Consider the following 288,358-nt stretch of genomic DNA (forward strand, 5'->3'; position numbering starts at 1 on the left):
ATTAAACTACTTCTGATGCATTCTGGGGACTAGCACCCAGTGTCAGCAGCATTTCAATTACACATACAGCCAGAAGACAACAACATTCAGTTCATCAGGCTGATGCAAGAATGATCCATTTTCTATGCTCAAGCACTCCTGTAAATCAGGCTTGGAAGAACCATCGACATACATAAAGTACAATACAGATACTTTTCACATCAACAGCACCCTCTTGTGTAAGTCTGTGGCGTTTCACGTTACTCAGTGTTAACTAACAAAAAGACTGTCTTGCCTCATGTTCCTTTGGGAAAAAAAAGGGTTGGAAAGAATCCATTGCATTGTGGGAGATGAGGTAGGTCAATCAGGGGTAATGTCACACAAACAAAAAAAAATGGGAATTTGGAATACTCCCCAAAAGAATTTAAAATTAAAATTTTGGCATTTTCGTAGATTTTTGGCAAACATGAACACTTAAGATTAGAGAACCATGATGAGAAAATAATGGCTAATCTATGTTTAAATTTCTGTTACAACATAGGCTCAACAGGCTGAATGTCCACTTCCTGCTACTCTGCACCAATCACCTTGTATCCTCCAAGATATTCAATGATAAATAAGAGAAAGTCTGTTGTGATGACAGGTTAGCAGAAACTAGGATTAGGAATGATCCAAACATTTTATAACTTATTGTTGCCTTCATCTTATTTACCAGATCTTTTTTGACAAAAATATGTCTGCCAGTAATACTTTATCCACATTGATGTAGACTGACCTTTGACCAACCAACATTAAAACTGATAAGGAATAACTCAAGAATGCACAAAAGTTTAGAGTATTTAAAATCCTTGAGCTGATTCCTTAAGTAACATCATGGCTGATTTCCCAATTCAACTCTATCTCTATATGCCTTAATATTCAAAAGCCTGCACTTAATTTATATACACCATGACTAATCAACAGCTCTGTAAACCCTCAAAATAAAGGTATTTTCTCAACTCCATTTGAAATTGTTGATAGAATATCCTGATATAATACCCTAGCTTTGAATCTGTGGGAAAGTTCACTAGATTAGTTCCTGGGCTGAGGAAACTGTCCAAACTTTTGGATGTAAATCAAAACTGGATACTTTTAAAATCAATTTGTTCAAATATGTTGTTATGATGCACCTCTCTAACAGGTGGGACTTAATCTAGGCCTTTTGGCTCAGACATAGTGACACTACCACTGCACCACAAGATCCCTAAAAGATGCTAAATAAAATGAGTCTATATTTGGGAGTTTAAGAACAAAAAAACTGACCTAATTGAAACATAGGTCTCTGAAGGATCTCAACAACCTCCTGCCTCCATCCCTACTCCACCGGCTGGGAAATCCAGAACACAGCCACAATCTCAGGATGAAAGATTTATGATTTAGGACCATGAAGTGAAGTGTCTTCAAACATGCGCCCCCACCTCAACCCCCAGTAGCTGCTGGATGCTCTACTGTTAAACATATTTAATGACCAAAATAGATTTGCAATTCCAGGCACTCAAGGGATATCAAGGAGTGGGGAAAGGTGAGGTGAATCTGAAGATCAATTGTGGTTTTATTGAATAGTGCAACATGCGAAAGGCTGATTTGGTCTAGCTGTGCTCCTATTTCTTAAGTTCTTCTCTTGTGAAACAAGCCCCTGAAGATGTTTTATATTACAATTAGATGACCTCTCATTCCTCTGAGCTCTAGAACATATCAGGATACTAAGGAGATAGCTAAAGTGTTACAACTGGAATGCACTCAGTGTATTGGAAAGAGGTTCAACTAGGACTTTCAAAAAGCAATTGGGTAATTACTTGTAAAGGTAAAATGTTTGCAAGGTCAATACAGCACCATCAGATAAATTGTGCCTTCAGACAGCCAACAGACACCAGCTGAATGGTCACCTCCTGTGTTGATTATTCTATGGTTCTCTGACTCTAGCTAATATGCCACAAACCAGATAAGTTAGCTTATTCTGTGGGTAACCTGATTTTTATTTCCACATTCAAACACAAGTTAAATCTGAACTGAAGGTAATCCAGAATAATGAATCGTAACAAAACAAGGAAGCATTTTACTGTCAGTCTTTGAAGGGACCTTTTATTGCAACTCAAAACAATGTAAATTTAGTGACAAGGCATACCCAAATAACAAATCTCCAAATCAATATATATACCTGCCTTGTCAATTATTTCTAAACACATGTCATAAATGCCCATGATTAATGGGGCACATTCTAAAAATAGGACAATTTTGCACTGAACACATGGACACATACACAAGTTCAGCAACTTTAAAATCTCAACAAATCAATACTGAGAGGAAGGCAGTGATGCCATTATACTCAACCATGGAGTAGAAAATAGTGAATTTAATCCATTAAAGAAGATGGAATGTTCCATTTTGCACTTCTTGATAAATACCACTTTGTCACTGCTGCACAAAGGAAACTGCCAAATAGAGTTTTCTGATGTTTATTTCTCATTTTCAATTAATGATCAGCAAATCAAGAAACTAAATAGAGTAGAAAACTTGCTTCAAAATCATTTACTGGTCAAATCATGGTCCCCATAATAGAGCAGGCCTGTGGCAGATGACCATGTACCCATTATCTAGCTGCTGCTAATGTACAATCTGCTTTTGCTTGCTGAACCATTACCTTTGATCACTTAGGGACTCAAAAGGTGCCTTTGGTAGGTCCATATGTTCTTTGATTTAGCTACCACTTACCTCTCAATGCAAAAGTCCCTTTGAGAAATGCTGACAAGGACATTGAACACAATTAACAAAAGCAAAAAGGAAGCTATTGAAAATGTCACCTTCCACAATGATGTGGAAATGCTGGTGTTGGGTAACTACCTCACAAAGGAGCAGCACTCTGAAAGCTTGTACTTCCAAACAAACCTGTTGGACTATAACCTGGTGTTGAGATTTTTAACCTTTCACAATGGAATTGAACTTAGAATCAAAGATTGTCTACAGTTCAGAACAAAGCCATTCAACCCACCGAGTCTGCACCGACACACTAAACAGCATTCCACCCAGACCCCAAACATATCCCCATAACTCATTTATCATGGTTAATCCCTGGTCACTGTGGACAATTTAACATGACCAATCCACCTAACCTGCACAAGGAAGCCAGAGCATCCAGAGGAAACCCACGCAGACACTGGGAGAAGGTGCAAACTCCAAACAGGAACAGAAGGCCATTCAACCCTCGAGCTTCTTCAGACATTCAACTAGATCATTGCTGATCTTTACTTATATCCACCCAACTGCACTGGCTGCATAAATCTTAATAAAATTCTTGATTAATGGAAAACTACTAATTTACTTGCAAATGTTCAACTGACACTGCAGACATCAACTTTTTAGGGGTGTCTTCCAGATTTCCATTACAATTTGTGTGAAGACTTGTTTTCACATAACTCATGATGAAATAGGAATGGCAGAGGAGACTCAATAGGCCAAATGGTCCAGCTCAAAAGTTCAAGGCCATGTCCTTCCTGTTCTGGACCACTTTTTTAAAAATAATGTTCAGGAGGGAAAGATAAAATGAAAATTAACCAGTGTTTTTAAGTTATGCTGTACAGATTTTAGCAAATATCTGCAGATATATAAATGAGAAGTAAATTTATTAACCTGTATTGTTATTAATGTGACTGCATAAACTTAAGGGAAAACTCCACAGGTGCAATACCATTGTGAAAACAGTTAGCATCCCAGTCTGGAACGTAGATCAATAACAAGAACCAAACTGAAACTTTAATATTAAAATACTTTGGCTGTAGCTTATTTATAGACTCCTTGCATTATGGTCAATTATACAGACTAAAGGAAGGAATAGGTTATGTGTATGCACATGTGGCACAATGGTGGATTGAGGGGTCAGGGATCAAGTCTCACCTGCTCCAGAGGTGTATAATAACATCTCTGAACAGGCTGATTAGAAAAAGGTGTATACACAAGTTATTACATCACAGCATGAGAAAGTACAATCTATTAAATTTCAACTTAAAAGCATATTGCATTAAAAACATTGAAGATTGATGTTGCAATTAAGGCAGCATTTTAAAGAAAACAGCAGCTTCAACTGTGATATTTCAGTTTTATTCCCTTAAAAATAAGTGACAAAATAGTGTAAAAATAATCCAAACAAGCCCAGCAGTAGCTTCACTTAGCAGTGAGATGATCTAGTTAGAGAGAGAGTGAATTTCCATAGATTAGAATTGGACAGATTATGCTGTTTTTCATTGTACCTTGTTCCAAATTAACGTGACCATTCATTTTCTAAGCCTTTGTTTACCTTTTCAAAAAAGGGTTAACAAGTTGCACGTTGTAAATCATGTATCCATCATTTTGCATTACGAGCCTTTAAGCCATAATTATTAAGGTAGAGGTAGGGGATAGTAAATTAAAAACTTGGCACTCAAATAGCCTCCACATTAATCATGACTTGGAATTTTTTTTATGATGATTAGTTAAAGATGTTGACAATAATCGGTCATAAATATTACCAACTCTTAGTGTTTAGCTTCCTTGAGTTCCCTATTTCAACACCAAAAGTATCGCAAAATTATTTCAATATAAGGTTGTAATATGCAAAATGCTGCATATTTCAAATATCCAATGACACTGGATCTTCAGTTTCTGGAATGCCCCATCTAACCAGTCCCTGTTCTGGCATACGAGGCAGCTACGAGACACACGTTTTGGTTCAACAACTGAGTTTTGATGAATTTTTTGAGTATAAAAATACAAAAAAGTCAAACCATTCAAGTGTAGTGAAGCATTTTTTAAAAAAAAAAAGTCCCCACTGAACAGAAGGCCATGGTTTTACTTGTTAAATGCTCTTTGACGGTAATTGCTGTTTGTACATTCCTGCTAATGATTTGGCTGCACTGTAGATCATCTGCCTTCGAGACATGCCTGTAAACGTGATGTGCCAATCAGTCCGGTTGACTTGAGGTAAATTCCTTTCCAACACTTCACCGACAGTCACCATCAGGCCGGACCATCTCAAATTGTAATCAACTGGCGTGAGGTTCTGTGCCTGATTAAAAAGAAAACATACCCAATCCTGTTTTAAGCAAACTTATCAGAAGATCCAAGACATACATTGCCTCTCATGTAAATGGAATGGCAAGGAACATAAAAAGGCACACACAATTAGAAAAATCTTTACTCATTAAAACCAAAATTGCCTTATAGTTGCTCCAATGTAATTGCAGCAAGCTTCAAACACAATGGGCTTGCTCATCAGATCCCCTTAATCCCAAGAACAGGTTTTCTTGTGTGGATTAAAAGTAGAAAAGAAAGCAGAAAGAATATTCACCAAATTGTATTTCTCAAAACATGGAAATAATCTTGGGATTTTGAACAAAACCTAAGAACACACCCCAGCAGAGGTGGGTCAGGGAAGATTTAAGAGACTTTCAAAACTAAGGAGTTTAAAAGTAAAATGAGGAGGAGCTGTTTCCACTGAGAGGAGGGTTGGTAACCAGAGGCCACAAATTTAAGATACCCGTCAAGCAAAGTGAAATAGAGGGTTTTTTGGGTTCTGGTCTGGAATATACAAACAAAAGTTCAACACGACTGAGAAATGGAAGGGGAGTGGGACTAATTGGACAGCTCTTTCAAAGAACCGATGCAAGAACAATGGACTGGACGTTGATTTGTATAATTCTATTATTCCAATCTTTACAATTTAAATCACAGCAGGTTCCAACACCTGATTATTTTTGTTTACTAACATTGCTCATGTCAATCCAAATAAGCATATGGATCACAAACTAAGAATGCCTGAGAACTGGGCCCAAGGACAAACTTACAGGGTCAAAAAGTGACATTTCATTACAGTGAATTGGCAAAAATAATGTACTCATTTTATAAAAACTAAACTAAGTTTAACAGAAATAATTAATATAAGATCGATGTTAAACCATCATTCAAGATTAAAGGTGATGAACTTCAATGACTTTGCATTAGTGTGAAAGTTTTAGTTCTCCAAAGATAACCTAGATCATAAAGTTACTGAAAAGGCATCTGTTTATTTTTCTCCTCTTCACCACTCCCTAAGACCCTTCTTTACACTTTTGATCAAGACACGAGAGAGAGATTTGAAGGAAGTAAATAAGTATTTAAGTTAAGAGAAAGGTGGCATTTCCTTCATCGCTCATATCTGCTGAACCATATTGGCTCCCAGTTAAACAACTCAATTTAAAAACTCAATTGTTTTCAAATCCCTTTAAGACCTTGCCATTCCCTCTCTCCATCTCACCTCCAAGCTCTAAGTTACAAGTTACACCTTCAGATGCCGACACATCAAGCTCTGACATTTCTTAGCCTCTCTCCTCCCTTAAGATGCTCCTTAGAAACACTTGGACCAAGATTTTGGTTATCTGTTCTAACATAATCTAATACTAATATGCAGCTGAGTGTCAAAATTTTGCTTTTTAATGTTTATCACATTAAAGGTTGCCATATCAATTCAAATTGCTGTTGAAGTCAAATAAATGACAAACTATCTAAATCCCATTTCAAAGTAAATTTGAAGTTGCACTGCAGGAAAATAAGTGTTCAAGGCATCTATTGATTCTTTGGCTGCTATTTTGAAAGAAGCATAGGTGGCACGATGGCACAGTGGTTAGCACTGCTGCCTCACAGCACCAGAGACCTGGGTTCAATTCCCACCTCAGGCAACTGCTGTGTGGAATTTGCACATTCCCCCAATGTCTGCGTGGGTTTCGTCTGGGTGCTCCGGTTTCCTCCCACAGTCCAAAAATGTGCAGGTTAGGTGAATTGGCCATGCTAAATTGCCCGTAGTGTCAAGTGAAGGCGTAAATGTAGGGGAATAGGTCTGGGTGGGTTACTCTTCAGAGTGTCGGTGTGGACTTGTTGGGCCGAAGGGCCTGTTTCCACACTAAGTAATCTAATCTAAAAAAAAAGACAAAGTAGGAAATATTTTATGCCTGCACAAACAGAGCAGAGAGATGAATTTGAATATGTACAGGAAAGGACCACCTGGCCCATGGTCCCCCTCCTACATTTGAAAAAAAACATAAGTTTGTAACTGCATACGAAAGTCATCCATAAAGATCATAAGATTCCTAAGCAGAATTAGGCCATTTGGCCTAATCAAGTCTGCTCTACTAATGTTGCTTAAAACCATTCTTCTATCTTCTCCCCACCCCAAAACAGTTTATGCACATTTATAGAATTTATGACACCATTTCAGGTCATTTGGATCAACTGATTTATATTAGGTTCTGTGAGTTGCTCCCACCTTACTACTGTCTTAGCATAACTTTATAGATCTTTTTCCCTCTTGTACATGTCTGGTCATCTGCTTTATTTTAAGCACATGCACACTACTTATTTCAACCACTCCCTGCAGTATGGTAAGCTCTGCATTTTTACCATTTTTTGGATAAAGAATTTTCACTAATTTCTAACTGGATCTTGCATTACACATAAAATAGTTTCTGAAGAGAATATTTTCACACAGCATGAAATTACCTGGAGAATAACAAAAAAAAACGATTTTTGAATTCACATTATTGAAACGATTAAAAGACTAACATTAAAGAACAAATTAAACTCAAATTTCCTACCAAAGTCATTATGGCTATATAATGTTGCATGCCCAGAGCCAACATACAGGAATTACATTTGCAATAAAGCTAGACAGTAAATCTATGTACTGGTTTGATGCAAAGTTGAGTGACCACTTTCATAATTGAAGCTATTCCATTATTCACTGCTAAGGTCAACATGACATATTAAACTGAACTACAGTCAGATTTATAAAGCAAATGATTTTTAGGCAAACATCAGCGTTCAGTATTAGCAACATACTGACCTGTTGCACATATTCTAAAGGCACTGGTGTTGCTTGTGTGAAATTTTCCAAATGAATACCATGAGCTGGATCGTCAAGAATCAAACAACCAATGTCAAACCACCTGGAAAGTTATAAGTGAAGTCAGATCCTTACATCCGGTAATGCCAGGACGCAAGTTAATACAAAAAAAACACTTTTTAATGTAAACATGGACAACAAATTATGGACAGCACATATCTGATATAAATGGGGAATCTGTGCAAAGGAAATTGCACTGCGGTGGTTTAAAATCTATGCATTACACCACCTATTTTCAAACGTTCTTCAGCTATTTCAACAAAGATTTTTCCTTACACCACTGATGTGTCTTTGCCTCACTTGCACAGGAGCTGTAAGCACTAGCCAAGATTTACTGCTCCAATCCCTGGTGTTAATAGCAAGCATGATGGGTTGATCACAATTTTCCCACTATGATAGCTAGCGTAAGGAGCAATGTTAAATCATTTAAAATTCATTACTATTAGTCATCATGGAATGGCTGTTAGGCAGAACTTGCAGATGCAAGATATGTTCTTATTTCCACATGGCAAAACAAGAACTGTCAGTATTTTGTCCCTCAAATGAAACTTATGAACAATCCAGAACTTAATTTGTTCTTCACTTTGTTAAAACATTATATTTGATTATCTTTTAAAATTTGTTGTTAAAAATATTCTGGCTTTGTATTTAGTTACATTATTTGTACTTTTTAAAAATATAACAGCTCTTCCACTTTGAAGGATTTCTACTTCTCCTTGCAAACCTTATCTTTTTGCTCAATAGTGGTTCAAACATTCTGGATTCTGCTTGCCAGATTGGATGTATGACCAGAAAAACACATCAGAATGCTCTGGAACTCTTAACATGAGAACCAACATTGGTACTGCACTGGAATTTAAAGATCGAATAGGTAATTTCCCTCCACCCTGGAATCATTTGCAAATATACCCCCAACTCTGAGACAGAGCTGGACAGTTCCTTGTGACTTAGCTGAAAAATTAGCCAGGGAATGTCAGACCTGGATACTACCAAAAATGACAGCAAGTCACCATCATTAACCATCTCCAATCTTGAAAACCCTCAGGTCAGCCTAGCACCCACCTGCACATTCAAGCACTCAGGCATTCCATAATATGCACGCATGCATTAACATTCAGAATTGACTTTCACACTTGCCAGATGGCAGTCAGTGGCATGCAAAGGGGACATGCCCTGCCTACTTCACAAAAGAGAAAATGTTGTTCACCTGTCTGGGAGCAATTCTGCAATGAAGCTCTCAATGGAAACAGTCACTTGTTTCTCATGAATCACTCCTGACCTCCTCAGACTATCTATCCTCTCTTGAGCTCCCTGGAAAACAAAATGACAATAAAACAATTGGGCATTAAACACAAACTCTTCATCTACATTTCAGTTTTCAAAGCACTGTAGATTATTTTGCTGCGTAGCAAATGATGCGCATTGATATGACCTCAGAAAAAGACTAGAAAAGAATTTTCAGAAATGGTCAGTTATCTGGGGTATGAGCCTAAGTTGATCCATAACTGCATGGTTAAAAACCTGATTACAAGCCTCAAGGATCATTAAATTCAACTGCTGAGGCAACAAATACATTATGGTAAATTAGCTGCCATTTCCCTTTCAACTCACTTCATAGCTGCTTATTTTATTTTGGTCACCTGTGCCCTCCTGTGGCAAGATTGTAAAACAGACCCTAACCCATAAAAAGTTACCAACTTACATATACAGAGCACCTTTAACCAAGTCAGAGAGCTGCAAGCACAGAAACAGAGCCTTCAGTCCAACTCGTCCATGCCAAACGGATATCCTAAATTAATCTAGCTCCATTTACCAGCACTTGGCTCATATCCCTCTAAACCCTTCCTATTCATGTACCAATCCATAATAGAACATGGTAAAATTTCCCAAGACTCTTTACATTCCATTTGTATTTATCTTTGAACTACCATGGAAAGTTTTAAACCCATCAATCCCTCAAATAATCTCTAGCTTCCATCATCACATGGTTCATTGCATTTTAAGGATTCTGGGCTTTTCCTCTTCATTAGTCTCATTACCAATTCCATGACATGGTCACCCTGTGACTTGTCCCACACTGGCCTCAAATAGGTTCTAATTTGAGAATGATCCCAGTTCCTTTGATCTACCCTTGTATAATTTCTTGCGTTAACCTTTTTCCAGCTTTTGCTGAACTTCAGGCCTTCTGCTAGAGAACGACCATGTGATCTCTCTGAGCTCCTCGCAGTGCTTGAATGCCTCATATTCAGTGCCATAGAGTTATACAAGACTTTACAGCATAGGAACAAGCCAACTGACCCAAGTAGTCTGTGCTGGCATTTAAGTTCTGCACAAGCCTCCTCTCACCACTCCTCATTTCACTCCCTCGTCCTTTCTGCACCAATGCTATTAACTTCCACCTATGCTTTGTTCTTTTTTGCTGAACCAAAGCTTGACATCCCCCATGAGTTAATCAAATCTTCTGCACATCTATTTTACTGACACCATTTTCATAGTGTTTAAAGACATCTGTTGGGTCACCTAGAGAAAGAAAGTCTCAGCCTGTTTGGTCTTTCCTGGTATTACAAAAAGCTTAAAGTGGCAAAGGTTGGGATAAATTTCGGAAACAAGTGAGGAATCACTTGAATAGTGGAAGAAGTGCTAAGCAAGTGAATGCATTGAGACAATTTTTGAATTTGTCCCAGCAGCCTACAATCAGAAACAGTATGCAATAAATAAAATTCTCAAAGATTACACACAAAAAGGAATGCAGTGGAAAGAACAGGATCAATTTGTGTGAGGTGGTAACTATGACAATTGAGGAAAGTGATGCATTTGACGCCACTGACGGATTTTGTTTCGTTCTACAAAGGTTTCGATAGGGTTGTTAAGGCCCCTCATGACAAACTACTCAAAAATGTAAGAGCCCATGTTGAACACAAATTGGCAGAGAAGGAGGTTTCAGCAATTGGAACTCTGCTTTATGTGGGGTTCTACAGGACTCGGTGCTAGGACCCTTTCGGTGTACATTATGATTTGGACTTTAATGGAGGGGATAAAAGTTTGTGGATGACATGAAAATTGTTAGGGTGGTAAAGATTGAGGAGAAAAGCCATGAAATTGCAGGTGGATATCAACAGATTGATTGCCACAACCTCCAGGAATAAGGGCCAGAAGTGGGAGAACGGGATTACGTTAGTTTTATCTTTGGTTTACTGACACAGACAAGTTGGATCAAATGGCATTGTTTTGTGTTGTAAACATCAATATGAATCTGTATAAAATGAACTGAACATAAGAAAAGACATGTAAAATGTTGCACATGAGGTGTCAAAACCAATACTGCAGACAGGATGACAACATAGCTAAAAGTAGCATCAAGGGACCAAGGACGAAATATCAGCACTTCCAATCACTCAAAAGTAGCAGCAAAATGGAACAGGTAAATAACTGAAAAACATTTACCAAGTCAGAGGAAGTTTCTAATCAAATTGCATAATGTGCTCATCAGACAACATTTGCAGAAGTTCTGTGCACAGTTCTAGTTTCTATCTTACAGTAAAAAAGTATACTTCCAATGAGGCTTGTGTGCACAAGAAATTGCCAGCATATCTATGTAAATGTGTGGGGATGACACTACTCCATTCGGGGTCTGATCAGTAATTCAGAAAGGTTCTGTACGTCTTCCTTGCTTTTGTATTGTAGTCTTGTTTCTGGTTTATAACTCAATGTGGTCTCTGAACTTTGAAGTGATTGAACTGAATACTTATGACAAACTAAAAGTGTTTGCTGAGTGGACAGATCCTGAGACAATTCAACAAATGTGTCTAACTGTAGATTAATAAGTATTATAAATCCAAGACTGCAAGTGGAACACAGTCTGTTCACTTAGAGAAGATTTCTTGGCTGACGGGATCTAATCTCACATTCTAATGAAGAACACTCCAATTCTGAAAAGTAAACAAAAGGCACAACTGGAAGCTGATTTCAGCATTTCATATTAATATATTTACTTCCCAATAATGCATACATTGATATTAATTCCAGGGTTATTTTTAATTTGTAAATAACCATACTCTACAAACACAGTTCTGTGCAGTGGATAAATTTGAAGTGAATGCTGAAATTTAATGCTCATATCACTGGTCAATCATATATGACACTGGGCATAAAGTCAAGGCTGCCAGTAAGTTTCTGGGTGAAGAGGGCTCTAGGGCAATATCACAATCTACTTGGGAAAGCACATTGATATTTGAGCATCAATACTCATTGATAAAATCTTTAACTTTGTAATGATTCAAAGTACTTTAAGTTCCTATTTTTCCTGTTTGATGAATTGAGGTTGACAAAAATAGTTACAAACTTGTTCAGTATTTATGAGAAACTTTTCTTAAAAAAAACTAAACAAATCAGTTCAAACACAGGCAAAGAGGATATGAATGATCAACTTCTGTTCTAAGTTAGAGTCTACTCCTTAAATTCCTGTACATGCTAATGACAGAAAAAAGAAATCAATGTTAGAGAAAAAAAGATTAGAGGAACACAGTTCAGTAGCAGTAGCCCACTGATTCGAGAAGGTATCCTTTTGTTTCTTCAGTCCTTCCAAATTCTGATCATCTTTCTAAGTCACTTCAGTTCTTTCCTGAGGACACATCGCAGTTAGCACACTAATTGGTCAATTGCTTGGTTGTTCATTAGAGGCATCAGCTTACGGCACAAAGGGGGGGGAGCGCGATTCCAATTCTTTGTTACTTCCCTACAAGTACAGAGAATGCTGTTTTGCTGTTGTATTGCACTGACACAGGTGTCAGAAAGCCAAAGAGTTGCTGACATACTGATTCGCCCCACTGGTATTGATTGAAAAGACAAATTAACAGACAGGCTCTGGACAAAATGATCTTGAACACAGACCCACTATGCTGATGAGTCCAGCAATCCTCCTTACTTCTTGAAGGCAGCAACAACATAAAAACAGCTCTCGAATTCCAGCGACTAGTTTTAAAATTGCAACATCTCCTTCAACAGTCTCCTTAGTTTACAGCAGTTTACTTTTCTCATCCTTCTGCCCACAATCCAGAAATAAAGAAAATTAAAAAGCAGTCTTTACAGACAGGAAATGTTTCTGGGACCACATTGTGCACAAACTGGTTGTGGGATTTTCTACATTACAATATTGATTACAATTCAATGTGATGTTTAAATGGCTGTAAAACAAACTGCGCAGACTTTCCTAACAGCAAACATTTTATTAACTGGCACCTTTGGAACCAGGCCTGCGCCAGCTGATCAAGGGGTCCACATAATCAATGCAAAAACACACACTAAGTAATAGAAACATAATGCATAGCATACACATATCACTGTCATAACTTTATTTACAGCACAAATCACGTAATAATGTAACTTACCAGCAGAGGGGCTTCTCACTCACTCTAAACTGACTACTTGGACATCGTGGTAAATCGTAGTATTTGAGTAGTAAGTGACTCAAAATTGAATCAACTGTTGGTATTTCATATGGCCATTCAACTGAACAATTGTATTTACATGGAGGTAAGTAAATTTGAAAATTATAATGATTGGACATAATAATACAGTAAACTTCATGGTATTTGAGGTACATAATTCTTTTTCTCATCTATCAAGAGTGCCAGTTAGAGTTATAGAGTCACAGATATATATATATATAGCATGGAAACAGACTCCTTGATCCAACTCATCCAGGCTGACCAGATATCAGAAATTAATCTAGTCCTATTTGCCATGCACTTGTCCCACATCCCTCTAAGCCCTTCCTATTCATAGGACCATAGAGACGCCTTTTAAATGTTGTAATTGTAACAGCCTCCACCACTTCCTCTGGCAGCTCATTCCATTTACCCTCAGCATGAAACATCACCCCTCAGGTTACTTTTATATCTTTCCCCTCTCACTCTAAACCTATGCGTCTAGTTCTGGACTCCCCCACCCCAGAGAAAAGACCTTGTCTATTTACCCTATCTATGTTCCTCATGATTTTATATGCCTCTTAAGGGCACCCCTCAGTCTCCGATGCTCCAGGGAGACAGGTCCAGCATATTCAGCCTCTCCTTGTAGCTCAAATCTTCAAACCCTGTCAATATCCTTGAAAAATCCTTTCTGAACCCTTTCAAGTTTCACAACATTCTTCTGAAAGCAGGGAGACTAGAATTGCACACAATATTCCAAAAGTGGCCTAACCAACGTCCTGTACAGCCACAAATGACCTCCCAACTCCTATACTCTCAATGCTCTGTCCAATAAAGGAAAACATACCAAATACCTTCTGCACTATCATATCTACCTGCACCCCAAGGTATCTTTGTTCAGCAACACTCCCCATGACCTTAAGTATATAGGGAGAACCACCTCAACCAATTCATATCATTCCCTATAGCTCAAATCCTCCAACCTTGGCAACATCCTTGTAAATCTTTTCTGAACCCTTTCAGGTTTCACAGCATCCTTCTGATAGGAAGGAGACCAGAATTGTATGCAATATTCCAACAGTGGCCTAACCAATGTCCAGTACTGCTGCAACATGACCTCCCAATTTCTATATTCAATGCTCTGACAAATAAAAGGGAAGCACACCAAAATGCTTTCTTCACTATCCTATCTACCTGCAACCCCACTTTCAAGGAACTATGAACCTGCACTCCAGGGTCTCTTTGTTCAGCAACACTCCCTAGGACCTTACCAGTAAGTGTATTAGTGCTGCTCTGATTTGCCTTCCCAAAATGCAGCACCTCACATTATCTAAAATTAAACTCCATCTGCCACTCCTCAGCCCACTGGCCCATCTGATCAAGATCCCGTTGTACTGGTACATTACTATCCACTGCATTTCCAATTTTGGTGTCATCTGCAAACCTATAACTATACCTCCTATGTTCACATCCAAATCATTTATATAAATGACGAAAAGCAGTGAATTCAACACGGATCATTGTGGCACTCCACTGGTCATAGGCCTCCAGGCAACCATCCACCACCACCCTCTGTCTCTACTTTCGAGCCAGTTCTGTATCCAAATGGCTAGTTCTCCCTGTATTCCATGTGATCAAACCTTGCTAACCAGTACATCATTAGGAACCTTGTCAAATGTCTTACTAAAGTCCATGTAGATCATGTCCACTGCTCTTCCCTAATCAATCCTCTTCATTACTTCTTCAAAAAACTCAATCAAGTTGGTGAGACATGATTTCCCATGCATAAAGCCATGCTGACTATCCCTAGTCAGTCCTTGCCTTTCCAAATACATGTAAATCCTGTCCCTCAGGATTCCCTCCAACAACTGGCCCATCACCAATGTCAGGTTCACTGGTCTATAGTTCCCTGGATTGTCCTTACCACCTTTCTTAAATAGTGGCACCACTTTAGCCAACCTCCAGTTTTCCAGCACCTCACCTGCAACTATCGATGATATAAATATTTCAGTAAGGGGCCCAGCAATCATTTTCCGGAGTTCTAGGGTAGACCTAATGAGGTCATGGGGATTTATCCATCTTAATGCATTTTAAGACATCCAACACCACCACCTCAGGACATTTTTCAAGGTGATACCACCTAGTTTCCCACGTCCTCTATCTTCCACGTCCTTCTCCACAGTAAACAGCGATGCAAAACACTCATTTAGTATCTTCTCTATCTCCTGCTACTCCACACATTGGCAGCCTTGCAGATCTTTGCAAGGCCTGATTCTCTCCCTGGTTACCCTTGGTCCTTAAAATGTATTTATAAAATCCCTTTGAATTCTCCTTAATCGTATTTGCCAAAGCCATCTCATGCCCCACTTTTGCCCTCCTGATTTCCCTCTTAAGAATATTCCTACTGCCTTTATACTATTAAGGTTTCATTCAATTTCTTCTGTCCATACCAGACATATGCTTCCTTCTTTTTCTTAACCAAAACCTCAATTACTCTGGTCATTAAACATTCCTTACAACTACCAGCCTTGATTTTCACTAACAGGAACACGTTGTCTCTGGGGACACACTCTCATTTTTAAATGCCATTGCTTTACCGGTGAACATTTGCCCCCAGTTAACGTTTGAAAGTTCTTGCCCAATACTGTCAGGCCTTCCTCCAATTTAGAACTTCAACTTTTATGTCCAGTCTATCCTTTTCCATCACTACTTTACAACTAATAGAATTATGGTTGCTGGCCCCAATGTACTCCCACCTGTCCTGCCTTATTTCCCAAGAGTAGGTCAAGTTTTGCACCTTCGCTAGTAGGCACATCCACATACTGATTCAGAAAATTGTCTTGTACACACTTAAATTCCTCTCCATTTAAACCCTTAACACTATGGTAGTCCTAGTCTACACATTTGGAAAGTTAAAATCCCCTACCATAGCCACCTTACGATTCTTACAGGTAATGGAGTTCTCATTATAAATTTGTGTCTTAATTTCCCGCTGACCAATGGGGGGGGGGGGGGGGGGGGTCGAAAGTACAATACCAATAAAGTGACCTTTCCTTTCTCATTTCCACCCAGTTTCCCTGGATATATTCCCAGGAATATTCTCCCTAAGTACAGCAGTAATGTTTTCCCTGATCAAAAACACCACTCCCCCTCTTCTCTTGCTCCCCTTTCCATCCTTCCTATAGCATTTGTATCTTGGAACATTAAGCTACCAGTCCTGTACACCCTGCTTCAAGTTACTCTCATTTTATGATATCCCAGTCCCATGTTCTTGCACTGAAATAAATGCAGTTTAATTTAATCAGTCCTACCTCATTCTCTGCATTGTTCCTGTCTGCCCTGACTTTGACTTGCTCCTTTTCCCAACTGTACCAGTCTCAGACTGATCTCTTTACTCACTACCTCCCTGGGTCCCAACCCCCTCCTTACTAATTTAAATCCTCCTGAGCAGCTTTAGCATATCTCCCTAGCCAAATTATTAGTCCCCTTCCAATTCCAGTGCAATCTGTCCCTCTTACACAGGTCACTTCTACCACAGAAGAGATTTCAATAATCCAAAAATGTGAATCCTTCTCCCCCGTACCAGCTCCTCAGCCATGCATTCACCGGTTCTACTGTCCTATTCAGACCCTCACTAGTCATAGCACCGGGAGTAATCCAGATATTACTACCCTAGAGGACCTCCTTTTTAAATTCCTGCCTAACTTCCTATTTTCGCCATTCAGAATCTCACCCTTTTCCCTTCCTTTATTGTTAGTTCCAATGTATACAATGACCTCCTGCTGGTTCCTCCCCTCTTTGAGAACATTCTGCACTCCCAAGATATCCTGGATCCTGGCACCAGGGAGACAACATACCATGCTGATTTCTAACTGGTCGGCCACAGAAAGATCTGTCTGTGTCTCTGCCTAGAGTGAGTCCCCTATCACAATCGATCGCTTGGAATCAGACATATCCCTCATCACATTACAGCCATTCTCAGTACCAGAAATTTGGCTGTTCGTGCTACATTCTCCTGACAGTCCATCACCCCCTACATTTTCCAAAACATCATACTTGTTTGTGATGGAGATAGTTCAGGAGTCTCTTGTGACTGTCTGCCTCCCTCTCCTACCTTTCCCAGAGGTAACCCATTTACCTGACTCTCTTCTTGTAACTGCCATCACATCCCCTCGCTCCTGTAAATTCCTTATTGCCTCTAATTGCCACACCAACCCACCCATGCGATCTGTTTGGATTCACAACCAAACACTTGCTGCAGACATAACATCAGTAACATGGAAACTCTCCCTAATCTCCCATATCCGACATGAAGAGCATATCACTCTACTAAAGGCCATCTTTGCACCTTAATCTACGGACACAGAAAATAGCAGTATCACCGCTCTAAAAAACAATGCTCCAGACTAACTTAGTACCTAATGTTTTATAGGTTTAAAATTTAAATCAAGAGACAACTCAATAAAACATAATCAAAAAAAGAACCCACTCTACTCACTATTGTAGATTTTTAAAAAACACAGCAAGGTTACACTTAAAAACTATGCACTTAACTGTTCTCAGGCTGTGAACTCTCCCACACATATCAGTCCAAAGTCAGCTGTGAATTTCCCTGTTTACTATTTTTTCTTAGACACACTCCAGAGATACTTGAACTCAAACAGCAAAGGCAGGAGCTGCGCATATTCACTGCGTCAGACAGCAATATAGGTTTCTTTCCCATTTGATTCACTGACCATATGGTTGCTACCTTTGTCTCTTTTCCTCCCTTTTAAAGTGCCATTGTTTTGATCTTTATCCACCCTCAAACTTCCAAAACAATGCAACTGCTTAGAAAACAGTAATTACTACTCCAGGAATTCGAATGGATAGGAAATTGGTTGAACAGAGATACTCAGTGGTGGACAAGGAGTACTAAAAAGGTTGGCCCATGAATGGGTGTTGAGCTCTCAATGTTTGAAGTTGCTTTAGTGACCACACGTTGTAAGCCAAACATGGTCTTTAAGACACAGTAATTTAGGGAGAGAAGGTCTCTCTGCAGCACTGAGATTGGGAGCTGGAAGATGCCAAACTAAGGCATGGGACAAGATTCATGGGACAAGTTTGTATGTGAAATAACAAGTGCCAGTAATAGTTTCTCATAGCATTCTCACTACATCAAAAGGCCACACGTTCAAGTATCTCTGGAGTGTGTCTAGTCCAAAAACTACAACACATTATCTTGCTGACATTTGGAATGCAGCACTTTCATTGTTTCAAACGTTACGATAACTTATACAGATAGACAAGACACCAGTGTAATCAGATGGGGAAAACTCCACAACAATTAAGAGGATTAGGATGCTCAGATGTTAGGCCAACACTTAACAATTAACCAACACTTAAATCTTATCCAACACTACTAAGAACAGACTCTGATCATCCATGCTATTGCAGTTTTGAGAATTTAATTGGCTTACCAGTTTCATTTGCCTACAAAAACAATTATACCTGCATTGCTGGAAAAAGACTTTATTGAAGTTTCCTTATGAAGGGCTTTTGCCCGAAACATTGATTTTCCTGCTCCTTGGATGCTGCCTAATCTGTTCTGCTGTTCCAGCACCACTCTAATCTAGACACTGATGACTGCTAGTTAACTGTTAAGTTTTGTTTAACTTTAAAGCAAGTAGGTTCACTTTGATCAAGACATTGCCAAGGCAAGTCTGATCATTACCTGTTCTTGTTGAGTTGAAAGGGGTATAATGTGTGGACATACTCTGTCTTCAAAGAATAAAATGTGTATTAATAGATGCAGCTTCCAGTACAAGCAAGTGCACCAGATTGAGTCTGACCAATAATCCTAAACTGACTAAAAAGGTAAAAAAAAAGTCTTTTAGCAATACCCAAATTCTGTACTACCAGATGATTTTTTACATTTTCAGGAGACATGTGGAGATAAAGGGTTAACTGTATTTTGAATAAGAGAATCTGGGCACTGCATTTTGTCCTTTAACACTGCTTTCTGAAATGCAGGATGGGACTTAAGTAAAAGATCAGCAGCTCCATGATTATCATATCCAGTCTGAATGGGACATATGGTACATTGATACTCACTGGGAGGTCTTAGTGATTTCAAAGGTGGTACACAATACAAATAAGAGGGGGAAGGGAAAGAAATTTCAACAGTATAGCTGGTCTTGCTACAAACAAATAAAACCAACAGGAAAAAAAAACTTACCTTTAATGCTGCTGCATAACCAACAGGTTGTGGGGCAATGTTTGATTGGCCAGCCTCCCCAGTAACAGTGGCCAATCCAAACGTTTCCTGGAATGCATCCCGAATAGCTGCCACTTTAACTTCCTTGATGGAAGTTACCAAAATATCCAGATCACCACCTGATTCTGGAGGGAGAAGCAAAAGTAAAATGACAAGTAACTCAGAGAAGGCTCTGCCCTCCAGGAAATATCCAATCATTATAAATGTACATGCTCAGTCATGCCACAAACAAAACTTATTTGGACTAACTCTAAAACATTACCATAGAAACATATGAGTTAGCAGTGAGAGTAGGCAATTCAGCCCTTTGAGCCCACTCCGCCGTTAACATGACCATGTCTGATCTTATCCTGGTCTCAACTACTGTCTTGAAAAGCGGAATAAAGGGCTACGGGGACCAGTTGTGAGAAACATATCTATTTCGTTCTTGAATCTGTTGATGGATTCTGCTTCCACTGCACTTGGGGCAATGAGTTCCAAAAATTCACAACCCTCTAAGTAGTAGTTTCGCCTCATCCCAGTTATGAACCTACACCCCCTCACTCTCTGAATGCTTCTTTGAGACTGCCCCACAAGGGAGAATACCTATTCGACATCCAGCTGATTAATTCCGTTTAGCATTTTACAGTCCGTTCTACTATAATTCGGTAGTTCTGTTCTTGTGCAATCCTGTGTTAAGAGAATCGTGTAATAGCTGCACCATTTAAACTAATGGGGCAGAATCGCGTTATAACCAATACACACTTTAAAACTTGGCGCTTTAGAAACAGTGGCCTCAACTCATCAATTGCATTATAGCAAATTCATGTTAACAAAACACACATTATAGCAGAACAACCTGTTTGTACCTCAACCAGATCTGGTTCACCAACCTGGTGAACCTTCTCTGAACAGCCTCCAGAGCCACCAAGTTCTTCAAGGAGACCAAAACTGGACACAATACTTCAGGTGTGGTCTGACCAATGCCTTATATAGTTGTAACAACACTTCTCTACTTTTATAATTCAACCCTTTTGCAATAAATGCCAAGATTCCATTTCCTTTCTTATTATATGCTGCACCTGCACCTCCACTTCCTGTGATCTGTGTACAAAGACACCCAGATCCCTTTGCACTGACACACTTTGAATCTGCTACCCCATTTAAATGGACAACCTCGCACTTATACACATTAAACTCCATCTGCCAGATTCTGGTCCATTTTCCTGCCCTATCAATATCCACCTGTAAATTCTCTCTCATCACAGCTTGCTTTCCCATCTATTTTAGCATCATCCATGCATTTTGTTATGTTACACTGTCCCTGCTTGCAGATCATTTAAATAGACTGTAAATAGCGAAGGTCAGAACTGAAACCTGCAGTACCCACTAGATACAGTTTATCATCCAGAAAAGGATGCACTTGATCTTCTGCTTTCTGTCAGCCAGCGAATCCTCTATCAAAGCTAATACATTTCTGAGATCTAGCCTTCTGGATCAGTGTTTTATGTGGCACCTTGTCAAATATTTTCCTGAGGTCTAGATATGCCATCACAATCCCATTATCCACCTCAAAGAACTCCAGCAAATTTGTCAAGCATGATTTGCCCTTCATGAAATCATGCTGATACTGGTGAACTGAGCTTTGTTTTTCCAGTGCTCAGTTATCTCTTCCTTTAATGACTGACTCAATCCACTTCCTCAATAGAGGTCAAACAAACGGATCTGTAGTTTTCCACTTTTTGAATAAGGGTGACACATTAGCATGCTTCCAATCCACTGGTACCATTCCAGAATCCAAGGAATTTTGGAATACCATAACTAATGCATCCGATATATCTGCTGCCACCTGCTTTAATACCCCAGGGTGCACGTCATCAGGTCCCAGGGACTTATCTACCTTTAATCTCATCAGTAAACTGATGAGATTAGTTTCTCTCTAGTAATAGTAATTTCACCAAGTTCCTCTGTAGTAATTGCAGTTTCTGGGAGAAACTACCTTCCACTGTGAAACAGAGACAGAATATTGGTTTAGTGCCTGTGCCATTATTTCCCATTATTTCACCCTCCAAATCCTGCACAGCAACGTAGATTGTAAACTGTTACTATTACCAAATTATCATCAATGTTGAGAATTCCAATTGAGATGTGCAAATTTAACAGCAGGACTCTGAAAGAGACAGGCAAATGAATAGTTGACAGATTCCATCATGAACGAACATCTGCCTTCCAGATGCTGACTAACAAATATTTTAGTTGGTGCACCACAGGCCTTTGTCACCACAAATCCTGAAACACGAACTCCAGTTTTCCTCAATAGGTGCTGCTTGAACTGGTGAGTATTTGTAGCATTCTGTTGCATTGCTGGTTTTCATCACCTGTAATACATAACTATTTTGGCTTTAAGCCTTCTCTTCACATTCTTTGCAAATTCAGATACCACCCACCTTGACCTCAATAGACACAGTCACAGAACCCCGCAGGACAGTGCTTCTGACGTCTAGCCATTGAGAAACAATCAACTCATATTTGTATTTCTGTTAACCAATATGTAATGTGATACCTCTCACAAATCTCATATTCCTTCATTTCTACGCTCGCCCCATGGGGCAACTTACTGAAGCCTATATGGAAGCCCAGGTACACCACACTCACTGCATTGATGTCACCTCAAAGTTATGTTTCCCAAACATGATATCCCTTTCTGAAATGCATGTTGGCCATGACAATTTTTTCCAATCTACATATTTAACAATCTTGACTATCAAGATTAGTCATCCCTCCCTTTTGAAAATGGTTACTACATTGGCATTTTCATGATTTCCCATCCATAGTCGAGATTTCTATAAGAGTATCAGTCCACTTCCATTTCTCCTGTCAATTTCTGCAAAAAGCATAGATGCAGGCCATCAGCATCCAGTATTTTGTTCTAGCAAAATGCAAGCAGATGGTGGTCACTCAGCCACTCAAATCTGTTTCAATTTACATTTTCTTCTCAACTCAATAGACACTGCTTAATGTTCCGTATCTTCAGTGTTTTTGTCTATGTTTCAGTCATAACTTGGTATCGAACATCTCCTGTTACTTTGTTTATTGTCATACATCCTTGGTTAAAAACCAACATTAATAGCAACGTGACGGTGTAGTTACCTGGATGACTGTCTGTAAAACAGGAACAGGAGTAGGTCATTCAGCCAGTTGAGCCTACCCGCAGTTAATATGATTATGGAAGCATTTCAATGCCTTGTAGCCACCTCATCCCCATATCTGTATGTCTCTACCTTGAGCTTACCCCAGGACTTCCACAGCTCTGTGTGACATAGTATTCCAAAGAGTCACAACTTCTTGAGAAAAAATATGTAATGTCAGAAATAAATGGCATCCTCCAACTTTCCAGCAGGGGAAACATCTTGCCTGTATCTACTCTGTCCATCCCTTGAAAATATTTTCTGTTTGAATTAGCTCACTCATTCTTCAAAATGTCAGAGAATACAGGAGCTGTTTGCTCAATCTGTCTTCATAAGACAGTCCAGCTAGGCCAGGACAAAGCTGGTGAACTTTGTTTCATTAGCTTGATTGTAATAGTATCGTGCCTCATGGAACAGGACCAAAACTGCACACAGTACTCAACTGCAGTCTAACCAAACTCTTCTTATATAATTACAGCAAACTTCACTACTTCTATATTCAAAACCTCCTACAATAAAGACCAACATTCCATTAGCCTTAATAATAGCTTGCTGCACCTGCCTGGAGTGACAAAGACACCTAGGTTCCTTTCACACAACCACACTTTCCAACCTCATACCATTTAATAAGCATTCTGCACAAAGTAGATAACCTCACTTTTCCAAATTATATTCCACTAGTCATGTTCTTGTCCATTCACTAAACCTCTCAAAATAGTTATCAAGCCATAATTACACCTTCCTCATAACATACACTCCCAGTTAGCTTTGTAACATTTGCAATTTTGGAAATACTAAAAGTGATCCACAATTTCAAATCGTTACTATATATTGTGATTCCAATTGAACGGATTCAATTCCCACATTAGTTGAAATTACCATTACCTTCGCAATCTTGTCGCTCGCCTGGCACATGGTGACCTGCAGTTAAACTCACTATCCTTTGTGTTTCTCTGTCTCTCTATTGAGACAGCAATATCGTTACCTTCACTTCATGCACCTTAACCAATTACACACAGTCTATAAGTATGAGAACAATGGGAAAGAATCATCTAACATTTCTGACAGAGTATTAGTTTCAGAAACTGATTTTAAATAGGTATTTACGTAGTTCTCTCAAGTGCACAACACTGGAGGAAACAAAATTTGGCACAAAGTCACTTAAGGAGATTTTAGGGGTGGTGACCATAACACACGGCAAGAATTGGAGTACACTAACCTCAGATAGATAAAGGAATAATTTTGAAATAGACCAAGGTCACAAATGGGCCTGTGGCCACAATTTGTGAAGAAATTAAAATCAACCTCTCTTTATATTCTAACAGTGACTACACTTCAGAAGTATTAAATTGGTTGGAACCTTTCAGATGTCCTGAAGTCATAAAAGGCAAACAAAGCCAACATTTCATCGCCCCTCAGTGATAACAGGCAATATAAACTTCCAAACTGATCAACTACAAAGAAAATAAAGAGTATTGCAATAATGCACATTGCTAACACACTGCTTTTTCAGTGGCTTCACATACATTTTGCAAACATTAATGAGCCAGAGAAAACCAGACTAATAAAGAACCTAAAGTGCAGGTAAAAACAAATCAGAAAATTGACCCACTTCAACAGAAACTCAAGAGCTTTAGCAGATCACAACCCAAAACCTATACAGCTACCAAGAATGTGAATTACTGCCATCTATAAAGCTCTTCAGCTAATATACTTTACAAATCAAAAACTTGTTTTATTCTTTGCTTTCTGCCTTTGCTCAAATACAACACAGGGCCCCAAAATTTAAGCAAGGAAACAGATTTTTTTGTTAATATCCAGAAGTTGTTAACAGTGCATTTGCTACTGAGAATGGCTGTTGAGGGTCTAATACTGAAGGTTAGAGAAAAATAATGGGATGAAAGAAGTGTATTTAAAAATGAAAATAAATTTGCTGTGATCTGGGAAATCACTGTAAATGTGATGGGCAACGAGCAGGCAACAGAAATTCAAATGAGCTGAGGTTTACAGAGAGTGGAAAGCTATCAAGGAGGCCAGACAGCTCTGGAGGTGAGAAAGGCACAAAAGATTACAACTACAGATGGGCTAAGTTAAGATGGAATTGGATTATAGTAAGGAAATGGAATATCAAAAACTCCAAAGTATTTTTTCTGATTTACTTAATATTTTGAATCATTAAAGCAAAATAAATTAGAATTTTTAAGGCGTTATACTTACTGATATAGGGAGCCATGCCTGGATCCAAGGTGGTGATCATGGACTCCACAGAATGCTTTGTTTTATCCAAAACTGATTTCACAACTGGGTTTCCTGCCACACCCTGCGTAACAAGTGAAATCTTAAACTTAAAACGTCAATGTTTGATTTTACCATAAACACAATCAGCAACAAGTGTTCACAGTGGTCAAAGGTTACCAAAGCAGTAAAGTGATAGGTCCCTTGACTTAACTGGTCAAAGATGTTCACGAATCCACTCCATATTATCTTACTATCAGCTTTCTATTCCACTTTTTCCCAAGTTCACGATTTCATTTCCCCTTAAAAACATCTATTCTACTCAGTCTAAACAGTGCACACGCCATTCTCCAGGTGAAGTGGTGCTTCTTGAATTCCTTTTGGATTTATGGGATGGGTGGAAGGGGACAATAGCAAGGATCATAAATGAAACCAGCATCTCTGCACTTATTTCAAACTTCCAATACTTTCAAGACATCTATTAAGTGACCCCTTAGTCTTGCCTTTCTAGAGAAAGAAAACAAATGCCATAGCCTCTTCAGATTTCTTTCAATAGATGTAACCTCATAACTATGATACTATTCCAATATCAAAGTGATGAAAACAAGCAGCCATTATTTTCATTACCATAAAGATAACCAATTCTTGAGGGTACCAGAAAGTTACATTCTGAGCTCTTTCATGGACATGAGCCCACCTCACTAACAACACAGACAAGTATTACACAGATTTGGTACAGAAACATTACCCCATCTCTATCAAAGCAACAAGTAAACTGACCTAGGAGTGCTTATGATGCCACTGGGCGTCAAGAAGAACAGGAAATATTCAACTCCCTCAAACAGACTTCCTTCTGACTAAAGGATGAACAGAAAAATAGTGACAGCAGAAAAGTCAGCAATCATTCAATGAGATCAAGGCTGATCTGTATCTTAACTTCATACACTTGCCTGAACCCCAAATCCATTAATGCAACTGCCCAATGAAAAGCCACCAATCCTTGATTAAAACAGTTACTTGAGTTAACATTGTGAATTTTAGTAAGAGGGTAATTATTTTCATAATTGTCCCAAACTTTACATGAGGAGGGATTGCATACTTTCTCAGATTTTAAGGTTAGGTCCTTGTATCTTAGGCTCCAGTCACCAATTTCTCTTACTACCCAATTAATTCCTCAAATCCTAAAAGCTTCAACATTAAATCACACCTTAATCTATATTCTGAATATAAATCCAGTACACATGGTCTCTTCTCATCATCTAACCATGTTAACACTGGCAACCGGTAAATTTACATTGTATTTTGTTCAAATGGCTAATAAATCATCTCTCACATGGTGTACAGAACTGTATATGGTACTTCAGATGTGATTAGCTAGAATTTTTCTATTACTTATAGAGAATTCTCAGTCTAGAGCTAGAAATGAAGTATTTTAGATGAGTTTGTAACTGACCACTATATATTTTAGTAATATTATGTGGACCCTTAAATAGTACGAGTTAAACTCCATTTATAACAGAGGAATGAAAGGAAGACAAGTGCAAGAACCTGGTATCGATATTAACAGTATAGATACTAACAGCCACCAACATACATCATTTTAATGGAGTAAAATAAACAGCAACCTTTGGAGTACAACATTTCAATTCAAATTCTGGAAATTAGTCACGAGATATCCTGCTCCTTCATAAATTTGCACTTTGCAATCTTTACCAGTGTTGGCCTTGATAACATTCTAACAGCAGTGCTAAAGACTTATGCTACAGAACTTGCTCGCTGCCAAAATGTTCCTGTACAGCTAAAAACACCAGCACAGACAAATGTGGAAAATTGCCTATGAGTGTGCGGTGCACAAAAGCAGGACAAATGTAACTCAGCCAATGAGCAGTCTAATCTCAATCATCAGTAAAGTGATGAAAAAGTCATCAATACTGCTATCAGGCAGCAACAAAAGTAGTCGTCATACTCCTAATGGACCATCGGGCTGCTTTCTCATGAGAGAGAGACACACAAAAGTCATGATGATTCAACCTGAGATCACCATACCTTGGGCAAGGGGTGACATCGAGAAAGAGAATCCTTCATGGTGACCTCAGCCGTGCAGGAATGGAGCCCAAGTAACTCCCCATTGTAAAACAGCCATCCAGCCAACTAAGCTAACACCACCAATTGCTGAGTAACAAACGCTCATGGACACTTACTTTGGATTCCACCAGGGCCACTCAGTTCTTGACCTCAGCACAGCCTTTGTTCAAAAATGGACATAGGAGCTGAACCTCGGAGATGATTTTAGAGTGACTGTCCTAGCAAGGCTTAATTGAGAGTAGCATTAAAAGGAGTCTTAACAAAACTGGAATCAACGAATCAGGGAAAATTCTGCTGGTTGGAATTAAAACCAGCACAAAACATGGTGGAGTTATTAGAGGTCAATATCTTAACTTCAAGATCTCTGCAGGAGTTGCCTAAAGTGCTACCCCAGGCCCAATCTCATCAGCTGCTTCAATGACATTCTCTAGTCAGAAATAGAGATTTTATTGCTGATGATTGCACAATGTTCTCATCTCAGTTAAAGAAACAGCCCACACAAAAATGCAGGAAGACTTGTACAGTATTCAGGCTTAGACTGATAAGTGACAACTGACATGCACACTATACAAGTGAAAGGTAATAACCATATCCAACAAGAGATCATCTAAAGCATGCTTCGGTGCTGGACAACATTACGATTGCTGAATTCCACACAATTAACATTCTGGTCAAAAGGTAATACCCAGGATCTGAAGTGAACCCGCCATATAAACAGTGGCTACAAAAGCAAGTCAGAAGTTTGTCGCAAATAACTCACCTAACTAGTTCCCAGAGCCTGCTAACCACCTACAATGCACAAGTCAAAAGTGTGGTGGAATACTCCCCTTTGCCTGAATGAGTGCAGGACCAACAACAATCAGCTTGACACCATCCAGGGCAAAGCAGCATGCTCAATTATTTGTGGATATGATGTCTGAATTTAATGGAACAGCACAAAGTAAAAGTCTTGCTCATTAGTATTCAAAGAGATCAAATTTTGCATTCTAGAGTAAATGAATTATTCTTGAGTTTGTCCTTCAAGGCAAAGATGACAGTGTTCATCATCTTTGATATCTGGAAGAACTCTGGTGGGTAAATGAGTGATAGCTAAAGCAGATCTGTAGCCAGAAGGTTCTGCTGAAAACAATAAGATTCCTCAGATGATTAACATTTGTATAAATTGCTGGTTCAGGATTTAAATTTCCTTGAATTCCTCTTTGCTTCAGACTTGCTTTTGAGGGAATCCATGTATTTTTCTTTTGCATGTGCCAGGTGCAGTGATCTTGGGTAAACTTCTTTCAAGACTGCAGGTCAATATCAAAAATTCCTAAATTCAAGCCTTCAGAGTCTCCCCTGCAGTGCTTCCTTTGGCTGCCATGAAAGAACACACCAATCTCAAGTCCTGCATAGAAGATTTGCAACATCATATCTCCACTCCCATTCAGTTGAGATTGTCTCAAGATAGTACCTATGCTTGGCAAATACCTAATGTCAGACAGTTTATCTTGGTATTGTGTGTTGCCACTTGATCTTCAGTTTCCCCAAGGAAACTCTCAAAGTGAATTAGCTTCTTGGAATTATGCTGGTAGACCAAGCCTCTCATGCATAGATCTCGACACACTTCCAATCTAATAGAAAGATGTACTTCTCTTCGCTTCCAGACTGATGCGTAAAGTCTGTTAAAAGGCTATAACTGCTTTGGCAGTTCTTGCAAGTGTTCTGTTGTCATTATAGATAGCTTGACATAGTGTGCTGCAAAACGAGCTTTTTTGGATCCTGTCAATACATTGCTGCACTCCTGTTTTGGTAATCATGAGGGTGGGGTTATTGACAGCAAATGAAAACAAATCCATGCTACGCTGCATGTCCAGGTCCAACTGTGCAGCTGCCAATTCGCAAACAGGAAATTGTAAAATACTTCTTTGGGGACCCTAGCCTTTGCTAGCAGTCAACATATCAGATTTCAATGTTAGGAATCATTAGTTCTGAGCTGTACGACTCTATGACTCTAAGATACAGACCAGGTATCATGAAAAAAGCAATGAGGCAGAACACCAGGGCAAGAAGAATGAAGAAAAACATGACTAATTTTTACTTCTCAGGAACTAGCAATAGAAAATTATGTCTCAGCATCTGGTTATTTTGTCTTGCCATTTGATCTTCAGAAGCTTCAAATGGCAGTTCACGAATGAACGAGCTTCTTAGAATGATGCTAGATCATAGTCCAAGCCTCAAATGCATACAGATCAACAGACTTCTGTTCGGCAAATTCACTCCCCTTTGCTTCCAGAATGATGTGCAAAGTCTGTCAAAGGAAAAAAGTGCTTTGTTAACTCTTGCAAGTGTCTTCTTGTCATTATATTTGGATGAAATCAATCGTGGATATGGTTAAAGTGCTCTGTCCATCTTTCTTGAATTTGGACTTTGTGAGTAGCAAGGCTTGGTGACTAACCAGCAGACAAATTTGTGGACAAATTTCACAGCATTGTGGAATCTCGTGTAAGCATCAAAAGAATAAAAACATTGAGGTGATCCAGAAACTAGTGGAGGATAAACATTCATCTATAAGATTTACTCAATGACAAATTACCATTCAAGCATAGTTGATTCTAAAAACTCGCAGGTTGTCCAGTGGAAGCTCAGAGAGATGTAAAGCACTTGGACTGCAGTAAATTAACAGTTTGATAAATAATTACCGTTAACAATATTCACAGCCTCGAGGGGAAAAAAATTGTGTTTTCTGCCTGTTAATATCATTCCCTCATTGGCAAACGGAGGTCAAGAATTTAATTTAAAAAGTTTAAGTTTCCTGTATTTGCATCTAATTCTCAACCTTTCTTTTCTAATCATGATTTAATTATGATTTATAACTCATGATTTCTACTTTCCATGTCCCAAGTTGAATTCTTCAATGTCACTGATAAAGAGCCTTGCTGTTACTTTTCCTGTTCACTAACATCATAGATGTTACACAAAGTGCCATACAATCAAATACTGCATTAAAGTCATCACTTAAAAACCTGTTTAAATTTGGCTGCTAGGTATCAGCAACATGAATAGCAAATGCCACTGCGACACAGATCACAAAATACATTTCAAGAATTACATTCAAGATTTACCTTAAAGAAGCCCCACAGTCCTCCACCAGAGGTGCTTTGATCATAATGTGCAGACATTCTGGGATCTTCAGTCTCTTCTGGGAAAGTAATGGAAGAGCCACCTCTAGTGGGAGCAGAGGCCTGAGGCATTGTATTTGGCACAACTCCTGTCAATATGTTAATAACTTTAGGAACCAGGTTTAATATGCTCATGTTTAGCAGGACTTATTTTGGAATGAGAATGTTAATTAAAAGATATTCTAACATTAAACAATTGGTGCTTTGAAAAGAAAATGTCAGCCAGAATTCTTGTTCCTCACTGCTAAACAATGACCCCATCTATAAGTCAAGCAAGTCAACTTCAGTTTAATGCTGAAAATACAATTAACAGAAGATCCTTTCATTAAATTGCTTTCTTAATGTTAGGTAAACCAGCTTACCACCCCTCAAGCATGCTGGTACCAAGAGTGTATCATAGTGAGGAGCACTAGAGTCATAGAGATGTACAGCATGGAAACAGACCCTTCAGTCCAACCCGCCCAGATATCCCAACCCAATCTACTATTGGAAAAACTAGCTCTCCTTGAAGTAGCCTGTTACAGTGGAATCACAGTATCCCATGATCAGACAGTATCCCATGATACAGACCAAGTAGCATAAACAAAGGAATGAGGCAAAACAGGAGGGTGAATAAACAGAAACATGATTAGTCTTTCCTTTTCAAGAACTAAAAACATAAAATTATGTCCCGTCCCTATTAATTAAACGATTACAATGTTGATAGTCCCTGTGATAATAGTTATTAAAAGATATAGTGATATCGGGAGGACTGAAGAAAAAATTTTAACTGTGTCAGCTAGTGTTAAAAAGATTCACATTACATAATACTGACAATATTAAACACCCTTGTACAATTCCTAAGTTAAGCAAGTACAAACTATTCTATGAACAAAGATGGAACATTAAAATCAAACTACCACCTGCAACAGATGAAGAAAATGTTGGCACCAGTGGGGTTTGAGGGGTTCGACCAGCGTGACCTCGGGTGATGTCGTAATTGGCAGTCATGGAGAAACCAGTGATTGGTGGACCTATGGGAGGTGCAGAAAAGACAGGACCAGCAGGAGAACCCACAGGAGGGGCTGAAGGAGGAAAGTTTATGGGACTGCTATAAGCTGCAGTCCCAGAATGAGCAACAGCTGGATGCATGGTGGAAGCGACAGCAGAAGGTCCCATAGTTAGGGGTGTGGAAGACCTAGCAGGAGGCATATGGGTTTGAGGTGGTGGCGGTGTGGAAAAGGTTGAGGGAGGTAATGGAGAGAAAGAGCTGGTGATAGGATTAGATAAAGGACTGGGTAGAACTGCAGACAGATAAGCCAAAAGAGAAACAAAACAAACATGAGAAGGTTTAGAAGCATATAATCAACATAAACATTGTTCTTGTTTAAAAAAGGACATTGACCTACCCACCCCAAATTGGCTAATTTTTCACCTTAACTTTCCCACCAATCTCAGATACCTTTCTTTGAGCCCAAACACCCATTAATCTGCCTTGAATACACCCAATGACGAAACATTCATAACTGAGAATGCCTAAGACTCTGAACTGAATGAAGAACGTTCTCATTGCAGTATGGAATGGCCAGCCCCTTCTCCTGAGACTACCTCTAGTTCTAGATATTCATAGCACAGAATTTCATAGAATCCCGACAGTGTGGAAACAGGCCATTTAGTCCAACAAGTCTACACCGACTCTCTGAAGAGTATCCCACCGAGAACCATTCCTCTACCCCATTACTTTACATTTCCCCTGACTAATGCATATAGCCTACACATACTTGAATACTATGGGCAATTTAGTACGGCCAATTCACCTAACCTGCACATCTTTGAACTGTGGGAGAAAACCAGAGCACCCAGAAGAAACCCACCCAGACATGGGGAGAATGTGCAAACTCACACAGACAGTCGCCAGAGGCTGGAATTGAATCCGGGTCCCTGGCACTGAGAGGCAGCAGGGCTAACCACTGAGGCACCATGCAGCAAGTGAAAACAGCCTTTCCACATCCATCTTATCAAGCCTTTCAAGAACCTCATTGAGGCCAATTTTTTGATACATCTAAACACCAGGAATAAATGACCATTCAAATAATCTCTTCCCAAATATCAACATTCTCATCTCAGGAACCAATTTATTAACCTTCATTGTAACCTCAGCCAAAAATATCCTACCTTCAATGTGGAAAGCAAGACACAAGTACACCATCTCACCAAATCCCTATACAACTGCAGCAATATCTACTCTTACCTTTGTTTAAGAAAGATCAAAATGTCATTTACCTTTTGGTTACTTGATGTATGTGCATGATAAATGTGTTTTTTGCACTAAGAGACCCAAATCCCTCTGGTTACATACTAAATGGTATTCAATTAATTTTCAGTGTTTCTAAGCTTTCTTTGAGCGATAAATCACATTTCTTTCCATATTATACCTCTTATCCATTCACTGAACATATTTATATCCCTTTGCAACCATTGTGGACTCCACACAGCTTCCCCAACTTGCTGCCTGTCACCAGATCTGGATACATTATACTTCACTGGTACCTCCATTGATTTAATATAAATCTTAAGAAATTCCTTACTACTTCTAATTTCCTGTCTATTAATCAACCCTCTTTGTGAATATCTTACCCCTATTCTTCAAGCCCTTAACCTGCTCAACCACCTTTGGAAACAACTTTTCAAAGCAAAATATACCACTTCCTTTACTAAACCCCGCCTTTACATATTTTTGATTTTCTAAGTGCAGTGTTATCACCATAATCATAATGGCTCTCAGCATTTACATGCCAACTGATGTCAATTTCTCATTTCTAAGCTCCATAATAACAGTACAATATGTACACCTACAAGGCAGGCAAACTCAAAGGAATCAATATGGAAAAAAAAACACTTAAATAGTAACCTAGCTGTGCTCAAAGCATTTAAGTTAGACAACTCTACTGCACAAAAATACATCCCCATTCATTACAATGTAACATCTCAACCACAGAATCATTTATGACATATCCCATTTCAAAAAAAACCAGAATCTGCTGAATACAACTTTCTCACTTCAATCTTGGTTTGGGTTTTTCTGTGGGGATGATGATATGTGGATGCGCTCAGATATTAGCTAATGAAAAATTTAGCCTCATATTGGATTTTATACTTAAAATGTTGCAAGATTGAACCCATGGTAAAAAAGTGTGGTTGAATACTATAAAGCTTGCTCATAAAAACTGAAAAATGAAACTTTCACATTTCAAGAGATTAAGTTTTTGATCGAAAATAGTTGATAAATGCTTCAAATTGCATCCTAGTATCCAAATAAAATGCCAACTTCAACTGTAATATCTAGAGGCAAGAAAATGATTACACAGAGTTGGTTCATTGGTACAGCTTTATTAATACTTCAAACCAATGCCACGTTCTGTTCTCCATTAACATCCCCTGTGCATTTACATTCACTATTTTCAAATACAGAAATTCCATTCTAGTGATATTGTAGTTTGTCTCTACAGGCACCTGTCATAAAGCACTTCATAATCAAAAAAGAAAATCTTAAAACTTCATTATAGTTTTACAGATAATGGAATTCTAACTATCAAGGGATTTTACAATACAGAGAAAAGGCCATTCAGTCCCTCTTGCCCATGCTATGTTAATTCGCTAAATGACCTTAATCCCATTCAATCTTCATCTCACTCTATCACCATAAAACGTGTCCAAGTGTTTCACCCCACTCACTTCCTGTGATAGAGAGTCTGACATTCTCATGACTCTCTAGAAGCTGATCTGGAAATCATAATTAGTTTGCTTAATGGGAAACTATTTATGGTTTTGACTTCTTTTCCATGCTAATGTTCTTGTTACTGATCTAAAAATATAATCTTTCACCATTTACCCTCTTTACTTCTTTCATAACTTTTAAATCTTTTGGAGATATTTTCATGCAATGAGACACAATCTGCAAAAACGTTTTCTGAAATCCTTTACATTCAGAGAAGATACTTAAAATGTATATGTTGTTAAAAGTTAAGTCAGTTGTACAGAAGATCCCATAAACCAAATAAGCATCATAGCACAGAATTGTTTTGATCCAAACATCAGAAAAAAATTAAAATGCATACTTACTTGCATGTTTGTCAAGTTATTCTTTGTTATTTAATTAATTAGTACTAATTTACTCACTGACATGTTCTTGTCTATGAATAGAAATTGCCTGAAATTTAAAACAGCACTACCTGTAGGGGCAGGGGTACTGCTTGCAATCACTGTGTTGTTAGGTGGTGGGGTACCGGGGGGAGTCGTCTCAATCCCACTTTCCTCCATCATTTTTTTCTTCAATCACAATTTGCTGCAAGTATACGAAAACAAAGACATACAACAATTACGTTTCTTAATTCAAAATTCAGGATCACTTAGAAAGAAAAATCCACATTTGCTCTGATTGGAAAAGTGGCTAGCTACATTTATTCATTCATTCAAATTTTGAAAGTAGAGAGTCACCATGCTATTAAATTCAAACGTCAATCCAGGGACATCAGTACAAAAAACCTCAATCAGTAGGCTGAGGCAATAGGGCTGGAAAATTTTCATATAGAACAAGTAAAAGCTATTTCCAATGGTGAGATGGTTGGATAGTAACAGGTCACAATTTTATATTAGTCTCCTGATAAGATGTGGGGGAAACAGACATGTGAATTGTTCTTTGGTTGGGCCAACAATTTCACAATTGCTCCAACAGCCTTCTCTGCTATGAAAATTCTATCTCTAGTTAGCCCAGCAATTGTTGCCCACTGCAAATGCCCTTCAAGATGGCAGTGAGCCACTGTCTTGAAATGCAGGAGTCTGTATGGTGTAGGTACATTCACTGCAGTATTAGCAAATGGGCTCCATGAGATTCATGTTAATTGGCAAAAAAAAAGTGGGAATTAAGAAGAAATAATTAGGCAGAGAGTTAGGATTTGGATTTCACTGCCTTATAAAGGATAGTGGAAGCAAATCCACTGGCATCTATGTGTGCATTCAGCAAGCCTTTGACAATTATTGGAGTTCCGACTATCTACTTTGTTCACAAAGGGGAGGTTTTTATAATGAATTAATTTCTAAGATATTAGCATTTTTCATAAAGCTAATATATATTGTCCATCTTTAGTGATCCTTGTAAACGTGGAGGATGCTTTTAGCTGCTGCAGTCCACATGAAGAATCGTCCAGAGTGCTGTGCTGTTTGCGAAGCAGTGTCAGGATTTTCATCCAGTAACCATGGAGGAACACAATAAATTTTCACTAAGGTGCAACATGGAGGGGGTGTTGTAGCTGGTGGTATGTACCTGCTACCCTTGTTCTCCTGTGATACAGGTTGAGCTTGAACCATGCTCAATATCTGAAGAGTTAAAGCAGAGCATTGTGCAGATTGTAAACATTGCTGCCATTCTCCACAAGTGGAGAAATAATATGGTGCTTAGAAAGGCCTTCAATGGTAAATTAACTGAGGCCATTCGAAGGGCTGAGTGAGACCATTTCCATCAGCAATAATGAAGAAAAAACACCTGGCATGGACTTCGAGAAATCAAGAAAATTCAAAGCTTTTGTTTGATTGCATTTGTGAACAAGGTAGATAGTCGGAACTCCAATAATTGTCAAAGGCTTGCTGAATGCACACACAGATGCAACATCACAAAAGATGGTTGACACGGAACATATTTTCCTAAAATTTAAAAAAAAAGGTGCGATGAGTAATGTAGATTTAGGAAGACATGAAACAGAACCTCAGAAGGATTCTTATAACCACCAAAACATCAGAATCTTCATCAGGCTTAAAACAACTGCAAAGCAAAAGGATGGAGTGTAAAACATTTGGATCAGTATTGTAATTGGACTGCCACTGTATACTTGGCAAATTCCAGTAACTTTACAGTTTGAAAGCTTTAGAAATTTGTGCAATAGTAGTTTCTAAAAAGACTCATTACATGGAATCTACTAAAAGCTGAGCTTTAAAAAGTTATGTCCCAGCAAGTTATCAAGTCAATTCAGTTCAAGTTTTTGCTACTTCCACTCATAACCCACAATGAAATGCAGTTTTACTTTTTGCTTTGAATTGCAAATCGGACGATTTATTGCATGGCATACTGCTTCCACTCTGATGGTGGCAGTGTAGAAGAATTTATTTCCACAAATACATAGACGTCAATGGTCAAATGACCAGACTGCATAGACAAAGAAACTGCATATTGGGAAATACTAAAGAGAAATAAGATGTGAATTCACCTGAAAATACCAGAGAAACATTCTCATTTGCATGTTTTTATACATCTCTAAACAGGAAAATCACCCTCCATCAACAGGAAACATATTGCAAACCAGTGATCAGATATGGAACCTCCTTGCCCCTTGATTCGCATCACACTATGCAATGTACACAAACAAGAAAACAAATACAAAGGCTGATCAGTTGGAAGTGTGCTGTAATCCTTCTATCACTAGTTAGGCAAGCATTTGTAGCCCAATGCAAATGCTGTTACTTTATACAAAACCCTCTCACCACTCTTACACTGTAGCTTTAGGATACAGGAGATACAAGATCCACTACAGCAATTTCTAGTCAAAAACATTTTGCAACCCTATAAATTTTACATCCAAGATCCAGAATGATAAGGTTCCCGGGATATCAGTATTTGAGCCACACACTCGGCCATACAGGTCAGCTCATTTATTGACAATCGTAGAATCCTTACAATGCAAAAAGAGGCCACTTGACATATTGAATCTGCACCAGCACTCCGAACGGCATCCCTCATAGACCCCTAGCCTACCCCATAATCCACCTTTACTATGGCCAATCCACCTCGCTATGGCACATCCCTAGTCACGACTGTGGGATCATGTTCAAATAACAACTGAAATCAGTGAGTGGTGAAAATAGCTTCTTCATTTAGCGACTGCAGTAGCTCAAGTTTGAGGCGGCAATAGAATCCCGAAATACAGTTCTTACAGTAGCCTTTTTATACGCAGTTCTTATACATATTAATACTCCATTACTATGGTGTTACATTGTTTTATCAATAGTACATAAAGTATTAATGGGCTTCTGTCCTGGGGAGACAGGAGATGAGTTAAACATCTGTTAAATGGTGGCTGTTACTAAGACTGTCCGGTCTACTTGCACAATTAAGAGGGGTTAGTCCTTTTGTCTTAAGTTTGTAAATGTTACTAAAAATAATAAGCCTTTGTTTAAAGTTTGTGAGAAGATTTGTAGCTCGGGTGCTCGTTGTTGTGGTTCTGTTCGTCAAGCTGGGAATTTGTGTTGCAGACGTTTCGCCCCCTGTCTAGGTGACATCCTCAGTGCTTGGGAGCCTCTTGTGAAGCACTTCTGTGATCTTTCCTCCGGCATTTGTAGTGGTTTGAATCTGCCGCTTCCGGTTGTCAGTTCCAGCTGTCTGCTGCAGTGGTCGGTATATTGGGTCCAGGTCGATGTGCTTATTCAATCAATAAGCACATCGACCTGGACCCAATATACCGACCACTGCAGCGGACAGCTGGAACTGACAACCGGAAGCGGCAGATTCAAACCACTACAAATGCCGGAGGAAAGATCACAGAAGTGCTTCACAAGAGGCTCCCAAGCACTGAGGATGTCACCTAGACAGGGGGCGAAACGTCTGCAACACAAATTCCCAGCTCGGCGAACAGAACCACAACAATTAGCCTTTGCGCTCTAAATAAGCTAGAATCTATAGCTGTACTTAATAAAAGAACAAAGGATATTAAATGGATTTCTGCCACTGGATTGAGAGATTTGCTTAATATTTGCCAGTGAGAGCTTCATTCATTTATGCAATTTCACATAAATGCAGTTTTGACAGTTTCTTAAAGCGACAGCAGCCCAGTTAAAAGATACATATTAATTGGGAAAACGGTGTGGTGCTCTATAATCTATGCAGGTCCAAGTGACGGTTGATAAGGGCTGATTAATATTATAATGTTATATTTTGGGGAGACTTGATAGGGACGGTATGGTTTACGATACTATTCAGAGGAAGCTTTTGACGTAGAAAGCCTGATAAGGGCCAAAGATGCAAAGAGGCAGTAATGGGTTTGGAAATAATGTTTTCATTTTAAACTATCTTGTAACAGTAAAATATACCACAAAATGATGGTGTTATGAATGAAACTGTATTATAGTAAAGAGTTATGAATGAATGAAACAAACAAAGTGTTGACTTGTGAGTGGATTAGTAAAAGGGTTATGAATGAGTACATGTAAAGTGCTTGAGAGTGAATGAGTAAAGTGACCTATAATACAAAATGTCACAGTACAAACAATTTAACATGGCTAATCCAACAATCTGCACATCTTTGGACTGTGGGAAGAAACAGATGCAGACATGGAGAGAAGGTGCAAAATATATGCAGGCAGTCACCCGAGGGGGGAATTGACCCAGAGTCCCTGGTGCTGTGAAACAGCAGTGCTAACTAGAGCTACTATGGTGCCCTCAGTAAAACATCTCACTGAGCACCATTCACAGTTTACAGTAATAGGGTAAAATATTGCCCACAAAGTTGCAGGGAACCACCTATTTCTCTAAAAGCTCAGCTTTAAACCAATACTTTGTGACTATATATGTTGATGCTCACAGATATTTTAAAGGGAAAAAAGTAAAGACATAACTTGGACAGAAAGTATATAGACCAGCAGACAATAGTTGGACAGGTATAGACTTGCATTTATACAGCAAACATCACACACGCAGGATATCCCAAAGCACTTCACAACCAAATCCTGTTTGGCACGTACAACATTCAGTGCTGTAATGTAAGAAACAACAGCCAATTTGTGCAGATCAAGCTCCAAGAACAGCATCTTAATCATTCCTAAGAACTTGTTTTAAAAATTTCAGTTGAGGAACAAACATTGAATAGAACACCAGAATTAACTCCTCTTTGAAATATCAAGATTTTTAAAAATCCACCTCAAGTGTTGTAGGAGCCTGGTGTTTATCTCATTTGCAAAACCAGCACTCCAAAAAACTCTGCCATGCCCTCCATAACCGTCTCCACCGCTCTCTAACGCATTGCTTAACACCCTAATCAAGCTGCTGGTTGTCATTTCGAACATTGTCTAATGGAGCTTCTGATCAAAATTTATCTGATAACCCATGTGCCATAGCTTGGGGATGCTTTACATCATAGAGAGCGAGTGTATGTGTTTGGGAAGGGGGTTAAGCAGCAGTACTTTGGAAGCTGGAAATGAGAGTCTTCAAGGTGGTGGGGGTTGAAGGGAAAGCCAAGAGCCTGCAGGTACCACACGCTCTGATTGACCAGGAGTCTCTGGCAGCCTTACCGTCTGCCATTGGCATGCGTGACAAGTTGATAACTCAACTTTGTTTTGGGTACAACATGACGGACACCCCTCCCAAGGCCATCAGACCCTGAAGCGGGGCTTGACCCCCCCCCGCCCCCGCAAGGGGAGCTGCTGCTCACCCCCTTTGGCACGGTTTAGCTGATTGACGTTCATTTGCTCAGCAGCAGCAGCGACCTTTCGGAAACCCCTTTGAGGAGCTGCCCTGGGGACTGCCGTGAAAACGCCGGGCGAGCTTCACAAACCAACAGGCCCGCCTGAAAAACTCGGGCACTCGGCCCCGAGGACAGGAGCAACAGGCACGGGAAGATCCCAGGAGGGTCAGCATCCCCTAAATCACACGGCCCACTCCCCTCCCCGGGTTCCTTTAACCGCCGAGGGTCCCTCCTCCCGAGGCGTATACATGTCTCTCCCTCTCTTTCTTCACCATCCCCGCGGGGAGGAATGACACCTTTGTGCAGTTACCTCTCTCTCTGCCGCCGGCCCGCCGCCTCTGCTCAAGATGGCTCCGTCGCCACGGTAACGTCAGCGGCCACGTCAGCGGAGCGTGCATCATCAGCTGCCACGTCCCAGGGAATCCTCTTAAACGGGCAACACGCTCACCCACGACAGGTGGACCCCACAATGACACTGATCCACCTTGATCTCTCTCTTTTTCTCCCCACACGTACTCACTGACACTGATTGACCCTCTCATACTCACTGACGCCCCCCTCCATTCTCACTGACATGCACACCCACGACCTCACTGACAGATTGCCCCCCCCCCATCCCCACACTCATTCACACCTGTTGATATCCCCCACCCTTACTGACATCCCCCCACTCTCACTGACACCATAGGACATGGACAGGTCATACCTGGTTAATTTTCCACATTGTTTAGTACATGCCAGCATTACAACTGCCCTGGAACAGTTTGCCTACAATCATGGTGTAACACTGGCAATCTCTGAAAGGAATGAGATTATACAGTTGACACAGCTGGTTGCATTTGTGTGTAAATGCTTCAGCCTTGTTAATGTCCTGGACTCCATATTCACTCAGGGTGGGAATGTTTATGGAGGCAACTCCTTTCATTAATAGCTTAATTGTCCACAACCTTTCCAACAGGATGTGACAGGACTGCTATTCCTTGATCTGATCCATCGATTCTAAGATATTGTAGCTATGTATTATTGCATGTTGCTTGTATTGGCAGGTGTACAGTCCTGTGTTGTGGTTTCACTAGGTTGGAACATCATTTTTAAGTTTGTGCTGCACCTAACATACTATCTCAAATTCCTCATTGAACAGTAGTTGTTCCTGTAGTTTAATAATCATGACTTGGAGGTGCTGGTGTTGGACTGGAGTGGACAACATTAAAAATCACACAACACCAGGTTACAGTCCACCAGGTTTATTTGGAAGCACCAGCTTTTGGAGTGCCGCTCCTTCAACCACCCGATAAAGGAACAGTGCTCCGAAAGGTAGTGTTTCCAAACAAACCTGTGGACTATAACCTGGTGTTGTATGATTTTTAACTTTGTACACCCCAGTACAACGCCAGCGTCTCCAAATCATGACATTCTTCTGATGGCCCACAACATCTCATGTATGCCTAGTTTGAGCTTCTAGATCTGTGCTGAACCTGATCTATCAAGTTTAGTAATAATATTGTTTACGGGTGGCACGGTGGCACAGTGGTTAGCACTGTTGCCTCACAGCGCCAGAGACCCGGGTTCAATTCCCGCCTCTAGGCGACTGACTGTGAGGAGTTTGCGTGTTCTCCCCGTGTCTGTGTGGGTTTCCTCCGGGTGCTCCGGTTTCCTCTCACAGTCCAAAGATGTGCAGGTCAGGTGAATTGGCCATGCTAAATTACCCGTAGTGTTAGGTATACGGGTAAATGTAGGGGTATGGATGGGTTGCGCTTTGGCAGGTCGTTGTGGACTTGTTGGGCCGAAGGGCCTGTTTCCACACTGTAATGTAATCTAAAAAAAAACTACACAACACAATGGAGAGTAACTTCCATATGAAGACAGATCTTCATTTCCACAATGACTGTACAGTTAACACTCCTACCAATGCTGTCATGTAAAGATGCATCTGTAGATTGGTGAAGAGGAGGTCAAAGAACAAAGAAGAGTAAGGAACAATACAACACAGAAACAGGCCCTTCAGCCCTCCAAGCCTGGGCCAACACATTTTGCCCTTCCATATTATCTTTGCTTATTTTGGGGAAGAAAACTTTCAAGAAAGAAAAATGGGCAGCATGGTTGCTCAGTGTTAATACTGCTGCCTCACAGGGACCCGGGTACAATTTCAGCCTGGGGCGACTGTCTGTGTGGAGTTTGCACATTCTCCCCATGTCTGTGGGTTTCATCTGGGTGCCCTGGTTTCTGCCCACAATTCAAAGATGTGCAGGTAGGATGGTTTGGCCATCTAGGGGATGTATAGGATAGGTGGTTTAGCCATGGGAGGTACAGGGTTGTTGGGATAGAGTGGGGGCGCTAGGTCTGGTCTGCTCTTCGGATGGTCAGTGTCGGCTCATTGGGCTGAATGGCTTGTTTCCACACTGTAGGAATTATATGATTCTATGATCCATATCCCACTATTCCTTCTCATTCGTCCAGGTGCTTCTTGAATGCTGCTCTTGTGTCTGCTTCCATCACCTCCTCTGGCAACCCAGGCACTCACCACCCTTTGTGTGAAAAACATGCTTCGCACATTCTTTTAAACGTTCCCCATGTACCTTGAACCTGTGTCCCCTTGTAATTTACTCTCCCACCCTGAGAAAAAGCCTCATACTTTCCATTCAATCCATGCTAATCACAATCTTATAAACTTCTATCAGGTCGCCCCCTCAACCTCCAGCGTCCCAATTAAAGCAAACCCAGTCTATAGCTAAAATCTCCCATGGACCTTCATTCCTGAAGAAGGGCTCATGCCCGAAACGTCGATTCTCCTGCTCCTTGGATGCTGCCTGACCTGCTGTGCTTTTCCAGCAACACATTTTCAGCTCTGATCTCCAGCATCTGCAGTCTCACTTTCTCCTAAAACCTCCCATACCAAACAACATCCCAGGAAACCTTTTCTGTGCCCTTCTGAAGCGTCCACATCCTTCTGGTAGTGTAGTGACCAGAACTGTACACAATATTCCAAGCGTGGCCTAACTAAAGCTCTATAAAACTGCAGCATAACTTGTCTATCCTTATACTCAATTTCCCTTCCAAAGAAGGCAAGCATTTTGCCTTTTCCCTCTATTTTCTAAACCACTGCTGTCTCATTCTGGAAAATATTATTTTCAGGACTTGATCATTAATGGAGCTACCGAGCCACTCTTGGTAAGGGGCATTGATGCCCCCCATCCAATAGATATTCTGTACCCTTGCTGTACTCAGTGCTGCTACCAAGTGTTGTTCAATGTGGACGAATACAGAGGTAAGGCAGTAGGTAGTAGTCAACTGGAGGTATCCTTATTCATATTAGACCTCATGCTTTATATCAGGATTGCAGACTTGAAGTTATTAGTTGGCAGTGATGATTCTGTTTCTATAGAACTTCTTTGCTTCATGTGAAACATAGAACATAGAACAGAATAGCACAGTACAGGACCTTTGGACCTTGATGTTATGTTGACCTTTTATCCTACTCTAAGTTCAAACTAATCTACATACCCTTCAATTTACTATCATCCATGTGCCTGTTCAAGAGTTGCTTAAATGTCCCTCATGTATCTGACTCTACTACCACCACTGGCAATCATTCCACACACCCACCACCCTCTGCGTAAAGAACCGACCTTTGACATCTCCTCTGAATCTTCCCCCAATCACCTTAAAATTATGTCCTCGTGTGATAGCCATTTCTGCCCTTGCAAAAAAGGATCTGACTATTCACTCTATCTATGCCTCTCCTCAGCTTGTACACCTCTATCAAGTCACCTCTCACCCCCTTTCGCTCCAATGAGAAAAGCCCTAGTTCCCTCAACCTTTCTTCATAAGACATGCCTTCCAGTCCAGGTAGCATCCTGGTAAATCTTCTCTCCACTCTCTCTAAAGCTTCCAAATGCTTCCTTTAATGACGCGACCAGAACTGAATACAATATTTCAAGTGTGGTCCAACCAGAACTCTATAGAGCTGCAGTATAACCTCACGGATCTTAAACTCAATCCCCCTGCTAATGAAAGTCGACACACCATACATCTTCTTAACAACCCTATCAACTTAGGTGGCAACTTTGAGGGATCTATGAAACATCATCTCATAAAAACAGAATTCAACACTTATATCTATTAGGATGAGTGAACAGGCTGAAAAATATAAGGTTAAGGGATGCTCTAAAGGAAGATCTTTAAAATAATGAAAGATTTTCATGAGAATGGATACAGAGAGAATGTTTTACTTGTGGGGAAGAGCAAAACTAGGGACCCACAATTTAAGACAATCGCCAAGGAATCCAATAGAGAATTCAGGCATTTTGAGAGACTGGCGACCAATACCACATGGAGAGATGAGATGCATAATCTGGATGCGGGGGGAACCTTGATAAACAGATCTTGGAGAAAAGAATACAAGATTTATGCTATAGTACAGAAAGTACTGGAGAAACTCAGCAGGTCTAGCAACATCTGTTGAGACAGAAACAAGGAAATACTTTGAGTCAGATATGACTCTTCATGTTTATCTTGAAACGTTAATTCCATTTCTCTCTCCACAGATGCTGCCAGACTTGCTGAGTTTCTCCAGCACTTTCTGTTTCCAGTAGTTGCTGTGCTTGGCTTTTATTTGAAGATTTATGCTGATGATGAAGAATGAGAGAAGGCTCGAGTACACGATGAAGATCAGTAATGACAGATTGGACTGAATGTCCTATTCCTGGGAGGTATATTCTGAGTTAGACATGCAATTTATTGAAAAGTGATAGATATTCTAAGATTAGAATCTACCAACCATCACACTGATTATGCTACTGTGTAGCAACAACACCTGAATCATAGAGTCATACAGCACAGAAACAGACCCTTTGGTCTAAGCAAATCATGCCAAACATAATTCCAAACTAGACTAGACCCTCCTGCCTGCTCCTGGCCCAAATACCTCCAATCGTTTCCTATTTGTGTACTTCGTAGAATCTCTACAATGTGGAAACAGGTCCTTCGACTCAACAACTCCACACTGACCCTCTGGAGAACAATCCACCCAGACTCATTCCCCCACTACTCCACATCCACCCCAAACCAATGCACCCAACGTACGCATCCCTGAACATTATGGGCAATTCAGCACAGCCAGTTCACCTAACCTGTACATCCTAGGACTGTGGGAAGAAACCAGTGCAGCCAGAGAAAACCCATCCTGACACAGGGAGAACATGCAAATTCCACACACATAGTTGCTCAAGACAGGAATTGAACCCAGGTCCCTGGCACTGTGAGGTAGCAGTGCTAACCACTGACCCACCGTGCTGCCCAAGGTTAGGTTAATTGGCCAGGCTTAATTGCCCATAGTGTTCAGGGATGTGTAGGTTAGGTGCATTAGTTCGGGTAAATGTAGAGTAATAGGGTAGAGGAATGGGGCTGGGTGGGTTACTGTTTGGAGGGTCAGTGTGGACTTGTTGGGCCAAAGGACCTGTTTCCACACTTTAGGGATTCTATGATTCTATGATACTTATCTCAATGTCTAAATGTAACTTTGTCCACACCCATCACTTCCTCAGGAAGTTTATTCCACACATAAACCACATCTGTGTAAAAACTTTGCCCCTCATCTTTTTTAAATCTCCCTCTCTCACCTTAAAAATGTGTCCCCTGAACTTGAAATCCCCCATCCTATGGAAAAGACACCAACCATTAACCCTAACTATACTCTACATATCACCTCTCAACTTCTTACACTCCAGGGAAAAATCCAGCCTTTTTTATAAGTCAAACCATCGCAGCAACATCTTGGTAAAATTCTTCTGAATCCCCTCTAGCTAAATAATATCCTTCCTATAACTGGGCAACCAGAATTGGACACCATACTCCAAAACAGGCCTCACCAACTTCCTGAACAACCTCAACATGACAACCTAATTCCTATATGAGTAAAGCAGCATGATAAAACACTAAACACTTTCCATCGCATTTCAATTTTGAATGGGAAGACAGAGGGCTGAATCTTATGTCTTTCTTCTGGCTAAATCTGAGCTGTGTTGAGTATTTTTTGAGGGATTTTTTTGCTGCAAGGCCTATTGAATTTTTTTGTCTTTCCAAACCAGTTGCTTTTAACTAACTGCCTAGTGCCATTAGCATCCATCATGTCCGTTTCTGGCCCCATCTTACAACTTGCCAATCAGTAGATATCTGCTGAAAAACTGTCTTCCCTTGGGCCCACATCACCTTTGAATGGCTGCCCTGCTCAGTCACAGACAGATTCTGAACATGCCAGAGAAATTGAGGATGGCACCACAAATATCTGAAAGGATGCGGAGGGATTCCTGGTTGAGGGGATTTCTGAGGAGGGCCGTCTTCTTGCCAGGTCCTCTTCTGCAAGGCCCAAGGTTGCAAACAGGCCATCTTGAAATTGTGGAGGGACAGCCCGCAGTGTTGTAAAAGGGTCAAGATCCTCCTCCGTGGCACCACAGTTACGTGCCTCACTCTTCTCTCTGTTTTCATTCGATCTTTGCTACTGCACCCACAAGGTTCATGCCCTACCACTCTCACTTGCAACAACTTCTCTCACATGCTCCCACCTGCAATTACTGCCCCCAAATTCCCAAACCCTATATGACCTCTATGCTGCCTCCTCAGTACCTCGGGATATCAATCCATCTTTTGCTCAGCTGCATCAGGTCTAACAGCTTTGCTACCAACTTTTATCTCACTCAATCCCTCATTACATGAGAAGACAGCCCCTCACAGGGCAGAGAGAGGCCGTAGAAGGGTGCCCAACATTAAGGGTTTCACCCCCAGGGAGAAAAGAATCCTGGTCCTTACAGGAAAATACTGGGACAACTCCTGCAGGGATGCTGAGACATCCATGTCCTGCCAACCAAGTCAGCTCATTGCATTGCTACTCTCACATTAATCCCTGTCAGTGTAATTCATTGCATATACCCCTTCTAACCAATGGCCATGAAGACTTTACTCTTTTCTGTATTGCAGTTACTGTCAACAGCCCTAATGAGATGGCTGACTCCTCCAGAAGCTAGCTCTGAGGACAGAAGGATGGAGACCACAGAGTAAACGCCAGTAAGTCTGCCTCCTGCACTGCCAACCAGTTCAGAAACTGCTACCTCAATGGGAATGTTATGCTTAGAGAATATGGGAGTACAATCTGCTGAGTACCTCACTGTGGCAGCTCTACGGCTGGCAAGGAAGAAATGGCTCAGGCCACTAGCACCTGGAGGACTTCTGGACTTGGCACTTGCACAGCCCCAGGCAGGAGAGGACCCTATGGTGTCAGCAATCAAGAACTTCATCCATATGAGCAGGGGTGGATTAGGAGTCATATTCAGTCATATGTGACACAATGGCCATCATTATCTCCAGCAGCACAGTAAGTATTGTCGCTGTCTGGCTCCTTCCATGAATAGGATAGCAGCTTCCATGGAGAGCTAGACCCAATCCCCTCAATGGCTGCCAGAGAGGCACGCACACATACCTACACACCATTAGGCCGTAGGACCAATAAGGCATAGTGGCAGGGAATGGTGACTCAGATGTGAGTAGCAGTTGGTCCCTCCCCACCAGGAGACAGGGCAGTGCCAGGAAATACCAGGAAGAAGAACCACATGCAATAACCTCAGAATGTTCCTCTCAGGTACCTGAGTCCTCCACTTGCTCCCTGCCTGTGCCCCTCTGACCCTTGGAGGTTCATGCTGAAGAGGATCAACTTTACTCTTCCCTCAGCATATGTGGGGCTCTATTACCAAGCAGGCTTACTCCACTTTAGCTGAAGAATGAGGGAGTACACAAAGACGTAAAGAGAGAGGAGGTAGATCTATATACAGCATTTTGATAGTGCATTGTCACCATATATATCATTTTGCTCTTTTTAAATAAGTGTCACTGATCTCATTTTACATCTAGTTGTTTGTCTCTAGTTGTTTAATCATTATTACATTATGAGATATCACTTCATGGCCACAGATGAACTTCCATGAATTGAGGTCTGTGCTGAAAATCTGTTGCACATTCTGGACCCCAGAGGAGCAAGGCCCCCACAGAGCTGCTTACATCCTTCTCTTCCATGTACAACCACCCAACTCTGTGTCGAAAAGTGTTCGCCAGTGATGTATGCAGCAGGGAGGTACAACAAACAGGGGGCATGTATGAAGTTGGCTAGGGAACAAGGACTGCGAAAGTCCATGTTCTGTTCTATATGTGGTTCTGTTTCCATTGTCATTTCCCTTTAAAAAACCCACACATCAGTGTTCCCTGCGCCTCCCCACACAAGTCAAAACATTTACAAAGTGTGTGAGAAGATTTGTAGCTCGGGTGCTCATTGTTGTGGTTCTGTTTTCCGAGCTGGGAATTTGTGTTGCAGACATTTTGTCCCCTGTCTAGGTGACATCCTCAGTGCTTGGGAGCCTCCTGTGAAGCACTTCAGTTCTGTGATTTTCCTCCAGCATTTATAGTGGTTTGTCTCTGCCGCTTCCGGTTGTCAGTTCCAGCTGTCACAACCCAAAGGACTAGCCACACTACCATACATCAAGAGCATTTACGAACTGACAGCCAGACTACTGCGACCACTAGGACTCATAACAGCACACAAACCAACAGCCACTCTCAGACAACAACTCACTAGAACGAAGGACCCGATACCCAACATGAGCAAAACCAATGTAGTATACAAAATCCCATGCAAGGACTGCACAAAACACTACATAGGACAAACAGGAAGACAGCTAACGATCCGCATCCATGAACACCAACTACCCACGAAACGACACGACCAGCTATCCTTCGTAGCCACACACACAGATGACAAGCAACATGAGTTCGACTGGGACAACACTACCATTATAGGGCAAGCCAAACAGAGAACAGCCAGGGAATTCCTAGAGGCATGGCACTCATCCACAGATTCAATCAATAAGCACATCGACCTGGACCCAATATACTGACCACTGCAACGGACAGCTGGAACTGACAACCGGAAGCGGCAGAGACAAACCACTATAAATGCCGGAGGAATTATCACAGAAGCGCTTCACAGGAGGCTCCCAAGCACTGAGGATGTCACCTAGACAGGGGACGAAACGTCTGCAACACAAATTCCCAGCTCGGCGAACAGAATCAAAACCCTGCCCGTTCCAAGTGGGGACACAGCCACTTTTTTCTCCATTTTGCTCTTTCAATGTCTTGCGTAATGCAAGGCTATAGTGAAGGCTCCTCAGCCCGTGACTTGCAATGTTCGCCTGAACATGCCACTTGGTACTAAACATCCATGCCCCCTTCCATGAATATGTATCCAGTCCCCATCCAATCCATCTACATGACCCTGCACCTGCCAACCTTACCCCTCCAGCCCCTGGTATTTGAAGTGACCATGTCAGCTGTGGTAATAAATAGTTTCACTGTGCCCCCACCCCCAATCTCAAAACCAAGGTGCTTCTCACCATGCACAAACCACCCTCCTCCATGACCCCCTTCCCATCCACACCTTATCGCTTCCCCCACCTTCTGCAGACATGATAGTCCCCTTCACAAAACCTTTGAAATACTGTGGTAGGACCTCCTGAACTGACTAGTGCTTCCCTGGATTTTCGCAAAGATTAGTCAATAGGCTTTGATTTGGAGCTGTACACAACCACCTGATGAAGGAGCGGTGTTCCGAAAGCTAGTGCTTCCAATTAAACCTGTTGGACTATAACCTGGTGTCGTATGATTTTTAATTCAATAAGCTTTGAAATGAATAAACATCTGACTTTGAGATGAAAGTGAAGCTCACTGTGAAGTAGCTGACAATGCACTGTCTTGGAGCTTAGGTGTTATTAAGTCCAAAATCAGACCATGTGGAGCCTTAAGCCTGTTCCACCGTCTTATTAAATCACAAATATTTTATAAAAATAAGTGAAATGGATAAGATTATTGTACTTACAGAAACAGACTGAGTACTCTTTCAAGAGTAAGTTTTATTGGAAAGCTGATGGCAGACACACTATACATAAAAAGTAGCAGATGTAACACTTAAAGAGCAGAGGATGGATGAAAAAGATTTAGTGCTAGTTTTTGTTTGGGATAAGTGAATAAGAGTATAATACTTCAATTTTATTTATGATATAAACTGGTTGAGAAAAAAAACATAAATAACGTAACAAAAATGTTATCAGTCAGGTAAAGGCAATCGTCTTTTGTGGGATAGTACATTTAATGTGACAATGCAATATATGGCTACAGTGCAACAGCACTTAAAAGTTAATGTCTACTAATGGAGCAGAATATTCCACTGTACAGTTTAAGTCCATTAAACAAGTTACCACTTGTCAGTTGGTTTAACCTGGTTTTACATCTATGTACAACTTATTATACATTAACCAGACTAATAATACTGGCTCAGGAAGCTGAGGCAAGTTCATAACAACAAACAAAATGTAATACTCTCAATTAACAATGAAATCAATATACAGAAATATTAATCTGAACACAGAATTAAATGTAAAAATAAGAGCAAAGATCATGAGAAACATGTATTGAAAACACAGGCAGCTACTGAAAGAGCAAACTCACAGCTATCTTTACAAACTTATTTCTGATGCACAAAAGACCAGCTTAAGCACAGCATTGGCTTATTTTACAAATAGTGCGCAGATAGGAACAGTGAATGGCTGCGGCTACACAGATTCAAAGACATATGGGTCTGGCTACAATGCAATGGAAATCTCCCTTTCATTAATACATGAAAAATGCGTGTTTTAATTTCTGAATTCAAGGATTCAGCAATTAATTGCGCCTTGCTTAAGATCATGCAGTGTCATTTGATTGTTTTCTTCAAGTTTTCCTCAGTTGAGCCAAGTTCCAGGAAAAATATAAAGAGCTAAAATATTCCTAAGTGATCTATTTGAAGAAATTATCTGTAATATGTTACATTAAATGTTAGTAATGCATACATGGAATGATTTGTTTCAAAAGAAATACTTGTAGCAATTAAGGAATGAGATGGATCTTCTTTCTAAAAAATGTTCGACAAATAAATTTTTCACTGACATTTTATTTTCACTATGTGAGTACCAGGGTATAACTCTTAGCCTCAAATGCCCAAATAATTCTACATGTCTGTAAAGCAGACACCAATTTAATCTCAGTCCTCAAAAAATCTCAGACACCTCAAAATTATGAAAAGTAAGAAAGACATTTTAAAAAGCGGGGGAGTCCTTTTTTGTGGTCTAGCAGTCTCCAATGTTTCCCTGCTCACCATCTGCACTTCAGCTGAGCTCTTGAGTTAAATCATCATCTAAACACGAGCCAGAAGAGGTGGCAAGACATTGGTCAGTATTCTTCTGATAACCCCCGACAGAGGTGTGTAACCTCGACTATTTGCCAACAGTAAATTGATGCCATTTCACTCATTCATTGTCATCTGTGTTCTGTGATGGCGAAGGACTATTTCGGACTGGAAGCAAGTCATAATGACACGGAATGTGGCTGTTCTTGGGCAGATCGTAGGGATCCTGACCTAAAGGTGCGTTGTTGCAGTATGTTCCTTGGACGACACTTACTGTTGGTTCTACAATACAAGAATATCATAGTTAGTCACCATGTATATTCAACCTTATCCTCAGCATACATGCTACATTGTAGAAATTCACACCATCCTCCTCAGAACAGACGTCAGGAAGCGATTTAATAACAGTATTTGAAATCATGTTGTGTTTTGATAAAGAGAAGTTGTTTCCAATGTTCAACGGGTTGATAATTAAAAGCACAGATTTAAAGTAATTGACAAAAGATGTGACTTGAGGAAAATCATTTTTCATACACAGTGGTTAAGATTTGGAATGCACTGCTTGGAAAAGTGATGATTACAAACTAGATGGCGGATTTCAAAAGGGAATTACATAAGTACTTGGCAAGACAACAAAATACAAGGAGATAGGGAAGTGAGACTAACTGATTTATCTTTGAAAGATCTGTCACAGAATCATTACTCTTCTGCATTTGTGAGTCTCCAAATTTACAAGAATCTGAATGTAGAATCAGAGAATCAAACATCACGGAAAACCACCATCTTAAGAATAAATCTGAATGTGGTTGCTCCTTATAGGTGTCCATAGGCCCTAAGCTCTGGAATTCCCTGCCCACATCTGTCCCCCGTCTCTCTTTTTATGATGCTTTTGGAATCTTACCTTTCCTGATTAAACATTTGGTCATCTGTCCTAATATCTACTTATGGATTTGGGGTCACAGTTTGTTTGATAATGCTTCTTTGAACTACCTTTGGGTATTTTAATGTGTTATACAATGTTGAAGAATCTTTATGTTGTTTTTGCCATTGCAAAGCACCTAATCATTTCCTTTTACGCTTTTACATTTTCCCAGAGCGATACAGCTCTGAGTACCTGTCTGTCTCCTTTCAGCAGATGTGATGTGGTTTTGCAGTTCCGGGTTTTGGCATCCCACCCAACAATAAGAACATGCACATATTTTTACATTACCAGTTGGAAGGCAGAACAGCTAAGGAAGGTAGAATTGGTTTCAGTGGTATGTTTACAAATCTTATGCTTTAACAGTGATGACCACTATTATTATCATTGGTGGAGGATGAACCTGCAGACATAGGGAAATGATCGTGACCAGAAAGCACCTCTAATGCTTGTGCATGTTCGCCAATCAGCTTGCTGACTGATGGCCTTAAAATGTCCAACAGAGGTAAACTCAGCAATCACCAGAAGCTTGCTTTAAATAGTTTGGAATAAAAAGTTTCACTCATATAGGAACATTCATATATTCAAGGAGAGATTATGTGAATAGGCGTTGTTCACAATAGCCAGGCAGTTCTATACTCATGATTGTTGACAAATAGGACAGTGTGTCGCGCTCTCTACAGTCTTAAGGTTAATGCTTATTTTAAAACAGCAATAAATATATTAATTGTTAGACATATTAATGAAGTTGTTACTAAAATAATGATGATTACCCCAAACCTACCAACTTCATAGACGTTTTTATTGGCTGAAGTGGAATTGCCAATCTCAGCATATGGTGAGTCCCTGCGAGCTGGGGACTTCATCTCAACATAACCACACTCTGAGTTTTTAGATGTAAAAACTGGAGGGTCTTTGATGGTGGCATATGGGTTTTCAGTGCTGTTGAGTGAGCAGGTGCTGGCACTACAGCCCGAATTCTTCACCAGATCTGAAAAATGTTCAAAAATTAATCATTCATCAGAATCAAAAAGCTGACTGACGTTAAGAATACATCACATCAGATGAAACAACATGCGTGGAAAGAAACTGAGTTAGTATTCCGGGTCATTGACAAGATGACAAGAGTCATCTCCACCCAAAATGTTAACTTTTATTCCCACAGATGCTTTTTGACTTGCTGAGCATTTCCAGCATATTGTTTATATTTCAGATTTTCAACATGTGCAGTCATTTGCTTTTGTGCTAAGATTATATCGAATGGCCATAATTAAATTTGAATGTTCACAAATGGAATGCAAACTCCTTCTCTTAAAGTCCTACATCCTGTACAGCCTACCCTCCCTTATATTCCACCATCTCTTAAATTCCTCCCTTTGATCTCTCCACCTCTCAAATCCATCTCCTCCACATGCTTCTATCCCTTCTTTACTTTTCCTTCCTTTATCCCCCTCCTCCTCTTTCAGCTGTAACTTGCCTATACCTTGTCTCACACAAAGAATATTAACTTTGATAGATTCACATAACAGCTTAGTATTGAAAGCTTGTGCCCGAGCCAGGCTGTTTGGTGCAGCTACAACACAGGTATCTACCCAGCAATATGCAAAATTTCCCAGGTATGTCCTGGCTGCAAAAAGCAGAAGAAATCCAACTAGACCAATAACTGCCACTTCGGTCTGTATTCAATTGGCAGCAAATTGATGGAAGGTGTGTCAACAGTGCTATCAAGCAGCATGTGCTCAGCAATAACCTGCACAGTGAAGTTCAGTTTGAGCTCTGCCAGGACTGCATAAATCCTGACCTCAATATAGCCTTGATTCAAATACGTTCAAAAGAGCTGAAACAGCAAGCTGAGGTGAGAGTGACTGCCCTTGACATTAAGGTAGCACTTTAAAGATCCACAGAAAAAAAACATTGAGCTACTGGAAATAGAGGGAAACTCTCCACGAATTGAAGTCATAGCTAGCACAAAGGAAGCTGGTTGTGATTGTTCGAAGTCACCACAGATGCTTCTCAGGATGCTTCTCAGCTCCATCCACCTTCATCATTGACCTTCCATCCATCATAAGGTCAGAACTGGGGATATTTGCTAATGAGTGACAGTAAATGGCAAGTAGCTTTCAGGCCAGGAAAGGGCCATCTTCAACAACAACAGAAAATCTAGCCATCTCCTGTTGATTTTCTCCAGTATAATCATCACTGAATCCCCACTATCGACATCCTGGAGGTTATCATTAAACATAAACTGAACCAAACCAGGCATATAAATACTGTAGCTACAAGAGCAGGTCAGAGGTCATGGATTATGCAGCAAGTCACTCAGCTCTTGCCTCCCCAATGCCTAGTCACCACCTCTGGTGGTGTTCTCTCTCCCATGCTCAGGAGAATTTCCCAAAACTGTATTGAAAGGAGGTGAAAAGTTTGAGAAGAGAAAAATGATTTTGAGAAGAGAGGAGCTGTTCAAAATGATACCTTTAAGTGATTTTCCAACATAACCTCGGTCAATACCAAAAGCACCACCTATAAGTAAATAAAAGCACAGTAAGCTTCTGACTAATTATAGTTTAGCAACTGAGAAAGACAAATATGGATCATCTGGAGTAACTGCATTTAGTTCTGGGCATTGCATCAAAGAAGGGTTTAGTGCGATATGGGCCAAATGCATGCAGATGGGACTAGGTCAGATTGGGATGTCTGGCTGATGTGAATGAGTTGGACTGAAATGTGTGGTTCATGCTGTATGACTATATATGAAAGGAAAAACTTAAAAAGACAGGTTACTCAGGCTAGGCTTGTACGCCATTGAGTATAGACAATTTGAGTATAGACAATTAAAAGGTGATCCAGCTGAGGTGTTTAACATGATTAAAGAAGTTGTTAGTGTAGATAAAGAGAAATTACATTCTCTAGTGCTCAGAGTTCAGAACAAAGGGGCAGCATGTTAAGCTTACATCCAGGCCATTAAGGGATGTACTCAGGAAACAGGAGCTGCAGGCAGCTTTGGGGAAAAGGTAAGTTCCTTACAGCATTGCCTGTGGGCTAAGAGGAGCAGCCGTGCTACTCTCTGGATTCCCAAGCTTTAAGATTCCCACACAACTCCTGTGGTCAGGGATTGGATCCAACCTCCCACCTTAATCTTCTGGGGTCAGGGGTTGGAGTCACCTGGTCTTGACAACACCCAGCTCTGTGTCTTCCCACCCAATGAAGTCAAACCTGTTGGAGTGACATTTGGGTAGAGCAACTGTTTAAGCCAAAGGCTACCCACAGCACCACTTGCGTAACTTGATACCATTAATAAACTATAAACACACACACACACACAGTTAGAGAATGGAATACCTAAATCATTCGGGTAGCCACCTTGCTTCCAATCTGCAGGCAGTGTTGCTGTGTAGTCCAAAATGGAACCGTGCTTTCCTTGACTCTTGAGATTTTTGATGTTTACGAAAAGTTGATTGTTTTTTGCCTGTTAATTTGGAAATAAGTAATTATAGTAGGTCTCCAGAAGAACTTATTTTTATAGTGTTCACTGCTAAGTTACAGTTTCAAAAGCCACACAGACCACATATCTATTTGCCACTTTTGTTGAGCTTGTGGTTTTATATGAATAGGTCATTTGATGTTGGATTCAAATGGGAAGATCCCTTATACCCAGGCAATTAGTTGCAACTAGCATCCCACCATGATATTGGGGGCTTGTTAGCATTTATTAAAAGAAAGAAGTGAAAAACGTAAATTGATATTGTGCTTTTCAGTATATCCCAGCATGCTTGACAATCAATAAGGTACTTTTGAAGCTTGATTACTCTTATGGGAAATGCAGCAGGCAAGTTGTGCACAGAAAGCTCCAACAACAGCAATATAATGATGACCAGATTATGTGTTTTAAGTGACGTTAATAAAGGATAAATATGACCCAGATCTGCAGAAAAACCCTCTGCTTTGCTTCAAAGTACGCTGTGGTATCTTTTAAGATCATACTGTTTTCAGAATTTTGCACAGACCTCTCATATATTAGAGTTGATTTTTCTCTTTAATTGTAACTCCACACTCTGCATTCTGTTCTCTTACCTTTTGTAGCTATGTAAGGTATGATTTGCCTGGACAGCATGCAAAACATGTGACAATAATAAATCAAATCAAAATCAAAGAAGACTCAGTTTTGACAAGGTACCCAAATGATGGTTCCTCCAACAGTACAGCACTCCTGTGCACTGCACTGGGACTGTCAGCCTGGAGTTCTGTGCTCTGGTCTCTGAAGTGATTCCTGAACCCACAACCAGGGGAGAGACTATAACTCACTGAGACACAGCTGACACCAAGGTCAAGGTGCTAGCATTTTGAAACCATCTCACTGCACTGAGAGTTACTTTAAATGCAGTAAGTGAGGTGTGTTTTCTGTTGGCATCAATTGAGATTTATGAACCTAAAGACACTTCCAAAACAAAGTAATTACAGTTAAAAATTATTTTGGAACATTTATTTCCTGCTGATCTTTACTGGTCTAGATATTTTCCCTGTTCACCAAGGTAATCACGCGTTGATTCCCAGATTAGACACTTTCAGTAGAAGCAGCATCGTTGGTCAGAAAATGTTGGGTCCACAGATCTTGATATTCCACCAAGTGATTATGAACTGTACTGTACAGATAACAAACAACTGGTCTATTCAGCTTCTTCTACACAATTGAGATATGCCATGGTTCCCAATAATATACTCTCCATCACACCTAAAAACTATATTACCTCTTGAATGAGGTAGAACAGAAATAGAAAATTTTTTAAATGTAGACAAATTTCAAGGAAAACAAAAACTTGATGGAATTATTCACACAATTACAAAAACTATTTGTTTCCAAGTCAGTGTATCAACAATCTGTTCTCCCAATGACAATTCAACAATGGAACAACCTACCAAAAATGGTCACAGCCCAATTATTTGGGGTCTTCAAGACCTAATTTTAGATTCTCCCCATTTGCAATTTTTTAATGATAAGGATTACAGATTTGTAAGTCATATCTGGTTCTGCCGGGGATAGTTACATAAATGTTCACAGAATATGGAAAATAGATCAATATAACCAAAGCAAATATAACTTGCCTAATGAATGGAAAAAAACTCAAAGACTTGGGGCTCGTGGTTTTCCAATCAGAGCTATCATTGACTGCCAAAGTTCCCCACTGTGCAATCAGCTTCAGGTTTATGGGAAAGCTTTGGTATAAATTTATGACATAAACTTCCTAAATTTCTGTTGGCTGCAGCCACTGTAAATGTCTTCACATTTCTGCCATTGATCAACTCTGACATTGTTCACATCAAATCAGGGATCCCACACCTACTTTATGATAACAGGAGTATCTTACATTGGTAAGATCAACAGCAGGAACCATTAATATGAATAAAGAATGTAAGAGAAATGTCTTTACCTAGACCTTGATTAGAATGTGGAAACCACTACCATTTTGAGGTGCTGAACTGAATGTCCACAAATATATTCAAGGAAAGGTGGATTAGCACATGAGAGAATAAGGACTAGGAAGTTATCCTGATAGGATGGGATGAAGGGGAGTAGGAGAAGGTTCATATGGTGTATAGTCACTAACATAGACCAGTTGGGGTGACTGGCCTGCTTGTGCTGTAATTCATGGAAAGATAAGGACAGATGGAGGCCACTTAGTCTGTCGTGCTTGTGTCGTTCTTTGGTTGAACTAACAATTAATCCATGGACTCTTCCCATATAAATCCTATGTAATTCGGTGTAGCATGTAATCTGTTGTTCTATTATTAAAGTTCCTTTGAGGCTGCAAAGCCTAAATTGATCTAATTTCTGAGGCTAATTGTTGTTGACGTGTGACAACTGCTAGTAACTGTCACACATTTTTGACAAAAACTGCAATTATTGTAAATTAGGTCATTTGTCAATATTTCTTACCTTTCCAGACCCATTCCGTTGACAGTTGTTGGTGTGAGGGGGGCTCCCACATTGTGCTAAGGTATGGTAGCTTGGGTTGGAGAAATAATGGCTGTTTGCATTCCCAGCATTACCTTGTTGCATATTTTCTGCAGAAAAAACACTCAATGAGACTTGGAAAATTCTACTCACAACCAGCTGAGTCGGCCAAAAGTATACATTGGACCTGAAATTTAACTTTGTTTCCCTCTCACTCTATAGACACTGCTCAATATTTCCAGCACTTTTTGTTTTCACTTTTATTAACCGTTTTCACTGCTTTTTGAATCCAAGATCATAACTTAATAATTACAGTCTGACCTTTCAGCAGCGAAATTAGGAAACGGTCTCACACACACAGGGTGGTAGAAGTTTAGCACTCTCTTTACAATTGATGTTAGATAAAGTGTTCATTTAAATCTGAGCTTGTTACTTTTGCTGCTTGTTACTCAAAGAAAATAGCAGGTTGTGGCAAAAGCAAGTCATAGCAGGTCACATATCAGCCATATTTTCAATGAATGGCAGAATAGATTTGAAGGGCTGAATGGCCTCCTCTGTTCCTTTGCTCAGGGGTGAAAGATCATGGTGTATGGATATTGTCACTGGACTAAGAATCCAGAGGGCCAGGCTAATGCTCTGGGGACATGCGTACAAATCCTACTGTGGCAGCTGGTGCAAGTTAAATGCAATCAGTAAAATCAATTCAGTTAAAAAGGATAGATTATATAGAAACAACCAGCATGGATTTCTAAAGATGAAATTGTGTTTCAGAAGATTTCATAGCTAGGGTTAATGAGGGTAATATCTTTGATATGTTGTACATGGAATTTCAAAAAACATTTGGTACAGTGCCACACATTATGCTACATCAGAATAATTTGGATAATTGATACATTATTGACTGAGTGATAGGAAACAGAACAATAGATATTTTTCAGGTTGGAGATAGGCATGTAGTGGAGTTCTCTAGGGTTCAGTATAAGGATCCTTGCTTTTGTTGATATATTAGTGATCTAGCTCTTGGTGTGCAGGGGACAATTTCAAAGTATGCAGTTGATATAAAACATGGAAGCACTACAAACGGTGATGAAGACAGTGCAAAATTCCAAATGAGTATGACAGGAGTGGGCAATTAATGTTCAGTGCAGAGAAGTGTGAGGTGATGATTTTGTAGCGAAATTGTGTGTAGGCAATACAAAATAAGGGGAGCCATAATTAATGGGGTTGAGGAACTCAACAACCTGGATGTACTGTATACATGTATGCATATATAAAGGATAAGAGGAGATATGACAGACGTTTTCCAAGTCATGAGGGGTCTGGATAGAACTGAACTGAGCAAGAGTCATATTGGATTTGAAATATTAACTCTGTTTCTCTCTCCATGAATGCTGTCAGATCTGCTGAGTATCTCCAACATTGTCTGTGTTTGTTTTTTAGCATCCACAGTATTTTGCTCTCATTAATATATTATCGTTGGGTATAAAGGCTTTGGACAACCAAGGCAGGGCGATTAAGACATCAGTCATAATCTTGTTAAATGGCGGGTGGATTAGGCTTGAGGAGCCAATTGCAGTTGCCCGCAGAATGACATTTTTGTTTGCCATAATGAACATAATGTTGACTGGTATTTGGAACTTGGTGCAGGAAGTTACTTACCTGAAATAGAGTAATCCGCATTCATGACTCTCAGAGCGGGAGAATAGGTGACGGCTGCCATGTTAGCCTCCTTTCCCTGTTGTTTTCGGCGATACATTATGAAGAGCACCAGGAGGAAGAGGACAATCAGGAGCAAGATGACAATCCCCACTGTTGCCCCAATTTGATGCGAATCAGCAGGAATGGCAGTGCTGGTCCGGCTGAGGCTATTTAGATTTCCCACAATTATAACCCCCGCTGGAAAACACAAAGAGGGAATCCAATTTAAAATGGCAGTGTATTTTCAACACATGAAAGACCCCATCACTCTATCTCTATAAATTTATTTGGTTGGCTGTTGGGGTTTGTGATAATTGGAGGCTGAGAGAGAGTTGATTAAAGTGGAAATCTTCTGTTAGCAGTAATTCACAAGTTGAAACCAGCAGATTTAAAATCCCCACGCTTCAGAATCAACCCAATTACAGTAGCTGGGACTGAGCACAGATTCCACAGAAGCTGCAGTATTCAATTCAAATAGTTTCATCCTCCATGTGCTGGAGTTACAGCTCCTCAACAACTGCACTCCTGCATCCAAATTTCTCATTTCTATCAGTTCCTTGCTCTCACTAGGCCCTTTGATCTTAGGAGCTTTCTTGTAGCCTCCTTCATGAAGGTAGATATAAAGTAATAATTTAGCTTCTCTGCTATTTCCCTTTTGCCCATTGTAAATTCTCCTACAATGAACCCACAATTGTCCTTGTTCTTCAGAGAGAGATCCTGTACAGCAAGGATCCAAACAGGGATCTTAATGATACTGCATTGGTCACAACCTGCCAACCTGAGAATCATCCAATTATTCCTACTCCCTTCTTTTTTGCTCATTAACCAATCCTCAATCCATTCTTGTATATTAGCTCCCAGTCCCATGTACTTTCATTTTGTTTATGCATCTCTTGCGCCAGATCTTATCAGCAAAACTGCAAACTCACTACATCCACTGGTTGCTTTTAACGACTCCATGAGTAAAATCCTCAATTAACATATTTAGGTTGGTTAATAATGATTTTCCTTTCATAAATTCATGTTGCCTTTGTCCAATCAGGCAATGATTTTCTAAACATCCAATAATTACATCCTGCGCAATATACTTTAATATTTTCTTTACCACAGGTGTCACGCAGGTATGCAGTTTCTAGTTTTCTCTCCTGCCTTTCTTAAAAATGGGGTTATATTTACAACCTTCAGAATTAATAGAATTAATAGAAAAACCAAAGAACCCATTGAATTAATCTCTTTCAACACTCTGAAGTGAAAGGCATTGGGGATTTGTCAACTTTCAGTCCCATCAAAATGCCGCTTCTTTATTAAGATTGATTTCCTTCAGGTCCACATCTCACTAGGCCTTGGATTTCAGTTATTTCAAGGCCATTTTCCTGTAATTTCTTCCATGAAAATGGACACAACATAATTATTTTGTTTCTCTGCCATTTCTCAATTTCCCATTGTAAATTCTCCTCTCTCTACTTGTAATGGACACATATTTGCCTTTGATGGACATTTCCTATTCACATAGCTATAGAAGCTCTGACAATTAATTTGTACATCACTTCCTTTCTTATGTCCATATTTATTTAACTTTACTTTAATCATTTCTTCATTCTTCTTTGCTGAATACTAACATTATCCCAATCCTCTGACTTAACCTGCTTTTGGTGACTTTACAACATTCTTCCTTTGATTTTCCATTATCTTTAACTTGCTTAAAAAAAAATAAATTCTTTTAATCAATAGCCATTCTCTATTTACTATCAGACCTTATAATGTATTTTGTCTAATTCACGCAAATGTACGTCTCCCATCTTTGTAAATCCATGATTCGATTTAAGTTTCAGATTTTCAAACTTAATGGAATATACTATATCATATGGTCACTTTTTGCCAAGTTTCTTTCAGAAGAAAATGATTAATTAGCTCTTTTTCACTGCATAATACCAGAGGGCGGGTAGTAATCTTCCAAGGATTCTAAGATTGTGGAAGAGCTCCAGGGGATTGGTAAACTGCTAATTTAACATCCTTATTCTAGTTGGGAGGTAGACAAAAACAAGTAACTGTAGGCCAGTTAGCTTAACATGTGTTATTAGCATAATGTTACAGTGTATTATTAAGAATGTGATAGCAGAGCATTTAGAAACCTTTTGTATAATCATGCAGATTCAGCATGGCTTCATGAAAGGGAAAATCAGACCTGAGAAGTTTATTAGAGTTCATTGAGGAGGTTGCAAGCAGGATTGATAAGCGGGAAGCAGTAGACATAATATATTTGGATTTTGAAAAGGAATTCAATCAGATCCTGCACAAAAAGTTACTTCATAAAATAATAGTCCATGGCATTGGTTTAGTATGGATGGAGAATTGATTAACCAGTAGAGGGTTGGGATAAAGGGGGCATTTTCAGGACAGTAACCTTTAACTTGTGGATTTCCATAGTGATCGTGTGTGTGTGTGTGTGTGTGTGTGTGTGTGTGTGTGTAAGTATATTCATGACCTGGATGACAGAATTGAATGTGCTGTGGCCAGGTTTGCCAATGACACAAAAATAGATGGAAAGGCAAGTAGTGAGGATGACACTAAGACTCCAACAAAGGGATATAGGTGCTGTAAGTGAGTGGGAAAAACTTGATAGATGGAATATAATATAATAAAATGCGAGGTTGTGCACTTTGGCAGGAAGAAGAGAAGCTTTATTTAAATGGGAAAGATTGTAGGAAGCTGCAGCATAAAAGGGTTTGCGGGTCCTAGTGCATAGCTCACAAAAAGCTAGCAGCCAAACGCAGCATGTATTTGGGAAGGCTGATGTAATGCTATCCTCTATGTGAAAAGAAATGGAGCATTAAAATAAGGAGGTCTTGTTAAAACTATACCAGGCACTCGTCAGATCACAGCTGCAATATGGCAAACAGTTCTGATCCCTTTATCTACAGATGAACATACAAACAAGGAACAAGAGTAGGCCACCTTGCCCTTTGATCCTGTGCTGTCATTCAATAAAATCATGGTTGATCTGATTTTAACCTCAATTCTGCATTCCTTCACACTCTTGACAATCTTTCATCCCCTTGATAACCAAAAATCTACCTAGCTACTTCTGTCTTAAAAACATGTAAAAATTCTGCATCCACTGTTTTTAGAGGAAGGGTATTCCAAAAATGAATAAAGACACATTGGAATTGGATACAGTCCAAAGAGAATCACTTGGTCTATCCTGGGTAAAACTGGATTTTTTTATGAGGAGAGGTGGAGTAGGTTGGGCTTGTGCTCACTGGAATTTAGGAGAATGAGAAGAGACATATTGAAACATATAAAATACAGGGGATTTTACAGAGTGGATGCAGAGAATTTGTTTCCCCTTATGGGATAATCTAGGATTATAAGCCATCATCTCAGAGGATGGAGTCGCCCATTTAAGACATAGCTGAGGAGGAATTTATTTTGTCAGAGAACGGTGAATCTAGGGAATTTGTTACCACAGAGGATTGTTGAATCTAGGTCATTAAGTGTCTTCAAGACTGAGATAGATAGATTTTTAATCAGTAAGGGATGCTAGGATTATGGGGGAAAAGATGGAAGTAGAGCTGAGGATTATAGAGTCTCCTGATGAAGGGCTCCGGCCAAAAACATCGATCTTCCTGCTCCTCAGATGCTGCCTGACCTGCTGTGCTTTTCCAGCAAGACACTCTCAACCCTTCTCTTGGATGGTACCCATATGAGGAAATACAAGTATGAAGAAGAAATATTTGAAAAATTGGTGATTTGTCTCATTAGAAAATTATAGAACAATCTGATTAAAATACTTGTCATCATCAAAGATAGAAGCAGACAATTTCCAGGAGGTGAAGTCAAGAAGAGGAGGTTGTTGATACACGATTAATTGTAAGAGGCAATAGAACAAAAAAAATGAGGGGATATTTTGAGCTAGAGTGTTGTATGAAGAATTCACTTTCAGGATTAGTGCGTGCTTGAGATAGAAACCTGTCAATATTCAGAATAAAATTGCACTGAAGGAATGTGGGAACAAGGTACACAGATGTGGAGAGGGTGCAGAGAAGATTTACCAGGATGTTGCCTGGAATGGAGAATAGGTCGTACGAGGATAGGTTGAGAGTTCTCGGCCTTTTCTCATTGGAACGGCGAAGGATGAGGGGTGACTTGATAGAGGTTTATAAGATGATCAGAGGAATAGATAGAGTAGACAGTCAGAAACTTTTTCCCCGGGTACAACAGAGTGTTACAAGGGGACATAAATTTAAGGTGAAGGGTGGAAGGTATAGGGGAGATGTCAGGGGTGGGTTCTTTACCCAGAGAGTGGTGGGGGCATGGAATGCGCTGCCCGTGGGAGTGGTAGAGTCAGAATCATTGGCGACCTTTAAGCGGCATTTGGATAGGTACATGGATGGGTGCTTAATCTAGGTTAGAAGTTCGGCACAACATCGTGGGCCGAAGGGCCTGTTCTGTGCTGTATTGTTCTATGTTCTATGTGCTTGCAACTACTTGTTCCTATGGGAGAGTAAAGGCGAACTTGATGGATTGAATGGCCTGTGACTTCCACATAGAACTTGCCTTCTAAAATGTAGCCTTCCGAGTATTTTGTATTATACTGAAACATATTTATTAATACACACGCAGGAAGTGGCAGATCAATGCTGAACTTAACATTTTCTTAAACTAAAGAGATTCACTGATTGTCAAGATTTAAGGCAGCAATCAAGATATAAAGTGCAGTTGCTGGACTGAGAGTGAATAACATACCTTGATCACACTTTGAACCCTTCCATCCTGGACTGCAATAGCAGGTGCCTTTAATATGGTCACACGTGGAGTTGTTCAAACAGTCACACACCTGGCGACAGCCATAACCATAGGTGCCTGGTAAACATCCTGCAAGACACCAATATCAGGCTGGTCAGACAAGCTCTAATAAACATTCCTGACTGGTAGTCTCCTGTTTTTATAATTGGTCACACTCACCCACTCACTATTATTCAGAAAATTAAAATATTTCTTTTTGACCTATTACATGGGGATGCATTTTATGCTCCCATTGGCTGGGAATTGTGGGGAGAGGGGGATGACTGCACATAAAATCCAGTGATTGGCATTGCTGCCACCCACACCCCAACCCTTCTGATATTTTGTGAGCAACAGGGGTAGCATGAGACAGCTCGTCTGCCTTTGGCCTACTGAGATTTTATAAGGCTAATTAACAATCACTTAATGGATCCATGCTGCTGCCACTGGCATTTTACCCACAGTGCAGGAAGCCCAGCAGTATTCACTGAGTAGGCTGCTCTCAGGCAAATGTTGGGGACGTCATTGCTGTGAGGAAGAGAAATGCAATGGCCAATTTGTACAGGGGAAGCTCCCACAAACAGCAATGTGATTATCGGTTTTTGCAATAGGGATATGATTCAGGGATGAATACTAGCCATCCCAAAATGGGGAATTCGTCTGCCCTTCTTCAATATAACGCCGTGGACTTGTTGTGTGCATTGGAAAGGGCAGAGGAACCTCCATTTAACATCTCATTCTAAAGAGAACATCTCTGACAGTGATATTACTGCAACAGTACTGCATGGCATTAATCAGCCTGGAATTTTAGTTCAAGCTTCTTTCTCAGAACTTAAACCACAATCCTCTGACCCAGAGGGGTAAGTACCAACCAGAGCCACAGCCTGACAAGTGAATAAAATGACTGCGTGGTTAGCTTCAAAATCAGAAGGAAAGTTGGCAAGTAACATTTTGCAGCAACACATTTCATTAATAATGAACTGCAGCAGCAACTTTGAGGTTAATCATGTCACAAAGTTTTGTGCATTGCTGGATCTCATTTTAAAAATGCACAGTTCGAGTAATGAGGCTAATTTTCACCTCTGTTGCATCTAGGTACACATTTTGTTGGATATAATATACATATACAGACTAGTAGCCTGTAATAGCCATGCCTGAAACTGTTGAGAGATTTGTTTGATTATCTCCACTACTTCCTTGCACCATTGGCAGCTGGGTCTTCAGCTGCCTGGAGCTTAAACTCCCTTGCTTTCCTCCTTGAAGACGCTTCTTCTCCCTGTGTGGCTTGGGAGTCAAACGTCTGATAATCATACCCATGAAGCACCTGAGATATGTTACGAGAGTAAAGGCACTTTAGTGAAAACAAGTTCCTTTTATTGAACACATCCAAACCTGCAATTGGAATTGTGAATAATGTTTGCTGTCAGCACATTAACAGTTCCACAAATATTTATACAACTGAAACAAAATATTTGCAGAGCAATGGGAAATAAAGCTGTGGAGTGGGACCAATTGGATAGGTCACAGAGAGCATGACCTGATTTCCAATTCTGTGATTCCAATTCAAATTAATAGTCTGATTTAAACTGCAGTTTACCTTATGGCCACTAGATGGGGGAGACATACCATAGCAGCAGGGAGTGAATGCTCTTCTGCCTTCAGTTTTCAAATCAGCTCTGAATGGGACAGAACTACATGGATTTCTCATATTTCTATATTTCATAGTGTAGTTACAAATATAGTGAAAAGCAGACAGAGGAGTCATTAACAGGTGGGGATTCAGTGCTGACACTGTAGAGTCCAAATTCAGATTAGACAATCGCCCTGCAATCACTACCCTGAGCCAGCAGTAATTGTAATTTTCTGCTCATCTTCCATTCTGCCTTCGGACCCCTGCACAATTCCTCTGAATCAGAAGTGAAATAACTTCAGAGAGGCCAGTAGACCATCATCTTGTCACTGTTTATTCATATGTGGCGAGTCCTTGACACTGGTTGAGCTCCTTCAGAACCAACTTTCAGAGTGAACACAATGTCTGACATTCCTGTTCTGATCTGTCAGCCAGAGCTCCCTGATTGGACCAAGTTAACAGCCCCAATTGGGGAACCCCTTCTATGAGGACCACCTGGCTAACCTTATTACAATCACTACATCCCTCCCTTTCTGAGTCCAAGCACATCGGCTGGATGTTTTTTCTAGCTCCGCTTGGGACATTTTACCACTGGTTCCAGCTCAGATTCCGAGGTAGCTTTAACACTTGATGGAGAGAGCGAACCCATGGGTTCCCGAATACTTGATAGGCCGCCATGGAGCCGGATATGTTTTTGACCCGCTCTCTTTGTGAGTTTGCAGCTTTCTTATGGTCCACGTGCTTGTTCAGGACTGTCACAACTACCTGACCTTTATATATCATCAATGACCTTCTCATCATCCATAAGGTCAGTTAGTGAGGGTGTTCACTGTTTACGTGATCCATTGATTGCACAATGTTCAGCACCATTCACAACTTCTGTTACATTCAGGGGATTCATGATCATGCTTACCTAAATATAAGCAGTCGAACATTTAGAAGGAATTTTCTCGTTTAAGTTTGTAAGAAGCATTAGTTAATTAGACAAATAAAGTAACCGTGACAATTAAAGATGGTTCATTAAGATCAGAGGACCAACAGGCTTTTGGTGCGGAATGTGTTGGTCTTATTAATGTTGTAAAGGCCAGTGATCATTGGACAACTACTTATGATGCCAAGATGACTGTTGTCCCCTTGCCCACTGCCATCTGAATTTTAGTTTCCATTTAAGTCCAAAATGTCCTACATTCCTGAATACTGCATCAATAGTAATGTAGTGCAGCATCCACTCGATCTTTTGTTTACAAAAGCAAAGCACTGCAGATGCTGGAGATCTGAAATGAAACAGAAATTGCTAGAGAAACTCAGCAGATCAAATTCTGAAAAAGGATCACTGAACCCGAAATGTTGATTCTGTTTTCTCTCCCACACACACTGCCAAACCTGCTGAGTTTCTGACTTTGTTTCAGTCCCATAAAAGGCTAGTTATTACTGTAACAGTTAAACGAACTCTTGTGCTATGCAGAAAACATTAAATATGGAATAGTAAAATAATTCAGTTTTAAAGGGGACCTCAATTTCCAACACTCCTCAACTAATGAAGCAATCCAAATTTATATACAGCAAGACCAATAATATCCAAATTTGGGTCGGTAAGTGGCCACACGAATGCAGGCAATGACCATGTCCAACAAGAGAGAATTTATTCATACCTCCTGTTCGTAGCAGTACCATTGTTCAATCCCCAACTATCAACATCCTGGGGGCTTACCATTGACAATAAACTGAACTGGACCAGCTAAATTAATACTGTAGATACAAAAGCAGGTCAGATGCCAAAGGTCTGTGCTGAGTAACTTGTCTGTTATCTCCTCAAATTCTGCCAAACACTGAACCAGAAACAGGCAGGAGAGCTAGTTTAGTTTGGGATTATGTTTGGCATGGACTGGTTGGACTGAATGGTCTGTTTCTGCACTGTATGACACTATAAAAAGATACAAGTTGAAACTGTGCTGGAGTACTCTCTAATTGTCTGGATGAGGGCAGGACCAGCTATTTCAAGAAGCTTCACACCATCCAGGACAAAGCTGCTTAGTCTTGGCCCTCCATCCACTATCTTCAAAACTCACACCCTTTACCAGGGATGCACACTGACATCTACAAAATGCATTGCAATAGGTTACCTTTGTGCATCCAACTGCGTTTTCCAAACCTTGTGATCTCTACCACCTAGAAGGACAAGAGCAACAGATGCATGGGAAAGGAATTTGTGGAATGTCTATGAGATGGCTTTTTGGAGCAGCTTGTGGTGGAGCCTACTGGGGAACAGGCCATAGTGGATTTAGTGTTGTGCAATGAGGCAGACTTGTGAAGGGAGCTTGAGGTGAAGGAACCCTTAGGAGGCTGTGATCATAATATGATTGAATATATGATTCTGCAATTTGAGAAGGAGGAGATATAATCAGAGGTAATGGTATTACAGCTGAATAAAGGCAACTAGAAGGGCATGAGGGAAGTGCTGGGGTAGAATTGATTGGGAGAGGAGCCTAGCAGGAGAGACAGTGGAACAGCAATGGGAGGAGTTTCTGGGAGTAATTCAGGATACACAGCAGAGATTCATCCCAAGGAAAACGAAGCATGGTACAGGAGGATGAGACAACCCTGGCTGACAAGGGAAGCCAGAGATAGCATAAAAGCAAAAGAGAAAGCACATAATGTGGTGAAGGGCAGTGTGAAACCAGAGGATTGGGAAACTCGCAAAGACCAACAGAGGGCACCAATAAAAGAAATAATAAAGGAGAAGATTAAATGTGAGGGTAAGTTAGCCAGTGATATAAAGGAAGACTATAAAAGTTTCTTTAGATGTATAAAGAGCAAAAGAGAGGCTAAAGTAGGCATTGGGCTGCTGGAAAATGACACTGGAGACACAGTATACAGGAACAAGGAAGTGGCTGAGGAACTGAATAATTACTTCACATCAGTCTTCATGATGGAAAACAAATAATATCCAAAAAAATCAACAGAGTGGAGGGTAGAGCTGAGTATGGTGGCCATCACCAAGGGGAAGGTGCTATAAAAACTGAACGGCCTGAAGGTGGATAAATCACCTGGACCAGATAGACTACACCCCAAACTTCTAAGAGAGATAGCTGAAGAGACAATGAAGGCATTAGTGATGATCTTTCAGGAATCGCTAGAATCAGGGAGGGTCCCAGAGGACTGGAAAATTAGTAACGTGACACCCCTGTTTAAAAATGGAGTAAGGCAAAAGACAGAAAATTACAGACCAATTAGCCTAATCTTGGTCATGGGTAAGATCCTGGAATCCATTGTGAAAGATGAGATTTCTGAATAATTGGAAATGTATGATAAAATAAGGCAAAGTCAGCATGGCTTCATCAAGAGGAGGTTATGCCTGACAAATCTTCTAGAATTCTTTGAGGAAGTATTGAGTACAGGAGTTGGGAGGTCATGTCATGACTGTACAGGACATTGGTTAGACCACTGTTGGAATATTGCCTGCAATTCTGGTCTCCTTCCTATCAGAAAGATGTTGTGAAACTTGAAAGGGTTCAGAAAAGATTTACAAGGATGTTGCCAGGGTTGGATTATTTGAGCTACAGGGAGAGGCTGAACAGGCTGGGGCTGTTTTCCCTGGAGCATTGGATGCTGAGGGGTGACCTTTTAGAGGTTTACAAAATTGTGAGGGACATGGATAGGATAAATAGACAAGTCTTTTCCCTGGGGTTGGGGAGTCCAGAACTAGAGGGCATAGGTTTAGGATGAGAGGGAAAAGATATAAAAGAGACCTAAGGGGCAACTTTTTCATGCAAAGGGTGATACGTGTATGGAATGAGCGGCCAGAGGAAGCGGTGGAAGCTGGTACAATTGCAACATATAAAAGGCATTTGGATGGGTATATGAATAAGAAGGGTTTGGAGGGATATGGGCTGGGTGCTGGCAGGTGGGACTAGATTGGGTTGGAATATCTGGTCGGCATGGACGGGTTGGACTAAAGTGTCTGTTTTCGCGCTGTACATCTCTATGACTCTAAGTAACGCGTAGGTTAGATGAAGGAGAGCCAATGGATGTCATCCACCTGGACTTCAAGAAGGCCTTTGACAAGGTGCCGTATGGGGGTCTACTGGGTAAGATAAGGGCCCATGGTGCAGAGGCAAGGTGCTTGCATGGATAGAAGCCTGGCTGTCTGGCAGAAAGCAGAGAGTGGGCATAAAGGGGTCCTGCCCAGGATGGCAGATGATGATAAGTGCTGTTTCACAAGGCTCAATGTTGGGACCACAACTTTTCACTTTATACATTAACAATCGACATGAAGGAACTGAGGGCATTCTGGCTAAGTTTGCATATGATACAGAGATAGGTTGAGGGACAGGTAACATTGTGGAGGCGGGGAGACTGCAGAAGGATTTGCAGAAGGTAAGGAGAATGGGCAAAGTGGCAGATGGAGTACAACATGGGAAAGTGTGAGGTCATGTACTTTGTTAGGAAGAATAGAGGCATAGGTTATTTTCTAAATGGAGAGAAAATTCAGAAGTCTGCAGTGAAAAGAGACTTGGGAGTTCTAGTCCAGGATTCTCTCAAGGTAATCTTGCAGGTTGAGTCAGTAGTTAGGAAGTCAAATGCAATGATAGCATTTAGTTTGAGAGGACATGAATATAAAAGCAGGGATGTACTCCTGAAGTTGTCTAAGACTCTGGTCAGACTACATTTGGAGTATTGTGTGCAGTTTTGGGCCCTATATCTCAGGAAGGATGTGCCCTGCAGCATGTTCAAAGGAGGTTCATGAGAATGGTCTCAGGCATGAAAAGCTTAACATATGAAGAATGTTTGAGGACTCTGGGTCTATACGCGATGGAGTTTAGAAGGATGAGTGGGGAAACATACAGCATACTGAATGGCCTGGACAGAGTGGATGTTGGGAAAATATTTCCATTTGTAGGGGACTAGGACCTAACGGCACAGCCCGAGAGTAAAGGGAATACCTTTTAGAATAAGTAGAAACTTCTTCAGCCAGGGAGGGGTGAATCTATGGAATTCATTACCACAGAAGGTTGTGGAGGCCAGGTCATTGAGCATAGTTAAGACTGAGATAGTTAGGTTCTTGAGTATCAAGGAGATCAAGGGTTATGGGGATAAACCGGGAGAATGGGGTTGAGAAACTTATCAGCCAAGATTGAATGGCGGAGCAAATTCGATGGATGAATTTCTGCTCCTATGTCTTAGGGTCGTATGGTCTTATGTAACACCACCTCTCTCACAGGGTGGTACGGTCTGTAAGAGTGGTAGCAGCAGAAGCCCTCATCACATTTATGAAGCATACAGGTGTGTATCTGTGATGCCAAAATGTACAAGGCTATGGGTCAAGAGCTGGAAAGTGCAATTACAAAAGCTACATGGTTGTTTTTGACTGGTGCTAATTTGATGGGCTGAAGAGATTTTTTTTCTGTGCTGTAGATCTCTATGACCACTTCCTAAAAATTCCCTTCCAAATCACTCACTATCTTAATTTGGATCTACGTCACCATTCCTTCAGTGTTGCTGGGTCAAGATCTTGTGACTCCCTTCCTAACAGCACTCTTGATGGCTAGTGGTGAATGGTCATCCCAAAAATTGTAGCTGTTAAATAAGGCAGTTCATCCTCACCAGACAATTAGACATGGGCAATAAATGCTGACTCAGCCAGCAGTGCCCACCTCACTTGAACGAATAGACACAAAACTTTTTCATGAAGGCAGCTCAAATAGACAAAGCCAACACAACAGCTAATTCTTCATCGATGACTATAACATCAGTAAGTGAACGTGGATTTATAATTGTGATTGTTACAGACCACGCTGAGATTTTCCTGTTCAGACACTAGAAAGTAAGGAGAACAAGCTGCCTGGAAAGGATCTTGATCAAATTACTTTCCCAGGCTGTGAAATCATTGGAAAGCCAAACAATAGCTTTTCCTGATGAGGGAAATAATGAGAGATTACATTTTATCTTGAATAACCTCCCAACTGCATTCACAATCTGCCAGAAATAGCTACTTTTTGTTTTACTGTCAGTGACTTCAAACAAAAGAAAATAATTTTTTGCTTAAGGACTGTCTCATATTTTGAATTCACGGGTTTGAAAACACAGAATTGGGGAAAAGTTTAGCTATGATTATCTCACACTTGGGAACTACCAGAAGTCCCTGAGGAAACAGGTTTATGCTCAATTTAGTTGGAGTTGAGTTTGGTTCACAGAAAGAAAGACTTGTTGATGTTAAGTTCAATGAGGTCTCTATATTTAGCATGTCGTGGTATGCAAGATTCAAACTTGGTTACTCAAAAATGTTTAAACTTTTGACTGCTTAAGTCATGTTAGTTCCATGTATTGGACATATTCTTCCAGAACATTTTTGTTTAAATTATCTCTTCGGATATTAGAAAAAAGATTTGCATTTTTATAGCAGCTTTTGTAACCTCAGAATGTTATAAACAGCTTCACAGCCAATGAACTAATTTTTAAATCTACTTATTGCTATAATACAGCTGCAAATATGCACATAGCAAGCTCCTACAAACAGCAATACAAACATTAATGAAGAGATCGTCTTTACCTCTAAGTCAGGCATAAATATTGACAGGACACTAGGGAGTGCCCACCTACACTTTTGCAAAATAGTATCTGTGAGATCTTTTAACAGCCAAGCAAGCAGGAACAGAGCTTAACAACCAATAGCTGGCATAGCTAGCACAGTCAGCACAGTGGTTCAATGGTTAGCACTGCTGCCTTACAGCTCCAAGGACCTGGGTTCAAATCCACCCTTGGGCAACTGTCTGTGCGGAATTTGCACATTTTCCCCATGTCTGCGTGGGTTTCCTCCCACAATCCAAAGATGTGTAGGTTAGTTGATTGACACTGCTAAATTGCCCATAATGTCCAGGGATGTGTCGGCTAGGTGTACTCGCCATGAGAAATACAGGGTTATGGGAGAGGGGCTGAGGGTTGGTATGGAGTTAATGAGCCAAATGGCCTGCTTCCACACTGTAGTGATTCTATAACTAAAAAAAACTAAGACAGGAATGATGCTTCCCCTGTCTATGGGAAATGGAAGGATCTTGAACCAGGTTACACAATCTGAGAACAAGTAATGAGAGGAGCAATAACTTCTTCATTCAGAGGGTATTGATTCTTTGCAATTCTCTATCTTAAAGGGATGTGGAAGCTCAGTTTTAAGTTGCATTCAACAGACTAATAGATTTCTAGACAGCAAGGATATCAAAGTTTACGCGGACAGTGCGGGAAAGCTGCTCAGAATAGAAGTGCAGCCATGGTCGAGTCTGACTATGGAGCAGGTTTGAGGAACCAAATGGCCTCCTTCAGCTCCTAGGTCCTTTGTTCCTATGAGCTGAGGATGACACTGAGTGGAATGCTTGCTACTCTCCAAGCACAACTTGTTTTGCCACAATAATTGCAAAGCCCCTCAACGTGCTAATGACTAATGTCAAATTTAGAATGAGAAGAACCAAAATAAATTGAGTATTTTAGAATCAAAAGGCCTGGGGCAACAAAACTTTGATTTAAATGCCAGATCCTAATGCTAACCTGTTCTCTGGATTAGTAAAAATGTGTTTGCTGTTCAGAATTGGAGAATGATATATCACAGGAGAAAGCCATTCAGCCCCACCAGCCTGTGCCCTTTCTCCACTGAAACCTTAGAATCACAGAATCCCTACAGTGGAGAAAGAGGCCGTTTGGCCCATTAAGTCTACACCAACCCATCGGAGAGCATCCTACCCAGACGGTATCCTATCCCAGTTCCTCTGGATTTCCCCATTGTTAATCCACCTAACCTGCCCATAATGGGAATTCAGCACAACCAATCCACCTAATCCACACATCTTTAGACTGCTGGAGGAAACCCACGCAGACAAAAGGAGAATGTGAAAACTCCACACAGACAGTTGCCCGAGGCTGGAATCAAACCCGGGTCCCTGCCGCTGTGAGGCAGCAGTGCTAACCACTGAGCCACCTGTTATCACAGGGATCCCACCTTTGCCATCAATCTGGTCAATATTGCACTTACTTTGCTGGCAATGTTTTCCCATGAATCCAATACGACAGGTGCACTGCCCTGAGATATGGTCACAGTCTGCTCCATTTTGACACTGGCACAGTTCGCCACAATCCCTGCCGTAATAACCTAATGGACATCCTGCAGTCACAAAAAGAAGATAGAATGGTTTAAAATTTAGTCACTGAGAAGCCCAATCTACTTTCAAAGTATTTATAATTGTCATTGCTCTTGATCTCCCAGACTCATTATGTCACAAAGCATCCAAAACCAAAATAATCAGCACTTGACTTGTTACTAATGGTGCACACCCCACTTAAAGAACATTGGAGGAGCCAGGAAAAAACTTAGGTTTAGAAGTGGGAGAGAAAGAGAGAGACAGACAGAGAAAGAGAGCGAAGAGAGGGGCAGACATAGATATAGACAGAGAGAGGCAGTCAGTAAGAGAGAGACAGACAGCGACAGAGAGAGACAGTCTGTCAGAAAACGAGAGATGGACAGGTTCAGAGAGACAGAGACAAGTAGTCAGAAAGAGAGAGAGAGAGAGAGAGAGAGATGGACAAAGGCAGACAGCGGGATGGATAGAAAGAGAGAGACAGACAGACAGAGACAGAGAAAAATAGAAAGGGGAGGAGAGAGAGAGAGAGATGGACAGAGACAGACAGGCAGGAGACAGAGATAGAGAGAGAGACATACAGAGATGGACAGATAGATAGACAGACAGAGACTTGTGGTCATACAGACAGGTCCTTACTCTGTGTGCAGTACAGTCCAGTCCAGCCTGGTGTACACTTGCATTCCCCATCATACGCACTACAGTGGGCTCCATTGTGGCAGTTGCAGGTGTGGATACAGTTTGGACCCCAGTATCCAGGTGGGCAGGCTGAAAAAACATAATTGATTAAATGAGCAGCTTCTGCCTTGACCATCAATTATATCTCAATTTCCCCTGAAACATCTTCTAAAAATACTGGAAATAGGAGCAGGAGGAAGTTAGTCATGTGTCTGTGGAACCTGCTCCATCATTCAGAAAGATCATTGCTGAAGTTCTGCCTCAACTTACACTCTGCTGCCCTATCTCCATATTTCTTAGTTCCCTCAATGACCAGAAATTGATCAGTCTCACTCTTGAATAATCTCAATGATTGAACTCTCTAGGGTACAGACTTTCAAAAGATTCACAGTTGTTTGAGTGAAGAATTGTTTCCTCATCTCAGTTTAAAAAGCCTGATCCCTTATTCTTAGACAGTGTCCCCATGTTCTAGACTCTAGAGAAAACACCTCTCAGCATCTGCTAGTCAAGCCTCGAAGACCTTTTATATATTTCAATAGGGTCAATTCTCATTCTTCTAAATTCCAGACAACATAGGTCCATTCTACTCACTCCCTTTACATATTAGAAGAGATTTACAAGACATAGGATGTTCCACACATTTTGATTCATTACAACACGAATGTGCTTGTGTACAAAACAGAATTTCTGCTTGAGTAAAAGACTCATGTGATTCACATTACCCTGGAGATGGGGTTTGAGACTGGTACAGTTTTGAAAATATCCCCCAAAACTCTCAAAGACACAGCCAGTCTGGCAGGATCTGAGAGAGAGAAAACAGATAGAAGTTGAAAGTTTTTATGGTTCACCGACCAGGAATGTGGGTGGAAGCTTGGTTAGACTAAAAGGTTCAAATAATTTGAAATAAGGCTAGAGGACTCAACTGGAATCTTGGACCAGAAGGAGAAGTACCAAGGAAATCCCCATTTTGAAAACCAGTTTTGGGGTTCCAAATTACCAAGTTGGGAAAGGGAAGAAAGTTTACCCTTGCAAGTCAAAAATCACTTTGGGTTTCTTTGGGAAAACTGAATGACTATTTTGGGGAGAGTGGAAAATATATCTGTCAAGCATGTATTTTTTAAAATAAAAAATAAATTTCAGGTCTGTTCTTTGAAGTTTAAGTCATCTACAAAGATAGGTTTTAGTCAATAATGCTTCAAGACTGCTTGTTACAATAAAAGTCTTCTACAGAAAATCCTATCATATCATCTTTTCAGTTTTCAGTGGAAAGTTCATATTTCTTTTTTCAAGTTACTGGATTCTCTGAGGATCTTAACACAGGAGGACTGACACTTCCTTTTAATCCCGTTTGAACAATAACTCTTTAAGCAATGCACAGGAAATGTTTAAGAATAAATGTGGATATTTACGTTGAGAACAGTCACTTCCAATCCATCCTGGGTAACACTGGCAGGAACCATCAATGGGATTGCATGTCCCATTGTTTGTACAAGTACAGAAACCAGCACAGCTTTTCCCAAAATGACCGCTGGGGCACACTGGAAAACAGCAATGTAACTTTTAGACTCAGAACTGTAGGTGAAAGAAAAACAAGCCAAACACAAGATTGTAGGAGGCAACATGGTTTTGATCTTACTGAACTTGCTTACTTAATGTTTGAAAACTAACACCAATATGTTCAGAAGTGTCAACACTGATGTTAAAGCAAGATTTGCAAATCAGAGAAGATACAGTCCTGTCCCAATCCTTTGTCTTTATAGATTCCTGATTAATCAACTTGCACTAACTGCCTTTCACTGAGTCTGATTACCTAAATATAGCAGGGTCAGTAAGTTAAGTACAATTATTTGACATTCAATGATGCAGGCAATGATTTTGTTCAATATTTTCAAGTTGCTCTTAGTAACAGCACAAGTCCCAGCTGGAATGAAGATGACTGAGTAATTCCACTATGCCCTCACCCCCTAACACTTTCAAGGAGTGTCTGAGATTGACTTAATGCACAGAGTTCTGTATTGTGTACTGTCGGTTCTGCTGTAACACTCATTTTGTCAATGTGAATTGGTTATAACGCAGTTGAAGAATTTAGACCATTATTTGTAGAACGCAAACTTTCTTTACCTACATTGGCAATAACATGAATCTGGTTTCATTAGGTTAACTGCTGCTGTTATTACACGATTTGCTGATAAAGTGGAATTGCACAGGAACGGAACTATGGCACTATATCAGAACATTCTGAACTTCAATTTCTTTATTTTTAATAATTTATTCCCTTGATTTGTAATAGTAGATTTTTAATTTTTTTTATTTTTCAACTTTCTTTTTCTAAGGATTGTTTTAAGAATCTGTTCCTAAGGACCTTTGTACCTAAAAGGCGACATAATATGGTGACTTTAAACTTTTCAATGTATTCATTTGAGTAAATGCGAGAAAAAGCTAATTCAATTTAATTATCCTCCACCGACTGCATTTTTCAGGAGAAATAATCCAACCCTTAACTGTACATTTTGCTGCAGTTTGCAGAGTGAGTTCAGTTTGCTTTCGCTTGGTTTAAATAGACTCTGCAGACTGCTAACAAAGTTGACTTACCTAATTCTGACTCTCAAGTTTTCTACGTTTCTCTGTGATGTCAACCATTGCCATTTCAACAACTGTAACAACTAATACTAATACAGCACTTTTAATATGGTAAAAAGCTCAACGCGTTTTGCAGGAGCACCAGCAGACAAATAAAACTTGAAGGAGGGTTTACCAAACTTTTGCTCTTAAGTTGGATGCCACCGTGTTGGGAAATTTTAAATCCAACTAGCAAACCCAAAATCAGATGGAACTTCCCCAAGTGATCTGATTTTAATTTTAGGGGCGTAGCTGCAGACAAGAGGCAGTTTACTCAGAAACGACGTGGAGGCAGGTACGGTGGCTCAGTGGTTAGCACTACTGCCTCACAGCACCAGAGACCCGGGTTCAATTCCCACCTCTGGTGACTGTTTGTGTGGAGTTTGCACATTCTCCCCGTGTCTGCGTGGGTTTCCTCCGTGTGCTCTGGTTTCCTCCCATAGTTCAAAGATGTGCAGGTGAGTGAATTGGCCATGCTAAGTTGCCCATAGTGTTAGGTGCATTAGTCAAAGGGAAATGGGTCTGGGTGGGTTACTCTTCAGAGGGTCAGTGTGGACTTGTTGGGCCAACTGGCCTGTTTGCACACTGTAAAGAATCTAATCTAATTATATGGGATGCTAAGCACCAAGGTAGGCTGCTTGAAGGGTCCACCTTGATGCTCTGCAACCTTGTCTTAGTTACAATAAAAGCAGTGAAACAAAACAGTCACATAACACTCACCTCTTAAACCCCAAAAGCCACACACACACTTGCTATGTATGCCAACTCATGCCACCACATGACTGACACATACCAACCTACTTCCCTCTCATCAACCCCAACAAATGTGCCAATCAGGTGATTTGGCCATGTTAAATTGCCCATAGTGTTAGGTGCATTATTCAGAGGGAAATGGGTCTGGGTGGGTTATTCTTCAGAGAGTTGGTGTGGACTTGTTGGGCGGAAGGGCCTGTTTCCACACTGTATGGAATCTAAGCTAATCTACAGATCTCAAGAGGGCTGTAGTTCAGGAACAGGTTATGCTGGAAGGGGTGAGGTTCAGAAATGGTTTGAAAACGAGAATAAGAATTCTTAAAACAAAGCTCTACCAGACTGAGTATCGGTGCAGGTCAGTGAGAAGAAGAGATGATGGGTGAACAGAACTTAGTATGCATTAGGACATAGACCAAAGACTTTTGGATGAGCTGAAGTTTAGTGAGGGTGGGGTTTACTGGTTTCTTTCCAGGGTGGCCTGTCACTGTTACAACGTTACTAATTGAGCTTGTTATTTTTATCTCAAGACAAACAGAAAACACAAAGCTTTCAGTATAGCTTAAAATGAGAAAGCTACCTTCATTGCAGAGAGCTCCCGTGAAACCAGGTAAGCAGTCACACTGCCCTGTGACATGTTGGCATGGCCCGTTACTATGCACACATTGAGGACACGCCTGACTGCAACGATGTCCGTAGAACCCAGGTGAACAGACTGCAATGGAAATATTCTTGATCATAATCAATCAACAAAATGGTTCACAACTGAAAAATGTTAAAGTTGAGCTTACAAAAAGGCAATACCAAAGTTACCCTTCTTTACAACAGCGCCTCCATGAAGATGCTTCTTAAAACTTATCTCTCTGACTAACCTTGTGTCCTAATATCTCCTTCTGTGGCTTAGTGTTAAATTCTGCTTGTGAACATTCCTGCAAAACTCCTTGGAATGTTTCACTGTGTGAAAGGTGCAAGTTGTCGTTGTACCAATAACCCTGCCAGCAGAAAGAGTTTCCAATAACCTACCCTATCAAAGACCTTCATGACTTTCAATGCTTCTATAAATACGTCCCTTAATCATCTTCTTACAGTTTATCCTTTGACAACATGATCATTGCTTTGGGTAAATCTGCTTTAATAATTTTGTTTTAATTCATTCATGGGAGGTGGGCATTGTGAGCTGGCTAGCTTTTATTGCCCATTGCCTTTGAGATGGTAGTGGTGAGCTGCCTTCTGAAACCACCCCTGCAGTCCACATGCTGTAAGTTGCCCTTGGGGAAGGAATTCCAGGATTTTGATCCAGCAACAGTGACAGAATGGCAATAAATTTCCATATCAGAATGGTGAGTGGTTTGGAGGGGAACTTTCAGGCGGGGGTGTTCCCATGTAGCTTCTGCCCTTGTCCTTCTAGATGGAAGTGGGTTTGGAAGGTGCTGTCTCAGGATGTTTGGTGAATTTCTGTGGTGCATCTTGTAGATAGTACACACAGCTGCTACTGAGTGTTGGTGGTGGAGGGAGTGGATGTTTGTGAATGTGGTGCCAATCAAATGGGCTGCTTTGTCAGGATGGTGTCAATCTTCTTGAGTATTATTGGAACTGCACCCATCCAAGCATGTGAGGAGTATTCCATCATATTCCTGACTTGTGCCTTGTAGATGATGGGCAGGCTTTGGAAGTTTGGAAATGAGTTACTTGCAGTATTCCCAGCCTCTGATCTGCTCTCGTAGCCACTGTGTTTATGTGGCAAGCCCAGGTGAATTTCTCATCAAAGATAGTGGAGGATTCGGTGATGGTAACACCATTGAATGTCAAGGGGCAGTGGTTAGATTGTCTCTTATCAGAGATGTTCATTGCCTGGCATTTGTGTGGCATCAATGTTACTTGCCACTTGTCAGCCTAAAGCTGGATATTGTATTTGAGCATAGATTGCTTCAGTCATGAATGGGCCAAACATTGTACAATCATTATGAACATCCCCACTTCTGACCTTATGATGGAGGAAAGATTGTTAATGAAGTAGCTGTAGATGGTTGGGCCTAGGACACTACCCTGAGGAACTCCTGCAGAGATGTTCTGGAGCTGAGGTGACTGACCTCCAACAACCGCAACCATCTGCCTGTGTGCCAAGTATGACTCCAGCTGGTCAGGAATTTTGGCCTCCCCATACACCCCCTCCCCTACTCTCCCCCCCCAACCCCATTCCCATGGATGCACATCTTGCCGGGGTTCCTTGATGCTACACTCAGGGAAAAGCAGTGAAATGTCAACGGCTCTCATCTCATCTCCAGAATCTGAATACTGAATCTATTTTGTCCACGTTTGAACCAAGGATGTAATGAGATCAGGAGCTGAGTGGCCCTGGTGGAACTCAAACTGGGCATCATTGAGCAGGTGCTGCACGATAGCACTGTTGCTGACACCTTCCATCACTGTACTGATGATCGAGAGTACAACCTTGCTGACACCTTCCAGCACTTTATTGATGATCAAGAGTAGACAGGTTTCAGGGTGAATTAGAGTCACAGTGACGTTTGGATCAGCTGGAGATGATCCCTGGCCCAACTGAGAAGATTCCTAGCCCAAGTGATAAATATTTGTTTTATAAATTGCTGCTTTTCCTGCAGCAGTTGATTGATTGGCTTTGGGAAGCCAGCCTTTAAAGGTCCAACCACATTCTGTTTTAAGACACAACACATGTCCAATAACCATTACATCGAACACTGCATGGTAGCAAATAGTGGAAAGCATACCGCAAGATAAAAGAGAGCTGGAGGTGAAGTTGGTCTGCAATGGGAGAGCTCTAGTCAAAGCACCAGGATTGGTATAATAGCCATATGGCCTCCAACTGTGCTATGATTCTATGGCCTATTATGAACATGGGTGATTGGCATTGTCAGGGGTTGGGCACAGAGTTGGAATGGACAAGACTGTATGTCACCCTTGACAGGTTCTGGGCCCAGATCTCAGCCTTACTGACTGATTTCACTGCCTGATGTTTGGGGGTGCTTGATAAGGGTATGGAGGGCTAGAGGCAATATTTCTGCACTGCAAAGGCTCTTACGTATTGCACAAAGGCATGCAAGTTTCCTAAGTTATGGGAAACACAGCTCCCGACTATAGAATCGGTAAAGCAAGTCAAATCATGGGATACCAGCCTTAACACCACACTGCACACACTGCACTTCACTCCTATACCAACCCTTCTTATCCCACCTCACTTAAAGCTAAAAGTCGGCAGGTTGAAGATAAGGTTTGAGATTTTTAGAATTTTAGAATTTTAACATCCCAATTGAGCTAATGCTCCCATGTCTGGATATTAAGATACATCCCAACAATTCTAAGTACAATACTGCAATACAGGAATGCAAACTGGTCCAAAGATCCATGTATTTCTTACTGCGTTGACAGGTCGTGCCTCTATATCCAGGCACACACTCGCAAGCTCCATCATCGGGTGAACAGGAAGCACCATTCTTGCAATTACATGGCAGTGTACAGTTTGGTCCCCAGCGCCCTTCCGCACACACACTATCACAGTGTATACCTAAACACAGAGGGAAAAGAAACCTCTGTCAATTAGAGCAGCTCCAACACACAAACTTTACAGACACTTGCTTAATCAATACAAAAGCATCGATATCACTAATGCTTCACCAAAAGAACTGGCTTTTACACAGTACCTTTAACTTGCTAAGAATGTCCGAAGACACTTCCCAGGAGCATTGCCAGGCCAAATATGACATAGAGTCAAATTAGGTAATATTAGGGTGTGCTTTTAAGTAGCATACAAAGGAGCTTGTGAAGGGAATTCCGGAGCTTTGAATACATGCAGCTGAAGGCATGGACACTAAAGGTAGAGTCATTAAAATCCCAGGGCCTCCCTTCCCAACACAATGTCGGCTCTCGTGTCCCTCTATTTGAAAAAATTAAATATTCGTTTCTGCTGGGATCTAGAACCAATTCCCTTATCTTCAAACACAGCATGATGTGGGGTGGTCCAAAGTCAGAAGTCTCATCACACCAGGTTATAGTCCAACAGGTTTATTTGAAATCAGAAGTTTTCGGAGCATTGCTCCTTCATCGGGTAAAGTGAAAGGAAGCGCACAGGCACAGGATACATGGGGGAGAAATAATGGCAAGATAATTTCAGGTAATTATAGGTGTCAACAGATAAGTACAAATAGTGAGAGTGCAGTGTCGACAGGCTGAATAACAAGTCTTTGCAGGTGATCAAAAGTATCAAATGGCGTGAGTAAAGTGTCAATAACAAGTGGAAGGATGACCTTATGAACCAATTAATTAAAGCAGAGAGATAATTACAAATAATTTTTAAAAAGATGATGCTAGAACAATCCAAATGGCTGGAATAACATGATAGGTATCTGAGTCAGGTGACGAGGGTCTAACCAAAGTAACAACTTGTTACTCCGTCCATATATTCTGTGCTTGTGCATTTCCCTCTACTTCACCTGACAAATGAGAAATGCTTCAAAAGCTTGTGAATTCAGATAAACTTGCTGGACTGTAACCTGGTGTCGTTTAATTTCTGACGCTGGACCACAACAGTTGAGGTCCACAATAGCTGCGTTGATGTTTGCACATCCAACCTCACTAGGTACCCATAGTTTGCTATACAGCTTTAATTTTGATGGAGCCTCTAATTCAAGTGTGTTTTAACACTGCTCCCTTACCTGCCCTACATCATTGATGGCACTACCTTCATTTATCTTGGCCATAAGCTCTGGAATTCCCTGTGTGCCTCTCTCTTCCTTTTTAAGATACTCCTTAAAGCCTATCTCTTTGGCCTAGCTTTTGGTCACCTGTCCTAATACCTTCTTAATTTTTTTCATGGGATATAGGTGTCGCTTGCCCGTGCCAAATTCTCCTCGAACTGAATGGTTTACGAGAGCCACCTCAGTCAAGAGCCAACCACATTGATAAGTGACTGGGGTCATATGTAGGCTAGACAAGGTAAAGATGGCAGATTTCCTCTGCTAAAAGACATTTAAGAATCAGATAGGTTTTTACAACTATCAATTAAAATTTCAGGATCAACATCACGAAGACTAGTTTTTAATTTCAGATTAATTAACAGAATTTAAATATCACCAGCTGCTATGGCAGGATTTGAATCCACCAGCCTGGGCCTCCAAATATTATTCAAATTATATTATCATTCTGCCACCATCTTCCCTTTTGTGACCTGGTGTGTATCTATTTTATTTGATAACCAATCCTATGAGACACCTTGGGATCTTATACGACACTCAGTGGTGCTATATAGATGCAAGTTGTTGTAGTAACGAGATTTTGTTCCTCACAGAAAAGTTGTAAATGTCAAGAATTAGTACAATTTGCTCTTTAGTCTTGCCTTCAGTCTGCTGGTTGAGTTATAGCAGAAGCTCCCGAGGAAATCCATACCATTCTCTCAACATTAACCTAACATTATTAACCTTGAGCTGCCAGAGGAAATGGTAGAGGTGAGTATCATTACAACATTTAAAAGACATTTGGACAGGTACATTGATGGGTAAGGTTCAGTGGGATATGTGCCAAATGCAGGCATATGGAACTAGTTCAGTTCAGGAAACCTGGTCAACATGGGCGAGTTGGGCTGAAGGGTCTGATTCTGTGCTGTATGATTCTATAAACTACTCAAGTTTCTAAATTAAGATGGGAGCTTGACTAAACTTCTTTATTCACAGTGTTCCCAGTCCACTAATGCAAGAATGCATCACAGTCAACAAGAGATTAACAGTTTCCAAATAAGGAACTTGGAAATAACAGGCAAAAGGAAAACATCTTGTCACGTTAACGATGGGAACTGAAGGAACAGGAGGTCATTCAACTCTTCAGCCTGGTCCGCCAATCAACCAGATCCTGGCCAGACTGCTCTGCTAAACAGGCTTTCTGAATTTCTGGGATGGGGGTGCTGTTGGTGTTTGGTCATAAGCTGAACATTTTCAAATAAGTTGTCCAACAGATAGGTAATGATACAAACAGCAAATGCTATGGTAAGAAAGGGAGTGAGGACAACAGGGTACCTATCTTGGGAGGTTTCTAGATTCAAATTTACAGATGCAGTGATGAAAGATAAAAATGTCATTATCTCCTGTGATAAATTATCCGAGACCACACAAGCAGATGCGCCACATAACTCTGTGGCATATTAATGAAACAGAAAATTTTATCCAACAGAAACAATCTTGCCTTTTATTTTTGCAGCACCAACCAGTGAATATCTCTTTTAAAATGGAATGCCAGTAAACATCCATCGCAGAGTTTAGTCCTTATTGTGTCTACTTGCCTTACAATTGGGCCTGTCTTGTTAGTGAATGAATCATTTGGCCACAGCTGATGAGAAAGCTGAGTGGATCCCACAGAAAGCACGCTGTATTATGTAACAGCGTAAATAAAGCTAATTAGGGAAGCATAATATTTTTAAACTGAACCTTTTTTTTAAAACAAAATCCAACGGTTCTCCTTCATTATGGAAGTAGCTTTCATTTTCTTAAATTAATATATAAAATTTTCCCTTCAGTTGAAGAAAGATGATCATTTAGTCGAATCCTTGTGTGTTGTGATGATGAGAAGTAGTACAATGATGGAATGGAATGTCAATGAAAAGGACAAAGAACTCTTTGAGAGCCATCCAAGTTGCTAGGCAATTGCACAGCGGACACGATAAACTTCAGCGAGGCAGCGCTCTTAAAAAAAAATGCACCTTCATTTTATGCCCGATGCTTTACACGTGGGGCTCTTAAATTTAATTCAGCATTCATCTAAAGCAGAATCAAAGGTCCAATTGTGCAACTGCAGAAAATTCTATTTTCAATAGTTTGAAACCAATCTGTTAATGAAAATTATACCGTTGGGTACAAACGTAGAAATACAGTTAAATCACAGGCAAAAACTCAAGTATTTTCCATATTATTTCTGAAAAACTGAATGGTGCTCTTTTCTGTGAGGAAGGAGACAGCTGAGCCAATGGAGGTCTTTAAAATTAGGAAGTTTTTTTTACACAATAGAGATTGGGAAGATAGTTTGACATTTGGGTGGAAACCAGAACTAGGGGCCATAAGTCTAAGGTAGTCACCAACAGAACCAATGGAGAACTCAGGGAAAAAAAATCTTTACAATGGTGATAATGTGGAGCTTGTTCTCACAGGGAGTGATTGGGGTGAATAGTATTTAAAGGGAAGCTGACAAACACATGAGCAAAAGAGAAATGGAAAGATATTCTGATAGAGAGAGATGAAAATATGGTAGGAGTTGGGGTGAGAATGGCCTGTGAGCATCATAAGTACCAGTATGAAGCAGCTGGGTTGAATGGCTTGTGTCTGTGCTATAAATAAGATGCAGTTATCAAGTACATAATCCATATTGTACTACGGAGAACTTTGTTTATTTTTAAACACATCATTACAGATTTGCGCTTTTACTATCCCTTTGCATTCACTGAGAATATTTAATCCAATAACTTTTACATCTGATCATTCTTTCTTAAGGCACTTTATACCATAAAATGAATTTATTTTCTTCATAAAGATTTGGATTGCAGCCCAAACCTAAGACAAACAGCCATTGAGATAGCAACATCATCTGCCCAAATGACATTTATAGGATTAAACAATAATAAAAAATAAACTTCATGTTGTTCTTTTGCTGGAAAAGTGATTTAATTAAAGGGATTAAAATTAAATTCTACTTTATTTAATTGGAAATAACTACATATCAGGTCAATTTATTCTGTTGTAGGCAAGAAGAATAAATGGATGAATTACTTACAAGTAGGACAAATGTCCATCAACGAACAGAGAGGGAGGAAGAGGTTGGGCAGGTGCAGTCTGCAGGTGCCTCACTGGCCTGACCATTATCTCCTCCCATTACATGTAGGTGGACAATCCTTGCATTCCTCTCTATGGCCATGGCCAATGATGATTTGGGAAGCTGCAGGTTCAGTGGCCCTCCTTTTTCCTTCACTCATCATTGCTTTCTGGGGCTGCCAACATGGTAGTGAAGGGTCCTGAAAGCACCCCTGAAGAGAGAGAAGGCAGAGTCCACAGACATCTGTCTGCTGGAGTCCCCAGTCATGTTTGAGGACTTCAATCTGCCTGGTCTAATCTATGGGTCAGCTTTGCCCCATTATAATGTATCTTGCCACCTCCTCTAGTGTTGAAGCACTGCTCCTTTACTGTGGTTGCTGGAATCCTCTCCCTGGTAAGGAACATTTGCTACTCAGTACACAGCTTCCAATTCCAGGCAAAGTTGCCTAAGGATGGCTTCCATCTGGCGAGGTGATGGGAAACACGTATCCCAAGTTTCCACTGGAATTCTGCCCTGAAGGAAGGCCAGAAATGGGGCTCTATTGAAACTTCCCTTGTCTTTGTAAATTGAGCCTCAGACCTGAATAGAAGCAAGGGCTAGCTGCCCAAGTCAATGTAGGAGAAGGACTCCCTGAGATTCTTGTGGAGAGAGGAGGAAAACTTCTTCAAGGAAGGCACCCTTGCAAGAGGATTCGCAATAGGGTTAAAATCAACTCGGTTAAAAACAATGACTGCAGATGCTGGAAACCAAATTCTGGATTAGTGGTGCTGGAAGAGCACAGCAGTTCAGGCAGCGTCCGAGGAGCAGTAAAATCGATGTTTCAGGCAAAAGCCCTTCATCAGGAATATAGGCAGAGAGCCTGAAGGGTGGAGAGATAAGTGAGAGGAGGGTGAGGGTGGGGAGAAAGTAGCATAGAGTACAATAGGTGAGTGGGGGAGGGGATGAAGGTGATAGGTCGGGGGGGGAGGGTGGAGTGGATAGGTGGAAAAGAAGATAGGCAGGTAGGACAAGTCATGGGGACAATGCTGAGCTGGAGCTGGAAGTTTGGAACTGTGGTGAGGTGGGGGAAGGGGAAATGAGGAAACTGTTGTCCACATTGATGCCCTGGGGTTGAAGTGTTCTGAGGCGGAAGATGAGGCGTTCTTCCTCCAGGCTTCTGGTGGTGAGGGAGCGGCGGTGAAGGAGGCCCAGAACCTCCATGTCCTCGGCAGAGTGGGAGGAGAGTTGAAATGTTGGGCCACAGGGCGGTGTGGTTGATTGGTGCAGGTGTAGTAAACCTTCTCTTTTTGGGGTGACAATTGTTCTATTCTCTGCATTCCTGACTCAAAGCCAATTTTCAGGGTTTCCAACAGATGTTGCAACTGGAATATGCTAAAAAATCACATCAATCAAGTTCAATGTGACTGGTCGTTTGCACGGTATTTGAGTTGCATGGTATTTTTCATTTATAAGTCTTTGAATTTGTTCTTTGTTCCACACTTATCCATCTGCATTGTAATAACACAGAGGCAACTTAAGGCAACTCATATTATCTTGAATTCATCTAGCATCTTCAGCCTGGTAAGATGTCCAAAAATGCTTCACAGGAGCATTATCAGTCACAATTTGACAGCATGGCACATTAGCAGATATTGAGAAGCATGTTAAAGAAGGCAAGAGATGAAGAGGGTTAGGGAGGGAATTCCAGACACTGTGGGCTAAAGTCCTTCTTAAAACTCACATAATTGATCAAGCGAAAACGTTTCCACTTCAAAAAGAGATGCAAACTACAGCCAGAGTTATATAATAACCATTAATTGTTCTGCTTGGAGTCACGTCTGCTGTCATGGTATTGTCACACACCAATAATAGGAGAAACATTCATAGAGTGATTAGAGGGTCTCAGAATTATTGAGATAGAGAGTATAGTTTCAATTAAAGGGGAAGCAGGATAAACATGTAAGGCAAAATTTAACAGACCTCCAACCACTGGTAGATTTGCAGATGGGGACAGCCTGTTAAATTACTTAGCTGTCTTCCTGTGAACCCTCCTTCCCATTACTGGTCTGTCCTTGATTTTATGGCAGGCCAAGATTGGCATAGGTTGAAAATTCCACCACCCACTCAATTCTTCCCATGAGGGTAAAAGGAGTAGAAGGAAATGCTGATACTGTGAGACGAAGGGGAGGAGGACGAGAATGTGGAGAATCAACACAAAGACCAGTTCCTGTGCTGTACATTCAGTGCAATCAAATCCTTACATTAAAATTAGAGAGAGAGAAAAAAACAACAAACCTGTCCACCCAGCAAGACAGCGGCAATAACCAGTGGTGGCATGACAACCATCAGCGTGACTGCAGTCACAACGCTCAGTGCAGTTCATTCCATAGGAACCATCCTGGCAAGCAAAACATACGTACCCTCATGATTACATTGCAAAAGTAAACAAAGATGTACCTGTCACAACCAACCTGGTTAACAATACTGAGCTTATTGATCAAAGGTTGGTGGAAGTCTGAAATTCTCTCCCCTCAAAAAAAAGCTGTTACAGTTGGGGACCAATTGAAAATTTCAAAACGAAGACTAATGGACTTTTGTTTGGTAAGGATATCAATGGCTATGGAACCAAACTGGTCAGTTGGAGTTAAGATACAACGCTGGCGTATTCAAATTGAAATGGACAGAAGACCAATCTTCCATACAAATCAACCATAACCTTGAGCACTTTGTTACAACAATTAGATAGGTTAAAAAAAGTGTCTAATTTTACCAATGCACTTCAACATTTTTTTTTCCAACTTCAGCTCTTTAAGGTGGGCCAGGCCTGACCACAGCCTGATCTCCTATTGAAATCACAAGTGATAATTGTGGCTTCATAGTATGTGTCATTGCCATTTACACTCAGTGGTAAACAGCAAGCAGAGGTTAAAAAAAAACACCACTTCTACCTCAGAAACGTAATATTTGTATGGTCCTGTTTGCTCCACTTCAGTTGCATACCCTTGGGCTAGATCAGGGGCTTTCAATTCGGGAAGCTAGCTAGCAGTATCGACATCAGTTGTGACTGAACCTCAGCAGGTCTGAGGTCCAATTAGTCCACACAATGTAGGTAGACCTACATCTTAAATTACATGGATCAAGGTACCAACTGATTTCTGTTAAAATATAACTGACATCTGCAAATACTTTGACGTTTATAGGCTTTGGTGAGCAGGCAAAAAAACCAAGTGGCCTTTGAGGAACATCTCAGAGGTTTTATTTCCTTTGCTGTGAATCTTGTGGTTTAAAAGAGATGAAAAGCAAAAGGCCCTGATTTCAGGATTTGCCAGCAGCCTACTGACTATGATGCCAAACCATTCCAGCTGATTTGACGCATGCTTCCCATCAGAAAATGTTGTAGAAACACACCCTGTCTGGAGCAACCGTGGAGAAAAACATTTCAAGTATAACCGTTTCTCTCTTCACAAACTTGGTCTGCACTGGTCCCACAATTTATTTCCAGATTCTTAGGGCACAATGAACCCTTTCATCAGCATTTTTACAGAGACAGGCATTGAACATGCAGCATCCTTGTGCTTCTAAGAAAAGCCACAGGATGGCCTCTCAAACACAAAGGCTCCTCCCAAAAGACAATAAGAAATAGGAGCAGAGTAGGCCATTTGGCTGCAATAAGTGTGGCTGATCTGATCATCCTCAATTCCACTTTCCAGACTTCCTCTATAAACCCTGATTCCCTTACCATAGAACCATAGAACCCCTACAGTGTGGGAACAGGCCCTATAGCCCAACAAGTCCACACCGACCCTCTGAAGACTAACCCACCCAGACCCATTTCCCTACCCTACCACTCTACATTTTGCCCGTGACTCATTAAAAATCTGTCTGTCTACCTCAGCCATGAATATACTTAATGACCTAGTCTTAACAGCCATTCAGAGAGGAAATCCCTTGTCTCAAATAAATGATCCCTTACCCAGAGGTTATGCCCTCTGGTAGTAGAATCACCCACAAGGGGGAATAACCTTTCCACATTTAGCCTGTCAAGTCATCCAAGAATCTTGCATGTTTCAATAAGGACGCCTCAATCTTCAAACTCCAATGAGTACAGGCCTGACCTATTTAAACTCTCCTCATAAGATACTCCATGCATCAACATACTGAACATTCTCTGGATTGCCTCTAATGTCAGCTTGTCTTGCCTGAGATACAGGGGACAAAACTGCAGGTTTCCTGTTGCGTCTGACTTGTGCCTTATAAAGCCTCTCTACTTTTATATTCCAAACCCTTTGAAATTCCACTTGCCGTTTCTTATCAACATGTGGCCGTACAAGGATAAAACACAAAAGGGACACCTGGGATATGGTGGAGCAGGCCATCAGCATGTTGAAGTGATGCTACCAGGCCTAAGCTGCTGGGACCAAGCCTTCTAATATACATTTGAGTGACCTGTCTAAGTTAATTGTGGTCTGTTGCACTCTCCATTGTGTTGTCATGAGGTGGTACAGCCATTCCCACCATGAGCTGAGGAGGAGAAAAAAGATGATGAGGAAGAGGAAGGGAAGGCAAAGGAGGATGTGTCCTGGGCTTCTTCACTCTGAATGGATTGTGCAAAAATGTCTGGTCAGAATTCCATAATTGTTTGACAACTTCCCTTTACCACCATGGCTTCCCTCATTCCCCACCACTGCATTCGTCTGAGGTACCCTATCACAGCTGGTCCTGGTCAACGTTCTGCAGTAAAATCCAACACCAAAAACATTTTCATGAGCAATTTTATCCAGCAACACATCAAATGATACAAATTGAACTGAATGGATCACTTTTATCCTTTCCTTTAGTTTCTGTCTTGCATGTGCTGTACCTATTCTGGTGCTCCTCTTGTAGTGCTGCCTTGGGATTGCAGCATTGCTGGTGGAAGGCTGCTGAATTTCATTGTGGGGAAGACTGAAAGTGTCACGCTTGAATCACTCCAGACCTAAAGGGTCTAGATTCAGCCTTTGCCATCTCAGCAAGGACAGCTGGCTGGCTGAGACACAATAGCATGGGGCAGAAAACAGGCTGAATTAACTCCTTCTCAAAACATAATAATTAAAGTACATGAAGAAGTATTAGAATGACAATTATCAGAAGTAATCTAGGAGATCCATAAATTAGAAGATGATCAATATTTTCTAAGTTTGCAGAATCGAGTTACACCAATTTCTTTCCTCATTCATTCTCCTACAACTAGCATTAGCTTTGAATTAAATAACATTAAACATTTAATTGCCTCCAAAGCTCCAAGGTAAAGTGATACTTCTGGTGAAAACAGTATCCATACTTTAAATGCTGACATTTTTGGGCCCTATGGATTAATACAATAATTTTCTGCAGAAGATGGTGTGCGTTGCTGGTTACCTGACATGGATGTTCACACTTACGCCCTCGCCATCCTGCCAGACAGGTGCAGGTTCCATCCTGTGCATTACATGCTCCTCCATTGGCACAGCGACAAGTCGAATTACAGCCAAGGCCCCACTTACCACGAGGGCAGGGAATCGAACAATCAACTCCATGCCAACCTGTGAGGGCCAAATTGATAATGATCTACACCATAACACAGCAACTCCATGTCCAGCATATCAATGAAAGTCAATCTTATACAATAAACAGATTTGCCTTGTCATGAGAGTTGTGTTAATATCCAGAAAAACATGATCTTCATCCATTCCCTGAAAATAAATGTCTCCTCTCCCTTCCTTTTCCCTCTAGAGACTACTTGCATTTTTTAATATAGCAGAATGTCCCAAAAGGCTTTCAGGGGCACTATCAAGTGACATGGAAGCTCATAAGGATAGATTAGGACTCAAAGTGAGTCATAGAGGTAGGTTTTTAGAGTGTATCTTAAGAGAGGAATGAGGAGGAGAGAGATGGACATGCTAAGGGTGGGAATTCCAAATCTTAGGGCCTGGGTAGCTGAAGGAAGTCCCAAAAAAACTAACATTTGTTGCAAAATTTAATAAATTGAATGCAACTTACAAATTTGAACAAACATGGAAGTCAATAATCGGAAGTAAATATGGAGCAATGTAGTTCAACTCAAAGTTTCTTTTGTGGTTTCTTGATGAAAAACCTGGACTTCCTTACTGTGAAGCACCTTCACCATATGGTCTGCACTCTCCAAGAGTAAGGTTCATTGCCACTTTTACAAGGGGTAACTAGGAACGGAGAATACACACCAATTGCCAACAACACCCACATCACAAGAATGATTAGTTTGAATGAGAATGCAAACTGGAGTTGGGTATGGTCAAAAAGAATTTGATGTAAGTTTAGTCCAGTGTATTTGTTAGAGACATTTTTTCCACAATGCAAGAACTTCTCCAGTTCCTGGAAAAAGGATCTCAATGAGTACTCAATGGCAGGTTTGAAGAGCAGAGAGAGAGAGAGAGAGAGACAGAGAATTCTGCTGCTGGCAGGATGGTAGTAACCAAAGGACACAGATTTAAGGAGACTAAATAGACAACAGCCATGGGAGAATTTTTTTTTGCACAATGTATTGATTTGACCAGGAATGTGCTGCTGGAGAGGGCAGTGGATGCAGATGAAACAGTAATTTTCAGTTGGGATTTGATAACTACTCAAAAAGGAAAATAATTGTAGCTTTATAATGAAAGAACAGGGAAATGGAACTTTTAGAATAGACCTTTCAAGGAGCCCAGCTTAGGTGCAAAGTGCTGAATGGCCTCCTCCTCTGCTTTTTAACTTTCTAAATCTGATAGTGTACTTGCAATATTGAGCAACAATTTCTCGCCCACGTTGTGGTATAGGCTACTTTAGCTTAGATCATTATTGTGAGATTAACCAGAGACAACGGTGAAAATGCATTACCTTCAATTCCCTCAATAACCTATTTATCACAAATCTAACCTTCTGGTTTGTTTGGGAAGGCAAATATACTCACAGAATAAACCATTTGGTTTATTGCCCTGCAAATTTTGTCTTTTAATTAATTCAATTCCTTTTTGAAACATGTTTTTGAATCAATTTCCAAAGCCCTTTCAAGCAGCGCATTCTAGATCACAACAATCACTGGATTAAAATAGATCTCATGAAGATCAAGTGAGCATAGGATACAGTTTGACAATGGAGCTGGCCCCTCCCCCCACATTTTGCTACTTGTCAGGCTAATATAATGAAGTTATAAGGACTGCTAGGGGCTATGGAACAATATCCCATCACCATACAAAAAAAGAGGGTGCCAAAAATAGATGAGCAAAATGTACTTCTTCCAGATACTCTAACAATATTTAGAAAACAATTGAATTCCTTTCCCTTAACCTATTTTCCGACAGCTCCACTTACATGGAGATTTGGAGTTTGTATTGTAAAGCCCTCATATCAATATCAGGGCAGAACAATAGCAGCGTCTCTAGCACCAGTTTTCAATACTATTTTCCCAAAGTTAGCTCAGTGAAAATAAGTTCTTGTATCAAATAGGCATTATTTGTCTCTTAGGAATGAAAATGAGACAACCTAATTTGATTTCTACAACATACTCTGGTCTATTTGGCAAATTTTCAAGTGTTAGTATTTTTAACTACTTTAGTGAGCCAGTGAAAACAAAGCCTACAAGTGTTAATGTCCTTGCACAGGTCAATAGTGGTTTCATTCAGTTGCAGTGCTGGCTGACCTACATTGACACCTAGGCTCACCAAAGGCTCAATGTTAAAAATCCTCTTTCTTAGAGTCATAGAGTCCGGCAGCATGGAGAAAGGCCCTTTGACCCAAATTCGTCCATGCCAACCAAAATGTCCATCCACACGAACCCCAATTCCCTGTACTTCGCCTATATCCTTCTCATCCTTTCCTGTCCATGCATTTGTCCAAATGCCTTTTCAATGTTGTTAATGTACCCAACTCAACCACTTCTGCTAGCAGCTCTGTCTAAAAGACATTGCCTCTCAGGTTCCTGTTTATTCTTTCCCCTCTAACCTTAAACTAATGCCCTCTCATCCTGAATTCTCCAACCCTGGGAAAAAGAATGAATGTATTCACTTTATCCATGCCTCTTATGATTTTATGCACTCTATAAGATCGCCCCTTCAGTTTCCTATACTCTTAAGAAAGAAGTCCTAGCTTGTCCAACTTCTCCATAACTCAGGCCATCGAGTCCTGGTGATATCCTTGTAAATATCTTCTGCACTCTTTCCAGTTTAAGAACATCCTTCCTACAGCAAGGTGACCAAAACCGAACACAATACTCCAAGTGTGGCCTCACCAAAGTCCTGTACAACTGCAACATGTCTTCCCAACTTCTATGCTCAATGCCCTGATGATGGAGGCCGCGTGCCAAAAGCCTCCTTCGCTGCCCTGTCTACCTTTGACCCCACTTTCAGAGAACTGTGAACCTGAACTCCAAGATCCCTGCATTCCACTACACTCCTTAATGCCCTACCATTCACCATGAACCTCCTACCTTGATTTGACTTTCCTAAATGCAAGACTTCACACTTAACTATATTAAACTCCATCTGCCATTTCTTGGCCCACTTCCCCAGCTGATCAAGGTCTGTTGCAATTTCCGATAACTTCCCTCTCACTGTCCACAATACCATCTACTTTAGTATCATCTGCAAACTTAATAATCATGCCTTGTAATCTCATCCAAATCCTTGTTACAGATAACAAACAGCAATGGGCCCACCACCAACCCCTGAGACATTCCACAATCACAGGCCTCCAGTCCAACAAGCATCTTTCCACTATTACCCTCTGCTTCCTGCCATCAAGCCAATTGTGCATCCAATTTGCCAGCTGTCCCTGGATTCCATGTGATCTAACCTTCCAGAGTAGCCTATCATGTGGAAACTTATCAAAGGCGTTACTGAAATCCATACAGACTATGTCTACTGCCCTGCCCTCGTCAACCTTCCTGGACACTTCATCAATGATATCCCATGCACAGAGCCATGCTGACTATTCCTAATCAAATTCTGTCTTTCCAAATGCATGTATATCTTATCTCTCAGAAACTTCTTGTTTTCAAATCTGATCATCCCAGCTTTAGTGGCCAGACCTTCAGCTGCTGAGGTTCTAAATGCTGGTTTTCCCTTCCCTAAACTTCCTTATCTCTCCTGTTCAGTCACCTGTCCAAATATCTCATGTCGCCTTCACTTCTGTGAAGCACCTGGAGAGTTTGTTACATTAAAGGTGCAAATAAAAGGCAAGATCAGAACAAAGCAACAACACAAAAAGCACCTGAACACATGAAGTTTTAGAATGGAAGACTGGTGTCTGTAACATTGACTGTTCCTTTAAAATTCTCAAAGAGCTGAAGAAAGATAACATGGCAAAATATATTTCCTGATTTCTGTCTCAGGATTTACAGACATTTCCTTACCTGCCTTACAGGTGCATGAACCATCTATAGGTGAGCAAACTGCTCCATTTTTGCAGTCACAGGAAGAGGAACAGTTGACTCCATTGGTACCAACGGGACAAGGAATTGAGCAATCAGATCCCTGTGAGACAATTGATAGGCAATGATAGCTAGTCATTTAAAGAAGAGAGAGACGCTAAAAAGAAAGAAATGGTAGACATTCTGGAATCAGTTATTAATCGCCCAGAGAGATAAAATATGGATTGTTTCAAATCCTTTCTCTTTTAGAATCATAGAAATGTACAGCACAAAAAACAGACCCTGCAGTCGAACCTGTCCATGCTGACCAGATAGCCTAAACTAATCCAGACCATTAGCCTTCATTTGGCCTATATCCCTCTAAACCCTTCCTATTCGTATACCCATCCAGATGCCATTTAAATGTTGTAATTGTACCAGCCTCCATTATTTCCTCTGGCAGCTCATTCCATACACGTACCACCCTGTGTGTGAAAAGGTTGCTCCTTAGCTTCCTTTTTATATATTTCCCCTCTCACCCTAAACCTATGCCCTCTTGTTCTGGACTCCCCCACCCCAGGAAAAAGACCTTGACTGTTTACTCTATCCATGGCCCTCATGATTTTATAAATCTCTATGAGGTCACCCCTCAGCCTCCGTCACTCCAGGGAAAATACCTCCAGCCTATTCAGCCTCTCCCTATTGCTCAAATTCTCCAACCCTGGCAACATTCTTGTAAATCTTTTCTGAACCCTTTCAAGTTTTACAACATCCTTCCTACAGCAGGGAGACCAGAATTGCACACAATATTCCAAAAGTGGCCTAACCAATGTCCTGTACAGCTGCAACATGACCTCCCAACTCCTATACTCAATGCACTGACCAATAAAGGCAAGCATACCAAATGCCTTCTTCACTATCCTGTCTACTTGGGACTCCACTTCCAAGGAATGTGAACTGCAGTCCAAGGTCTCTTTATCCAGCAACGCTCCCCAGGACATTATCATTATGTACATACGTCCTGCCCTGATTTGCTTTTCCAAAATTCAGCACCTCACATTTATCCTCAGCCCATTGGCCCATCTGATCAAGATCCCATTGTAATCTGAGGTAACCTTCTTCACTGTCAACTACACCTCCAATTTTGGTGTCATCTGCAAACTTACGAACTATACCTCCTATGTTCATATCCAAATCATTTACATAAATGACAAAAAATTGTGGACCCAGCACTGATTCTTGTGACACACCAACGGTCACAGGCCTTCAGTCTGAAAAGCAACCTTCCACCACCACCCTCCGTCTTCTACTTTCGAGCCAGTTCTGTATCCAAATGACTAGCTTTCCCAGTATTCAATGTGATCTATCCTTGCTAACTAGTCAACCATGAATATCTCTCATATCAAGAAGTAATGAACAGACTGGGACTCAGAAAAGAGAAGACTCAGGGTAGCCTGACAGAGGGCTTTGAAATAGTAAAATTCTTCATTAAGGTAGACATAGGGATAGTGATTCCACTTGTAAGACAAAGCACAACCAGGCACCACAACTATAAGACATTCACTAATCAATTCAGTAGGGAATTCAGGGGAAACCTCTTTACTCAGAGAATGGCGAGAACGAGGAACACTCACCACAGGGAGTGACTGATTTGAATGGCATTGGTACATTTATGGAGAAATTAGGTTAACACATGAGGGAGAAGGGAACAGAAGGACATCCTGATCAGCTGAGTTGTAGAGGGGATGGTCAGGATCTTACATGGATCATTAACACCAGAATGAGCCACTTGGGCTGAATGGTCTGTTTCTGAGCTTTCTGTAAGGTCAGCAGAGGGAGCAGATGTGAGAAATTTTGTCAGCTGCTCTTCTGGGATGAAGAGGGCTGTGGAACAATACGGGTTAGCAGAAACTAAAAGGTTAACTTGCTTGCCAAACATTGTATAATTTAAAGAAAAGAAAGAGCCTCACATAAATCCTTAGCAGAGTAAATAAGTCCTGTTACCTTATACCCCGGGGCACAGATGCATTTGCCAGTTACGCTGTCACAGTCAGCCCCATTTTGGCAGCTGCAGATTTGATGACAAGATACACCATAAAATCCAGGGGCACATGTCTCATTGCAGTATAGCCCAGACCATCCAGGTTTACATGTACATTCGCCAGACATGGGGTGACAGCTGGTAAGAGAGGATAAAAGGCGCCTTAGTCTTTCACAGCATAGCGATTAGCCTTATGAGCACAACTGTTTCACTTAAAACACTTGTTTTTGTTTCCTGCCAGTCTCTGCTCTTGTTAATCATTTCGTCAGAGTGGGGCTCTATCATTTTCATTCTTTCTTAAACAAACCACTGCAAAATGCCAAACTTATAGCTTAGTGAACTCAGTCAGTGATGAGAAGCCAAGTTGTATGGGACAGAAAGGTTTCTCTGAATTAGAACCACAGTTAACAGTTGTTATCTCTGTAGCTTCCTCCAGTCCCACAACCCTCTGAGATCTGTGTGTTCCTCCACTCTGGCCTCTCAGAAATGCCTGATTTCCTTCGCCTTTCCTTTGGCAGCCATGTCAAAGCAGTAAGATCCGGAAATCCCTCCCTGACTGACTGCGATTCTTTCTCCCTTTCTCTCCCTCTTTTTCTTTATGATGCCCATTAAACCTTACCTCTTTGACTGCATGAACATAAGAAATAAAAGCCAGAGTGAGCCAGCCTGCTTTTCGAACTTGTAATAAGATCAGGGCTATGAAAGTTCTACTTTCATGTCCTATTCAATTTCCCTCAATCCCTTAATGTCCGAAACATTCCCTACAGTCCAAAAGAAAACAAAGGGCTTGTGTTCCCTGCTTTAAAATCGCCTCAATGGACTCTGCTTCAAATGTTGGTCTGATCACACTCCTGTGAAGCACCTTGAAACATTGAAGACTCTATTTAAATGCAAGTTGTTGTTGTGCTATAATTGAGTCCAAGAGGGTGTTAAAAGAGGACAGACTGAAGATAAAATGGGATTGCATGTTATGAATGCCCTTATGATGAGATAATGTGCCAATTTTCACCCTCCTAACTTACATAAGAAAGGTAGATGCTTTGGCACAGCTATTACATCTCAGCTGAAGGGTCAGAGAGGATTTCACCAATTTGCATTTAAATAGAGTCTTCAGTGTTTCAAGGCATTTCATGGGACTGTGGTCAAACCAAACTTTTTTCACTCACTGGCCTCATCTTTTCCAGGATAGTGAAACTTGCAAAGGAATATTTAATCAGGATGCTTGAACCTCTGTGATACAGAAAGGACATGATGGAGTGGTTGGATTTTCCCTCCCTGTTAGTTTTGCATCCGATGACAAACACATACAAAACAATATACCACATAGCCCTGCAATGTTAAAGCTTCAACAATTCTGACACTCTACCGAACATCTTAATTTGCCATTTTAATAGAATTATTAATGAAGACACATTATACAGCTTTTAAAATAACAAAGTCAATGATATTTGAGTGCTTTGCTAATATCAGACAATTCAACTTGTCTGTGTAAATTCTTTACATTTCATTGAAATGTCTGCTTTAAGCTAGTTAGATATGATGAAATGTGACAGTCTCCACACAAATCAACCCAATGACTGTTTATGCAAATCTGAATTTGAAGAAGCTGGTTGTGTGCATACCTGCCTTGGAACTCTCCAACCCCATGGCATCAATGTGGACTTCACCAGTTTCCTCATTTCCCCTCCCCCCACCTGACCCCAGTTCCAAACTTCCAGCTCAGCACCATTCTCATGAGTTGTCCCATCTGTCAATCTTCTTTCCCACCTATCCACTCCACCCTCCTCTCCGAACTATATCCTTTACCCCTTCCTCCATCCACCTTTTGCAGTCCAAGCTACCTTCTCCCCAACCCCACCCCCTTCCATTTATCTCTCCACCCTCGTGGATTCCAGCCTTATTTCTGATGAAGGGCTTCTGCCCAAAACATTGATTTTCCTGCCCCTCAGATGCTGCCTGACCTGCTGTGCATTTCCAGCCCCACTCTAATCTTGACTCTGATCTCCAGCATCTACAGTCCTCACTTTCGCCACGTGCATACCATTGGTGAGCATCATGAGGGAAATATATAAATCTAGGCAGATATACAAGGGAGAGAAAGTGGGAGAGGAAGATGGAGGGAGAGAAGGGGAGAACAAAGAACAAAGAAAATTACAGCACAGGAACCAGCCCTTTGGCCCTTCAAGCCTGCGCCGATCCAGTTCCTCTATCTAAACCTGCCACCTATTTTCTAAGGGTCTATATCCCTTTGCTCCCTACCCATTCATGCATCTGTCTAGATACACCTTAAATTATGTTATCATTCCAGTTCCACCATCTCTGTTGGCAACACGTTCCAGGCACCCACCATCCAGAACTTTCCACGCATTTCTCCCTTAAACTTTTCCCCTCTCACTTTGAACTCATAATCCCTAGTAATTGAGTCCCCCACTCGGGGAAAAAGCTTCTTGCTATTCACCCTGTCTACACCTCTCATGATTTTGTGGACCTCAAGCAAGTCCCCCCTCAACCTCTCTCTAATGAAAATAATCCTAGTCTACTCAACCTCTCTTCATAGCTAGCACCCTCCATACCAGGCAGCATCCTGGTGAACCTCCTCTGCACCCTCTCCAAAGCATCCACATCCTTTTGGTAAGGTGGCGACCAGAACTGTATGCAGTATTACAAATGTGGTCAAATCAAAGTCTTATACAACTGAAACATGACCTGCCAAATCTTGTATTCCATACCCTGTCCGATGAAGGAAAGCATGCCGTAATCCTTCTTGGCCTCTTGACTGACCTGCATTGCCTCCTTCAGGGAACAACAGACCTGAACACCCAGACCTCTCTGTACATCAATTCTCCCCAGGACTTTTCCATTTACTGTTTAATTCATTTTTGAATTGGATCTTCCAAAGTGCATCACCTCACATTTGTCCATATTGACCTTCATCTGCCATTTCTCTGCCCAACTCTCCAATCTATCTATATTCTGTAGTATTCTCTGACAGTCCCCTTCACTATCTGCTACTCCACCAATCTTAGTGTCATCTGCAAACTTGCTAATCAGGCAACCACACTTTCCTCCAAGTCATTCATGTATATCACAAATGACAGTAGTCCCAGCACAGATTCCTGTGGAACACCTATGGTCACAGGTCTCCATTTTAGAAACCCCCTTCCACTATTATTGTCTGCCTCTTGTTGCCCAGCCAGTTCTCCATCCATCTAGTTAGAACACTCTGGACCTCATGCAATTTCACCTTCTCCATCAGCCTACCATGGGGAACCATATCAAATGCATTACTAAAGTTCATGTATGTGACATCTACATCCCATCTCCCATCAATCAACTTTGTCAACTACTCAAAGAATTCTATTAGATTTGTAAGACATGATCTTCCCTGCATAAAACCATGTTGCATGTCACTGATAAGCCCATTTTCTTCCAAATGGGAATATATTCTATCCCTCTGTATCTTCTCCAGCAGGTTCCCTACCACTGATGTCAGGCTCACAGGTCTATAATTACCTGGATTATCCTTGCTATCCTTCTTAAACAAAGGGACAACATTAGCAATTTTCCAGTCCTCCGGGACCTCCCCCATGTTCAAGGATGCTGCAAAGATATTTATTAAAACCCCAGCTATTTTCTCTCTCGCTTCCCTCAGTAAACTGAGATAGATCCCATCCGGACCTGGGGACTTGTCCACCTTAACGCCTTTTAAAATACCCAACACTTCCTCCCTCCTTATGTTGACTTGACCTAGAGTAATCAAAGATCTATTCCTAACCTCAACATCTGCCATGTCCCTCTCCTTGGTGAATACTGACTTAAAGAACTCATCAAGAATCTCACCCACGCATAACTGTCCTCCTTTGTCTTTGAGTGGGCCAACCCTTTCTCTAGTTACCCTCTTGCTCCTTATATATGAATAAAAGGCTTTGAGATTTTCCTTAACCCTGTTTGCTAAGGATATCTCATGACCCCTTTTAGCCCTCTTAATTCCTCGCTTCAGATTGGTCCTACATTCCTGATATTTTTCCAAAGCTTTGTCTGTCTTCAGTCGCCTAGACCTTATGTATGCTTCCTTTTTCCTCTTAGCAGTCTCACAATTTCACCTGTCATCCACAGTTCCCTAATCTTGCCATTTCTATCCCTCATTTTCACATCAACATATCTCTCCTGAATTCTAATCAATCTCTTTAAAAGCCTCCCACATATTAAACAGCTGCTTCCAATCTACATTCCCCAACTCCTGCTAAATTGTGGTATAGTTGGCTTTTTCCCAATTTAGCATGTTCCTTTAGGACCACTCTCATCTTTGTCTATGAGTATTCTAAAATTTATGGAATGGCGATAACTATTCCTAAAGTAATCCCCTACTGAAACTTTAACCACTGGCCAGGCTCATTCCCCAATACCAGGTCCAGTATGGCACCTTCCTGAGTTGGACTATTTACATACTGCTTGAGAAAGCCCTCCTGGATGACCCTTATAAATTCTGCTCCATCTGGACCTCTCATACAAAGTGAATCCCAGTCAATGTTGGGAAAATTAAAATCTTCTATCACTACCACCTTGTTGCTCCTATATCTTTCCATGATCTATTTACATATTCTTACCTCTATCTCACGTTCGTTGTTGAGAGGCCTGTGGTACAGCCCCAACATAGTTACTGTAACCTTCCTACTTCTGAGCTCTGCCCATATTGCCTCACTGCTCAGGTTTTCCATAGCGCCTTCCTTAAGCATAGCTGTGATATCCTCTCTGACCAGTAATGCAACTCCTCCACCCCTTTTACCTCCCACTCTATCCCATCTGAAGCATCAATATTTTGGGATATTTAGTTGCCAATCAGCTAAGTCTCAGTAACAGTAATAACATCATAATCCCAGGTACTAATCCAAGACCTAAATTCATCTACCTTACCTACTATATACTTCTGGCATTAAAACAAATGCACCTCAGACCACCAGTCCTTTGCGTTCATCATCTCCCTGCCTATGCTTCCCCTTAGTCACGCTGACTTCCTTATCTACTTCCTTACAGGCTTTAGTTACTACCTCCTTCTTGTTCATTAACCTCCTTATTTGGTTCTCAGTCCCCTGCCATGTTAGTTTAAACCCTCCCAAACAGCATTAACAAAAGCACCCCCAAGGACATGGTTCCAGTCCGGCCCAGGTGTAGACTGTCCAATTTGTAATAGTCCCACCTCCTCCATAACCAGTTCCAATGTCCCAAAAATCTGAACCCCTCCCTCCTGCACCATCTCTCCCATGTATTCATCCTGCTTATTCTATCATTCCTATTCTGACTAGCACGTAGCACTGGTAGCAATCCTGAGATTACTACCTCTGAGGTCCTACTTTTTAACTTGGTTCCTAACTCCCTAAATTCTGTTTGTAGGACCTCATCCCATTTATTACCTATATCATCGGTGCCTATATACACCACAACAACTGGCTGTTCAAACTGCCCCTTCAGAATGTTCTGCAGCCCATCCAAGACATCTCTGACCCGTGCACCCGCCAGGCAACATACCATTCAGGGGTCTCATTTTCAACCTCAGAACCACCTATCTATTCCCCTTACAATTGAATCCCCTATCACTACCGCCCTTCCACACTTTTTCCCGCCCTTCCGAACAGCAGAGCTAGCCATGGTACCATGAACCTGGTTACTACTGTCTTCCCATGGTGAACTATCTCCCCCAAATGCATCCAAAACTGTATACCTGTTTTGGAGGGAGATAACCACAGTGGACACCTGCACTGCCTTCTTGCTCTTTCTCTGCCTTTTGGTCACCAATTCCCTTTCTCCCTAATTGATTCTAACCAATTTACTAAACGTGCTATCCACAACCCCCTTAGCATCACGTATGCTCCAAAGAGAGAGAACATATCCCAGTAAATAAAGCTGTGCTTTTTAAAATCAAATCCAAAATATGAAGTCACATGCCCTCACCTCGTATTCCAGTTATGTCCATCCTGTCAGAAAACCAAGTCTAGAGGTGAGGGTATAAGCGATCAGTAAGCCCACCATAAAGGTGTGCTTTATGTGTTACAGGCAGTAAACACATCATTAATGCTATGGAAGAGCATCTTGGAGCCAACAACAAAGATTGGGCTGATGTGGGGGGGAAATTCCAGGTAGGATTTGGAGAAGAATGGGTGGCCTTGGATCCATGAGCCCAACCAATAAGTGAAGCCATTATGAAAACTCATTAAAAACCTATTTCACTGATCATTACATAGAGGTTCAATTCCTTGACTCTGCAGCATGTTTTGCTTGTTGCCTTTTCCTTGCTTATTTATGCAGCCACTAATTCCATCCTGACCAACCTCACCCCTTCCCTTGCCACCATTGGCTAGGGTGAGAAAACTATTTAAAAGCTTTATGGCTGAAATAATGTTTGTCTCATGCACAACCATACCCCTTTCAGAACTGCCCCTGCCACTTCAGCCTGATTATTGTAAGTAAGCACATAGTTTTCCTATCTGGTCTATAAATTGGAATCGAGGTTGGGCACGACCATATAGCTGAAAGACCGGCACAGATTTTCAACATGCAAAAATTAAATGGTGCATATCTTTAACTGTGCAAAATGGTATTTTTTTTAAAGCTGTGAGATTGTTACTTTGCAATGGGGTGGTACTGAAAGTCTTTGACTTAAGGAAAGACTGCCTGACAACAGTCCTCTGATTGGTTGAACTGTAGTTTGCCACAAACCCAAAGGTGCACGGCAGCCAGAAACATCCAAAGGCAGTGAGTCGAAAACATCTCTTTCTTTCCTCTATCTCCATTTGGGTGAAAAGATAGAGGAACCAATAAAGTTTAAAAGAGAGAATTAAAACAAGACCTAGATCAACTATCAAAGTGATGACTGGCCATTGCTTTTTATAGAAAGCAGGGTAGTCATCGGTGGTGAAGAGAGACAATTTAAGCAAACTTTGTGATCTGGAATTTTAATCAGGAGAACGTTGTTTGTTGTCTATAATTTTTATCACATACAATGTGTTCAAAACTGTCTGCCTTTTATCTGTCTTAATCATGCATGTACATTTGAGATGTTTTAAAAGACTAAATTTAAAGTGCATGATTAGTATTCCTTTCTTCACTCTGCCATTTGTTAGACTCAAATGTATTATAATATTTTCTACTAATGCTGAAACGTGATGTGAATTGTTTTTGCACTGAACAGCAGTCAAACAGACAAATTGATCACATTCATAGCCTAATTGGGATTCCATGCATTTTGTGATGGCTTGTGAAATAGTTGGGCATGATTGTTGACACAATGGTCCCAGTGAAGTCAAAAATCATTACTCCTGCAAGTTTCTCACCTTACTCTCTTGCTTTTGATAAGCACTTAGATCCATGTCTTCTGGGATAGGATCTTCCCATCCAAGGCTAATCAGGACCAAATTGTAGGAAATCAGACAACAGTTCACTAGATTTCGTGGTTTGTGGAATGAGAGGATTTTACTGTGGGAAATGATTTTGGATATGTTTCCCGGAAAATAATGACAGGTGTATGTGCCCAACAGATTCAAGGAAAGTTTCTTCTCTGCTGTTACTAGATTTCTGAATGGACCTCTCAAATTTTAAACTTAATGTTGATATCTTGATGCATCTTCTCTGCACCTGCAATATTGTATTCTTGTTCTGTTCTATTACTCTTATGCACTTTGTATTGTATGATCTGCCTGTACTGCACACAAAACAAACTTTTCACTGTACCTTGGTACGTGACAATAATAAATCAAACCAAAAAAAAATTGCAATGTATCCGATTCTTAAGTATTTGACAGCCTAGATGCTGAGAAAATGTTTCCATTGGCTGAATAATTCAAGAATCTGGAGTCACGGTCTCAAGAGAAGGAATTATTCATTTGAAATAGAGAGGATGAGAAAATTCTTTCCCTGAAGGGTTGTTAATCTCAGAATTCTCTATCCTTTAAGGTTGTAGATATAGTCACTGGATACATTTAAGACAGAAATCAATAGATTTTTTGGTACTCAGGGACTTAAGCAACGTAGAGACAGTGTGGGAAGTTGGAATTAGTGTTGAATTAGTCATGATCTTATTGCGTAGCACAGCAGGTTTGAGGGACTGGAGGATCTATTTCCTATGTTCATAATGCCCCTTAGCAAGCTGGTCACAAAACATAATGTGTTCCACCACTGGGACTATAAAAAATAACTCCGTTAATCAACTGGAAGCTTGAAACAAGGCCAGCATGTGGCCAGGAATTCATCATCAAGCCAGTAATTGGACATGACAGTGCAGACTGGTCTTGAGAGACTATTGTTCTCAGTTATGTTACCTGTTCAATGGGCAGCTGTCCCACTTGAAATACCTGTTGTGGAAGACCACAGCTGTTCTAATCCTTGCAAGTATTTCATTCAGAGGTGGGGGACAGCAGGGAGGGCTGTTGAGATCAAGAATACCAACTGCTACAACCATGACTCAACCATGGACTGTAGCAAATGAAACATGATGTGTTTCAGTGTGCAACCTAGCTCAGCAGCAGTGAATAAACTGACCATGCTTTACTTTTATATCCTTGTGCTATGTTGTTTAAGTGATAGTGTTATGCTCTGAGAATACTGAGAAAAATTTCAGTCTTCACTTGTGAAATTCTTGTCTTATACACTATTGTCCCCTCGAAGAATACATTTCACTCAGTAACTGACAGCTGAGAAACATTGCTTTCAAGCTATTCAAGACTGACGTGTCTCCCTCTGAGAGCCCAGTTTAGACATCATCCTGTTTGATAAATGACACTACACAGGGCTTCAGTGAAACCCAGCTGCTATATTCTGGCACTATGAACTAAAATGGAAAGTACAATACTTTGTACAGGCATTAGATTAAAAAAATGGACGAACATACTTATTTTCTGGCTCAGTTAAGAATACATTCATAACTGCACATGTGTGTGTCTTACTTTGACAGAGAGAGAGAGAGAGACAACAAAAACAGAATTAGGTAGAAATCACTCAGAAATGGAGGAAAACAGAAGCAGCAGAGGGAGAGAGAATGATAGAAAGAAAGAAAGAAAAACAGACAGTGACAGAAAGAGACAGGCAGTGAAAGACAGAGAGGAAGATGGAGAGAGAGGGAGACGGAGAGACAGACACAGACAGAGATATAAGAGCTGAAATTGTACAGCTCCAATGTCTTTGGATCTCAGTCCCATTGACTAAATTGGAACCTTGTAAACTCAACTGTATAATCAGGATAGTAGAGCACAGAGAACTTCATTGGGGTGGGGGCAGTTGGATTTCAGATGAATGTTACATTGGGATACCGACTAGAGTGAGTGAAACATTATTTTAGCAGCCCCTGATTTTACTTTCGTTGACGTCACTGAGGAATCTCACTGGGAGGTAAAAATCTGCATTCCACCCAATCCTTGAGAAACTCAGGATTCAATTCTGGGAAGAAGGATCATTGGAACTCAAAACATTAACTCAGTTTTCTCTGCACAGATGCAGATAGACCTGCTTTAAAACTATATCTAATTCCATCTCCTGTACCCAAACAGAGCAGAATAGCTTACAGAAATGTGCATGGTTTAGGTATGCTCCTTACAAAATAGATCCAATAACCACGATGAAACTACTTATGAAGAAAACAGCCAAATAAACTTACAGACATTCTGTAGCATGCACAATACTACACTGCTGCTTCAGTTTCAGGGAGCATAAGTGCCAGCAAGTTAGATAGAAAATGTGCAGAAATGACATTGTGTTGATGCCAGTGCGCAATTTTTGCATTCATTTTTATGCACATTTTAGTGACAACATTAGTGTGACTGAGACCAACTTGTTTGTGGTCAAGCTCAAAATATAAACATTCACAAGTAGCGTTTTTGCACTTTTAACGGTGAGTCAATATGTTGTCCACTCACAGCTTACCTCAGTGTGGTCTCTGGATGGCAGGGGCAGCTCTTGTCGCAGTTTATTCCGTAAACTCTGTCGGGACACATCCGAATCTCGCAGGAATCTCCCATGAAGCCTGATTCACAGAGGCATGCGCCATTGACATGGTAACACACTCCTCCATTGAGACAACTACACCTCTCAGCACAGTTTTCTCCATATGTCCCAAAGGAGCATTGATCCTGACACCTTGCAGGAAATAACACACCATTGGAAAAATTAAATGACAAGCACTGGCAAAGTTTTACATCACAATACAATTCAACTGGAATTTACAGCAGAGAAATAATCTCAATTGATCTATGCTGGTAAATACCACCACTCATGTGTCCTCCCACTCCTCTTCATCCCACTGTATCAACATATGCTTCTATTCTTTCCACTCTTGTGCTCATCTGATTTCCCCTTAAATGTATCTATTCATCACCCTCTTTAGAGAGGTTTCTTCCAACTAACTTATTCAAACGGTTAATTTCTGTATTGTAAAATACCATGAAAAGTTGTTCCTAAATAATCAACAATAATGTTCCTAAACAACAGTGGAACCTTTGAGGAGCACGTACCTTTGAGGAGCATGTTTCGCACGTACAGCCAATGTACACTGATTTAAAGTAAAATTATCTCTTTTTTTAAATAATATTTAATTCAGTCATTTTTCCTATTTGAACAATCTTCCTACAGACAGAAGGCAAAATTACTTTGTCACTCAAAATCTAGCCTGGACGTGACTGCAACACAATGACTCGTTTGTCAGTTGGCGACTGATTTTGTCCAGCCCTCAAAATTTGGACAAAGCCTACTCTATTTCTGTTGTGAATTAGGAAAAGCTCTGTGACATCAACCCTTTTTTTGCAGGGGTACAGTTTTAGACAATTTGACAGTGGGGTGATGGATTAATATCCTCACCATATGAACACTAATGTGTTAATGTTTCAACAGAGTCATCAAGAAACAGAAACATTTTCTGCAAAGCAGGTTAAACTGCAAATGCTGGTTGCCATTAATCACTTATTGTGTTCCTTACAAGATGTTTATCCACATATAAATGGTTTTACATTAAGATTTTCAACAAAATACTTAAAACACCATGTTCAGGGCAAAGCATTGTTCAATTATGGTGAACGTGATCACATCTTATGAGTCTCTAAGAATAGTTATTTCATTGTAAATATCAAAAACCAAATATACAATAAAAATAAATATCATGGAGAAAGATAAAAAGTAGTCTTGAGTTCAAGATAGGAAAGGAATAAAAACATCATAAAATGTGCATACCATGTTAATGGATTGACTATTTTGGGCATTCATGGTGTAATGATAATTTTACAGAATGCTGCTATTGATCAATAAAGGGAAAGCTTTCATAGCCCAGGGTTTCATTGTGCCATATGAGGTGAATGGATGGCCACTAATTCTGGGCAAATGGTGCCTCTTTGCCAAATGAATCCAATTAATTTTCATAAAGCTCTGTATAATCTATTTTAAAAATATGCTGCTGTAAAAGTCAAAGCTAATTTGCACAAAGTGAGTACATAAACAGCATCATAATAACTACAAAAAATCTGCTTCCAGTGATGTGGATGTGATGAAATGAATATCAGCAAGATAACATGGAAAACTGGATTAGTGGTGCTGGAAGAGCACAGCAGTTCAGGCAGCATCCAAGTAGCTTTGAAATCGACGTTTCGGGCAAAGGGCTTTTGCCCGAAACGTCGATTTCAAAGCTACTTGGATGCTGCCTGAACTGCTGTGCTCTTCCAGCACCACTAATCCAGAATCTGGTTTCCAGCATCTGCAGTCATTGTTTTTACCAACAGGGAGAACTGCCTGTTCATGTTTGAAGTAGCACCCCAGAATTTTTAATGTACATCTAAGAAAGTATATAAGACCTTCAGTTACTACTCACACAAAAGACAGCAACTCTAACAACTAATGCAACACTACATCAATATTACCACTGAAGTATCAATCTGGAATGAGTGCTCATGTCTTTTGGAGTGAGACTTGAACCCACAACTTTCTAACTCAGTTGCTGAAAGTGCTACCCGCTGGGGCATGACCTAAACAAACATCCAACTTAAAGTTCATCGACTCAACGTTTGCAGTAGCCAGATAATTAGCAGCATTGAAACAACATGGCCACAACATACACGGATGGTTATACAGCAGAGTTTCAGCAATCTATTGCCCAAAGCCACAATGTTTGAATCATTTAATCATAAATCACTGCATTAAAAGAAGTATGAAGGTTTTTTTTGCACTTATAATCCAAACTTGTTTTTTTGATGAGCCATCTGCAACTAATGGAACACAAATGTTCATCCAACATCTGCTCTCTGCTAAAGGAACAAAATATTTGACTTAACACTGAAAAGAGCAAGAATACAAAACCAAAATATATTGAGGAGTGCTTGCTTCACCACGAGGAGTGCAGCTGCTCAGAAAAGCAGACCAGTGCCAATGCCTCAGGGCAGTTAGTGATCAGCATTAAACACAGTTTCGCCAAAAGCATCCACATACCAACAATAATTTTGAAAAAAAGCAAAAAAAACCTTGTGATTAAATTAGATAGCAACAGCTCACCTCCTGTGCAACTTAAAAGAGAACTCAGATTTTCTCTTCCAGCACCACTATAATTCAGAAAGTGCAACAAAGAACATGTGCAAATAAATTTAAAATCCTCTTTTTTGTTTTTAAATCCCATCATGGCCTCAGTTCCTTCCTATTTCAGTAACTTGCTCCAGCCCTAGAGTCGTACTGGATATTTATGCTCCTCCAATTCAGGCCTTCTGTGCATTGCCTGATTTTCATTAACCCATCATCAAAGGCCCAGCCTTCAGCTTCCGAGCCATAAGCAATTCTTTCTCTACATCTCTCCCATCTCTTTCTCTACATCACTCCCGTCTTTTTCTCTACATCTCACCAGTCTCTCCCTCTCTACATCTCACCCGTCTCTTTCTCTACATCTCTCCTGTCTCGTTCTCTACATCTCACCCGTCTCTATCTCTTTCTCTACATCTCTCCCATCTCTTTCTCTACATCTCTCCCACCTCTTTCTCTACATTTCACCCGTCTCTTTCTCTACATCTCTCCCATCTCTTTCTCTACATCTCTCCCGCCTCTTTCTCTACATCTCTCCCGCCTCTTTCTCTACATCTCTCCCATCTCTTTCTCTACATCTCTCCCGCCTCTTTCTCTACATCTCTCCAGTCTCTTTCTCTACATTTCACCCGTCTCTTTCTCTACATCTCTCCAGTCTCTTTCTCTACATTTCACCCGTCTCTTTCTCTACATTTCACCCGTCTCTTTCTCTACATTTCACCCGTCTCTTTCTCTACATCTCTCCCGCCTCTTTCTCTACATCTCTCCCATCTCTTTCTCTACATCTCTCCCGCCTCTTTCTCTACATCTCTCCAGTCTCTTTCTCTACATCTCACCCATCTCTTCCTCTTCATCTCACCAGTCTCTCTCTCTTTCTCTCTCTACATCTCACCCATCTCTTTCTCTACATCTCACCAGTCTCTTTCTCTCTCTACATCTCACCCATCTCTTTCTCTACATCTCACCCATCTCTTTCTCTACATCTTACCAGTCTCTCTCTCTCTCTACATCTCACCCGTCTCTTCCTCTTCATCTCACCAGTCTCTCTCTCTTTCTCCACATCTCACCCATCTCTTTCTCTACATCTCACCAGTCTCTTTCTCTCTCTACATCTTACCCATCTCTTTCTCTACATTTCACCAGTCTCTCTCTCTCTCTCTCTACAACTCACCCGTCTCTTGCTCTACATCTCTCCCGTCTCTTTCTCTAAATCTCACCCATTTCTCTCTCTTGCTCTACATCCCTCCCATCTCTTTCTCTACATCTCTCCTGTCTCTTTCTCTCTCCTCCTCTAAGCTACAATTTAAAACCTACCTCACTGACCAGGCTTTGGTGACCCATCCCAATACTTCTTTAATGTGGATCAGTGTCACATTTTGCTTGATAATACTCCTGAGAAATGTTCTGGGATTACCTTAGAGGGTCCAGTTTTAACTCTAAGTTTATGAATAGTTTCTAATTCAAGTTCACATCTGCCATAATAGCACTGTATAAGTGTGATTTGCTGTGGTTCTGCTTTAGGAGTTACTTATCGGAAACAGCTCAGACTGAGACATTCAGCATTAAACGTTCCCTTGACTGATGCTTTATAGTTACAAAGAGCTTTGATAGAACAAATAAGGAATAATTGTTTCCGCTGGAAGGAGGATTAACAATCAGAGGTCACATAGATGTAAGGAAATTGGTCAAGGTACAGTATTAGAAAGGAGATGAGGGGAGTTTGCTAAAGATATATAAACAACTTTGTTGTTGTTGATTTAACCCCATGAGTCAATAAAAACATATCTTGAAGCTACACGGTAAGCTACATGGAAATGACAGAAATGAACATTCCCAGTAATAGCTACACTGCTGAGCTGAACCTTTTAAAAGTATAAAGCAAAAATCTTTACACTGGAGGCATGTTTTAAGGCTGAAGCATCTAGCTGTATTGACCACCCTATTAAGTTTACCTCAGTTGATGAAAAATAAATGGATAAAGGCACAGTACATGGGTGAATTAGACAATATTTGATGGTTTAAAATTGTTAAGTGCATGTTCCACAGCTTAACAAGTGGCCCAGCAGCATTATTGCAAACACATTCGTGCTAATACGAAGCTTGAACTGTAATACATTCAGTTGCAAAGGTATTAGGGAGGGGACATTATTTCTTTTCGGTGATCAGATCTTTTGGCATTTGCTTAATGCATTCTCTGCGTAATTGGATCTCCTTGTTTTTAACTGTAGCTGAGATTTTCCTGGGGTAAGCCATTCCTATGCTCTGTCAGTTGGACCTTATCCTTCAGCTTCAACATGTTTTGAGCTGTAACTCATTGGGTCTGTAACCTGGTAATGGCAAGACAATGGAACTTCTGCGAACTCAATGAACAAAAGAACTGTAAGTTAATTTCCGCAACCAGTTAGATTTAATAATTGACAATGAGAGAAATGATCTGTATTTATAGTGATTTTTATAACCTGCTGATATCCCAATGTGGCTTAGAGTGAAGCAAATAATTTTGCTGTGTAGTTACTGTTCTAATGTAATTAGCCCAGAGCAAGCTAATACGACAACATTGTTATAATTAGTTTATTTACACTGAAAAAGAACCCTGACTCTCTTCATTGAAATAGTGCCACGGAATCTTTTATACACATCTGAGGGGCAGAGAGGGCCTCCATTTAATAATTCATTTGAAAGATGGCATCTCTGACAACACTTGCTCAAAACTGGAAATGTCAGCATGTATTCATCTCTTAGAGTGGAACTTGAATTCACAACCTTCTGACTCTTCACTTGCTGATCCACAGTTGACAGAGAAAGAAATGGGGTGAAGTAACATAAACCAAGATTGGATTAAGATAAAGAGAAAAAAAAATCAGAAAGAAGAGAAAAGAAAAAAACTACCAGTGTAAAATGCATAAACTAAAAATCTCTAACAACACTTTTGCAGCTGAAGGAATTAGACTCAACAGTTTAAATTGTTCCCTTTCTAGGCAGGAGAGGTTGAGCAGCAAAGGCCTTGTTAAGTATGAAACATAACTTACTGTTATGGGTTTAATGGGTTTCTAATGAGTTAATGTTACAATTTGATTAAACTTGCAGGACTTTGGGGTGGGATGCTATTTCAGTGAAAGTAATAGTGGTAGACACAGCAGGCCAGGCAGCATCAGGAGGTACAGAAGTCAACATTTTGGGTGTCACCCTTCTTCAGGGTTGTGGAGCAACGTAAATCATCCTGCAACTTAAACTGAATCACATTTCAAGAGATATCTTTTGCCTATCATGAGGTGGAGAATAATTTACACATTAATACTGGAGATCACTCCTAAAGTCACCTTATTTTGGCAACAAATTCTGACCTTCGTCTTTCTGAGGTAAAAACAATGACTGCAGATGCTGGATACCAGAGTCTAGATTAGAGTGGTGCTGAAAAAGCACAGCAGTTCAGGCAGCATCCGAGGAGCAGTAAAATTTATGTTTTGGGCAAAAGCCCTTCATCAGGAATACAGGCAGAGAGCCTGAAGGGCTCCGCCCTTCAGGCTCTCTGCCTGTATTCCTGATGAAGGGCTTTTGCCCAAAATGTCAATTTTACTGCCCCTTCGTCTTTCTGAGTTGTATCACTATTGTAAGAATTAAACTGGATATTTTGTTCCTTAGCATTTCATGCTTTAATAATAAATACATGCTACATTCTAACAGATTAGACCAAAGCAGAAGTATTGTTAGATACGTAGAAAATAGGAGAAATGGGTCATTTCGCCCCTCTGACCTGCTCAGCCATTCAATATGATCATGACTGATCTTCCGACTTAGTACCCTGTCTTTGCTTTCTCCCCATACCCTTTGATGTCTTTAGCCTGAAGAACTATATCTAATTCTGTCCTGAAAACATTCAGTGTTTTGGTCTCAGCTGTTTCCTGTGGCTTTTTCCTCATCTCAGTCTTAAATGGCCTCGCCCATACCCTTCTATAACTAAGGATAATACCTGGGTCCCTTTGGACCTAGGATGACGTTATAAGTGGTGACCTATAAACTTTTCATTGGACTCATTTGAGTGCACATGACAATAAAGGCTATTTTATTCTAAAATGTAACCCCTGGTTCTGTACTCCCTGCTCAACAGGAACATCCATCCTGTGTTTACCCTGTCTAGTCATGTTAGAATTTTATAGATTTCTATGAGACACCCCTCATTCTTCTAAACTTCAGCTAACTCATCCAGTCTCTCTTCATACATCAGCCCTACCATTCTAGAAATCAATTAGCTTGTTACTATCCAGAGAATGCTAGCTTTAGAACAGTTTATTTGACTTCAAGCTAAATTGATATTGAAGCTGGTCAGCAGTTTTTATTGACTAACTTCTTCAAAATCATATAGCAACATGAATTTATGTAGTACTTTTACCTCATAAGGTGCTTCACAGGAAAAAAATTGACATCAAGCTCGATAAGAAGACAGCTGACTAAAAGCTTGATGCAAAGAGTTAACTTTCAAGGTGAGTCTTGCAGGAAGAAAGAGGGGCAGGGAGACTTATGAAAGGAATTCCAATGCTTTAGAACCCAGGCAGCTGAAGCCATTACATGGTCACCATTGGGAGCAATGGAAATCCAGAGTGAAGAAGTGGCCAGAATTAGAGGAACATGGAGATTTTGTCGGCTAAAGGGATGGATGAGGTTAAAGTTGCATTTAGCAACGAGACCATGGAGTGGTTTGCACAGAATGTAGGGATACACAACTGTGATTACTTAATGAATACAATGTTGCTAGGTTTCCTTACCTCTCTCCTGTGTAGCCAGCTCCACATTGGCACTGACCAGTGGCTGAGTCACATTGGCCACCATTGTGGCATTGGCATTCCTGTGAGCAGTTTATTCCATATCTTCCCTCAGGACAAGGCTGGCCACATACTGTTCCCTTTAAAAATTAAGCATTTTAGTCAATTGTTTGTCTTTTTTTGTTAATTGTTAGATTTAGATTTTGTTTTTCAAACCAGTCTAAATGATGGAAGCAACTGTAGATAAAATATCCAGATCTGCCCAAACAAAAGTAGCTGTCCTAAATAACTGTCAATCTGTTACAGCATTGAAGTCTCCTCCCTTAAATATTTGGAAAACAAAAAATCACTGCTTGCTACTGTATCCTGTCCTGTCCTATTTCTCTGGAAATTTGAGGGCTATCATAACTAAATTGATGCTGCATGGCTGATTTCAGAACCTTTAAATAAAACAGTGGGGTGCCTGCCATCTCACAATTCAATGAACAAATCCAAATGATTCTAAACTATCTGAAGTAGGATTCCGTATTCCAATACTTATTTTTATAGGGATTAAGCACTTGAATAAATATTTCATTTTCCTAGGGGTTACTTAGTGGAAGGAATGTAAATGTTGGGTAATTGAGGTTTTAAGAATAAACATTTTTTAAAATCTGCAATAGATACTCAGAACTTTATTTTATTTGATCTCTACCATAGATTGTGAGGGTTACCCATGGTGGATGCTGAGTGAATTTGCATGGAGGGTGGAAGGACAAAATGTTAAGGATGTGAGAGATGCAAGTGACCACCTCCCATAACTGAAACCTAAAAACCACCCATCCCACTCTGGAATGGCAATCCAAAGTTCCAAGGCACTTTTGTCCAAGTCAGGTTGAGAATTGTTTCAACTCCATGGGGTGATAATGAGGGGTGGATTTCCTGAATAGCACTGATAGAAGGCAAAGTTAGAAAAACAAGTTGGTAAAATTACCCCATGAAATTGGTCAACAAGACTAGGACATTTCTGCAGTTCACATGATCAAGAAAGGATTGGCTTTGGCTGCCTCCCACAGGGCACCAAAACCTGTATTATTTTGAATTCATAAAACCTGTTCCTTCAAAACGTAATATTACCAGAGCTATTTTTGACAGGTGATATTTCTCCCCATAACGTTCAACAGTCAATGTCAAAAATCTAATTTTCAAGCCATAAATTTATAAATAAATTAAATATACTAAAAGCACATTTTTATGAAATAAATGATTTTGATAAAGTACTAGCTGCATTAGATCAGACAGGGAGAACCTTGAAAAGCAGAGAAGCTTTATTAAACTTGTATCAACTTTAGTTAGAACAGGCTAGCAGTACATCTGTGCACAATTCTGATTCCATATTATAAAATGATTTCAAGATATGACAAGGTGAAGGTGCAAAAATGATTCATAAGCACAATAACAGTACTAAAATATATATATCAGAACATCTAAGCAGTCTAGGTTTCTTCGCAATTGAGAAGACAAAGGAGAGGCAGAACAGATCTTTAACATTCTGATGGGCTAAATGTATAGAAACGTTCCCACTTACTTGGGCTAGGGAAGACCAAAACTACAAACAATAAATATAAAATAGTCATTGGTAAGTGAAACAGGAACTGAGGAGAATTATGAGAATGTAGAACTCATTGCCACAAGGTGTAGTTGAGGAGAATAACATCAATGTATTTAAGGGGAAGCTGGATACATAGGATGGAGAAAGTAACAGAGAGTATGTCGATATGAAGTAGGTTAGGAATAGCTATGTGTGAAACATAAATATTAGCATGTGCTTCCTTGGTTTAGACTCTAACTAAGAAGCATCACACCATTTGTGTGATATAAATACAACTGATACAACCTGGGAAATTGCATACACTGTCCATGTTTTGACATCATTTGATGAGATGCCACTAAACAAAAGCTCATTGTGTAGGGGTTAACAGATTGGCATGAATAGAAGATTGGTTAGCTATCAGAGAACAGATTGTGGGAATAAATAGGTTATTTATTCATATTGGAAAGATGTAAAAAGTGGTGTACCACAAGGGTTGGTGCTGGGATTTCAATTGTTTACAATTTACATAAATCACTTAGATAATAAGACAAAAAATAAGTTTTGCCAAATTTGCAGATGAATCAAAGCTAGGTCGAAAAGTAATTTGTGAAGAGGACATAAACAGGGTACAAAAAGATATTATTTGGTGAAGTGAGTGGAAACAGTCAGACAAATGAAGGATAATATGGTGAGTGGGTGAGTAATGTTATGGCGAACAAGCAGGTAAGTGGAGCTGAGTCCATGAAAAGATCAGCCATAATCATGTTGAATGACTCCGTCAGCCAGATGACTCCTGCTCCTACTTCTTATGTTATTATGGTCTTATAATTTGGATAAATATTAAATTGCCCAATTTGGTGGGAATATTAAAAAAAACCTGTATTATCCACATGGTGAGAGATTGTAGAAGAGAGATCTAGGTGTCGTAATGCATAGATCACAAAAAGGTAATACATAGGTACAGTAAGTAACTAAGAAAGTTAATAGAATGTTCTCATTTATCAAAAGGGGAATTGAACACAAAAGTAGTGAGGTTACGCTTCAGGTATACAGGGATCTGGTAAACCACATCTGAAGTATTGTCCACAGAATTGGTTATCTTATTTAAGGAAGGACGTACATGTGTTGGAGGCAGTTCAGAAAATATTTCACAGAATCACAGAATCCCTACAGTGTGGAAACAGACAATTTGGCCCAACAAGTCCACGCTGACCCTCCGAAGAGCAACCAGATTCATCTCCCTACTCTTTCAGATGACTAACACATCTAACCTATACATCCCTGAACACTATGGGCCATATAGCATGGCCAATCCACCTAATTTGCACATCTTTGGATTTATTAGACTAAGACATGGAAGGAGAGAGTTGGCTTATGAGGAAAATTTGCGTAGGCTAGACTTGTATTTACTAGCATTCAGAACATCAAGAAGTGACTTAATTGGAACATTTAAAATCCTTAGGGGTCTTGACTGGGTGGATATGGAGAAGATGTGTCCTTTTATGAGATAATCTAAAACTAGGAGTCAGTACTTAAAAATCAGGGATCATCCATTTAAAACAGAGAACAGGTAAAGGTCATGAACTTTTGGACTCTGTTCCTGAGAAAGTGAGAGTTTGTAAATGTCTTTACAGTACAGGTAGATTCTTGTTAAGGAAGGGACGATGAAAAGTTATTGGCGGGAGTGCAGGAATATGGATTTGAGGTTACTCTCTGTTCAGCCATGTCATTAAATGGGACAACAGCGTCAAGGGGCTGAATGGCCTACTCCTCCTTCTAATTTGTAAATTTGTATGTTCAAACTGAATCACCTATCATTAAACAGAGTCACTATTTCAGGCATAAGTATGAAATAGAATGTTTGGAGAGACCTCAGAAGTAAAAATTTGACTGGATTTAATAATAGGCATTAAAACAATCCAGTGGATATAATTCATCAAGTTGCTGTGAAATATGTGTTTCATTGAATTTTTTCAAAATTTATTTCAGGTAAAGGAGATGTGGGGGTGGGGACCAAGGAGCAGAGAGGTTCAAAAGACAATTTGATCAATTTGAATGTTTTGTTATAAAGACAATTGACTACATTGGGAAGGCACATCATAAAATGTTTACATGGGAAGTTTCAATTGTACATGTCTTTGATATTTTAAACATGGAAACTTTTCCAAGAATTGAATGACAGCAGAATGTAAAGGTTGTGCACGTGCGGTACATGCATTGATATATGGCTGTGTTTTATATAATTAAACAGGATTACCATCCATCCTGGGGGACACGAGCATTCTCCTGTCACATGGTGACACACCCCACCATTTTGGCAAGGACATCGCTCTTCACACTGAGGTCCATGCTTGCCTGGTGGACACAAATCTTCACAACTAGAAAACCAAAGAAAATACAGAAACCAGGCACGTATTACAACCAAGGAAGTGCAATAATTTATACAGCACCTTTTGTGAACTCTGGACATCCCAAAGCAACCAGCAAAGTACTACTTGAAATGTTGTCTTTGTTGTAATATCATAAACACAGCACATAGTTAACTCCCACAAACAACAATAATCACTAGGCAAATGGTTCTCCTGTCAAGTTGATTGAGAAACAAATACTGGCTAGGACATCAGGAAGAACCTCATTGTGCTGTTTTAAAATTTGTGTCACAGGAGATTTTGCACCCACTTAAGGAGGCAGACAGGGTTTCAGTTTATGTCTCTGACAATGTAGCACTCCCTCAGGACTGCACTGAAATGTTGAGCTAAATTGTGTGTTCAGGTATCAGGAGCACATCTTGAATCAAGGTGAGCATGCTATCAAATATGCATGACGAATGCAAAGCATTGAGATAAAGAGAGACAGAATCATTACATTTTATCAAAGGTAGTTTATATCTTTTTAAAAAGTTAATCATACCATTCGACATTTTAAGATCTCATCTGCTTTTACAGTCAAGTAATACAACAGGAGTTACTTCATCTGTGTGCCGTTCCCTTTAAAGGACTATCCAAAAAGAGAAAAACATATCTGGACGGATTGCATTGAGGTCAGTAAGGTGGACATGAGTTCCCCAATTGGGACTGTTAACCTGGTCCAATCAGGGAACCCTGGCTGATGGATATAAACAGGGTGTTGTAGGCTCTGCTCGCTTAGAGCTGGTTCAGAGGAAGCTGGATCAGTGTCAAGTACCATGCACCTGTAAATAAAGGATGACTTGGTGAAGGGATACCAGCCTCTGTGGAGTTATTTCAATGTAGATCTGTAGGTAGCTGGATAATTGGAAAGATGGATAGACATACATGAATAGAAAGGCAGAGATAAGTGAACAGATGAGAAAAAGAGAACCAATCATTATCACTGATCAGCATAAACATTCTGATGGTTTTATTTATAGAAACCCGAAGGCTTTTATTTGATTTCAAAATATTGATCGTAAACAATAGATCATTCTAAATCACATTCTTTTTTAATGTTAAATGAGCCCCATGTTATTATAGATTACAGCCAAAGGCAGTTTTTGTTAATCAAAGCATCTTATTTGCATGATCATTACTTTATTCCTGTAAACTGTAGAAATAATATTAGAAAAAAAGCATTTAGGTCTCATTCCATCCTTTATTCAATCTAAGCGGTCATACATTTAGGGTTTTAACTGATATGATAGTTCCCGCTTGATACTGCGTACTATCCACTGACAGAGGTAGACCTAAGTGAGTCACGTTGCTTTTCAATCAGTATTGCTCCAAATACTATGGACATTGAAGTAAGCATAAACATGGTGCAGGAATAAGCCAAGTGCCAATCGATTGAATTGAATTTATTGTCACATGTACCGAGGCACAGTGAAAAGCTTTGTCTTGTGAGCAATACAGGCAGATCAGATAGTTAAATAGCATAGATAAGTAAATAATATTTAAACAGCAGCAAAAACAAAAACATAGGTCTAGGCGAATGCTAAGAGTTTGTGCTGGCAGCCTTTCCTTGACAGCGGGCCTGGCAGATGGATTCTATAGATGGGAGGTTGGCCTTTGTGATTCTCCGGGCCAAGTTCACCACCTCTCTGTAACTGTCTCTGATCTTGAATGGTACAGTTGCTATACCAGGTAGTGATACATCCAGACAGAATGCTCTCGATGGCGCACCTAGAAAAGCTGGCAAGGATATTCGCTGTCATGCCAAATTTCCTCAGCTGCCTGAGGAAGAAGAGACGTTGTTGGGTCTTTGTAACCAGTAGGTCCACATGAAGAGTCCAAGAAAGTTTGTTGCTGATGACCACTCCCAGGAGCTTGACACAGCAAACAAGCAATAATTATGATCAAGGGAAGAATAACAATATTAGCACAGCTAAAGCTGAGTCAGCATGCTCCAACGTCCAAGGTTGAGACAGGAAGTAAAGCCTGTCGGAACCTAATAATTGTTGCCTAGTTTACTACGTTACAGACTCTTGTGCTAAATAGATTTTCCAACTTGATCGTAAATCAGTGATCTCACGGTCAAGTATTCTGCTGGTTCTGAACGTGGTAAAAATCCTTAAGGAGTAACCAAAGTCAGAGCTCCTGGATGACAAAAGAGATCAAAGTTACTGTAAGTGATGGAATGGGTGCACAGATGATAAATAAAGTTCAATGTGGAGAAATGTGAAGTTTGTAAGAAGAATGTGGACAGAAAATAATAAACTAAAGGTACAATTCTAAAAGGGATTCAGAAGCACAGGCATATGGGTGTCTATGTGTGTAGGTCATTGTCCATGGCAGAACAGGCTGAGAGAATATTTACATGGCAGACAGAATTTATGGAGTATGCAAACAAGGAGGTTAGATCTATATGACACACTAGTTCAGCCTGAGGCCCAGATCTGGATGCCACATTTTAGGAAGGATATGAAGGCATTGGAGAGAGTAGAGAAAAGATTCTGACAATGGTGCCCGGGTATGAAGACAGTTTGAAGCATTTAGGAATATTTTCCTTGAAGGAGAGGGGGCTGAGTGAATTGGATAGAAGGATACAAAATATCAATGTCTTTGGACAGATATGTAAGGAGCATGCAAGCATAAATATAGATATACAAGTAAAGAGCAGGAGAAGGCCATTTGGCCCTCTCAAGCCTGCACTGCCATTCAGTTAGATCAGGGCTGATCAGTCCACTCCACAGTCATACTGTCCCAAGGGAACCTCCAGTGCCTTGCTCATTGTGAATCTATGCAGCTCTGTGTTAAAAAGATTCAAAGACTCTACTTCCACCACCTTTTCAGGAAGAACACAGTAGTTTCAACTCTGCATCTTTGCTGCCAAGAAAAATGTTGAACTCCCCCATTATACCATCCTCTCTTACCACTACATTCCCTTTTGCTAACCTCCACCTCCCCAGTTGAATAGCTTTCTAGACTACAGTGCCATGGTCAGTTAACTCATTCAGGATGCAGCCCCACTCTTACCCAAACAAGCTGAAAACTTTAAACATTTTGAACAATTCCAAAGACTGAGGCTCTTGCATTCCTATCCTCTGCATCCTCTTATCAACCTCAGCTGTAACCATAATACTCTCCTGACCCTGATCACAGAGGACCTTAAGCAAGCATGCCCTGTTACAAAATACCCAGGTAGTGTTTCCCCACCCCACTGTACTCCAATGCATGCAGCTCAGACTCCAGCTTAATGAATCTGACCAAAAGCTGCTCGAACCTCAAACATTCAATATAAAAATGTATGCTTTGAAACACAATGACATCCAAGTGCTCCCACATCCTTAAAAGCAATTTCAATTCCTATATAAGTAGTTATTTTCTGTTTGAATATATTTTATTAATCTTATCACCAGTTCACATGCCACTTCAAACCTTAGAAATAGTATAGACCTTAACCACTTCACAGAAAATTACCTAAGAGCTAGCTTCTTCCCCAGTAGCAAAGAACCAATTCCTACAGGTTGAAAACATTTAGAAAAAGCAGAGCAGCATTTCCTTCCCCTATTCAATCACTTGCCCAATCCCCATCTAGCTGTTCAAACACACTGAGTTGCCTGTATTTACAAATAATATTTTTATGACCCTGGAAAAGGTTACTACATTAGGAACATGAACTGAAATTGCTAGAAAAGCTCAGCAGATCTGGCAGCATCTGTGGAGAGATGTTCAATGTTTAACATGCTACAGACAGCAGCCCCCGCTGCATCCTGAGATCTACACTCAGTGACACGTGTGTGTCACATGTACACTCTTGACATCCCTCTCCAATAGTGTCCCATCACACTGGCTCAGAGCTGCACCACTCCCAGTTCCACTTCATCGTCCGGCACATTCACCGTGCCAACAAGAAACTTTTTCTTTTCCTTTCCGGCATCAAGGCCCACAAGATGCAACAACTCAAAGATACCCACGGCCCTCCAGAACCTTCCTCCCCTTCCCTTCCCGCTAGCTCCATCCCCTTCCCCAACCTGTCGGGTATTCACTATCCCTCCTGACTCTCTGCTCTCTGATGCTGAACGTTCTGTACTCAGCTTTATCCCTCTGCGTTTCCACCTTAATGAACTTTGAGCATAACATGACATTGAATTCTTCGTCCATTGTCTTTGCCTCTGTGACCATTTCTTTGGACAAGATTCCTCTCCCCACCTCACAGATCCTTCGCCCAGCTTCAACAGTGTCCCTCCACCTGGACTCCTCCCTCTGGCCTTTTATGTGTACTTGATCTGTTCTTTGAGAACTGTTGACATGACATTGAACACCTCAATTTCTCTGCCCAGCTCCCAACCCATTCAAACCTATCCTCCCAGTAACTGACTGCACTCCATGTTCTCAGATTCAACCCTGACGTTGTTATTAAGCCTGCTGATAAGGGTAGTGCTGTTGTAGTCTGGTGTACTGATCTCTCCATTGCAGAGGCTGAGCGCCAACTCTCAGATACCATGGCACATCAGGCCAATGTATCAATTACAGTCACTGACTCCACTTCATCTGGTGGTCTCCCCCCCAATGCCTCCAAGCTGATAGTCCCCCAGCCCCTCACAGCTCATTTCTACCTCCTTCCCAAAATTCACAACCAGGACTGCCCAGGCAGACCCATTGTTTCAGCCTGCTCCTGCCCCACAGAACTCATCTCTCCCTACTCTGACTAAGTCTTTTCTCCCCAGGTCCTGTCCCTGCGCACTACATCCACAATTCCACTGATGTTTTACCCCAGTTTTGGAATTTCCAGTTTTGCAGGCTTCACCCACATTGTCTTTCCCATGGGCGTGCAATCCGTTTACACGCCCATCCCCCACCAGGATGGTCTCAGGGCTCTCTGCTTCTTCATTGAGCAAAGGCCTGAACCGTCCCCACACCTTACCACCCTCCTCCACTTGGCCGAGCTTATGCTCCCCCTCAACAACCTCTCTTTCAACTCCTCTCATTTTCTTCAGGTCAGAGGGGTGGTCATGGGTACTCACATGCCCCCCCAGTTATGCTTGTCTTTTCGTAGGGTACTTGGACTATTCCTAGTTCCAGTCCTATTCTGGCCCCACCCACAACTTTTTCTCCAATATATTAATATCATCGGTGCTGCCTTCCTCTCTCATCCAGAATTGAAAACGTTTATCGATTTTGCTTCCAATTTCCACCCGCTCTCACCTTCAGCTGGTCCATCTCTGACTCCTCCCTTCTTTTCCTTGACATCTTTGTTTCCATTTCTGGGGCTAGACTGGATACTAATATCCACTATAAACCCACTGACTCCCACAGCTATCTGGACTGTACATCCTCACATTCTGCTTCCTGTAAAGACTCCATTCCAGTTTCTCAGTTCCTCCATCTCCATCACATTTGTTCTGATGATGCCAACTTGGAAAAGCGAGCCTCTGAAATGTCTATCTTCTTTCTCAACTGAAGATTTCCCAGCATTGTTGTTGACAGGGCCCTCAGCTGGGTCCAAACCATCTTCTGCACTTCTGCCCTCACCCCGTCTCTTCCCTCCTGCAACAGCGTTAGGGTTCCCCTTGTCCTTACTTACCATCCCACCAGCATCCACATCTAGAGAAGCATCAGCTGCCATTTCTGCCACCTCCAATGAGATGCTTCCCTATAATGCACTCTGAATGTTATAGTATGCCGAGAACAATGTGAGAAAATGATATAACTGGAAGATTTCATTACATTATGTGCATAATACATTAATTTGGCCCTATACACTGATAGAATAATTCAGTCATACAGCACAGAAACAATCCCTTTGGTCCAACTCGTTCATGCCGACCAAGATTCCCAAACTAAACTAGTCCCATCTGCCTGCATTTGGTCAATATCCTCTGAACCTTTCCTATTCATGACCTGTCCAAATATCTTTTAAATATTGTAACTGTACCTGGATCTACCACTTTTTCTGACAGTTCATTGCATATATGAACCACCCTCTGTGTGAAAACATTGCCCCCCGGTCCCTTTTAAACCTTTCTCCTCTCACCTTAAAAAAACCTCCAGTTCTGAACTCCCCTATCCTAGGGGAAAGATCTTGGCTACTCACCTTATCTATGCCCCTCATCATTTTATAAACATCAATAAGGTCACCCCTCAATCTCCTATATTCCAATGAAAAATATCCCAGTCTCTCCTTATAGCTCAAACCCTCCATTCCTGGCAATGTCTTTGTAAATCTTTTCTGAACTCACTCCAATTTAATTAAACCCTTCCCCGAGCAGGGTGACCAGAACTGTATGTAGTACTCCAAAGGTAGCCTCACCAATGTCCTGTCGAAGTGTAACATGACATCCAACTCATGTTGAACAGTAAATTTCAGTTACAGATTCAATGTGAAATACAAACAAAGATGGAAAGTGACTAAAAGTCCCCTTATTCACCAAACTCCCAGCACTCTGTATGAACTTGCACCAAAGTGTGCCCACTCAGGTAAGGATCAGAAATTTTTCACACGGTCAATAGTTAAGCTTTGTAGTGCACAGCCTAACAGCATGGTAAAGGCAGATTCAATCAAGACATTCAAAAGAGAATTACGTTGCTATTTGAAAAGAGGAATGTGCAGTATTATGGGAAAAGATCAGAAAATACCACTCAGTGAACTGCACACTTGGACACTCATATAGACGTTAAGTGTGTCAAATGGCTTCCTTCTGTGCTGTAAAAATCATGAGATTCTGTGGTTAAACACAAATCCATGAGTAAACATAATGTTGTATCAAAGTATTGGGAATCCCATGCAACATTGATTCTATCACCAAAGAAAGCAGACATTTTTTAAAAAATCAAATAGACAATGTGGAGCCTCAATTGGACCCACAACATTTTCTATTAATACTAATCTAATATGAAGATACTATCTTCCTGAAAATAAACTACCATCTGATGGAGTCTGTACTTACAATGCGCCAGTGTATCCTGGTGGGCATTTACATTCGCCAGTCACGTGATCACACGTTGCCCCATTTTGACACTGGCACTTTAAATGACATCCATTCCCATACGTTCCAACACTGCAGATCTCTTCACATCGCCAACCTTGGTATCCAGGTGTGCAGAAGCAGGCTCCAGTGATGGGATTACACAGAGCTCCATTCTTACACTGACAGCGGTTGTTACAGTGTGGGCCCCAATGGTTACTGTCACATGCTGAAATAGAGATAAAAAAGAGAGTTCTCTGTCAAGTAAGGTCACAGTCATCTTCAAATTAAAATCTTAATGCAGAATCTATGTAGAATTGCTAAACATATAATCAACAAGTTATCCCAAATATGGCATGTAAAATTAAGACTTGGTGTATTCATCATTACCAACTCATTTTTTTGTATCATTTCATTGCTTGTGGACATTATTGGCAACACCAGCACTTATTGCCTCTACCAACTGCCCTTGATAAGATGACGGTAAGCTGCCTTCTTGAACCAATACAGTCCTTTTTACGTGCACACCGACAATGATGTTAGGAAAGACGTTCCAGCAACAGTGACGTAACCTGGAAGGAAATTGAAGGAGATAACATTCCCACATACCAGCTGCTTTTGTCCTTCTGGATGGTATGAACCTAGATTAGATTGTTGGAGGAGGCTTTGCAAGTTATGGCAATGCATCTTGTAGATGGTACAAAGAACCTATCCTCTTCACCAATTAAATTTAAGCATTGAGAAATAAACAGATGAACGATGGACAAGGAAACCAGGTGAATTAGAGTCAAATCAGGTATGGTGAAAGAAATATAAAAGAAAGATTGTATTGAAGGAGAAATACAAAGATAGAAAGAAATGTAAGAAAAAATTGTAATTACTGGAATTTGAAATCATTTAAATCTCAAATCATTGACTGCGTTGATGTAAGAATGAACATTTCGAATTGTTCTCTTCCTAGTTCAGAGAGGTTGACTGCCATTAAATTAGCAATTATCATGCCATTAAAAAGGTACTTAAGATTTTGATCTCCAGCTATAACTTTCGACAAGTGAGTTAAAATAATTAAAATGTAAATCCAGCAACCTATTAAAAATAACAAGGGGAGCGAGGGTGGGATGCCATTTGTATAAAGTAATAAGTGCAGAACAGTATGTTCAGCAAGTTCTGGAGATTCACTCACTATAGCTCTTCATCCCCTGTACTTGATCACTCCATTGTACAGCAGAACATAAGAAATAGGAGCAAGAGTAGGCTATTTGGCTCTTTGAACATACTTCATTCAGCAAGATCACAACTGAGCCTCTATCTCAACTCGGTCCTTCTGCCCTATTTCTTAATTCACTTAAAACCAAAATATCTATTGAATGTACTGATCAGCCCTGTGGGTCAAAATCTTCCAAAGATTCACATCCCTCTGGATGGAAACATCTTCCTTATCTCAATCTTTAAAGGTGATCCCTTGTTGTGATCCCATATTTTAGATTCTCCAGCCAAGGAAAACATTTTTTCAGCGTCTAACTTGTCAAGTCCTTAATAATTTTACACATTTCATTATTTTAAACATCAGGAATTATAGGTCCAGTCTACTCAATGTCCCCTCCTAGCATACGCTACTCAGTGCAAAAACCAATTTAATGAAGCTTTGTCGCACGTACAAGCAAACATGTCTTTGATTGGCACGTTGCATTTTGTTTCCAGTTTGTATCTGAATCATTTTTTCACATTCACTTAGTATTCCATAAATAAAATGTAATTAAACCAGTCACCAATCTATAACAACTTCAGCAGGGCAATAGAATAACAAGATAATAATAGAAAGGCAAAACTTGCCAACTGCCAGATGTTGGCTCTGCCCCTGCATTTCATTACATGCAGTCAAGTTCCAAAGTGTCTGCTTCAACTGAATTGACAGCCAAATGTGAAACACAATCAAAAACCACAATCACAATCTTGTTGACCTGCACTGAGGATCACGTAGGGCAAAAGACTTGTGCGATAAGTATTTTTCAATTTACTAAAATTTACTTGTGGGCATTTTGATCCTCATGACTAACTTCCACTGTCTGAGTGAAACTGCGCCTAAGGGTGAATAAATTGGGACAGAGAAGAAACGAGCCTTTCTTTAATCCAATTGATTAAAAAGCATTGGATTGCCCTCAGAGTAAACATTTCTCACAGCATGAGAGCTTATTAACTGCATAGATGAAACTTCTCGAGATGCAATCTACGTTTTCCTGGGTATTTTATTTGACTGCAGTCTGGATGCAATCCAAATAAAGCTAGATATTCTATGGAGGCATTCCCTGGGGTGCTTTCCACTGATAGCCTCTTGCTTCTCTCCTGCAGACACAAATGGTATGTATTTAAAATAGAAAGCATAGGCCAAACCAACGACATGAAACAAGGGCCAGGAATTTGTGCTCGTGTGCACAATCCGTAAATTGCACTGAAGATACACACAACACATTCCATGTCACATCCCATTCTTGCAAACGCAATAGTACATACCCAGACTAATTCAAATCACTGCAGTAGCAAAACCAAACTGTGGCTTCATGTCACTGTTTCCGATGATTAACTCTGGTATTATGTGACTGAAGATACCTTGTGCTCCCAGGAATCTGGGTGGAAATGTTGAATGGACTCTCAAAATACCAACGACCTCTCCATCCACAACCCCCCGAACCCAAGGCAGTGGGGCAATTGACAGAAGCTCAACATTGTGACCTGGCAATGGGTCAGGTAGAGGGAATGTTGAACTATTATAAAAGATGATACATGCAAGGGTGGAGACTCACATTTTAAATTTCATGTTCATTATCACTATTTGATTTAACTTTCCCCAGATTAAAAATGTGTTACTGGAAAAGCGCAGCAGGTCAGGCAGCATCAAAGGAGAAGAAGAATCTGAAGAAGGGCTTATGCCCGAAACGTCGAATCTTCTTCTCCTTTGATGCTGCCTGACCTGCTGCACTTTTCCAGCAACACATTTTTAAGCACTGATCCCCAGCATCTGCAGTCCTCACTTTCTCCTCCTCTCCCCCGATTAATCCTGGTATCAGGCTGCATATTATTTTGAACCCCCAGTTTAATTAAAGAATACCTCAACTACATATTACCCTATTCTCAGACTGTTGATCTCTCTAGCAAGGCCAGTGGTTATTTTTCTTCCCTAAATTTCCCTGGAGAAGGTGATGGTGACTTGTCATTTTGAAGGACTGCAGTTCATGTGGTACAGATGCATCCACAATGCTGTTAAGAGGAAGTGACAAGAGTTTGACTCAGTGACAGTGAAGGAACAGTATCCTATTGCCAAGTCAGGATGGTGAGTGACTTAGAGGGGAACTTGATGGTGGTGGTGTTCCTGTTTATCATTTACACTTGTCCTTCTAGATGGTAGAGTTGGGAGATTTGGAGGGACTAATGAAGGAAGTTTGATAAGATGCTACAGTGAGGCTTGTAGCCACTGTGCATTGGCAATGGGGGGAGTGATATTTAAGGTGGTGGAGAGGTTGCTGATCAAAAACCTGGCATAATACAGGCCAAAAGCATAGTTGAAGATATTTTCGGTAACTGTTTAATTTCTTGGTGCAACCTGCAGTGTCAATTGATTGATTAAAGAACATAAGAACACAAGAACCAGGAGCAGAAAAAAGCAATTCAACCACTTGAGCCTGCAACACCATTTAATGTGAACACCACTGATCTCACCTTGGCCTCAATTTCACTTTCCTGCCCATTCTCCATAACCTTGCATCCCACTACTAATCAAAAATCTGTCTAGCTCCTCTTTAAATTTATTCATTTAAAAACATGTTCCAGGCAAACGAATATCAGACCCAGCAGTTCAGGCAGCATCCAAGGAGCTTCGAAATCGACGTTTCGGGCAAAAGCCCTTCATCAGGAGGCCTTTGCCCGAAACGTCAATTTCGAAGCTCCTTGGATGCTGCCTGAACTGCTGTGCTCTTCCAGCACCACTAATCCAGAATCTGGTTTCCAGCATCTGCAGTCATTGTTTTTACCTCGAATATCTGACCCAGCCAAAGATGTAAAGTATTTCCTGGTTGCTTTAATATTATTGGAACTCAGGTGTAATGGAGGATTAACTTAAGAGTTGCTCAGAAAATTATATCATCTCATTCTATATTCAGAAACACTCATCCTATTTGTTAGCAAGTTCCAAGACTGAGATCCAGTGACAATGATGGAAAAGGTGATCTATGTCCAAGTTGTGATGTTTGAAGAAGACTTTTAAATTCAGAAACAGAAACTGCTGGAAAAACTCAGCAGGTCTGGCAACATCTGTGGGAAGATAGGGGAAGGTCATGTCTCACCAACTTGAATGAGTATGTTGGGAAGGAGACAAGAATGCTTGATGAGGGAAAGGCAGTGAATGTTGCCGACATGGAAATTAGTAATGCATTTGATAAGGTATCCAATGGCAGGCTATTACAGAAGGTGGAGTCTCATGACACCTAGGTGGAGCTGGCTAGATGGATACAAAACTGGCTTGGTCACAGAAGACAGAGAGTAGCAGTGGAAGGGTGCTTTTCAGAACAGAGTTCAGTAACTAGTGGTGCTCTGCAGGGATCAGTGCTGGGACCTTTCTTGTTCATAATATATATAAATGATCTGGACCAAAACAAAGCTGGTTGGATTATTAGGTTTGCAAGTGTTTGCAAAACTGGTGGAGTTGCAGATAAGGAGGAGGATTGTCAAAAGATGCAGTAGGAAATATGTAGATTGCAGATTTGGGCAGAGAAATGGCAGATGGCGTTTAATATGGACAAATAAGAGGCGATGCATTGGGAGACCAAATTCACATACGAATTATACAATAAGTGGTAGAACCTGTCAGAGCATTGACATACAGAGGGATCTGGGTATACAGGTCCACAGATTCCTGAAAGTAGCAACACAGGTGGCCAAGAAGGCATACAGCATGCTTGCCTTCATTGGCCAGGACATCGAGTATAAAAGATGGCAGATTATGTTACAGCTGTACAGAGTTTTAGTTAGGCCACATTTGGAATATTGCATGCAGTTCTGGTGGCCACACTGCCAGAAGGACGTGGATGCTTTGGAGAGGAAGCAGACAACCAGATGTCATTTGGTCTGGACGGTTTTACTAATGAGGAGAGGTTAGATAAACTTGGATTGTTTCCACTGGAAAGATGGAGGCTGAGGGTTGACCTGATAGAGGTCTACAAAATTATGAGAGGCATAGATAGGGTGGACAGTCAGAGGTTTTTTTTCCACAAGGTAGAAAGGCCAAGTACAAGAGGGCACAGGTTCAAGGTGAGAGGAGGAAAGCTTTAGAGAAAATGTTTCACATAGAGACTGGTGGGTGCCTGGAGTGCAAGCAGACACATTAGCACAGTTTAAAGCATATTGTGATAGACACCTGAACAGGAGGTGAATAAAGGGATAGAAACCACACATGGACAATAAGGAGTGGGTCTAAATAATAACTATGAACCAACGCAAGCTTGGTGGGGCAAAGAGTCTGTTCCTGTGCTGTATTGTATTGTATAAAGCAGAGGTTTGGTAACTCTTCATCAGAACAGGATTTTAACAGTTTGACAACGGTCACTATGGGTAATTCTAACTCAATTCTGCCTGGGGGATGATATTGCTTTAAATTTTGTTCATTGACAATATATTGTAACAGATGATCTAAACAGGAGCTATGTTAATCTTAAATATTAATTCAATCTATGAAGAAATGCAAAATAAAAATTCTGACCTGGTGGATATTTCAAGTTAATATTTTAAGGATCCTTCAGCAAAGGTTTGGGAAATGCATGTATTTTTAATGGTGCCTTGAGTTGGGGTGGCGTGGAGACTCAGTGATTGGCACTGCTGCCTCACAGTGCCAGGGGACCCAGGTTTGTTTCCACCAACAGGTGACAGTCCATGTGTAGTTTGCACATTCTCCCCGTATCTGCATGTGTTTGCTCCAGTTTCCTCCCACAGTCCAAAGATGGGTGGATTGACCATGATAAATTGCTCATCATGTCCAGAGATGTGTAGTTCAGGTGGATTAGCCATGGGAAATCCAGGGTTGTAGGGTAGGAGGTGGGTTTGGGTGGGATACTCTTTGGAGGGTCGGTGTGGACTTCATGGGTCCAATGGCCTATGTCCTCACAGTAGGGATTCTATGATCTATGAGTCTCCTGAAAAAAGAAGTCCCATTGAATATAGAGTATGATACTTCAGCCCATCATTCATTCATTACACATAGCTTGATACTATTAAATCATTCTTTAATGCCTATCAGCTGCATGGTGTGATATGATTATGCATTTATCTATCCCTGGGTTTCATTTCTGGAAATGTGCATTCTTGACACCTTAGTGTAAATATTTTTTCATTTTGGAGTGGCATTGCATGCTGCAGATATATAAGTGTGGAAAGTTATTGTGCAATGATGAGGGCAAGATTATTTGTGCAAAGGATGATACATTGAACTTCCTTTAATTGTTCGCAAATGGGGAGTCATGGCAGTGGTGGAGCTGAGCTAGATATACCTCTCATTTTTCTGCCTGTTCCAAAATGCAAAGACTTGTCTACTGTCACAATTTGAGTGGATTTCCTGGGCTGCAGTGAAAATTTGTATTTAATATTGTACTGATGGTCTTACTGATTAAGAAATGTATTCAAGCTGCTGGATGAGACCATAAGATACAGGAGCAGAGTGAGTCCATTTAGCCCAATTAGTCTGCCTTGGCATTCAATCATGGCTGATACATTTCTCAACCCCATTCCTCTGCCTTCTACCATAACCCTTTATCCCCTTACCAATCAAGAACCTATTTTGGTCTTAAATACACTTAATGACTTGGCCTCCACAGCTCTCTGAGGCAATAAGTTCCACAGATTAACCAGCCTCTGGCTGAAGAAATTCCTCCTCACCTCAATTCTCAAGGGTCGTCCCTTCACTCGGAGTCTGTGTCCTCGGGTTCCAGTCCCTCCTACTCGTGGAAGTATCTTCTCTATGTTCACTGTATCTGAGCCTCTCAGCATTCTATACATTTCAATGAGATCTTCCTCATCCTTCTCAACGTCATCAAATACAGACTGCTTCACAAATGAAATGCCCTTTATTCCCAAGATGATTCTTTTAAATCTCCTCTGGACCATCTCCAAGGTCAGCCCATCCTTCCTTAGAAAGGGAACCCAAAACGGCTCATAATATTCCAAAAGCAGTCTAACAAAAGCCTATATCCTATAAGTGAATAACAAAGTGTACACAGCCTCAGCAGTACATCTCTGTCGTTGTATTCTAGCTCTCTTGAAATGAATGCTAACATAGCATTTGTCTTCCTAACTGCTAATTAAACCTGCATGGGCGGCACGGTGGCACAGTGGTTAGCATTGCTGCCTCACAGCGCCAGAGACCCGGGTTCAATTCCCGCCTCAGGTGACTCTCTGTATGGAGTTTGCACATTCTCCCCGTGTCTGCGTGAGTTTCCTCCGGGTGCTCCGGTTTCCTCCCACACTCCAAAGATGTGCAGGTCAGGTGAATTGGCCATGCTAAATTGCCCGTAGTGTTAGGTAAGGGGTAGATGTAGGGGTATGGGTGGGTTGCGCTTCGGCGGGGCGGTGTGGACTTGTTGGGTCGAAGGGCCTGTTTCCACACTGTAAGTAATCTAATCTAATCTAATTAAGAGAATCATGAATGAAGATTCCCAAGATCCTTTGTGCTTTAGATTACTGAAGCCTCCACCCATTTAGAAAATAGTCTATGGCCCTATTCTTCCTTCCAAAGTGCGTAACCTTGCACATTCTTCAAATTGTATTCCAGGGGTGGCACGGTGGCTCAGTGGTTAGCACTGCTGCCTCACAGCACCAGGGTCCCAGGTTCGATTCCAGCCTTGGGTGACAGTCTGTGTGGAGTTTGCACATTTATGAGTTTCCTCTGGGTGCTCTGGTTTCCTTCCACAGTCCAAAGATGTGCAGGTCAGGTGAATTGGCCATGCTAAATTGCCCATAGGTTAGGTGCGTTAGTCAGAGGGAACAAGGTGTGGGTGGGTTGCTCTTCGGAGGGTTGATGTGGACTTGTTGGGCTGAGGTGCCTGTTTCCACATTGTAGGTAATCTAATCTAATCTGCCTCTTCTTTGCCCACTCTCCTAACCTGTCCAAATCCTTCTGCAGCCTCCCTACTTCCTCAACACTACCTGTCCGTATAGCTGTCTTCGTGTCATCTGCAAACTTAACAACAACACTTTCAATTCCTTCGCTCAGATTGTTGATGTATAAAGTGAATATTTCTGGGATGGAGAGAATCTGTCCTATATAGAGCCTGAAAATTAAAAAAAAAGAACCACAGATGCTGGAGATCTGAAACTATAATTTCCTCCCAAATCTCACCAGGTCTGGTAGCATCTGTGGGGAGAAGGCAGAGTAAATGTTTCAAGTCCACTGACTCTTCATTGGATATTGCCAAACTTGCTAAGTTTCACCAGCAATTTCTGTTTTTGCTACTATAGTGCATCATTGGCTTTGGTATTTTCATTGGGTGACCCTGGGAGCATTTATGTCCAGAGGGCCTAACCATGCTGCGAGTTTCCTGCTCAGATGCAAGTTCATTCTCAATGGCTTGAACTGCCACAGGCAGGGTAAAGGTGAAGGCATGGCCACATCAATTGTCACTTGAGAAGAGACTTCTGGAGAGCCTGTATGTGTTCCCCTTCCGGCTGTGTACCTATTGGCACCACACTTGACTTCTTGTGAGAAAAGGGCACCCAGGGTGAGATCAAGGTTCCTCAGCCCTCTCTGTTAGTCTCATGTTTTGTGCTGTGCACTAACGGCTAGAGAAATGGAATGCAGGTCTATGCATCTACTTGGCAGACACTGTGTATGCTGGACCTAGCCCTCCATAGCAAATGCCAACCTTGCCCTGTTGGCAGCCGAATGATCACATGCCTGAGGCAGCACAGTGCAGATAGCGTTGACTTACTCCTCCAAATTTCGAATTATTTTCCCCAGTGCTTCCGGCAAGCCTGCCTATGCTTGCTTGTGTATTTGGATGAAGTTATGAATGGCCAACACCAAGGTGCTGTGTCCTGCCTTGGGCTGAGCAGGTACCTTATCTCTGGCAGTCTTCTGAGTGCCAGTGCCCTGGGGTCTTTCCTCCATGAAGAGCTATGGAGATGTAGCAATGATGTGCTCACCAGATAGTACTCCTGACAGTATCTGGCTCATGTACCAACCGAGTCTTTAGTATCTGAGCTGGGACAGGAGGCAGCTTTGATGCAGCTTCTGAGGGCTACCCTGCTGCTTCTTCATGGCAGAAAGAGGAGACAAGATCACAGTGCCCAGTTGCTCCATGGCAGAGACTGTGCAAATACTGTAGGTACCTGCAGGAGAGAAAAGGGAGAAGGAGTTGTGAAGTAGGATAGAGGTTCAGGCATGTTAAGAGTACATTCACAGTGGTGGTCATAGGACATGCGCACAGCACTTGCCAGTACATGAAGATCTATGTCTCAATATCAATAAAAGTGGTCACAGTCTCCTCCCCTTATACCAAAGAGTCTCTGCACATAGTGGGTGAGGAATCGGACATCAGGAACCCACCCACTCTGCCGTAGTGTGGGATTTTTTAATAATCTGGAACAAGATAAAGGGAGGGCATGAATGAGGCGAAAATGTATGGCACAGCTATTATTGCTGGTGCAGGTACCGAGATGTCTTGAGTGAATCAGTAGGCAGCGCAGAGGGCACAGAGAGGATCGGATTGGGTGACAGCAAGTGAGACAAGATGCTGCAGGCGACATTGAGAGTGCCAGGCACGACCCTTGGTGGGAGTTGGGTGAAGTGGCAGGGTTAGAGTGAATGTGAGATAGCAGAGAGAAGATGGCGACATTTACCTTTGCAGAGCAGGGACGGTAATGCACCTTCTTCCAGCCAGCTGGACTTTCCCTCTGTTGGCCTCGTCCAAGGCAATTCTTCCACGACTGCAACTGAGGACACTTGATCTGGTTCAAAATGGTGCTGGAGCTGGGGATCTCAAAAACTCCTGAAGATGGCTAGTGCGTCGAATGCTGGTGAGAGCTGCACCACAGTGACATGGGCATTCGTAACAAAGTAATCCAGATAAAACTGGGCGAGACAGCATGCTAGAGCTGACAGAGAGAAGCCCTCTTTGCACGTCTGCTAGAATTAACATTTTGGCCAACTTTTAATAAAATCCAGCCCATAGTTACTAATAAATCTAATGAGGAAGATGGAAGGAAATCTTTCACTCTGGTGAGAGCATAGAACCTTGACAAGAAAGGATCGACTCAAACAGCTTTGTTACTTTCAAAAAGAAACCAGGCTTCAACCATACAAGAGAAAAGGGAACATTAAGGTACGTTGGATAGCTATGATGCGCTAGATGGAATGGAATGAGTTGCATGTTATCGCCAGCACAGAAACAGACCACTCTGTCCAACAGGTCTTTATGATACCTTCTATTCAAAACTGATACCTGGATTTCTCAACTTTGCAAAAATTCAAAATGCTCTGGAGCGCACTTCCTGTACAAACCCAATCGTAACTGTTTATCGGATATTGGCTACATATTTACAAGGGCTCAATTGTGTTAAAAAGCAGGGGAATTAACTGAATAAATTTTTCAAATTGCCAGGGCTGGAATGATGGTCCAAATGGAACTTCTGCATATTGTATCACTCCATGGCCACCTGAGAACTGGTTTGATAACTTTCTCATTGAACAAAAATACAGGGTTTTGTTTTGCAGAATCAGTATTGCTACAAAATGATTCATAGGGACGATATCAAGAGTTCGCCTCACACAGAGAAATTGTAACTTTTGACCGCAAGGGAATGTGAGGAAAAAAACAACTGTAAGGAATTCCTTTGAGTTCATCACCATCATCAAGTTACAAACCACCAGCTGTTACACAGACACACTGATGTTACTGACATTTCAATTGACCTTAATGGAAAGGGAAGGAACTTTCATAATTACTTGCACTACTAACCAGGTTTACTCTTAATGTTAAGTGGCATTAAAGGTTACAGGATCAGGGTGAGGCACTGGGCATATTGTTAGCTGGCTGGAGATCTGGTGAGATACCGTAACTATCTCTTCTTGTAAAGCACATCAAACCACACTGCAGTTAGATAGTGAGAAAACTGCAGGGTCCTCAACTTTCACCAACACCCTGGGGAGGAAGATGAGGTGGACAGATGCCAGCAAATAAGTGGCTGGCAGCTTTTACACTCTGCAGAGCTTAGCCAAGGAGAAAGCTATAGCTGCTGCCAGCTGCCTGGAGTTTTCCAAAGTTTAGAACAATGAGGTGTAATTTGATTGAAGATCCTGAATGGCCTTGATAAGGTAGATACAGAAAGGATGCTTCCTCTTGTGGATCAGTCCAGTCCAGGTGCCAGTATTTTAAAATTATGGGTCAGGACAGAGATGAAAAAGCGCAAATTCTTGCAGAAAGTTGTGCAACTTTTGATCTCTTTATCATAGAAGGTATTTGAGGCAGGGAAAAGGAATACTTTAAATATAGAGATTGATTAATTCTTGTTAAGTCAGGCAAGACTTATTGAGGGTAAAAGGAAATTGGAATTTGAAACACAAACAAATCAGCCATGATTGTGCATAATTGGAGGAAGAGGATCAAGAGGCTGAATGGTCTACTTATCCTCCTGTTCCATACATCATGCTGTTTGTCAGTCGTTTCACATTTTTCAAGAAACAGCATGTTCCCTGTATTGCAAGCTCTTTTAAAAAAAATTTACTTTTGGAAAGCCGTGTTGCTGGCAAGGCCAGCATTTATTCCCAATCTCCAATTATCCTTGACAATCTTCTTGAATTTCTGCCATGTGAAGAAATTATTCTCGCTGTTAGGGAATTAATTCCTGGATTTGGACCCAGTGATGATGATGACTGTAGAACCACTGTTGTACTTTCAAGTCTTAAAAGTGTCAGTGTTGCAGCTGTACAGGATAATGGTTAGGCCACTTTTGGAATACTGCATTCAATTCTGGTCTCCCTGCTATAGGAAAAGCTTAAAAGAGACCAAAAGGACAACATTTTCATCTAGAGGGTGGTGTGAGTAATGAATGAGCTGCCAGAGGAGGCGGTGGAGACTGGTATAATTACAACCTTTAAAGCATCTGGATGCTATATGAATAGGAAGGGTTTAGAGGGCTATGTGCCAAATGCTGGCAAAAAGGACTATACAAAGAAGTCATTTAGACAAATGGGACTAGCTTAATCTCGTCAGTATGGACAAGTTGGATTGAAGGTTCTGTTTCCATGCTGTACACCTCTATGACTCTATAACTTGCAAGTTGTGTTCCCATGCACCTGCTACCATAATTCTGGTTAGTAGTATTTTGCAGATTGATAGAACACATCATATGAATGATATACACTGCAGTTGCTGCAATCAAGGTTGTGAATGTTTAAGGTACTTGATGCAGACCCAATCAAAACTCCTGGTACAAAATGAGCTTCAAGAGAGCCTAAACATTTCTAAGAACATTAACAGTGCTAACCGGTTGCTTAATCATAATGTTACAGACAAACAAATGTCAGACACAAGCCAAGACATAAAGAATTCACATTTCATTTCAGCAATATTCTTGGAAATAGCAGAGTTGGCAGCATACTGGTATTATCTTTGAGCTGGTAATTCAGAGTCCTGACTAATTTATCTGAATGACACAGTGGTTAATACTGCTGCCTCAAGGCGCCAGAGACCCATGTTTGACTCCAGCCTCGGACAACTGCCTGTGTGGAGTTTGCACATTCTCCCCATGTCTGCATGGGTTTCTTCTGGATGCTTTGGTTTTCTCCCACCATCCAAACATATGCAGGCTAGGTGGATTAGCCAATGTTGATATGGGTCTGGGTGGAATAGCCTTCAGAGGGTCAGTGTGAATTCAATGGACCAAATGGCCTACTTCCTCACTGTAAGGATTCTATGATTAAAGTAGAGAGCTAAATTCAGAATTAAAGTTGATAAGCAAGTTATGTGCACTTATTCTAAATTCAGCAGCATCAAAACTCCCTGTAATTACATGCAGCAAATATCACTAAAATGTTTCCACACCCCTTGCAACATGCTCTGAAGCCTCCACCCAATCCCATAATAGCAACTTGCATTGCCATCCTAAATCTGCACAAATTGCCTTATGCAGATATTGAACTTTCAACCTGTGATACTGAATACTGATATTGAAGTGTTTCACATTCTTTGCTGGGATACTTGAACGGCAATTACAATAGACTTTTGAATTCAAATGCAATTGGTCTACCATCTTGCATGATGCACAGCAACAACTTCTAGCATTATCTTCTTCCTTAGGCCATAATACAGCAAAGTGCAGCGTTCTGCTGATAACACTTGTTTGACAGACTCAAACCCATGTTTACAATCCTCCGGTCATATACTATATATTTCTTTAGAAGATCTCTCAATTACGATGATTTGTTGGAAAAATTCAGAATGTAAAATGCCAAGACGTTGGAGAATCCAAGGCATTGCTGTAGGTATTCTTTGTCTTATGAAGTAAGCATTTGGCTTACATCTTTGGCTTTACTGGGTTAGGCATATTCTGTAACCTGGATACACAGAGCCAAACAAATTAATCTGTCCTACTCTCTTATTCTCACAGCAAGTTACTGCCATCTATGAGTGAGTGAAAGTTCTAGTCATGTTTTTCTGTGCTGTTGCCTATTACCACAACATGATATGCAATGCATACTTATTCAGATACATTTTCTGTAATTCTGTCCATATATTGTTAGAACAGATCTTGACTGATAGAATAATCAGAAACCGGGAGCGATATCTTCTGAATGGTATTCTGAACATAATGACTCCATGAGATTCCTTGGCTAAGTCTACTGACCAATATTTATGGTTGTTTGGAGAAGAAGTCGATGTTCAACTCCCCTAGTATTGAAATCTTATGTGGGCATCTCTTCAGGGAGAGATTTCAATATCTTAGATCTAGACGTACCATAATTGTCCTATCCTTCTTTGGTATTCACATAATTGAAGTATGCTAGTTTGTATGATATTTATGTCATTGAACTATGCCAGTCTGTAAGGTAATCCAGATGGCAGAAGATGCCATTGTGATCCAGTTCACACATCAGCTTTTCTTGTCTGTGAACACCACACTTTCTGAGAGGATCGATTGATAAAATTGTGTCTTTGCTGAGGTGCAACTGGCTTCAGCCCTGAAACTAGCTATGGCGCTAAACCTGTTAGAATCCAATTGTGGTAAAACCTGGACTGACTAAATGAAAATATTCCTGGTCTTTTCTGCCAGCATAGCTACCTCAACTATATCATGGAGCCTAAGGGAAAGACAACGGAACGAAGACATGCCGCAACCCAAAGGACTAGCCACACTACCATACATCAGGAGCATTTCCGAACTGACAGCCAGACTACTGCGACCACTAGGACTCATAACAGCACACAAACCAACAGCCACTCTCAGACAACAACTCACCAGAACAAAGGACCCGATACCCAACATGAGCAAAACCAATGTAGTGTACAAGATTCCATGCAAGGACTGCACAAAACACTACATGGGACAAACAGGAAGACAGCTAACGATCCGTATCCATGAACACCAACTAGCCACGAAACGACACGACCAGCTATCCTTAGTAGCCACACACACAGATGACAAGCAACATGAATTCGACTGGGACAACACTACCATTATAGGGCAAGCCAAACAGAGAACAGCCAGGGAATTCCTAGAGGCATGGCACTCATCCACAGACTCTATCAACAAACACATCAACCTGGACCCAATATACCGGCCACTACAGCGGACAGCTGGAACTGACAACTGGAAGCGGCAGAGACAGGCCACTATAAATGCCGGAGGAAACAGCACAGAAGCGCTTCACTGGAGGCTCCCAAGCACTGAGGATGTCACCTAGACAGGGGACGAAACGTTTGCAAGACAAATTCCCAGCTTGGCGAACATAACCACAACAACGAGCACCCGAGCTACAAATCTTCTCCCAAACTTTGAATAAATCAGGTGAAGTGTAAGGGCATAGCCAGGAAGAGATTTGGAAACAAAATTAAGTATTTTAAAATGGAGGTGCTGCTCACAAATGGAATCACTGTCAGACTACTGCAATTTCACATACCTAGGTCTGCACTCAGATGGAGTCTGGATGTAAGAAACAATTTCCTGAAAGCAGTGTTTATTCATAGCAATACATCGAGATGCATTTTATTTCAGCACCAAATATTCCCTAGAGTATTTTTATATTTGTTTTCATGTTACGCTCCTGGTTCTGTAATTATATGCTCTTTTCTCAAGAAGACAGTTCACAACACCAAAGAAATCAGAGAGAGTTTGCATCCATTATTTGTTCAAGGTTCTAAACTGACAGTTAACCATTGACTACTCATTCTTTCCACAATCAAATTCAAGTATTACATCTGCAATGTATTTGCATTCCCTGGAAATACGTGCGTGGTTATAAATTCATTCACAGGATGTGAATGTTATTGGTAAGGCCAGCATTTATTGCCTGAAGAGTGAACAGTTTTGGTTTGCATATTAATTTATCACCAGAGATAACTCGGCAAATCAGACAGAAAGTGTGAAATGATAATACTAAACAGCAAAAATAATTTAAGCATTTCAAAAATACCTATGGGGTAAATATGCTACCGGTGAATGAGGTGACTAAAAAAGTCTTCAGGCAGCTCCAACAGTGCAGCACTCCCTGGATTATATGGTCAATGCTCTGGGCTGGGTTTGGAGCCTACAACAGTCTGACTCAGACACGAGCATGTGACAAACTGAGACATGACTAACATTTGGGCCTCATCTCAACTCCTTTAAAATATAACTACTTGCACAGTGTTACAATCAGACATGATTTAAAATTAAAATTGTTTTAACTATCATGACTATTTTGCTGTTTTTTAAAAGGAAGAGTTATTCTGAAATCTCAAAAGGACCATTGTATATATAAGTGATGGAAGCGGAGATTATCAATAATTTCCAAAGGAAATTGGATAGACACTTGAAGGAAATAAAGGATTATGGAGATAGAGCAGGGGAATGGAAGTGACTGGATTGCTCTCCAGAGAGCCAGCATAGATTTAATGGGCCAAATATGCCAAAAATAGCTCTATGAAATTATGTAATAGGAAAAATACCAATAATCTTGACAAAAAGGTGACTTTCAGCAATCTGATTAATTCCTCGCAGTGGCTGTGTTGAAAGCTTCAAGTTAGAATTCCATAATTCAATCTTATTTGCTTCAAATCAAAAGTTCTATGTATTGACTGAAGTGTTATTGTCTGTTAATAGTGAATGCTTTTAAACTCCAAGGATTACGATACTTTAGAGACTCACTGAAAAGCAAAGCAGGTGGTTTATAGTCCACATGGTCACAGAGATTAAAATCCAATTTGGTAAGGAATTTATTTCTACAGTGCACCGCATTGTAACTCTCAGGACATACCCTTTTTAACTTCATCTGCATCGAACAATCTACCATCATTTTCAGACAAATAAATTACAAAACAAAACTGAAGAGTTTTTGGTTCTCTCAGTAGATAGACCGACATATATTTGTTTTATGTGAAAGAAATTGTAAACCTGGTGAACAGATTTTGCAGATCTATAGAGCAAATTAAATCAGTACTTAGATACATAGAGGTTTAGAGTCATAGAGATGTACAGCATGGAAACAGACTCTTCGGTCCAACCTGTCCACGCCGACCAGATATCCCAACCCAATCTAGTCCCACCTGTCAGTACCCGACCCATATTCCTCCAAAACCTTCCTATTCATATACCCATCCGAATGCCAATTAGATGTTGCAATTGTATCAGCCTCCACCACATCCTCTGGCAGCTCATTCCATATGCATACCACCCTCTGCGTGAAAACGTTGCCCCTTACATCTCTTTTATATCTTTCTCCTCTCACCCTAAACCTATGCCCTCTAGTTCTGGACTCCCCAACCCCAGGAAAAAGACTTTGTCTATTTATCCTATCCATGTCCCTCATAATTTTGTAAACCTCTATAAGGTCACCCCTCAGCCTCCGATGCTCCAGGGAAAAAAAGCCCCAGCCTGTTCAGCCCCTCCCTATAGCTCAAAGCCTCCAACCTTGGCAACATCCTTGTAAATCTTATCTGAACCCTTTCAAGTTTCACAACATCTTTCCGATAGGAAGGAGACCAGAATTGCACACAATATTCCAACAGTGGCCTAACCAATGTCCTGTACAGCCGCAATATGACCTCCCAACTCCTGTACACAATACTTTAACCAATAAAGGAAAGCTTATCAAATGCCTTCTTCATTATCCTATCTACCTGTGACACTACTTTGAAGGAACTATGAACCTGTACTCCAAGGGTCTTTGTTCAGCAACACTCCCTCAGACCTTACCATTAAGTGTATAAGTCTGACTCTGATTTGCTTTTCCAAAATGCTGTACCTCACATTTACCTAAATTAAACTGCCACTCCCCAGCCCATTGGCCTATTTGATAAATATCACATAGTACTCTGAGGTAACCTTCTTCGCTGTCCACTACACCTCCAACCTTGGTGTCATCTGCAAACTTACTAACTATACCTCCTGTGTTCACATTGAAATCATTGATATAAATGACGAAAGGTAGTGGACTCAACACTGATCCTTGTGGCAAACTACTGGTCACAGGCCTCCTTCACTACATGTACTGAGAAGCAACCTTTCACCACCACCCTCTGTCTTCTACCTTCGAGCTAGTTCTGTTTCCAAATAGCTAGTTCTCCCAGTATTCCATGAGATCTAACCTTGCTAACCAGTCTCCCATGGGGAACCTTGTCGAACACCTTACTGAAGTCCATATAGGTCACATCAACCGTTCTGCCCTCATCAATCCTCTTTGTTACTTCTTCAAAAAACTCAATCAAGTTTGTGAGACATGATTTCCCATGCACAAAGCCATGTTGACTATCCCTAATCAGTCCTTGCCTTTCCAAATACGTGTAAATCCTGTCCCTCAGGATTCCCTCCAACAATTTGCCCACCATTTTCATCAGGCTCACTGGTTTATAAATTTCCTGACTTGTCCTTTCTTAAATAGTGGTACTACATTAGCCAACCTCCAGTCTTCCAGCACCTTACCTGTGACTATCGATGATACAAATATCTCAGCAAGGGGCCCAGAAATCACTTCCCTAGATTCCCACAGAGTTCAAGGGTACAACTGATCAGGTTCTGGGGATTTATCCACTTTTAACCATTTCAAGACATCCAGCACGTCCTCCTCTGTAATCTGGACCTTTTTCAAGATGTCACCATCTATTTCCCTAGATTCTATATCTTCCATATTTTCTCCACAGTAAATACTGATGCAAAATACTAATTTAGTATCTTCCCCATCTCCTGTGGCTCCACACAAAGGTTGCCTTGCCGATCTGTGATGGGTCCTATTCTCTCCCTAGTTACCTTTTTGTCCTTAATGTATTTATAAAAGCCCTTTGAACTTTCCTTAACCCTATTTGCCAAAGCTATCTCATGTCACTTTTTTGCCCTCCTGATTTCCCTCTTAATTATACTCCCACCGCCTTTATACTCTTCTAAGGATTCACTCGATCTATCCTGTCTGTACTGACATATACTTTCTTCTTTTTCTTAAACAAACCCTCAATTTCTTTAGTCATCCAGAATTCCCCACACCTGCAAGCCTTTTCTTTCACCCTAACAGGAATATCCTATCTCTGGACTCTCATTATCTCATTACTGAAGGCTTCCCATTTTCCAGCCATCCCTTTACCTGCGAACATCTGCCCCCAATCAGCTTTTGAAAGTTCTTGCCTAATGTTGTCAAAGTTAGTCTTCCTCCAATTTAGAACTTCAACTTTTAGATCCGGCGTATACTTTTCCATCACTATTTTAAAACTAATGGAATTATGGTCGCTGGCCCCAAACTGCTCCCCCACTGACACCTCAGTCACCTGCCCTGCCTTATTTCCCAAGAGTTGGTCAAGTTTTGCACCTTCTGTAGTAGGTATATCCACATACTGAATCAGAAAGTTTTCTTGTACACACTTAACAAATTCCTTCCCATCTAAACCCTTAACATTATGGCTGTCCCAGTCTATGTTTGGAAAGTTAAAATCCCCCACCATAACTGCCCTATTATTCTTACAGATAACTTAAATCTCCTGACAAACTTATTTCTCAATTTCCGGCTAACTATTAGGGGGTCTATAATACAATCCCAAAAAGGTGATCATCCCTTTCTTATTTCTCAGTTCCACCCAAATAACTTCCCTGGATGTATTCGCAGGAATATCCTCTCTAAGTACCGCTGTAATGCTATCCCTTATCAAAAATGCTACTTTCCCCTCCTCTCTTGCACCCAACCCCACCCCCATCTTTCCTATAGCATTTGTATCCTGGAACATTAAGCTGCCAGTCTTGCCCATCCGTGAGTCATGTTTCTGTAATTGCGATGATATCCCAGTCTCATGTTCCTAACCATGCCCTGAGTTCATCTGCCTTCCCTGATAGGCCTCTTGCATTGAAGTTAATGCAGTTTAATTTATCAGTCCTACCTTGTTCTCCACTTTGTTTCTTCCTGCCCTGACTGTTTGCTTCTTTTCTCAACTGTACCAGTCTCAGGTTGATCTCTTTCCTCACTATCTCCCTAGGATCCCCCCGGCCACCTTATTGGTTTAAATCCTCCCGAGCAGCTCTAGCAAATCTCCCTGCCGTATTTTAGTCCCCTTCCAATTCAGTACTTCTGGAGGGAGCAGATAATGGACGTTCAGAATGAATTCAGAACTGAAAATTGTGAATACTAATAGGATCAGGAAACAGGAAAATGGGGAGAAAGAGAAAAATAAACAGAGTTACTGGTGGAATAATACTTTTCAAAAGGTGCAGGATCATCTCAGCCAAGATGGGCGTATGAAATGTGTGGAGCAGTGGTTGTGCAAAGGAAAAAGTGAAAAAGTATGGAAATTACTGAAAACTTGTCAGTTGGGTATGAAGTCAGAGAATCACAGAATTGTTACAGTGCAGAAGAGGATCTTAAATATTACAGTTATGGTGTAATGTTGTTCACATCTCATGGAATTTACCATTTTTTCTCCAATGGGTTTACAGTGTTCCTCAAAAGGTCTTCCAACCATTCTCCCTTACTGTTCCACTCTCAACTTAAGTTAACCAATTTTTTTATTGCCCTCTCTCAACATCCTTTTATAATTTCTGCAGGGAATGGATAGCTCCTTACTGCTTTTCCTTTTTTACTGTAGCTCTATAGATTGTATCTTCCAGAAGGTCAGATCCTCAATCATCCCGGGAAGTGATTCCTTCTCCACTCATCATCACTGCTTTATCATTTAACCCAAACACTCCATGTGGTAGCCACATTCTCACCAGCTGAGAAAAGCCGTGAAAAAACTTAATGAACCTTTGATTTACTATCTTCTATTTGCATTTCAACGCTGTAATAACCATATGCCTTCATTCTAATTAACTGCCTTAACATAAAATCAATACGAGAACCAAAGTGTACCCAGCAATGATACAGTCTCAATGAATATTTAACAGATATCTTATGTAAGAAACACAGGAGCTGTCTCTCAGCTGGCTCATGGATCAATACAATGTGTGTCCTGTGGCATTCAGTCCTCACGTGTATTGACAGGATGGAAAGCTAATCACAAAGCTGTGAATGGTAAGCCATGGAAACACCCATAGCTCAGTTTTATCTCTGAACTACAAGGACTAGGTTCAAGTCCCATTCTAGAGTTTGAGTGCATAAGTACAGAAGAAGCACTGTGTTGTTAAAGGTGCTGTTATTCAGATGAGTAATTACATTGAAGCCCAATTTGTTCGGTTCCTGTAGGTGTAAAAATGACATTATTTCAAAGAAGAGCCAGAGAGTTATCTCTGGCATCCAGGCAAATAATCAACCTCTCAATCAAGATTACAAAAGCAGATTATCTAGTCATTATTCATCTGGTTCAGTAAAGGACGAATCCAACTTAGCCAATTACTGCCGCAGTATATTCTCAATCATCAAAAGTGATGGAAGGTGTTGTCAACTGTTAAGCAGCAGCTGATTAGCAATAACCTGTTCAACGTCAGCCAGTTTGGGTTCTGCCGGACATAGACAACGAGTTCAATTCAACAGGGGAAGTGAAGGTGACTTCAAGAAGCCCTTTTAACACTAGCGGCAATGGGAAGCGGAGGGAAAGTTTTCTAGGTTTTAAGGAGGATCTAAAGAAGAAAAGCAACATCGGTCTCTGGAAGAGCCAAAGAGCATCTCATCCAGAACTACCCAAGCGAACTGGAGAAATACTGGAAAAGCAAGTAAAATAATCAGGGCAATGAGGCAAGAGTAGATGAGAGAACAGAAGGAATGCTGCTCTTTTAAAGGTGCAATCTTTCAGATACAATGTCCTACCTACACTGTCAGGTGGTTAATAACCAGATAGTCTGTTTTTCAGCGATATTGTCTGAGAGATAAATAAGGTTGAAGAAACTCGTGAGAACCTCCCTGCTCCTCGATATTTTACCTCATCGAGTGGAGAAAGCATTTCAGTTTATACCTTTAAAAGAAATGGCACCTTCTAGCAGTGCAATAATCCCTCAGTACTGCAGTGCTGGGAGTACTTTATACTCAGGACTCTGGAATGAGACTTAGACCCACAACCTTCTGACTCAGTGGGTGAGCATGTTTCTCAGCTGAGCTCTACCTGATAAGTGGCGGTTCGAAGTCATCTACTGCATCCATTGCACTCGGTGTGGTCTCCCCTACATCGGGGAGACAGGACGTCTTCTTGCGGACATTTCAGAGAACATCTCTGGGACACCTGCACCCACTAACCCCACTGCCCCATGGCTGAACACTTCAACTCCCTCTCCCACTCCGTCAAGGATATGTCTGGGCCTCCTCCACCGCCAAACCATTACCACCCAATGCCTGGAAGAGAAACAGCTCATATTCCACCTTGGAACCCTGCAACCACATGGGATGAATGTGGATTTCAACAGCTTCCTCATTTCCCGTCCCCCCACATTATCCCAAGCCTCCAACTTGGCACCGCCCTCCGGACCTGTCTATCACTGCCTCCTCTGAGTTATCACCTTCTCCCTCACCTTCATCCACCTATCGCTTTCCTAGCTAACTCCCCACAACCCCACCCGCCCCCGCCCATTTATCTCTCAGCCCTGACCCACAAACCTCATTCTTGATGAAGGGCTTATGCTCAAAATGTCGATTCTCCTGCTCCTCGGATGCTGCCCGACCTGCTGTGCTTTTCCAGCATCACACTCTTGACTCTATCTGACAAATACCTAAGCACCAAAGCAGGAGTGAAGTTTCATAAATATTATACATCAGAGAATGATAAAATCAGGCTGTGCATTTGGAATTTCTGGATATTAATACTAATAAAACCTTGATATTTTAATATTTTCCTGGTCTAAACAAACTTGAACTTCTGAAATTAATTCATTACTTTGAGGTACAGATGTACTCCCCTGTCTTGATGTTCAGGTTATCTTGGTTGAACTGCAAAAGCATTTAGTGTCATGTTAGTATAAACAGAGTGATTAAAATATTTTGCTATCACCACATGAAGAATTCTATGTATTCAATAATAGTATTTTCAGGACAAGATTAATTCTTATGGAATATATTGTTGGCCAATAATTTCAGAGTGTGAAAATGAAAAATGACAATATGATAAATGGAGCCAAAGATATGTTACTATTTTCCTAGCATTACCAAGGCATCTGGAACATGCTGGAGAAGGAACAAACAAGCCTCTGTACTTCATTTTCCATGTTTGAGCTTACTAACATTCAAAAAAATACAGAGCCTTGGAAACTATGCACCCAGCTCGGGAGGAGTCTCAAACAGTGTTTCTAAAAATTGTTTATATTTAAAGAACTGTAGGATTACAAAAATGAGCCTCTCATCCACAGTGTGTACAAAAACATGCCAAAGAGCATTCTTCACTCGTTCTTTAACATTTTAATGCCAATAGGTAGATTTACTGAAACAACATTAAGTTGAGGGGGTTCTTATTTACCTCAAACAGCAAGAGCTCTACATTGCTTTGACAAAGGGTCAGTTAGACTCGAAACGTCAGCTTTTTTCTGTCCTTACAGATGCTGCCAGACCTGCTGAGATTTTCCAGCATTTCCCTTTTGGTTTCAGATTCCAGCATCTGCAGTAATTTGCTTTTATCCAGCTCTACATTGCTGCTCAGTTACAGTTTTTTTGCAAAGTCTCACAATTCAGTTCATTTGAAACAAATTACAACATTTGATCATGCTAACTCTAGTTCAGCAGATAGTTTTCTTACCTCTGAGTTAGAGATTGTAGGTTTAGGAGATTTATGTAACAAACTGTTTCCTAATTCCTTGCCTAGATGGCCCGTTCTGATTTTAACATTACACAGCTTTGTGGCAGGCTTCTCCCACCAATGGAAGTAAGTTTTTGTCAAATTTAAACTGTCAATTTTTTTTTAATCTTAAAACAAAACAAATCACTGTTGAACATTGTATATCCCAATGAATATAACCCTACTGTGTAATGTCTCCTCATGATCTAACTTTTAGGGCCTGGCAGCATTCTGGGCAATTTGCCCTGCACTTGTTCCAAGGTTAAATGTATTTGTTCTGGTGCCAGAGGCTCGGAGTATTGAGTACAGGTGTTGGGAGGTCATGTTTCAGCTGTACAGGACATTAATTAGGCCAGTGTTGGAATATTGCATGTAATTCTGGTTGTCCCTCCTATCGGAAGGATGTTGTGAAACTTGAAAGGGTTCAGAAAAGATTTACAAGGATGTTGGAGGATCTGTTTTCCCTGAAGCGTCAGACACTGAGGGCTGACCTTGGAGAGGTTTATAAAATAATGAGGGGCATGGATAGGGTGAATAGATAAGGTCTGTTCCCTGGGCTAGGGGAGTCCAGAACTAAAGGGCATAGTTTTAGGGTGAGAGGGGAAAAATTTTAAAAGGGACCTAACATTTTCATGCAGAGGGTAGTTCGTGTATGGAATGAGCTGCCAGAGGAAGTGGTTGAGGCTGGTACAAATACAACATTTTAAAGGTAGTTGGATGGGTATATGAATAGAAAGAGTTTAGGAGGATATGGTCCAAGCGCTGGCAAATGGGACTAGATTAAGATATCTGGACAGCATGGGACAGGTTGGACCGAAGGGTCTGTTTCCGTGCTGTAGCTCTCTATGACTCTATGTGCTCTAAGCAGAGATTTACATTGGTGGAGGAAAACTTCCTCTTCTATTTATTCTAGGCCCTCTCGATGTGGTCTAACAATCCATTTGTCTCATATATTGTACTTAGTCTCTCTGACTCCCCAAGCCCCTAAAAACCTAACCCCAACTCTGTCATGAACTCAGAATATTTATCGTTAACACTGGTTTCCTAACCTCACATGTTCAACTACCTTGTAGGATGTCTTCCTCTCTGATACCTCAACAGCCTTCTGCTTTGGGAGCCTTTTTCTCAGGATTACTCCAGCCCTGACTGCTGAAAGATTATAGACCTCCTCCCGGTATCAACCTGCTTCTGTCCCTCTCTGTCTCTGATGGCAAATCCCAAGGAAGCAATGATCTCTACATGTGGCTTTCTAGTCATTTGGCCGAAACTAGACAACTTTGTATGATTCTGGATTAGTGGTGCTAGAAGAGCACAGCAGTTCAGGCAGCATCCAAGTAGCTTCGAAATTGACGTTTCGGGCAAAAGCCCTTCATCAGGAATAAAGGCAGTGAGCCTGAAGCATGGAGAGATAAGCTAGAGGAAGGTGGGGGTGGGGAGAAAGTAGCATAGAGTACAATGGGTGAGTGGGGGAGGGGATGAAGGTGATAGGTCAAGGAGGAGAGGGTGGAGTGGATAGGTGGAAAAGGAGATAGGCAGGTAGGACAAGTCCGGACAAGTCATGGGGACAGTTACTGAGCTGGGAGTTTAGAACTAGGGTGAGGTGGGGGAAGGGGAAATGAGGAAACTGTTGAAGTCCACATTGATGTCCTGGGGTTGAAGTGTTCCAAGGCGGAAGATGAGGCGTTCTTCCTCCAGGTGTCTGGTGGTGAGGGAGCGGTGGTGAAGGAGGCCCAGGACCTCCATGTCCTGGACAGAGTGGGAGGGGGAGTTGAAATGTTGGGCCACAGGGCGGTGTAGTTGATTGGTGCGGGTGTCCCGGAGATGTTCCCTAAAGCGCTCTGCTAGGAGGCGCCCAGTCTCCCCAATGTAGAGGAGACCGCATCGGGAGCAACGGATACAATAAATGATATTAGTGGATGCGCAAGCAAAACTTTGATGGATGTGGAAGGCTCCTTTAGGGCCTTGGATAGAGGTGAGGGAGGAGATGTGGGCGCAGGTTTTACAGTTCCTGCGGTGGCCGGGGAAAGTGCCAGGATTGGAGGGTGGGTTGTTTGGGGGCGTGGACCTGACCAGGTAGTCACGGAGGGAATGGTCTTTGCGGAAGGCGGAAAGGGGTGGTGAGGGAAATATATCCCTGGTATTGGGATATGTTTGGAGGTGGCGGAAATGTTGCGGATGATTTGGTTTATGCGAAGGTTGGTAGGGTGGAAGGTGAGCACCAGGGGCATTCTGTCCTTGTTAAGGTTGGAGGGGTGGGGTCTGAGGGCGGAGGTGCGGGATGTAGACGAGATGCGTTGGAGGGCATCTTTAACCATGTGGGAAGGGAAATTGCGGTCTCTAAAGAAGGAGGCCATCTGGTGTATTCTGTGGTGGAACTGGTCCTCCTGGGAGCAGATCCGGCAGAGGCGGAGAAATTGGGAATATGGGATGGCATTTTTGCAAGAGGTAGGGTGGGAAGAGGTGTAATCCAGGTAGCTGTGGGAGTCGGTGGGTTTGTAAAAAATGTCAGTGTCAAGTCGGTCGTCATTAATGGAGATGGAGAGGTCCAGGAAGGGGAGGGAGGTGTCAGAGATGGTCCAGGTAAATTTAGAGTCAGGGTGGAATGTGTTGGTGAAGTTGATGAATTGCTCAACCTCCTCGCGGGAGCACGAGGTGGCGCCAAGTCATCAATGTAGCGGAGGAAGAGGTGGGGAGTGGTGCCGGTGTAATTACAGAAGATCAACTGCTCTATGTAGCCAACAAAGAGATAGGCATAGCTGGGGCCCATACGTGTGCACATGGCTACCATTTTGGTCTGGAGGAAGTGGGAGGATTCAAAGGAGAAATTGTTAAGGGTGAGGACCAGTTCGGCCAAACGAATGAGAGTGTCGGTGGAAGGGTACTGTTGGTGACGTCTGGAGAGGAAAAACGGAGGACTTGGAGGCCCTGGTCATGGCGGATGGAGGTGTAGAGGGATTGGATATCCATGGTGAAGATGAGTTGTTGGGGGCCGGGGAAACTGAAGTCTTGGAGGAGGTGGAGGGTGTGGGTGGTGTCTCGAAAGTATGTGGGGAGTTCCTGGACTAGGGGGGATAGGACAGTGTCAAGGTAGGTAGAGATGAGTTCAGTGGGGCAGGAGCATGCTGAGACAATGGGTCGGCCAGGGTGGTCAGGCTTGTGGATCTTGGAAAGGAGATAGAACCGGACAGTGCGGGGTTCCCGGACTATGAGGTTGGAAGCTGTGGGTGGGAGATCTCCTGAGGTGATGAGGTTCTGTATGGTCTGGGAGATGATGGTTTGGTGACGGGGGGTGGGGTCATGGTCGAGGGGGCAGTAGGAAGAGGTGTCCTCGAGTTAACGTTTGGCTTCAGCGGTGTAGAGGTCAGTGCGCCAGACTACCACTGCGCCCCCTTTATCCGCTGGCTTGATGGTGAGTTCGGATTGGAGCAGAGGGATTGGAGGGCTGCGCGTTGTGAGGGTGAGAGGTTGGAGTGGGGGAGGGAGGTAGACAGGTTGAGGCGGTTAATGTCCCAACGGCAGTTGGAAATGAAGAGGTCGAGGGCAGGTAATAGGCCAGCGCAGGGTGTCCAGGTGGATGCAGTGTGTTGGAGGTGGGCGAAGGGGTCCTCAGAAGGTGGGTGGGAATCCTGATTGTGAAAGTAAGCTTGGAGGTGGAGGCGACAGAAGAATTGTTCGACTTCACGGCGTATATTAAATTGCTGTTTGAACTCACTCCTCAAAATTACTTTATAACCTTTCTTTTACAAAAAGTCAGAACTTGATAGAGAAACAGTATTTCCTCCATTTTAGAACACAAGATCTCAAATAATCACAATATGTTATGAACCCTCAACACATTAACATCTTAAGATAGTTGTTAAGCTAGCTGGTCTATAGTTTCATGTTTTCTGCCTGCATTCTTTTCTGAATAAAGGAGTTACATTCGTTATTTTCCAATCAAATGGAATCCTTCCCAAATCTAAAGAATCTTGGAAAATTAAAACGATCGGTAGCCATTTCTGTTAAGATATGGAGGTAAAGTCTGTCGGGACCCTGGCATTGTCAGCCCATAGCTCCCACATTTGCTCAGTACCACTTCCCTGGTGAGTATAATTATCTTTTGACTACTCCTTAATGTCCCATTCCTAATTTAGTGTTATTTCAGGGATGCTACTGATACCCTCGACAGTGAAGACTACTGCAAAATACTTCTTCAACTCATCTGCCATTTTCTTATTTTATGTTATTAATTCCACAGTATCACTCTTGATTGGATCAATGCTCACTTTATTATCTTTTATTTTGCAAATATCTCCAGAAAATCTTACCTACCACTATAACATTTCTGGCTAGCTTTCTCTCATAATTATTCCCACTTTATCAGTCTTTTTTTTGTATTCTGTCCAATCTACTGACATGCCATCCAAATTGGTGCAATTAAATACTTTTTCTTTATATTTGAAACTGATAATACTCCATAGTGGCCAGTATCCCATTATCAAGTCATCCTTTATTTAAACACGGAGAGTCCGGCTTCCTCAGAGCCAGCTCTCAGAGTGAACAGAACCTCTGACACTACAGATTGTATCCATCAGCCAGGGCTTCCAGACTTCCAGCCCCAGTCAGGGAACTCTTATATGATAAGGTACAACTGGATGACGCCACCACATTTATTATAATCCTCCCCCTCTGAGTGTGAGGACATAGGCTGGTTCTTTTTTTGTTGCTCCTCTTGGGGTATTTTAGTACTCGGTTAGGTTCCTCCAACTGTGCCTCTGATAGGTGCAGCTTGTAACACACAATAGCTCCTCTCTTGCACCCAAAAGAAAGTCATTCTCTTCTTCATATGGCAAAGGCATCAAGATGGCGAAATCTGCACTGTCCATCCCAGATTCTGAGGTGTCTTCAATGCTTGACAGAGAAGGAGAACTCAAGGGTTCTGGAATAGTTGGAAAAGCTGTCATTTTGCTCCTGCATGGTTTGCCAGTTTGCAGCTTTCATATCATCCACGTGCTTGTTCCGGACCACCTCACCTACCCGAACTTTGTACGCCAATGGACAGAACCTTACGTTGACCATGCCTTTTACCCAGTTAAGGCCTATCTCAAATTCCATCCCCTGTAACAAACTGTCTCCCTCGCTTAGCAGAGTCATGTATCTGGTTCCTAATGCCATTTCACCAAGCTCCCTCCCCTCCCCACCCCCCCAGGTCTGGGAAGATCAGATTTAACCTGGTGTGGAGTCTTCTCTCCATTAGCAACTCTGGTGGAGCTATCCCTGTAGTTGCATGAGGGATGGTCCTACAATCAAATAGGAACCAGGACAGTTTGGTAGCTAGTGAAAGTGTAGGCTGTTTCTTCAAACCTGCTTTCAAAGTTTGGACTGCTCTTTCTGCCAGACCATTGGTTGATGGATGGTAAGGAGTTGTCCTAAATTGTTGAATACCATTCGATTATAGGAAATACTCAAAATTACCTGCTGGTAAATGATGGCTCATTATCTGTGACCAAAACCACTGGGAGTCTACGTATTGTAAAATACGCGCACAGTTTTTCTATTGTCGTCCCCATATTTGACAGATGAATGTGCATGTCCAACTATTTTGAGTGGTCGTTCACAATGATTAAGAACATTGAGCCCATGCGAGGCCCTGCATAGTCAAAGTGTAACCAAGTCCAAGATTTACTCGGCCATTCCCGTGATTGTGGGTGAGCTGCTGGCAGTAATGTTTGTCCTTGTTGGCACTCTGGCTACTGCCCCACCAACACAGCTATGTCTACATCAATCTTGGCCAACAGATATAACCTCTCGCTAGCATCTTCATTTGGAAACCCCTGGATGATACTGGTGGAGTTCAGCCAGAATCTGGTGGCGACCTTTGTTCAGGACAATCACACTGCTCCCCATAATAATATGCCATCCTCTACTGGGATCTAATCTCTCCAGGTTCAGAAAGGTTTCAATTCTGGTTGTGAGAGCCCTTTGATATTCCCCATTACCACCAGCTGTTTCGGTTTTGCCTGGACTGGATCTTTTTTGCATCCAAAGTCTGATATTGTCAGCTTTAACTGGAAGTGTGTCGAGAAAATTTAAAACCATTACCAATTTTTCCAGTGGCAATACTATTGGTGGCTCAATGCTTCTGCATTGGCTACTTGGCCTCCCGGACTGTGTTCCACTTTCTAATTATACACATGTAATATAAGATCCCAACAGTGAATTCAGCCTGAAGCTATGGGTGATACCTTCTTGTCTTCCTTATGTAGACCTGACAGGGGTTTTTGGTATGTTATTAGGACAAATATATGTATGTAAAGGTATTGGTGGAACTTCCTGACTCCAAATATGACAGCCGAATCTTCCTCCTCTCTCTGGACATTTTTATGCTCGGCATTAGCCAAAGTCCTGGATGCACATTCTGTTGGGCTTTTCTCTCTACTGGGCCACCTGTGAGCTAATACCACCCTGACGCCACACCGTGAGGCTTTACATGTCTATACTAGACATCACTTGGGATCAGAGTGTGCCAACAACTCAGAGGAAAGGTTGTTTCTTTACTTCCCTGAAAGCTATGGCTTGGTTCATGACCATTTCCAAGGCTGACCCTTGTTTAAGAGGTGATGCAAAAGTGCCAGGATGGTGGGCAGGTTATGTGTGAACTTTCCATAATAATTTGCCAGCCCAAAGAAAGGCCTAAGCTCCGGTGCTGGCAGGGATGCCAGGTGTGACTGCTTCCTGGTATAAGATATCCAGGTAACTTTCTCCTTTCTTGATGCATCACAGTGCCTTTAGCTCAGCTCATAAACTCCGAACCAAAACTCCTCACACACAAACACTTACTGCAGATGTGTTGGCCTACATCTGCAGTATAAGATATCACCTCTTCAGCCATCATTAATAATATGTTCTACTTAACAGTTTAATTACTTACTAAACTAATTATTTTCTGTTTCTTATGCTTTATTAATCTAACCCCCAGTTACAACAATGGGAGGCCACAGCCTAGTGGCATTATCACATCTAATAATAGTAATCTCTGCTGTTATGGACCTCCTCTTGGTGTGATCCATCTCTATCGCTCTGTCTCTGTGATGGTAAGTGTCCAGTCAACAATGACCTCTCCAAGTGGCTTTCTGGTCATTTAGTTTAATTAGACAGCATTGTGTAATTCCTGTTTGAATTCATTGCTCAAAATTACTTTCTGACCTTGTTACATAAAAGTCAGACTGTGATAAAACTGTAAGGTAAAAGCTATGTTTCCTCCATTTTAGAACCAAAGTTCTCAAATAATAATACTTCTATTATGAGCCTTCAGCACATTAGTATCTTCTGACAGATGTTAAGCTCGCTGTCTTTAGTTTCCTGTTTTCCATCTCTCTTCCTTTTTGAATAAAGGAGTTAAATTCACTATTTTCCAGTCAAATGGAACCCTTCCCAAATCTAATCCAGAGAACAAAGTAATGTCCTGGAGCTCTGGGTTCAAATCCCACCATGGCAGATGGTGGAGTTTGAATTCAAAAAAAATCTGGAATTAAGAGTCTAAATAACCATGGTGACCATGAATCAATTGTCCGAAAACCCACTGGTGCTTTCATGTCCTTTAGGGAAGGAAACTGCCAAGCTACCTAGTCTGGCATGTGACTCTAGACTCACAGCAATGTGGTTGACTCTTAACTGCCTTCTGAGCAATTAAGGATGTGCAATAAAAGCTGGCCCAACTAGCGATGCCTTCATTCCATGAATAAATAAAAAACAATTTCAACCTCAGGAGTAGAATACTCCTTAACAAACACCTTCTTCTCCTGTCATGGCTGTGTCTGACTGAGAGGCCTCTTTTTTTTTGGGTATTTCCTAATCAACCAGTTCAGAGATGTTTCTTCAGCAGGTGGGACTTGAATCCTGCACTCCTTGCTTAGAGGTAGAGACATGACTACTACCCCACAAATGTACCTAAAATAAATACTGGTAGGAGGAAGCTGTTATCCCTCTATGGTCTCAAATCAGCAGCCTTTCAGGTAAGAGCTGAATGTACTGACCAATTGTGCCACAGAGACAGAAAAACAGTTATAAACATCAGACTAACAAACACTGCTTTCTAATGTTAATGAAGTTAACATAGGTTGGTTTTGATCAGTTGACCCCCGCGTTCTGTTCACTCCTGCAATGCTTCTGTTAATACACTGCATTAGGTCAGACTCAAGTACAGAATAATTATTTAAGATGGTTTATTTAATTAAATAATATTAAATATTCTCAAATTGGGAGCTTGTATGTCCCCATTTAAGCCTGGATGAAATTGAGATATTAAATGTCAAATTACAGTTCAATATCAAACATAAAATACAGTCAAAATTCAATTTTGAGAAAGAATTTAAGATTTCCTTACTCATCCATTTCCCAGCACACTGTTTGAAGTCACAGTCCAATACCACTAAGAAGAGATAAGGAATATCCAAAGATTCAAGATATTGCAACAAAGAAGTGCCTACTAAAGCAGGGACGTGCCCTCCATGAAAGAAATACAAAAGATGAAAGTTCCTACTGTACAGAAGAGAACCTTAGACTCCAGAACATCAGGAAGGCAGTCCAGAACAACTACTTCTACCTAACCAACTACTACTTTTTTCACATCCTTAGAGAACATGTTTGCAGAGAACAGTGAAATCTCCAGATCATCAGAATTTATAAAGACCAACAGGAAGATGGGGTTGTAGTGAGTATAATTAGCGAAACAAGCATATGACAAAAGCTTGGGGGAAAATGTTACATTATGGGTCTGAAAGGATTAGTGCTTGGTTATATGTAATAAGCACCACCCACTGTGAAGATCACATGAGGACAGTGAGAGAGTAAAGAAGGATGTGATTGAAGACAGAGTAATGGCTAGTTCTTCACAGCTGTCTCTGTAGTAATCACAGAATCCCTACAGTGTGGGAGCAGGCCCTTCGGCCCAACATGTCCAACCCTCTGAAGAGTAACCCACACAGACCCATTCCCTTACACTGTTATCTTATATTTACCCCTGACTAATGCACCTAACCTACACATTCCTGAACACCGTAGGCAATTCAGCCTTGCCGTTTCACCTATCCTGCACATCTTTGGATTGCGGGCAGAAACCGGAGCATCGAGAGGAAACCCACACAGACACAGGGAGAATGCGCAAACTCGACACAGACAGTCACCCGAGGCAGAACTCAAACCCGAGTCCCTGGCGCTCTGAGGCAGCAGTGCTAACCACTGAGCCACCGTGCTGCCCCTATTCTTATAACCAGTATTTACAAGCTCTTTTTTTATTAAGTATGTCTACATTTCAAAAATAAATATCAGGATTATTTTGTGCATTGAAGAATGCTTCTGATAAAACTGGCTGCAGTAACAAACAGAGTGTGCAATGAAAACAAACGAGACGGACACAAGCAGGTGAGATCTTACCACTAGAACAATTTAGGCCTCCCCAGCCTGGTTCACACTGACAGGTGTTGGGAGCGACGCATCTTCCATGGACACATTTCTCAGCACAGTGAGCTGTTTGTGAGAGACAAGGGGGAAAAGGAGAGAGAAATATAAAGTGAACAATTTGTAATAACAGCTGCAGCAGATTAGTTCAGATGTGCTTTACTGCACAAAAACACCTACTGTTCCTCAGACCACTTCTACAGCAGAGGCCTCCCGTAAGTTACTTTTCAGCAGAACAGATTTACATCCCAAAATTCTAGTTCAATTGCTACCTCCAATCAGTGACATCTGCTTAACAATATTTATACTTCTGAATACAAAGAGAGTAGAAAGGGAGAAAGAAAAAGGGAGAGAGAGAAAAAGGGAAAGAGATAAACTTCACTTACACAGTAATTTTCATAACCTCAGGAAGTTCCAAAATACTTTATTGGAGCTAATGAAGTACATTGGAAAAACAGGCCGACCACCATATCAGGTGGTCCGGTTTCCGTGGTTTCAGTTACACATGGTTTACCATGGCACGAACATATTACAGGGAATGTTCCAGAAGCAAGGACCGGGGGCTGCCGGGAAAGTAAATTTCCCATTTAAATAAATGGGTTTGTGACTATCTGCAGTTTCAGGCTTCCGCAGAAAGTCTTGGAACATATCCCTGCGGGTACACAGGGACTACTGTATAGCCTCTATTGTTTCGTGTGAAAAACAGTGCTGATTTAGGCACAGCAAGATTCCACAACAGCCACATAACTGATCAGACAATTTGCATTTTGTGAGATACTACGTGAGGATTTGCTAAACAACATGGATGTCACCACAGCTCTTTGGAATGGGGATCTACAAGTATTGTGGGATCTTTAACATCCTCCAGAAAGGATTGGTAGGGCCTGGTGTAACATCTCATTGGATATTCAACTTGCCCGAAACATCGATTTCGAAGCTACCTGGATGCTGCCTGAACTGCTGTGCTCTTCCAGCACCACTAATCCACTCCTAGGAGGTGTCAGCCTGGATCTTGTGCTTAACCTTCTGCAGTTCCCCACAACTTTCTGACTGAGAGAATGGAACACTGAGTCACAAATGACACTGGGGAAATTATGTTATTTCAACAGTACAATGCCACCTTCGGCTCTTTGTTCATGATGTTTAATAGCTGAAAATGTGTTGCTGGAAAAGCGCAGCAGGTCAGGCAGCATCCAAGGAACAGGAGAATCGACGTTTCGGGCATAAGCACTTCTTCAGGAATTATGCCCGAAACGTCGATTCTCCTGTTCCTTGGATGCTGCCTGACCTGCTGCGCTTTTCCAGCAACACATTTTCAGCTCTGATCTCCAGCATCTGCAGTCCTCACTTTCTCCTCCATGATGTTTAATAATCAAAGGACAAAAAGCTGTTGGAAAATAGGGTAGTTCATGACTTTATCACATCATAATGAAAATTTTGCTGTTCATTCTTGCTAGAAAAGAAATAAATTCACAAAAATAACTTACAGAAGACAACTTTTAACAAGTAAACACAACTCGGCTAGAACCTCATTATAAAAAAAAATTCATTACTAGCATGATGCTTTAAAAGTTGAAATAAAACTTTACTAGAAATAAATACTGCAAGGCTTAATTCAACACTTAAAGATTTCAGAACTCCAAACAAAATCTTTGAAAAATAATATATTCTTAGGGGTCAGCTTCAAAGCATTTTAATTGACTGTTGAGCTGAGATACAGGTGCATTAACTCACTCACCAAACTCAGCTGACGATGAAATTATGGCTGAAATAATCATGCTATTCTTTTTAAGTATTTAAATGTAAAAAGAACACGTTACAAAATACAAGAACTTCATCATCACGGATTCATTTTGAAATGAATATTGCATCTTAAAGCAGTATTTGAATTCATTCAGCAGATTTTCTATATAACTTGACTTTAGAAGTTGGATTTACCTCCATGTAGCTGTTTTGTACTGAGATGTGCTGTAGCAAAGCAGCAGGGGAAACCTGCCATTGAATCTCATCCACTAAATCCTCACTTAGATACTTTCTCAACTTCAAGCTGTTTCAACTCAGCTTTTCTTTCGTGGATGGTGCTGTTGTGGTGCAGTGATAGTGTCCCAACACTTTAACTCGCTTTAATCAGTCCTGAAGATGGGTCACTGGACCCGAAACATTAACCCTGCTTTCTTTCCACGGATGTTGCCAGACCTGCTGAGCTTTCCCAGCAATTTCTGTTTATTTTCTGATTTCCAGCATCCGCAGTCCTTTGGGGTTTTTTTAAAATTTAAACTGCGACTATTCCGGCTGAGAAAAGGCTGAAAGGTATCTTTAGAAACATTCACCTCAATGTTACTTTGGTTGACTGCAGAATAAACCTCCCATCCGTGTGACTTCAATTTGCATCCTACGATAAAACTAAGCCATGTCCCAACAGTCTAAATCGCCTAACAGTTTTATTATTGACAACAGATGATATTTTATCATTTGAAGTTCACTGCATTGTCTTTCACAATCAGTATCTTTTGCCTGAATAATGTTCACTTTAATCTTCAACACAAGATAATTAAATGCATTACAAAACGGGATAGATGAGGACCACAACCAGTTTTTACAGTCGTACAGCACAGAAGGGAAAAAGTGCCTCACAGGGCCAGATTCGATTCCAGCCTCGGTTGACTGTGTGGAGTTTACATGTTCTCCCTGTGTCTGTGTGGGTTTTGATTAGGTTAGATTCCCTACAGTGTGGAAACAGGCACTTTGGCCCAACAAGTCCACACCGACCCTCCAAAGAGCAACCCATCCAAACCCATTTCAATACACTTACCACTGACTAATCCACCTAACACTACGGGCAATTTAGCATGGTCAATTCACCTAACCTGCACATCTTTGGACTATGGGAGGAAACTGGGGCATCCGGAGGAAACCCATACAGACACGGGGAGAATGTGCAAACTCTACACAGACAGCCACCCAAGGCTGCAATCGAACCTGGGACCCTGGTGCTGTGAGGCAGCAGTGCTAACCACTGAGCCACAATTTCCTCTGGGTGCTCCAGTTTCCACAGTCTAAAGATGTGCAGGCTGGGTAATTGGCCATGCTAAATTGCCTCGTTGTGTCCAGGAACATGCAGGTTATATGGGTGAGCCATGGTAAACAGGATTTACGTGGGATTTATTGGGGGGGGGGGGGAACGGTTATGGTGGGATGCTCTTGGAGAATTGGTGCAGACTCAGTGTGCCGAATGTCCTCTTTCTGCACTGTAGAGAATCTATCTATCTATAGAAAACTATTCAGCCCATATGTCTCTGCTGATAGAACAGACATGCTTGGTCCCACACTTTTGTTAAACCTGCAAGTACCTAAAATGATCTGTAGAATTACCTTACATCATATTTCCAAGAAAACCATATTCCAGATCCCAGCAATTTACTCAATGAAAACATTTCCTCTTTCTTTCATCTAGATCTTTTATCATTAATTTAAAATATTTGCAATTCTGCACTCTCTGCTCTTTTACAATCTTGCTTTTGGAAACATCTCAAGCATTCTTAGCAGTCTTAGCAGTCTTTATTTCCAGGAGAACAGTCCTAACATTCCTGAAGTCCCCCATCCTGATTATATCCTAGCAAACCCCCTCTGTTCCCTTTCTAAGGTCTTCATATCTTCCTAAAGTGTGGTGGCCAGAATTGGACCCAATTCTCCAGCTTGGCCATAATTTAGCTTCCTTATCTTCATTTACAAACTCAACAACCCACAGGCATTTTTCAAGCAGCTAATCACTTGACCTGCCACGTGCTTGTTTTTTGTGACTGTCTCTACACTTTGCAAAATAATACCATTTGTAGCATACTGACTTTCCAGTTTAGTTTTCCCTAAGTGCATCACCTCACAGGTCTCTGCCATCTTTCTGCCCATTTTACCATTGTATCATGAAGTTTACAACTACTCTCAGATAGCTCTGTCATGAAATAAAAGGCTCATTTCAATTATCCCAATTGACTTCATGCCTGATTTTGGTGGGATCTTCTAAAAATTGGTGTGAGGCTCATTTATTATGTAAATGTAAATGACCTATTGCTCTTTATGGGTGATCATTGGGAACACCTAAAGATTTGGCTAAGCAAGATGAACTTGGACCTTTTAGGTTCCTCGCTGGCAGTGCTCAGTAGAGGCTGGTTAATTTTTATATCTAGCCTTGATTCCTTCCAATACAATAGATGCAAAAAAAGGCTATCTCCCTCCAACACATTTTAGACAAATATAGAAATGGTTTAAACTGTCTCAGTACTGAAACCATGAAACAGTTCATCAGTTTCTTGGAACTAATTCAGCCTCTCTTACACCAGACATTAGCTGAATTCCCACTGACACAGATGACTTGAAGGGTCCAACACAAATATTTTTGTTCAATTATTCAAACCATGCCAAAGGAAATGTCACAATCCTAATATTAATTTTTAAATAAACATATAGTGATAGGCAGTAAATGCCAGCCTTGTCAGAGCCACCTACATTCTGTGAAAATATTGGAAAATAATGTTGTTTGTAAAGCAAAGATACTTCCCACTCTTGTGGAATTAGACCAACAAATCTTTGCTTTTGAAACTTTATTTTATCAATTTCTCTCTCTGGTCTCACAGGTTATTCTGTTGATAATTTGTTTCAGTGTGTGGTAAGATGTGGCCTTATTTTTCATTATTCCGAGAAGGGGACTTCCAATCTTAAGCATGCAATCCCATCGGAATAGGTGACAAATTTTGTTCTGACAAAGAAAAATTTGGAGGGAGAGCAAAAATAACAAGTTGCCCTTTTGTAAAACATTATCAAACAAAGTTTGATACCAAGCCACATATGGAGATATTAAGACAAATAAGTACAAGACTTGTACTTATATAAACGTTTTCACAACCTCCATGTTTCAGCTAGTTTTGTGCTTTCATGGTGCTGTACTATAAGAGGCAAGGGAGTCAATTCCCGTACAGCAAGCTCTAACCATCAGCAATATTATAATGACCAACTAGTGTTTTCTTTAGCAATGTAGATTAAGGGGTGGAATATTGGGGAAAACACCCCTACCTCCCCTCTTGCTCTTCAAAATGGTACTGTGAAATATTTGAAGGCCATCTGAGAGGGCAAACATAGGTTCAATTTAATATCTCACCCAGAAGACAACACCTCTAATGATAACATGCAATACCATCCTGGAAGTATCATCCTAGATTCTTCTGCTCAATTCTCTAGAATGGGAGTTGAACTCTCAATCTTTTGACTCAGAGGCAAGGGCTGAATTAAATCCTTTAGTGCTGCAATCAGTCTATGGTTTACCACATTACTTAAGCCTGTAATAAATTCCGTTGTGATTTTGATAAGCGAATTGGACAAACAGCAGAAAAGAAAAACAATGCTTAGGATTATGGGGAGAGAAAGGAATTGAATTGATATGAATTTATTGTCACGTGTACTGAGACACAGTGAAAAGCTTTGTCTTGTGAACAATACAGGCAGATCACAGAGTTAAGTAGCACAGATAAGTAAATAATAGGTAAACAGCGGCAAAAACAAAAACACAGGTACAGTGAATGTTACAAGTTTGTGAATCCATTCAGTATTCTAACAGTAGGGTAGAAACTGTTGCGAAACTGGCTGGTGTGTGTGTTCAGGCTTTTGTACCTTCTCCCCGATGGTAGAGGTTGTAGAAAAACATTGCCAGGGTAGGATGGATCTTTGAGAATGCTGGTGGCCTTTCCTTGACAGTGGGGCTGGTAGATGAATTCTATAGATGGAAGGTTGGCATTTGTGATTGTCCAGACCGAGTTCACCACTCTCTGTAACCATCTCCGATCTTGAATGGTAGGGTTGCCATTCTAGGTAGTGATACATCCAGACAGGATGCTCTCGATGGCGCACCTAGAAAAGTTGGCAAGGGTATACGCCATCATGCCAAATTTCCTCAGCTGCCTGAGGAAGAAGGGATGTTGTTGGGCCTTTGTAACCAGTGTATCCAAATGAAGAGTCCAAGAAAGCTTGTTGTTGATGACCAATTGCAGGACCTTGATACTCTCCACTCGTTCCACCTCTGTGCTGTTAATGTGTAGGGGGTGCATGATTAACATTCCACCGAAAGTCAATAATGAGTCCCTCGGTTTTGCTGGCATTGACAGCGAGGTTGTTCTCAGTGCACCATTTTTCCAGATCTTCCATCTCCCGTCTATAGTCTATTTCGTCACCATCTGACATTCAACCAACTATGGTGGTGTCATCAGCGAACCTGTAAATGGCATTAGTCTGGTATTTGGCGATGCAGTCATGGGTATACAGTGATTACAGAAGGGGACTGAGTATGCACCCCTATGGGGCTCCAGTGTTGAGTGTTAGTGAGAATGAAATATTGTCCCCAACCTTCACTGATTGTAGCCTGTGGGTCAGGAAATTGAGAATCCAGGTGCAGAGAGTGGGGCTTAGTCCAAGATCACTAAGTTTAGTAATCAGTGATCAGAAGAGTGAGATGAGAGGAGTTGATCTGGCAGAGAGTCTGCACAGATGCAATTGGTCTCCTTGCACGGTGCAACCATCCTAAAAGTGCTACCAACTGAGCTACTGCAAAGTTATAGTCCAGACAGGAGTTTTGAAAGAGCATGTTAGAGGAGAAGAGAGAGATAAAGAGGCAGAGATGTATAAAAGGGGAATTCCAGATTTTAGGGTTCAGGCAAATGAAAACATGGGTGCCAACAGTGAAGTGATGGAGATCAGTGAAGTACAGAATTGGAGGAGTGCACAATGTCAATGGTTCATAGGGCTGGCAAAGATCACAGGGAGAGGATAAATGTGGAGGCTAAGGTCATAGAGGGATGTGAATGCAAGGTTAAACCATTATAAATATGAGTGAGACATTGATTTATAAAGAGTCAATGTGAGCGGGGTATGAAGGTGTAATGTATGTACAGGACCTCGTGAGAGTTAAGATAATTTTGTAGATCTACTACTCACTTCCTGGTAATTGATTACATAAAGACAGACATTGAAGGAGACCTAATACCACATCAGCTTGTCCAGTCAGCTAACGATGCATAGCAAAAGGGAAAACTGAAGGGGAGATAATCAAAATGAAGCACAGTAAAAGAAAATTCAAGGAAATTTACGTTGACTAACAGGGTAATGATAGAAATGTTTATTGTGCAGGATGAAAAAAACATTTTCAAGATAACTATATTGGTATTGCTGGGCTTTGTTTCAGAATCCAAGCTCTATTCTTGCACTGGTGGGGGTGGGGGTCGGGGGGGTGGGGGGGGGGAGAGAGGGATAAGAAGTGTCAATAGACTCAGAATGCTTATTCTCAGTATGCAAATCAATGACTATAGTGATAACAAAATCATTACATATTCTGATCACACAAGCTGCTACATCACAAGCAACGTTTGGCTTACAATATTAATAAGACCCAATTGTTTATGCACCTAGAAATTCTCTGCACTATTTGTCCCCAACCTGTTAGCTTTAAAGGTATAAGGAGCATAATCTTCAGTTAAAAAAATTTATTTCACATTGTTTGATGGACATCCGCATTTTCTTCATTATCCTGCTCACTGCACAGAGCTATTTTATAGAAATTAAGGTTATCTAGTCTTTGTAGAAATTAACAAACAGCTTTGGAAGTGTAATAGCGATGGGACAATTTATATGATGTAAGAAAGGACATGACAAGAAACATTTGAATTATTGGCCTTGGTGCAAATGTTGTGCATGACATTTATTGCAGTATGAAATTGGCAGAACATTAATTTGCAAAAATTAGGAAAAAACACAAATTTGAAAAATAGTATTCATCACATCATATTAAATAATATTTACAAGCTGTAAATAAATATGGAAATGGCCTTCCTTAATTTCTTATTGGGTACTTTCTTAATCCTTTTATCTTCATTTATACATCTAGAGACATGTATTTACTGAAAATACGAAATACTGTGAGGCTTTATGATCAATCTCTAAAACAGCTAAAAAGATTACCAGAACTGAAATGCTTTCAAAGAATCTCCGTTCAATCAGAGAATGGTGACATAACATAATTGGGCCATTCTGCCCATGATATCCATATAAGAGTAAGTTCCTTTCCAGTGATATACAGTAATGTATATCTGGCAATCTGTTGGTGGGTATGGGGAAGTGAGGTGGGGTGCAAATGACAATGTGCTCTATACGTGAAAGAGAGTGGAGAGATAAAACAGCAGAGGAAATTGACAAGAGAAATAAAAAGGAGGAAAATATGAGGAAAACCATAACAGAGAAATAGGTATATTCATTTGTGGGGGCAGAGGAACGGAGGACCTGATAGAGATCTTTAAAATTATGAAGGGGTTTAAAAGGGGTTTCACAAAGAAAAGTGTTTTCCCAAGAGAAAAATCCTCAACTAAAGGCTATAAATATGGGACAGTCACAAATATATTCAGTAAAGAAGTCAGGAGAAAGTTCTTTAGCTAGGGGGATAGCATTTTAATGACCAAACACACATTGCCTACGAGGGCGGTACAAGGTCAAAAATCACACTACAACAGGTTACAGTCCAACGGTCATATTTGAAAACACTAGCTTTCAGAGTGCGGCTCCATCATCAGGTGTTAGTAGAGAGGAAGACCTTAGACACAGAATTTACAAGGAAAGGATCAAAGGGTCACACAAATCATGCGAATGAATTGAACACACATTAGATAGCTCTTAAATCTTTAATCAGTTAGAATGGAGATTCAGGTTTTGATTGATTAATATGCAAATCCCAGAATTTCTTTCAGGTCTCAGCCCTGAGACAACTTAAGGTGTTATCAATATAAAGGAGGTGCTACCTCCCGTCAAACAATGTATTTTAGGCATGAGGTCTTGTTTGGAGATTGTCTGTGTAGTTTATAAAATGCCAAATTGACTGACTGTCTATAAATTGGGCCCTGTTTGCAGATAAATTCTATTTTGTTCAAAAAGCACACAATTTATAAACTCCTACTTTGCAAATAAAAGACACAGAAGACTCCAAATAAAACCTTATGCCTGTGCATCTGAGAGAGTGTGTATGAGAGAGGATCTGCATGGGTGTGTGAGTGTGATCATGTGTACTAGTGTGTCTGTACGTGTGCTACCTGATGAAGGAGTGCTCTGAAAGTTTGTACTTCCATATAAACCTGTTGGACTATAACCTGGTGTTGTGTGATTTTTTTAACTTTTTCCACCCCAGTCCAACGCCAGCACCTCCACAGCAGACAAATAGGTTGTAACAAGAAAGATGTTCATGGTGTGAACATGAGTTCCAGAAAATGAGTGGAATAAACATACAGCATATGTAGGAATCTCCAACCATCATTACTTTCTACTTTTGTATGAAATAAACACAGGACACTCAGCTGCATGAAAGAAATGGCAAATTCAATATTGGGAGCTTCTTTATGCTAAGTAATCATTCACATGATCACAATAACAAGCATTATAGCTGAATAAAGTATTATTGAAAATGAACAACCAGCTTTAATCATGAGTTAGAAAAAATGTCAAGAGTTATGGTGACCAACGTCACATGTTATAATCGCTTTGTGCAAATACTGTTATTTTTGATTACCGGACTATACAGTAAAACAAAGCATGCAATGTTCTGCCAATTTCATACTGCAATAAATGTCATGCACAGTGTTTAAAAAGCAAAATCCCTGGCTGGTAAAATAATAGTGTTCTAGCATAGCTTCAAGCACCAACATATTTTTAAACCTTTGTACGAAGGCTAAGAGAACCATACAGCACAGAGGAAGGCAGTCTTTTGTGCTTGTGCTAAACTTTGTAAAAGTTCTCATTCTCAGCTCGTTCTCCATTTCCCCTTTTCAAGTATTTATCTGATTCCCTTTTGAAAATTAGTATTGAATCTGCTTTCACCACCTTTTAAGGCAGCACATTGCTTGAGGAATGTGGTAGAATCACAGGATGATTACAGTACTAAAGGATGATGTTTTGCCCTTGCCTCTGAGTCAAAAGATTTACAGTCCAAACCTCATTCCAGAGACTTGAGCATAAAAATCTGAGACCATCCATTAATGTCCTTTAGGGGAAGGAAATCTGCCATCCTTATCTGGTCTGGCCTACATGTGAGTCCAGATCCTCAGCAATGTGGATTATTCTTAATTGCCCTCTGGATGATTAGTGATGGACAACAAATGCTAGTCTAGCCAGCAGAACCCACATTGCATGAATGAGTAAAAAGATCATAAGATATAGGAGCAGAGTTAAGCCATTTGGTCCATCAAATCTACTTCACCAATTGATCACGGCTGATATGTTTCTCAACACCATTCTCCTTCCTTATCCCCACAGCTCTCGATCCCCTTACCAATCAAAAACCTATCTCTGTCTTAAATAAACTCAGTGGCTTGGCCTCCACTGCCCTCTGTGGCAATGAGTTCTACAGATTCACCATCCTCTGGCTAAAGAAATTTCTCCTCACCTCCAATCTAAAGGGTCATCCCTTCACTTTAGCGCACTTTCAGGTCCTAGTCTCTCCCACCAGTCCACATCCAGTCTATCCAGGCCTCTCAGTATTCTGTGGGTTTCAATCAGATTCCTCTTCATCCTTCTAAAATCCATTGAGTACAGACCCAGTCTGCTGAACTGCTCCTCATAGAAAGAAAGTTCTATAAGCACTATAATGTTTTCTCTGGGGTGGTGCAGTGGCTCAGTGGTTAGCTCTGCTGCCTCACAGCACCAAGGACCTGGGTTCAATTCCCACTTCAAGTGACTGTCTGTGTGGAGTGTGCACATTCTCCCTTTGTCTGCATGGGTTTCCTCTGGGTGCTGTGGTTTCCTCCCACAATCCAAGGATGTACAGATTAGGTGAATTTGCCATGCTAAATTGCCCATCGTGTTAGGTGCATTAGTCAGGGGTAAATATAGAAAAGGGGAACAGGCCTGGGTGGGTTACTCTTCGGAGGGTCAGGGTGGACTCGTTGGGCTGATGGGCCTGTTTCCACACTGTAGGTAATCTAATTTAATCACAACAACTTGCTTCATGAAGAAGTCTCACCAACACTCTGGTTCTTTACTCAGTCATTTTAAATTTGTGTCCCTCTAGTTACTGACCCTCCTGCTATTGGAAACTGTTTTTCCTTATTTATGCTGTCAAAATCCCTCATAATATTCAAGGATTAATATTGAATGTTTCTTATTTAAAATCCAACCCTCAGAATGACAGCAGTAGAATAGATCAATCAGCTTAGTCAGATGATTTTGGCGTTTATCCTGCACATGCATTTTTGCCCCCCTTATTCAGCGTCGACTCTGGTTTCATATTCTTGATTTCCTTTCTTCTAAGCATCTTTATGGCCTATTCTTGAAATGTTTACATTGCACCTGCTTTATTAGTGATGAGCAACTGTCTATGGAAACATATTGTTTCCAATCCTAGTTGTGGGTCTCTTGTACTTAATCATCTGTCTGTGTCCCTTTAATCCTGACCCCTCAACTATTCAGAATCAAACTGTTTCTGCCTACACCATCCAAAATGTTTAAAAATTCTCTCAAATCATAGAAGGAGACCATTCAGCCATCATTCCTGTACCCGTTCTTTGAAAGAACTGTCCAATTAATTTCATTCCCCTGCTTTTCCCCTCACCTCCACATGAATGCATATGTTTACCTTTAAGCCTTTATCCAATTCCTAATCTGTCTGATTTAATGCAAGCAGACCCAATGTTTAAATATTTGTTACATTTGTATACTCTTTTGCCAGATAACAATGCAGTAAATCTGTGCTGGATTACCTCTGAAGCTTCAATATTTTCACCATGTGATAGTGTAGCCTAAATATGCACCCAGTACCACTGCAATTGTCTCGCTCAGGTTTTATATCGATCCACCCTTACATCTCAATATTTATCTCCTACACCGCTTGCAATAGCATCTGCAAACGACCTGTAGGGAAATGAATTGATTAGGGATATTTGTTGCTAGTTCAACTTCAGTAACACTTCATTGTCTAATTAATCAGTTGTCAAGTCTGATGGAAAATAATCAGCGTGTATATTGATTCAGCTTTGATTAAACAGACAACCATGCCTTTGTGGTGACATAGAATTGTCCCCGTGTAAAATCTATGCTGCTGCAGAAAGCAACAGAACAGTCATCATACACATCAACCTGTGCAGGAAAAAGGCATTACTATTATTAAAAATAAAAGGCTTTTTTTTATAAAAGGATACTTCTTTAATTAAAAAAAAACTTATTTTTATTATTATACACGTTTCAGTCATCGCAAAGTGCTTTAATGCTATTGAAGCTCTTTCTGAAGTGTGGTCACTCTTGTAATTTGGAAGTGTGGCAATCAACTTATGCACAGCAATATCCCACAAACAGAACAGCATAATAATTGGTCAACCATAGCGTTGTTGATACCAGTTTAAAAATCAATAACGGCCACGACACCAGTGGAATGCACCAAAATATCTTATGCCCACTAGAGAGGGTCCAGGAGGCCACATTACAAGTGCCAGTCTGTTATTTGTACTCAACCTTCTGGAGTTGGCCTTAAACCCAAAACCTTCAGTCTCTTCAGTCCAGAGTGCAACCTACAGAGCTACAACTCATATTTGTTAGTAAGTGTATGTCATTTTGTTTGAAAATCTTGGTTTGCTTTCAATGTACTGAGAAACTAACTGCATTACTTACATAGTTACGCATCACCTGTGGCTCAGTGACTAACGTTCTGGCCTCTGAACAGAAATGTTCGAAATGCTAATCTTCCTCCAAAGCTTAAGCACAAAAATCAAGCCAGACAATATACTACATTACTGAGGGAGTACTATGTTGTCAGAGGGTACTGTATTTCAGATGAGATGTTATGAGGTCCTTTCTGCCTGCCTGAATGGATATAAAAGATCTCTTGGCACTATGTCAACGAAAAGAAGTGAGTTTAAACCAGCATCCTGGCTACATATCACAAGTAATATATACTTGCGCCATTGCCAAGTGCATATTGCCTGTCATGTTTCCACTGTTGTGACAGTGACCAAGTTTCAAAAGTGCTTCATGGTTGTGACCTAATTTAAAATGTTCAAGCTTGTGAAAGGTGCTATATAAATGCTATTCATTCCTTTCCCTCCCCCATTTGTTTCAGTTAATTTGTACATTATTGTGCCTCAGTTATCAAATAAACCAATTATTCTGGTGTAACCAAGCTCATTCACATTCACAACATCCAATCTCTCAGCTGCCACCTGTTTTCTCAACCTGATAGGTCCCTCAACACGAAATGAACACAATTTTATTAATATTACTTTAAGTGTTATTGCCAGTCAAAGTAATAAACCACTTGCCAGCTTACTGTTGCTGCTCAAGGGACTAAGGGTGTATACTAAATCCTTTTACTGCTTCAACAATCAATTTCATATCGATTAAAGAAAATCACATTTGTATAGAAGAGGCTATATCATCTCTTTATTCTTTAATAAATATAGAAACTTGCATAATTAAGCTGTTCCAGAGATAATCAAGTTATATATTTGTACAGTACAACATTAGTTTACACTGCATCAGAAGAAAATCTTTTATTTATACAACACTTTTCACAACCTCTGTTTTTGGGACATGCTGGGATGTAAATTGTGAACTGCAGTCACTGTCTTAGTGCAGGAAATTCAGCAACTAAATTGCACACATTAAGATCCCATAAAGAGTTATGTAATAGTGACTTGGACAATCTGTTTTAATGTTGCTGAGGGTTAAGCATAGGCCAAGGACATCAGGAAGAATGCTCGTTCTTCTTCAAAATTGGGACATGGGATCTTTTGTGTCCATCTGAGAGGACAGAAAGGTGTCAAAGAATTTTGGTGAATCACTTCAAAGAGAGAGATACAATGCAAACTGAACCATCTCCTGTGGCTTCCACCCCAAGACTGGAGACATAATGTGTGGGCAGTCTATATCTATGTTCTCTCCTGTCAGGAACACATAAGATAAAAGATGGTAATAAAATCAGCTGCACCTCTGATGCTAGATTGTTTTTTTTTGATACTGGTGAGGTGCTCGAGTGCACTGGGCTAGTGTCTGCCGTGAAGGTTACAGATGAGAACAACTACTAGACACCTCTGCACTTGGAGATAAACAGGAGAAGAACAGAAGGTTTCTGCGTCTCTCTGATTGCTAGATTAGGCCACCAGTCAAAAGCTACAGTCAAATAGGAAATCATGCAACTCCTTTCAGCTAATTTGTTAAACTCAGAGTCACCCAATCAACTCCTCAGCTGCTGGAGTCTATGTCACCAGAATCACCAAACATAATGGCTTCAATATTTCACCCACCACTTTGTACAGATAAACCAAAAATTGATGTATACATCATTTGTAAATGACAGCCTTTACTCAGCTCAATTCTGTATATTTCCATGTTACATTCAGTTTTTCCTCAACTTTTAGTAACCAGTGAATGCATTCCTTCTTCAAACCAAGAAAACCAGGTTAAATTGGCTCACTAAAAACATAAATTCAAAGGAACTAGGAAAGGTATCCACAAAGGAAGTTAACTTTGTTGCAAACCAACAAAGGAGTTGATTAATGAAGGGGAACCAGTTCCTCTCTTTTCACCCAGGATCGTAATCGATTTAGGACCCACACTCAAGCTGAAAATGTGTTGCTGGAAAAGCGCAGCAGGTCAGGCAGCATCCAAGGAACAGGAGAATTGACGTTTCAGGCATAAGCCCTTTTTCAGGAATGAGGAAAGTGTGTCCAGCAGGCTAAGATAAATGGTAGGGAGGAGGGACTTGGGGGAGGGGCGTTGGAAATGCGATAGGTGGAAGGAGGTCAAGGTGAGGGTGATAGGCCGGAGTGGGGTGGGGGCGGAGAGGTCAGGAAGAAGATAGCAGGTTAGGAAGGCGGTGCTGAGTTCGAGGGATTTGACTGAGACAAGTTGGAGGGAGGGGAAATGAGGCAACTGGAGAAACAAGGACCTGTTGTAACAAATTAGACCTCAACTTCCACAGGACAGCACTCCCTTAGCACTACAATGTGAGGTCAGCACAGAGTATGTTCTCAAGTCTTTGTAGTAGGATTGAACTGAAGAAACTACTGAGTCAGAGGGGAGGGTACTACTCCTTCAACTGTACTGTTCAGATAAAATATCGGGTAGATACCTCATGCTCTGTTGTTAAATGGTAAAATATTTTGCCACAGGTAATGTTCATATTAGTAGGGGTGAAATAAAATTATAAATGCATTTAGACCAATTGTTTCCATAACTGCTCCAACCAATAAAGGAGAGCATACCAAATGCATTCTTCACTATCCTATCTACCTGCAACTCAACTTTCAAGGAGCTATGAACCTGCACTCCAAGGTCTCTTTGTTCAGCAACACTCCCCAGGACCTTACCATTAAGTGTATAAGTCCTGCTGAGATTTGCTTTTCCAAAATGCAGCACCTCACATTTATCTAAATTAAACTCCATCTACCACTCCTCAGCCCATTGGCCCATCTGGTCAAGATCCTGTTGTAATCTGAGGCAACCTTCTTCGCTGTCCACCACACCTCCAATTTTGTTGTCATCTGAAAACTTGCTAACTATACCTATGTTCACATCCAAATCATTAATATAAATGACGAAAAGCAGTGGACCCAGCACCAATGCTTGTGGCACTCCACTGGCTGATAAGCAACCTTCCACCTCCCACCCTCTGTGTTCTGTATCCAGATGGCTAGTTCCCCCTGTATTCCCTGAGATCTAACCTTGTTAACCAGTCCCCCATAGGGAACCTTGTCGAACGCCTTACTGAGGTCCATATCGATCATGTCTACTGCATTGCCCTCATCAATCCTCTTTGTTGCTTCTTCAAAAAACTCAATGAAGTTCGTGAGACATGGTTGCCCATGCACAAAGTCATGCTGACTATCCCTAATCAGTCCTTGTTTTTACAAATATAGAGGAACCTCGGTTATCCAAATGAGATGGACGGACACTATTTTGTTCTGATAATTGATTAATCCATTTAATGCCTCTCCTCTGGGGCTCGGAGTTTTCTGGTTTCCTATTTCCTCGCTCTGCCTGCCTTGGTCCCTCTCTCTGTCTCAGGGTTTGTTTCTGAGCAGACACACACTTGTGTGAAAGGGACCTGCAGCATTGCTCACGTCTAGCACAACCCCCCCACCAAACCCGCCCACCGCCCCATCAGTTCAATGGGATTGACGCAGCCAGCACTTGCTAAGTTCCCTGCCTGTTCAGGAGACTAGGCAGCAGCACACTGCATGCGGGTCCCTGCCCCCCGTCCTCCCCTCAACCCCATCCAACACCCCCTATCTGCCGCCACTCCTGTCTCACATGCACCCCCAGCCTCCATGCGACCCCCAATCCTGTCCACCCTGCCCCTTGTCTGATCTTACCCCGCCCCACCCCCAGTCCACCCCCACAGCCACCTCATCCACCCCACCCTCGTCAGCCCCCAACCCTGTCCACACCCGCACGCCCGTCTGCCCCCACCACCATCTGTGCTCCCGTCTGCACCACCTCCCCCATCCGCGCCCCCAACCCTGCCTCCATCTGCCCCATTCTGCCCCGTCTGTCCCACCAGCCCCCCCCATCTCCCCCCTCCCCTGGGGCAGCCACACTAGGCTCCAACAGTAAGACTGCTGTTACCTTTGGGGGGTGAAAAAGAAACATACACACACACACACAATTTTTTACTGCACGTCCCACCTTTGCCCTGTACAGGACAATGTTAGAGAGATTTTCTAAGGAAAGGGGGTTCAGGGTACCCGCCTGTGTAGAACTCCAGGGAAAGTATTGGGGGAGAGAGAGAGAGAGAGAGAGAGAGAGAGAGAGAGAGAGAGAGATCGAGGGCAGGTGGTCAGTCATTTGGAGATGGTGCCTGGGCTCCCATCGATGTCCAGAACTGTTCTCGGCAGCACATCAGTAAGCCGAGTTTGTTTTTAATCATTGTAAACAAAAGGCGCGATCACTGTTGGAAACACCGCTTTGATGTAATGTTTCTATCGGGACCTCAAGATCTCCTTCGGATAATTGATATTTGGATAATCGAGGTTCCTCTGTACATGCAAATCCTGTCCCTCAGGAGTCCCTCCAATAAATTGCCAACCACTGATGTCAAGCTCACTAGTCTATAGGTCCCTGACTTTTTCTTACCACCTTTCTTAAATAGTGGCACCACGTTAGCCAACCTCCAGTCCTCTGACACCTCACCTGTGACTATCAATGATACAAATAACTCAGCAAGGGATCCAGCAATTACTTCCCTAGCTTCCCACAGAATTCTAGGGTACACCTAAAGGCATAGTAATGTACAGCATGGAAACAGACCCTTCGGTCCAACTTGTCCATGCTGCCTAGATATCCTAACCCAGTCTAGTCCCACCTGCCAGCACCCAGCCCATATCCCTCCAAACCCTTCCTATGCATATACCCATCCAGATGCCTTTTAAATGTTGCAATCATATGAGCCTCCACCACTTCCTCTGGCAGATCATTCCATACACGTACCACCTTCTGTGTGAACAAGTTGCCCCTTAGATCTATTTTATTTCTTTCCCCTTTCACCCTAAACATATGCCCTCTAGTTCTGGATGCCCCCACCCCATGGAAAAGACCTTGCCTATTTATCCTGTCGCAGAATTGCACGTAATATTCCAAAAGTGGCTTAACCAATGTCCTGTACAGTGCAGATTTTATAAATACATGAAGGAGAAAAAGAGGGAAGAGGGCCCCTCAAAGACTAGCAAGATAGCCTATGTGTGGAGCTGCAGGATTTGGTGGCGATACTAAATGAGTATTTTGCATCAGTGTTTACTGTGGAGAAGGACATAGAAGATATACAGTATGGAGAAATAGGTGGTGACACCTTGAAAAATGTCCATATTATAGAGGAGGAGGTGCTGGATGTCTTGAAATGCATAAAAGTAGATGAATCACCAGGACCTGATCATTTATATAAATGATTTGGATGTGAGCATAAGAGGTACAGTTAGTAAGTTTGCAGATGACACCAAAATTGGAGGTGTAGTGGACAGCGAAGAAGGTTACCTCAGATTACAACAGGATCTTGATCAGATGGGCCATGGGCTAAGAAATGGCAGATGGAGTTTAATTTAGATAAACGTGAGGTGCTGCATTCTGATAAAGCAAATCTCAGCAGGACGTTTACACTTAATGGTCAGGTCCTAAGGAGTGTTGCTGAACAAAGAAACCTTGGAGTGCAGGTTCATAGCGCCTTGAAAGTAGTGTTGCAGATAGATAGGATAGTGAAGAAGGTGTTTGGTATGCTTTCCTTTATTGGTCAGAGAATTGAGTACAGGAGTTGGGAGGTCATGTTGCGGCTGTTGAAGACCTTGGTTAGGCCACTTTTGGAATATTGCATGCAATTCTGGTCTCCTTCCTATTGGAAGGATGTTGTGAAACGTGAAAGGGTTCAGAAATGATTTACAAGGATGTTGTCAGGGTTGGAGAATTTGAGCTATAGGGAGAGGTTGAATAGGTTGTGGCTGTTTTCCCTGGAGCATCGGAGGCTGAGGGGTGACCTTATAGAGGGTGGTGCGTGTATGGAATGAGCTGCCATAGAAAGTGGTGGAGGCTGGTACAATTACGGCATTTAAAAGGCATCTGGATGGTTTTATGAATAGGAAGGGTTTAGAGGGATATGGGCCAAGTGCTGGCAAATGGGGCTAGATTAGTTTAGGATATCTGGTCGGCATGGACAAGTTGGACTGAAGGGTCTGGTTCCGTGCTGTACATCTCTGTGAGTCTATGACTCTATGACTAAATAATTATTAATGTCACAGTAAGATCAAATGTAGATACACGTTTTGCAGTACTGGGTAATCTGCAAGCATGCACATAGTTTGGCTGTAGTGAAAGAAGTATTTATAGATTTGCTGGCGGCTTGCATGTGAATATGAAGCCATCATAATAAATCCATAGTAGATTGCATGGTATTGTGTTGGCTTCCTATAGAGTTTCAAATAAAAAAGGTAGCGCATAAACGATAAGGGGCAGGAAATGATATTTTCGTGCTTCTACGACACCCACTGCCTTGCCAACTGAAGCCTCAAAAATACGCCCCAAGTTGTTTCCAGATAAAAGCTGTACTTACGAACACAGATATCTAAGCTTTCGTAAAATCCTGGACAACACTGAGAACGACGGCGATACATTGTTTTCTCACCACGCCGATAGGCTGCACGATAACTTATTCTGGAAGACAAATCCCAGAACATCAGTTTAACTTATAATAGGCCACGAGCTGCTAAAACAATCAAATAAGCTTTAACTGACATGAAAGTATGTTCAGTTAGCCTTTGGAGTTTTGGATTCCCAGTACCCTTTGTGCCAAGACAATGAATTGGCTGTTTTGATTACATTTAAGTTGCCATCCAGCTTAGAGAGCCCATCCACTGAAGAATACATCTGCTCCTAAATAATTGCATTTCTTTCTGAAATTGAGCCATGCATGTCCCACCCATGTTGGGATGCAAATGTTTTCAGAGACCAGACCCACTACCAAAAGCTCAATCAAATATCTAAGTTGATCTTTACTTTCTTTTACTTCAGTACAGAATCAAATGTGAGAATATCAAGACAGGGTACTTAATTTAATTTCCACAAAGAGTTTACCTTGAGGTTCTGAGAACGACTTACCTATGCCTTGTGCATTTGAACCAGTTCAGGATATCAGCGCAGCTGGTATAGTATATCTGATCATATGGATGAGCGTAGGATTCCTGTACAGTTACCGAATAGCTTGGAAGGAAAACAGTGAGATACTTGTCATATAATAGTGAATTTGAATTTATTGACACAATTTTTCGAAGTTCAAAGTCTCCAAAAGTGCTTGTTAAACTTTAAAATATCTTTTCCAATAAATATTTTAACACAAACCTAATACAAGGGGAGGTGATGGTGTAGTGGTAATATTGCTGAACTAGCAATCCAGAGGTCCTGGTTAACATTCTAAGAACTTGGGCTCAAATCCTACCATAGTGGAATTTGAATTTAAATCTTTAAAATATGGAACTTTTAAAAAAACTAGCCTAAAGGTTGCTTTCAATTGCTGGCAATTAAGGATTGGCAATAAATGCTAGCCTCGCCACTGGTGCCCATACCCCATGTATGATAGAGAAAACAATATTGTTGAGGAATAAATGCTACCATCTGGGATTTCCTCCTTTCTATAGGTTTCTGTTTACTGTTCAGAACAATGATATTCAATTTCACTCTTGATAAATTGACGACCGAGCAGGTAGATACACTTTCATCCCTAGAAGAACAAGGGCAGCAGATACATGGGAACAACCACAAGTTCCCCTTCAATTCATGCTGAATCCTGACTTGGAAATATATTGCCATTCCTTCATTAAAAACCTGGAACACTCTTCATACCAGTACTGAGCATAGCTACATCAGGCAAATTATAGTGAACTAAAAAATACAGCTCACCATAAAATTATCTCAAAGACAATTAGTGATGGCTTTGTCAGTAATACACTCATCCTTAGCAATGCTTTTGGGATTGGGAGGGGTGCAGTGTTATGCCTAAGGGGTTCAGTTAGCTGGACAGCTGGTTTGTGATATGGAGGGATGCCAACAGCATGACTTCAGTTTATGTCCATGATTAACTTTTATAAAAATATCATGAATAGACCAAACCAGAGAGTTTCAGCAACATGCCTCATGCAGGGGAGTTCAGTACAATAGACTGCTTTATTGATAAGTGCCATAGAAAGAAATAGATCCACACTTTATATCAATCTTATTTACATAATTTCATATTTTGATACTGTTAGTGCCTGGTAAATTAATCTTCCTATTACACTGTGATAAACTCAGAACATTAAATGCAATTGACAGCTCATTTTGCTAATGTTATGTGACAGCATGTATCCATTGACAGGTGTACTTGGTACTACATTCAATAGCTTCTGCCACAGAGGGAGCTTGAAATATGAGTTTCCAATGCATTTTAAAATAGGATGTTAAAACCCACTTAACGTTTTAAACATGCATAGAAATCTAAGTTCCCATTCATGCAGAAAACAACGATATATAAACTGACACATTTCTTGAGCTTCTAAATGAAATAAACATGATCAGAAAATCAAAGACTTGGTCAATTGTAACCAGCTCAGGCAGATGTGATGTTGCCTTACCTCTCCCAGTGACTGCATACATTAGGGTCCTCGAGGTTTAGTGACTCCACGTTGTACCAGAAACCATACAAAAGGGTGATCATGAAGAACAAGTGGAAGCGGGAACAAGAAATCATCCTCTCAGAAGTCAGGACCTGTTTATGAAGAAAATGTTTCATTTACTTATTGCATAGCACAAGCATCTCAAGAAGCTAAACAATTTAAACAGCTGAAGCTACAAGACAGTACATACAGAATAGCCAGTGTTAAATATCACGTAGCCATCTAAGATACACTGATGCTATAACTGACAGCAGTGTACAATAGGTCACAACGTAGATGAGGAGCTGGATAGATTGGCTCCCATCTTCCTGAAATTGGGCCTCCCACTGAAGGTACCGTTCAGTTTGAGTTAATTTTACACTGTAACTCGTTGATTCGGTACATCGATGAAAACAGGGCAAAGGCAAAAGGAATCAGGAACCAAGGTGAATTTTCAAGAGAGAGTTTCTCTCTTTAACCACAAATTTGGGGGTTGAGGAAATAACAGAGGAAGAAATTGGAAGGAAATCAAATGGATTTGAATAAAATCCGATACAAAAACAGAAACAACAAAAAAAAGGAAAAAATGAATGAAGAGAGGAGTAGACAGAAAAGAAAAATACATAAATTTTGGGATCTTTAAAACACCGTCACTTCAATTCTTTAAACAATAAGATGCAACAGATTAAATTGTTCTGTTTCTGGACAAGTGAGATTGATTGGCTTTCCATTAACTATTATCTCCTCATTAAGTAGGTACATAGGTTATTAAGGTCCAATCCAAACGTTAACGTGCAAAGCCAGCAAGTTCTTAAAAATAATAGGGAAGCCTAGGATGAGATACCATTCATGAAAAGCAATCAGCAAGTTCCAAGGAGTCATAACATGTGGTGTAGCTCTTCACCTACTAACGAAACTATTAGGCAGTATCTTATAGGGTTTGTGTAATGCAAGCTATGGCAGGACACATGCAGAATTGGACAACAAATGCAGAGAGGCCTCTCTGGACATCGAGAGCATCTCGCTCCATCATTTGTGCTTCGTGAAGTGAGTTTCTCTCGAGGCAGTAGTGAGTCAACAATTAAAGGGGACTATTGCTTGTTAAATGCCATGTTGACAGCCCAACTCATCTCATTAATAGTCAGCTTTTTATCTTACCAAATGCTCTGAACAAACTAGACGTTGAGGAAACCCAACATAGAAACTAGAGCATGTACCTGGTGAATTCAGCTCACCACTCACTCTGAACCAGTTCAGGCACCTACATCTCAGGACACACTCAATAACACTGGTCACACGCATCCCACAAACATTGTCATCTGAGCTGTGCCAGCCTCCGAGAACTTTCAGGGCACATATCCATTATATACAAATCACTTCTGCACTTCAGTGCTGCACTTTGAGCTGCACCAACAACTGCCATTGTCATGCTGCAGACAGGACACTGAGCATTCAGAGACACACATCACCCAGTTCATGGATGGACTAGGCTCCATCCAGGGCTCTTTGCTTGCTCTCTTAAGGCTCAGTAACTCTGAATTACCTGGATGTTTATTCTTGCATTGCATTGCCTTGCCTTTTTGTGCTTTTTCCCTCAGTCAGAGATACCAGGCTCTTCGTACTTCTGTTTCACCTTGCCATTTAGCACAGACAAAGAGGAAGGAAGCTTGTTACAGTTGTCAGCAGGCCTCAAACAAGTAAAGGGAGGATAGCCTCTACTCAGGGGGTTCTGGCACAGTAAGTCAAGAGCAGCCTGGGTTAACCATTCCAAGGTCTGCTCAGGCCAGGAAGAGGCAAAATTCTCTCCATGTAAGGAGTGAGTGGTGGGATGTCAGGGTCCCCCATCAAACGTCTTGACTCTTTCTGCCCTATTGCGGGCAGTTTTTCTCCTAAGGTGAGAGAGGGGGCAGGTATTAAGGGATGAAAATGGGTGACACTGTATCACTGTTGGTGCAAGTAGGGAGGTGTCCCAAGTAGTAGGTAGGTAGCACAGGAGGCATGTAAGATCACTGTTGTCAGAGTCTGACCGTGTTGACAGCGAGTGAGGGAAGACATTGCAGGCATTAGTGCAAAATGGTAGAGTGTGAGCCTTGGTGGGAGATGTCTACAGTAACAGATTGTGGATGGTTTCAGAGAGAGGATGGCAGCTGGCAAATTAGAGAAGGTCATTGACCTTCCACTTACAATACCAGGCATTTCTGCAGATAGCTGAGAATGTTTTAACCCAGTGGTACCCTCAGACCAGGTTAGCATGGTCTGGGTCATGGTGTCCATCACTGGAAAGACAAAGTCCCGTGTTTGCACCATCCCATCCAGCAAGACCTCAGGGACCCTGTCCACAAAACAGGGCACTGATTTCCTTCTGTCTGTCATGTCTGGGACAAATGCCAGGAATCAGGCAGGCCAACTCCAGACTGACAGTGCTGGTGGGGGTGCACAAGCACTTTGAAAGATGTGTTAGGCACAAGGGATGCAAGTCTTTCGGTAGAAATCCTCTGAGCGGCAAGTTGTTCCTGGAATGATGCATGGTAAGATGGAGTGGAAATCTGACGTGAGTGGTGCCACTGGAATAGGATCAGGAATTAATGCTACAAGTTTAGTAAGAAAAGACAAAAGAACTTGCTGAACCGCGTGGCAACAAACCATAAGATTCAGCCGACTGTTACAGTTCCAGCAAGATCCAGCTCATTAGATCCAAACTTTGCCTCAAGTGTTTCCATCTAACCACAGATACAACACCCGTCCTCTGTCAAAGGTCAGTCATGCAAAAAGGGAGAATTGAGAGTGGGAGGCAGAAATTCGTTGTGCTGGGTTCTTGCCTCCATCTCCAGGAAGCCAGCTGAAGGTACAAATGGTTTATACATCTGAAGAAAGCCAGTGGCACAGCCTGGTCTCCTGCCAAAAGCTCACTCCTTGGCAAGAAAATGATAGCAACCTCTGCCAAAGTAGCCTCAGCATGGCAGCATCATTGATGTGACCCTAGTGGCAATTTATCAATATAAATGAGGTCTCTGCCAATCTCAGAAAGTCATCCAGAGTACGTGGGTTGGCAGATTTCAACCAACCTTCTTCCTCCTTTGAAGCAACATCTTCCTTTACAAAATTAATGACAGGAACCTCTGCCTCCAAAAACCATATTTTTGTATGTTACCATTTTCATTTCATAATTTTTCTTCAGTGTCCTTAGTCAACCTTAAATATATATGTTTTTGGAATTACAAAACCAACACTTGGAATAAAAAATCACCTAATTTTGTTATTAATTTTAATTTGAAAAAAAAACCTGTAAAAGCCACTCTTTTTATCTCTTTGAAAATGTGATGTTTTCCAGAATTCTGACAGGGTTGCTTCCTGGATATAATTATCCTTTTGTTAGTTGCTTTATAAAACTGGAGTTCCATTTGATCAATGGATAGTCAACTTGTAAGTAGAATTAAAGAAGATCTTCATGACTTATACACTAAAATAGCATTGCTTTATAAAAATACTTTTTATAGATATAGTCTAAGGAGAGAGTGAGGGCTGTAGATGCTGGAGAAGTCAATGTTGATAAAGTGTGGCACTGGAAAAAGCACAGCAGATCAGGCAGCATCTGAGGAGCAAGAGAGTCAATGTTTTGGGCATAACCCTTCATCATGTCCACACTTTCCAGTGCCACACTTTATTGGCTATAGATATAGTCTACATCAAGTCGTGTTGACTGCCTTATCTTACAGGTGATGATAATTGTGCAATTGCCAATATTTTCCCTTTCTGAGATGAATTGTTGGGTACAGGCTTGTTAGGTATTGTATAATAGGCTGGTCCCATTATAATGGGTGTATATCAGCTTGTTAAGGATTAACCAGTGAGTTTCTCAGCCTTCCTCAGGCCTCAATAGTGGCACTCCAACCCACCACAAACTACAACCCAATGAGTACCGAACTGTTTCTGTGCCCTAATGATAGTCAGCTGAGACCTATTCATCAGGGGATCCAATGGCAGAGAGGTAGGTATTTTCCTTTTGCTTCTTGCCACAGAGGGGTCTTGAGGAGAGGGGCATCAGGGTGCAGATTGGAGCAAATGGTGCCCCCCTCCCCATAACCAAACTGGGTTAGTCAGGGTAACTTTCTCACTTGTCAGGAAGGTGCATCATCAAGAGGTGGCAGGTTGAGGCCCGTTGTTTTTCTGTTTCTCTCTCCACAGATTCTGCCAGACATGCTGAGTTTCTGCAGTATTTTCAGTTTTTACTTGGCGGCTTGAATTCTTGGCCAGCTGAGAAAGTCCCTGATCGACGTTCTCTCACAGCGGTGTTTTGGTGAGGTAGCAAGAAGAATCTCTATAGGCCCAATTTACTTGCACTGCTCATGCTTTCTCTCACCAACTCTATGGGAGGAGGAAAATATATCCAATATAGCTAAAAGCATACCACAGCATCATCTCACTCATATTCAATTTCACAGATAGCTATCTCTGAGGCCTGCTCTAGTTGTACAATTCACTGAGATCTCTACACTGCTTCACAATTCTGGTCCCTTGCACATCCCCACTTCCCAACACTTCATGACTGGTCTTTGGCTACTGAAATCCTAAACTCTGGAATTACCTCCCTAAATTCTCTAGCTCGCTCGCTTCCTTTAATTTACTCCATAAAACCTATCATCTCTTTGGCAAACCACCGATCCTAAAATGTCTACATGCAGCTCAGTTTCCAATGTTGTCTGACACATGTTTGTGAAAAAGCTTGGAATGTCTCACCATGTGTGAGGCACTGTACAAATGCAGGTTTACCTGCACCATTTGCTAAATTTTAGATTGTGCATCCTCCTGTTAACATGGCTTTAAATACTAGATTACAAACTACTCCTCCCAAATGTGACAGTTATGGGAGAGTTATCAGAGCTATAGCAGATAGTTAGACAAGAACTTCCCTTTATTGAAACTCACCAGACACAAACATTTTGGAATTTTAAAACAGAAAATGTTGGAAATATACTCAGCAGATCAAGGAGACATCTGCGTGGGGAGAAATAATGTTTCAAGTCTGTGAGTTTCCATCATATTTAGGAAAAATTGTCACCCCGGATAAAAACCTCCAATCGCTCAAATCTTATCAACCATTCTACCCAAGTTGCACAAAGTTGCAACTGCATTAAGCATTGTGGCATTCAAGCTTGCATTTCTATTGCACCTTTCACATCCTTAGATCATCGCAATGCACATTACAGTCAATGAAGTAATTACCAAAGTGTAACTATTGTTGTAGCGTAGGAAATGTAGTAACCAATTTCCCACAAAGGACATTAGTTCAGTAGTTATGGTAGCTTCAGTGAAAAAGAATGTTGTGCCATGTGAATGATAAATGAATTGACCCTGATTGTCACTATAGGAGCCTTAGGTAAGAAAACAACAGGGACAGTGAGGAGGAGCTCTCACTCAGATGGAGCAGGATTGCAGATTGCACTGCCAAAGAAAATCTGAGCAGATCCAGTAAATGCATTTCTTTATTCTCCACCACACTGTCCCCTGTGATAACACAACCCTTTCACTGTGAAGTAAAGAGAACATGTGGAGGCCATTCAGTTTCTCAAGCCTGTTCTGACATTGAGTTAGATCATGACTGATCTGTATCTCAATACGTTTGACCCACCTTGGTTCCAAAATCCTTAATGCCCTTGCCCAACAAAAATATATTAACCTCAGTTCTGAAATTCTTCAACAGCTGGTGTGAGGGGAGAGCATTCCACTACCACTGAAATCACTTTACTGCAATGTGCACCAATTATGGTTACGATTGGTAAGGCACCTTAAACGGTTTTAAGCCATTTTGCATTCAAGGTGGCTCAGTGGTTAGAACTGCTGCATCACAGTGCCAAGACCTGGGTTCGATTCCAGCCTTGGATGACTGTATGTGTGGAATTTGCACATTCTTCCCATGTCTGTGTGGGTTTCGTCCAGTTGCTCCAGTTTCCTCTCACCGTCCAAAGATGTGCAGGTTCGGTGGATTGGCAGTGCTAAATTGCCCACAGTGTCCAGGGATGTGCACATTAGTTGGATTAACTATGGGAAATGCAGGACTGTGGGGAAAGGATGGGGTTGTGGGTCTGAATGGGATGCTCTTGGGAGGGTCAGTGTGGACTCGATGGGCCAAATGGCCACTATCTGCACTGTAGGGATTCTGTGATTAAATGTGCATTTGTGTGTTTCTTTTTACCAACAGAAAACAGAGAATTACAACTAAACCAGCAGCTAGGGCAGATTTCCTGACATTCTGCTGTTTTAATACCAGCCTCCCTGAGCACTAGTCAGGAAAACAGACTTGAATAAACTTACTAATGAACTGAAAACACTAAATGTAAAGAAAGTAGCATTTTCCTGCAGCATCCGACATAAAATGAAGCAGACAATTTTGGACAGCATTCAGTCTTGCTAAAAATACCTAAGAGCTACCAAAGTAATGACGTTCTAGCTTACAAGCAGGAGAAGGTTACACAGCCCCTTGAGCCTGTTCTGTATTCAATGAGATCCTGACTGAGCTGTACCTTAACTCCATCTATCTGCCTTGGTTCTATACCTCTTAAAACCCTTGATTAGCTGAACTCTTTCAATCTTAGATTTAAAGTTATTCCAAGTCAACATCAATTGTTTTTTATGGGAGAGATCTCCTTCTTCCACTATCCTTTGTGTAAAGGAATGTTTCCTGACTTTTCTCCTGAAATGGTTCCGATTTAACATGTACATTCCCTCATCCTTGGCTTCCAAACAAAACAAAATCATTTCTAATAATTCTATCAATTCCTTGCAAAATCCTAAAAGTTTCATTCAAAGAGCTGAAATAAGCTTAGTTTATGCCAACACTCTTCATAATCCAACCCTTGAGGACAAACTAATGGTCCAGTCATACCTCCCAAATGGTTACTGGAGCGTATATTATATAAACTTCTTAAGTTGTATATTAAAGGATTGGATCAGTTGCCACTAATGATCGTTCGTACTTATTTTGGTTAATTCAAGTTGTCAAGCCAACTAAACCATACCTCATAATGGATCAAATCCCAAAATCAGTCTTGTGTAGTTTCACTGAAATACACACTCCACAGCAAGAACAACTATATTTTATCTAAAACAAATTATCACTTTTCTGTTTCATGTTATTCTTTCTTGTAGCGAATAACAGGAATAGATGGAATGATGCAAATAAAAACTATTTCAAGAACTGTTCCATTTAAATAGCCCCCTCTCCCATATTCTCCAAAGGATTGTTGAATTTTCAATGGTAGTCATAAGGAAACTAAATAATTGATTCAAACCTATGATTAATTACCTGATAACAGAACCAAATTTATTTGAAAGAACCTGCTGAATTGATTGTTCAGCAAGGTGTCTGCCAACTGGTCAAATATTACACAGATGAGCTGTGAAGGTATAAGTTAGGCGACCTTGAGAGCCTCCCAAAAATAAAAGTCTGGTTTGGCAATGACAGTCAACATAAATTGGAAAGAGAGGATGGAGAGTTTGTTCTTGTCAATGATAATGGTATAAGAGCAGACATTCTAAAATGAAGGGAGGAAACTGCACCAAACAAATTGAAGATGACCCAGACACAGACTCGGGTCACTTTAATTAAACAACACACAGAATGTCAATACAGATTTAACATAACTGCTGGCCTGTATTTGCAAGAGGTGGTGAACTAGAGGGAAAAACCTATTCAACCTTCCCCTTGTTGATCTCTGGCAAATGCATTTGTTCCTTATATTGGTAGGAGTGCCCACCCCTTAGACAAAATCCCATCTTCACACTACACACACCCTCTTCCAAGTGTGGCACTACCATCATGCTAAATGGGGTGGATATGAAACAGATCTAGAAACTCAAAAGTGGACATCTATGGGGCATTGCAGACCATCAGCAGCAGAATTGTATTCACCCAGAATCTATAACCTCATATTTCTACCTAGATTCAAAAATCGACAATAGCTGAACTGAAGAGGTGAGGTAAAAACAATGACCGCAGATGCTGGAAACCAGATTCTGGTTTCGTGGTGCTGGAAGAGCACAGCAGTTCAGGCAGCATCCAAGTAGCTTCGAAATCGACGTTTCGGGCAAAAGCCCTTCATCAGGAATAAAGGCAGTGAGCCTGAAGCGTGGAGAGATAAGCTAGAGGAGGGTGGGGTGGGGGTGAAGAGGTGAGACTGACTGCCTTTGATCTTGGCAATTTTGACCAAAAATAGCATCACATAGTCCCAGCAAAATTGGAGTCAATGGATGGTTGGAGGTCAATCATCTCAGCCCCAGATCATCACTACAAGAGTTTCTCAGGGTAATGTCCTAGGCTCAAGCATCTTCAGTTGCTTCAGGAATAATCTTCCACCTATCATAAGGTCAGAAGTGGGGTTGTTCGCTGATGATTGCACAATGTTCAGCACCGCTTGTGACTCCTCAGATACTGATGCATCAAGACCTGAACAATATCCAAGCTTGGAGTAATAAGTGGCAAGTAATATTCACACCCACACAAGTGTCAGCCACTGACCATTTTTGACAAAAAAGTATCCAACCATCACCCTTCGACATTCAATGATTTCGCCATCATTTCACCCCCACTGCCCATAACTTGGAGGTTAGCATTGATCTGAACCTCAACTGGCCTAGCCATATAAATACTGTGGTTACAAGAGCAGGTTAAAGGCTAGGAATCTTCCAATGAGTAACCCCATCTGGTTCCCCAAAGCCTGCAGCAGTTCACCTGCACTTTCTCAAAGGCAGTTAGGGATGGGCAATAAATGTTGGCCAAACCAATGCCACATCCAGCCCACGAATGAACAGTAACAAAGGTTTAAACCCTTATTTATTCTTACTTCCATTCACCCTAAACAGTGTTTCATGGAATGCTCTACACACTCAAAAAGTTGTTATAACTCAGAGCTCCCAACAGTTTTGTCCTTTTATGACCTTCCAACATGGACAGAGTTTGGCGGAGAAAGGTTCCATTTTTCATCTTAATTACTGTGCAGACACATCTAATCAGATGCTACCAACTAGTTTTAAAAGCAGGATCCAAGCTCTTCTAATTAATATCATAATTGTTGTACTGCTGTTACAGCACTTAAATTCCCAAATCCCTCAAACTGTAAATTTCTGAGAGATAATTAAATAGCTCAATAGAGACAACATCTGAGCATGTACTTTGCTGTTTAAGGTTTCCATATTTAACTAACAACGCAATTTTCTATTTATAACTGACAAGACATTCGAACAAACCAATAATTAATTCACTCAATGTAAATTTTATTGAAGATATTTTTGGTTGTATTTGAAAAATAAATTTAAACACTAAATCGGCTGTACAGAAACAACATTTAAATTAACTTGACGTTGGTTGCATAGTACTGTATTTAGATTTACTTAATTGCACAAATTACATAAATATCAATGTAAATATGGGCTTTTTAAACTGTGGCTCAGTGGAACAGGTCCTGCTGCAGAGATTTAAAGACAAATATCTAGCCACCCAGTATGGTATAGGGTGGGGTCAGTTCAGTGTTGGCGATGCTGTCCTTCAGATACAATGCGAAACTGATTCCCTATTTATCTTCTTAGGTGGTTCTAAAATATCTATTTAAGAAGTGCATTGGAGTCTTCCTCCGTGGCCAATGTTTATTCACAGAGTCATAGAGATGTACAGCATGGAAACAGGACAGCACAGAAATAGACCCTTCGGTCCAACTCGTCCATGCCGACCAGATACCCAACCCAATATAGTCCCACTTGCCAGTACTGCTCCATGTCCCTCCAAACCCTTCCTGTTCATGTACCCATCCAGATGCCTTTTAAATATTGCAATTATACTAGCCTTTCCCTGTAGCTCAATCCTCCAACACTGGCAACATCCTTGTAAATCTTTTCTGAATCCTTTCAAGTTTCACATTTTTCTTATAGGAAGATCAGAATTGCATGCAATATTCCAATGTCCTGTACAGCCGCAACATGACCTCCCAACTCCTGTACTCAGTACTCTGACCAATAAAGGAAAGCATACCAAACGCCTTCTTCACTCTCCTATCTACCTGCAACACTACTTTCAAGGAACTATGAACCTGTACTCCAAGGTCTCTTTGTTCAGCAACACTCCTTAGGAACTTACCATTAAGTTTATAAGTCCTGCTAAGATTTGCTTTCCCAAAATGCAACACCTCGCATTTATCTAAATTAAACTCCATCTGCCACTTCTCAGCCCATTGGCCCATCTGATCAAGATCACACTGCAATCTGAGGCAACCTTCTTCACTGTCCACTACACCTCCAATTATGGTGTCATCTGCAAACTTACATACTATACCTCTTATACTCACATCCAAATCATTTATATAAATGACAAAAGGTAGAGAACCCATCACTGATCTTTGTGGCACACCTCTGGTCACAGGCCTCCAATCTGAAAAACAACCCTTCACCACCACCCTCTGTCTTCTACCTTCAAGCCAGTTCTGTATCCAAATGGCTAGATCTCCCTGTATTCCATGAGATCTAACCTTGCTAACCTTGGGAACCTTGTCGAATGCCTTACTGAAGTCCATATAGAACACATCCACTGCTCTGCTTTGGTCAATCCTCTAAGTTCCTTCTTCAAAAAACTCAATTAAGTTTGTGAGACATGATTTCCCATGCACAAAACCATGTTGACTATCCCTAATCAGTCCTTGCCTTCCCAAATACATGCAAATCCTGTCCCTCAGGATTCCCTCCAACAACTTCCCACCACTGCATCAGGCTCACCAGTCTATGGTTCCCTGGCGTGTCCTTACCACCTTTCTTAAATAGTGGTACCACATTAGCCAACCTCCAGTCTTCCAGCATCTCACCTGTGACTATCGATACAAATATCTCAGCAAGAGGCCCAGCAATCACTTCCCAATCTTCCCATAGAGTTCTAGGGTGTATCTGATCAGATCCTGGGGATTTATCCACCTTTATGCATTTCAAGACATCCAGCACTTCCTCCTCTGTAATATGGCCATTTTTCTAGACGTTACCATCTATTTCTCTACATTCTATGTCTTCCATGGCCTTCTCCATAGTAAACACTGTTACAAAATACTCGTTTAGTGACTGCCCCAGCTCCTGCAGCTCCACACAAAGGCTGCCTTGCTGATCTTTGAGGGACCCCATTGTCTCCCTAGTTACCCTTTTGTCCTTAATGTATTTGTAAAAACCCTTTGGATTCTCCTTAACCCTACTTGCCAAAGCTATCTCATGTCCCCTTTTTTTCCTGATTTCCTCCTCATTTCCTTTTTAAGTATACTCCTGCTGCCTTTATATACTTCTAAGGGTTCACTTCATTTCTCCTGTCAATACCTGACATATGCTTCCTTCTTTTTCTTCACCAAACCCTCAATTTCTCCAGTCATCCAGTATTCCCTATAGCTACCAGCCTTTCCTTTCACCCTAACAGGAACATACTAGCTCTGCACTTTCGTTATCTCATTTCTGAAGGCTTCCCATTTTCCAGCTGTCCCTTTACCTGAGAACATCTGCCCCCAATCAGATTTTGAAAGTTCTTGCCCAATGCTATCAAATAGAGCCATATGTGTGCAGTCAATGCCACCCTGTTCCTGGGGGCAGTCAGCTATGTTTCTGAACCCCTTTGCCCGGGCTGCAGCATGGACCTTATCAGCGGGGAAATTAAATGAACCAGTGTGGCCTTGCACAGATGACATCAGTAACTGTAGTGATACATTTGGGTTAATTGTGCAGCACTATAAGATCCCACACAGGTCACCTCTTGCTCTCTGGAAGAGGATCAAAGTGTCTGTCACCTTTGCAGCAACTGGGAAAGGCTGTCCTCACATCCCTGCAACCCTCAGATACAGCTCCAGATTTCTATCAAAATGCCCCTGGATAAAGGGACGACTGACCATGATCAAGCCCTTGGACTGTGTGCAGATGGTACAGGAAGACAGCACATTCCCCTCCCGAAACACCTTGAGTAGACTTCGGACTAACCCCACCACTTTTCAGCATGGCCACTTTGGTCAATAAAGTTAAACATCACACAACACCAGGTTATAGTCCAATAGGTTTAATTGGAAGCACACTAGCTTTCAGAGCAACGCTCCTTCATCAGGTGATAGACGTTACCATCTATTTCCCTACATTTTATGTCTTCCATGGCCTTCTCCATAGTAAACACTGTTACAAAATACTCGTTTAGTGTCTGCCCCAGCTCCTGCGGGCTCCACACAAAGGCCGATCTTTGAGGAACCCTATTGTCTCCCTAGTTACCCTTTTGTTCTTAATGTATTTGTAAAAACCCTTTGGATTCTCCTTAACCTTACTTGCCAAAGCTATCTCATGTCCCCTTTTTTTCCTGATTTCCTCCTGATTCTCTATCACCTGATGAAGGAGCGCCCCTCTAAAAGCTAGTGTGCTTCCAATTAAACCTGTTGGACTATAACCTGGTGTTGTGTGATTTTTAACTTTGTACACCCCAGTCCAACACTGGCATCACCAAATCTTGGTCAATAAACACACAGTGTTTCTGCTGCACATACTGCAGATGTTAGATCAACATTTTGCTTTATTGTACAGCAAGATTATCCCCATCCCCACCCACTCCCTGCATCCTCCGACAGGTCCCTACTGACAACAATCACAAGCATAATTTCTACGTGTCTGCAATAAATAGAACATCAACACAGCTGTACCGATAACCAATAGGTGAAGGTTTAAATACAGAATGCTGTTCTTCAGCATCAATTGGTCTTGCAGCAGACATTCAAAACTAGATGCTGATGCAGTCTGTGGTGCAGGTTCATACTTCCTAAGCATCCTGCAAATGGGTGAAAGAGGTACTGAGAGGATACTATGGCATGGGCAAATATCAGGTGCCAACATCCAAGGATAAGAGGTGTGTGTGGCTGGTATCCTGCCTTAAAATGCTGTTTGGTGGTGAGCAATGTAGAAGTACTTTGTACCCAGCAGTGAGCTGATATAGCCAGATAATACTCTGACCTCCATAATGAGAATTCTCAGTGTCTAGTTTGCTCATAGCAGGTGGTAGGATAGAAAGCAGCATATTAATGAGGTGATATGCACAGTTAACAAGGTCATTGACAAGCAATAATCCCTCTTCATTGACAACTTAACACTGTCCCTTGAAATCCATGCCTTGATGTCGAGAAAGTAGTTAAAAGAGGCAGTGATCTGCTCCCAAAGCTGAAATAGGCCTCACTGGATTTCTTGTGTTGTTCTGACACATTTTTTTCTTTAGTTCATGCTGTTCAGATCTCTGCAAGATTCCACTCCAAAGAATCAACAAAACACAGATGTTGAAAACCAGTCTACTTAAAAAATACCTCAGATAATGATACTGCGACATCTACATGATGCCACAATAAAGTTGAGTTGTAATTTTATTTTCCACAGACCAACAGGAGAAATAAACCGCTCATCCAGATATCATTGCCAATAGCACAGCATCCAAGAAACTTATTCTGAGTAAAACTGCTATGTTGATAAGTCGTCAGAATAATGGAAAATTTAGAGAAGGAATTTGTCACAAGAAGATAATCCCCACCATGGACTGTTTAAAGGTCTGTTGGCACTTTGATCCAAACAGTAGAGCATCTGTTTGAATGTAGAGGCTCCCTCTCCTTGTTATAGCATGTGGCATGTCATACCCAGTGGTGGACACGCTGTTTCAACTGTTAATTTGTTGCCCAACAAGTATGTGTGACAATTCAAGGTGCTGAATATCAGAGCAAATGCCTTGTGCTCAATATTGAGATAGCTGGCTTGCACAGATGACAGGGTTTTCCGAGCAAAAGCTACAAGTTTATCTTTCAGAAGACATGCATTTATACTTTTTTTTATGCATCCATTTCAGAAATAGCATTTTCCTGGGGTCATAATATTTCAATAGACAATATTTTGCTAACAGACCCTTCTTGATGGAATCAAAGACACAGAGGATACTGTCTTGCCATGCAGACAGCATGTCCTTCTCCAACAAAGCTCTGTGCAAAGATACTTTGCTCCCCATGTTGGGAACACAGTGCGATAGGAAAATAAACATCTCATTTTATTCTTTAGGATAGGCATTTGTTTATTAACCTCATTTGGGACAGACACCATAGATGGAGTAAACAGACCCAAAGCAGTTTATTTGGCTGAATTTGACCTGGTACTTAGAGTCATAGAGATGTACAGCATGGAAACAGACCCTTCGGTCCAACCTGTCCATGCCGACCAGACATCCCAACCCAATCTAGTCCCACCTGCCAGCACCCGGCCCATATCCCTCTAAACCCTTCCTATTCATATACCCATCCAAATACCTCTTAAATGTTGCAATTGTACCAGCCTCCACCACATCCTCTGGCAGCTCATTCCATACACGTACCACCCTCTGCGTGAAAAGGTTGCCCCTTAGGTCTCTTTTATATCTTTCCCCTCTCACTCTAAACCTATGCCCTCTAGTTCTGGACTCCCCCACCCCAGGGAAAAGACTTTGTCTATTTATCCTATCCATGCCCCTCATAATTTTGTAAACCTCTGTAAGGTCACCCCTCAGCCTCCGACGCTCCAGGGAAAACAGCCCCAGCCTGTTCAGCCTCTCCCTATAGCTCAAATCCTCCAACCCTGGCAACATCCTTATAAATCTTTTCTGTACCCTTTCAAGTTTCACAACATCTTTCCGATAGGAAGGAGACCAGAACTGCACGCAATATTCCAACAGTGGCCTAACCAATGTCCTGTACAGCCGCAACATGACCTGCCAAATCCTGTACTCAATACTCTGACCAATAATACTTCATACTTCATTACTGACCAATCCTTATTGTGGTGGTGCTATCATCCACACTTGAACATTGTGGTAATATTCTGCCTTTGTCTTATCCATGACCATGATGTGGTCAACTATGTAAATATAACCAGATGCCCTCTCAATAATTTAAATACTTCCTGGCTAACTGAAAATACAAATGATCACCATCAGACACAGTACCATCCAAACAGCATCTTAAATTACAGTGGCATGGTGGCTCAGTGGTTAGCACTGGTGCCTCACAGCACTAGGGACCTGGGTTTGACTGCTGCCTTGGGTTACTGTCTGTGTGGAGTTTCCTCCCACAATCCAAAAATGTGTTGGTCAGATGAATTAGCCACGCTAAATTGCCAATAGTGTTAGGTGCATTAGTCAGGGTAAATGTAGGGGAATGGGTCTTGGTGGGTTGCTCTTCAGAGGGTTGGTGTGGATTTGTTGGGCTGAAGGGCCTGTTTCCATAATGTAGGGTATCTAATCTAAGTATTGTAAACTCTTGGCAGCCCAATTGTTTGCTGTAGCTGCATGCTAATTTTCTGTTTTTCTATTCTTACATCCATAGTGAATAATTTCATCTAATTGCCCACTCACTTAATCTATCAAAATACTTATTGCAGCCCGTGTCCTCCTCAAAGCTTGCATTCCCACCTAACTTTCTATAATCAGCAAACTTTGATGACTTAAGATACAAAACTCACAGTCTCTTTGTCTAATCAGCATAAATTGTAACTAGCTGAAGTCCCAGCACTGATCCTTGCAGCACCCTAATCAGTTGGAAATGCCTCAGTTATCCCTACTCTCTGCTTTCATCCGTGAACCGATCTTCTATCCATGCTAATATGTCACCCAACACCATATGCCCTTATCTTCTCAAGAGGAAATAAGGAATGGTCAATGCATGGAGTCTTGTTAAATATGTCCATATATCTGCATGGAAAACAAAACAAGGAAACAAGAATGCATCCCCAAGGAACTCCATAGGAAATGGTGTGGGAGGAGGAAGACAAACCATGATGAGAAAATCTCTGCTGAAGCTCAGCTAGGCAGCAGTTGAACAAAGTGCAAGTATTCCCATTGAGCAGAGCAACAGAGGGCCCTTTGAAAGTGCTCAGCTATAAGATAGATAAAAATTGTAGATATGTAGATTATTTAAAAGCTAATTTCCTGACATCATGAAAGAGATAAATATTGCTTGTTTCCCAAGAATTAATCTTATTTTTACATAATAAAAGTTATCATGTCTCTCCAAGTAGAAGCTAATATTTCTCCTGAGACTTCCTTCAGACAGGATGGTTTAATTACTCACCAGGGCTTCAATTGACGTCAACTATTTGGATCAGTTTTAAATATTCAAAGATAAGCTATTCCTCCACAATGAAGACCTCCAACAAATGCTGCAACATGAACTAAGTTCCAGTTGGGAAGTAACGTGACATCAAATGGGGAAAAGTATAGAGCAATTCAGCTCCACAAACCTTTCTTCCCATAAATTAGATTATCGTTGATCTGTACTTTAACTCGACCTAATCAGCTTGTTTAACATTGCTTAATCCACTTACCCAACAAAAAAAAAACTAAGTTTTGAAAGTATCAATTGACTTCCAGTTTCAACAGCTTATCTGGGGGAAAGAGATTCCAGATTACTACAGTTTCTTTTGAGTGAAGAAATGCTTTCCTTGGTACTAAGTTAAATTTGATTCCTTTTATTTTGGACTCAGCCACCCATCATGGAAGTGAGTTCCACATTCTCAAAACTCTTTGGAATTCTCTTGAAGTCCCTGTTAGGCTTATTAGCCCTTATCAATTACTTATAACATATGTGAGCAAGGAAGAAGAATAGGTCAGTTTTGAAATTGCTCTGCCATTCAATAAGATCATGGCTGATCTGATTTTAACCTCAACTCTATACTTATACCTATCTCCAATAATGTTTCATCTCCTTGGTCATCAAGAATCTGCCAACCAATGTCTTAAATATTTTTAAATTCTGTATCCTCTGCCTTTTGAGGAAGGAAATTCCTCACTCACAAACTTCTAAAAGAAAAAAGTGTTTCCTCATCTTTGTATTAAATGGTTGCTGCCTTACACTTAAGCTATGACATTTAGTTCTAGATTGTCCCACAAAAAGGATGCATGCTTTCAATAGCCACCCAGTCAAATCCACTCAGGATTCTATATATTTCATCATGTCACCTCTGACTCTTCTAAACTCCAGAGAATACAAGCTTAGCCTGTCCAGCTTGTCCCCATAAGGCGATCTGCTCATTCCAGTTATTGTAAACCTTCTTTGACCTGCTTCCATTGCATTAACATTCTTCCATAAGTACCGTGTATATTTGACATTCCTATTAATTGATTACTTAGTATTAAACAGAAACAATCAGAATCTACATTTTCTTGTCTCGGCACTTTTCACAGCAAACATCTGCTGGCAAGTCTATTCATGGATATGAACCAAGGTAGATGTGAAGAGTTAGGATACAGATCAGCTACCTCACCGAGTGGGGAACAGACCTTGAGGGATTGAATGGCCTCTTCTTACTTCTAAGATCCTATTGATGGTTTATGGATTGATCAGTAATTGGGACAAATTTGATTTAATTGTTCACTATGCAGACCTATTTGTATTTGATTACAAGATTCTGGGTCAGAATACACAGGATAGCTTATGTTAAACGCATGAACACATAAATAGTAATGATTTCCTGAAAAATACATTTACTTGGAAATATTTTCTAAGTTCCTCATTGACCATCAAATGATATGAATAACTAAACAGCTACTGACAGTAGCCAACAGATAATAAGTAACAGATTAAGAATTTTAGACACAGTTATAACACATGAGATTTGTACCAGATGGGGCATTTCAGTCAATGATTATATAACAATTATTAATGTGGACATCATTTGTTTTGGTGGGATAAACCACAGACAAAAGGGAAAGTAGCACTGTGATAAGATAATTGGAAAAAGAAGAGGCTGTTCTTTGTTAGTCATCACATTCTCATTAATAATTATGCCAAAATTGTTAACCTCCATTATTTAACCTTTTCAACACCCTCAACAGATGTAAACCATAACTGAGTACATAAAGAAACAATTAGGTTAATCTGTTACTTGTATTCATTTTGTTGAATGATTCAGAAACAATTCATATGAAAAAAAAACTATGTTAGCAATCTTGTAATCTACATACAATGTTAATAACGCAAAGAAAATTGTAAATGGTTCACTCTGGCTAAACATGCACCAGATTTGAAAATTATCTTCACGTAGAGAATTGTGCTGGACCAACACATAAAACAACCTCCAGTTCCTCATGTTCAACACAGCAAATCAAATGCCATCATTAACATTCTAATTAAACTATTACTTGCATAATATTTCAACATGTTATTACATGCTTACCCTTTCATTGGGTATGGGTATCTCTGACAAAGGCAAGCATTATTGCCCATCCCTAATTACCCTTGAACTGAATGGATCTGGATTCACGTGTTGACCAAACAACAGAGATCCCCTGTGGACATTCCCCTCAGCAATAAGTATACCGTTTTGGATACTGCTGGGGGGGATGACCTACCAGAGGAAAGCCATAGTAGTCAGTTCTCTGGCACTGAGCCTGACACTGTGGCAAAGTAGGGAAGGGGGCAGAATAGAAAAGTAGTCGTGGTAGGGGACTCGATAGTTAGGGGAATCGACAGGAGATTTTGTGGTCAGGATCGGGATTTCCGGACGGTATGTTGCCGCCCTGGTGCCAGGGTCCGGGACATCTCCGATCGGGTGTATAATGTTCTAAAAGGGGAGGGCGAACAGCCAGAAATCGTGTGACATATTGGCACTAATGATATAGCCAGAAAAAGGATTGAGGATATAAAAAATGATTTCAGGGAGTTAGGATGGAAGCTGCAAAGCAGGACGGACAGAGTAGTGTTCTCTAGTTTACTACCGGTGCCACAAGATAGCGAGGCGAGGAACAGGGAGCGGGCACAGCTTAACATGTGGCTGCTCAGCGGGTGTAGGAGGGAGGGCTTCAGATATGTAGATAATTGGGATGCCTTCTGGGGAAGGTGGGACCTGTACAAGAAAGACGGGTTGCATCTGAACTGGAAGGAGACCAATGTCCTGGGTGGAAGGTTTGCTTGAGTAGTTCGAGAGGGTTTAAACTAGTATGGCAGGGGGGTGGGAACCTGAGCTGTATACCGGAGGTGAGAGTTGATGCAGATGAGGCAATAGCAAGAGGTAGACCAGCTAGTGGAAAGGAGTTTCCTGGGAAGGAACCAAGGGATCAGTTAAAGTGTATTTGCTTTAACACAAGGAGTATCAGGAATAAAAGTGATGAACTTAGAGCATGGATCAGTACCTGGTGCTATGATGTTGTGGCCATAACAGAGACATGGGTTTCTCAAGGGCAGGAATGGTTGCTGGATGTTCCAGGGTTTAGAGCATTTGAAAAGAATAGGGAGGGGGGAAAAAGAGAAGGGGGTGTAGCACTACTAATCAGAGAGGGTATCACAGCTACAGAAGCTTCCATTGTTAAGGAAGATCTGCCTACCGAGTCAGTATGGGTGGAAATTAGGAACAGCAAGGGAGCAGTCACCTTGTTAGGGGTTTACCACTGCCCCCCCCCCAATAGCAGCAGGGAGATTGAAGAAAGCCTACTGTGGACGTAGTAGGGTTGTTGTAATGGGTGACTTTAACTTTCCCAATATTGATTGGAACCTCCTTCGAGCAGAAGATTTGAATGGAGCTGTTTTTGTAAGGTGTGTTCAGGAGGGTTTCCTAACTCAGTGCATTGGCAGGCCGACGTGGGAAGAGAGGTCATTCTAGACTTGGTGCTCGGAAACGAGCCGGGGCAGGTATCAGATCTTGTGGTGGGAGAGCATTTTGGTGATAGTGACCACAACTGCCTCACATTCTACATAGTTATGGAGAAAGAGAGGATTAGGCAAAATGGGAGGATATTTAATTGGGGAAGAGGAAACTATGATGCGATTAGACATGAGTTAGGAAGCATGGACTGGGAGCAATTGTTCCATGGTAAAGGCACTATAGATATGTGGAGACTGTTTAAGGAACAGTTGTTGCAAATGATGAATAAATATGTCCCTCTGAGACAGGCAAGAAGGGTAAGATAAAGGAACCTTGGATGACGAGAGCGGTGGAGCATCTCGTCAAAAGGAACAAGGTAGCTTACATAAGGAGGAAGCTAGGGTCAACCTCAGCTCTAGAGGATTACAGGCAGGCGAGGAAGGAGCTCAAGAATGGTCTGAGGAGAGCCAGGAGGGGGCACAAGAAAGGCTTGGCAGAACGGATTAGGGAGAACATAAAGGCATTTTACACTTATGTGAGGAATAAGAGTATGTTCAAAGAAAGAATAGGGCCGATCAGGGATAGCATAGGAAACTTGTGTGTGGAGTTTGAGGGGGTAGGGGAAGCCCTAAATGAGTTTTTTGCTTCTGTCTTTACGAAAGAAATGAACTTTGTAGTGAATGAAACCTTTGAAGAGCAGGTGTGCATGTTGGAATGGACAGAGATAGAGGAAGCTGATGTGCTGAAAATTTTGTCAAACATTAAGATCGACAAGTCGCCAGGCTCGGACCAGATTTGTCGTCGGCTGCTTTGGGAAACGAGAAATGCGATTGCTTCGCCGCTTGCGAAGATCTTTGTATCCTCGCTCTCCACTGGAGTCGTACCTGAGGACAGGAGAGAGGCAAATGTAATTCCTCTCCTCAAGAAAGGAAATAGGGAAATCCTCGGCAATTACAGACCAGTAAGTCCCACGTCTGTCGTCTGCAAGGTGTTAGAAAGGATTCTGAGGGATAGGATTTATGACCATCTGGAAGATTAAATGCAGGTCATGCCTCACAAACCTTATCGAGTTCTTTGAGGATGTGACTAGAAAAGTTGATAAGGGTCGAGCTGTGGATGTGGTGTATCTGGACTTCAACAAGGTATTTGATAAGGTTCCCCATGGTAAGGCTAATTCAGAAGGTCAGGAGGAATGGAATACAGGGGAACTTAGCTGGCTGGATACAGAATTGACTGGCCAACAGAAGACAGCGAGTGGTAGTAGAAGGAAAATATTCTGCCTGGAAGTCAGTGGTGAGTGGTGTTCCACAGGGGTCGGTCCTTGGGCCTCTACTGTTTGTAATTTTTATTAATGACTTGGATGAAGGGATTGAAGGATGGGTCAGCAAGTTTGCAGACGACACAAAGGTTGGAGGTGTTGTTGACAGTATAGAGGGCTGTTGTAGGCTGCAGCGGGACATCGACATGATGCAGAGATGGGCTGAGAGGTGGCAGATGGAGTTCAACCTGGATAAATGTGAGGTGATGCATTTTGAAAGGTTGAATTTGAAAGCTGAGTACAGGATTTAGGATAGGATTCTTGGCAGTATGGAGGAACAGAGGGATCTTGGTGTGCAAGTACATAGATCCCTTAAAATGGCCACCCAAGTGGACAGGGTTGTTAAGAAAGCATATGGTGTTTTGGCTTTCACTAACAGGGGGATTGAGTTTAAGAGTCATGAGATCTTGTTGCAGCTCTATAAAACTTTGGTTAGACCTCACTTGGAATACTGCGTCCAGGTCTGGTCGCCCTATTATAGGAAAGACGTGGATGCTTTGGAGAGGGTTCAGAGGAGGTTTACCAGGATGCTGCCTGGACTGGAGGGCTTATCTTACGAAGAGAGGTTGACTGAGCTCGGACTTTTTTCATTGGGGAAAAGGAGGAGGAGAGGGGACCTAATTGGGGTATACAAGATAATGAGAGGCATAAATAGAGTCGATAGCCAGAGACTATTTCCCAGGGCAGAAATGGCTAACACGAGGGGTCATAATTTTAAGCTGGTTGGAGGAAAGTATAGAGGGGATGTCAGAGGCGGGTTCTTTACACAGAGAGTTGTGAGAGCATGGAATGCATTGCCAGCAGCAGTTGTGGAAGCAAGGGGACATTTAAGAGACTGCTGGACATGCATATGGTCACAGAAATTTGAGGGTGCATACATGAGGATCAATGGTCGGCCCAACATTGTGGGCTGAAGGGCCTGTTCTGTGCTGTACTGTTCTATGTTCTATGTTCTAACATGACTATAATTGATTTCCTTCCCTAAATCGTGGAATATGAACCCATGCCCCAAGAACATTTATCTGGGCCTCTACAAATTACTTGCCAAGTGACAGTACCACCATGGCACCATGTCCCCGACATGTTACATTGTATTTTAAAGCACAGGAACAGTCCATCCATCATATTTAGTCCATCCACTGTTATGACCCTCATATGTCTCCCAACCCACCCTTCTTCGTTTCAACCTGTCAGAGTAGCCTTCTATCTGCTTAGCTTCATTTGCTTATCTAAATTCTCCTTTAAATATACCAAAGCTATTCATCTTAATTATACCTTGTGATAGTGAGTTCCATAGGCCTACCCCTCTGGAGTAAAGAAGCTTCTCCTAAATTTCTCACTAGGATTATAAGTGATCAGTATGGCTCCTCTATTTAATCATCACCTTCCCCCCAACAACTATATGCTGCACACATCTCCACATCTAGTTAACCCTTTCATCATTTTAAAGACTTTTCTAGAGTAAACCATTTCTGGAGTAAACAGTAACTAACAATCTGTTGAGCATTTCCTGCAAGTTATAACCTCTCAGCACTGGTAACCTTCTTCTGTCACTGAATAATTGGAAGATAACATAGAAAGAAGCCATCAATCCTGTTTCCACTATTTTAATTGTTTTAAAAATATCTAAGATCCTCTCAAAACTTTGAAAATGTGGTTCATGTTGTTTATGGGTTCCTTCAAGCCTAAAGTGGTTTAGTGTGGATTAGGATATCTATCTTTTTGGTCTAAATAGAAGAGCCTTATGAAGTAGACAATATTAACTTAAGTGCTTTGTTGCAACCAGGGATTGTTTTTAAATTCACCCATGGGATGAGGGTGTCACTGGCTAGGCATTTATTGTCTATTGAACAGTTAAGAGTCAAACACATTGCTGTGGATATGGAGTTAAATGTAGGCCAGATCAGGTAAGAATTTTTCTTTCCATAAATGTCATCAGTGAACCAGATAGGTTTTTCCTGAAAATCAACAATTCCAAGCTTTTTTTAAAAATTGTATTCAAATCTACCATCTGTTAAGGTGGGATTTGAACCTGAGTCCCCAGAACATGACCTGGATCTCTGGATTAACAGTCCAGCAGTAATACCACAAGGCCATCACACACCCCCATGGACAAATGAGTATACACGACTACAGAGACTGGTCAGGCAGCATCCGAGGAGCAGGAGAATCAATGTTTTGCCCAAAACGTCAATTTTCCTGCTCCTCGGATGCTGCCTGACATGCTGTGCTTTTCCAGCACCACTCTAATCTTGGATCTAATCTCCAACATCTGCAGTACCTACTTCCAAATACTACAGAGACTGCCAGGAGTTCACTAACAAGGTCTGTCTCCCACAAATTCTGTCTTTGACCAAATCCACAAGACATTCCTATAGTCAGCAGTGCTTATTACATGCTATCAAATATTAACCCTCTCAGACCAATATACAACAGTTTGTTTTCCCTAATATAAGTTAAAACAATAAATATAGTATGTCTGAGCATAAAAACACTTCAGACCCATTCTGCTGTAAAATCCTGCAAACTCTATCCATTGAGATGAAAAAGACAGAGACACAGATATTTCTCCCATTAAAAGGATTGTGTTCGTTAAAGCAGAGGTTAAAGCAAGCAACAGCCAATTTGCACACAGAAAGGTACCACAGACAGCAAGGGAGTAAATGACCAGTCAATCCATTGTTTAACGATGTTGGATGAGAGACGGATGTCGTCCAGGTTGTTGCTTAGATTCACTAATATAAGGAATCAGAAATAAAACACTTTAATTCAAGGAAAAGAATCGACTGATATGGGAGTGACAGAATAATCTTTATTCATTCATAGAAGGTATTCATAGAATCCCTACAATGTGGAAGCAGGCCATTCGGCCCAACGATCCACACCCAGGAGTTCACTAACAACAGTCTGCTGGGGAGAAGGCAGCAAAGAGCACAACAGGCGAATGTGGGTGGGATGGAGGTGATAGATCAGAGAGGAGGGTGGGGGAAGGCAGCAAAAAGTACAATGGGTGAATGGGGGTGGGGATGGAGGTGATAGGTCAGAGGGGAGGGTGGAGCTGATAGGTGGGAAGGGAAATTTGCAGGTAGGACAGGTCATGAGGACGGTGCTGAGCTGGAAGGTTGGAACTGAAGTAAGGGGGGGGATGGGAAATGTGGAAACTGGTGAAGTTCACACTGATGCTATGGGGTTGAAGTGTTCCAAGGCAGAAGATGAGGTGTTTTTCCTCCAGGCATTGGGTGGTGAGGGAGCAGCAGTGGAGGAAGCCCAGGACCTGCATGTTCTCGGCAGAGTGGGAGGGGAGTTGAAATGTTGGGCCAAGGGGTGGTGGGTTTGATTGGTGTGGGTGTCTGAAGATGTTCCCTGAAGCGCTGAGTCAAGTAGGTTCTTCAGAACATTTCCCAGGGAGAATCATTTCAAACCTGAAATGTTAACTCTTTCTACCTCAACAGATGCTGCCAGATCTGCTGAGTTTCTCCAGCACTTTCTGTTTTAATTTCAGATTTATATATCCATAGTGGTTTGCCTTTACTGTGGTATTTGTTCAACCTGTCTTTGGAGAGTTAGTGGTCAAGATCACAAGGGAATACAACTGTTCTATCAACATGTCAGTTCACTATGCAAGAAGACACAGTGCAGAATGTGTGAACTTATACTAAAGTCATTAATGCTTAATCTACTTACAGGAGTGATGAATGCCTTTGAACTAAATCACATGTTTATCACAGAAGCCAAATTTGTACATGACAGAAATCCACAAATGTAAACTGCAATTTTGAGAAATAATTTCAAATCCAACATTCCTGAGCCATTATTTATGTGGATTATACTGTACGCTTCTTTGAATCATAGCTTTTGCCAATTTTACAATATGCACATTGTAAACTTAGATTCAACAATTCCTGAGAAGAACTATAACAGGTAACAGGTAACAGATGGACGAAGATTTGCCATCTGAAGTAGTTTGGGTTGAGGTTAGGAATAGGAGAGGTGAGGTCACCCTGTTAGGAGTCTATTACAGGCCTCCTAATAGTCCTAGAATCGTTGAAGAAAGGATTGCGAAGATGATTCAGGAGAAGAGTGACAGTAATAGGGTGGTTGTTATGGGGGACTTTAACTTTCCTGATATTGATTGGGAAAGCTATAGCTCAAGTTCGTTAGATGGGTCAGTGTTTGTCCAATGTGTGCAGGAGAGTTTCCTGACACAATATGTAGATAAGCCAACAAGAGGTGAGGCCATCCTGGATTTGGTTCTGGGTAATGAACCAGGCCAGGTATTAGAACTAGAGGTAGGTGAGCACTTCGGGGACAGTGACCACAATTCGGTGATTTTTACTCTAGTGATGGAGAGGGATAAGTGTGTACTACAGGGCAAGAGTTATAGCTGGGGGCAGGGAAATTATGATGCGGTGAGGCATGACTTAGGATGTGTGGATTGGAAAAGTAGATTCCAAGGCAAGAGCGTAATTGATATGTGGAACTTGTTCAAGGAGCAACTATTGAGTGTCCTTGATAAGTACGTACCTATCAGGCAGGGAGGAAAGGGTCGTGTGAGGGAGCCGTGATTTAATAAGGAATTGGAATCCCTTGTTAAATGGAAGAGGGCGGCCTTTGTAAAGATGAGGCGTGAAGGTTCAATAGGGGCAATTGAGAGTTATAAGGTAGCCCGGAAGGACCTGAAGAGAGAGCTAAGAGCAGCAAGGAGGGGACATGAAAGGTCCTTAGTTGGTAGGATTAGGGAAAACCCTAAGGCTTTCTATAGGTATGTTAGGAATAAAAGAATGACTAGGGTAGGAATAGGTCCAATCAAGGATAGTAATGGGAAGTTGCGTGTGGAGGCTGAAGAGATTGGGGAGGCACTGAATGAATACTTTTCGTCAGTATTCACTCAGGAACAGGACATTGTTGTCGATATGAATACTGAGGCACGAATAAGTGGAATGGATGGCTTTGAGATATGTAGAGAAGAGGTGTTGGAAATTCTGGCAAGGGTGAAAATAGATAAGTCCCCTGGGCCTGATGGCATTTATCCTAGGATTCTCTGGGAAGCAAGGGAGGAGATTGCAGAGCCATTGGCCTTGATTTTTGTGTCCTCTTTGTCTACAGGAGTAGTGCCAGAGGACTGGAGGCTAGCAAACGTGGTTCCCTTGTTCAAGAAGGGGAGTAGGGATAATCCTAGTAACTATAGGCCAGTGAGTCTCACTTCTGTTGTGGGCAAAGTCTTAGAGAGAATTGTAAGGGATAGGATTTATGCACATCTGGATAAGAATAATGTGATCAAGGATAGTCAGCATGGTTTTGTGAAGGGCAGGTCGTGCCTCACAAACCTTATTGAATTCTTTGAGAAGGTGACTAAGGAGGTAGATGAGGGGAAAGCGGTAGATGTGGTATATATGGATTTTAGTAAGGCGTTTGATAAGGTCCCCCATGGTAGGCTACTGCAGAAAATACAGAGATATGGCATTGAGGGTGAGTTGGAAGTTTGGATTAGGAATTAGCTGGCTGGAAGACAGAGGGTAGTAGTTGGTGGCAAAGGTTCATCTTGGAGTGCCGTCACTAGCGGTGTTCCACAAGGATCTGTTTTGGGACCATTGCTGTTTGTCATTTTTATAAATGACCTGGAGGAAGGGTTAGAAGGTTGGGTGAACAAGTTTGCGGATGATACGAAAGTCGGAGGAGTTGTAGACAGTGAGGAAGGATGTGGCAGGTTACAGCGGGATATAGAGAAGCTGCAGAGCTGGGCAGAAAGGTGGCAAATGGAGTTCAATGTAGCTAAGTGTGAGGTGATTCACTTTGGTAAGAGTAACAAAAAGATGGGGTACTGGGCTAATGGTCGGATACTTGGTAGTGTGGAAGAGCAGAGGGATCTTGGTGTCCATGTACACAGATCTCTGAAAGTTGCCACCCAGGTAAATAGTGCAGTGAAGAAGGCATATGGCGTACTGGCTTTTATTGGTAGAGGAATTGAGTTCCGGAGTCCTGAGGTCATGCTGCAGTTGTATAAGACTCTGGTGCGGCCGCATCTGGAATATTGTGTGCAGTTTTGGTCGCCATACTATAGGAAGGATGTGGAGGCACTGGAACGGGTGCAGAGGAAGTTTACCAGGATGTTGCCTGGTATGGTAGGAAGATCCTATGAGGAAAGGCTGAGGCACTTGGGGTTGTTTTCATTGGAGAAAAGAAGGTTTAGGGGTGACTTGATAGAGGTGTACAAGATGATTAGGGGGTTAGATAGGGTTGACAGTGAGAACCTTTTTCCACGTATGGAGTCAGCTATTACAAGGGGGCATAGCTTTAAATTAAGGGGGGGTAGATATAGGACTGATGTTAGGGGTAGGTTCTTCACTCAGCAAGTCGTAAGTTCATGGAATGCCCTGCCAGTAGCAGTGGTGGACTCTCCCTCTTTATGGGTATTTAAGCGGGCATTGGATAGGTATATGGAGGATAGTGGGTTAGTGTAGGTTAGGTGGGCTTTTATCGGCGCAACATTGAGGGCCGAAGGGCCTGTACTGCGCTGTATTCTTCTATGTTCTATGTTCTATGGAAAGTCCAATTGCTAAAACTAGAGAGTAGATTTCTGCAAAACTTTGTGCCATTTATTTCCGCATTTGAGTATTCCATTGCAACAACACTACATAACTCTTTGAACAGGGTGCAAACTACAAGAGAAAACTATCAACTTGCTTTTGAATGGAAAGACATTTTGAGCATAGTGAAAGATGAAACATACTGTCGAAGCTTTTTGCCTTGCATTCATTGGGATCGACACAAGAATATTAATTGTTATTCCATTTACAATTTGATACTGCATGAGTTGGGGTGGGGGGAGGGAAAATTGAATAAACAAATCAGTTCTGAGTTTTAAAATTATTCATTCACAACAGTTTGGTGTCACTGACTAGACAAGCACTTTTTGCTAGATTGCCTACATTTAACAGTTCAGAGTCACATGTAAGTCAGGCCAGTTAAGGATGGCAGTTTCCTCCACTAAAACACATTAATGAATCAGATGTTTTTTTTAATCTCCCCAATAACGGTTTTGCGGTCATCATTAGACTTGTAATGCCAGATTTGTTTTTTAAGAAACCAAACTCCACCATCTGCTATGTAGAATTTGAACCCAGGTCCCCAGAACACTGAGTCTTTAGATGAATAGCTTAGTGACAATACCACTGGGTGACTACCTTCACTTATCATAGAAAATAAAGGAGCTATTGGCCCCCATGCTTTTGGTTAATTCAAAAAAGACATAATGTCTGGGCAAGTTATTTTTGCTGACAGAAGGCAGGTTATTGTGTAAGAATATATGAAGTTTCTAGCAAGCAGGAGTCGACTATAGTTTTCAATTGGTTGATTGCATAATTCTTAGCATGCTCAGGATTAAGCCAGACATTCTGAGTTCAAGACTACTCCACCTCCTGATGGAAGGTGTGTTCTTAACTTGGCCAAGCAGGTTGAATATCAATCTTGATCAAATCCTTTCAAAAACACCAACAGTACGTGCTAAGATCAGGAAAGATATCCTGTCAACCAAGTGACAGTAGGAACATTGGAACCTCTGCTACTCACAACTTGGCACATTTATTATCACAGCAATATTTGTTATATTTAATAAATATAATAAATTATATAATATTTAATAAATATTTATTATCACAGCAATGCAGACTCCTCAGGGGCTGTTTGGTTTAGTTGGCAGGACAGCCAGTGTAGATCAGATTGGTGTCAACAGTCCAGAGTCTGATCCCCATTGCAGCTGAGGTTTGTAACCTGTCTCTTTGCCCTAGGACAAAGACTATAGCACTCTGGGTTGCACCTGCCTTTGGGCAGAGAACTGTAGAAGCCATCATCCTATTTACAGTTAGAAAACTCCTATTGCAAATCTGATTTGATATGTTGGATTATGCCAGAAGTTTTACAGTTAATGAGTTCGTTCAAGGTGGGAAGCACACCCATTATTCTTAAATGATATAATCTTATTTAATGCAAAACAGACTTGGATTTCCCTATCATCATTCACAACTTCAGAATGGTCCAAAGTGTTTTAGAAAGCAGCTACAGAAGTGTTTATCACTGTTAAATATAGGAAACAGGGCTATTGATTTTTACAGTGCAAAATTCCAGAAACGTAAGATTAGTAATGACCAAGTAATCTGTAATCTGTTTTGGTTGAATAGTAAAGATATTAGGCCAGGACACTGTGAAGATCGCCATTACTCTTCTTTAGACTGTGACCATGGAATCTTTTGCATCTACATGACAGTGCATGTAGGGACTTGGTTTAATATCTCTTTCAAAGAAACAGCAACTGAAGTAGTTAGCATTTAGCGCTGGCTTTAGAGGAGAAATATAGAACAGTGTATATCTGGAAACTAAATATGTAACAGATTTAGAAATATAATGTTATAATATAACATCTGAAATTTTCTTGTTAGTCAAAGGCAGATTTCTTCAAATATTATTTTATATTGAAGACTATCTTTGTGCTTTATCTTTGTGACCATAAAAATTCAAATTGGTGGCTAGTGGCTCTGAGACATTTGCTATTTATGATAGCTGTGAATGTGGGTTTAAGGTCAAGTTACACTGATTGATGTCCACCAGCTCTCAAGCAGCAACACAGCTGCAAAACAAACTTTCAACAACTGCTCCACTAAGGAACAAGGGAGTCTCCTGTCTATAATGTGGCAAGTGAAATGTGTTGGGATTATAAAGTAATACAACACAGTGAACTTTTTCATAAGCCAGGGCTATGCATTGTGTAGCTTTGCAACCCAACCTCTTCTGTCACAGGATATATATGTATATTATGTTACTGTACCTCCATGGTGTTTATGCCGTTGTCTGATTTCAGACTAAACATGACCACAAGCCCAGACTTTGTTGCTATCTTTAGATCCTCTTACATAACAGCCATCAGTGACACTCCTCCATTGTGACAGTCTCACCATCTATAGTGCCCTTTTATATCAAAGATCAAAGACAGCATATCATTGAAGAGCCAAGGTTCCCATTAAGTTACTCACAAGTTATGACTTCACTTGGAATTAGTGAAACTAAACATGATTTCTTCCTTTTTTTGAATCAGACTCTAGGCCTTCAACTGATACTTGTCCATTACTGTGCCAAAAAGTTGAGTAAACATAATTGACATACAGAGCTCTCAAGTCACTGCATGAGCACTGTCCCTCTTCATAAATCATCGAATCATAGAGATATACAGCACAGAAATAGACCCTTTGGTCCAACTTGTCCATGCCGATCAGATATTCCAGATAAATTTAGTCTCACTTGCCAGCACTTGGCCCACATGCTTCTAAATCCTTCCTATTCAGATACTCATCTAGATACCTTTTAAACGTTGTAACTGTACCAGCCACCACTTCTTCTGGTAGCTCATTCTATAAACACAACACACTCTACATGAAAAAAGTTGCTCCTTAGGTCCTTTTTAAATCTTTCCCCTCTCATCTTAAACCTATGCCATCTAGTTTTGGACTCCCGCTTCCTGGGGAAAAGACTTTGTCTATTTACCCTGTCCATGCCCCTCATGATTTTATAAACCTCTATAAGGTCACCCTTAGCTTCCGATGCTCCAGGGAAAATAGCCCCAGCTTGTTCAGCCTCTCCCTATAGTTCAAATTCTCTAACCCTTGCAACATCCTTGTAAATCTTTTCTGAACCCTTTCAAGTTTCATAACATCCTTCTTATAGCAAGGAGACCAGAGTGGGGGAGTGAGAGGGAAAAAAAACATTTTTTAACCCATTGTAACTTAGGCAGAAATTCAGCAAGTGAAGGAAAAAAAATCTGACTATCTACTAATCGCCAAGACATTGCCAGTTTAACCACAGAATTTGTGAAGAATGGAAGATCTTGTGTCATGAACAAATGTCAAATCAAATAGATTTTGGAAGTCTTTTTTAGAATGCACAGAAATAATGACAACTGTTCTGAAGTGTTGCCAGTTTCAACCATTCCATTGCACCTGCTGTCTTTAATAATTATTTCCATGCATTTTAATTTAAAGAAAACACTAGGACTAATGATCCATTCTAAAGAAGTGAATAATTCAAGTTAATTTTATCAGAATTAATATTCATGCCTTTCAACTCTCTTTCCATTTTAAGCTCACTTTGTGTGCTTTTCAGGACTTATAAAGATTGTCACAAATGAAAGACGTTTCTTACATTCTTGGCAGAGTCTGAATGCGAATTACTTTCGAAAACTCTCAATAAAGCTTGGAGTGCAGCTTGGTTTTGAAAAGAAAATTGTTGTGCATTGAATAAACACAGTCTGTCTAGTCTGGCTGTCAGCTAGAAAAAGCTTTGCGTTCACCTGACTCACTTAGCTGAGCTCTACAGTAGAGACTAATTTTCCAGGAAAGTTTGTTCGTGATGCCACGTTGGGACATGCAGGAGGTGGGACTGAGGATGCAGAGAAGAGAATCTGATTTTGATATTTCTATTTCTCATATAATTATTGTTTACTGACTCTGAAATGCAATTTAAAAAACTCACCAAGCCCTTTGGATTTAATATTTGAAACCACAGAACCAAGCTAATTTATTTATCATGTTATATTCTTTGATGACTTAAATGAGCATAAGTTCAAAACACCATCACAAAAATGTAGAAACAAACGAAAATTTCAGTCTGTTCAACATCATTGATTGTTCTGCAAAAGCTGAAGGGCAGATTTGTGCACAAAATTTAATAAATATATCAATTAAACTGGCACAAAAATCAAGATAGGAGTTATATATCCATTAATGAACTTCCTCAATTCATAAATTCTACCATCATTTTCAAATTAAAGAAGACACTGCATATATATGAAAGTAAAATCCTAGTAAAGAAAACAGAGCTTTAGGTGCTTAAGTTGGTCTGAGGCTGAAGTTAAAATAGACAACATCACAGAACAGCGTATGACCAATGGGCCAATGCTTTTAAGTAGCTCACGATGTTCTACATAAACATTATGGATATGAGATTATCAACCACAGCTCCTTCTTTTGTGGTAGCAAGATCAAACTTCATTTTTTCAAAATCTTTTAGCCGTACACGTCATGTCTAGTCAATGATGTGACTCGTCTGCATGTGATACATGTAATTTAGAACATTCTAATTTTTTTGCTGTTTGTTTAGGTAATTTATATATTATCCAAGAGCTTCTGGTCTCATGATGCATGCACAAATATTTAAGCAGAAATGACATGTATTTTTGCTTGCCATTTATCACAAAGAGAACATGCAGAAACTCACTGAGAGCACTAACACACTCTAAATAAATCTACTGGCCACTTTTAGTTTTGAGGATTCCAGACTCCCTTCAGGCTGCCAATTTGAGTGTGACCACGACTGCCGTGCATGCCCACCGGCCGTTAATAATGCCTCCTTTGTCCTGCTGTCACATGAACAGTCTAGCACTATGATTATCTTCACTTCAGGCTCATTGTGTGAAGCAAGCTTTCACATCAACCAATTCGACTGAGCTTGCTATAGCAGGATCACTATGACTAAAATGTTTTCGCCCTGTGGCATTCAAGAGCTTAGCAAAGAATTTTACAGTTTCAGAATCCTGAATACTGTTAATGTTATTTTTTAATTTCATCAATACCAATCTATCTCTGATCAAGTTAAAAATGTTACTTTGCACATCTAAGTATTTGTTGGCTAATGCAATTTTTATTGTGTAATGGGATTGGTTCCAAATCATGATAGCTTGTAAATTTTAAAAGTTACAGAAGTAGGATTTACTATATACACAAAACAACAATATTTTGATTAAATGCCAGTACAGCATGCCAAATTGAATAATCTAATAGAGGGGTAGTTTATTGCTGAGCACTTGTTCGTCAAGTATTAACTAATTTTGTGTATTAAATAATGATTGAAAAAAAGCTTTTTCCTTGCAGTTTTGCAAAAACATTAATTTCAAAAAATTACTTTTTGGTAGAGTGTCATTTGTAGTTTGCAAATGCAATTAGAACGATCAAATGTAAGCAATGACTGACGTATTGTACAAATTATTTGTGAGGGTTTTATGTATAATAGTTAGTCTCAAAAGAAAAATTAAAAAGCTGGCAATCAACTATAACCAATTACTTTATATTTAAAATCATATTAAGCAGCAATTAAGCTGTCACAGTTTGTATGAACGGAGAGCAGTTTCTGGGGTGCAATACTTGTTCTAACTAACATGAACATTTAAGCCAAGTAGTAGACTAGACAAGCCTTTTAGGACTATAATCTGATGAGAAACTGGCTCCAAATCTATTCAGTTTGTCAGTGTTTAATGGGCATTTTATAAACTTAAATAGAGTCTTATTGATATAATGACAAAACGAGGGCTCAATCTGCCCTCTCAGGTGGACATAAAAGATCCCAGGGCACAGTTTTGAAGTACAGCAGGTGGTTTCTCCCTAGTGTCTTGGCTAACATTTATTCTTCAATCAGCATTACTGAACGAGGGTATCTGGTCATAATCACATTGCCATCTGAGGGATCTTGCTGTGTGTAAATTTATTGCTGTGCTTACTATGGTAGAACAATGACTACACTTCCAAAAGTATATCATTGGCTGTAAAATGCATTGGGATGTCCTGACATCACAAAAGATGCTGAAGAAAACTTCCTTTTCTCCTGATGACCCAGTGGGCATTTACCAGTAGAACATGTGGGTTAGTTAGCTTGGTCGGTTAGGTGGCCACACAATGGTCGAGAAGAGATTTAACTGTATGGGATCAATTCCTTTACTGGCTGTGGTAGGTCATGGAGGCCTAACTTGATAACTTGCCTCATGCTTGTTACAGAGTGGTGTCTCTCTGCTTAATCAATTGGCTCTCTACCAGGGTGAGATGGCTATATTCCCTTGTGGATAAGCTGACGACCTTATTTGGATTCAGTCTAGCTGGACAAGGTTAGGCCTGCTATCTAAATATAAAAATAGGTTCAAAAACAACTAACTTTGCAGAGCATACCTTTGCCTAAAATACAATTTTAACTCATGCAATTTTCAGGCGTTTTTGGTCACTAACTGAAACCAGGGCTCAAGGTTCTTGTGGCACAGTGGTAGAATCGCTACCTTTAGGCAAGAAAGTCTCAGGAGATGTGTCACAGCAGAGCGATTAAATGTAATAACAAATCAGATCACTATCACTTTATATAAGCTAAGCAAAGAAAAATAAGAAAAACTTATATTTTTCTACTGCCTTTTACAACCTTATAACATCCCAAAGTCCTTTCCAGTCAATTAAATAATTTTTGAATGCTAATTGCTCCTGTAATGTAACCAATCTGATCATGGCTAGCTTCCACAATCAGCATTGAGAGTAATGAATGTATAATCTGTTTTTGTGAGGTTGTTTGGGGAGGGATAAATATTGGCCAGAACACTGGGAGAAGTCTGCTTCAAATTCCTCTCCAAACTGTTGTGATGGCTGCTCTTATCTTGCTTGAGGAGGAAGATGGGACCTCAGTTTGACATCTCAGCAGAAAGGTAGCACTTTTACCATTGCAGCATTCAATGAAAAATACATCTGGATTCTACATTCAAGAGCCTAGAATGGGACTTGGACTCCCAGCCTATTAACTCTGGTGAGACTGATACCTACCAAGCCATGGCTGACACACACAATAAGGGAACTAATGCCTGTTATAAAGCCCCTTCTCAGAAAACCTGTTTGTGCCATACGCACTTCCCTCAGTTGCTCAAGTTCTTGTTTGCAGCCTTTAAAGGGATTTTAAACTAACTGCGAGCTCCAAAGCATTGTCCCAATTCCTACCTATTCATGATCTGTTCTATACCCGACACTCATACTCATCATCCCAAATGATGCCCTCTCTCCAATCTACATCACTGTGAAAATCATAACTAGACTTATTCAGCAGGTTCTGAATTTTGATTAATGCTTGTAGTTCACTGTAATTATACAGTGCAGATCAATTAATTCTGCACTTCTAAGCTAATCACTTTTCTGTGAGCAATTCATTTCCATCTGAGTGCACCAACAACTTTAGTAAATTAAATGCACAAAATGTTACAAAGCACTTCACAGGAGCACTAACAGAATTCAACATATTAAGACATACTGGGATAAGTACCAAGGAAATATGTTTTCACAAGCATCTTAAAAGAGGAATTTGAGTTCAAGCAATGGAGAGGTTCCGGGAGCAAATTCCAAAGATAGCACCTTAAGACACAAAATATAATTTGCTAACTTGAGAACAATACTGAGCAATGGTAAAAGTTCAGAACTGAACAAACCAAATGGGTAAAAAGAATTTGACATTTGACTCAGAATACAGTCATTTCCAGAATATTAAAAGGACATAAATATGAATTGTGCAGATTGTATTACTAGTATCGTAACAACCAGTGGCACTGGACTGACAACCGGCCACGAGTAAATTAGACTTCCACATAAATTGTACAAATTTAGATTGTGTCTTCATTTTAATAAATATGTTAACAAAATAATAATGAGTAATCAGATTGTTGATATGCTCCAGCAAGGCCTACAATTATACTAGAAGCTCAATCTCTGCAGAAACTTAATGATCAAAGTCAGTCAATTTGAGGAGTCACCTTATGTTGTTCCCCATTCACTAATTCAACCCAACCCTCCATAGCAACCTTAATGCTTTCCCTTACTGTTAACTCCAATTCCAACACTTAACCCAAACCTGCCACAATCTCCAACACAATTCCAAGCCCCTATTAACTAATGGAGAAAGAGAGGACTGCATATGCTGGAGATCAGAGTCGAGAGTGTGGTGCTGGAAAAGCACAGCATGTCAGGCAGCATCCAAGCAGCAGGAGAATCGAGGGTTCAGGAAAAAGCCCTTCATCAGGAATGAGGCTTGTGAGCCAAGGGGGTGGAGAGATAAATAGGAGGGGTGTGGGACTGGGGAGAAGGTAGCTGAGAGTGCAATAGGTAGATGAAGATGGGGATAATGGTGATAGGTTGAAGAGGAGGGTAGAGTGGATAGGTGGGAAGGAAGATGGACAGTAAGGACAGGTCATGAGGGCGGTGCTGAGTTGTGAGGCTGGATCTGGGATAAGGTGGAAGAGAGGGGAAATGAGGAAACTGGTGAAATCCACATGTGGTTGGAGGGTCCCAAGGGCAGAAAATGAGGCATTCTTCCTCCAGGCATTGGATGGTTAAGGGAGTGGCAATGGAGGAGTCCCAGGACCTGCATGTCCTTGGCGGAGTGGGAGGGGGAGCTGATGTGTTCGGCCACGGGGCAGTGGGTTTGGTTGGTGCTGGTGCCACGGAGACGTTCTCTGAAGTGTTCTATAAGTCAGTGTCCTGTCTCCCCAACATAGAGGAGACCGTAACAGGAACAACGGATGCATTAAATAACATATGTGGAAGTGCAGGTAAAACTTTGATGGATGTAGAAGGCTCCTTTGGGGTCTCCAACCCGACTCCCAGCTCCAGCCCTACACTAGATCCTAGCTCCCAGTCCTGCTTTGTTTTCAACATCCCCCCAGACCTCTCCCTCAGGATAAATGATCAGTCCTCAGTAAAGGCCTCACCTTCATCCCCCTCCACTCCCAGATCAACAAATTCAACACACATCAAACACTTCTTTTGTTGCCTCCACCTGCAGGCTTACTTTTTCCACCAAGGCTCCCACCCTCCGAGGACCCTTTCTCCTGCCTCAAACAGCCCTCATCCATCTGGATACCCCGTGCTGGTCTGTTACCAGTCCTCAATCTCTTTATTTCAAACTGCTGCTGGGACATTGACTGCCTCAACCTGTCCACCTCTCTCACCCACTCCAACCTCTTACCCTCGCAACGCACAGCCCTCTACTCCATCCGCTCCAACCCCAACCTCACCATCAAACCAGCGGACGGGGGGGACGGGGGGGCGCAGTCATAGTTTGGTGCACTGACTTCTACAATGCTGAAGCCAGGCACCAACTCACAGACACCTCCTCCTACTGCCCCATCCACCACTACCTCACTTCCCATCGCCAAACCATCATCTCCCAGACCATACATAACCTCATCACCTCAGGGGAACTCCCACCCACAGCTTCCAAAGTCATAGTTCAGGAAACCCACACTGCCCGGTTCTACCTCCTACCCAAGATTCACAAACCTGACTGCCCTGGCCGATCTATCATCTCAGCCTGCTCCTGCTCCAGCAAACTCATCTCCACATATCTTGATACTGCCCTATCTCCCCTGGTCCAGGAAATCCCCACATACACTCAGGACACCACCCACACCCTCCACTTCCTCCAAGACTTTTGTTTCCCTGGCCCCCAACCCCTTATCTTCATCATGGACATCCAGTCCCCATACACCTGCATCCGCCATGATGAGGGCCTCCAAGCCCTCCATTTCGTCCACTCCCAGGACCCTTCCCTTCATTTGTTTGGCTGAACTGGTCCTCACTGTCAATAATTTCACCTTTGAAGCATCCCATTTCCTCCAGACGAAAGGGGTAGCCATGGGCACCTGCATGAGCCCCAGCTCTGTTTGTCTCTTTGTCAATTATGTGGAATTTCCACAGTTACACTGACACTATTCCCCAACTATTCCTCCTCTGCCTTGATGACTGTACTGGTGCCACCTCGTGCTCCCATGAGGACGTTGAACAGTTCATCAACTTCAGCAACACATTCCACCCTGACCTCAAGTACACCAGGACCATCTCGGACACCTTCCTCCCCTTCCTGGACCTCTCTCTCTCTATTAATGGTGACTGACTCAATACAGACATCTTCTACAAACCTACCGACTCCTGCAGCTACCTGGACTACACCTCCTCCCACCCTGCCTCCTGTAAAAAACACTATCCCTTATTCCCAATTCCTCTGCAGCTGCCACATCAGCTCCCAGGAGGAGCAAATCCACCATAGAACACACCAGATGGCTTTCTTCTTCAAAGACCACAATTCCCCCTACCATGTAGTTGGTGCTGCCCTCCAGCGCATCTCATCCACTTCCCTCACCTCTGCCCTCAAACCCCACCCCTTCAACCACAACAAGGACAGCACACCACCACCACCCCCAAGTCCTCACCTTCCACTCTACCAACCTCCATATACATCGCATCATCCTCTGCCATTTCTGCCACCTACAATTGGAACCTACTACCAGAACCTACTATATTTCCGTCCTCACCCCAATAAAGACCATTCCCTCTGTGACTCTCATCAGGACCACACCCCTTAACAACCCACTGCCCCCTCCCAGCATGTTCTCCACCACCGCAGGAATTGCAAAACCTGTGCTCACACCTCCTCCCTCACTTCTGCCCAAGGCTCCACTTCAACTCTCCCTTCCACTCCGCCAAGGACATGCAGGTCCTGGGCCTCTTTCATTGCCAAACCCTAACCACCCGACACCTGGAGGAAGACCGCCTCATCTTCTGCCTTGGTACCCTCCAACCCCATGGGATCAATGTGGATTTTACCAGTTTCCTCATTTCCCCTCCCCCATCTTATCCCAGATCCAACCTTCTAACTTAGCACTGCCCTCATGACCTGTCCTACGTGTGCATCTTCCTTCCCACCTATCACTCCACCCTCCTCTCTGACCTATCACCATACTTGCAACTCAGTTACCTTCTCCTCAGCCCCACCCCCCTCCCATTTGTCTCTCCACCCCCTTGGATCACAAGCCCCTATTAACAAATGTCTAGTTTCCTACTCCAATTTCCACCAACAGTTCCAATGCTGACTTCAACCCCTAAACCTTACCCCAATCTCTACAGCAATCCAATCCTACTCCCTGTGCCAACGTGTAATCTCTTCCCACTCCACCAATCCCAATCCCTTAGCTCAATCTCAATCCTTAACTCCTCAATGTCCTAACCTCTATTCAAACCCAACACTCAACCACAAAGCCAACCCCAATCCAATTTTCACCCTTACCACGAAAGTAAAGCATAACAGAACTGGAACTGAACGAATCATGTTTACAGAGATCATTATTCTGTAAGGTTAACAAATCACATGCATTGTAAGGGCAGCTGCAGGGTTGGAGGCTGCTCACCAGTTTGTTTTTAGATAGAAATGCAAAACTTTTCATACTCATTATCGTACAGGTTAGTGACCTATTCCAGCCCAAGATAAGAATCACACAACGCCAGATAATAGTCCAACAGGTTTATTTGAAAGTCCAACATCGGCACCTCCACATCATCTCCTAGCCAAAGTGCAGTGGGGCAAGACCACTGTCTGAGGTCCTTCCTCCGAAGTTAAATTGGGATCCGTTCAGTTATTGGACTCTCCTGGTGTCTGAAATGCAGCTAAATATCGTTTTGTTCAAGTAAGAGATGCCTTTGGCTTGTCTGGATAGAGTCAAACTCCAACGTTTGTTTCATTTATATTTTACTACACAGTGATTATTTATTTTTTAAAAATCTTTTTATACATATATAAAGGTTATTTTGAAACAATGGTGATCCATCCTCGAACTTTGAATGTGAGGGCTCATTTGCCCGATCTAACCCCGTTGCAAACTCTCCTGTTGAGATCGCGCGTGCACTGGAGCACCCGTGCACGCGCATAGCAAGTTTCCTTTTCGGTACCAGACTGTCTCAAACTTTTGCAATGGGGAGCAGATTTTATTTATTGTCAGTAACTTACTTGTAATTCCAGCTGATTCCAATGCTTTCTTAACTGCAACCAACGCACCCAGCCCCTAATCTTTTACACAAAGTTTAAGATCTTGCATAGAAGTGATTAAGTTTACAATATGAAAGAGGTAACAAGGAGCCTAGTTGCATGCAAATGTTTTTGAATCCTAAATTCTAAAAGCTTTCCACCTGTCCTAACAAGAAAAAAACGTTTTCCTACAATTTATTCCAATTGTCGCCTGTGAAAAATACAAACAGTTTCCAACCTGTTGTATTGAATCCTTTGATGTTATAAACATTAAACCCTCAACTCCAGATGTTCCTTCAGTTTGCACTTGGTTTTGTTATGCTTTCCCATGTGTTCACACTTTGCAAATCTTTGCCCCCTGACGGTAAAACATTCTTCCGACTAAGACTTTACACGTACAAACAGAACCAAAGCCGATTCATGGAAATTACACGTTGGCGTCTTTAAACAAAAGAGGACAGCATTGCACATCCATTGAACAGCAACGCGAAGAAAAAAATTGTTGAAAAGCTTACCTCGACATGAGCAGTTTAATGTGCAATTCCCGAGGGTATATTTTTTCCTCCCTCTCCTGTAACTCAGTTAGTTCAAGACAATTAAATCATTTTCTTCTACACCGCAGCGTCCAGATGCAGAATCAACGAGATAAAATTGGTCACAAGGTTGTCTTGCTTTGGAGTCGGGGCCCCGTTCATCTATGTAAGTTCTTTTCTCCTTCTCCTCCTCCCACTAAGACGGTGTCTTGCAGTTTTGATTTGAAGTGTCCTTGTGTTTTGAAGTGAAAACTTTGCGCTGCTCTGACAGTCCGGGGACTTGCCTCCTGCGGCTCGCCAGCGCCAGATTTACGCCAGTGGCCAGCGCCGGATGTACGCCAGTGGCATCGCTTCTCCTTCAGAAAGCCGGGTTGCCAAAATGTCATCGAGCAGAACCCCACAATAACAGTGATCCTCTCCTCAAGGGGACGGAACAGTAAGATTGTGGAACCCTAAAATAATGTTGTTGAGTAGCATCCAGCTTGACCCCCAAATCGCAAGCAATACCGCGGATGTCAGAGGTAAACACAATAGCAACGAACAAACTGGTCTTACTGGAGCGGTGCTCTGGGGAATATAAAACAAGTCGATGCAGTATAATATTGTCATTCGCAAATTTTAATGTCTTTTCCTTGGCAAAGTTTTTTTTCAACTGGGAGCTGTTGAGGTGGATCACCATTCATCCCCGATTTCACCACTGCGCTCGAAATTCGGTTTACGCTTATATTCTCTATTTTCATTAAAAAAAACATTGTCCTTGAGAGTGCAAAAATGAATGAGACGGCAATTGCAACGAAGAACAGTGAAAGTCAATTTTAAAAAGTGCTATAATTCTAAAGTAGGAGTAGAGGGACCTGGGCATATATGTGCACAGATCATTGAAGGTGGCAGGACAGGTGGATACAGCAGCTGATAAAACATACAGTGTTCTCGATTTTATTAATAGGGATAAGGAGTAGAAGAACAAGGGGTGATGTCGAACTTGTATAAGACAGCTATTCGCCGTTAGCTGGAGTATTGTGTACAGTTGTGGGTACCACATGATTGGAAAACGTGAATGTATTGGAGAGGCTGCAGAAGCAATTCATAAGAATCGTTCTGGGAATGTGAAACTTCAGTTATGAGGATAGATTGAAGAAGATGGGACTGTTTCCCTTTGTGAGCAGAAGGCTGAGAAGAGATTTTATAGTTGATAGAGCTTTTCAAAGTCATGAATGGTCAGCACAGAGTAGAGAGGAAGAGGCTGCTCCTGCTCATAAAAAGAAGCAAGAATGAGAGGAAACAGATTGAAAATGATGAGCAAATGAAGCAAGGGTGATATAAGAAAAAACGTTTTCACACAGCAAGTAATTAAGGTGTGCACAATCTAGAAATGTGGTGGAGGCAGGTTCATTAAAAGCATTCAAGAGACCACTGGATGATTACTTGGGTCGAAATAGTGTACAATGGTATGGTGTAAAAGCAGGAGATTGGCAATGGGCCAAATAGCCTCCTTCTGTACTATAACAATTCTGTGATTCTTTAAAACACATGGAATTAAGACAAATACTTAGATGATGTTTATCCACTATATTATCAGAAAACTTTAGAGCTTTCCATTTCAGTGTCAGTAAATTTTTAAAGATATGATAAGTTTTAATTGTTGCTAGGTAACCGTTCTGGCCCTGAAAACTAACTTCAACAAGTTAACAGTCCTTCGGTTTTTAATTGTTCAAGATTCAGAAAATGAAAATAAAGAGGAACTTTTTGTTTTGTTGTTGTCTCCTTCAGTTTCATCTCTTTCCCTCTCATTTTGCTTTACTAATCTGATTTTGCATTGAACTAAGAATCTCCTTAACTCATTTTACTTAAAGTCCATGTCCCATCAACTAATTTCCTCAATTTACTGTCATCAACCCGTGTGGGAACTTTCCCCTTTTTGATTTTATATAGCATTTTCTCTCTACTGATCTAACAACCAATTGACATCTATACCACACAAGATTACATTCATTTGGTGTTGACATCTCTTTCCTGCTTCTCACATTAACTTGTTAATTGCACCGGCATGGGATTCTAAGATGCTAACGTTCTGAAAAGTGGCACTGTTGGTGGTGTCCCCTATATGACTACTAAGTTCAGTGTTATCATTCATCACAGCTATTTTTCCTTTAACTAGAGAAGTTAATTGATTTAATTAATCACTTGTAGCACTCATCTACGCCACTAAATGTAGAAACTCCTGAACTGTAATTTCCTTCAGAGTCTCTTAACCCTCTTGATTAAACAACCTCTTGACCAGCTCCTTATTAATGATGGATAAAGGTTTTGGACATGATAGTGGTGACTGAATACTTGAGGGGTGCAAAATAACTGGTTCTAATTCATATCATAAGGAGAGGCTGAATAGGCTGTGGCTTGAGCATATAAGGCAGAGGGGTAACCTTATAGAGGTTTATAAAATCAGGACAGACATGGATATGGTGAATAGCAAAGGTCTTTTTACTTGGGTAAGGGAGTCCAAAACTAGCAGACACAGATTTAAGGTGGGAGAGGAAAGATTTAAAAGGGACCTGAGGGGTAACTTTTTCATCCAGAGGGTGGTGCACACATAGAATGAATTGCCAGAGGAGTTGATAGAGATGGGTACAGTTACAACATTTAAGATACTTTTGGACAGGTAAATAAATAGGAAACATTTAAAGGGATATAGGCCATAAGCAGGTAAAACCAACTTGTTTAGTTTGAGAAACCTGGTCGGCATGGACAAGTTGGGCCAAAGGGTCTGTTTCCATGCTGTTTGACTCTATGACTCTACAACACTTTACCTGTACTTCACACAACTATCCCTGTCCTTGGTCCTTCATTTCCTACAGGACACACTGCACAGAGTTTTCAGGCGCAGTTGATGTAAGTGCAAGTGTGATCTGAGGTTCTATATAAATTGTCAACACAAATGGACTTGACTTCCATGTTGCAAGTAAAATTAACATGCATGAAGTTGTGGGTGGAAGCATCTCTCAATGCCATCAGTCTACACAGATCAATGTTTGGTTATGTATACAGGTACACACAATGTCCACTTCCAATGGTCACTGGATCCCAACTGCTGCCTCCATACTTTATTTACAAAAGCCAGCAATACAATTCCAATAAACAGCTACATAGTTCATCTAAAAATGAAAGATCAAAGTAATTTCTGCTCTTATTTACAGTATAGTAGTTTACACAGATTCTTAATCTGATTTTTTTTCTATCTAAATTTATACTCAGCAGGTTTGTTGTCTGTGAATTGTTGTATACAGACACTTCAATCAATTTGTTACTCCAAAAGCAGATTGTCTCAGGTGCTCTTACTTTATCAGACAAACAAGGGCATGCAGTTCAAACTTAATTCTATTTCTCTTTACCTCTCCCTCCCTAGGTTCGTCACAGGGATATGGGAATCAATTCGGGTTGGGATCTGACTTCCACTAAATTCCCATTCCAGTACCTCTAAATCTAAGTTGCTTTATGTTTAATATGTAGAAGTTTGGCATTTTTTTCTTCTGTATTTGGTTTATTCATAATTTTAGTTTGAAAGAATATCTAATGTGATTGTTACAGCAAAGATTGACTGTACTGCATCATCAGTCCAATAGGCATACTGAATGATTGAAATTTATCTCGAAGTGTAAAACAATATTTTAACCAGTTTGATTATCTATGTACATTTACATAAAGATTAGTGAAAGGAAAACAACATTCATTATTTACAGTACTTTTAAAAAACTGAAGAGAATGTAACAGAAGCAAATAAAAATTGTGAACAAGATAAGCACTTATTTTTTAGATAAATGGCAAACATTGGCACAAACATTAGTCATTGCTACACTAAAACGGAAATAAAGGATAAGAAAAGGCGATTCAATACAGCCAGCATCTTAATGGTGAGTCAGTCTTGTGCACTTGTCTTATAAACAACTGTCTTTATTTTCAACTCATTGTAGCTGCCTTTCTGTGCTCCTGTGTAATGGCAAACTCTTGAGCAATATTCTGAATGAGTTAACATTTTCAACATCGTTGCTCCTTTGTTTTCTGAACAATAGGAGCTTTAAGCTTTTTTTTCCCCAGCAGGTTAAGAAACAAAACACAAAGGCAATTGTTTGTCAAGTTGCTTATAGATTTCAAATTACAAATTTATCCATCAAAGCAATATTATACTTTTTCCTGCATGCTTCATTATTTGCACTGATACCCATACATAATGTTTAGTCCAAATTACAACATGATCACACCACAAAGTCAACTTAACAGAAAGAAAGAACTTGCATATGTGTAAGCATCTTTGTATCTGACATATTCTACTTAGGAATGTTCAGTTGTTACACTAGGTTAGGAGGGATGAACTGATTCCTCTCTTCTGGGTTGGCTATAACAGAGTCAGAATTTTAAAAGTTTGTGATAGGTAAGTACATGTTAAATTGCGCTATCTGTGGCTCAATACAAAGCGATAAGCTAGACTTCTTGGGTTAAAGAGTTAATTTTTAATTAAAATTTTAATAAAAAGACAGAAAATTAATAGCAGGAAAAAAAACATTCCATTCTGTAACATAAAAATACATGCAAGCAAAAATTCAAAGTACAAGGTAGAGAAAGAAAGATAGATGAAAGTTAATATTGATAAGGAAAAGAAATTTACAGTCAATGATCTGTGATATTGGTATAAAAACGTAAACATTTATTTTGGGCTATTCTCCTGGAGGTAGTGGTATTGAGCAGATGGTTTCCTTTAAAGATCTCTCTGAGATGGATATGCTTTCAATGTTTCCAACAAACAAGGTGCAAGCTTTAAGAGATTTCAGAGACAGATAAAGCTATTGTCCTTTTGTTCTTATGTCAACCTCTTACGATGTTGCAGGATGGTTCTCGAGAGGAAGAGCTGCGATGGTTCTGCCTGGTAGCAGCTGGTCCTGACTTTTTCATCCTTGATTGCCAAAGTGCCTGCTGCCACGTGACTGGCTTTCAAAACTGCTGAGTCATAGTTCCAAAGGAGGTATTATTGTGATCACACCAGACTATTCCTTACCTCTTGTTGTCAATTTTGATGCCTCCAACAAAAGAAAATCAAGTAATCTCTGATACTCTGTCAGCCATTGTGATGATCAAGGTGATTGAACATTCATGTCTCAACTGTTAACTCCTTGTTATCGTCCATTTTTCTTCCTGATGAGAAAAGCAGGGGTCATTTAGGCTTCTAATGAATGACAAAGTATGCCTGTAGAACTGCTCTGTAGATTTTAGGAGTCCGAGGGATGGAATGAGGCTTTCACAAGTGCAAATTCCATTTTAAACTGGTGGCTTTTATCTGGTAATCTTAACTTAGTTATCTGCATAATTCGTAACACACTCAAGATTGTTCAGCAAATGTTGACAAACCTTGAAACCACGTGTGATGTTGGACATTTTGTTTAGGGTTTGCAAATGTGGTCAATAACTTGCATACAGTTGAAGGAACATGCTGCTTGATATGATCTGCCAGATATTACTCTACATTAGCACTGAAAATCATATACCACATTATTTATTTATAATAATATCAATGTGGATTGATGGAGCACCTCATTTGTGGCAAACACCACCGGTGTTGCTATTGCATAGTACAATAGCGGCATGAAACAGAGTTTCAACTGTCGCTGAAATCTTGTCCATGCTACCATCATAGGGCAATGGGAACTTCCATTTCCACACACTTTAAGGTTATCCATATTGACAGTCTCATAAATAAGGCCTGAGCCATTTGCTGATTGTGCATGCCTCAAATACAAATAAGGAGAATCAAAGCCATCCTGTGAGACAATGGCTACCGAAATTAGAACAAAATTCCTCTTTTTTTCTAACAATACTTAAATTCTATGAAACAACTGCTGTATGATTATTCAAATCACTGTCCATTAGCCAAGACTGAGACATGTGAAATAAGACAAACACAAGGAAGTGAATGAAAAGATTAGTTGTAAGAAAATCAATTAAACACGCAAAAAATCAATTAAACACTTTAAAAAATTAACTTCAGGAACTTTTCCATCCTCTTGAGACATCAGACAGGGCCTTGGTTTAACATTCATCAAAAAGTCAACAGTTGCGAAATATAAAGCCCCCTCAATACTGCGCTGGGTGTGTCAGCCTGGATTTTGTGCTCTGAATCCATAACTTTCTGCCGCAGAGGTGAGACTCCTATCCACAGAGGCCATTCAGATAGGTAATTGTCACAACATGCAGGATTAGAAAGACCACAGGAACAAAAGTAGCCCATTCAGCCCATTGAGTCTGTTTTGCCATTCAGTGAGATCGTGACTGTTCTCAAAATCCTCATCTTCACTTTCCACCCTTTTCCCTGATTAAAAATTTGCTACTTTGTCCTTGAATATAATGAGCCACCCAGCCTCAACAACCTTATTGGGTAAATAATTCCACAGATTCACAACCCTCAAAGAGACTAAATTCCTCCTCATCTGTCTTCAATGGACAATCTGTTATACTGAGATTATGCTCTCTGGTCCTAGATTTGTCCATAAGAGAAATCGACTTCTCCGTCAAGCCCCTAAGAATCCTATGTTTCAATAAGGTCACCTCTCATTCTTCTAAAATCCAATGAGTTCAGGCTGATCCTACTCAACTCTCCCTTAAGACAGACCCTCCGTATCTGGTATCAAACTAGTGAACATTCCCTGCACTGCCTTCAATGTCAATATATCATTCCTAAGATAAAAAAGATGAAAACTGTTCGCAGTATTCCAGTTGTGGTCTGACTAGTGCCTTGTATCGTCTTAGCAAAAGACTACTTATATACTTCCTGCTTACATATTTCCTTACCTTTGAAATAAAAGACAACCTTCTATTTCGCTTCCCTATGACCCACTGAACTTGGCTGCTGGCTATTTGTGATTCATGCATGCGGACTGCCAAATGCTACTGTCTGTAGCTTCCTGCAATTTCTATTTAAATAATATCAAGTTCATTTATACTTCCTGCCAAAGTGCATAACTTCACATTTTCCCACATTATATTCCATCTGCCTTGTCCACTTGCTTAATTTATCTATATTTGTCTGCCGACTGTTTGTGTCATCCTCACCACTTGCCTTCCCACCTAATTTTGTGTCATCTGCAATTGTGTCTATAGTTCATTCATTTACATTGGCAGTTTCCAACCCTCTGGGACCTTTCTAGGACTTAAGGTTTCCTAGAGGATTACTACCAATTTACCCACAATCTCTGCATCAACTTCCTGTAATATCCTCAGATGTATCCCATCAGGTCCAGGGGCCTTATTGATCTTTAGCCCTATTAGTTTCACTAGCACTTTTCCCTAGTGACGGTTATTGCATTTATTTGCTTTCCTCTTTTTGTTCCTTGATTGTTTAGTAATTTTGGAGTGCTCTTGGTGTCTTCTACTGTGAAGACTGATACAAAGTACTTATTCAATGCCACTTCCTGGTTCACTATGACCATTTCCCCAGCCTCATTCTCCAGGGAACCTATTTTCTCTTCGGTTTCTGTTTTTTTTTACATATTTAAAGAAGCTCTTACTGTTCATTTTAATATTACCTGCAAAGTGTAACCTCTCTATTTTTTGTTTTGTCTATCTTTTGTTGGTTTTCAAAACTTTCCCAATCCTCGAGCTTTCACAATAAGTTAAGATCCAGGAGTAGAATTAAGTCATTTGGCTCATCAAGTCAACTCCACTATTCAATCATGGCTGATGTTTTTCAACCCCATTCTCCTGCTTTCTCCCCATAACTCTTGATCCCTTTACTAATCAAGAACCTATCTATCTCTGACTTAAATACACTCATTGACTTGGCATCCTCAGCCTTCTGTGGCAATGAGTTCCACAGATTCACCACCCTCTGGCTGGAGATATTCCTCCTAATTTCAGTTCTAAAGGGTTGTCCCTTCACTCTGAGGCTGTGCCTGGGGTCCTAATCTCTCCTACTAGTGGAGACATCTTCTCCATGTCCACTTCATCTTGGATTTGTTATATTTCAATGAGGTCTCCCCCTCCCCATCCTTATAAACTGCATTGAGAACAGACCGAGTCCTCAACTGCTCCTCATACGACAAGCCCTTCATCTCTGGAATCATTCTTATAAACCTTCTCTGTACCCCCTCCAATGCTAGAACATTGTTCCTTGTATATAGCACCCAAAACTGCTCACAATATTCCAACTGCAATTTGACCAAAGCCTTATGCAGCCTTAATAGTACATCTCTGCTCTTGAATTCATATCTCTTGAAATAAAAGCTAACATTTCATTTGCCTGTCAATTGCCAACTGAACTTGCATGTTAATTTTAAGAGAATCATGAACTAGAACTCTTAAGTCCCTTTATGCTTCAGACTTCTGAACCCTTTCACTAATTAAAAAACTGTCTATGCCTCTATTCTTCCTCCCAAAATGCATAACCTCATACGTTCCACATTGTATTCCATCTGCCACTTCTTTGTCCACTTTTCTAGCCTATCCTATCCAAGGCCTTCTGCATCCTCCTCATTTTCTAACATCATCTGTCCCTGTGTTTATCTTTGTGCCATCTACAACCTTAGCAACAATGCCCTCAGTTCCTTCGTCAAGATTGTTAATGTATGGCATGAATAGTTGTGGTCCCAACACTGACCCCTGCGGAACACCACTAATAAACTGATGCCATCCTGAAAAATTATCTTTTATCCCCACTGTCTACCTTCTGCCAGTCAGCCAATCCTCTGTCCTGACCATTACCTTGCCCTTGACACCATGGGCTTTTATCTTATTTAGCAACCTCCTGTGCAGTACTTTGTCAAAGGTCTGAGAGTCATAGAGTCATAGAGATGTACAGCATGGAAACAGACCCTTTGGTCCAACCTGTCCATGCTGACCAGATATCCCAATCCAATCTAGTCCCACCTGCCAGCACCCCCCCCCCCCCCCATATCCCTCCAAACCCTTCCTAGTCATATACCATCCAAGTGCCTTTTAACTGTTGCAATTGTACCAGCCTCCACCACTTCCTCTGGCAGCTCATTACATACACATACCACCCTCTGTGTGAAAAAGTTTCCCCTTAGGTCTCTTTTATATCTTTCCCCTCTCACCCTAGACCTATGCCCTCTAGTTCAGGACTCCCCACACCAGGGAAAAGACTTTGTTCTATTTATCCTATCCATGCCCCTCATAATTTTGTAAACCTCTATAAGGTCACCCCTCAGCCTCCGACGCTCCAGGGAAAAAAGCCCTAGCCTGTTCAGCCTCTCCCTGTAGCTCAAATCCTCCAACCCTGGCAACATCCTTGTAAATCTTTTCTGAACCCTTTCAAGTTTCACAACATCTTTCCGATAGGGAGGAGACCTGAATTGCACGCAATATTCCAAAAGTGGCCTAACCAATGTCCGGTACAGTCGCAACATGACCTCCCAACTCCTGTACTCAATACTATGACCAATAATAGAAAGGCCTTCTTCACTATCCTATCTACCTGCGACTCCACTTTCAAGGAGCTATGAACCTGCACTCCAAGGTCTCTTTGTTCAGCAACACTCCACAGGACCTTACCATTAAGTGTACAAGTCCTGCTGAGATTTGCTTTCCCAAAATGCAGCACCTCACATTTATCTGAATTAAACTCCATCTGCCACTTCTCAGCCCATTGGCCAATCTGGTCAAGAGCCTGTTGTAATATGAGGTAACCATCTATTTCCCTACATCCTATATCTTCCATATCCATTTCCACAGTAAATACTGATGTTAAATACTCATTTAGTATCTCCCCCATTTTCTACGGCTCCACACAAAGGCCACCTTCTCTAGTTACTCTTTTGTCCTTAATGTATTTGTAAAAACCCTTTGGATTCTCCTGGAAATCCAAAGAGATTCTATCCACTGGCTGTCCTTTGCCTAACTTGCTCATTACTTCCTCAAAAGTTCTAATACATTTGTCAGGCATGACCTCCCCTTGATGAAGCCGCACTGACTTAGCCCTTAGCACTTTCAAGTAATCTGCAATCTCATTCTTAATAATGGGCTCTAAAGTCTTACCAACGTCTAAGGTTGGGCTAACCAGCCTATAATTTCCTGTCTCCTGTCTCTCTCTCTTCTTAGACAGCAGTGTTTCATTGGCCATTTTGCAGTCCCTTGGAATCCTCCCTGTCTCCAGTGATTCCTGAAAGATCACCACCAATGAATTTACAATCTCCTCAGTTATCTCCTGCAGAATTCTGAGGTGTAGTTCATCTGGTCCAGGTTTTTTAACCAGCTTCAGACCTTTCAGCTTCCTCAGCACCTTCTCCTTAATGACGGAGCCTACACTCACCTCTGTCTCCTGACTCTGTTGAAGTTCTGGTATGACACTGGTGTCTTCCACTTTGAACACTGATGCAAAGTACTTATTTAGTTCCTCCACCATTTCTTTATTCCCCATTATTACTTCTTCAGTTCTGAAGAAGGGTCACTGGGCCTGAAATCTCAACTTTGCTTTCTCTCCACAGATGCTGCCAGACATGCTGAGTTTTTACAGCAATTCTGATTTCGTTACTAATTCTCCAGCTTCATTTTTCAATAGTCCAGTGTTCACTCTTACCTGGCTCTCATTTTTTAATTTGTCTAAAAAGCTCTTGCAGTCTTCTTTAATATCACTCGGTAGTTTGCCCACATATTTCATCTTCTCCCTTATTACTTTTTTAGTTCGCCTCAGCTGGTTTTTAAAGGCTTCCAACTAATCTTCACCACATAGATTGCTTCTTCATTTGCTTTTATGCTGTCCCGAACTTCTCGAGTCACCCTTTCGTCAATACTGTTACATCTGCTTCCAGCTTCTCTCTCTTAAACTACAGGGTGAAATTTATCATATTGTGGTCACTGCCCCCTAGGCATTCCTTGACCTTAAGCTCCCTAATCAAGTCTGCCTCATTACACATCAGAAATTCAAAATTGCCTGTTCCCCAGTGGACTCTACTACAAGCTTCTCCAAACAAAATCTTGTAGATATTTCACGAATCCCTTTTCTTGGAATCAGTTACCAATCTGATTTTCCCAGTCCACCTGCATTTTAAGTCCCCCATGATTATTGTAATAGTGCCTTTTATACATGTCTTTTCTATCTCCTGATTTATTTTCTTCCCCACTTCCTAACTACTGCTTAGAGGCTTGTACATAACTCCTATCAGGACCTTTTTCCTTTGTGGTTTCTCAACTTTACCCATACAGACTGTCGCCTTCTCATAGTTGTCATTTTATTTGCTGTGCTTGAAGTGAGATTCCTGAGCCTTTCCATACTCTCTTTCTAATACTTGTCCTAGAAACTTGGATAAGGTCTCCCCTCAACTCTTCCTTTTTCCATCATTTTCCATGCTATCATTAACTTACCCAATTTACCCTGGTTGGCTTACCCCTTTCCAAAATCCTTCTGCCTCACTGGGATATATTTTTGCCATGAACTTTGAGCTATTTGATTAAATAACTCCCATTGCTCCTCAATGAAGACATACACAAAATGTTGTTTCATCGATGAAATGTTTAGTACATAACCACTTAATCATACAACTGGATTCAATTACATACCACCTAATAATTTGTTTCTATTTATAAATATAGCCATTTGATAATGACTAGGAAAACATATGGTGGCTTAGCAAACCTCAAATTATCTTAATATTGCAATATAGGCAACTATATAAACAGTTAAAACATAAACATTAAAGTGGCAGCTTGATCAGGAATCACACTGGAATCGGTATTTCATATATTATATGCAAACCTACCACTGAATTGATGTTAGTTTAAAAATGGAAGTAAATCTTGTCATAAAATAAGAATGAATTTTCTTGAGGCCTTTCACAGTTGCCCAATTCCTATATAACATTACAATGGTGGTAACATTTCAATATAGATAGATATTTGTAGAGTGTTTTGCAACGTCCTGATTCATGGGAAGTGCTATATGAATGCTGCCAACTTAGTCAGGGCAGACATGCCAAAGGAGGACTGAGAAAAGTGCTTCAAGATTGTACTGAATATGAATGAATGGAATCTGAATGAATTGACATCTGGATGTAGGGCAGAGTCTGCAGAAGGGTCCCAGTATTTTGAGGCCCAAAGACGAAGAAAAGAGGAAAAACAAAAGCAGTGAAAAGAATAAGTTATAATCTGAACTAATTCACGTTGTAAATTTGCTCGCTGAGGTGGAAGGTTTGTTTTCAGGCGTTTTGTCACCATACTAGGTAATATACTCACTAGCCATCAGTGAGTCACCAGAGGTTCACTGATGATGTTACCTAGTACGATGATGAAATGTCTGAAAGCAAACCTTCCAACTCAGCGAGCAAACTTACAACCTGAACCTCAGCCTGATGGACAAATCTTCTCAAAAATCACAAAGTCTGAACTAATGATATAACCAGACTTTGTTGTATTAAACAGTTAATACCTGAAATAGTTAATTGACATCATAAGTTCCACCTATCAGGATATAAAGGATTGTTCCTGGAAGGAGTCAGTAAGTATAGATACCTGTGGTCTAAGGTTTCAGTACCAGTTGATCTCATGCTAAGACCAATATAACTAATGGCAATGTGTAACCTACTGTTAAGTTCAGCCTCATGTTTCACATGAGACAATGATGTTTCATAGATATAATGCAGCTAACTATTAAGTACCATGTAATAAATTTTTACTGTTTATCAATATTGAGTAACTTTTTTTGCTGAAGGCCTCTTATGGACACCCTTCCCTATTTAGTATCACTTATTTAGACCAATACCAATAATAAGGATTGGTGACAGTGACTCAATCTAAGGCATCACAGATGCCCTACATCCAGATGCTTCTGGGACACAACATACCATTATAACAGATATCTCACATGACAACAAATGCTCTACATGCCATCATGTCTGTAGATCCCAATCACCTTCGGACTCAAGGAAGACAATCATGCTCAATCGCAAGGAATAACCCATAATAACATAAATGCAAATTTTTCACAGATAGTGTGGAAGTGAAATGTAATTAAGTTTCATAATTGATTGTACAATGCTAATGAATACAATAGAGATTGCAGAAATGGAAGAGCACCATATTCAGAGCTTTACAGTAGATTTGCCAATTGCAGGGTTTAACAATTTGCTCTTCTCTGAAATAGAATCCAGGTTTAACCTCACATGTGAGAGACAGCACCTTGATAACACATCATCTCCTCAGTGCTACTCTCAGAGGTTTGCTTTGATTTTTGTGCTGAAGTCTCTGGAGTGCTGTTTGAACACACAACTCTCACTGGGACATGTAAGTACTACCAGTGATTCATGAGAGCCTCTACTGATGCAATGCTGCTCCTCTGCAGCAGCCAGAATGTTTGGTCTAGCCATCTGCAAGTCATTGTCAGTGTCAGTTGTGGCTGAATTTGGGTGGCACTCTCACGACTGTGGTTGGGGGTTCAAGTCACACTCCAGAGAGCTGAGCATGTAATCTATGCTGATGCTCCTAATGTAGTGCTGTGAGTGCTGCCTAGTGCTGTCTTTCAGATGACACGTTAACCTCAGCTCCTGCCTGCCTTCAAAGTGCATGTAAAGACACGACAGCACTATGTTGAAGAGGAGGTCACCTAGGTATTCTGGTCAATATTTCATCCTGAACCAACAACACAAAAATCAAAGTATTCAGCTATAATCACATTACTGATTATGGGAGCAGTTGCATTTCTACATTATAACAGCAACTGCACCTTACAAAATATTTGTAGGCTGGAAACTGCTCTGGGGCATGATGACGTACATTCCACATTTGAAAAAGAATTTAGTCTGTGCTGTTTCTTCTAAAGCCAAAAAGAAGATCATTCAGCTCGTGGTTCTTTGAAGTGGTCATAATACTAAGATTTATGAAGAGGGCATGGTGCTTTATTTTAGGGGTTGTGTAACAAGAAAAGACCACATGATATATCAGTCAATTACTTAAGATATCATGAGGTACAGACAAAGTCTGGCATTTTCCACTGCACAATATATTCCTTCTTTTGCATCTTAGAGAAGGCAAGTTATTATAGTTATAAGACTATAAGATGTAGGAGCTGAAGTAGGCTGTTATAGTCAGAAAGTCTGTTCTGCTTATCAATAGCTCATAGCTGATCTGATAAACCTGAACTCCGCTTTTCTGCCTTTTCCCAGATTCATGGATTCCCTTACTGATTAAAAACCTGTCTGTCTTAGTTTGATTGTTCTCATTGACATAGTACTGCAGCGGGCTGTGGAGGCTGAGTTCCAAAGGTACATTACCCACTGAGAAAATAAAACTCATTTAAATGGGTGACTCCTTACTCCAAGATGATCCTCAGCATTTCTCTTCCCATCTAACTTTGAAAATCACACAACGCCAGGTTATTGTCTGACAGGTTTATTTGGAAAAATTATAGTAGAAGGTAATCTTTTGCTCTAAATTCTTTGTTAGAGTATAACCTGGTGTTGTACGATTTTTAACTTTGGCCACCCCAGTCCAATACTGGCACCTCCTCATGATCTAATTTTGTCCCATCCCCAAATTTGGTGATAATACATTCTCTTTCATCGTCCATGTTATTAATATATGTAGGAGAAAGTGAGGACTGCAGATGCTGGAGATCAGAGCTGAAAATGTGCTGCTGGAAAAGCGCAGCATGTCAGGCAGCATCCAAAGAGCAGGAGAATCGACATTTCGGGCATGAGCCCTTCTTCAGGAATAATATATGCAGTAAATAATGTGCCCCCAACATTGAACCCACTAGCCATCTCAAACATGTACCTTTTATCCAAACTTTATTTTTTCCATTAGATAGCCAATTCTCTATCCATGCTAATACCTCCAACTCAAGTAGGCTCTCACTATATTAAAGAGTCCAACAGGTGGTACCTTATTGAATACCTTTTGGAAATCCAAATATATTACATCCACTGCATCTTCTTTATCAATCGTACTTGTTGCCACTTCAAAAGAAGTTTGTCAGACCTGATTTCCCTTTATGAAATCATGCTGACTCTAAATTGAATATATTATGCAGTTCTAAATGGTCTGCTACTAGATACTTGCTAATTGACTCTAACATCTTCCAATAACAAATACAAAGCTAACTGGCCTATAGTTACCTTTTTTTTGTCTCACTCCTTTTTTGAATAAGGGTGTTACAATTCCAGCCTTTTAAAGATGGTACCAACTCCAAGAATGATGGTCCATTCTGAGAAATCTGACAGTGCTCTTGCAGCTATGGTTTGTTTTGATTTGATTTATTGTTGTCACATGTACCGAGATACAGTGAAGAGTGTTGTTTTGCGTGCTCAGGCCAGGATCAAACAAGACGTATGTGATAGGGGCATGATAGGTAGTTGATGATGTGAGTTTGGTATGATGGTGTTAGAAACACAACAGGCCTTGTGGAGAGAAACAGTCCACAAAACTCAAAGAGACCTTGGAATGCAGGTTCATAGTTCCCTAAAGGTGGAGTCACAGACAGATAGAATGGTGCAAAAGGCATTTGTTATTCTTGCCTTTATTGGTCAGTGCATTGAGTATAGGAGTTGGGAGGTCATGTTGCAGCTGTGCAGGACATTGGTTAGACCACTTTTAGAATACTGCATTCAATTCTGGTCTCCCTGCTTTTGGAAGGAAGGATGTTGTGAAACTTGAAGTAGTTCAGGTAAGATTTACAAGGGTGTTGCCAGGGTTGGAGGGTTTGAGCTTTAGGGAGAGGCTGAAGAGGGTGGGGCTGTTTTCCCTGGAGTGTCGGAGGCTGAGGAGTGACTTTATAGAAATCTACAAAATTATGAGGGGCATGGGTATGCGGAATAGCCGAGGCCTTTTCCCCAGGGTAGGGGAGTCCAAAACTAGAGGGCACAGATTAAAGGTGAGAGGGGAAAAATTTAAAAGGAACTTAAGGGGCAACATTTTCATGGAGAGGTGGTGCATATACGCAATGAGCTGACAAAGGAAGTAGTGGAGGCTGGTACAATTTCAACACTTAAAAGGCAACTGAATAGGAAGGGTTTAAGAGGGTTATGGGCCAAATGCTGGTAAATGGAACGAGATTAATTTCAGTTATCTGGTTGGCATCAGTGAATTGGACCGAAAGGTCTGTTTTCATGCTGTACAGCTCCATGACTCTATGACTCTAAAAATGACACCGAGCAAAAATACCATAAGATTTAGCCCATTGTTTCACTCTGTTGCCTTTTCTGAATCAAATCAGGTGAATTATATTAAATTCAACTTATTTGATATTTGTAGTTTACATGGACTTTCATCCATAGCAATCTAGTAAGGTGGATGTAGAGGCAGCAAAAGAATATAGACAAATTAAGTGAGTAGACAAGAATGTGGCAGATGGAGTACAACATGGAAATATGTGAAGTCATCCATATTGATAAATTCTGCTTTGCAATTTTTCCTATTTTAAATAGGAAGAGACTGGGAAATATTGACATTCAGAAAGATTTAACTGTCCTTGTGCGTGAATCTAGAAAATTAACAAGATGATATACAAGCAGTTAGGAAAGCAAATGGTATGTTACTCTTCACTAAAAGAGATTGGTGCAAAGAAGTAAGGAAATCTTACTTCAGTCAGATGCAGCCTTAGTGAGACCACGTTTGGAGTACTGTGCACTATTTTGGTCTCCTCACCTAAAAGAGAGATATTGCCTTAAAGTGAATTGAACAAAGGTTCAGTCAAATGCTTCTTAGAATGAAAGATTGCCTGTGAGGCAGTACTGAGTAGTCGAGACCCATATTCTCTGAAGGTTTCATATCCCACACCAGCTGAGGTAACCATGAAGGGCCCTTCTTCTTAACCTCTCTCATCTCCCGAGGTTTGTTGACCCTCAGGTTAAACCATCATCAGTAGCCTCTCTTTAATGAGAGAACAGCCCTATTATCCATAGCAGTATAAATGATGGTTTCATTGAAATAGATAAAATTCTTACAGGGTTGACAGGGGAGGGTGTCTTCCCTGGCTGGGGATCCTAGAACATGAAGTTACAGTTGCAGATTAAGAGGGTTAGTTATTTTGTACTGAGATGAAGAATAGAGTAATTTCTTCACTCAAAGAGTCATAAATCTTTGGTTCTCCTTATCTCAGAAAGTTCAGTTGTTGAGAAAAGTGATTGATAGGTTTTTGAATGCCAAAGGAACTTTGGAATAGGTCATAATGTGACATGCATAATTTAATTTGAAGATCAATCATAATTTCAGTAAAGAACAGACCATGTTCAAAGGGCCTAGTGCTGGTCATACTTCTTATGTTCTCCATGCATGTGCCTCCATTTGTAATGTTTGTTAATGCTTAGTTTTATTTCAATTTTCTTGACATCTTCTTGTTATTTTTCATCTTTGTGTATAAAATTATATATATTTGCATCGTTAGCGCAAAATCATCTGGAGTCTTTTGACCAAATTCTTCGTGGAAAGGTTTTTAAAAATCCTTCATTAAAGTCTTTGGATAACTACACTTGTAAACGAATACTGTAAATGTATACCTCTGTCAGGAAGGGAGGTGTGGTTTATACTGACAATCCTGGACCAGTCACATAGCAGAGAGAAACAAGGAAAGCAGACATGTAGGTCTATAAAGTGGCTCATATACTTGGTTAGGTAGTCTACATAATGTACTCAGGAACACATGTAGCTGAGGGTGCAGCAGGACAGAATTCTGCCTAATGGACATATGGGCAAGAGACCATTAAAATTCCACAGTATGTAATATCCTGAAATGTCCCATGGCCATTCACAACAAAGATTTTGTATCCAGACACAGAGATTTTAGGGTCGGTGACTAAAAGCTTCGTCAAAGAAGTAGTTTTAATCATTGTCTATAAGGAGGAAACAAAGATAGAGAACTTTAGAGAAGGGAATTCCAGAGCTTGGGATCTAGACAGTTGAAGACACGGCCTCCAGTTGTGAGGCAAACAAAGTCAGGGGTAGCCAAGAGATTATAAACCTGAAGGAAGTTCCATACAACAATTCTAGATTCTTTCAGGTGCTCTTTGCTCAAGTTACTTCTCAAATTTGGACTAAAGCAGAAAATATTTTTGCAAGCAAATATTGGGATTACAATTTCCTCATCTTGTCCATTTATCACTGTTCAACTGTTATCTTTCATCCTGATTCTTACTATGTGCGATCAGGTCAATCTTGACGTTTCTGTTACTCATTTTCAGGTCAGCCTTTTTATTATTGAAGTGGTTCCTCAATGTGCCACCTATGGGCAGAATAGCTAAATTACGGAACTCATGAAAATCTGACTTCACAAGGATGTTCTAGCACCTTCTGAAAAAGATTGCAACAAACTCGCTGACTTTATTATTTATTAGACTGCAGAGGTACTGATGTGAAACCACATATCACCACTTCTTCAAGTTCGTCAGTATTTCAATTACATCAGCAAATTTCATAATACAACTCACTTGTCCATTTCTGAATATATCTTCAATACTTGAACAAACGTGAGTATGCTTTCATTAAATTCTTTAGATAACTACATTTGTAAATGATATATGCATCCCAGGATGTAACTTGTGAGTGAAATTGCAGCGGATGAATGGAATAGTTTTATACATGAAGTTGCAAATGACTGCAACTATCCTGGAGCCTCTAGGAATTGTAGTTTAATCTCCAGGCTATTGCTGACAACAATCCTTTAGAAAATTCATCATTATGTTAAAAGAGTATTTTTCATTTTCTTTCAACTTCCTTCTTTATTAGTATAAAACTATTGACAGTTGGAGTAAGGGCTGTTAATTAGCAATCAAGAATCATACAATCACATTTGAAGAATCCATTCACTTTCCAGATGACATCAGAAGTGGGGTTATGGTGTCAGGATGGCTCAGTGGTTAGCACTGGTACCTCACAGTGCCAGGGACCCAGGTTCAATTCCAACCTTGGACGACTATCTGAATGGAGTTTGTATATTCTCCCCATGTCTGTGTGGGGTTCCTCCAGGTTGCTCTAGTTTCCTCCCACAGTCCAAAGGTGTGAAAGTTAAGTTAATTGGCTATGCTAAATTGCCCATAGTGTCCAGGTGGATTAGCCATGGGAAAGGAAGGGTTACAGGGATACAGGGATAGTGGAGTGTGGTGAGTTCTTCAGAGAGTTGGTATGGATTTGTTGGGCCAAATGACCAGTTTCCACATTGTAGGGATTCTATGAGAATGGACCTCGTGAGTCAGCAATGGCAAGCATTGGTGAGCTGGAGAATAGCCATCGCAGGAGGGAGGTTATTGATTAAGCTTTCAGAAGACTATTCTACCAGTATTGCCCACCTTCTGTAAATAGACTAATAATATTCAATTGTTAAAACCACATCTTCAAAAAAGAACTGGATACATTTGTAGTTAAAATGCAGTTGAAGAAAAAGGCAGGAGTTAATAAAAGAATAGGTTAGCTATCTTCTGAAGTCTGGCAGCGACAAGATGGAATATTATGATCTTTTGAACCCATTACATTCAATTTGCACTTGCTACTTATATGATATATAGATGTACGGAAACAGTTGTTTTTGATGCAAAAATCAATTCTTTTTCTTGAATGAGAAAACAAAGAATCTTACATTTATAGTCTTTCAGAAGCAGACCATGTTTCTGATGAAATACTTTTGAAGTGTGCGCTCTGTTGTAATTTAGGAAATGTGACAGCCAATTTGTCTATAGCAAGTTCCCACAAATTGCAATGCTATGGTAACCATAGTAATCTTTTTCATGTGTATGATGTTAGGTGAGGGATAAACATTGTTTTGAAGATGATCATCTGGCCAATGTCACAGAATCATCCAAGAGGATAGGCAGGTTTAATGTCTCCTTTGAAAGATGGCATCTCTGGCAGTCTCTTTCATTACTGTACTGTAGTAGAGGGTGAGACTTCTGCTGTTCATTGAAGTCAGCTGATGATTATTCTTGCAATGAAGCAAGCATAAAGCTGGGCTGCAATGACTACTCTGATCTCCAGCATCTGCAGTCCTCACTTTCTTCCTACAGTGACCAGAACCAAATGTTGGCAGGAGAAACAGAAGCTGAACAAGAGGGTTGCCACAATGAGGAGCTGACTTGACAATGGTCAAGGTATGTGCCCTTAAAACTAAAGACAAAGTGTGCTCATGACAGGAGTCTCCAGTATAAATACAATTGAGAAATAAGCTGAATACAGAAGGCTGACAAAGGAGGTGAAACAGCAAATACAAGATGCAAGTAGTGATTGTGAAATAAAGATTGGCAGCCACGAAGAGGGATCCTGGTCTTCTAAAAGGGGGTCAAGGAAAGAATAGAGCCAATTAGAGACAAAAAAGGATTTAAACAAAGAAGTGAGGGGCATGGCTGAGGTGTTAAATGATATTGTGTCTGTCTTTACCTCAAAGCCAGATATTGTCCAGAAGAGGAAACTCAATAGTTAGATGGGTTTAAAATTGATAAGGAGGTGATATTGGATAAACTATTTTGTTAGTATGCCAGGATTGGATGACATTCATCGAAGGGTTTTGAAGTGAGTAGAAATTATAGAGTCACTAGCAATTTTTAAAAATCTTCCCTGGTTTCAGAGGTGGTGCTGGAGGACTGGACAATTACAAACATTACACCCTTTTTCAAAAACAAATTACAGACCAATCTGTTTAACTGCAATAGTGGGGAAACTCGTACAAACAATTGCTCAGTATAGCATTCATAGTGACATGGAAAAATATGGGTTGATTCAGAGGAGGCAGCTTGGATCGGTTAAGAGAAAAGCAAGTCATGTTAACCTATTGGAGTTTCTTCAAGATGTAATATAGGGTTTATGTGGTCAAGGCTGTTAATGTTTGTACGTGGACTTGCAAGTGACATTTGATACAGTACCACACAACAGACTTGAGAAAGAAAAACAGAAATTGAGCTTTTCCAGCAATTTCTGTTTTTGTTTCTGGTTTACAGCATCTGCAATTCTTTCATTTTTTATTTAGACTTGAGAAAGGTTTAGGTCTTGGAATAAAAGGACAGTTGCAACATGGATACAAAATTGGTTGAGGGATAGAAAAGAGTAATGATATTTAGTGTTTTATTTTTCAGGCTGGAAAAAGGTCCCCCAGAAATTGGGATCCTTGATTTCCAAATATACATAAACAACTTAGAGCCTGGGGGCAATTTCAAACTTTGTGGATGTCACAGAACTTAAATATTTATAAACTGTAAATTGTGAGAATCAGCAGGTACTCCTGTGACTCGGCAAATGCTGTCAATCTGATACACAGTTAAAAATCACACAACACCAGGGTATAGTCCAACAGGTTTAATTGGAAGCACACTAGCTTTCGGAGCGACACTCCTTCATCAGGTGATAGTGGAGGGCTCAATCCTAACACAGAATTTATAGCAAAAATTTACAGTGTGATGTAACTGAAATTATGCATTGAAAAATTGATTGTCTGTTAAGCCTTTCATCTGTTAGAATACAGTGATAGTTTCACGTCTTTCATGTGTAAATCACAAAACCTTTCTTTAAAAAAGTTGCATTTGCGGGTTAGCAGTTAACAATGGTGATAGCTAGACAATTTGTTGAAAGCGTTGGCCCCCTGTGTTCTCTGTCTATGCCACGAAGTTTAGATTCTAATCTAAAAAGTGAGATAACAGAGTTTTACATAAATTCATGCAGTTTTTGAGCAAAGTACAATGTAACCCTGAAAGTACAAATTCACCCCACAAAATATGTGTGTGCATATGGGTCTTTGTCTGTCTGTGTGTCTGTCTGGATTGGGGGGTTGAGAGTGTGAGAAAGTGTATGTGTGTGTGTATAGTGAGTGCAGAGTGTCTTAAGTCTGTGAGGGGGTGCATGTGAGAGTGTGTGTCTGTAATGATGTGTGTGGGTGTCTGTGTGTCTGTGTGTATGTGTGTATAGGAGTGCCTGTGTGTGTATAGGAATATCTGTGTGTGTGTATAGTGCAATGGTGGTCACCTGTAATGTGACATGAACCCAAGGTCCCGCTTAAGGCCCTCCCTATGGGTACCAAACTACACACACACACACACGGGCACACAGACACGCACCCAGACACCCACACACACCCTTACAGACACACACACTCACACACACATATACTCTATCACACTCAAAACACACACACACATTTTATTCAAAAAGCACACAATCTGTAAGCAGTCAGGATTTTTTATACTCCATGTATCATTTTATAAATTTGTACTTTGGAAATAGAACAAGTCTGATTCAAGATTGGAATACCGATAGACCTTTAATGCATTGTCTGAGCTGAGATTTCACTTCTTTTAAATAAAACCTTAAGTTATCTCTAGAATGTGACTTGAAAGAAGTTCTGGGATTTACATATTCTAAAAAATGAAAGACTTAACACAATCTGTTTGTTCAATATATTGCATCAGTGTGTGACATTATCTCTGTGTCCTCTGATCCTACTCATCTAGCTACCTGATGAAGGAGCAGTGCTCCGAAATCTTCTATTTCCAAATAAGTCTATTGGACTATAATCTGATGTTGTGAGATTTTTAGCTTTGTCCACCCCAGTCCAACACTAGCACCTCCACTTGATGATTTAGAACTCCTAGAGGTGGAGTGGGCAGATAGGCAACAGTGAAGTTCAATATAGAGAAGTGACAGGTGATATACTTAAGTACAAAAGAATAAAGTGAGACAGTGCCAGATTAAGAGTACACTATTCTAAAGGGTATACAAGAGCCAAGTTACCTGGGTATATATGTACACATGTTGTTAAAGGTGGCAGGAAAAGAGAACTATTAATAAAGCACATACTATTCTAGGCTTATTTAATAGGCACATAGAGTACAAAGGAGAAAGTGAGGACTGTAGATGCTGGAGATCAGAGTCGAGAGTGTGGTGCTGGAAAAGCACAGCAGGTCAGGCAGCCTCCGCGGACCAGGAAAATTCACCTTTAGCCTGAATAGTCGATTCTCCTGCTCCTTGGAGGCTGCCTGATCAGCTGTGCTTTTCCAGCACCACACTCTCGAAATAGAGTATGTTATGGACTAGGCCAGACCACTCAAAACATTCTTGAGCAGGCAACCCAAACCATAACTTTAAAATTTGTTCAATGTTGACTACCAGGGTTTAAAACAGGCAAAAACGTTTATTCACAAAATTACACAATGAAACACAAAGAACAAAATAAAGAACCTCTACAGAATTCAGTCTATCAAAACTAGACGTAATTATGCTGTTCCGAATATACACAACTGTCTCAATAAGCAAACCCCCCTAAAGACCATTTTTTAAAAAAATGGAACAGATGTTTACAGATGGAAGTTAGAAGGGCAGAAAGAGAGAGAGAGAGAGAGAGAGAGAGAGAGAGAGTTTCCACACAGCTCACTGTTGAACTGCCAACTAGTTCTTGACTGAACTGAACTGCTGCTAGAAAGCTGATCACTTCCCTTTCATTCTACAGGTCACTTCTAAAACATGACCACTTTGGCCTGAAGTTACATATAAACAAAAAGGCCTCTCAATACCCTTTAATCTCTGCATCAAACCAGTCTGATTAGAGCCTGGCCTGGTTTATGATTCCCTCTGAAAAAAAAACAAGGACACAGTATCCTTTAGAAAACGAACAGCATTTAGAAAAAAGGGACCAGCTTGGTGACAAGTACAAACACAGGGAGATTATGACGAACTTATACTGGACACTTATTAGTCCTTAGCTGAAGTGTTGCACACTGTTCTAGGAGTCACACTATAGGAAGGAGGTGAATGCATTGGAGATTACGGAGTGGTTTATGAGAATGTTTCCAAGAATGAGCAAGTTCAGTTATGAAGAAGGAATGAAGGGATTGGGACTGTTTTCCTTGGGTAAGAAAAGGCAAAGAGAAGATTTGGTAGAAGTTTCAAAACCATTAGGTTTAAGGTTAGAGAGAAAATCTTCTTACTTACAAAAAGATCAAGAACCAGACAGGACAAGTGTTTCACAAATGAAACGAGTGTGAGGTGATGAGAAAAAACTTTTTCCACAGTCGGGCTTGGAATGCACTGCCTGGAGGTATAATGGAGGCAGGTTCAATTGAAGCAGTCAAGAGGGCATTGGAGGATCATTTATGTGGAAATAATGTGGAGGCTTAAATGAGAAGGCAGGAAATTATCGCTAAGTTGAAATGCTGACAGAGTCAGTGCAGTCACAGTGGGTTGAATGGCCTCATTCTGCACCACAGCTATTCTATAATCCTGTGAAGCCCTGGCATGAGATATGAACCCACATTTTTGAGACTCAGAGGCAGGATCCATGATACAGAAAGGCTGCTTCACTCATAGTCAGACAATATGGAAACAGATCCTTTGGTCTACTAGTCCACACCAAATATGGTCCCAAACCAACTAGTCCCAACTGCCTGCATTTGGCCCATATCCCTCCAATCCTTTCCTATTCGTGTACTTATCCAAATGTATTTTAAATGTTGTAACTATACCTGCATCCACTACTTCCTCTGGCAGTTCATTCTACATACGAACCACACTGTGTAAAAAAAGTTTCCTCGTGTTCAATTTAAATCTTTCTCCTCTCATCTTAAAAATATGTCCCCTAGTTTTGAAAGCCAGCACACTAGGGGAAAAGACCTTTGCTCTTCACCTTATCTATGCCCCTCATGATTTTATAAGGTCACTCTGCAACCTCCATGCTCCAGTGAAAAAAAGTCACAGCCTACCCTTACACATCAAACCTTCCATTCCTGGCAACATCCTGGTGAATCTTTTCTGAACCCTCTCCAATTTAATAATTTCCCTCCATAACTGGGAATACTCAAACATCTGTGCAATGAAGGCAAGTGTGCTAAACATCTTAACCTACATGTGACACAAATTTTAAAGAATTATGTACCTGAACCCCTAGGCCTCTCTGTTGCACAACAGTACCTGAGGCCTGACCATCAATTGCACAGGTTTTATCCTTGTTTGTTTTATCAAAATGCAATACCTCACATTTATCCAAATTAAACTCCATCTGCCACTCCTCAGCCCATTGAGCCAATTGGTCAAGTTCTCTTTGTAATCTTAGAAAACCTTCTTTACTGCCCACTATACCATCAATTTTAGTGTCATTCGCAAATTTACTGACCATGTCTCCTAAATTCTCATCCAAATCATTTATATAAATGACAACAATAATGGATTCCTTTGAAAAAAATACAATTTAGTCTCAACACATTTCTTCAGAAAGTAATGGTTCAATAGATATTAAAATAAATGCCAGAGCATCTCTAAATAAGTTTGTGCATGAAGTCCCATTTTTATTAATCGAATTGTGTTTAGAAAAGTGGGCCAAGTTATGATCTAACTGGACGTACTGTCACTTCAAATGTGGAACAAATGCTCCACCAATTGGTAGACAGACGTAACTGCTGAAGGTATTGCTCCTTGAAAACTCAGAGCCCATGAGTCATCCAAAAGGAGATGCTTGTTGTTATCTGCACAAAGGTAGCTTGAGAACCACTTTAGATCCATACTTACCTAATTCCGACAACAAATAATGGACCTGAAGCATTAACTGTTTGTCTCCCCAGATCATACTGAACCTGCAGAGTATTCTCACTGATTTTTATTACTAGCTACAACCTCATGGCAATGCAATGCAATTCTTATTCAGCAGAACAACAGGTTGTAAAATACAGCAATGAACATAACCTTTTTTTTGAAAAGTGACGTGCATATACAATATTACGTGGGTGCCCTTTTATTGATAATAATTTAGGTAAACTCATTGCCTACAAATACAAAATGCACTGAACACATACTTTCAGCCAGAAGAACATCTTAAATAAAAATTTAAAGTGTGTATGTGTGCATTCAACAAACTCAAAACATCCCTAAGCACTTTACATGGTGTTGTTTGACATGTAATCACTGACATAATTTAGAAAATGTAGCAGTCAATTTGCATATAGCAATCTCTTCAAACAGATGGGATAATGGCCAGGTAATCTGTTTTGTGACATTAGATTTCCTACAGTATGGAAAAAGGCCCTTCAGCCCAACAAGTCCACATTGACCCTCCAAAGAGTAACCCACCCAGACCCTACATTTATCCCTGACTAATGCGTCTAACACTATGGGGTAATTGGGGTAATGGCCAATTCACCTAACCTGCACATCTTTGGATTGTGGGAGGAAATCGGAGCACCCGGAGGAAACCCACGCAGACACAGGGAAAATGTGCAAACTCCACACAGGCAGTAACTCGAGGTTGGAATTGAACCTGGGTCCCTGGTGCTGTGAGGCAGCAGTGTTAACCACTGAGCCACCATGTCACCCTAAAGTTGGAGAATAAATGTTGGTTAGGACACCAGGGGCAATTCTTCTTCTTCTTCAAAACAACAGCCATGAGATTTTATTTACCTTCACTCACACCTCGCAAACAGAGATAAAAGCAAGGTACTGTGAATGCGAAAGATCTGAAATACAAAACAGAAAATGCTGGAGAAACGCAGGTCTGACACCTGGGGAGAGAGAATAGAATTAATATAGAGTCTGAAGGCTTGAATACATATTCATGTTTAATATCTTTAATTTCATATTGTCTCTTAGAGCCTATTGAATCGAAGCTTATTTTAGCATGATACACAGTTTCACCAGGTCATAACTGACATTGGCACTTACCTATATGCACGACAGGTTCAACATACCAAACAAACACTGGTCTTTTCCTACCTTGGATGCAGGATTCTCTTTCTGACATTATTTATTGGTATGAGATTGTAGAGGGGAGACAGGACGCCAACTTGTAGAATGTTTCAGAGAATATTTCTGGGACACCCGCACTAAATAACCCCACCACCCTGTGGCTGAACACTTCAACTACTCCTCCCACTCTGCCAATGACATGCAGGTCCTGGGCCTCCTCCACTGCCAAACCCTAGCCACCCAACGCCTGGAGGAAGAACGCCTCATCTTCCGCCTTGGGAGCCTCCAACCACATGGGATCAATGTCGACTTCATAAGTTTCATCATTTCCCCTCCCCCATCTTATGCCAGACCCAACCTTCCAACTCAGCACCGCCCTCCGCTCCATCCCCCCCGGCCTATCACCATCACCCCCACCTTCATCTACCTATCGCATTCTCAGCTATCTTCCCCCCCCAGCCCTACCCCATCCCCATTTATCTCTCACACCCCTTGGGCTACCCCCTCATTCCTGATGAAGGGCTTATACTCGAAACTTCGATTCTCCTGCTCCTTGGATGTTACCTGACCAGCTCTGCTTTTCCAGCACCACACATTTTGACATGTAAATAAATTGTACGGTAACAGGATAATTGACTTCATGGAGTTGGGCACTTTATCCCTTGATACACTGGCATAATAAAAATTTGTCTCCGATTTAAATTTAACAGTTGAATTAGCTTCAACTGCCATTTGAGAAAGAGAGTTCTAAACCTCCACTACGTTTAGCATGCAGAAACGCTTTCTAACATCTCTCCTGAATGGCCGGGCCCTACTTCTTCGCCTGTGCCCCCGGTTTTAGGTCCTTCAACCAGCGGAAATAGTTTCTATATATACGCTGCCTTTCCCTCTTAATATTCTGAAAATGTCAACTCAATCACCCCTTAACATTCTAAATTCTGAGAATAAAAGGTCTAATTTGTCTAATCTCTCCTAATAACTGAGCCCTGAAATCCAAGCATCATCCGTGTAAACCTGTGCTGACACCTTTCCTAAAAGTGTCCCTTTTGAAAATCTAACTCCAGTTAATACTAGGAATTATTCATGTAAAGGCAAACATGAAGTAGCAATCTCCAATTAGAATTTTTGCAATCTTTATGTATATTGTTAAATTCCATTATGCATTCTTCTGCAAAATTATCAATTCTGCTTTCCAAATGTAACAAAGTCTGACCATACCTCATATGTATTTGTTATTATTTAAATGGACAAAATGTTTAAAAAATAATTGTTTATCCAAACCTTCCTCAGCATCCAAACAGTCAGCTTCTAGTGTGGATAATAGAATTAATCCTGCTTCCAGTACAGACCACAGTGCAAAGGCCATACCCTGACTTTTCTTTAATAAATTTATGATAGGGAACTCCAAAATGATTATGGTCTTGGGTAAGGAGAGATGAACAAGGTCTCCTTTTTCCAACTAACCGAGGGAATGGTTAATTTATAAAAGGATCCTTAGATTCCTTAGATTCTTTTTCGAGCCCAAATATATTTGTGTTTTAAAAGTGGGCAACTTAACTCAAGAAAACCTGATTAAATGAACTCATTCATGCAATGTGAGCATCATTGGCTGGCCAGCATTTATTGTCCATCCCTAGTTGCCCTAGCGAAGACGGTGGTGAGTTGCCTTTTTGAACCGCTGTGTTCAGTGTGCTGTAGATGGACCCACAATGGTGTTAGGAAGGGAATTCCAGGATTTTAACCAGCAACAGTGAAAGAAAGCAATATATGTCCAGGTCAGGAGGGGGATTGGCTTGGAGATTAACTTGCAGGTTGTGGTATTTCTATGTATCTGTTGCCCTCTTCCCTTTAGAGAGGGAAGTGATTTTGGGTTTGTGATGTGCCATCTCAGAATCATTGAGATGTACAGCATGGAAACAGACCCTTCGATCCAACGTGTCCATCTAAGGAGCTTTGGTAAATTTCTGTGGCGTGTCTTGTAGATGGTAACACCATTTCTGATGAACATTGGTGGTGGAGCGAGTGGATTTTTGTTGTTGTGGTCTCAATCAAGCAGGCTGCTTTGTTCTGGTGGCAAGCTTAAGTGTTGTCGAAGCTGCACTGAACTAGGCATCACAGTTCTGACTTGTGCCTTGTAGATGATGGACACGCTTTGTAGAGTCAGGAGGTCATGTTGAAAGCATGTTGCATTCAGCACAAAGCAGACCCAGTAGGCTTTAGCGAGTCAGGAGATGAGTTTCTAGTTGCAGGATTCCTAGCATCTGACATGGTCTCGATGCCACTTTTTTACATTGTTAGTCCAATTCAGTTTCTGGTGAATGATAACCCCTAGGATGTTGATGGTGGAGATTCAGCAATGATAAAACTATGATTGTCAAGGGGGGAGAAGTTTGATTGTCTCCTTTTAGAGATGGCCATTTGTCCACACAAATGCCAAGTGATTTTACTTGCCACTTTTCAGCCAAAGCCTGTATTTCATTCAGCTCTTGCTGCATTTGAACATGGTCTGCTTCAGTATCTGTGAAGTCGCAAATGGTGAACATTGTGCAATCATCAGCAAACATGACTTGAGGGCAGGTAATTGATGAAGATGTGTCCTGGAGCTGAGATGACTGACCTCCAACAGCCACAACCATCTTCCTATGTAATAAAGAGGACTCCAAACACCAGAGATTCCATTCTCTCCCTCTCAACTCCATTTGACTCCAGGTTTACCTTACTTATTAGCTACTGAGTAAATAAAACGCAGCACACATACACAGATCAGACATGGAACAAAGTAAAAGAAAACAATACACAAATAAATCTTTGGCTTGTCCATTTCAAATAGATGGCAAAATGTTGCAGCACTCACATTAGCAATTGTGTGGTTGTTTGAACATTCCTAGACTGCAGTTACTGAAAGCAGTATGCCTGTTCTCCTTCAACAGTAGCTTCACTGAGGAGTTATTTTCAGCAGGCAGGCTATTTCACTTCACCTGCACATGCAGTGATGTCCAATGGAAGTTCTCAGCTGTGCCCCTTCATCGCACACCAGAACCCAAACCACAAGCCAACACACTCGTATGCCAGTACTACAGCACACAAACATCAAAGGTTACAGTTAGTTTTTATACATCCTTTCTTCTATTCTCATGAATGTGTAAAACATAAATGTCTTTCACCTAGAATTGTTTTTCTTTCAAATCACATACTGTCTACACAGTCTAGGACACAATGGTTCAGTGTTATTTAAATGGCATCTCTCCCACTTTTAAGTGTTGCTGTCTGATGTTCCGTTGACACTTTTTAGCTGTGACATGTCACAATTCCTCTCTGGACTCAATGTAGTCCACATGCATCCTAGAAAGGCACTGACATGGCATCCTCAGCCATCTTTTGGCTCATATGTCTTCTTAAAAAGATATTGTTCTTAGAAGTTTAATACATCTGTAAGATCTGGGGCTATGATCTGTTTTCATGGCAGTAAGGATGCAATTCGTGTCCATACATCCATTTCATTTTTCTAATTTATGTGTGTTTTGCCTTCAGCAGGGTACCGTTACCTGAGTCCGTTGTGCTTATGCTATCCCTAAGATAAGAAACTAGGCATGCATAATACAGCATTGAAGAATCCAACAGATGTTTATTACAGCTGGCTGCTACATATAATTATTACATTCACAGACACACAAGTGTCAATTCGAATTAAGATATTAGATTTCTGCAACAGAACATGCTACTAGTAGCATGTCATGCTTGAAGTTATTTCAATAAGATGGAGTCTGAAGTCTTTATGCCCTCAAAACACATGCTGTTATGTAGCAATGAAATCATTCATGTCTCTTAAATGGGGAAGTTGTGGCATAGTGGTAATGTCACTAGGGTAGTACAATAGAGCACCAGACTAATGTTCTAGGGATGTAGTCCAAATCCCACCATTCCAGATGGTGAAACTTTAATTCTTGGAATTAAAAGCTGGCCTACTAATGACCATTTAAACATTACCAGTTCTCATAAAAGCACTTTGATTCACTCATGCCTTTAAAGGAAGGAAATCTGCCAACTTTGTATGGTCAATCCTACATGTTACTCAAGATCCACAGCAAGTAGCTGACTCTTAAAAGAGCCTATGAAATGGCACAGCAAGACACTCAGTTCAAGAGCAATTAGTTCTAGGCAATAAATGTAGACCTACTAGCAACTCCCGCAACCCGGGAGGAAACACAAGTACGCTGAGTACTGACTGAGAAATAACAATCATAAAACAATCAAAGATCGGCTTCACATAATAACAGTGGGAATCATATCTCAACACTTTACACTTGTTTCCGAAACAACCTTCTGTCTAAAAATAACTGTTTCCAATCTTTAGACAACTATATTCTGCTCCCAATGCCAATCTAGATTTGTCAGAAGTCACATGATACCAGGTTATAGTTCAATAGGTTTATTTGAAGAACTTCACCTAACAAAGGAGCAGCGCTCAGAAAGTTCATGGTTCCAATAAACCTGTTGTCATGTGACTTCTGACTTTGTTGTACCCCAGTCCAACTCCAGCACCTCCACAACCTGGGTCTGAGCAGGGAAGCAAGACAGAAAAATCAAAACACCTTCCTCTATGCACAGAGTTTATTGACTACCCAATCTTAAAACTCCATCCACGCCTATCCCTTTCAGTGTTGCAGGCATTTTTAAAAAAAATTTATAACCAACCTGATCAGAGATATATTATTACATATCTTTTCAAACAGGTGGGGCTTGAACCTGGTCCTCCCGACTCAGAGGCAAAGGCAGTACTATTGCACAAGAGACCTTTAACCCTAACTTTATGCACTTAAACAAACATTGACAGTAGTTGCCATTAAGCAAGCATTACATTCAATTCAAATTTAACTATGTCTCATATTGTGAGTTGAACCAATGTCCTTAGAACATTACCTGCGGCTCAGGATAACTACTGCACTCTCCCCTAATCTTTTGCATATTTTTAAACATACTGTTCAGAGACATTACTCTACATGTCTGGAACAGTAGAGACTAGAACTTTGGTACCCTGACTCAGAGGTAGGGGCATTTTTCCCGCACTACAAAGACCCTTAATAACTTTAATATGCACGTGCAAGAGAAATAATAGCTATCACGTCTCCTCTTAATCTTAAATAAAAACATTAGCAAAAATTTAATTCTGACTAACAAGGCTAATAACAGTAATTTACTGTCTAGGAGGTTATTGTTTTAAAGTATAAATTCACCAAATTTGATTTGACAACAGGATATTAATCTTGAGAACTGGTTTATTTTAATAATAAATGCTAACCTCATATTACATCAGAGCCAGGTCCTCATTTGAGGATTCCCTTTGCCTTACCAATGGAAAACTCATTTGCAAACTTGCATTTTGCACTTCTCAAAAAGAGTTACTTTACAGCACCTTCAATATAATAAACCAATGCAGGACATTTCACAACAAGTTCAAATGGTTACTAGTTAATTATTCAAATAATGGCCAAGAATGCAATCAATGGATCATATACCACAAGTGGCCAGTTTATCCTGTTTTTAGCTTTTGTCAGAGTTATCCAGTTCATAACCCTCCCTTGCTCCTTCTCTCTACTCCTACCAATTTATCATAGAGTCATAGAGATGTACAGCATGGAAACAGACTCTTTGGTCCAACCTGTCCATGCCGACCAGATATCCCAACCCAATCTAGTCCCTCCAAACCTTTCCTATTCATATACCCATCCAAATGCCTCTTAAATGCTGCAATTGTACCAGCTTCCACCATATCCTCTGGCAGCTCATTCCATACACGTACCTCCCTCTGCGTGAAAAAGTTGCCCCTTAGGTCTCTTTTATATCTTTCCCCTCTCACCCTAAACCTATACCCTCTAGTTATCTCTCCCCGACCCCAGGAAAAAGACTTTGCCTATTTATCCTATCCATGCCCCTCATAATTTTGTAAACCTCTATAAGGTCACCCTTCAGCCTCTGACACTCCAGGGAAAACAGCCCCAGCCTGTTCATCCTCTCCCTATAGTTCAAATCCTTCAACCCTACTATTGGCACATCTGGCCCAGATCCTGTTATAATCTGAGGTAACCCTCTTCGCTGTCCACTACACCTCCAAGTTTTGTGTCATCTGCAAACTTACTAACTGTACCTCTTATGCTCGCATCCAAATCATTTATGAAAAAAGGAGGACCCAGCACCAATGCTTGTGGCACTCCACTGGTCACAGGCCTCCAGTCTGAAAAAAAACCCCTCCACCTCCATCACCTTTGAGCTTTCTTCGTCTTCTACCTTTGAGCCAGTTCTGTATCCAAATAGCTAGTTCTCCCTGTATTCCATGTGATCTAACCTTGCTAATCAGTCTCCCATGGGGAACCTTGTCGAATGCCTTACTGAAGTCCATATAGATCACATCTACTGCTCTGTCCTCATCAATCCTCTTTGTTACGTCTTCAAAAAACTCAATCAAGTTTGTGAGATATGATTTCCCATGCACAAAGCCATGTTGACTATCCCTAATAAGTCCTTGCCTTTCCAAATACATGCATATCTTGTCCCTCAGGATTTCCTCCAACAACTTGCCCACCACTGAGGTCAGGTTCACCTATGGTTCCCTGGCTTGTCTTTACCACCCTTCTTAAATAGTGACACGTTTGCCAACCTCCAGTCTTCCAGCACCTCACCTGTGACTATTATGTTACAAATATCTCAGAAGGCCCAGCAATCACTTCTCTAGCTTCCCACAGAGTTCTCGGGTACACCCGATCAGGTTCTGGGGATTTATCCACCTTTAACCGTTTCAAGACATCCAGCACTCTCTCCTCTGTAATCTGGACATTTTGCAAGATGTCACCATCTATTTGTTCCATATCCTTTTCCACAGTAAATACTGATGCAAAATACTCATTTAGTATCTCCCCCATTTTCTGTGGCTCCACACAAAGGCCACAATTTCAAGAAGTTTTACAATTGCCCTGCACAGTAAAATTAAATCTCATTCTAAGGGAAGCCCCACATTTGAAGTGAAGCATTTCAGATCATAACTCATTTCTACAAATTTAGTGACATTGTTACAGCTCAGGAGACAACAGTTTGGTACATCATGTCTGTACCAACAACAACTCGCTTATCCCACTTCCGAGTTTCCCTTCTCCACATAATCCGGCAAAATAATAGCATTTTTGTCATATCCTCTGGTTACCAACGTTGGTACAAGTATAAACAATACATATTCGGAAGTAAGTTAAACATAACATAGGTAATAATACTGCCTGAATTTGAATTATCTCAGGTGCAAATTATTTACTCTCCGGTTTTGAAATCTGAAACGAAAATTACACTACAATGCAAGTTTTTACAATTTGTAAGCTACATTAAAAACAATGAGCACACAGTAACAACTACACAGAGCGAGCCACTGTCACGTGATTTATAGTCACATGATCGAACGACACGTGATCGAACCCAAAAGAATACTTCAATTGGTAACCTGCAATAAGTAAGATTCATTTCACTATTAGAAACGTAATTTGTTGCAGTACAGTAATTAAGGCAAAACTTAAACAGGAGTTCACTTTGTATTTACAAAGTTAATTTTTTTCAAAAAAATGCAGAAAGTTCGATATAGCCTAAGCCAAGTGGGGCTGGGAGAAAGCGGGACTCAATGGTATCAGCTCCCCACACGTTTTTTGCTACATTTTAAACAATGTAGAGAAAAATTCTGGACTTAAAAGAAATTTGGTAAAATTCAGCTTAAGATCTTTGACGAACAGTAAGCCACCAATGTACACGCTTGCATGCAACTGAATGTCCACAAATTTTAAAAGAGAAAAAAAGCTTTCACACTAAAGAAAACGACAAAGACGGGTTGTTTTCCCACTGTGTGTGTGTGTGAGGAATTGTCTTTAGATGATTGAGAGATCCAGGGACATGGGTGGATTGGTAGGGAACGTGAATATGCCCCGGAGTGGGTGCTAACTCTGTGGTTGCAGTACAGGTCAGGCGATTGAGATTTAAATAACTGTTCAGTGAAGAGTCTTTCATCTTTAAGAGCAACCCGAAATCCGAAATGTCATCCTAGAGGTAGTATCCAATAGGAACAATCAAATCTGAATTTAAAAACCTAACACTTTCTTTTATCTGTACATAATAGTAGTAAATATAAGATTGTTTCTGCTTTGCTAAGCATGATATTTAGAATGATAAGATCACTGTTGTCTAAACTGCAGCTGTTTGCCATTTCCACGTTATCTATGCTCCAGCAACAGATGTATCCTTTTTTCTCCTGTTTGATATTTTCCCTCGTTACTCCTATGTTCCTGTTATTAAGCCTAAATTAATACTGTTTTGATGTTAGAATAGAATAACAATTTATTGTCATGTGTATTTTTACAAAAAAAATACAGTGAAATGTTTTTTAAGTCGCCATAACATGGCGCTTGAATTAATGTCAGAAGTCATAAATAGGTTTAGGATAAAATGGAAAACTGGGCAGAAGCTGCCACACAGGCCTAGGCTGAGACTGTCACATTAGGCCAAGACAACACCTCCACACCAGGACTAGACCTCCACACTGGGCTGCTGAAATACCCGGAAGCTGCCAAAGGTGACCTCCATGACAAATTGAGATCTCTGTGCAGGAACAAGACTGCTACCCCAGGCCAAGACTGCCTCACCGGGAGGCCGTCCTGCCAGGCACCAAACCTATACTGCCATTCTGTGCCATTGGAAGCCACCTTGTTGCTGGGCCAGGTGTGGGAGAACATACCTTCCACTGAAATTGTGAAAAAGAAGGTAAAATACAATAATAAATGGAAACATGAGAAAAAAGCATTGATAAAAAGTAGTAAAATGGAAATAGAAAGACTTACATTTACAATATGTTGCACTTTCATGACCAAAGTGCTAATGAAGTACATTTCATTTGTAGTCACTATCAGTTTGTGCATAGTAATATCCCACAAACAGCAATGTGATCATGACCAGAAATTCTGTTTTAATGAATTTTACTTACTCTCTCATTGGATGTGGGTGGCACTGACCGGGCCATCACTTTTTTTGCCAATGCAAAACAAATCAAGAGAATATGTTGGTGAGCTGCTTTCTTGATCAGTTTCATGTCGATTGATGAATAGCTATTGACCAAAACAGGAGTGGGAACTCTTCTATTCTTTAAATGAATGCCATTTAATCTTTCATGTCATTTGAGTGGGCAGAGATAAATCTTATATTAACATCCAGTCTAAACGACAACACTTCCACCTGTACAGCAATGAAGAGTATAAGCCTGTTGTCTTTGAAGATGACCTTGACTGATGCCCTCCAATTTAACAAAATCTCAACCCCGTGAATCCAGCTTGACACCTGAAATACTGTTAAATCTTTTTCAGAATTGTTCACTTTGCTGTCAAAAAGCTCCTGCCAATAATTTTAGCAATATGTAAGTGCACAAAACAAGTTTTCTGTCTTGAATCTATGTAGATTTTCTTCGCTGAAGTCTTACAATTAGATGGTCGTCATGTTTGGAACTGTGGCTTTAACTTAAAGTAAAGTGAAGGGGGTCATAAGACCTGACAGCAAGCCTGAGTTGGTTGATTGTTAGTGATGGAAGTGGAGCCCCAATCTTTTACTGGGAAAGAGGTACAAGGTGGTTACAATTACAGCAGCTTGATTGCTAAGAAAAGCTAGACTATCAATCTCCAATCATTTTCTATTCAACTTATTCAGAGTTGTTAGTACATACCTCCAGAACCAGTGGGAGTTAAACCTGGACCTCTCGACTGCGAGGTAGGGGTACTTCCCCACTGCACCACAAGCGTCCCGAAAACATGAGTCTCCAAATATTCTGAAATCAACTTGTTCATATATGTTATGGCACACCTCTGAAATAGGTGGCATTTGAATCTGGACCTCTGGCTGCAGGTCCATTGTTCCTTGAAATCTGCATCACACATAGACAGATTGCAAATGTAGAGGGAATTGTTTAGCATGCTTGCCTTCATCGGTCACAGCATTGAGAACAGGAGTTGGGATGTCATGTTCTAGGTGTACAAGACCTTGGTAAGGCCACATTTGGAGAACTGCATACAGTTCTCCCTTCTATAGGAAGAATGTTATTAAAGAAGAGTTACAAGCATGCTACCACAATGGGAAGTTTAAGTTATAAGAAGAGGCTGGATAGGCTGGGACTATTTTCCCTGCAGCGTAGGAGGTGACCTTATAGAGATTTACAAAGTCATGAGGGGCATAGATAAGGTGAATAGCTGAGGCCTTTTCCCCAGGATAGGGGAGCCCAAAACTAGAGGGCATAGGTTTAAGGTGAGAGGGGAAAAGGTTTAAAAGGGACCTGAGGGGCAACTTTTTCCACACAGAGCGGGGTGCATTCTGGAACAAGCTGCCAGAGGAAGTGATAAAGGTGGGTACAGTTGTGACATTTAAAAGACATTTGGACAGGTACACGGATAAGAAAAATTTTAGAGGAATTTAGACCAAACAAAGGCAAATAGACGAGTCCAGTTTAGGAAACTTGGTCGGCTTGGACAAGTTGGACTGAAAGTCTGTTACCATGCTGTATGACTGTGCACTTAAGAAGCCTAACACCATCCAGAACAAAGCAGCCTGGTTAATTAGCACCACATCCACAAACATCCACTCTCTCCACCACCGACGCTCAGTTGCAGCAGTGTACATTACCTACAAGTTGCACTTCTGAAATTTGTCAGAGATCCTTAGAGAGCACCTTCCAAGTGCACAACTACTTCAGTTTAGAAGGAAAACAGATACATGGGAACCCTACCACTTGTAGTTCCCCTCCAAGCCACTCAGCATTCTGACTTGGAAATGTATAACCATTTCTTTACTGCCACTGGTTCAAAATGCTGGAATTTCCTTCCTAACAGCATTGTGGGTCTACCTACAATATATGGAATGCAGCGATTGAAGAAGGCAGCTCACCATCACCTTCTCAAGGGCAACTTGGGATGGGCAATAAATGCTGGCCAGCCAGTGATGCCCAAGTCCCACAGAAAAAAAATGTGAAGTTGCAATGTGACAGCTAGCTTCACCTGTCTGTCAGAACTGGGGAGACATTAATTGTCATTCTATTGCATATGCACTTCTCGAGATTAATGTTCCCACTAAGAGAAGAGAAAAAAAGATTAGTAAAAACAATTGGAGGCACCTTACAATCAAAAGCTGGAGAAATGATAATGTGGATTAAAGAAATAGCAAAAGAATTGAACACATACTTTGGTTCCATCTTCACAAAATAAGGTACAAATAATCTTCCAAAAATGTTGGGGAACCAAAGAATTGGAGGAGATCAGTATTAGTGAAAAAAAATCATACTGGGACATTAAAGGCTGACAAATCAGAGGGCCTGATAATCTACATTCCATAATCCTAATGAAGTGGTAAATGGAACCCCATGATTTCAAGAGGGAGGGAGAGAATTATAGACCAGTTAGCCAAACCTCTGTCATGGGGAAAATATCTTTTATAAGACACAATAACAGAACATTTAGAAAGCATTTATGAGATTGGACAAGACAAATGAAGGCAAATAATGCTTAACAAATCTCCTGGAGATTTGGGAGGATGAAACCAGTAGAATGGAGGGGAATGTCGATTTGGACCACTTTTGAGATTCTTTGGGACAGGTTTGTGGGCAAAGTTAAAGCACATGGGATAAGGGTTAATATATAAACATTAATTGAAAATTATTTATCAGCTAGGAAACAAAGTGGGAATAAATGGTTTTTTTCTGAGTGGTAAGCATTGACTAGAAGTGTAGTGCAAGGATCGGTGCTTAGGGCCCAGCTATTCATGGTATATATAAATGAACTAGATGAGGAAACTAAATGAACCAAATCCAAGGTTTAGAGAGTTGAGAGGAAAATGCCAGGAGGCTTCAAGGAAATTTAGACAAGTTGAATGAGTGGGCAAACACAAGGCAGATGCAGTACAACATTTCTAAATACAGAGGAACCTCGATTATCCGGCAATCAATTATCCAAATTTCGGATTATCTGGCAAGATCACAAGGTCTCAGTGCTTGGCTAAACTGTGTTATCCGAACATTCCATAATCCGAACATTCAATTATCTGAACAGAATACTCCCTGCCCGTGCCATTCGGATAATCGAGGTTCCTCTGTATTCACATTAGTGTGAAGATTGAAAGGAAGAGTATTGTTTAAATGATGATATGTCAGAAAATGTAAAGGGATTTTAGTGTCCTTGTCCATCAGTTGATGAAAGTAGACAGACATGTGCAGCGATGATCTGTTGGCCTTGATTACAAAAAGATTTGAGTTCAGAAATAGAAATGTTTTACTGCCATTACATGGGGCCTTGGTGAGACCACACCTGGAATATTCTGTACAATTTTGGATTCCCTACCTAAAAGAGGATACACTTGCCTTAGAGTGAGTACAACAGAGGTTCAGAAGGCTGATACCAAGGGATCCAGGACTGTCAAATGGGGGGAGATTGCTTCAACTGGACCTGTACTCACAAGAGTGAGAAAAATGAAAGAGGATCTGATTGAAGCGTACAAATTCTAACAGGGCTGGACAGACTAGATGGAAGCGGCTTATTTCCACGGTTTGTGGAGTCCAGAACCAAGCGTCACAATCTTAGGATTTGAAGTAGATCATTTAGGACTGAGATGAGGAAATATTTCACGATCGCCGTGGAGAGCTATTGATTTCCTGAATTTGCTGGCACACAGAGAGATCTGTGTAACATAAGCAAAGTTTAGAGGGAATATAGCTCAAGGTAATGTTCACAAGACCTGAGGTGAGAGTGCATCCCATGGCAATGCCATCCATTGGTATGATTGTAACTGAACTCAAAAGAAATCTCTCTCTTGGATTGAGATTATGCAGTTAATCTGAGCCCTTTCCCAGAGCAGAGAGACAGAATAACATTACATTAACAATTATCACACCATTAAAAGGATACTTATGCTGTTAATTACCAGCTGTCACTTTCTGCAGCAAGTTTAATGGGCAATTAATATGCAATTCCAGTTAATTCTTAAAATAATGGAAAGACTGAGGGTGAGACATTGCTTGTGAGAAGCAATTTGAGGAGTGAATTAAATCAGTGATAAGTTCTAGATTCATGACTCTATGTGTCCCTTCATCCCCTGAAATCATTGTTGTAGTAAGAGCAGACTGTATTATTAACAGTGTGCAATGTTCCAGCCCATTGTCTTTTGATGTGTAATGCCTTATTCATATTTTTAAAATAATCTTTGAGTAAATTCAAATTTGTAGTTGATAATGGAAAGATTTCATATTTGAAGACTTTTCCGATAACAAAAGACCAGAAGTACTATTGACTAAACACTATCTTTGTTGGTAACTAGCATTTTAAACAAGAAAACAAAACATTCCCATTTTCTTTTAACAAAACAGAAACCATACTTCAGATATTTTTATACATGCTTTTAAGTAGCCACTCAATTGTCCTGAACCAGTTCAAGGAGAGTTTTTGATCCCACTGGTCTCAATCTGTGAACATGCAATTTCTGAATGCGTTTTACGTAATGTTTGTTGCCCCTAGAGATTCTTCGACTAGCATAAGTTAGGTGAATCTTCGAATATCATTTTAACTTCTCATGTATTTAGTCTTTGGCACAATGACACTGAGGGACCAGTGATACATTTCCAAGGCAGGGTAGGTAGTAGCTTGGAGGGGAACTTGCAGGTGGTGGCCTTCCGTGTACCTTGCTGGCCTTGCCCTTCTAGGTCACAGCAGTTGTGGATTTGGAAGGTGCTGTCTGAAGATCTTTGGTGAACTCTTACAGTACATTTTGCAGGTGGTACACACTGCTTCTATTGATCATTGGTTGGAGGGTGTGGATATTTGGGGTGTTGTGCCAGTCAAATGGATTGATTACCCAGGATGGTGTCAAGCTTCTTAAGTGTTGTTGGAGCTGCAGTCATCCAAGCAAGTGAGAGATTTTTCCATCACACTCTTGCTTGAACCTTGTAAATGTTGGACAGGTTTTCTGGAGTCAGGAAATTATTGTCTGCAGGATTCCTAGCCTCTGATTTGTTCTTGTAGCCACTATAATTATAAGGCAAGTCCAACTGGAGTTTCTGTCAGGATATTGATAGTGGGAAAATTCAGTGATGGTAACATCATTGGAAGGGGTGGTATTTAAATTGTCTCTTACTGAAGATGATCATTGCCTAGCATTTGAGGGGAATGACTGTTACTTGCCACTTTTCAGTCCAAGCTTGGACATTGTCCAGCTTTTGTTGGATTTGAAAATGAATGGTTTCAGTTTCTGCAAAGGTATGAATGATGCTGAACGTTGTGCAATCATAAGTGAACATACCCACTTCTGACCTTGTGATGGAGGAAAGCTAATTGATTAAGCAGCTGAAAGTGGTTGGGCCGAGGACACTGCCCTGAGGAGCTCCACAACAGCTGCCACCTGTAAAGCCAAAACATGTTGTGCTTACAGCACAAATGAGCAAAATGATGAGAGTTTTGGCATCAGTGTAGTGCCAGCTATTTAAGATGTAGATCCAACGACTGATGGACTGTACCAAACAACATGGCCTCCAGTCAACCAACTCGTGCTTGCAAATTCAGAATACTCTGTCCACCATTAGATGTGATTCTGTTATTGGTCAACATTGGTCTAAGAATTACACCAGAAACCAACTGACAATCATCAGTCAGACTCTCAATGTGATGCATTTGTTCATCATAAAAGCTACATATATTAACATTGTACGCTGTTTTAACTATTTTACGTAGGCAAAAGGAATTTGTATGTACACTGCACCATTTTCATTGAAAGAAAGGGGTCATGGAGAATGCTAATCTCTGACAGATTCCCATGAGAGGACCCTGAACAATTACAGCCTGGTCTGAGAATTAAGATTGACAGTTAGTGCTTCTATGCCAATGATGGCCAACAATTAGCACCCTCTTGTCTTGCTGTGAGAAATGGGACACTATATGTCCGATTCATGTATCCTAGACCAATGAGTGCAACATGAAAAGCTTCTCAGTCCTGGAGAAGGGTTATACCTGAAACGTTGACTTCTCCACCTCCTGATGCTGCCTGGTTTGCTGTGTTCTTCCAGCCTCCTAGTTGTCTGCTTTGGATTCCAGCATCTGCAGTTTTTTTTTGTCTCTTTCTGTTTAGCAGTGTTCTGTTCTCAAAGTATTCATTTGTAGATTCACAAAATGCCACATTCTTTCTTTTCCATTGTCTTTTATTTAATCTATTTGACAATCAGTTTTCTCCCTTTGTCTCTCCTGTAATTGATTTGACTAAATCTGCAGATGTCCTCCCTCACTCTGTTGTTTTCTCTCTCAATCCTTAAGTTGCATTGGTTAAGGTGATATACTGTTGGTCCCGAACATTTATTAGCCTATGAGATATTCTGTCATCCTTTCAATGCCCCCATTGGCTAACACTTTCAGCATCTTACAGTACAAAGCATACCAAGTTGAAGGCAATGGGATAAAGTCTAATAATGGAGCATGCCATGAGACAAATGGGTCATTTAGATTTTTAAAAATACAGCAGAATCAGTACTTTGCGCAACATATGAGAATTATTATCTTATAGCAACATGTTTACTTAGAAGATAAAATTAGTGAAACATCTTATGTGCATTGATTCACTGATCAATAACAATCTAATGAGATTTTGACTCGTTTCAGTAGCATTGAAGCAATGCATTTACTTCACTATACAAAACTTGGTCAAGCATCAAAATTTGCATCGGAAATGTTATTAAGAATGTCTACACTCAGGAAGGATCCGCCAATTTTAACACTGTTTACCAAGGTACAGTACAAGTTGACATACTACTTAGAATCATATGTCCATTGTGCATATGCCAGTTCTTCAATTAGTTCCACTTCCTAACAATTTAACTGTATAATAGATAAAAGACACAATTTCAGTCTTGCACTAAAGGTTTAAACAATAGTGCATGACTGGAATTGGACTTTCAAATATTTTTAATAAACATTGCAAACCTTTTGAACTATGCTCTCCTACCCTGACTGGCTGTTAAAACGTCCTTGTAAAGTATATAACCTGCTTTGGGACAAGTTGAAAGCATTATTTTACTATGTTCTGGTGAGGTAAAAACAGCTTTCCTTTTAAGTTTAATTTGCAGTAATTTGCCTACAGTGAGAACTATATTTTACAATCATAGGTGATAATTGCCCAAATCGAAATAATATTGATATGAACTTGGTTGTAAATTAAAAAATCAGATTTTTTTTACTTTAGTTACCATATCATTTAAGCAAAGCTATAAAGGTTCAGTTGAACTCTACCATTTACATATTGTTCTCAGTAGTTGGCAGTAAGTAATAGAGTCAAAGGGTGTGGTGCTGGAAAAGACAGCTGGTCAGGCAGCATCCGAGGAGCAGGAGAATCGATGTTTCAAGCATAAGCCCTTCATCGGGAATGAGGCTCATGATGCTGAAGAGCTTGTGCTCGAAGCATCGATTCTCCTGCTCTTCGGATGCTGCCTGACTGGCTCTGCTTCTCCAGCACCACACACTTCGACTGTGATCTCCAGCATCTGTAGTCCTCACTCTCTCCTAGTAAGTAATGAAAATCCTTGTTTAAGAATTATTTGGCACATGTTATGTGCATTTTGTTTTGGGGAAGTTAAAAGTGAAAATAATTTAATTGTATTACATAAAGTGCACATCCTATTTGTACAAACTTATGGATAATCATTAACCAACAGATTATGTTTTTGTATCCTTAGGATGCGTGCATACTTTGCGAAGAAGCCAAGGAGGCATTGATCCCTTATAAGCATAGGGTATGAAATTAACCATAGTAAAAAAAACTTACAAAATTAAGTCAGGTCCTCAATAATGTACTTACTCACAATATTCATCACTTGGTGAAGTTTGCATTATATAGTTGTTAATCAGTTGCTTGATAGTACAGATTTTGAATATTGATGTAAAGGAAGATGTGATGCTGAAGCTCACTTTACATACATTAGGACAAAAACATTTCAAACAATCGCACCAATTTATATTGAAAGGGAAAAGGATTAGTTACAAATTGACTCTATTCAAGGTCATGGGCAAAGCAATGAGGAAATGTAAGTTTTCTTTTCCAGAATTAGGAAAGTTAATCAGTTTTGCTTCCAAATTCCATCCTTCTGTCACCTTTGCCTGGTCCATCTCTGATGCTTCCCTTCCCTTCCTTAACTTCACTGTTTCCACTTCTAATAATAACCTGTCCACAGTATTCACTACAAACCCATTGATCTCATGGTTAACTCGGCTACACTCCCTCACAGTCTGGTTCCTGCAAGGATTCCTTTCCATTTTCCCAGTTTCTTTGTGTTCATCATATCTATTCTGATAGTGCACCTCCACTGGGCTGCGTCCAAACATGACCTCTATTTTTCTCAACCGAGGATTCCCCCACATGCTTGACAGGGTCCTTAACCGTGTCTGACCCATTTCTTGCACCCTCTGCAGTTACCCTTTTCTCTGCCAATCAGAACAATAGGATTCCCTCTGTCCTCACTTTCTATCCCACCAGATCCATAAACAAACAATAATCTTCCACCATTTCTCCCATCTTTAACAGGATACTGCCACAACTGTCGGTATTCTGTAGAGACATATCCCTCCACGATACTCCTTTTTCACTCCAATCTCCTCATCACCTCATGGCACCTTCCCATACAAGCGCAGAAGTAGTAATGCATGCCAATTTACCTCATCCCCCCTCACCATCCAAGGCCACAGATGCACCTTCCTGAAGAAGCAGCATTTCACTTGCACTTCTTTCATTCTAGAGTACTGGATTTACTAATCACAATGCACTGTTCTTAGTATGGGTGAGATCAAAAGCAGACAAAGCAATGCTTTAGGGTGCACCTCTGCTTTGTTTGTAGGAATGACCCTGACCTACCAGATACCTGCCGTTCCAATAAATCATATTTCTCTCATTCTAGCATTTCTCTTACTGGCTACAATGTTCCCATGAAGCTCAATGCAAGCTTGAAAATAACAACATTGTTTTATCCCCTATAACTCAATTTGAGTTCTACAACATCTGAGTTCTCCTATTTCACTTCCACCAGCCGTGTTAGCATCAATCGAAATGGTCCACATGCTATAGAATATTACAGCACAGTATAGGCCTTTCGGCCCTTGATGTTGCGCCGCCCTGTGAAACCAATCTGAAGCCCATCTCACCTACAGTCTTCCATTCTTGTCCATATGTTCATCCAATGACCATTTAAATGCCCGTAAAGTTGGTGAGTTTACAACTGTTCCAGGCAGTGCATTCCATGCCCCTACCATTCTCTGGGTAAAGAAACTATCTCTGACATCTGTCGTATATCTATCACCCCTCAATTTGAAGCAATGTGCTAGCCATTACCATCCTCAGAAAAAGGCTTTCACTATCCACCTGATTTAACCCTCTGATTATCTTATATGTTTCAATTAAGTCACCTCTCAACCTCCTCTCTAACAATAACAGTCTTAAGTCCCTCAACCTTTCCTCGTAAGACCTTCTCTCCATACCAGGCAACATCTTGGTAAATCTCCTCTGAACCCTTTCCAGAGCTTCCACATCCTTCCTACAATGCAGTGTCCAGAACTGTATGCAATACTCCAAGTGCAGCTGCACCAGAGTTTTGTACAGCTGCAGCATGATCTCATGGTTCCGAAACTTGATTTCTCTACCAACAAAAACTAATACACCATATGCCTTCTTAACAGCCCTATCAACATGGGTGGCAACTTTCAGGGATCTATGTACATGGACACTGAGAACTTTCTGCTCATCCACGGTACTAAGTACTCTGTATTCCTGTTACTCCTTCCAAAGTGAATCACCTCACACTTTTCTGCATTAAACTCCATTTGCTACCTGTCAGTCCAGCTCTGCAGCTTATCTATGTCCCTCTGTGACCTACAACATCCTTCGGCATTATCCACAACTGTACCATCTGCAAATTTACTAATCCATCCTTCTACGCCCTCATTCAGTTTGTTTATAAAAATGACAAACAGCAGTGAACCCACAGATCCTTGCTGTATATCACTAGTAACTGAACTCCAGGATGAACATTTCCCATCAACCCCCACCCTCTGTCTTCTTTCAGCTAGCCAATTCACCAGGTTTGTGAGGCACGACCTACCCTTCACAAAACAATGTTGACTATCCCTAATCAACTTATTCCTTTCTAGATGATTATAATTCCTATCTCTTATAACATTTTTCAACACTTTGCCCACAACCGAAATAAGGCTCAGTGGTCTATAATTACCAGGGTTGGCTGGAACAACATTTGCTATCCTCCAGTCTTCTGGTACTAATCCTATAGAAAATGACGACATAAAGGTCAAAGCCAAAGGCTTGTCAATCTCCTCCCTGACTTCCCAGATAATCCTAGGATCAATCCCATCTGGCCCAGAGGATTTACTTATTTTCACACTTTCCAGAATTTCTAACATCTCTTTATGAACCTCAATCCCGTCTAGTCTAGTAGCCTGTTTTTCCGTATTCTCCTCGACATTTTTCTGTGAAGCCCTGAAGTAAAGAGAACAGTAATTTTCATGGTATATCAGATCTAATCTTAAAGCAGTATCCCCCTTTTCTGAACCCCACACACCCAATCCCTCCACAAACAGATTTCTGTATGAACTTCGTTACTCTTTCCATCACTTTAAACACCTCACTCCTTAAGCACGTATAATAGAGGACACTTGTGATGCAGTGTAGTGTCCATGCCTGTAGACCAGAAGGTCCAGGTTCAGTTCATCTGCTCCAGAGGTCCAAGACAATATGCTTGGACAGGATAATTCAAAAACACTTGAAAATAAAATCTTTATTCAATGGAATGATACCTGGCCTCATAATATAACCCTTGATTACTAATGACACAGAATTTTACATCATGGGAACTGGCAGTTTGGTGAAATGGTCTGTGCTGGTGCTTATGCTCCACACAAACCACTTCCCACCTTAGTTCATTTCATTTTATCATGACCCCTCCTTCTAATCCTTCCCTATATTTTAATAGTTGCACCTTTAATTACGTTCCACATAATGAATGTAATTGTCTTTTCATTCACAGTTCACCCTACAGGAAGTAGACATTACTCTTCCAGAAAATTCCATCTGGTTCGAGAGGTACAAGTATGATATTCCAGTCTTTCATCTGAATGGGCAATTTCTGATGATGCACCAGGTTAACTTTAAAATCCTCGAGAAAAGGCTGGCTAAACTGGAACAGGAATTGAACCAAAGGACGTGAGGTTTTGAAGTGCAGCTTGGAACAAGAAAATGTATCCGCTTCTCCGCTGGTATTAAGACCAAGTTCTTTTAAACAGTAGCTGGTTGAAATGCGAATACTTTAAAGTTATTTTGTTTCAAATACTACTGGTAAAAATAAATAACTTGAAGGTTATTAAATGCTTAATGTAACAGTTTTAAAAGAAACACAGTTGACTTTGTTGCAAAAGCATTGTGCCATTTTCAAACTTGCTTTGTGTACACAAGTTTGATATCATTCTAACTTCCTACAGCTTTTCAATTTTTCAAACTATTTCCAAAATGTTAATTTGTTTATTTATGCATAATGAGCAAAACAGTACACAAGGATAGGAGGATGTTTAATCCGTAAAACCTCTTCAACTATTCAGTTAGGTCAGCAATTCTGTACCAGGATTCCTTTTGCCTCCTCTTTGTATATCCTCACTTGACAGTGTTCTGTCAATTTCAAATGAAGGTAAAATGCTGTTGATACTGAGATCAGAAGTCCTGAGGAAAAGGAAGAGTCATACTGGACTTGAAATGTTTACTCTGTTTGTCTTTGTGTTCCTTCCTCTCCCGATGTCCCCACCAGTACCCTTCCACTGACATTCTCATTCGTTTGACTGAATTAGTCCTCACCCTCAATAATTTCTCTTTGAATTCTCCCATTTCCTCCAGACGAAAGGAGTAGCCATGGGCACCCGCATGGGCTGCAGCTATGCCTGTCTCTTTATCGGTTACGTGGAACAGTCCATCTTCCGTAGTTAGACCAGCATCATTCCCCACCTTGCCAATGGTTGTATCGACACTACCGTGTGCTCCCACGAGGAGGTTGAACAGTTCATCAACTTCACCAACTCATTCCACCCTGACCTTAAGTTTACCTGGATTCTCTCAGACACCTCCCTCCCCTTCCTGGACCTCTCCAACTCCATAAATGGTGACCAAATCAACACTGACATCTTCTACAAACCCACCGACACTCACAGCCTTCCACATCCATCAAAGTTTCACCTGCACTTCCACACGTCATTTACTGTATCCGTTGCTCCCGATACAGTCTCCTGTACATTGGGGAGACAGGACGCCTACTTGCAGAGCACTTCAGAGAACATCTCCGGAACTACCCAGTGACTGAACACTTCAACGCCCCCTCCCACTTCACCAAGGACATGCAGGTCCTGAGCCTCTTTTATTGGCACTTCCTAACCACACGCCGCCTGGAGGAAGAATGTCTCATCTTCTGCTTTGGGACCCTCCAACCCCACAGCATCAATGCGGATTTCACCAGTTCCCTCATATCCCCTCCTCCCACCTTATCCCAGTTCCAACTTTCCAACTCAGCACTGCCCTCATAACCTGTCCTACCTGTCCATCTTCCTTCCCATCTATCCGCCCCCCCCCCCCGCATTCAACATTTGTAAGACGATTTGTAGCTGGGGTGCTCATTGTTGTGGTTCTGTTCGCCGAGCTGGGATTTTGTGTTGCAGACGTTTTGTCCCCTGTCTAGGTGACATCCTCAGTGCTTGGGAGCCTCCTCTGAAGCACTTCTGTGATAATTCCTCCGACATTTATAGTGGTTCGTCTCTGCCGCCTCCGGTTGTCAGTTCCAGCTGTCCGATGCAGCGACCGGTGTATTGGGTCCAGGTCGATGTGCTTATTGATTGAATCTGTGGATGAGTGCCATGCCTCTAGGAATTCCCTGGCTATTCTCTGTTTGGCTTGTCCTATAATAGTAGTGTTGTCCCAGTTGAACTCATATTGCCTGTCATCTGCGTGTGTGGCTACGAAGGATAGCTGGTCGTGTTGTTTCGTGGCTAGTTGGTGTTTATGGATATGGATCGTTAGCTGTCTTCCTGTTTGTCCTATATAGTGTTTTGTGCAGTCCTTGCATGGGACTTTGTAGACCATGTTGGTTTTGCTCTTGCTGGGTATCAGGTCCTTTGTCCTGGTGAGTTGTTGTCGGAGATTGGCTGTTGGTTTGTGTGCTGTTCTGAGTCCTAGTGGTCGTAGTAGTCTGGCTGTCAGTTCGGAAATGCTCTTGATGTATGGTAGTGTGGCTAGTCCTTTGGGTTGCGGCATGTCCTCATTCAGTTGTCTTTCCCTTAGGCATCTGTTGATGAAATTGCGGGGGTATCCGTTTTTGGCGAATACATTGTAGAGGTGTTCTTCTTCCTCTTTTTGCAGTTCTGGTGCAGTATGTTGTGGCCCTTTTGAACAGTGTCTTGATGCAACTTCTCTTGTGTGTATTGGGGTGGTTGCTTTAGTTTAGGACTTGATCTGTGTGTGTGGCTTTCCTGTATACCTTTGTGGTGAATTCTCCGTTCGGTATTCTCTGTACCATCACGTCTAGGAATGGGAGTTGGTCGTCCTTTTCTTCCTCTCTAGTGAATCAGATTTCTGTGAGTGTGGCGTTGATGATCCAGTGTGTGTTCTGTATTTCTGTGTTTTTAATGATTACAAAGGTGTCATCCACATATCTGACCCAGAGTTTGTGTTGAATTTGTGATAAGACTGTTTGTTCTAATCTTTGCATTACAGCTCCTGCTATGAGTCCAGAGATGGGTAAGCCCATGGGTGTGCCATTGATTTGTTCATATATTTGGTTGTCGAATGTGAAGTGTGTTGTGAGGCACAGGTCCAGTAGTTTGAGTATGCCATCTTTGTTGATAGGTTCCCGGTCTTGTTGTCTGTTCTGTATGTCCAGCAGGTTGGCTATTGTTTCTCTGGCTAGGGTTTTGTCGATAGAGCTGAACAGTGCCGTTACATCGAATGAGACCATAGTTTCTCCCTTGTCTATGTGTATATTTCTGATGATGTCCAAGAATTCCTGTGTTGACTGTATAGAGTGTCTGGATCCGCTGATCAGGTGTTTCAGTTTCTGTTGTAGTTCTTTAGCCAGTTTGTGTGATGGTGTCCCTGGTAGCAATACGATAGGTCTGAATGGGATGTCTGGTTTGTGCACTTTAGGTAGTCCATAGAATCTGGGGGTGGTGTTGCTTTCAGGTTTCATTCTCTGTAGGTCAAACCTGGTTATCTGTCCGTTATTCCACAGATTCACTCGTCTCAGAAGAAATTCTTGCTCATCTCGATCTTAAAATGCTGCTCTCTTATTCTGAAATTATGCCACCTGGCCCAAGACTCCTCCACAACAGGAAACCACATTTCCGCATATACCTTGTAGAGTCATCGATGTATCTTATATTTCAATAATTGTGTAAAGGAGTTGGGAGAGGAGGTGGGGGAGAGGAGGAAGCTGCTGGTAGAGTTGGAAGTGTTCACCCAATTGAACCAGGAGGAGTGGGAAAGGGAAGTTGTTTTTCCTTCCTCTCTGTGTCTGTCTCTTGCCACCTTCACACCAAGTGAAACAGGAGCCATCATCTCTTTTGGGGGTGGGGGTGTTGGGAATGGGTGGGCTGCACTTCAGAGGGTCAGTTTAGACTCGAAGCTTCCACACTGTAGGGATTCTATGATTCTAAGACTGCCACTCATTCTACTGAAGTCCAATGAGTACAGGTCCAACCTCTTCATGTTGTCCTCATAAGCAAATCTCTTCTTGGGACTGCCTCCCGTGCCAGTATATCTTTGATTAGAGAAGGGGCCCGAAACTGTTCACAGCACTTCAGCTAGTACCTTGTACAGCTTTAGCAACAGCACCCTGTTTTATGTTGCATTCCATTTCTCCCCCTATTGTCTGAGCCAGCATGCTAGCTTTTTTGTGACTTATGCATGAGGGATCCCCCTGTTCCATATCTTTCTGCAGTTCTACTTTTAAATGAATATTCAACTCCTCAACTCTTCCTGCCAAATTGCATAACCCCACTTTTTCCCATCTGCCAAGTTTTTGACCATTCATTTAACCTGCCTCCATCCCTCTATAGACTTATTATATCATCCATATATCTTGTCTTCCCACATACATTTGTGTCAACCACAAACTTAGCAATACAGTTGGTTCTACTACAGTGCAGTCATTCCGTTCTCGTGCATCCCCGTGTTATAAGAACACGGTGTAATAGCAGCACTGTTTAACCTAATATGGCCGGATTTGTATTATAACCAATACACACTTTAAACATTTGCGCTTTAGAAATATAGTATCCCCAATTCATCAATCGTGTTATAGCAAATTCACATTAACGAACTATGCTTTATAACAGAATGATCTGTAGTACATTTATTTTCCTCATCCAAATTAATATACATTGGAAATAGTTGTGGTCCAAGTACCAATTGCTGTGGCACTCCATTAATTTCAATTTGCCATTCTGAGAATAACCCCTTTTCCAACCCTATCTTCTATTAGTTAGCCAATCCTGTATCCATGCTAATTGACTACTTTCAACAACTTGGGCTCTTACCTTATTAAGTAGCCTAATATATGGTATTTTATCAAACACCTTCTGAAAATCCAAATATGTTACCTCTACTGTTACCCCTTTATCTATCCTGATTGTTACCTTCCAAAGAATTCTAATAGATTTCTCTGGAATAATGTTCCTTTTATGAAACCGTGCAGACTCTGCTTGATCATATTATGCAATATTATTCTCAATTCTTTGTTATTACATCATTAATAATTTTCCTAATAACAGACATTAAACTAACTGATCTAAAGCTACCTTTTTTTTTGCCTCCTTTTATATCAGGGTGTTATATTGTCAGTTTTTCAATCCTCTGGGACTTTTCCAGAGTGTTAGAAGATTACTACAATGCATCCACTATGTCTGTAGCTACTTATTTTAATGTCCTATACATCCATCAGGTCCAGGCGACATATTGGTCTTTAGCCCCATTGGTTTCCAAATACTTTTTTTTCAAGTGACAGTTATTATACTTATTTTCTTTTCGCGGTTTGTCTCTTAGTTATTTAGTAATTTTGGAATGCTACTAGTATCTTCAGCTATGAAGACTGATACAAACGATTTCTTCAATTCCACTGCTGTTTCCTCACTCCCCATTATTATTTTATCAGTCTCATTCCCTAAGGAGCTTATGCTAATTTTGGCTTCTCTTTTTTAAAAGAAGCTCTTGCTATCCCATTTTGAATTTACTTGTAAGTTAATCCTCAAAATTTATTTTCACCTCTTTCTTTGTGGTTATTGTTTGATTTTCTTTAAGAAAAACTTGTCCATTCTTCTGGCTTACCACAAGTATTTGCCACATCGTATGTTTTTTTTCTTTCAATATAATGGCATCCTTAACTTCCTGGTTAATTCTGCCTGGTTTATCCCCTTCCAAAAGTCTCATTTCTCACTGGGAGACATCTTCATTGTGAGCCATGAACTAATTTCTTACGTGGTCTACCATTGTTCATCAACGCCATTTGCTGCTAAACTCCTTTCCCAGTGCATTCCAGCCAGCTCTGCCCTCATCCTTCTGTGATTACCCGTATTTAAGTTGAGCACAATTGTATCCAATCCAAGTTTCAATCATCTCAATCTGAATTCTAAATTCTACCATCTTATGGTTACTGTTTCCTTTCTCTCAGAATCTGTCTTGAATACAATGTATGAATTCTTCCTTGTGACTACCGCTGCCAATCTGACTTTCCTAATCTATGTGAAGATTAAAATCACCCATGTTTAAAGTACTGCCTTTTATGCACGTCCTCATTATCTCCTGATTTATTCTCAATTAGATATCTCACAAAGCTATCTATAGCTATAATCATGGAGCTACTGGTAGGGGCCTGTATACTACTACCAGTGCCTTTTTCCCCGTTTTTATTTCTGTCTCAAATCTTGTGATCCAAGATCACTTCTTGATATTGTACTTATTCCATCCTGTACTAGCAATGCTACCCCCAACATGCTTCTTGCCTATCCTTTCGAAAAGTCACATACCCCTGAATATTTAGTTCCCAGCTTTGATCTCCTTGTAACCATGTCTCTGTAATAGCTAAAATATTCAACCTATTAACCTGTATTTGTCTCTTCAAAGTGATGGAAGAATTACAAACTTGAAGTCAACAGCAGTGGGGGACAGAGATCACAGAAAATTAGAGCTGAGCCCAATTGTGTGTTCATTTCTAATAAGGATCCCTGAATCTAAGCAATGTCCATAGCTCAAGGACATCAAAGAGAACAAATGGAGCCTAGCTCTACCCACCACAAACCTGTTTCATGATCAACAAGCAAAGCTATTCCTACTAAAGATCAGGCCTGGGTTGCACGAAACCAGATAAGATTTCAGGTTTAAGATTTCCCTCTCATTGAGCCTTCACCCACCACCACTTTGTCCCAGAGCTGCTCAGCATAGAAGCAGTGACTTTTGATGCAAGTGTAGTCCATCTACTCGAAGAAGGAGTGACCTCATAGAATCATACAGTATAGAAGAGGCCCTTCAGCCCATCAGGTCTGTTCTGCCAAAAATCTACTACTACCTATACTGGTCCCACTTTCTTGTACTAGCCCCTCGGCCTTGATTGTTAGGTACTCAGCCAGGTATCGTTTAAATGTTGAGAGATTACCCGTCTCAACTTTAGTCCCAGGCAGTGCATTCCAAATGCTCACTACCCTCTAGATGAAAACGTTTTTCCTCAAATTCCTTGTAAACCTTCTGCTTTTTAAAATTGCATCCCCTTGATATTGACCCTTAAACTAAGGGGAAAAGCTGTTTTCTATTCAACCTGCCTGTGCTCCTCAGTTATACACCTCGATCAGGTCCCCATCTCCAACTTTCTCTGCTGCAAAGAAAACAACCTGAGCTTGTGCAGCCTCTCTTTGTAGCTGAAATGCTCTACCCTAACAACTTCCTGGTGAATCTCCTCTGCATCCCCTCCAGTCTGATCACATCATTTCTCTAGTGTGGTGACCAGAACTACACTCTCAATTCCAGCGGTGACTTAAACAAAGTTCTGTACAACTCCAACAATGACCTCCCTGCTCTTGTAATCTATGCCATGAATTTGAATAATCTATTTGTTATGTGTTCTTGTGATGTCGGAAATATTAATATAGCTGCAGTCATCCTTTGCCCAGTGTCTTGGGGCCATATAAAGAAGGAGTTCTGCAGAAGATGCCTGGCATACATTTTGGAATTATGCAAAATTACCATTTATTGTGTGAGAATGAAAAAAAGTTCCAATCTGTTGGAAATGCTCAGAGTTGTTTTATACTGATAGATTTGTCATTGGATAAATTAGCAACAGTCTTATACATACATACAAACATGAATTAGGAGCAGGAGAAGGCTGTTCAGTTTCCTAGGCCTACTCCACTAAAATATGAAATGATATGAAAAAACAAAAAAAAAGTGCAGCAAACATTTGCCAATTTACTTCCAGTGGATGGCAGGACTGCTGCCAGGGTTGGAGGATTTGAGCTATAGGGAGAGGTTGAATAGGCTCGGGCTGTTTTCCCTGGAGCATCAGAGGATGAGGGGTGACCTTATAGAGGTTTATAAAATCATGAGGGGCATGGATAGGATAAATAGACAAAGTCTTTTCCCTGGGGTGGGGGAGACCAGAACTAGAAGGCATAGGTTTAGGGTGAGAGGGGAAAGATATAAAAGAGATCTAAGGGGCAACATTTTCACACAGAGGGTGGTACGTGTATGGAATGACATGCCAAAGGAAGTGGTTGAGGCTAATACGATTGCAACATTTAAAAGGCATCTGGATGGGTATACGAATAGGAAGGGTTTGGAGGGATATGGGCCGGGTGCTGGCAGGTGGGACTAGATTGGGTTGGGATATCTGGTCGGCGTAGACGAGTTGGACCGAAGGGTCTGTTTCCATGTTGTACATCTCTATGACTCCAAGACTGACATGAGGAGACATTAAGTCAGTGAGAATTGTATTCACTGGAGTTGAGAAGATTGAGGGGTGATCTCAATAGACAGCTATAAAATTCTAAAAGGACCAGACAGGTTAGATACAGACAGGATGTTCCCAATGTTCAGAATCAGGGGTCTTTAAGGATAAAACATTTTGTGACTGAACTGAGGATAAATTTCATCATGCAGAGAGTAGTGAGGCCAAAACACTGTTTTCAAGGAGGGGGTTAATTTACATTTTGTGGCTGAAAGGATCGTGGGGGGATGGGGGGTGGTGGGGATGTGCGGGGATTAGACGACTGAACTCAATCATCAGCCATGATCATACTGAATGGTGGAGCAGGATGGAGGAGTCACATAGCCTATTCCAGCTCCAATTTTATATTTTTCTATGAATGAGCTCAATATAAGAAAAGTTGAAGAGACCATTCAGGAAAGCACAAGAATAGATTAGTCTGGAAATAATAGAAAAATGGAAGAGAGTCTCAGTTGTAGGCAAGGTTATCTTTTATTTTAAAATGCGTGGAAAATTATATTTTAAATTCAATAATAGAAAGTGTCCCTGAAATGGTGAAGATGATCTGCAATAAATTGCTTGGCTGTGGAATGAAGCTAAGTACTTTAGGAACATTCAAACCACTACCAATGAGTGAGTATAGTTGAGAGAGAGGCCTTTACTGGACTGTATGGCCTCCTCTTCTGGCCCTATAGTCCATTTAGGACCGAGATGAGGAGAACTTTCTTCAATGTTGTGTGGTGAGACTTTCCCCACTCTATGGCTCCTTATAATCCCTGTGTTAACTTAATCCTAACTCATGCTAACCCACTGACCAGCCTTTACCCTTGCATGCTCCCATGCTTGGTCACCCAGTATCCACCATGTACCTCAGGAACTATGAGATAAAATGAAGATCAAAGTATCAATTTCAGACTTCATTATATTATGAAAAAACTATTGATAAATGTGTATTCAGTACATTTAAATACCTTCAAGCACTTATAAAAATTAGCATTTATACTCATTTCTTCACTGTGACAGCTAATTCCTTAATAACAATAACAAAATACTGTGGCTGCTGGAGATCTGAAATAAAAACAGATAGTGTTGGGCAAACTCAGTTGGCAGCATCTGTGGAGAAAGGAGCAAGATTTTACTTTTCAGTTACTCTCCTTCAGAACTAAACCCATAATAATTTCTTGGAGCTCTTACTCAAACTATGCATTAATAGCTCTCTCTCTAGTGTAATAACGATAGGTAGTAAAACAGGAAAAATAGAGTCATAGAATTATACAGCATGGTAACAGATCCTTCAGTCCAACACATCCATGTGAGTTTCCCAAACTAGTCCCACTTCCCCTGCATTTGGCCCATCTCTCTCCAAACTTTTCCTATTCATGTACTTATCCAAATGGCTCTTAAATATTGTAACTTTACCAGCATTCAGCACTTCTCTGGCAGTTCAGTCGACATAAGATCCACCCTCTGTGGAAAAAGTTATCCCTCAGGTCCCTTTCACATTAAACACATGCCCTGTAGTTTTGAACTCCCCTACCGTAGGGAAAGACCTTGGCTATTTTCCTTATCCATGTCCTTCATAATTTTACAAATCTCAAAGGTCAACCCTCAACCTTCAATGCTCCAGTGAAAAACGTCCGAGGCAATCCAGCCTCTGCTAATAACTCAAAGCTTCCAGCCCCAACAACATCCTGGTAAGTGTTTTCTGAACCCTCTCCTATTTATTAATATCCTTTTGATAGCAGGATGACCAGAACCAGACACAGTACTCCAAAAGTGGTCTAGGGTCATGTCAACAAATAGCTATTGAAAATAATAGCATGTATTCTTCCAATTCGGAGACAGGATAGGATTTCTTTCTGGAAATTTAAAGAGCAGGGAATTTAAATAACAGCTCTACAGACTATATCCACTTTGTGTGAGTGTTAATGCTGATTTTTTTTAACACATTATTAAAGGCACCCACAGTGGGATAAGAGAATCACCCTGTTCAGTTCACAGTGCAGAATCTAAATAATTTCACAAAAATGCAGGCCTCCAGGTCTAATCATTGTTAACTGTTATCATTGTTTCTGAACAGAAATTTCGGGTCCTCAATTCTCAGTAGTGTAATATAAGCCTTCCTTTGATCTCTAACAATCAATACACCCCGGCTTACTGACTTCAGAACAGTCACATGACCCTCCCCCTCATTGATCCAAAATTTTAAAAATATATTCCCAAGATATAATCCACTCCTAAACCTCAATTCTAAAACCAGGGTGAGGCTTTTAGTGGACAAAATTGCTAGCCGAGGTACAATGAGTTGAATATTCTTCTCTGTTAAATCATTGAGTGTGACGGAAGGGGACTCCAATTCTTGGGAAAACAAAATAAGAAGTAATTTTGACAGAGTGAATAAGGAAATATTGTTTCTACTGACAGGAGGATCAATAACCATTGCCATCTTCCAAACTTCTGCTCCCTATATCCTAACTTGCACTAGATGCCTTTCATTCATCAGTTATGTGCTTCATTAATCTATGTTGATTTCCAGTTAAGCAATGCCTAGTCTTTAAAATTCTCCTCCTTTGAATCCCTCCTGGTCTCACTACACCATTCATTTTTACAGTAACTTTCTCCGTCTCTTATCTTTCCAAACTCTCTGCTCTTCTTCATTTCTTGTATATGGAGTATCCGCAATTTTAATTGTTCTCAGTGTCTATGGCTGCCTGAGCTTTAACTCTGAAATTTCCTCCCTAAAAATTCGCCTCTCCTTCCGTTAAGATGTTTCTTGAAATCGACCAGATCAAGGTTGCAGTCCCCTTTCTTAATATTCCCTTGTGTGGCTTGGGGTTACATTATGCTGAAAACACTTCCATGAATCGCCATGGGACATTTCACCATGTTAGAAGGTGTTCTCTAAATACAAAGTGTTGGTGTCAATAAAAGAACATTGTTCTGAACACAAAAATCTGCAGATGCTGGAAATCTGAATCAAAGCAAGGATGTTGCCAGGGTTGGAGGATTCGAGCTGTAGGGAGAGGTCGAATAGGCTGGGATTGTTTTCCCTGGAGCATCAGAGACTGAAGAGTGATCTTATAGAGGTTTATAAAATCATGAGGGGCATGGATAGGATAAATAGACAAGATCTTTTCCCTGGGGTGGGGGAAGAGTCCAGAACTAAAGGGCATAGGTTTAGGGTGAGAGGGGAAAAATTTATAAGGGACCTAAGGGGGCAACTTTTTCACGCGAAGGGTGGTTCTCATGGAAAGAGCTGCCAGAGTAAGTGGTGGAGGCTGGTACAATTACAACATTTAAAAGGCATCTGGATGGGAATATGAATAGGAAGGGTTTAGAGGGAATTGTGCCGGTGCTGGCAAATGGGAATAGACTAATTTAAGATATTTGGTCAGCACAGACGAGTTGCACCAAAGGGTCTGTTTCCATGCTGTACATTTCTATGAACTATAGACTAGTGAGCTTGATGTTGGGGGTGGGCAAGTTGTTGGAGCGAATCCTGAGGGACAGGATGTACATGTATTTGGAAAGGCAAGGACTGATTAGGGGTAGTCAATATGGCTTTATGCGTGGGAAATGTCTCACAAACTTGATTTGGGTTTTTTGAAGAAGTAACAAAGAGGATTGATGAGGGCAGAGTGATAGATGTGATCTATATGGACTTCAGTAAGGCGTTCGACAAGGTTCCCCATGGGAGACTGATGAGCAAGGTTTGATCTCATGGAATACAGGGAGAACTCGCCATTTGGATACAGAACTGGCTGAAAGGTAGAAGACAGACGGTGGTGGTGGTGGGTTGTTTTTCAGAATGCAGGCCTGTGACCAGTCGAGTGCCACAAGGATCGGTGCTGGGTCCATCATTTATATAAATGATTTGGATGTCAGCATAAGAGGTATAGTTAGTAAGTTTGCAGATGAAACCGAAACTGGAAGTGCAGTGGACAGCGAAGACGGTTACCTTAGATTACAACAGGATCTTGATCAGATGGGCCAATGGGCTGAGAAGTGGCAGATGGAGTTTAATTCACATAAATGTGAGGTGCTGCAGTTTGGGAAAGCAAATCTTAGCAGGACTTATACACTTAGTTGTAAGGTCCTAGGGAGTGTTGCTGAAGAAAAAGACCTTGGAGTGCAGGTTCATAGTTCCTTGAAAGTGAAGTTTCGGTTAGGTAGGATAGTGAAGAAGGCGTTTGGTATGCTTTCCTTTATTGGCCAGAGTATCGAGTACAGGAGTTGGGAGGTCATGTTGCAGCTGTACAGGACATTGGTCAGGCCACTGTTGGAATATTGTGTGAAATTCTGGTCTCCTTCCTATCAGAAAGATGTTGTGAAACTTGAAAGGGTTCAGAAAAGATTTACAAGAATGTTGCCAGGGTTGGAGGATCTGAGCTAAAGGGAGAGGTTGAATAGCCTGGGGCTGTTTTTCCTGGAGCATCGGAAGTTGAGGGGTGACCTTATAGAGATTTATAAAGTCATGAAGGGCATGGACAGGATAAATAGACAAAGTATTTTCTGTGGGGTGGGGGAGTCCAGAACTAGAGGGCATAGGTTTAGGGTGAGAGGGGAACGATATAAAGAGACCTATGGGACAACGTTTTCACTCAGAGGATGGTACTTGTATGGAATGAGCTGCCAGAGGAAGTGGCGGAGGCTGGTACAACTGCAACATTTAAAAGCATCTGGATGGGTATATGAATAGGAATGGTTGAGAGGGATATGGGCCAGGTGCTGGCAGGTGGAACTAGATTAGGTTGGGATATCTGGTTGGCATGAACAAGTTTGACCGAAGGGTCTGTTTCCGTGTTGTACATCTCTATGGCTTTAATTGCAGGAGAAACTCAGCAGGTCTAGCAACATTTGTGGAGAGAAAGCACAGTTAACGTTTCATGTCCAGTGACCCTTCTTCAGAACTGTTTGTAACTAAGAAAAGGTTCGTATACATGCTGAAGGGATGGGGTAGGGTGAATAGGTGGAGATGGAGCTGAAAGAGAGACAGAGAGAGAGAGAGAACACAACACTTAGCCAGACAAAGGAATGGTTAAAGGTCAGCCTGGGGAATCAAAGCTGCTTATAGAGACCATTAATAAGTGACAATGGGATGGTTATAGTAGCAGCCCATGTGATGTCATAGCCTGGGGTGTGAGCTGGGTAAAGCACATGGAAGGAGGTGCTCAAGCCCTCAAATTATTGGACTTGTTATTAAATCCTAAAGGCTGCATGGTGTCCAAGTGGAAAAAAAGATGCTGTTCTTCCGGCTTGCACTGAGCTTTGCTGGAGCATTGTAACAAGCTTGAGACAGAGATGATGGCCAGGGAACAGGGTGTTGTGTTGAAATGGCAGGCAATAGGAAGCTCAAGGTCATTTTTTTGCAGATAGAATGTAGGTGTTCAGCAAAGTGGTCAACCAGTCTGTGTTTCCTCTCCCGAGCGTAGAGGAGACACATTGTGAGCTGTGAATACTATAGACCAGATTGAGTGAAGTGCAGGTAAATCGCTGCTTCACCTGACAGGTATGTCTGGGGCCTTGGATGGTGAGGAGGGAGAAAATAAGCAGGTAGGTATTACACCTTCAGCAATTGCATGGGAAGGTGCCATCGTGGGTGTGGGCAGGTTTTGGAAGTGGATGAGGAGTGGTTTCGAGTGTCCCAGAGAGAATGGTCCCAGCAAAAGGCTGACAAGGTCTCCTATAAAGACTTTTATACATTCTCCCAGTTTGTCGGTTTCCATTGCATCTGTTCCAATGATGCAAGCTACCTCGTGCAGTATTACTGCTTGTCTGCTGGCCTCTGAAATGTCTGCCTTTCTCCTCAACTAAGGATTCCCCAGTACCATGGTTGACGTGGCCCTCAGCCTTGCCCGAGACATCTCGCCCACTTTAGCCCTCAACCCTCTCCCTTCCCACAACAGTAATAGGCTCCCCCTTATCCTCAGCAAGAATATACCACCAGCATCCACGTCCAAAGAATCACTTGCCACCAGTACCGCCACCTTCAGTGGGATGCAACCAGCAGACACACATCCCCCACCCCCCCGTGAGCCTTCTGCAGGGTCCGTTTTCTCCGGAACACCTTGATCCACTCCTCCTCCACTCCCAATACCTTCCTACACCCCAGAATAATTTCCCATCTAATTACTGTTCTCTCTATCTCCAGGCTCCATCTCCATCCCATCTTCAGCTTGCATACAAACATTTTACTAGCTACAATTAATTCTGAAAAAGGGTCACTGGACTTAAAGTGTTAGCTCTGCTTTCTCCACAGATGCTGTTAGGCCTGGTGAGTTTCTTCAGCAATTTCTGTTTTTGTTTCATTAATCTGAACACCTTCATCAATCCCTTTGGGTTCCAATGAGAACAATGCCAGCTTCTAAAAGGAATGAAATCACGTGAGAATCATGACGTTCGCAGTGCTTCCAGCAAATACCTGTAGGTGGTGCTGTTTCTACCTGCAGTACTACTGCTTGTCTCCTGGTGGTGCTGCTCCATATCTAAATTGCCAATCTTCAAATGAATTGTGAACAGAAGCAGAATGTGCTGGAAATACACAGCATCTCTGACAGCATCTGTGCAGAGAATCAAAGTTAACATTTCAGATGGATCATCTTTCAAAGCTAAAATTCTGTTAAAAACAAGAGAAAACATCAACAGTAGAAGGCAACATGCCAACACTTTAAGTGGAAGCACCCCTGCATTGTAAATGTATTTTGATCAATTCAAGATATTCTGCAATTTGTAAGTAATACAGAATAACACCCCACTGTGCCTATACCTCCTCGAATAGAACCATCTGATTCATCTCATTTCCCTCAGCAAGTTACCGTGCAAATTCGCTTTTACATATTTATACAATTCTCTTTTGAAAGTTACAATTGAATGCCTTAGATGGGACATAGCTTCCAAGGTAAGGGGAATGTTCCACATTTAGGAGGATTTCTCCATTGACCTTAATGGAGAGATGGACCAGAATTTGACCTGGGTCGGATTGGTAAAGGATTTGAGTCTTCTTGAGGTTGAAGCTAAATCCAATTCTAAAGCTGACATCGATGCGGAGATTCAACATCACATCGAATTAGCGAATGACACCTTTGGATACATAAGGATGGAATCTTTGATACTGTGATAAGTGTCAAAGATACCAAGATCCTTGCGCATAAGTCAGTCATTCTTCCAACTCATCTATATGGCTCTGAAACTTGGACTATGTATCGACGCCACCCCAGGACCCTTGAAAAGTACCATCAGTGCTGTTTGACATAGATGTACTAACATCAGCATCCTCGAAACAACTAATAGACCCAGCAGAGGCTATGATTATCCAAAACCAACTCCATGGCCGGCCACATGCTTACGATGCCAAGTTCCAACTACCAAAGCAAATTTTCTTTGCCCACCTCAAGGTACATAGACAATAGACAATAGGTGTAGGAGTAGGCCATTCTGCCCCTCAAGCCTGCACCACCATTCATTATGATCATGGCTGATCATCCTTAATCAGTATCCTATTCCTGCCTTATCTCCATAACCCATAATTCCACTATCCTTGAGAGCTCTATCCAAATCTTTCTTAAATGAATCCAGAGACTGGGCCTCCACTGCCCTCTGGGACAGAGCATTCCACACAGCCACCACTCTCTGGATGAAGAAGTTCCTCCTCATCTCTGTCCTAAATGGTCTACCCCGTATTTTTAAGCTGTGTCCTCTGGTTCGGCACTCACCCATCAGCGGAAACATGTTTCCTGCCTCCAGAGTGTCCAATCCTTTAATAATCTTATATGTCTCAATCAGAACCCCTCTCAGTCTTCTAAACCAAGGATATACAAGCCCAGTCGCTCCAGTCTTTCAGCGTAAGGTAGTCCCGCCATACTTGGATAAGAGGACAAAAGAAGCATTTCAAAGACTCCTTGAAAGCTTCACGTCGATGAAATGCAGCATAGGTGGCAATGCATAGGAGACGTTGCTTCAGAAGAAACTACCTTGAAGGAAACTCCTGCATGAAGTGACACAATTCTTTTAGAATGCCTGTCAACAAGAGGAGGTATGGAAATAGAATAGAAATTTATTGTCCCCTGTACTTTTACATGAAAATAGAGTGAAAAGTTTTAAAAGTCACCCTACCACAGTGCCTCTATTACAGACAGTAGTCATACAGAATTTTTCAAAAAGTAAAATTAAGATAAGTTCATCACAGATCAGTTAACAGCTCCTGGGCTTGGGTAAAACCAATTAGGAAATGATGGAAAACCCTAACTCCATGCTGGGACAAGACTACCAAGTCAGGCCCATTGGAAAACTGGGCCAGAAGCCCTCACCGAAGAAGACCAACATGGCAGGCAGAGACCGCCACTCCTGGCTGAGACCGCCTGCCGGGCTGCAGGAATATCTAAAGACCTCCACACAGAGACAAGACCACCACACCAGGAAACCAATGTACCAAGCCGAGACTTCCCTCCACTGGAAGCTGCCTCATCTCTAAGCATAGTCTCCTGTTTCTAATACTCCAGAAGCTGCCGCCAATCCATTGTCCATCCCTTTCACCAACACTCCTACTTCTTCAGGCACCCAGGCCTAGCTGCAGACCTGGAGCCTCAGCCCGCCCTGCGAGTCTAGGGCAGGGGAGTCGGCCTGGGACCTGTTCCTTGCTTGCCAGGAGACCCCAGGCTGGGGTGGAGGCATGTCTGGCTCATTCAAGGATTAGTAGCGGAGGCCTTCTCCCTCAGCTGCCAGTCTCCAGGCTTTAAAGAAAAGAAAACAAAGAAACAAAAAAGAACAAAAGTAAAAATAAGAAAGCCGATGGAAGCAAACAAGCCCCGGGTTCCCAATGTTGCAAACAAAAGGAACTGGAGAAAGGAGTGCCAACAATCTCAAGGCCAAGAGCTACTGCCACCTCCCGGTAAAATCTGCCAATGTGTGGTTGGAGATGCAGCTCTAGGATTGGGCTTATCTGCCACTGAATGACTCACTGAAGGTCCACACGTGAGCAGTGACACTGAATTTCTGAGGTGGATAATCATACTCATTACTGAGTGATTGCTAATGACGATGACAAACTATTCTTTTAGGCAGTGCATTCCACATCACAATAATCATTGTGCATTTAATCCCCTCATGTCACTTCTGTTCTTTTTGCCAGTTACCACAAGTTTTTCATACTGGTTATAACCCTCCTGCCACTGGAAACATTTTCTCCTTAGTTAATCTACCAAGTCCGTGAAGGTTTTGAATACCTGAGCCTGATTAAGAAGGCAGCTGCCCCATGTGACGGCCAGGATTCAAGTGGGTGTTTGGGGATAGAGTTGAGTGACCAATCATTAGATTGCACGCTGCATCTGTGGAGTGAGACAAATAAAACAGCAGGGTTTTGAAGCTAAACTATTCAAGGATGAAACAAACTCTGCAAGACACCCGGGGCACAGGGGTGGAGTCACATACCTCTTGTGCATTAGACTCAAACAGACTGGTGGGAATTCAATGCAAGCTGGACCCCAACCTTGTTCACTTCCCTACACCCATTGAATGAACCCTCGAAAGCAGAACAATGGCAGACCACTCAGGGTGGGAGAAACCTTAAGGAAATATTTGCATGTGAAGTGGCCCAAATACTGCTTTGTGGTAGCTTCAGATCTGGGATCCAAAGGGCCAAACTGTTGGGTTAGAGTGTTCGGTAAGCATATCGCCAATTTAAGTACAGCTCTAGCGACAGCCAGCTGTATTGAACAAGCGAAAGGGAAAGAAGTTGGAAATGTAAAGCTTTAAAGAAGAGCCAGAGAACGCAAAGAATAAACCAAGCAAATGCAGCCAAATTTCAAGAGCAGGAACAGAGGAACCAGGCGAATTTGCTATACACAGGGCAGTTTCCAGCCCAGGAAGAGGAGGCCTGTAAGGGAACAACGTACAATTTAGGATTATGTCACACCCCAAAAAGCTGTGACTGAGCCAGATGGGAATATGGACTAATTTGCTGGCAGTGATCACAGCTTTCTGCCATTAAAACAAGAGAGTAAAGTCTGCACTGTAGATCGATCAAAGTATCATTGTGAGTTTGATCGATTAAGGTACCCATTTGTGGTCCAGGAATGGCAAACGTGCACCTTGAGGGCAGAAGAGAAGAGCCACGAGGTGGACTGGGGATCATCAGGGAGGAAGCACATTGGCACGCTGAGAACCAAACGGGTTGGAAATCCCCCACCAGCCCTTTCCAGGAGGAACTCCTACTTTCCACATTCCTCAGCATCCACAGTACCCTGCTTCCCCATCCAGCCCCAGCGAACCCACTAACCACCAGTTGTTAGGATAGGCAAAAAGTTGCCAATATCAACAACACAGTCCTTCCCATAATGGTACAAGAGACAGCCAAAAATGTCCCTGCCTTCAAACCCAATCTCGGACCCCTACCCATTGTTCGAAAACTCCCACCAGCAGAGGATTTTGCACAGGCTTGATGACCATGAGGAATTCAAGCTGATATTAATGTGCTTCAGCCCCTCAGTCCTCACCCCATCCACAAAATGTGGGCAGAGGGCAATTGGAGGTCAACCATAATAGAGGGGACCCTGTCGAGCAGCAAAAGAAATAGGAACAGCGACTACATTCATTAGGGGCTGTTGGGCGCAGTTCATTGCTGTCATTGGGTAGCAGAATCCAGCTCAAGGTGCGGTTTAGGCCAACTGGTCTCAGACCCAAGGGAGTAAGAAGACCTGCAATAGTTTTGACAATGATACATACACACATACACACACATACAGGCATGGCCGCTCTGGAGAATTGTCCGTTGTGGGAAAATGAGGTCCAGGGGTTAGTAAAAAGCCATGCAGCAAGGCTGGAAAGATGCACCTGGTCACAGTAAATCCCAGCCATGACCTGGTATGGAGCAACGAAGAGGGTGACGGAAATAACGAGAATAGCTGCTGCTACCAGGGAAGCAGGGAAGGTTTGAGCAATCGCCACAGGAAGATGCGCCAACTGTGGCCAGATTTGTCATTATTCTAGAGTGTTCCACCCATAAGCACAGGGAGCAAACCAGAGGTACTCCACCATGCCAATGGAGGGACTTGCCAGTGAATTGCACCAATAAAGTACTGCTTAGAATGGTTGTCCAGTAGAACAGCACCAACTGCAACATAGTTCCACCCTTTATGTTGGATGTTGGTGAGAAACAGTCTTGAGCACTACCAGAGTCACTCCCCATGTCCTGATGACCAGACAGGGACATGGGGATCAAACCCCCTGCTGGGCATGGATATATCTGAACGAGAATTCTCAGCCCTTAACCACAAAACGCCAGTCAAGCATTGCTCAACAAAGTCCATGTTGCTCCAAAAGGCAGACAGTGTTTGGATGGATCATGAAGAGAGACCAGGAAAAGCCTACTTTGATGGCAAAGTCAACCCCACTGAATTCGAAATAAGGCAACAAGTCATACTCCAGGTTAGTTTAGATTCTCTACAGTGTGAAAACAGGCCATTTGGCCCAATATGTCCACACCGACCCTCCAAAGAGTAACCCATCCAGAGCTATTTCCCTCTGACTAATGCACCGAATGCTATGGGCAATTTAGTCTGGCCAATTCACCTGACCTGCACATCTTTGGATTGTGGGAGGAAACCGAAGCACCTGGAGGAAACCCACACAGACACGGGGAGAGTGTGCAAACTCCACACAGTCAGTCGCCTGAGGCTGGAATCAAACCCGAGTCCCTGGCGCTGTGAGGCAACAGTGCTAACCACTGAGCCACTGTGCTGCCCAGCCAGGAATATTCCTGTTCACCAGGTACTCAGTGACATCAAATAACCCATTGGATGCCATGAACTTGACTGGAAAATCGTTTGACTAAGGGTCAGAGAACTTTCTGGAAAGATGCAGCAGGGAGGGATAAGAGGGGACACCTGGCAGCCATTTCCTCAGTGAAGACTTGACTTGGCCCAAGAGCTCTGACCAGCTGGGGAGGGAGAGGGAAGACAACTACACCTGAGGCTAACCTTCATCAAGTTCATCAAAGCCGACTACACAGCCTGGCTAAGTTTCACTGCATAGGTTACACCTGTTCCTAGTCTGGTGGGCTGGAGTAGTTTAGAAAGGATTGCAACAAAGACTTAATGTTGCGACTGGTAGAATAATTATGTAAGAATAGGGAGTTTTATTGTGAAAGAGCGGGGTTTTAAATAATATTTGGCCATATGGCTTCTTTTTGTGTCTTTTGTATATTTTGTGAATAAAATTGTGCTGAATTGCAAATCAACTCTGTTTTAATTGTCTCACAAGTATAGCACTTGAGTAAAAGGAGTTTAATATAAATTGGTCAAAGTGTCCAAAGCAAGATCAACATTGGGTTTAATACTATTCCCTCTTTTTGAACAGAGTTACCATCTGGCACAACACCCATATCTAACAAGGCTGACATTATTGGTCAGAGTCTCTGTAGTTTCCACTCCGAGTAACTTAAGAGACATCTCATCCAGACCAGATGATTTTTATACTGCTAGATTTAAGTACCTTCTGCTTATCTTTATTTTAATCCAATCAATCAATTTCTCTAGTACCTCTTCTTTTCTTGCTGTAATATGAAAGAAATTATTAATTCTGAATAAAATTACTAATTTTACTCAAAAATTATCAATGTAATTTTCATGCACATGCAGTAATTGGTACTAACAATGACAGCTATACTGTATGCTGATGGATGAAACACTTGATAGTTTCAATCTGTTGTCTAAAAAAACAAAACAATTGAAGTTGCATTGACCTGCACAGATAAGATATCCTGCCTAATCACCATGTAGACTCAACGTGAACATCTATGATAAGATCAGATTGTAACAATCTAGAAATGACCCTGTATACCAGTGGATTAACAATTTTACACAGAGTTCAAAACAGAAAGAGAATGTCATCATGTTTTTATAGGGCAGGCGATGGTCTAGTGGTATTATTGCTGGTCTATTAATCCAAAGACCCAGGTAAGGTTTTGTGGAGATGGGTTTGAATCCTACCATGGCAGATGGTGAAATTTGAATTTAATTTTTAAAAATTCAGAAAAAAAAAGTCCAAAGTTAAGATGACAATGGAAACCTTTTTCAAATGTTATTTGCAGAAGGAAACTGTGGTCTTTATCAGTCTAGGCAAAAGTGAGGACTGCAGATGCTGGAAACCAGAGTTTAGATTAGAGTGTTGCTGGAAAAGCACAGGTCAGGCAGCATCCGAGGAGCAGGAAAATCGACGTTTCAGGCAAAAGCCCTTCATCAGGAATCAGTTCATCAGTCTAGCCTATGCTAAGAGTCTGGGGGTCACACACGTTCTTTACTCTGAACTGCCCGCGAGGAAATTATTGCTAGCCTGGTCAGTGATGTCCATCCTGTGAATGAATTAAAAGAAAACACAGAAATTACAACCTGTGTTCTGTATTGAGTGAATTCAATAGGGTGAAGGTGGCTCTCAGGAGAGCACAAACCCATGTCACACCATGTCAGTTTAACATCATTAAAATAATGCAGATCTTCCTTGAGGATTTTCCCTACCTGGTTGATGCTAGATAACCATAATTTTTTAAAAACATTAATAAGAGGTTCCATTCATGTTGCAGTTGTACAGGACATTGGTTAGGCCAACTTTAGGAATATTGCATGCAATTCTGGTCTCCCTCCTAGCAGAAGGATGTTGTGAAACTTGAAAGGGTTCAGAAATGATTTTCAAGGATGCTGCCAGGGCTGGAGTGTTTGAGCTTTAGGAAGAGGCTCAAAACGTGGTGCCTGTATGGAATGAGCTACCAGAGGAAATGGTGGAGGCTGGTACAATTACAACATATAAAAGTCATGATTTGGAGATGTCGGTGTTGGACTGGGGTGTACAAAGTTAAAAATCACACAACACCAAGTTATAGTCCAACAGGTTTAATTGGAAGCACTAGCTTTCGGATTGCCACTCCTTCATCAGATCCTATCGCCACAACTATCTG

At 41.1% G+C, this 288,358-nt stretch overlaps 3 protein-coding genes across 7 annotated transcripts; 1 reads left to right on the plus strand and 2 right to left on the minus strand.

Moving 5' to 3' along the window:
- Window positions 1-4,091: 4,091 nt before the first annotated feature.
- On the minus strand, window positions 4,092-40,139 carry prrc1 (proline-rich coiled-coil 1). Of its 3 annotated transcripts, none has more exons than XM_072588646.1 (9): window positions 40,047-40,139; window positions 34,463-34,575; window positions 31,154-31,534; window positions 30,195-30,340; window positions 24,991-25,093; window positions 19,568-19,731; window positions 9,132-9,235; window positions 7,865-7,967; window positions 4,092-5,056 (listed from the first exon to the last, which is right to left on the minus strand). In XM_072588646.1, exons 2-9 carry the CDS (start codon window positions 34,551-34,553, stop codon window positions 4,847-4,849), a joined length of 1,302 nt encoding a protein of 433 aa, XP_072444747.1. In that variant the 5' UTR covers window positions 34,554-34,575; window positions 40,047-40,139; the 3' UTR covers window positions 4,092-4,846. The 3 variants fall into 3 exon arrangements, with proteins under 3 accessions (XP_072444747.1, XP_072444757.1, XP_072444766.1); XM_072588656.1 differs by lacking the exon at window positions 40,047-40,139 and adding an exon at window positions 36,491-36,514; XM_072588665.1 differs by lacking the exon at window positions 31,154-31,534.
- A 9,529-nt stretch (window positions 40,140-49,668) lies between these two features.
- megf10 (multiple EGF-like-domains 10) lies at window positions 49,669-219,917 on the minus strand. Its single transcript, XM_072588707.1, has 25 exons — window positions 219,687-219,917; window positions 179,583-179,716; window positions 178,075-178,176; window positions 177,530-177,630; window positions 158,407-158,499; window positions 125,579-125,825; window positions 118,493-118,613; window positions 114,666-114,802; window positions 107,278-107,490; window positions 97,332-97,506; window positions 95,331-95,451; window positions 91,346-91,509; window positions 88,244-88,346; window positions 81,540-81,686; window positions 78,726-78,860; window positions 76,186-76,314; window positions 74,738-74,866; window positions 73,996-74,124; window positions 64,307-64,435; window positions 59,522-59,758; window positions 57,845-57,972; window positions 55,252-55,378; window positions 54,385-54,432; window positions 52,697-52,903; window positions 49,669-51,275 (listed from the first exon to the last, which is right to left on the minus strand). Exons 2-25 carry the CDS (start codon window positions 179,696-179,698, stop codon window positions 51,115-51,117), a joined length of 3,399 nt encoding a protein of 1,132 aa, XP_072444808.1. The 5' UTR covers window positions 179,699-179,716; window positions 219,687-219,917; the 3' UTR covers window positions 49,669-51,114.
- A 33,855-nt stretch (window positions 219,918-253,772) lies between these two features.
- c2h5orf63 (chromosome 2 C5orf63 homolog) lies at window positions 253,773-266,777 on the plus strand. Of its 3 annotated transcripts, XM_072588694.1 has the most exons (5): window positions 253,780-253,821; window positions 254,963-255,116; window positions 262,022-262,145; window positions 263,089-263,145; window positions 266,440-266,777. In XM_072588694.1, exons 3-5 carry the CDS (start codon window positions 262,032-262,034, stop codon window positions 266,617-266,619), a joined length of 351 nt encoding a protein of 116 aa, XP_072444795.1. In that variant the 5' UTR covers window positions 253,780-253,821; window positions 254,963-255,116; window positions 262,022-262,031; the 3' UTR covers window positions 266,620-266,777. The 3 variants fall into 3 exon arrangements, with proteins under 3 accessions (XP_072444786.1, XP_072444778.1, XP_072444795.1); XM_072588685.1 differs by lacking the exon at window positions 254,963-255,116 and having other exon boundaries at window positions 253,773-253,821; window positions 262,019-262,145; XM_072588677.1 differs by lacking the exon at window positions 254,963-255,116 and having other exon boundaries at window positions 253,773-253,821.
- Window positions 266,778-288,358: the final 21,581 nt, after the last annotated feature.

Source organism: Chiloscyllium punctatum, chromosome 2, assembly GCF_047496795.1.
Source record: "Chiloscyllium punctatum isolate Juve2018m chromosome 2, sChiPun1.3, whole genome shotgun sequence".
Classification (NCBI taxonomy): Eukaryota; Metazoa; Chordata; class Chondrichthyes; order Orectolobiformes; family Hemiscylliidae; genus Chiloscyllium; species Chiloscyllium punctatum.

Bases quoted from the DNA above. Each gene is read 5' to 3' on its own strand.
- c2h5orf63 (XM_072588685.1), top strand. From the start codon at position 262,032: ATGCATTTACTTCACTATACAAAACTTGGTCAAGCATCAAAATTTGCA. The intron at 262,146-263,088 runs GTACAGTACAAG...TTGTATCCTTAG, and splicing joins TTTTAACACTGTTTACCAAG to GATGCGTGCATACTTTGCGA. The intron at 263,146-266,439 runs GTATGAAATTAA...TTTCATTCACAG, and splicing joins TGATCCCTTATAAGCATAGG to TTCACCCTACAGGAAGTAGA.
- megf10 (XM_072588707.1), bottom strand. From the start codon at position 179,698: ATGATTTCTTGTTCCCGCTTCCACTTGTTCTTCATGATCACCCTTTTG. The intron at 114,803-118,492 runs GTAATCCTGTTT...TAATTTTTAAAG, and splicing joins CGTGTCCCCCAGGATGGATG to GGAACAGTATGTGGCCAGCC. The intron at 76,315-78,725 runs GTAGCTTTCTCA...GCTGTTTTCCAG, and splicing joins GGGAGCTCTCTGCAATGAAG to TGTGCCCCAGCGGTCATTTT.
- prrc1 (XM_072588646.1), bottom strand. From the start codon at position 34,553: ATGATGGAGGAAAGTGGGATTGAGACGACTCCCCCCGGTACCCCACCA. The intron at 9,236-19,567 runs GTAAGTTTTTTT...TTTGTTTTCCAG, and splicing joins GTTATGCAGCAGCATTAAAG to GGAGCTCAAGAGAGGATAGA. The intron at 7,968-9,131 runs GTGAACAACATT...ATAACTTTCCAG, and splicing joins GCAGAATTGCTCCCAGACAG to GTGGTTTGACATTGGTTGTT.